Source organism: Schistocerca nitens, chromosome 1 (assembly GCF_023898315.1).
Source record: "Schistocerca nitens isolate TAMUIC-IGC-003100 chromosome 1, iqSchNite1.1, whole genome shotgun sequence".
NCBI classification, from domain to species: Eukaryota; Metazoa; Arthropoda; class Insecta; order Orthoptera; family Acrididae; genus Schistocerca; species Schistocerca nitens.
Window position 1 is genome coordinate 1,075,859,264 of NC_064614.1, and position 288,358 is coordinate 1,076,147,621.

Below are 288,358 nucleotides of genomic sequence, written 5' to 3' on the forward strand. Positions count from 1 at the left end.
GACGCCTATAGTATGAGGATGACACGGCGGTCGGTCAATAATGTTGGATCTTCTGACACCTGTCCAGACGGAGTTCGGACAAGGTGATAAACAGCTCTGGTGGTTAATAATAACCCACCTTCGTAAAAGAAGTCATTAATGTGCGCTAGAGCAATAGCACTCCAGCTAGTGGTAGATTTCAGATCCGCTAGATAACTTAGGGGACGAGAGATAGTCGCGGACGATTGCTGTTAGTCGAAATCTTGAGATAAATCCCGACGTCATTAATGGTGTCTCACTGAGGAACGTCATGCGCTGAAGGCGGCTCTCTCATCGTGTGGGAATGGGAATTCAGAGTTCAACGAACCTCCACGGTAAGCGTCAGTAGGTTCCGTACAGAAAGCAAATTTCGCCTTCTTCCTTTCCTTTGCTTTCGTAATTAGTATAAGTACCCACAGATTTCCGAAGAAGCAAATAGCTACCGATTTTAATCCCAATAAGTATATCTACACCTGCATAATTACTATGTAGTTCTCACTTAATTGTTAGACAGAGAACACATAGTCATTTTTACACTGTTTCCTACCATGCTAATCTCTAGGCCTCACAAAGCATCAAGGTAAATCTCTTGATTTCATTCAATCCGTCGTAGTCATGAGAAAAAAAAAGAGGGGGAGTGTACACGATTATGGAAGTTAACATTTTTATTCATAAAAATGGAATATAAATGTAAATGAAGTAAGCCAGAAAGCAAATGCATAACACAAGAAATTAAATACGAACAGGGAAGATACATACACAGTGGTCAGTTGTGTATGGACAGAGTTTGAGTTGAAGATAGCTCTTGATAATGTACTGAGATTTTTGAGAATAAGAACTGCCACTCCATCAGTTGATTAGCTTTCTATCTGAACTGAATTTCATATGCAAGAAACACTGTGTGCGGAGCAGCAGTTGGTTTAAAGAAACCGGACTGCGAATAGCACACGCGCTCTGAGGGTTCCGTACGAACTTAAATGTATACCTATATAGATAATAATAGTTTCGCGTGGCTCATTGTCTTCTTGCAGTACATTCTATATGATGCCATTCAGCTGACTTGCGTGTCCCTAACCTAACCCTGTCACCAAACCGTGGGAAGGTGACCTACAAAATGGCTCTGAGCACTAAGGGTCTTAACATCTGAGGTCATCAGTCCTCTAGAACTTAGAACGACTTAAACCTAACATCACACACATCCATGCCCGAGGCAGGATTCGAACCTGCGATCGTACGGTCGCGCGGTTCCAGACTGTAGCGCCTAGAACCGCTCGGTCACCCTGGCCGGCAAGGTGACTTACAGTTTAAAGTGGTATGCGAACCACGTGTTGTTTCTGACTACTCCCGAACATGGTTGAGAGGTAAAGACTAGGTTGAAACGACGACTGAAAATTCCGTGGTTCGACTGAGATTCGACGCCGCAACCTCCCGGTTTCCACCACGCAAGCCCTCTGTCACTAAAGCACCAGGATCTATATGTTTGTTGAGAGTTCATCTGTAGGTTTTAAAGAGTGAGTTCGCGAGTATCAAATTATGCGTCATATATCACCGTATCTTTGAGACCCGTCAGGGTAGCAGACAACGCTAATGCGCTGGTTCCTGGGCTAGGGTAGGCGCGCCGGTCCCGGATCGAATCCGCCAGGCGGATTAACGACGGGGGCCGGCATGCCGGCCAGCCTGGATGTGGTTTTTCGGCCGTTTCCACATACTGTTAAGTGAATACCGGCCTGGTCCCCACGTTCCGCTTTAGTTACACGACTCACAGACGTTTGAAGACGTTCGCACAATTTCATGGCTTACACTTGACGCAGACAGCTGGGGTACACTACTTCCGTCCTGGGGGGGTTCGGGGTGGCGGCAACTAACACTGCCAAATCCGTAATAGCACGGCCGATCCCGCGTTGAAGCGGGACAAAGGCCCCTAGAAAGAAAGAAATATCACCATATCTTTGATCTGCATTGATTTAGAAGATTAAATTAATTATTTCCACTGCAAAGTGAAATACACCCTAGTACCTTACATAAATCTCAACTAGATTCCTATAGCCGTGCTTGAGATGAAGTGGTCTCAACAGACGAACAATAAGTTTCAAAAAGATATTTTTTTCAGTGTCGTGATTACATATTAGTTTACGGACTTTCTTCTTTACTTGTTCTGTAAACCTTGCTTCTTGTCAAATTTCATGATTCTAGGTCAACTGGAAGTACAGTGCAGATTTTGGTGAGTGAGCTTGCGAGTATCGAAATATGAGATAAATGGCTGTAACTTTCGATTCCACTGAATCAGAAACTTAATTTTTTTTTACACGGACAAGAGACCATTGACGTTAGCATATGAGACAAAATTAAACTTGGTACCTGTGGTGTCACCGCCAGACACCACACTTGCTAGGTGGTAGCTTAAATCGGCCGCGGTCCATTAGTACATGTCGGACCCGCGTGTCGCCACTGTCAGTGATCAGACCGAGCGCCACCACACGGCAGGTCTAGAGAGACGTACCAGCACTCGCCCCAGTTGTACGACGACGTTGCTAGTGACTACACTGACGAAGCCTTTCTCTCATTTGCCGAGAGACAGTTAGAATAGCCTTCAGCTAAGTTAATGGCTACGACCTAGCAAGGCGCCATTTGTACCATTGCATGTATCTCAAGATAGTCTCACTTGTATCATCAAGAATGCTGTATACCAAAGGACGATATAAAAGTTAAGTGTTCTAGTAGCTACGTTCTTTTCTTTATCACATTCATTACGAATCCTGTTCCAGACTTCGCGCCAGTCGGCGTGTGTGTACGTGTGCCCTTTCGACTACCCGTCACTGTGGACTGGCTGCCTTGTCAGTCCACTACAGTACCTACACACATTCCAGAGAAAAAGGGGTCTTAACAGTAGAGCAGATAGAAGGACAGGTGACCCTATAACGTATCCGATTTTACTGATTGAGGAACAGGATCCTAAAATGTAGTTTTAAGCAGTACTGCGAATAGGAATCTCAGCAAACGAGACAGAATGATTTTGAAAAGCACTGTCTGAAATACAGTTCGTACACAACATTAAATTTCAAAATTACATCTAAAAACTAGACGAGTGCCGAGGAAAAATTTTTATGGATTTAGAGCATGCTGGATTAATTGCAGCACAGCAACTTGTGTTAATCAATTCGATATAGAAACAGCTGTTTCTGTATCGAACTAATTACATTTTTATATTTTCATTTCTCCACTTTGATGTATAGAGACGACAATTGTCGGCGAGCGAAAGTGACGTTTGTGTACTCAGAGCCCAAGTGACTGCCGCGCACTCGCGTTAGTGATTAAGCGCCGAATTGATCATTCCTAGTACATCATGGTGACCAGACGCAACCGTGCTCGATATGCAATTTGAGGCCACACCTGTGCATCACCTACAACGGGCGCAGGCTGTCATGCTGGCAGTAACTCCCAAGCTGGCAATATGACCGCCCTGGTCGGCATTAACTGTGCTGCCACGAGCTACAAGGGAACGACCAGCTAACGGCCAACACGGCAATGAGGACCAGCAAACCTGTGCACCAACGCCAGCGGCGATACCATACAGCACAAATGTGACGTGTATGCAATCTCTGATCAGGAACAGGTGCTGGAAGCACAATAATTAAAAACCTTTCTTAATGAAACTTACTCTTAAGGTTTATAGTGTACTGAAAGCTATTATGATAAAAAAGACCATACAACCCACTGTTTTTAAAATCAACGTTTAAAATAACGCATTTTCAGCGATTTTAATAACATGTGTTTCATATGCAGTCTGGTGAAAATAAAATTGCCCCTGAAAATATTTGATACGAGTTAAGATAAGCAACACAGCTGACATTTTGTGCCGTGGGCGCGAATGAAGTAAGTTGGGTTACCTATTTTAAGTCGCATGAAAAATATTTTGTGCCTGTTTTGTTTTGCCCATCATGTAAAATTTCGATAATAATAGAATTAATATGTGGACTGGTAGCACATCAAGGGGTGAAAATTGGTCCAAAGGAAACTTGCCTACAAGAAAATCTTTGAAGCCTCTGGAGGACCCCACTGATCCGAGTAAGTTCTATTACAACCTCTGCCCATTATTTTGAGCTTGTCGAAACAGTTGGTGAAAGACTTCTCCAAAGATGGAGATCGTTTCAAGTATATCTCCGAGAAATTTGATCATCCCCAGAAATGAAATTGTAACAAGTATTTCTGGAACCCAACATGAAAAATGATGTTGTAGTCCAATTTTGAACCAAAAATGATTCTGATTGAGAGGGTGACGTGGATATGAGGCCTAGTACTATGGCAGTAAGAACGACCCACATTACATTAATGTTGTAGTCAAAGTCGTGGTAAAGGTCAATAAATCACGTCTTTTCAAGAGCCTCAAGTTTCCTTTCTTGAACACTCACCTTGAATTTCTTCCTCAAAGTTTGGATGAAGTCACTGAGGCACACTGTGAGTGTTTTCATCAGGATGTAAAAGTGTTGAAGGACTACACGACGTCCGCTGTAATACCATAATGATAGAATGTACCAAGACATACGACATGACTACAAAGAGCTTCATTAGGTGCAGATAGAAAGAAAATATTAACTAGTTCTTGTGTGTGACGTAGTTGTTTCGTTCTTATACTTCAATAAAGCTTTTTTTCACACTGAAAATTTAAATTACATGTCGTTCCAATAACATGCATTTTGCCAATGGTATACCTTAAGAAAACCACATTGTGCCAAAACAAATGATATAAAAAGCTGAGGTCAGTATGGATTCAGCAACCAAAAATGTTATATTGCGAAAGAAAAATGTAGTGATAACTGTGCATTATTAGGGAAAAAGTTCTATCTGATAGGTTGCAAGCCGCACACAGTTTTACACCTGTAAGTAGTTACATAATACAGTGCATGCGGAAAGTTGGGCAAAATAATATAAATTTAGCTTTTCTCTCTAATTTACTTCAACAACGTTGTTTTTGTTTAGCACGTACCTCCTTCCATAGTTATCTTCAATACTTCAAGCATGATGGGCTTTAAGCAAGTAAAAGAAAACAAGGAATATAAGTTAGTTAGTTATGTGTTCCATTGACCAATGTCACGGAAACCGTTATGATGTGGAACGTGTCAAGTGCATAAGAAATGCACTGTAACGTATTACTATCTTTACGACGTTTCTCATCGAGACATATACGTTATCTCGCATTTTTAGCTGCTTCTCTCACACAAATGATATAAACAATTCAGAAATTCAGGGTCGCCACCAGCCGAAGCCCTTCCTAACCATTTAGAAAAAAACGGAGCTGGAAAATTATTAGTTTAATTACATTAATAATTTAAGTACAAGTATGCAGATTTCTTTAAGTAGCCAAATAAGTAGCACTCCATGTCGTGCATGAAGCAACTTGATTAATTTAAGATTGGAAATCGGAGTAAGTGGGTAAGATCAACACCACAGAATTTATCTTTCACGTAGATTATTTATTGTATCTAAGTATTTGGTTGCACATCTTAATTACACATAACTGGTGCCTGACTAGAAATATTTAAACAAGAATTACGTGAGAATGAAACAGAGCACAATTTAACTACAGCAAGAAGAAACACAGAAAACGGGGGTGGGAGACATTGATACTATCATCTCCTTTGCATTCATACCATAAAAATATCTCAGTGAGATTCGCATTACGATTCTACGCATGCAATATTCTGGACAGAGGTTTAACCAATGCACGAGGTTGTGCGATAATTATTCAACATACTAACTGCGTCTGCTGCTTGCAAACGGCCAAACTAGAGCACGTGGTGCATTCCGAATCAAACTGTTGTGCTGCTTTGTAAAAAGTGCTCGAAAGAACAGATATTCTTGCAGAAATCATAGCTCATTAAACAAGCATTCTGTTAAAATAAAGCTTATTGCGGTGCCGTGGTGGACCAGAAGGGACACTGATTACCAAACACACGGCACAAAATCGACACACAAAGACAAAAGCAACTTCCACAAAACATAAGATTAAAAATCATTAAAAATCGTACTCGCTTCGACACAGTATTACACTCACGTACGGTTGAAGTGATCCTAAGCAGCTTTTCATAATCAGATTTACCGTTTGAAATTCTACTTCATCGTTGTTCAAAATGAACAAAGTAACTTCCACACTTTTAACTCAACCATCCAAAAATCGCCTATTTAAAGCAATATAATTATGGTGTATTCGGAAAAATAACTCGCTTCACACGCTTCAGTTAAGCTGAAGTTCTTAAGTATTTCAACAGATAAACATAACGAATTCCTAAACTCAACCTGCTTCCTATCACCTGAAAACCCCCTTAAGAGCTACGATCCGTACTCACTGAAGAGTGCCCCTTTCTCTTTAGATATTACCTAGCTCCCCGTGCAGCGGAAGCTACCCGAGTACAGCCCTCCGTCACCAACCTCACACACACAAAAACAGCCTTCGACTAAGATGGCTAAACCTCTCTGTTCACGTATTGGAAACCTAAGTTGGTCATCCTGTACTCTCCTTCAAACGAGAAGCAACATCGTCTGCTCCCAGTAGACGATGACCAACTCAGCGTTTCCCACAAAACAAAACCGAAACCCCACATTAAAACACACATATAATATCAATATTCTATAGGCCTTATTTGAGTGCTCAGTCTTTCTGGAGAGTTCATGAATTGAGATAAAAGCAGATAGTAAAGTGAATTAGTTGTACCGAATTCGACAAGCGTCTTATGAAACGACTTCACAGAGACGTTTCAGCCCTCATAAATCAAGGTTGTCTTTTCTTTATTTCTTTAAGCTTAAAATTTTTAGTACCCACCCCATTCCCTTAAATGACTCAAAATGCATATATTTTACCTATAGTGGTATTTATTCCTATTCAAGAATTCATCTATGAAGTAGGAGTAGTTCTCAAGGAGATATGATTTCAATATATTTTTGAAACTATTACTGCTGTCTGTCAGACATTTTATTTCATGTGGTAATTTAACGAAATCAGTTTTCTAGGAACCGTCCATGCAGTTAGCACGGCCTGTATAACAGTAATTTCTGACGCTAGTTATCGAAGGAATTAAGTAGAAGAGCACACATAGGAAAAGAAAGCCACGGCTGAACAACTACACTGTTGATCAGAAAGTGCTGGAAACAGCGTGTCCCGCAAAATATCTAGGAGTAACTATCGACAGCGACCTTAAGTGGACTGACCACATAAAACAAATAGTACGAAAAGGAAATGCCATACTGAGATTCATAGACTGAATCTTATGGAAATTTAGCTTATTCACGAAGAATTGTAGGACACAACAAACAGCGCCGCGTTTCGTCACGGGATCGTGTAATCAGTGCGAGAGCCTTACACAGATGATGAACAAACTCCATTCAGAGACGTTACAAAAGAGGCGTTGAGTATCACGGGAGGTTTACTATTAAAATTTCGAGAGATGAATTTCCGGGAAGAGTCAGAGAGCACCTTACTTCCTAGCACAAACATCTTATTTTCAACAAACAAACACATATTAATGAGATGATTTTCCATTGATCACGAGGAATGCGAACATTAATTTCTATCACGACGACAAGCTCGTATTTGTAACGTTAAGAGTGTAAGCATCTAGTGCTGTCGAGGGAAAAACATCGGTTGGGGGAGGAAATAGACAGGCTGATAGCAAACTATTCCATAACTCGTGGACAGCGCACAAAAATCTACTATCAGCACAATCCTAGCAATTTATATTCTCAGCTTCGCTCGTGCCAAATAATGCTACTATCGTCCAATATAACGAGACAGGCTACAGAACAGATCACTCTCCACCACAACCATAATTTCGTATTCACATTCGTCGGATGGCCAAATAACATTCAAGGTAACACCTTCGAAACTAACCTTCATTTCGGGTTCCGCTGCAGATAGACGAAATCATTAATAGCTATTTGAACGGAATACTGAAAGGCAAAATTATTATACATCGACAGCAAAGTTGTCAATATGAGGTAACTGTAAAAAATAAAGACAATGTCCTTAGCAAAATGCGTTTTCTTTTCCGTATAGACATAATTAGGATTACGACCCTGTCATGGATTTCTCTTTCATCTCATACGTATTACAGTAAACACCTTGAAATGGCAAAATTGGTCGAAGATTAGAGTTCAACGTACCGTAGACGACGAAGCTGTTAGGAACTAAGTACAGCCTTTAAAAGGACACGGACAAGGAATGTCTCAAAGAAGAAGAAGCACTTAAATGCATCTGGGTGAGCTGTAATTAGTCCTGCCTTTGTGGCCCCTTCGGGAGACATATATAGGGGGCTTAGGCAAATTTCTTACTTAATATTGATTATTAATAGTCTTATAGGCTTTTACGGGAAAATTTTCGTTTCTACGGACTTGGAAATAATGTTCACACTGTGAAAAGAAGTTGGAGGGTCTATAAAAAAGTTCCAGCAGACTATTGGAGATATTCGGCAGCATACGCTCAGGGGTTGCATTTATTTCTTAAGGAATGTATTTTTATTTATTAGGTTCGAGTTCCTCTTCTCACTGTCTCTAATAGATGTTTAACCATTTCCTTACTCCTGAGCAGAGACAGGTCATTTCCTGTGCGTAAAATATGGCTAGTTCTTTCTGCCACAATGTAATTTTGTATTTTGGGTCCTACACTAGTCTTGAGACAAAACCCCTGAAAATGTAAACGGGCAGAAAACCTGATTTCTTATATTTCCCCCTCAATATAAGAGTCCTCAATTCTCGGAGCCTTAGGAAGATGTTTCTTTCTTTCCACTCAGCTGACTGTTTTCACGTAATCCTACCTCTTCACCCCATAGCAGCGCTGACATTTAATATTCTCAATTATTTGCTGGATGTATTTCAGTCTCAGAATTCCCCTACAGTTTTTACGTTTTACAACACCCTCTAGTATCATGGAAGTCCTTTCATGATGTCTTGACGACACATGTCATCATTCTACCCCTTCTTCTTGTCAATGGTTCAAAAATGGCTCTGAGCACTACGGGACTTAACTTCTGAGGTCATCAGTCCTCTAGAACTTAGAACTAATTAAACCTAACTAACCTAAGGACATCACACACATCCATGCCCGAGGCAGGACGCGAACCTGCGACCGTAGCGGTGGCGCGGTTCCCGACTGTAGCGCCTAGAACCGCTCGGACACTTTGGCCGGCTCTTGTCAATGTTTAAGCACAGAAAGCACAAATTTACTTTAAATGGTGGCCTTACACAGAGTGCTGCAAACGAAATAAAAAGTAACTGTCGTCGAAGAGCAAACAGAGCGTTCGCAGGCAAAAACTATTGCAAGCCAGAGGCATTGTGCAATGAGATAATTCGACTAGCCTGCATAAATTCTTAGCGCTCAACAAGTTCAGCCAAGTCTCTATGTAATTTTCATTTTATCATAGCAACGTACAGTCGTTGTTAGCTTTAACAGCATTCACTGGCAAACAGTCTCTAACCCGAAACTTATATCCTGAGGAATGGCTGAGTCCCGAATGGATGCACATCGAAATAGTCCCAACACCAAACATACTTGGCAACCTTACCCAGTAAGCTAAGACATCAATAGACTCCTACAACACTTCTGCCTCCTTCTTCCCTAACCTGTCATGCGACTATTATTGCAGTCTTAAGTCCTAGACCACCATTAGTGTATATTTACAAAATTTTTAACATTGTTAATTTTCAAAAAAATAAAGTATGTCTTTACAATTCATTTTCATCCCATTATTACACAGAGTAATTTTATACATACCTGAAATCGTGTTCTCAGACAACGGTTTTACGCTACAAAACGTTACTGCAGAAGCCTAGTCAAGTCCATATCTTTATTGTTCATGCACTTGTAGTGTCATTCTTATCAACTGAGTTCCTTACAACATTACATTACCAATTTTTAGTATTAAATACATCTATATAAATTGGTATAGTAATGTATATTGTCCACCCAGCTGCTGATCTTTACCGTAAATGTGCAGAACTCGTTTTTAGGCCACCCCGACAAAACATATTAATAATATATTCTCAGTCTCTTCTGTACTGCAGAGTCATATACTCATTTTATAGCAGACTTCAAGCGCTGTCAGATAGTGCGTCGTACATAATTGTATCCCATTTGCAGCTTTTTTTACTGTTGTTACAAATAATTTCAAATATAAATCTTAATAACTTTATCAGTACTTATTGCACAACGATGGTGATAATTTTAATGAATTCGACTCTTCATTACGATTTCAGTGTAGTCGTTAGAGATTCTGTAACCCTTCTCGAAGTGATTCCATTGTTTTTGATGAATATATTGTGATGTCAGTGACAGCTGCGCCAGGTGATCTTACGGATAGTCAGCTCGCTCCATATAGAACCACGTGAATTTAACTGCAGGTGTCATGGAATGGGTAAGTTAATGAATTTAATTTATTAAATAGTGGTGGCCCAAGCATACATGAAACATGGGTCCTGCAACCCACAAGATGATAAAATAGAGAGTTTCATCAAACTACTGAATGAAACAGTGGTGACTATGATACCCTATTAACTACAGTTTGCTGTTTACTTCAACACAATTGCACAAGGACATGAAACCATTACGTTTATTATGTCTTCATACAAGTTACAATAGAATTAAATTATCAGCACCTTGTCATAATTTGACTAGTAAGGTGGAGGGGAATACGACGTATAAAGGAACAGTTAAAGTCGCACGACAATTGCCGAAGGTTAATTAGAGAGGAAAGGAATAACTACAAAAATGCTCCCACTATCTGGACTGAGCGCATGTTAAGTTCGAGAGTGGTAATAAATGTAATTGAATTAGAAATGTAAAAGCCCTGACGTCTGTCTGAAACTCCGCGTACATTCCAGCATTTGGTTTGCGAATTATGCAGTGGCAAACCATGCTGGTGCCTGCGAGAAGCGTATTTGGTGGCTGAAAACTGTAAATCATTTGGCCTGCACCAAAAGCTGCTTTCCCTCAGCGCCCATAACCGAAGGCCGTCTCTCAGCTGAAGCGTCTCCTGTAGAGTCTCGGATGTAAGTAAGTTCCACAGAGTATTCCCAGGAAGAAGCGGAATTTTTACTGTATCCATTTGCGTCTGAGGCTTCTCTTGTTTTCTGAGCACCAATGACTGTGATTCTTCCAAGTGCCGACCAATCACGTCCGTCCCAAAAGTACAGCAGTCTCCATTCCATTCTTAGTCTAAACATAATTCACCAGTCATTTTGGTTTTTAGTGCTGGACTTCGGAAACAAGCAGCTAGTGGCTCTCACCGTATGTACTACACTGTATTTTGTCAATTAGTCTTCTCCACGTAAACACAGCATTTATTTTCTCCCACTCTAGAATTTATCGGTATTATCCAATGGTAGATACTCTTAAAATTTCTTAACTGAATCAATAATAAGGCAATGAACTTGGCGCCAGTCTGATGGCTGTGAATCCGGTGATCTTAAACAAAAAAAAGGACGACATGGCTTCCTGTCTTGCTTCACTTCGTATCTTTGCACTGCTTCGGTCCTAGCTTTTACTAGAATACTGGCTTCCTGCGGAGGACGGGCCATCGCAACACTGCTCCCTCATTGTATGCTTCTCGCACGTCCTCCGGGGACGAGCGGATTGTCCATATTAAAAACACAATACAATGGCTGTCCGTCGTTTGGGACACAAGAAAGATGGCATTTCACTGGCGGAGTTCGGCCCACACGCAAAATACCGATCCCATCTTTTACCTGGCTTCTCATACCTATGCTGTAAAGGCACTGTTTCTCTTTTGAAAAGACCTGCATCCCCTCTTAATGCCCGGACACTGGCTTTCTCCCCTGCTCGGCTGGCGTCTGCTCAACTTTCATTCAGTACGATTCACAACAACGTTTAAAAACACCTCGAGAGGAAAAATTTAATATGGAAGTATAGCAATTGGAAGCGTCACAGACATTAACTTTAATCATACTTTTAGTTTCATTTCTAGCTTGGGGTTATTGAGATTGGCTGGATTTATTTATTTATTGGAGAGTAATTATCGTACTTGACGGTTTTGACAAAAATGGTCGGTTTTGACACAGGGAGAATCTCGTGATGCTGATCAGCATCCATAGCCACGTGGTGGCTCTATTTCATCAGTGTCCTAATTGGGGAAATCCAGAAGGGTTTCTGCTTACTGGCTAGTGAGGTACCTATTCACCACCTCACTCGGCTTGCTGCGGCCCCTCGGGCTGGGTGACTGCTCTTACTTTCCTGTATGGCCCAGACACTACACCGCATATTTAAGCCTTCCATTCTTTGACCAGTTTATGTGTAGTACTACTGCCTGTACCGTCACAGTGCGATCCTGCGAGCACCACTGAACTCAGACGTTCTTACGTATATCCACATCGCCTGAGGATCACGTCTGTAAATTTCCCTCACTACAACTACGTGTATTTCTTTGTTTCTAGTGGTCCTGTTAGCAAGTCTGTGCACAGAAATACGAGAGTGGTGTCGGAGATGGAAACAGTCACAAAAATAAGGGATACGACTGTGGAAAAGACATTGGTGCGTATCTATTCAGAAACAGAGTGAAGCAAGACAAGTGGAACACTGGGTGCCTGTTAGTGATAAACACTTTGGTTTACGTATAAGATGCGAGGCCTGCAAGTATGGCTCTGAGCACTATGGGACTTAACATCTGAGGTCATCAGTCCCCTAGAACTTAGAACTACTTAAACCTAACCAAACTAAGGACATCACACACATCCATGCCCGAGGCAGGACTCGAACCTGCGACCGCAGCGGTCGCGCGATTCCAGACTCTGCAAGTATGCAGAGTAAATAGAAATCCAACGGGAAAATGTCGGTGGTTATTCTGGGACATAATATCCTTCATGAGATTCCTAAATTTCGTCGTTGCAGATCATATTCATTACTTAAGCGCTTCACCCAGTATAAAGCGTTTGGTAAAGCACGGTATTTCAAAGTCGATAGTAACACAGCATTACATGATAAGGTGATATTTCATATCACCGAAGAGTATACCTGTCTGCAAAGGTAAAAATGTAGTAATCTTTGTACAAATTGCCTTGTTCCTTCTTCATTGATGTTGCACGTTACAAGAGATATTTATTAAGTAACTGCCATTCTGACATTGCACTATTTTTCATCTTCATTTTTTATTGTTTAGTTAAACCCATTTGCTTCTTCCAGTGCTACCAGTTTGCGTCTTATAGTAACAAAAGTCTTACATCGCAAAATTTATTGTCCTTAGTAATTAATGTTAATAAAAAAAGTGATAATAATGAATAACGAAAAGCATTCAGCAACTTACAAATATTAAATTAGTTGCAGAAGATGGACGATGTTAACTGTAAATATTTCAGGAGGGTAAAATGCTGGCCGGAGTGGCCGAGCGGTTCTAGGCGCTACAGTCTGGAATCGCGCGGCTGCTACGGTCGCAGGTTCGAATCCTGCCTCGGGCATGGATGTGTGTGATGTCTTTAGGTTAGTTAGATTTAAGTAGTTCTACGTTCTAGGGGACTGATGACCTCAGCAGTTAAGTCCCATAGTGCTCAGAGCCATTTGAACCATTTTTGAGGTTAAAATAAGACGGCAGAACACCATGGGAGGAAGTTCGACAATCTCTTCATTAGTAGCGAAATGGAAACCTTTGAATGGAACATCGAGTTGCAGCATCCTCAGTTTACAGCCTTTTATTCTAATTTAGCGGTTGTCCACAGTCATGGTGGTTTTTCGGATGATCAGGATTTTCGCCCATCCTGCAAAAGCCACTTAGTGTTAGTAGTAAATATACTATTGCTTTGTTATTGCTAATTGATGTTGATCGGTCAGTAGTGTGTGCTTATTCTTTGTTTGAATTATTCAATTACACAACTGTGTGGTTAAAATAACCACAAACTGCCTGACAAAAAAAGTGAAACACCCACTTCTGGAGGAGGAAACAAAACAAAACTTCACGGGTAGAGAGAGTACGTAATGCTATTTCGATGATCACAAAATCGACTCCAGTTTACAATGAACTTGACAGTATGAGCCAACTTATCTGAACGACGTGCGCCATCTCTGGCCTGGATGCATGTACTGACTGATTCATTGTATTTTCCCCTGTTTGAACTGGTGACTTGTATCCTGAACAGTGGCACTGGGACGGAGTTGACTTGCCAGCTGGTCTCACATATGTTCTATCGAGGACATATCTACGAATCTTCCTGGCTATGAGACTGCCTCAGAAGCACGCATACAGTTAATGCACACAGTTGCCACATGTGAACGGCCATTGTCGTGTTGCGAAAAGGTATCACGCTACTGTCACATGTGGACGCTTGATGTCTGTGACGCACCGTTGTGCCTTCAAAGTTCCCTTATTCACTACCAGCCGTGACCTGCAGTCATCCCAGGTGTAGAAGTATGAAACTGGAATTTGGATGCAACAATTACACTTCCGTTGTCTGAAACTGATAAACAATATTTTAGTCAAAGTAATCTTCATTGCTATTTATACATTTCTCCCACGTCTCCGGCAGGCTATGATTGCCACGCCAAAAAAAAATGTTCTTCTTCTGGAACGAAGCAGTCAGCGAGCCATTTTCGTACATTTTCATTTTAGCGAGAGTGTGTGCCAGTGAGTCAATAGATGATAATCGTACGGATCCAAGTCTGGAGAATAAGCCGCATACCCTAGTATTTCCCACTGAACATATCGATCGTTTCCCTGACGCTATTTGCTGTGCATGATGGAGCTTTATCATGGAGAAATATGACTTTGAGTTGCCTTTTTCCGTATTTTGATGTTTTTCACGTAATGGTCGATATAAATCGATCATTTGCTGTTGGCAGCGATCAGTGTTAACGGTTTCACCAGGCTTTAGCAGCTCATAAAGGATGGCACCCTTCCGTTCCCACCAAACACAGAGCATGTCTTCTTTCCAAAGAGATTTGGTCCTGCAGTTGATGTCGACGGTTTGCCTGGATTCACCTATGATTTACGACACCTAGGATTCCCAAAATATATCCATTTTTCATCACCTGTCACTATTCGAGGGAGAAACGGCTTCCTGTTGTATCTGACAAGCAGCATTTCACAAGTGGTCTTTCGATTTGCTTGCTGTCTTTCGAACCGCGCTACTGCTACTGTCGCAGGTTCGAATCCTGCCTCGGGCATGGATGTGTGTGATATCCTTAGGTTTGTTAGGTTTAAGTAGTTCTAAGTCTCGGGGACTGATGACCTCAGATGTTAAGTCCCATAGTGCTTATAGCCATTTGAACCATTTTTTAAAATCGGTAAAAATGGAACCCTACTAGTCACACTTTCTTGACCGTCTATCTGTCTACCCAACCTTCATTCAGTTCATGCGGAACCCATTTTCCCACTTTCTGCACTTTTCCCATAGCTTTCTGCGTCACACTCAATCGTTCCGCGACTTCTGATGAGTTTGAGTATCATCTTCATCCAATAAAGGCTGCAATTCGTTGTCTTCGGACTTTTTCGGTGGTTCCCGCGCTCGTCATTTCTCATGCCTATGGTATGGTATAGAACTGGGGGCCTAGAAACGCCGGAGAGGCTTCGTCCCCGCCGTAGCCCTCAGTGGTTCACAACCCCACAACAGGCTACAGCAGTCCACTCACCCCACCGCCGCCCCACACCGAACCCAGGATTATTGTGCGGTCCCACACCAGATGCGTGGTAGAGTAATTGTGGTGTACGCGTACGTGGAGAAAGTGTTGCGCAGCAACCGCCGACATAGTGTAAATGAGGCGGAATAGGGGGAAGCAGCCCGCATTCGTCGAGGCAGATGGAAAACCGCCTTAAAAACCATCCACAGACTGGCCGGCACACCGGACCTCGACACTAATACGCCGTGCGGATTCGTGCCGGGGACCGGCACGCCTTCCCGCCCGGAAAGCAGTGCGTTAGACCACACGGCTAACCGGGTGGCTTCTCATGTCTAAATCACCCCTTTTGAGCTTTTTGAACCACTCGAAACACTGTTTTCTTGCAGGAGCATCTTCGCCGAGAGCTTCGACAGTCATTCGATGCGGTTCAACTGATAACAAAAAAAACGCCAAAGCTGTCGACAAATAGTAGTTCGTAGGCACAAAACTCGCCATGTTTACGAGTTTCAAACAGATACCGATGTATGGAACTTGGGTTACTGTATGTTGAAATTCGTCGTCAGCCGCTACAGGAAATAGATGGCGCTGCTCACGGGCCCTACACTTACGGCTAGCACCATTCGGTTGCATGCTTCTACACCTGGTACCCTATGGTTCCCCACACTATGAGTTCATGAGTTGCACAGCTATGCCTCTCCCAAAGACTGAAAAAATGGGGCCTCTCCGCTGCTCGCCACCATACTCACCTCCGATGGTTATCCGACGTTGTGGATTATCGCGATCCATAGCTGAACACAATGTGACGCCATACATCAGCGTTCCATGCTGCCCGGTCACAATGAAAAAGAGTTCTCAAAGCCCATTTTCATTTTGTCTCGTATGACATTGCCTGGTAAACTCGTTTCTATTTCGTCGGCGTCGGTAACGGCTGTGTTAGCGTAGCAGTTTGCTGACCGAAGGGGCACGGAATCGATGGTCGGGCATTTTCTCCGCCCGGGACTGGATGTTGTGTTGTCCTTAGGTTCGTATTGTGCTAACTGACAATAAAATCGTCTCCAGTACACTGTAGTATCGTCTTTTCATTATTGAGACAGCTGCACAGCCACGAACCGCAAGAAGGAACCCTAGTTTATATAAAGTATTTCGATAAAAAATTTAATAGGACATAGCAAATGCTCCACTGAACAATTCGAAGTACGGAACCTGGGATTGGAGAATCTAGCTTAAGGAGACAACGGGAATAAAATCACATTACTGTGTTCTTTTTTATTTACATTAGTTAACTGCAAAAAATGGTTCAAATGGCTCTGAGCACTATGGGACTTAACATCTATGCTCATCAGTCCCCTAGAACTTAGAACTAGTTAAACCTAACTAACCTAAGGACATCACACACATCCATGCCCGAGGCAGGATTCGAACCTGCGACCGTAGCGGTCTCGCGGTTCCAGACTGCAGCGCCAGAACCGCGCGGCCACTTCGGCCGGCTGAGGGTTCAGGTCACGTGACCTCGCAGGCCAAGGAGTAAGATCACCCCTTCCTATCCAGCCACCAGAAAATACTGTGCCGGTACTGCTCCATCGTATTGTACTGTAGGTCTCTGAATAGCACTGAGTAGTGAATGGGTCCACTGATGACCTTAGAAGTTAAGTCCCATAGTGCTCAGAGCCATTTGAATGGGTCTGTCGTTGATTCATAGCACATTTCTGTTATGGGACAGTGTAAATACGATACAACAGAGCCACCTTATGGTCAAGAAAAGGAAACAAAACCTGCATCATGACTTCCTGTTAATCAGGCTTGTCTTCCTTGTTTCCTTGCAGGAAATAAAGAATGTACATGTAAATAAACAGCACAGTACGTGTAAACATGTACGCATTTTTGATGTAAATAAGCTGAAAAACAGTAATGCTAGACAAAGCGGTAGACAAGTTTACTTCCGTATCTCCTTAAACTGGCTTCTCCGACCCTAGGGTCCCTACCTAAAATTGTTCAATGGAGCGTACTCTATGTCCTGTTACTTTTTTGCACCCTCTATATGTTTTTCAGATAGTTTTTCGGTATATTGTAGTCCCCAGGAAAGAGAACACGCATGGCGCCACAACAATTATTTTGTGTTAGAACCAGCGTCCTCTCCATGACCACTCTGTCTCCCAGGGTAACCTCTGCAAACATGAATGTGTGAGTGTATCTATTCAAATCCGCCAGTGACGGAAAGAAATACTTTCTTGTGCTCTTTGGTAATGTAGTGCATTCCTTCATAATCTTCTCCAGGGAGGTCTGACAAAATTGCTACTTTGTGTGTCAAAATTCCCGTCTTTTCTCTCCCAGCTGTTGATCATGAAAAAAAAAAAAAAAAACTGATCTTAACAGCAGCCGCAGCTGGCTGGATTTTCTGAACGGCATTCTGGGCTCTGAATCCAGTCCCATTCCCTTAAATACCAGATCCTCGCGGTAACAACCAATGGCCGACGTTTCCGAGCAGCACTGTCGGTTCCATCTGCTGAAGTGGTAAGCATGAACGTTCCTCGGAATATGCTTTGGTAGTTAGTGGGGCAGATGTTTGTTGTATGTTAGAGGATCGCTTCATTAATTTCACTAAGTGCTCGAGAGTGTTTCTTATTTGAATCGTGGAGTTTTTTATAAAATCTCGTGAGTGGTGTCTGAGTTCTTCTTTCGTGCATGTCAACAGCGATCATATACCATCAACGCTGCTGTTTCTTTATTTATTAATTGCCTGAGATAAGCAGATCGATAATTTCATGTGATGAGCCTCTTACAGAAGAAGGGACAAGTTTCCAACTTCACAGCCAAAGTTATCACCTTCAGCGATTAAATTGTAATGTTGATGTGTTTTACTTGAATTTGATCGCACGATTTGAAATTGTTTGTGTTTCTGGCGGAAGACCCTTTGATGGCTCAATCGCCGTGTGTGCACAAAGTAAAGATATCAGGTGCACAGTCTTTCCTAATAAGTGGGAGAAATGATTCTACGCAGAATGAACCCAAATTCGCATAGTGGTTGTGAAATACAACGGTTGTTAAGGAATTGATTAAATTTAGTGAGAATGTTTTGACATCGACTTACGTCATTCTGCAGGACGGCCTCTAGCTCCTGTGTGGTTCAATAGTTCAAAAGGGACTGTTCCCTTTTGTTTCTGTGTTGTGTGTTTCTATTCATGTGACAATGCAGAATTATTCTCCTCTTCGCGTGGAGTCCCTCTCTCGTGTCCTTACGTCTGAAGTCATTCAAGGTGGTTTTCTCCTGTAATTTTACTTTATCATGGTTATCAAGCAAGTATGGGACCACATAGTTTTAGCATTGGTCTGATATCAGGTCATGAGTTTCATGTGTGTTACTGAACTTTGTAATTAATCAACAATCCTGGTCAAAGCTGCTTTTCAGATGTCTGACCCTGCCATGAATTCCCACATACTGTAGCTGTTCCTTCAAAAGACAAGAGTAAATAGATCAAGTATATTCCGATTCTACATCTATATCCCGATTCTACATCTACATCTACCGTACGGTGCGTGGTGGAGGGTACACTATACCACCACTAGTCATTTCCTCTCCTGTTCCACTCGCAGATGGAGCGAGGGCAAAACGATTGTCTACATGCCTCCGTATGAACCCTGGTTTCTCGACCTTATCTATGTGGTCCTTACGTGAAATGTATGTTGGTGGTAGTAGGATCGTTCTGCAGTCAGCCTCAAATCTCGGTTTCTAAATTTTATCAATAGAGTTCCTTGAAAAGAACATCACCTTCCTTCTAGGGATTCCCATTTGAGTTCACGAAGCATCTCTGTAATACTTGCATGTTGTTCGAACCTACCGATAACAAATCTAGCAGCCCGCCTCTGAATTGCTTCGATGTCTTCTTTTAATCCGACCTTGCGCGAATCCCAGATACTCGCGCAGTGGTCAAGAAAAGGTTGCACTAGCGTCCTATAGCGGGCTCCTTGCACGTAAAGCACACTTTCCAAAAATTTTCGCAATAAAACGAAGACGACCATTTGTCTTTTCTACAACAGTCCTCATATGCTCGTTCCATTTCACATAGCTTTGCGACGTTACGGCCGTATATGTAAACGACGTGACAGTGTCAAGCAGGACACTATTAATACTGTCTTCGAACACTACGGGTTTGTTTTCGCTACCCATCCGCAATAACTTACATTTTTCTACGTTTAGAACCAGTTGCCATTCATCATACCAACTAGAAGTATTGCGTAAGCAATCTTGTATGATCCTACAGTCATTCATCTTCGACACCTTCCCGTTCATCACAGTATCATCAGCAAACAACAGCAAAATGCTGCCCACCCTGTCCGCCAGATCATTTACACTACTGGCCATTAAAATTGCTACACCACGAAGATGACGTGCTATAGACGCGAAATTTAACCGTCAGGAAGAAGATCTGTGATTTGGAAATGATTAGCTTTTCAGAGCATTAACACAAGGTTGGCGGCGGTGGCGACACCTACAACGTAATGACATCAGGAAAATTTCCAACCGATTTCTCATACACAAACAGCAGTTGACCGGCGTTGTCTCGTGAAACGTTGTTGTGATGCCTCGTGTAAGGAAGAGAAATGCGTACCATCACGTTCCGACTTTGATAAAGGTCGAATTCTAGCCTATCGCGATTGCGGTTTATCGTATCGCGACAGTGCTGCTTGCGTTGGAGTGCTGCTTGCGTTGGTCGAGATCCAATGACTGTCAGCAGAATATGGAATCGGTGGGTTCAGGAGGGTAATAAGGAACGCCGTGCTGGATCCCAACGGCCTCGTCTCACTAGCAGTCGAGATGACAGGCATCATATCCGCGTGGATGTAACGGATCGTGCAGCCACGTCTCGATCCCTGAGTCAACAGATGGGGACGTTTGCAAGACAAGAACCATCTACACGAACAGTTCGACGACGTTTGCAGCAGCATGGACTATCAGCTCGGAGACCATGGCTGCGGTTACCTTTGACGCTGCATCACATACAGGAGCGCGTGGGATGGTGTACTCAACGACGAACCTGGATGCACGAATGGCAAAACGTTATTTTTTCGGATGAATCCAGGTTCTGTTTACAATATCATGATGGTCGCATGCGTGTTTGGTGAAATCATGATGAACGCACACTGGAAGCGTGTATTCGTCATCGCCATACTGGCGCTTCAACGCACGTGATGGTATGGCGTGCGATTGGTTACACGTCTCGGTCACCTCTTGTTCGCATTGACGGCACTTTGAACAGCGGACATTACATTTCAGATGTGTTACGACTCGTGGCTCTACCCTTCATTCGATCCCTGCGAAACCCTACATTTCAGCGGGATAATGCACGACCGCATGTTGCACGTCCTGTACGGGCTTTCTGGATACAGAAAATGTTCAACTGCTGCCCTAGCCAGCACATTCTCCAGATATCTCACCAATTGAAAACGTCTGGTCAATGGTGGCCGAGCACCTGGCTCGTCACAATACGCCAGTCACTACTCTTGATGAACTGTGGTATGGTGTTGAAGTTGCATGGGCAGCTGTACCTGTACACGCCATCCAAGCTCTGTTCGACTCAATGCCCAGGCGTATCAAGGCCGTTATTACGGCCAGAGGTGGTTGTTCTGGGTACTGATTTCTCCGGATCTATGCACCCAAATTGCGCGAAAATGTAATCACATGTCAGTTCTAGCATAATATATTTGTCCAATGAATACCCGTTTATCATCTGCATTTCTTCTTGGTGTAGCAATTTTAATGGCCAGTAGTGTAATGAGCTTGCATCTGCTGACTCGTTCGAAGGTAAGTAGTGCGGTTGCACGGTGAGCTTACGTTTCCGACGGTATGTGGTCCGAGCCGTGGCCTTGTGTGAGCGTCGCCACGGCAGGAGGAGGCGGCGTCTGGCAGGCGCTAATGTCGCCATTCTGATGCGCGCTCGGCGCCGCCGGCTGACGCCCCGCCTCGCGGCGTGGAATGCGGCGACGGCCATTGTCAGCGGCAGGTAGCAGGTAGCGCCGGCGATTGATGCCTCGATTGTTGTCGCGCCTCTCCGCGCCCGGGCGGCCACACTTCCGTCAGTCGCTTTCCTGGTATCACGGCACTTCTCAACATTAGTAACACCTACCACCGCCTAAACTGGCTGCCTTATTTTCCATGCATATTTATACACTAAACATATTATAATATATATCCCCTTCGTGAAAATATGTGGAGAATAACAAGATTTAGACATCCGTCGCTGCCTTCTGCCTTGATCTCACAACCTGTGCGTCGTTACAAGAGGTGTAACTAAATTCCATTTGCAGAGTATGAGGACCTGTAGGGCAGGGGGGGAAGACAGTTTAGCATAGGAAGTCCTGTCCGCAAACGTATCGCTTACCCCTACACGTAAAATACCACAATACACAGTGCTGACTCCTGTTGCCTGTCGTCTGTGTTCATGCAAGTGGGCCTATATGTGACGACCACCGGCATCAACGCAGATACGGTACCTGTGAACCGTGTTCCGATGCACGCCATGTAGCAATCCCTGGTCCTCCAGCTTCCACCTCAGCCTTAACCGGTGCCAATAGTCTTCCTCGTATGCCATAAAGCACTCCGTCATCAGGCTACATGTGGCCCACCGGGACCATCCGACCGCCGCGACATTCTCAGCTGAGGATGCGGATAGGAGGGGCGTGTGGCCATACACGGCTCTCACGGCCGTTGCGATGGTTTTCTTTGACCGGAGCCGCTACTATTCGGTCGAGTAGCTCCTCAATTGGCATCACGAGGCTGAGTGCACCCGAAAAATGGCAAGAGCGCATGGCGGCCCGGATGGTCACCCATCCAAGTGCCGGCCACGCCCGACAGCGCCTAACTTCGGTGATCTGACGGGAACCGGTGTATCCGCTGCGGCAAGGCCGTTGCCCCGTATCCCACAGGGACCTCATAAATCAAAGATTTCATTTAATTCCACAGGTAGTAGTCTAACTGGTTCAAGTTGGGAGAACTGGCAGGCCCAGCAATCGCACCACCACGATCTGTCCACTGTGGCCCAAATCGTTGGGCCACCATCACCCCTGCGAGGCGGAAGGCGGAGGTGGACTCCGCCACCAAGACATACACAGTCTCGCCCCCTGCAAAAATGCGGGAGGCCGCGACAACGCTGAGGACGTGGAGACGCCTTCTCTCCCTCCGAAGAGGATGACCAGCAGACGCAAGACGAAGAGACGCCCACCGAGACAACCACACAAGATGAGGAAGAGTCGGAGGAAGAATTTCACAATTCCTGACGCTCCCTGACGAGCGCAGCGTGCAGCCGGCGCTCAAGAAAATCGCCGCGTCACTTCGAGACGAGACGTACCCATACAGGAACCACCCATATGCCATTACCCCACCGGACATCCCAAAACCTCCTCTTCCCCACAAGCCACATGATTTCCACGAAATTCTCGATCTCATGTGTGACGTCATTTTAAAAAAGGAGCTCAGGATCATGTCCTGTCCTCATCCTCGCCGACTGGCTAACGCTGTTGCAGAGAGGTGTGTGAATGAAGGGGGACACGAAAGCCATCTACTACTTTAACATCTTGAAGAAGTTGGTGATAAACAAAGATTAATTCAACCGCTAGCTTGCTAGCTACCATGGTTTCTTCTATCCCAGCATAACTCCAGGATAGTCCAATAAGAGAGGCCCATATGACCACCCAGAGAAGATCGAGGAGTAACAGTGGTCTGCTTAGCCTCCAACACCGGAGCAAAGGAAGGTCCGTTTGTTCAGTGGCCAGTAACATGATTCAATTGGACCGTGCGTGAAAACTGAGGTGATGCGCCATCATACTGGAGTCACATGTATTAACGCACATACTGTGGCACATCTTTCAAGAGTCCATGCAGTACAATGCCAAGGAATCGCAAGTACGCGGCACCCGTGATATGTGCTGGAAGAAGGTATGGCCCAATCAGACGACCATCCGTGAACCCTACCCAAGTATCCAGACCGTATCGTTTCTGAAATCCAAGGGGACGCGCAGAATGCGGGTTTTCTCGACTTGCGTGGTCTGTGGCAGCTGAACGGGAGCCACATTGATGCGAAACGCAACAACAGCTAATGATCATTCATGCCATCCAGAATCACCTCTTCACCATGGATTATAGCAATAACTACGATAAACGTGTACCACTGTGTAATACATCTCACAGAACACAAGGAGTAAGACGAAGGCAGGAGACCCGCCGTTTGATGATGACAACCTGGCGAAATGTCTCCTGGGATGACAAGCCAGAGAATATTAAGGTACTACCACCCCGCTAACGAGGCTCCCCAGAAAATGCTTTGGTTCCGTCTTTCACGTTACAAGCTATGTTTTGAAATGCGCGGAACGTTTCCTCCCTCAGTTGCAAGATGCCATAAGTACAGTTTCAGCCCTTCGTGTGTGGACAGCGACCAGGGCCACCTTTATAGGATCTAGTACTGAGTGTGAGGCATTTCCGAACAACCAGTAAGGAGTGATGAGACGCGTGATGAAACGGTTCTATATTCTCCTCCTGAGAAACCAACTCATTCGAGAAATCATGGCCCGAACAGTCGCTTCCTGAGAGCGTGTACGGCTGTATATTTGTTTTTTCAAACACCTACACCGAGCGAGGTGCCGCAGTGGTTAGACACTGGACTCGCATTCGGGGGGACGACGGTTCAATCCCGCGTCCGGCCGTCCTGATTTAGGTTTTCCGTGATTTCCCTAAATCGCTCCAGGCGAATGCCGGGATGGTTCCTTTGAAAGGGCACGGCCGACTTCCTTCCCCGTTATTCTCTAATCCGATGAGACTGATGACCTCGCTGTCTGGTCTCCTTCCCAAAACAACCTAACCTAACCCAAACACCTACAGCGCGTTACTAGCATCTCAAGAAACTTTCAGTTCTTTTGTTAATGTCAGTCACTTAGTTAACTGGCTCTTCACTGGTTACAGCTTTCAGCCCCTTAATTCTTGCTCAAGAGCTTCTGTTCGATGTAGCCCACTTTCCTAATGAAAGCAAATTTTCTTTTCTGGAAATTCCTCTTAATCAGGTACCCAGATTTCCGTGTCCCCAATAGCCTATCCACTCGTTCTTCTCCGAACACATAGATAATTATTCGGAAACCACAAGAGCGATCCACTAGATTGCCAGCTGTGACCATAAAGACTGATGTTAGGGGTATACTCTTTTGCAGAGCCGGCCGGAGTGGCCGAGCGATTCTAGGCTCTACAGTCTGGAACCACGTGACCGCTGCGGTCGCAGGTTCGAATCCTGCCTCGGGCATGGATGTGTGTGATGTCCTTAGGTTAGTTAGGTTTAAGTAGTTCTAAGTTCTAGGGGACTGATGACCACAGCGGTTAAGTCACATAGTGCTCAGAGCCATTTGAACCATTCTTGTGCAGAATGTTCACGTAGGATGATGTGGGCCACTTAATACAGCTGCCATTGTCTGCCATCTCTAGTGGTACACGAACCCATTCTCCTCCCCCCCCCCCCCCTCCCGTCATAGCTCCTGGATTGTGCGCAAATGGCTTGAGAAAGGCTCCATGGACATGGGCGTATTTAGCGTGCACTACTCCCAGCCAGGGTCACTGGAATGGAGTTGTAGGAGAAGTAGTAGAAGAGAAGGTTACAGGAGAATGTGGGCTTGGTACATAGAATGAGAGAGAAGAAAGATTAATTGAGTTCTGTAATAAATTTCAGTTGGTTATAGTGAATACACTGTTCAAAAATCACAAGAGGATAGGGTATACTTGGAAAAGGCCGGGTAATATGGGAGGATATCACTTGGTTACATCATGGTCAGACAGAGATTGCGAAATCAGATACTGGATTGTAAAGCGTACCCATGAATAGATATAAACGCAGATCACAATGTAGCTGTGATGAAGAGTAGGCTGAAGTTTAAGAGATTAGTCGGGAAGAATCAATACGCAAAGAAGTGGGATATAGAAGTATTAAGGAATGATGAGATACGCTTGAAGTCCTCTAAGGCTATAGATACAGCAATAAAGAATAGCTCAGTAGGCAGTACAGTTGAAGAGGAATGGATATATCTAAAAAGAGAATTCGCAGAATTTGGAAAGAGAAAAGCAGGTACAAAGGGGGGAACTGCGAAGAAACTATTGGTAACAGAATAAATACTTTAGTTTACCGATGAAAGAACGAAGTACAAAAATGTTTAGAGAGATTCCCGAACACAAAAGTACAAGTCGCTCAAGAATGAAATAAATAGGAAGTGCAGGGAAACTAAGACGAAATAACTGCATGAAAAATGGGAAGAAATCGAAAAAGAAATGATTGCAGTAAATTGAAAACAACTTTCGGTGGCAATAAAAGCAAGGGTGATGACATTAAGTGTGCAACGGGAATTACACTTTTAAATGCAGAGCAGAGAGCGTATAGGCGGAAAGAATACATTGAAAGTCTCTATGAGGGGGAAGATTTGTCTGATGTGATAGAAGAAGAAACAGGAGTCGATTTAGAAGAGATAGGGAATCCATTATTAGAATCAGAATTTAGAAGAGCTTTGGAGGACTTCAGACTAAATAAGGCTGAAGGGATAGATAACATTCCATCAGAATTTCTGAAATCATATGGGGAAGTGGGAACAAAACGACTATTCACATTGGCGAGTAGAGTGTATGCATCTAGCGGCATACTATCTGACTTTCGGAACAATATCATCCGCACAATTCCAAAGACTGCTAGAGCTGACAAGTGCAATAATTATCGCACAATCAGTTTAACAGCTCATGCATCAAAGTTGCTGACAAGAACAATATACAGAAGGAGGGAAAAGAAAATTGAGGATGTATTAGATGACGATCCGGTCGGCTTTAGGAAAGATAAAGGCATCAGGGGAAAATTATGACGTTGCGGTCGATAACGGAAGCAAGACTAAAGAAAAATCAAGACACGTTCATAGGATTTGTCGACCTGGAAAAAGCGTTTGACAATGTAAAATGATAGGGGTAAGCTACAGGGTGAGACGAGTAATATGCAATATGCTGAAGAGCCACAAGGGTATAATAAGAGTGGACGACGCAAACTAAGTGCTCGAATTACAAGAAATTGTAAGACAGTGATGTAGTCTTTCGCGCCTACTGTTCAATCTGTACATCGAAGAAGGAATGATAAAAAGGAAAGTAAGGTTCAATAGTGGGATTAAAATTCAAGGTGAAACATTATCTAAGATACGATTCACTGATGACATTGCTATCCTGAGTGCATGTGAAATGGTCCAAAGGGCTCTGAGCACTATGGGACTTAACATCTGTGGTCATCAGTCCCCTAGAACTTAGAACTACTTAAACCTAACTAACCTAAGGACATCACACACATCCAAGCCCGAGGCAGGATTCGAACCTGCGACCGTAGCGGTCACGCGATTCCAGACTGAAGCGCCTTTACCGCACGGCCACACCGGCCGGCAGTGGATGTGAAGAACAATTACATGATCTGCTGAACGGAATGAACAGTCTCACGAGTACAGAATGAGGATTGAGAGTAAATCGAAGTACGAGTAAGACGAAACTAGGCCCACCCGGTTGTCCGTGCGGCCTAACTCACGGCTTACCGGGCGGGAAGGAGCGCCTGGTCCCCGACACGAATCCGGCCGGTGGATTTGTGTCGAGTTCCTGTGAACCGGCCAGTCTGTGGATGGTTTTTAGGCGGTTTTCCATCTGCCTCGACGAATGCGGGCTGGTTCCCCTTATACCGCCTCAGTTACAATATGTCGTCGATTGCTGCGCAAACAAGTTCTCCACGCACGCGTACACCACCATTAATCTACCACGCAAACACAGCGGTTACACTCGTCTAGTGTGAGACGTTCTCTGGGGGGGGGGGGTCCACGGGGGGCCGAACCGCACAATAATCCTGGGTTCGGTGTGGGGCGGCGGAGGGGTGAAGTGGACTGCGGTAGTCGTCGTGGCGTTGTGGACCACTGTGGCTGCGGCGGGGACGGAGCCTCTCTATCGTTTCTAGGTCCTCGGTTAACATACAATACAATACATACAAGACGAAACTAATGAGAAGTCGCAGAAACGAGAACAGCTTGAAACTTAACATCAGGATTGACAGTCACGAAGTAGATGAAGTTAAGGAATTATGCTACCTAGGCATAAAAATATCCACTGACGGACAGAGCAAGGAGAACGTCAAAAGCAGAATAGCAATGGCGAAAATGGCATTCCTGACCAAGAGAAGTCTACTAGTATCAAACATGGGCCTTAATTTGAGCAACAAATTTCTGAGAATATACGTCTGGTGCACAGCATTGTATGTATGGTGGTGAAATATGGACTGTTGGAAAATCGGAACGGAAGAGAATTAAGATATGGTACTACAGACGAATGTTGAAAATTAGGTGGACGGGCAAGGGAAGGAATGAGCAGTTTCTGCACAGAATCGGAAAGTAATATGTGGAAAACACTGATAAGGAGAAAGGACAGGATGACAGGATACCTGTTAAGACGCCAAGGAATGACTTATATGGTACTAGAAGGAGCTTTAAAGGGCGAAAACATTAGAGGAAGACAGAGATTGGGATACTTTCACCAAATAATTGAGAACGTAGGTTGCAAGTACTACTCTGAAATGAAGAGGTTGGCACAGAAGACGAATTCGTGGCGGGCCGCGTCAAACCAATCGGAAGACTGACGACTCAAAATGAATGAACCCCAATGTTACCTGATCGAAATACTACACAGATTGAGCTCTTTGGACCAAGCTCCCACCAGACCCCGTGAGTGTAAGAAACAATTGAGGCATTATGGACTAGGATGATTTCTCAAATATGAAAAATGAAACGGAGGGGTATAATGTTTAAAGTCACTTAGCTGACATGGTCATTACAGACGCCCACATCTTCGTTTAAACTCTGTACGCTGCATAATTTCAGTGTATGGCGAAGGGTGGCGCGCCATTCACGAATGGAACAATGAAAAGGAGGTGGCAATAATGGTAGCAGAAGCGCTCTTGACCATACACTGAAATACTGATTCCTGCAGAGTTTAAACCTGGATGTAGGTGTCTGCAATGATCATGTGAACTAAGGTACTTGAAACATTATACCACTTCGTTTCACTTTTCAACATTTGGAAGTCATTCTATTCCATGATGACTCAATTGTCTTTTACACTCACGGTGTCTGGTGGGAGCTCGGCCCAAAGATCTCATTTGGATCGAATATATGTAGGATTTCGATTAAGTATCCTGGGAGTAGTGCACGCAAAATACGCCCATGTCCATGGAGCCTCCCTCAAACCTTTTGCATGTAATTCAGAAGCCATGGTATTGCGTTGTTAATAGGATTTATTAATTTCTGTGATATTCTCATCGTGGTCGTTTCGCGAGATAAATGTGAGAGAAGGTAACTGTTTGTCGAAGCTTCCTGGTAGGTACGGTCTCGGAATTCCAATAGCAAAGCTCTCCGTGACGCACAACGCCTCTCTTCTAGCGTCCACCATAAGAGTTATGGATCATCTCCGTAATACTGTGGCGCAGACAGAACGATCCCGTGGCTTGCCCACCACTCTTCGTTGTATCTTCTCTCTCTCTCTCCTATTAAACCAATCCGGTAAGATTCCGAGACAGATCAGCAATACTCAAGAATCGATCGAAAAAGTCTTTTTAAAGGTTTTTTCTTCTACGAAACGCATTTCTTTGAGTTGCCCCCCCAATGCATCTCAGCGTGACGTCTATTTTTTGTGGCCAGTCCACTTTACGGCCCTCCGGACGGTCGTTCCCAGGTATTTATGGTAGCTATGCGCAAAACGTTACAGTTTTTATTATCGCACCAAGCTCGAATTAAGAAAGGATCGAAAAGGACATCGGCCCCGTCCTTTCGAGGAAACCACCAATGTGTTTAGCTTAAACGATTTACGGAAATCACATGAAACGTACATCTGGATGGCTGGATTAGGTTTTAAACCACCTGCCTTCCGAAAACAAGTGCAGTGTCCTAACAGCTACCCCCCTTCAGGTGTCTCATACGGAACGATGCAGCTAACGTGGACGTGGACGCGAACGCTAAAACCTGTCGCAGGAAACGCAGCGCCCACGTCACATGCGACGTCCTGCCTAACCTGATTCCCTCCAGTGGCAGTTTTCGGCTGCACCTGGTTCGCAGATCAGTCATTTTGTTTACGAACATGGACGGACGTAAAATTCTTGCATTAGCTCTATCAAGAAACACATTTCGTCCCTTGTCCATGTGCGAATCATGTTGTTCGGCGTGTAATACACATAAACAACAACTTCAGTATCCATGAACATGTTATAAACCGAAGAGAAAACTTGCATGTCCAACAATACGGGCATCAGTTTATAAAATTTCCGTTACAAATAGTGCGATTTAAATTAACAACAGTCTTCCACAGTCTCATTACAGGATTTCTAATCAGTAGCACAAATTTTAGGACATGTGAAATAAAAGACTTGAAACAAGAAACTGCAAAATATCTTACAGTAAGTCGTAAATGCTCTCTTGCGTGTCAAGCAAATTATGTATCGAAGTATCGCAAAATCTTGCAATTTATTGGTCTATTTCCCTTGGCACGCTCAGGAAAACGAAGAAGCTCACAAGAGAGAGTGCAGTTATATTTACATAACATCGAATATTATTGATTGTACTTCTCCTAAATTAATAAGACAGTCGAGAAACCTTTTAGAAAATGCAAACGTTAATAAATTTATTTTGGAAAGAGCGGGGTGCTACGCATTACGTCGTAACTCCTTGTCTCTATCCACTACACTATGCTAAACTTGTGTAACAAAAGACCATGTCTTTTAAGTTGTGATGTCCTGGATGCTTTAATCGCTGGTATAGTATTAACTAACATTTAATTATAACAAACAGTACCAAGAACAATGGATATCTGTTGATTCTTCAACCTACCGTTGCTTTCAAAAGGTATATTTCCGTAACACGCAAGAAAATGTACAAATACAAAAATTCTTTAACAGTAAGACGTTTTCCGTCATTTTAATATAACAAATTGCACCAATAACGACGGGTTCTCGAAAGATACGAAATTTACTGGTGCTTTAAAATGGAATATTTTAATTGGGTTTTCGTTATAATATAAAACCCATCAAATATGGACTCGAACTGAAAGCGACGAAATAAAATATGGCGTCGCACAAGGTCTGTTTGTGACGTAGTGACCAGTCCTGCCTTTTATTGGCTAAACGTTTAGTTACACGTTGTCGAAATATGGCAGAACTTATTTCGTGTTTCACACGTGACAGTGCTTCCTCAACGTGAAATAACAGGAACTGAAGACACAAAACTCATACAGCTCCGTTTTTAAGTCCCATATGAGAACGGTTTTATAGTGTGTTGCTTCACCAACGTGGAAGAGAATGTTACAGATTTCTAGATGGGTGTGTCTACTTCAGATCTTTATGAATGAATTATTGGACTAGGTGAAATATTAACTAAGAAACTGCTTTTATTGTTCGCTTTATATTCGACAGAGAAACTAATTAGCTGAAGAAATACACATTTTTGCGTTTATGAATAGCGAATAGCGAAATCAAGGTAGTAGACACGAAGAAGTGATTGCCTTTTAAAGGAGCAGGAGGGAGAAAGATTGATCATTATTACCCCTTCTGCGGAAAGGTGTCCAGCGGTGACTTAGTAGCTACGCTGTAGTCAGCCCGCTTCCACGGAACTGTTCTCGTAGCTAGGCACTAAAATGTTGCCGCATCCAGTAATGCGTTACTCGAGCGTTTCAATGGAGCCATAAAACTCTTCCTCGTTACAATCACCACAAAGTAGAGAGTGTCTCCGCGTGTATTTTGTAATGTGACATTGTAGTCTGGTGCGGTGACTTATGATGGGAACGTTAGGTGCGGATAGCATTAACGGGCGACGGACGAGTGTGTCTAAGCCCGGAGGCACGCGCTTTGTGGATGGCCCAAGTGTGAGCGGAATTAACGAGAGGACTGCGTCCAAGCACGGCGCGATTTACTCAGTGCAGGCAAAGGAATTCTCTTTGTTCCAGTTTCGTCCAGTTCCTAGATCACTTAAACTACAGGAAATAAAAATAAGCAAGTAAAGTCTTGTCCTGTTACTGGAGGGTCTTATATGGAAAGGCTTCCGTATGCTGCGCACTATTTCCTGTGTCGTGTGAGCGTTTGGTACTGACTGGAACTATTTGGTACAAAGGACTGTGATGCGTGCGAGCAGTTAAAAGTAAGACTGAGGTTATCGTTTGGTCGATGATGCGGCCAGAATCGAAGAATATGCTCAGATCCGGAAATCATGACGAAGGAAATCGGGGTTGCTCTTAACAACGCATATGAACCAATATTAAGCGATTTATGGAAATGCCAGAAAACCTAAAACAGATGGCCAGACTGGGATCTGAATCGCACTGATCCGGATTATGTGTCCAGGGTCTTGCTGTTGCGCCATCTTGCTCGGTGAAGGCGTGTAACAAGTTCCGTCTTGTTGCTATGAACGTCATTTCTCATTCTGGATATATCATCAGTTGAAGTCATACCACCATATTACTTCATGGGTCAACATCCTATACAAAAAGGGGGATATTTTCGGGGCTTTTGCATTGATGTGATCCTAATCATGTATTCTTCTCAAGTTTAAGGAGGGGTAGGCGGCTTTCAGGTGCAGCAGTTTAAATCAGTGAATAGGTACTCCTGCTAAAATACAGTGTGGTTATAACTAAAATTTCACTACTTGAGGTGGGGCCTCCATGAAAAAGTAGTGGTCGTAGAACAATCAAACTTTCTGGAAAAAATTAAAAGGACATGAGGAAGAGAAATAACGAATAGAGAAACATTTTTATTTGCACACGATAGGATAATATTTGTTAATCCCGCACCATGTTTACCTTTCAGATTACAATCTTTACTCAATGTAATGACAACGCGCATACATGACAGCGTGGAATCGCACTAGAGATTCCATTTCACAACTGTTAGTGGCACTTTTCGAATGGTGGACCATGGAACGTTTAGCTGTCTCGACGCAGCTCGTGCATTGCTTGAAGATCGCACACTGCGTCAGCATTCTCAACCATGCCAACGGTAACCTCTTCAACAATTTGTGGTGCAGTTGGCTGTGTGCCTCTCCCATGAGCATTTCCCAAATCACTAGTTAGTTCTTACCTCCGAAACACGTACTTCAACCCCAATAAGGGAAGAGGACCTCTCCGCATTCTGTTAATACATCGATACTCGCGAATTGCAGCAGGACTACTGGCGGTTATTTTCATGAGACAAAGTCACCAATAATCCCTGTTCACCTTGTTCAGACCCATGTTGACTTCAGTCGTAATGCACACTGATGCTTGTGTTTCAACACGATGTCGCTGTAACAGCACAGGAGCCTAACGCAAGTCATGGGACTAACACTACTAACAACGCAATTACTACAGCGCATAGTCCGAAAGTCAACCCTACGAAGTTGGGTACTCACCTGGTATATAGTTTCTCGCCTACACTGGAGCAGCTAGCGAAAGTTTAATTACAACAACCCTATAATTAGTTTTATTGCCATAAAGTACAATAGTTTTGTTCCAAAGCTAGATTGATTATACTTAAGCCTTTAAAAATATATTGTGGTATTGTCGACATTGGCCTTACTCACACTGAATTTAACATTGTATTAACATTTCCGAGCCACTTTCTTAGATTTTAGATAGTACATGACGAGAAACGGAACATTTCATTACTTGGTGATGTTTGGCGATACGTAGCGACATGTAGGTCGTTGGTCAGTGACTGTCCTGTGTCTGCGGCCTTGGCTCAGACTGTACATGCGCACCAGACCAGGGTCGTCATCAATTTTTATTATAGCTTGCAATCGCAACCAAAGTGTTCGGCGATCACCCTAACATCTGAGTGGCTCAAATGAAGCTTTGCAGCAAAGTTTCCTTCAGAATAAGAAAAACTCTCCCCTCTCTCCTCCCTCCCTCCCCCCCTTTCTCTCTCTCTCTCTCTCTCTCTCTCTCTCTCTCTCTCTCTCTCTCTGTGCGGCTCCCGCCATCGGACATTCGAATCCTCCCTAGGTTAGTTTAAGTTAGATTAAGTAGTGCGCAAGCCTAGGGACAGATGACCTCAGTAGTTTGGTCCCATAGTCCTTACCACAAATTACCAAATTTCTCTCTGTCTCGTATTCCAAAAAATACACGTCTCACTGCCCTGCTCGGATTCTTCGACCCACTAGTCGATTTTTCTGCTAGCAAATTTCATTGCTGCAGCATATCATTTTTCTCATTCTAAAGAGCCACATACTTGTTATTGTATTCCTGAGTGGTGTTTACCCATACCTGCAAACCCCATGCCTTGCTGAGTTGTAAATTTCGTCTTCCAACTCGTCCACTGCGTTAATACCACTGACGTAGAGGGCGACAGGAAAGATCGTTCGCCCGTGGACCTGCAGGTGCGACGGCTTTCCAAGCGATGTCTGGAGCGTCACTGACAGGCTGTTTCTGCTTTCTCCGTGACTCCAGGCAGCTTTGAGCTTCCTTTTTCATAAAAACTTAGTTCTGGAACACAGTTTATGACTCAGAGTCAAAAATATCTCATTAAAAAACTCTTAGCAAATTAAAATTGTATGGTGCACTGGGATTCGAACCCAGAAATTTGACTAGTTCTTGCTGGCGGAAATTTCCAGGCGCGGCTCACGACCAACTCTCTCAGCTTCAATTCTGCCTGTAACTTTCTTTAGCTTCTCAAACTAGACAGAAGTTGTTCTGTATATCTGGCTGGAATAGCCCTTCTGGAAGGTGGGGTATCGTAGAAGAATTTATTTACTCACAGCTTTAGTGGTTTTCCAGAGTTAACTTTTCATTCCGCAAGTGAACGTGCGCTGTGTCCTCGGAGTCTTTCGTGATGCAGTGCATCAATAAAATCTCGGTTTACAAGCTGCATCACTTCGAATAAAACAACCGAGCTCTTGATAGCTGTCTACGCTATCGTCATCACGAGTTAGAATCACTGACTGCCGGGGATGGCACGATGTTTTGCATATATAGATGTAGTGGTAACGTCTGGAACCTTCCAGAGAGGGCTGGAGTGATGCATGCGCGGAGGCAAGTGGGACAGCTCCTAGAAGCTTCATCTCGCCGCGGAACGTGTGCTTAATTTCAAACTTCAAATCGGATAAAAGATGTGTGCCAGGTTCTTGGTTCTGCTGCACAGCTTGAATCCCACAGGAAGTTTTAAGGAAAGTCCATTCTCTGCTGCAGAGTGAAGAATACGATCCGGAATATCGTACTGGACCACTAGTAACATATCTGGAATTTAACACAAGGCAGTCGGCACAGATGAATTTAAATGGCCGGAATTACGTTCAGCCTGCATTACCAAGATAGATTATTCTTTCGAAAACTGTTACATAATCATGTAAAAGATGATTAGGCTTTGTAACAAAGTTTGTCTTTTCCACACTGGTAGCAACTTCACGAGTCGCCTCCGCAGCTGAGTGGTCAGTGTAGATGGCTGCCATGCGGAGGATCCGGATTCGATTCCCGGTACTGCCAAGGAAAAATTTTAGGCTGGAACGCTGAGCACTCAGCTTCGTGATGACAACTGAGCTCAAATGGTTCAAATGGCTCTGAACACTATGGGACTTAACATCTGAGGTCATCAGTCCCCTAGAACTTAGAACTACTTAAACCTAACTAACCTAAGGACATCACACATATCCATGCCCGAGGCAGGATTCGAACCTGCGATCGTAGCGGCTAGAACCGCTCGGCCACTGCGGCCGGCGACCACTGAGCAGCTGCTTGACTTAGTAGTAGCGGCTCCACGATCTGGAAAGCTTGCAAAACGGCCTGGAGAGCGGTGTGCAGACCACATGTCCTTCCATAGCACATGACGAAGCGAGGATGACACAGCGGCCGACAGACATCTTTGGGCCCTCAAGGATTGGCCAGGAGCTCGTAAAATAGCAACATCACGAGTCATGTCTCTATAAATAGTAGCTGCCACCTGACACGCACTGAAATAGCAAAGGTCGTGGGTTACATTCTAATATCGGGTCAGATTTCCTTTTGCCCAGTGTAATGCGGCAACTCGATGTGGCATGGACTCAACAAGTCACTGGATGTCACCTGCAGAAATATTGAGCAATGCTGCCTCTATAACCCTCTTGATGCCAGTGTAGGATTTTGTGCACGAACTTACCTACCGATCAATGTCCCATAAATGTTCGATGGGATTCATGATGGGTGATCTGGATGGCCAAATCATTCGCACCATTTATCCAGAATGTTCTTCAAACCTATCGCTAAAACTGGGGCCCCGTGGCATTGTGCATTGTCATCTTTAAAAGCCCCATCGGTGTTGAGGAACATGACGTCTATGAAGAGCTCCAGATGGTGTCCAAGTAGCCGAAGATCCATGTAAACACAACTCACACCTTTATGGAGGCGTCACCAGCTTCTCAGTGCCTCCTTGACAACTTGGATCTATGACTTCATGCGGTCTGTGCCACATTCGAGCCCTATCATCAGCTGCTATCAACTGAAATGGGGCTCATTTGACCATGACACGGTTTTGCAGTCGTCTAGAGTCCAAGAGAGGAGTTGCAGGCAATGTCGTGCTGTTATTGCTTTTAGCAAAGGCACTCGCGTCGGTCGTTTGCTGCAGTAGCCCATTAACGCCACATTTCACCGCACTGTCCTAACGTATGTGTTTGTCATACGTCCCAGAATAATGTCTGCGGTTATTTCACGCAGAGTTTTTTGTCTGTTGGCGCTGGCAACTGTACGCAAACCCCTCAGCACTCGGTCGTTTAAGTGAAGGCTGTCGACCACTGCGTTGTCCGTGATGAGAGGTAACGCCTGAAATTTGGTATTGTATTGTATTGTATTGTATGTTAACCGGGGGCCTAGAAACGACGGAGCGGCTCCGTCCCCGCCGCAGCCGCAGTAGTCCACAGCCCCACGACGACTACCGCAGTCCACTTCACCCCCCCCCCCCCCGCCGCCCCACACCGAACCCAGGGTTATTGTTCGGTTCGGCCCCGGTGGACCCCCCAGGGAACGTCTCACACCAGACGAGTGTAACCCCTGTGTTTGCGTGGTAATGGTGGTGTACGCGTACGTGGAGAACTTCTTTGCGCAGCAATCGACGACATAGTGTAACTGAGGCGGAATAAGGAGAACCAGCCCGCGTTCGCCGAGGCAGATGGAAAACCGCCTAAAAATCATCCACAGACTGGCCGGTTCACCGGACCTCGACACAAATCCGCCGGGCGGATTCGTGCCGGGGACCAGGCGCTCCTTCCCTTCCGGAATGCCGTGCGTTAGACCGCACTGCCAACCGGGCGGGCAAATTTGGTATTCTCGGTACTCTCTTGACACTATGGATCTCGGGAATACTGAGTTCCATAACCATTTCCGAAATGGAATGTCCCATTCCGCGTTCAACGTCTGTTAATTCCCGTCGTGCGGCTATAGTCACGTCGCAAACCTTTTCACATAAATCACTTGATTACAGAGACAGCTTCACCAATGCACTGCCCTTTTATACCTTGTGTACGCGGTACTACCACCATCAGTAAACGTGCTTATCGCTATGCCATGACTTTTGTCACCTCAGTGTGCCCTCGCCAGTCCGCAGCTCGTGTCCTGGTGGCTAGCGTTGCTGTCTCTGGATCCCGGGGTCCCCGGTTCGATTTCCAACCGAATTGGGGATTTTCTCTGCCCGGGGATTGGGTGTTTGTGTTGTCCTAGTGTTGTCCTCATCCTCATCCTTTCATCATCATCATCATCATCATCTGCGTAACGGGTGGAGACAGGTAGGGCAAACCCCTTGAATTAACCATGCCAAATCTGACCATAACCATGCCGACTCTGCGAAACTGTTGGACAAAAGCACTAGGAAAAGAAGAAGAGTGTGCCCTCACCAGAGGTGGAGGTTGTAGGTTTCTATCTGTCTAACTCAGTGCCTTGGCGCCGGAGCTATACCATATTGTAAGATGTGATACTGCAGCGCCTGTATTATTTCTAATTACGATGCAATGTTACGTCGTTCAAGCATGCATGTACACCATACTGGGCTTGCGTATTCCGTCATGGAAGAATAGACCGATAGTGCCGTTGTTCTTAAGCTTTATAGGTCGTGAGCTCAGTCAGTAAGTGCGAGGCTACAAGTCGTTGGTACTGGGCGTAAGGCATTTCCGCACGTCATTGGCCGAAGGCGGCGCTATTTGTCACTCGTTACTTCGGCACGCCTGTCGTGATCCTTGCCGGTGGCCTGCGTGCATCGCGTGTGGCCCAGCAGGAAACATTACGCGTCGACGTGCGTACGCACGCCTGCGTGTGCGCGCGAGTGGCGGTGCGTGAGGCCTGAGTCAGCGCAGCGACCACGCCCGGCCGCGTGACGGACGGATGGACGCTCTGCGTGCGGAGACGCGCCGACCCAGTGCGAATGGCAATGTCGGGCAGCAGGAGACGGAGAACACTGCTGCCGGAATAACAGGCAGCCGGCAGGGGCGGGAAACGCCGTCGGCTCCGGCAGGTCACGCCGCGAAGACTGGCGCTTGCTGCTCTGGTGTAACACTTGTCTGGCAGGGAACGAACCACCATCTTTAGAATCGAACGATGATACTGCAGATATGTGCGTGACCGGGATTCGAACCCAGATTGCCGACCGAAGTGGCCGAGCGTTTCTAGGCGCTGCAGTCTGGAACCGCGCGACCGCTACGGTCACAGGTTCGAATCCTGCCTCGGGAATGGATGTGTGTGATGTCCTTAGGTTAGTTAGGTTTAAGTAGTTCTAAGTTCTAGGGGACTGATGACCTGAGAAGTTAAGTCCCATAGTGCTCAGAGCCATCGAACCCGGATTTCCCGCTTGTCGCGAGCGGTCACTTGTTTCGGCTGTTCATGCACACTTCACGGCCAGATCCAAACTTCCGTATGTCGTCTATATGTCATCAAACCTACACTTGTACACTTACTGTAATTCCCAAAAACGGGAGACATTTAATCGAAAGTCGCTAGCCTAGTATTTAGGCATATATGTGATACTGTACTCATGTATGCATGTCTGGAGGAACATTGCATCCTTATTCGGAATAACACAGGCACTGGAATATCGTATACTTGTCTGACATAACTTTACCACTAGGCCACTAGGGCATTAATGTTTGTGAGGCAATTCTTGAAACAGGGCCGCCACTGAGGGAGAGCTGACTGCAGATACATTCCATTCCGAGAGTACATTTCTTTATTTACTGTTTTATTAGCTGTCAGCAATGCTACACTCCGCTCTTCGCCCAAAAGATTTTAAATGTACATAAAAATGATAAGAATAAGATAAAAAACTGAAAAATTTTACAAATACTTAATAAATCTATTGGATTTACAAAATTTGCTTCCGTCACTTTTTACTCGAAATTCGAGGCTTTAACGTGAAAACTAAAAATTTACGGTTCATACAGTAGTCCATCGCTGGCCACTACTTTCTCTCATCTTTCGGGCAGCAGACGAATCCCGCGGCAGAAGAACTGGCCGTCTTTTGACGTGATCAGTTAATCTGTCCCATTTTGCACTTGTTCATGTTGTAACCTCCCCACAAAATAAAATAAATAATAAATAATATGAGTATGATTCTAATTTAGCATAACCTCAAAACAGAAAATATTAACATAAATAATATTCATGTTTAGTGTAAGCTCAAAACAGAAAAATTCCTAAACCTCTCAACAGTAAAAATTATAATTATGTCGTTCACATTCAGTGTAACGTCCGAATAAAAAAATAAATTCAGTAACCTGGTAATAAAACAATGTAACCAACCTCTCAATTAAATTGTCGCTCACTTATGACTGTTCAATAATTCACTGTGAATTTAACCTGGTAAATTTTGGACGACAGCAGTGCTGCGTCATGGCCCTGAAAGATCATTCTGAATAAAAAAGGAAAAAATTCTTACCTCAATGAAGTCGCCGGATATATCTGCTCTTACAATAAATTTTTCCGACACAGCTCTGTGCAATGCTGGCCGATATATATCTCATTTATGAAAGGAAGCAACTGATTTTTCTATTGCAATAATTGGGATGATCATGGATGGGAGAAATTAGTAAATTCTTTAAATTGAAATGAATGGTTGTTAAAAGTTACTTTTTATGAGGAAGATTATTATTACGAGAGTTTTAAAACATCTACATGCGACTTGAGATAACATTACTACATATGCGCGAGGCTGCTTTTTACCTTATACAATAATACTCAGGCTCCGGCATCGCTGCACCGCGACCGGCCCAGCCAACACGATACACCAGGCCAGACCAGAGCAGACTCCAGACTAGCAACAACTTACTGCTACAGCTACACAGTTCCTACTGCAGTCAACACTACTCTCTGGTCAGAGACCTTGCATATCGCAGGCAGCGCATGAGCAATACATCTAAATTACATCTGCTCGGACCTCTTACAATATGACCAATAAATACTGATCTGCAAGGCCGTTTATCATTGATCGTAAAAGAGGGTAGTCAGATGGATCAATGTCTGAACAATAGGGCGGGTGGTGTATTCCCATTTCCGCGGTTCCGAGTACGTTTTGACGCGTTTTCGACTTGCGCTTAGGACTGTCATGCTGCAAAATCGCCGTTGCATATCTATCGCTGTACTGTGGCTATTTGTCTTTCAGTGTCTGGCTCAAACGCATCAACTGCTTTCGTTAACTACCTCCTGTGATTGTTTCCATCCTTTCCAGTAGCTTCGAAGACCTTCCCTCTGCCGCTGCCGTGCCGGTCTTCGTTGTCGAAACCGCCGTTCCTGAAACGGTAAAACCACTCTCTGCATATTGTTTCAGTAATAGGTGCCTCGCCACAGATCTTACGCAGCATTTTAGTAGCCTCAGACGCAGATTGCTTCATGTTAAAGCAGAAACTTAAAACTTACCGCAAATGACGAGGACTGGGTACGTAAGATGGCATGTTCAATTGAGAATAACTTAATGATTCAATCAAAAATCGACTATTATTTTGATGACGTTATGTTTACAAATGCCTAACCTTACTGTACGGCACTTACGGCGTGCGAGTTCTACAACCAGTTGCCGCTACTGCAATCTGTTGAGAAACGACGCAAGCAAAGCTGTAGACCTAATGTCTATCTTTTCATAGTATGTACGAAGGGATTTCAGAAACTGCATTACACATGTTGGTCCACGCTAAGAATATTTACACAACAGGATTAGCGTATTGTCAGGCGAGAGTGTATGTTCCGGCCATCCTGCTGACACAATGTTTCTTGTGTCTGAAGTGCACACAGGTCCACCGTGACACTCTGGTCGTTTATAAGACCGAATGTAACGTCGCGCACAGCCGTAGCAGAATGTTGCCAACAATATGACCAAGAGTCACAGACATGGATGATTCTGATCAACCATACAGTCCAGAATTTGCACCAAGCGATTTCCCTGCTTTCGGCAAGCTTAAGGAACATTTTCCAACGACGAGGACATTCACATAGCGGTTATCGAATGACTCCGTGATCAAGGAGGGGATTTCAACCATCGAGAACGTTCCTATCGTTGTCTTATGGGATGAAAACAGTGTCATGTACATTAAGTCACTTTTAAGTGTAGTACAGCATTAAGTTACATGGCTTGCAATAATAACCCATAAGTAAGTTTCTCAAGTCCTCTCGTACATACCATTAAAATTGAAAGACTAAACGGGAGACATAAAAACGAAAATATATGTTTAAAATGTGTTGCACAAACGGTAACGGAATTTAAAAAGGGGCACTGCACTTTCATAAAATCGTCTGAGGACCTGCAGTATGAAAAATAGCCTTGGGAAAGGGAAACGTCAAGTGTTCTGTACCGTTGAAGGGCGTGCATGTAAATGCAGTGACCCGGTGGGTGGAGATGAACTTAGTTGTTGGGTCACATGAAGACAGAACGGAAGGAAAAGTCTGGTGTGTAGGCATGGCCGTAGTACCAAGAGGGGAAGGGATGAGGGAGAGGAAAGAGGGAAGGGAAACACTGATGTGGAGTGGGATTAAGTAAATAAGTGAAAGGATGGGTAAATAATGGGGACGATTTCATTGTCTACAAAGGAGAGTCGGTTAAAGCTGCGTCGGGGTATGGTATGGAGTGTGCAGATGTAGGGACGCTAGGATGTATTGTTATAGGTGCAGCAACATACCACGGCGGAAACAATGGAGTTATTGGAAACTAGTTTGTTGCTAGTGTGGGATATGTGGAGGTAGTGTGGGTAAGAAGGGGTAGGAATTTGATGAGATGGTAGAGGATCGATGTGAAATCCTAGTTGCTACGGACAGTGTGTAGATACAAACAGCATTTCGAAAAGAGGTATGAAGATCTTATAAGAAGATGGAAGTACGAAAACAGTATTAAAGATACTTAAAATCCGTCGATGCAATTGACAAAAAAACTGTGTATTTATATCAACATAAGCTTTTCAATTAATTGGCTCAAATGGCTCTGAGCACTATGGGACTCAACTGCTGTGGTTATCAGTCCCCTAGAACTTAGAACTACTTAAACCTAACTAACCTAAGGACATCACACACATCCATGCCCGAGGCAGGATTCGAACCTGCGACCGTAGCAGTCGCACGGTTCCGGACTGCGCGCCTAGAACCGCGAGACCACCGCGGCCGGCTTTCAATTAATTGATTTAAAACATTTTTTGCTAGGCAGCTCGAAACCGGTCATGGTTAAATAAAATACATCTACATAAAAGGCGACTGGTTGCAGTAATTTCTGAAAACCTGTTCACACCACAGTCGCAGTGCTCCACATCCACAATGGATAAAAGTCTTATTTTGCTACCTAGCCAGGTAAAAGGAACAATGAACAAATACAGGAAGTGCAAAGTGAAACTAATGAAAACTATTCTTGCCATCAAATTTAATAAGCAATGTATCTTAGAGAATGTAACTCCTAATTACATAAGAGTTGTAGTTAAAGACCAGAGTGAATCTGCACAAGCAGCCAAGAGAAAATGTGAAATTGTATGGATCAAAAATGAAATTAGATCACATTACAAACGAAAAGACTTGTTAAACAGGGACATCTACATGCTGCACTTAGAGTTAAGCAACTATCTCACTCTAAGCCAAATCACGAATTTCTTAGATCTAACCCAACTAAATGTGCATAAAGAGATGTTGAAAATTGCACATAAACAAAAAGAAAAGCTCTCACTCCTGATTGCCAAAAAATCCCCCATTCCACCAAATGAATGCCCTCCCGTGCAACATAAATTCTTTGAGAGAGTAGTTAACACAACAAGCATTAATTTCAATAGCACAGAATTAAATTTGTTAAATAAGGGACTTAAACATAATATTGCCACAAAACTTGATTACAACAGTGTTAAAGACCTAATAACTAACACCAAAATAGCATGTATAACATCAAAACTAGATCAGAATGATCAAAATGCTCTAGCCCATGATGCAAACAAAATAATAAAGAAAACCATAGATGCACAAAGGCTCCATATTAATAAACATGATGAATCTGCAACACTGAAACAAATTAACAAAAAGCTAACAAACAGTAGTGCCCTTGTTGTTAAATCTGACAAAGGCAGCACAGCCGTGATAATGTACGAGTCTGATTACATTAAGAAAACCCTAGAATTTTTCAAGAATAACAACATAACTGAGTTGAAATCTGACCCCACTCCCAAATACCAAGCTAAAATAAAAGACATGTTAAAAAATTGTAACTTTCTGCTGACATCCATTGAAGCCAAACAATGTGTTATAATGAACCCTACAGCACCAAAGCTTAGATCACAACCTAAAATTCATAAAGATGGACACCCGATACGCCCGATTGTGAATTCCATAAATAGCCCAGGGTACAAAGTGACTAAAAAACTGCATGAAATACTCAAGAAATATTATACATTCCCAACCAATTATTCCATAAAAAACACCTATGATTTGATTGACAGTATCAGAGAAATTTCCATTCCCAATGCAGCTAACTTTGCATCCCTTGATATTGTCAACCTGTACACAAACATACCTATAATAGACACACTTCGAATAATAAAAAATAACTTATTACAACATAAAAAGTTAAGTGACATGGAAATCTGTGAGCTGATGGATTTACTTGAATTAGTGCTGTCCCACAATTACTTCACCTTCAACAACAAAATATATATTCAACATGATGGTCTAGCAATGGGTAGTAGTCTAGCTGGCCTTCTTGCTGACATCTACATTAATGATCTTGAAATTAAATTCTTTAAAGCAAACCCAATAGAAACAGACAAGATCATTTATTATAAACGATATGTTGATGACACCCTGTTGTTATATGATGGGACAGCCACTGAAATTGAGGCCTTAGCTGGTAAACTTAATAAGGTTCACCCCAAAATACAGTTCACAGTAGAACACCAAACCCAAAAAGGTATCTATTTTCTTGACCTAAACATAACACATCACAACAACAAACATAAATTTCAGATATATAGGAAACCCACCACTTCAGATGTTATAATAAACAATACATCATGCCACCCAAATCAGCATAAACTAGCTTTTTTCAAATCAGCACTTAACCGTATCAACAAGATTCAAGCTGATCCTACTGCAAAAATTAATGAAATCAATATATTAAAAACAATAGCATCAAACAATGCTTATGACCCAAGCATAATTGAAAAATTAGATAAAAACATTATATCTAACAAAGCAAAACTAGCAAGCCAGACCTCAGTAGCAGAAGAAACCAAATTCGTTTGTATGCCGTTTCTCGGCAATATCTCATACAAACTTGCTAAGCTATTCAAACCACATAATGTCAAAATAAGTTATCACACTAACAACAAAATACAGAACAAAATAGTCCACAACACCAAAAGAGCCAGCACACCCTACCAAAAATCTGGTATATATAAATTAAGATGTGACAGCTGCTCCTGCTACTACATAGGGCAAACAGGTAGAAATTTTGAGATCCGATACAAAGAGCACACTGATGCACTTCGCCTAAACAACTTAAATAGATCCACTTTTGCTACCCATCTAGCAGATAATAAACATTCCATAACAGACATTAAAACTAACCTTCAAATCCTACACACTGTAGACAAGGGATTCAAGATGGATCTTCTCGAACAATTAGAGATTTTTACCCACAAACATAATTCCCCACATACCATTTTAAATGAGCAGACAGAACTGGCGAATAACTCCTTCTTTCAGAATTTTAAGGATTCTTTGAACTTAAAAAACTAAACAGTCATTCAGTAACAAAATGCCCCCCCCCCCCCACACACACACATAAAAGCTTGTACCACTTCTGCCCCCCCCCCTTCAGCTCTTTTCTCTTTCCACATCACCCTCTCAACCCCCCCCCCCCCCACCGCCAACTCCTTTTCCACACCCTTACAAGTTCCAGCATTACTTATTATTTCAAGTTAACCATCAACCTCTCATCCCAGACATCATATGCCAAGATCAGCCAATGGAAGGAGCAAGAAATTAGCTGTCATAATACTCTCAATACCAATAATCTTAAATGTAACTGAAATATAATGTATAAAATCTAGTTTTATATACCTGTTAAATTGCACAGCTAATTTATAAATAAACATTTTACTAGTTTAAGCTAATTTACATTTATTTTCTATGTAATAAAGACAAATCTCTTGTCAGTGTGTGTGATGACTAATAATGCCTCTGGTCAACTTGAAATCTTTGATACTGTAGTTATATTGCAATCTTTGGCTTGTTTATAATGTGTAAATCCTGTATTCGTATCTGTGGCTAAGTGTGTTCAGCGATGTTTACGAAAAACGAGATATATGTTTCCAACAGTGCCTCATAAAAGTAATATACATCTAGTGAAAGTTTTAACTTGTGAAATTGTGAAAAACAAGACACAATGGTTTCAAAGATACGTCCTAAAAGAGATATATATACCTGCAAAAAGATTTATTTGTAAGTAACACCTCAAAACGTAAATTAAACTGTAAATATTTCATGTAACTGTACCACATGTAGTGATTATTTGCTCTTATACGTTAAACATAAATTATGCTGTAAATATTTCGTGTTACTGTACCACATGTAGCGATTATTTGTTCTCGTTTCTGTCTAGCCACAGATACTCAACCACCCACACAATGGGTACAAAAAAGCACTAAATGTATACACCATCTGATGATGAGTTGCTAGGCAGCTCGAAACCGGTCATGGTTAAATAAAATACATCTACATAAAAGGCGACTGGTTGCAGTAATTTCTGAAAACCTGTTCACACCACAGTCGCAGTGCTCCACATCCACAATGGATAAAAGTCTGATTTAAAACATTTTCAGAGGTTATGGAAATGGAAATAAGCGTTTGGCGTCATTGGCCCGGAGGCCCCTTGCGGGGCAGGTCCGGCCGCCTTGGTGCAGGTCTTATTACATTAGACCACGCTACACAGAGCACACTCACTTAACTCACAATAAAACAGCCTTGAGACACAAACAGACTAAATAAAATTGCCATAAACAATAGCTACATAACGAAATAACTGATAATTTAGACAGGCAAATACACAAATATAAGACAGGAAATTGCCACACTAAGAAAGAGGAGAAAATATTTGCGGTTCCAGACTGAAGCACCTAGAACCGTTCGGCCACTGCGGCCGGCGGCAGTGTGTTCACTTTATTTGTTATATCCTTTACTTTCTTGGCTAACTCTGCCTGTTCCTTAACTAAATTACTCACAGTGGTGGTCAGATTTGTTACATTAGCCAATATATTTGCCTGTTCCACAGTTTTGGTTTCTACATTTGCAGAAATAGCCGCCTGTACAGCTGACATATTCGCTTGCTCAGCAAAAAGTTTCGTCTGAGTGGCAGAAATGTTGGACTGTTCCGAAGCTAAATTTTCAACTGTTGTTGAAAAATTCGCTTGAATAGTAGACATGTGTGACTGTTCTGCAGCTAAACTAGCTACGGTATTCTTCAAAAATTTTCATTTGATTTAAAGAGTTCAGCCATAGGATCTTTGAATTATCCTTGGTCAGCATCTACGGTTTGCCCTGGGGTTTGTTCTTCACCACTGGGCTGCAAATTCGCTTCCTGTTCCGTCTGCATTTTAAACTGTGATCTGGTTTTAACCACAAGAATTCAGTTGTTCACTATTCTTTTAATTGATTTACTCTGGACACAATTCAGCTTTACCCCACGAAAATACACATCAGATTCTATACCCCAGAATATCTCTCCACAATTGTGAACACATCAACAAAAGAATATACATCACTCTGCATATACTAAAGCATACAATAACTAAATCTAAAAATATTCCTAACCTAGTCGTTGTCTACAAAGACCAGTCTAATGTGTGCAATGAGTTAGCATGTCATTCTTGTGCTTGCCTTTAGTGCAGAGTAGAACCGCATGAAGTTCATATGTGATGGACCGGCGATCTCGTGACTGCCTGATATCGGACGTAGCTCACATAGACTGATTCCATCAGTCGTCCATGAAATTATACAAAGCATAACATTAGTACATAAACATAACATAAAATACACATTTATCACAACAGACACCATCAGTACATGTAACTGAATGGTCATGTATTAATTTGTTCTTGGTTACGAAATAGTTGACAGTGTCTATGTTTCATTCCTTGTAGGTCCTGTGACGTTTTAGCCATTTTTACTATATTTTACTCCTCATCAGAAGAATTTAATGTTTTTCCAGCTGGTAATGTTTAACTCGTTGTTATTGCACTAGTGTCTGTAGTGTCTCTGTTTGTGTGTCTGTGAATTCCGTACGGCGTCGAAGACCCCCACGACGAACGTAATTTCGTACACGTAGATCAGTTACTCTCGTGGTGGAGAAGCAGCTGCCGACTCCGACGTTTGCCTGTAAAATTCTTGAAATGTAACAGAAAGAAAACTTCTATAGTATCTTCTCGAATTGGAACACTGCCATTGGCATTTGGTCATTAGATGATTGTCTGCGAGTGAAATGAGATCCTTTTAGCAGAGAAAACTTTCTCTAAGCTTTTGACCGTGTTATTGAAGCAGGTTCTACAGCAAACATCGACCACCAAATGTTCGAAGTCTTATACAAGCTTGTAGTAAATAACAGTTCATCACAAGATCCTCTGATCAAAATTAAATACGCGCCATTACCTTTGAAAAGTAACAGACTGTATTATGGCCGTTAGTAAACTCCACATTAACATTACATATCGCTTGTGAATCTCAAAAAATACACATTATGCAATATGACGGCTAACAATGACTTTCATTGCGCACATATCCTACACGCCCACTCGGTATCCTGTCTCGTAACAAAGTCCCGTCACATTCCCATTTTCCGTCACGGAATAAATACGTAGTTCTCTCGCGCAGGCGACACACGCCACTTTGATATATATATATATATATATATATATATATATATAATAGGCAAGTGTAGAACGTAGCTGTTTTGGTATTCCAGTGGAACCACATTTTGAGAATGAAACGCGACTGAAGTCTTTAAATTCGAGGTGTGAATTATAAGAAGATATACGTTTTCCCAGTGGAACCACATTTTGAGAATGAAACGCGACTGTAGTCTTTAAATTCGAGGTGTGAATTATAAGAAGATATACGTTTTCAGTCATTTTGTGTTTTCATCATTAGACGATGAATGTCGAACTCGGTGGGTCTATCTCTATGTGTAAGCCGTCGAATACGTGGTTCATTTGTTCTCTTGAATGAGATTAAATGCATATTCCTGTTACGAAGTTGGGTTACGAATTTCATAAGTTGGACACGGAAAATGTGCGCGAAATAGTGGAGAAGACGAATAGTGTAAACTCACCAAATAATCCAAGACAAAGCGTTTTTAACGTTTTAGTAACAGTATAAGTTTTTTCCTCCATCGCTTTCAAGCATATCACTTCATCAAAGAGGCACATTCGCAAACCCATGTTTGTAAACACTTCACAGACGTCTTTGTACGTGGTGTGGTCAAATATGAATTTTTCATAGTGCTAAAGATATAATTATTAAACAATTGACATATGCAGGAAATAACTTTAGAACAGATCTTACGAATTACTGAAGTACCTGTAACTTGCGAAATCTGTTTGTTCATTTAACATCGATTATGGTTTTTAATTCAATTTGTATATGTTAGCAAGGGCCAAGAGATATTATAACGCTTCTGCATTTCCCGCTTGTTTCCCGCTTGCATGTCTAAAAGACACGAATGTCACACTAATCCCTGTCTACATGTCAGTGCTTATATTCCCGTAGGCAAAGCCCTCAAACGGAAATTCTTTGATCGTCCCATGTATATAAGGTGCTCCATATAGTCAAGCCAGTCGCTGAAACTCATGCATTACAGTCACATGCCTAAGGTGAAAAATTTAATTTCGTTTATCATATATGTTCTCGTTTTGGAACGAACAGGAGCACGTCTGTTGTTCGATCAGAGTCGTGTAGACGTAAAGCTAAATTTTGCTCAAACTTCGATTGACGAATCGAAACTATTCTGAATACCAATAACTATGAATGATACGATGCAAATCATCTTGAATAAGGCAGCCCAAACAAAATTAGGAATATTATGACCACCAATAGGAATCCAGCCTTTCAATCCTATACAAATTCCATTTCTTAATACAGCAGTTCTTTTAGCTTCAGGAATAATTGTAACATGAAAAGAGATGCGGCCAATATTTAAATAAACTCGTGAATTTTTTAAATTAAAGTCCACGTATCCCTGACGTAGAACTGGTATGTGATTGCGGAAATCCCGCCATTGCGTTCCCGCCAAAGGAACCAGGAGAAAGTGGTGTAACATAATTTCATTTGCTGACAATGGTACTCTTAGCTGCCGCCAATGAGTAACACATATTATCACGAAGAACATATAGAGTGCTTGACAGAATGGGAACCATTATCCTTTGCCTGCTGCTGACAGCAAGCCAGCTTAGACAGGAAGACTTACGAATACCGTGTCGCAACAAATCAAAAGCTTAGCTCTATAAAAATCGATATTGCACAGTGGGTATCCGGCGTCTCACTAGCAAGGCAAAAGGCATGGCAACGCACCACGAATCAATGCGAGAAAGCTCCGACTGAGGAGCGCACTTGCAGCAGGGGGTCTTATGGAAAAGCCGGAGCTAGGCACTGCAAACAGCACTTCGGGCTTTTGTCCTCAGACAAATGCATTATAAACCGTGTTTTGTAGTTTGCGGAAGAGATAAGGACCGGGCTGTTCAACTTATAAGTGAAAATGCAAATTGAAAGACAACCGACAGTTTAACGAAGTTGGCTGCATCTTGATCAAATCTCATCAAAGAGGCAGCAATTGTGCTGCGGAAGTTGACGGATGCGAAGTTGTGCCGCGATGTTTGTATTGTGCGTCGCCTTATAATGAGTTCCGCCGGATAGCGGGTGGGCCACCGCCGCCTCTGCAGTCTTGCACTGCTCGCTGCTGGCAGCTGCCTGTGCCGTGTGGCAAGGACTGTGCCGCTGAAGTGCTGAGCATCGATTACTTTACGATGAGGCACGAATAGGCTCACGGTATATGTGACGATTCTAGGCCATCAGTTAGACTCATTTTGGTAAGTGGTGTATTGAGAAACATCCTCTCCTCTCTGTGTTTACTGTCGGTTCTCAGTTACCCAGCAGACCTGACACACATCTATGGTCATCCTATGAACATAATGCAGAAGGTGACTGAGTTACAATGAAATGGAACTTCAGTGAAATTTCTCTGGGTATCATCCATTACACCGAGGCATTTCAATTACCCTAGTTCTTTTCTTTTTTTATGGGGCAGAAGAGAGAGGGAAGCAGGAGGACGGTTCTATTTGAATTTAATTAGATAGCCTAGCACTTTGATTGCCGGCCACGTGAAATTTTCCATTTCTTGGAATGCCAGCGATTTTTATGGTTTTTCGTTACTTTTTACTACGGAAACAAATCAACATTTAACTGTAATATTATCACCAATAAAAGCCTAGCTAGTTTGACGGTTTAGTTTTTTTCCTTACATAAAAGTTTAAAAGCTTACCAAAGCTAAAAACATTTCTAACAACCACTCTAGTGATAATAAAATAGTATACGATTCTGTTTTCGGCAACAGGAACTAAATACCATAAAACACTAACATTAATTTCCTATTATTTTCACATAGTTTTTTTTTATACATTAAGTAACACGGTTATTTATGACATGGCAGCTTGGAGTTGCTACACTTGTGTGTGCTGTTTTTCTTGTAGTATTTTATCTTTGGTAGACCATACTTTACACGTCTTCTGGAGTCTTGTTCTACCTGATGGAGGTGGAATTTTCCCAGGAAATGCTTTTCTCTAGATATACTGCTCAGATGGCCCCCCATTGAAATTCGGTGAGGGAGCGTCTTCGCACACTGATAATTCTGCACAAAATACCTTTTTGAATTTGGACGTAGACACCTTATCATTTTTTTATTTTACTGTGGAGAATGCATACGTTCACCAGACACATAGGGAAACACTAAATGCTAGTTTTCTCCAGCATATCATTGTTCTTTGCTCAGAAGCTGCATTACTACAAGCTATCGGTTATTTTAGAACTCACATTTCCCTAGCGACACAATGAAGCACCGAGCCCGCCAATATACGTGATATCAAATTTAAAAGCAGGAAAATCGTTCTACTTCAAATTCTGAAATCTCCAGTCTGCCTTCATTTTTGTAATTTGGCTAGAGCGCACCGATCAATCAAGGGGCTAATTAAAACACCATTGGAAAAATATATTAAAAAGCACTAAAATCATAAACTGGGCCTTGGTTAGCGTAAGAATGCATCAAAAACGAACCCCCATTTTAGTGCTCCAAGAATGGCATTGAATAAAAACAGCTTCACACAGAGATTTAAGAACTGCACACAAAGCATATCGACTGGAAATAAAATGTGCACACTTTCACGTCAGTTAGACAGGTAAAATAAACCGCCGAGCAACGAATTAAAAATATATTCTCCCAATTATATTGCAGCCACTGCACCTTTTAGAAGTAGCTAACACCTTGAGTAATTAACGACAGAAGCAATAGGCTTGGACTTGGGCACTCATAAACACGTCATTTCTGGAGGAATACGATGCAAAGACTGACTATATTACACTGAAGCACCAAACAAACTGGTATAGGCATGCGTATTCAAAAACAGAAATATGTAACCAGGCGGAACATGGCACAGCGTTCGGCAACGCCTATATAAGACAAGTGTCTGGCGCAATTGTTAGATCGGTTACTGCAGCTACGATGGCATGTTATCAAGATTTAATTGAGTTTGAACGTGGTGTTATAGTCGGCGCACGAGCTATGGTACACAGCCTATCTGAGGTAGCGACGACGTGGGAATATTCCTGCACTACCATTTCACGAGAGTAGTGTACATCAAGAATCCGATAAAACATTAAATCTCCGATATCGCTACGGTCACAAAAAGATCGTGCAAGACTGGGACCAACGACGACCGAAGATAATTGTTCAGAGGGACATAAGGCTGCAGATTTCAATGCTAGACCATCAACAAGTGTCAGCGTACGAACCTTTCAACGAAGCATCATCGATTTGGGCTTTGGGAGCCGAAGGCCCACTTGTTTACCCTTGATGACTGAACGACATAGCCGGCCGGAGTGGCCGAGCGGTTCTAGGCGCTACAGTCTGGAAACGGGCGACCGCTACGGTCGCAGGTTCGAATCCTGCCTCGGGTATGGATTTGCGTGATGTCCTTGGGTTAGTTAGGTTTAAGTAGTTCTAAGTTCTAGGGGACTGATGACCTTAGATGTTAAGTCCCATAGTGCTTAGAGCCATTTGAACCATTTTTTTTTGAACGACACAAACCTTTACAACTTGCCAGGGCCCGTCAACACCAACGTTGGAATGTTGATGACTGGAAACAAGTTGCCTGGTCAGATGAGTCTCGTTTCAGATTGTGTCGAGCGGATGGACGTGTACGGTTATGGAGATAATATCATGATTCCGCGGACCCTACATGTCAGCAGGGGACTGTTCAAGCTGATGGAGGCTCTGTAATGGTATGGGGCGTATGCAGTTAGAATGATGTGGGACACCTGATAAGTCGAGATAAGGCTCTGACAGGTGACACGTACTAAGCATTCTGTTTGATCACCTGCATCCATTCATGTTCATTGTGTATTCCGATGGACTTGGGCAATTCCAGTTGGACAACGCGACACCCCACACGTCCAAAATTCCTAGAGGGTGGCTTCAGGTACATTGTTCTGAGTTTAAACATTTCCGCTAGCCACCAAACCCCCCAGACATGAACATTATTGAGCATATCTGGGATGCGTTGCAACGTGCTGTTCAGAAGACATCTCCACCCCCTTTTACGGATTTATGGACAGCCCTGCAGAATTCATGGGGTCAATTCACTCCAGCACTAATTCAAACATAACTCGAATCCATGACACGTCACGATGCGGCACTTCTGCGTGCTCGCAGGGGTTCTACGCGATATTACGCAAGCGTAGCAGTTTCTTTGGCTCTTCAGTATATTATGAGCAGCAAAAAGAAAAACAGACACGTAGAAAAAAGTATTTAATTTCCTTTTTTTTGAAAAGTAATTGCCGTAAAAATTTATACGTTTAAAACCGTCATTGCCTCGATGGAACCGAAGCATATCGACAACTTGTCTTTCTCTGTTGTTGTTGTTGTTGTTGTGGTCTTCAGTCCTGAGACTGGTTTGATGAAGGTCTCCATGCTACTCTATCCTGTGCAAGCTTCTCCAACTCCCAGTATTTACTGCAACCTACATCCTTCTGAATCTGCTTATAGTATTCATCTCTTGGTCTCCCTCTACGATTTTTACCCTCCACGCTGCCCTCCAATACTAAGCTGGTGATCCCTCGATGTCTCAGAACATGTCCTACCATCCGATACCTTCTTCTTTTCAAGTTGTGCCACATACCCCTCTTCTCCCCAATTCTATTCAATACCTCCTCATTAGTTATGTGATCTACCCATCTAATCTTCAGCATTCTTCTGTAGCAAGCTTCTATTTGAAGCTCCTATTGTCTTCACTGTGTTTACTGTCGGCTCTCAATTACCCAGCAGACCTGACACACAACTATGGTCATCCTATGAACATAATGCAGAAGGCGACTGAGTTACAATGAAATGAAACTTCAGTGAAATTAAATGAATTTTATCCATAGTGGATGCTGTCTAACTCCGTGACTGTTCCTTTATGGGGTTGTAGAAAAATATCCGCTACCAGTCACAATAAAAGGTTGTTTATACATTCATGTACATGTTTGTACTGTTTGAGATCATTGTATAAATACAAAAAAATTATTTGCTGGTGACTACACAAATACAAGCGGGACAATTGTAAGTGGTAGGGCAGCATTTGACGAAAATATATCTGTACTTACAAAAAGATGAAACTCCATTATTACAGTTATGCTGTGGTGATAGTTTTGCCACTTAGTTACACACTTATGGTCATTTTCACGTGAAAAGTCTACATTTTATATCCTCTCTACTACCACCATCATCAGTTATTTTGCTCCCCAAATAGAAAAACTCCTTTACTACTTTAAGTGTGTCATTTCCTAATCTAATTCCCTCAGCATCACCCGACTTAATTCGACTACATTCCATTATCCTCGTTTTGCTTTTGTTGATGTTCATCTTATACCCTCCTTTCAAGACACTGTCCATTCCGTTCAACTGCTCTTCCAAGTCCTTTGCTATAGGTCTCCAAAAATACCGACTGTATGGAGGTTACGAAAGGGCTTCGCAACGTAACTCCTGCAGCGTAATGAAAGCAACCTTGGCAACATGTGGGCAGACTTGACCGTACAACAATCCGTCCTTGATATTCCTGGGAGTTTGGACTTAATGGTCGGATCAATTTTTTGCCAAGTGTCCACGTGCCGTTGTTCGTTTGCTAGGGAGCCGTGTTCTACAAATCAGCAACAGCGGACCTTTGTAGTCAAAGAAAAAGATCATCGTGACCTCGGAGCTGGCGTACCTGTTGTTTCGACCCAAAGGAAGCCCACTTTTAACCTTGGCCGAAACGTTGTTTTTTTCCAGCATAGTTTTCCATTACGACACGGTAAGACAGAAAACATTTATGGTTCAAAAATTGTTCAAATGGCTCTGAGCACTACGGGAGGTCATCAGTACCCTAGAACTTAGAACTACTTAAACCTAACTAACCTAAGGACATCACCGAACTATCAGTATAATAAGTCACAGATGCAAGATACTAACGCGAATTCTTTACAGACGAATGGAAAAACTGGTAGAAGCTGACGTCGGGGAAGATCAGTTTGGATTCCGTAGAAATGTTGGAACACGTGAGGCAATACTGACCCTACGACTTATCTTAGAAGAAAGATTGAGGAAAGGCAAACCTACGTTTCTAGCATTTGTAGACTTGGAGAAAGCTTTTGACAATGTTGACTGGAATACTCTCTTTCAAATTCTGAAGGTGGCAGGGGTAAAATACAAGGAGCGAAAGGCTATTTACAATTTGTACAGAAACCAGATGGCAGTTATAAGAGTCGAGGGACATGAAAGGGAAGCAGTGGTTGGGAAGGGAGTGAGACAGGGTTGTAGCCTCTCCCCGATGCTATTCAATCTGTATATTGAGCAAGCAGTAAAGGAAACAAAAGAAAAGTTCGGAGTAGGTATTAAAATCCATGGAGAAGAAATAAAAACTTTTAGGTTTGCCGATGACATTGTAATTCTGTCAGAGACAGCAAAGGACTTGGAAGAGCAGTTGAACGGAATGGACGGTGTCTTGAAAGGAGGGTATAAGATGAACATCAACAAAAGCAAAACGAGGATAATGGAATGTAGTCGAAATAAATCGGGTGATGCTGAGGGAATTAGATTAGGAAATGAGACACTTAAAGTAGTAAAGGACTTTGCTATTTGGGGAGCAAAATAACTGATGATTGTCGAAGTAGAGAGGATATAAAATGTAGACTGGCAATGGCAAGGAAAGCGTTTCTGAAGAAGAGAAATTTGTTAACATCGAGTATAGATTTAAGTGTCAGGAAGTCGTTTCTGAAAGTATTTGTATGGAGTGTAGCCATGTATGGAAGTGAAACATGGACGATAAATAGTTTAGACAAGAAGATAATAGAAGTTTTCGAAATGTGGTGCTACAGAAGAATGCTGATGATTAGATGGATAGATCACATAACTAATGAGGAGGTATTGAATAGGATTGAGGAGAAGAGGAGTTTGTGACACAACTTGACTGGAAGAAGGGATCGGTTGGTAGGACATGTTCTGAGGCATCAAGGGATCCAATTTGGTGCTGGAGGGCACCGTGGAGGGTATAAATCGCAGAGGGAGACCAAGAGAGGAATACACTAAGCAGATTCAGAAGGATGTAGGCTGCAGTAGTTACTCAGAGATGAAGAAGCTCGCACAGGATAGAGTAGCATGGAGAGCTGCATGAAACCAGTCTCAGGACTGAAGACTACAACAACAACAGTATTTTTTAAGTTCAATGTGATTTTTTGCCAAATTCGGTGCTTTTTTTGCTAAAGTTTGTGTTATGTTTCGCCAAATAGTGCGTTATTCATTTTTTCCAAATTGAGTTGTTGATTTTGCCAGATCCGGTGGTGTCTTTTTCCCAAAATCGTCGTCTTTTGTTGCCGAATACAGTGTCTTTTTAACTAAATTCGGAAAACCAAATTTCGCGTTTTTTACCAAAGTTGATGTTTTATTCCAATATTGGTAACAGTTTGTTCGCCAAATTCGTTGTTACTTTTGGCCAAATTTCGTGGTGTTTTCGTCGTCCCGTCAAAGTTCGTTACTCGGGAAATTAACCATTATTGGAAAATTATACACGAGCCTCAGTCTTAAGGACAGCAGAAAACAAAATACAATTTTAACTTGCAATAACTGTCAGTTATGATTATTTGTAAACTGCAGTCCTCAGAATTATAACATTTCCATATGGCAAAATTATATATTTCTCGATATCTCTCTATAATCGCCGATTTCTCTAAAAGATGACAATTTCGCTATAAATTTCGCGTTATCGTTTTCGTGAAACTTTCCTTTTCCTATCTATTACAGAGATAACTTTTTGCGGCCAAGATGTTATTTTTGTGCCTGAAGCGTATTCGCTACTTTTACATGTTCCGTCGCTGCAATTCCGAACTACAGCTGTGACTCAGTAATAGCTCCCCATGGGCTAGATACTAATTCGTACGTCCGCAGCGTCTTCGTCCGGAATGTTGCACCGCAGTCGTTCTGTCGTGTTCGTTAAGCGCACTAGACGTGGGTTCCTTTATGGCTGATGCACGCTTAGAAACGACCTGATACATAAGACACGGAACGTGCTCTTCATCGTAATTTGCGACCATAGTGCTCTCCAAAAGCAGTTGTTGATTGCATCTGGAGCGAAATTCACACACTTTGTTTACGAAAGCGGACGGGAGTAAAATCGTTCCGTTAGCTCTATCAAAACTCACACGCTACCTTTGTCCTATTGTCTGCAGAAAAATAAGACTTAACTTCAATAGCCTTTAACATGATACAAGGCAGAAAGGTAAGTTCACGTCCAGTCAGTAAGGACATCAGCTTTCAATTATATTACAAATAGTGTGACATAAATTCATAATAATCTCCCACACAAGATGAAATTGTTTCATCATTCTCATCTTTCCAGCAGAATTTTTAGAACATATGAAGCAATAAAATGCAAACTTTCCTACTCCAAGCAGAGCGAGCTATTTTACAGATGAAGCAAAGCAAATCATTTATTTGCTGCAATATTACTGTTAGATGTTCTGTGCTACATGTAGGTCTGTTTGTGTGGTTTTGTTTGTACATATATAAATAACTAAGTAAGGCAGTAACGAAGAAAGAAGCAGTGCTGCGATTAACTGTACGTGTCCCCTGGCATGTTCACAAAAATTTGAAAGCTTTTGCCGTTGGTACAATTCACTGACATTTAATCATAACAAATCGTACCGAAACGATGCGCTTTTCATAAATTTACGATGCGCCTTTGCCTTGAAGCGACACAAACTACGAAAATTCCTGAACTACAAATATGACGTTCCCCGTCATTGTCCTTAATGTTGGTGGGTTGAAACAGTATATATTCATTTCACCTAAATTATAACAACAAAAAAAAAACAGGTATGGAGCTAAACTAGAAATTATGTAGTCCAACATGGCGTCTCTTAAGTTCTGCTTCCGAAAAAAGCTATCTTGGGTTCGATGACCATATTCCTCTCAAGGAAGCAAAACTCTATCGTGTCTTGTTTCTTTTTTTTTTTTTTTTTTTTTTTTTTTTTTTTTGGCTTTTTGGGGTGCTCACGTCCCTTGTGAGGACTGCTTTAGTAGCAGCGCCGCGTGATCAGGGTGTTACTCGCAGCTGGAAAATGTTAGTGCCTTCGACACCATGTCATTGCAGTGGTGTGCGTTTTCGTTTATTTGTTATACGTTCAAGGAATCATGAATACATTATTTAGAGTTTTGGACATTGTATAACTCCAAGTTCAAAATGATTTACTTAACCACACTTAGGAAAGAGTGCCATAGTAATGTAAACTATTTCACCAGATTAAGGGTCCTTCACGGTCTACATGAAATCTTTTTCCGGGTAGGGCACTGGAAAATTGAAACCTGTGTCTTGTAATTGAGATATTAGTCCGCCAGTACATGGGTAATCTCTGTGTCACGTTCCCTTTAAAAGATTTTTCGCACTATGCAGAAGTCTCAGTATAATCGTGTTGGCTTGGAACAATAGCACCTTGAGAGATGCAGGGAAACACAGCTTACGAAGCATGGAGCCATGAGAAAAGTTTTTTAGAATAGAAGAACAATGGGTAACTCAGAGTACCAGGATATCCCCACAGTCGCTTTTCGTTGTGATTAGTTATTTGTTCGAAACTTAAACTTATCCTACATGTTTGTGTAAATTGGACCGTCTGTTCTGTCATTCTTCATGTTATGCGGCATGAACTCTATTAAAGTTAATAGGAGTACGTAAATTGTTGAACTACTGAAAATCTTGTGTTCCCATTCATTCATATTTATCACGCACGTTTCTAGGAAAGTCAAACTTGTTTCCCAATTAATTTAGCAGGCTGGCAGGCATTGCTGCGCGCACAATAGGCTCACCTAGTCCTAGAGATAAAACAAATACGAGGGGCCTTCAATAAATAAAGCAACACATTTGGTTTCTGACACCAAGTTGGTTTTATTTAGGGTTCCAGTACACCACATTATTCCTCACTCTTTTGGCTACAAAACCCTATATTTCGACATAATCTCCGTTAAATGGGACGACCTTAAGTCTTCTTACTGGAAAGGCCAGTATGACTGCAGGGTACCACTCTACTGGTTGACGTTCGAGCCAACGTGTTACTGCGTTAGCAACCTTTCCATCATCCATGTACTGTTTCCCGTGGAGTGCATCATTCATTGGACCAAACAGTTGGTAGTCGGAAGGTGCGAGATCCAGGCTGCAGGGTGAATGAACAACTGTCCAATGAAGTTTTCTAAGCTCCTCCAGAGCGCGCAGACTTCGAATGGTGCCTTGCATTGTCAACGAGAAGGAGAACGTTTGCAATTTTTTGGCGACGAACACGCTGAAGTCTCTCTCTCTCTCTCTCTTTTATCAGTTGAGAACGAAGGGGGTTTGTGATACGTCAATCATCTCGAATGAGAGTGTCCGAACGTCACATTTCTGGACGGTCGGCCAGCACGTGGGAGGACAGGTTTACACGACCTTGTTGCGATGATGGTAGAGACCCTACCCAACGACTCGTCGTGCTTTTGTTCACTGACAAGTCCCTGCAGACACTCTGCAAGCGGCTGTGAATATCGGCGGTCTCCCGCCAAAAGAAACTCAGTGACACGTTTCTGCTTGGAATACACCGTCGTTACGCATGCCATTTTGAAGGCTATGTAAAATGCTGCCACCAGTCGGAACTTCATGAAACTATATGGAATGAAGCGGGAATATTTCACAACATCCCGAAATTTACTGACAAAAATACGCGTTGCATTACTTATTGTACGCCCCGCGTACTATATCCACAGTAATAAAATAAAATAATAAACTAAGCTTGCGACATTGCAGACCTGAAATAAGAGAATAATGAGAGGTTGAGTGTGTCAAAGTACCTTCATGGACACCGTCTCCTACCACAGGAAAACTCTGTGCGACGGATTGTCATTCCCACATCTAAAGACCAGTGAATTACTTTATCTATATATGAAAAGATAAATCAAAAAGCGAAGGCAGTGCGGGGGCGGGCTACAAAGGAAGCAGAGAGGATTGTTTGTTTGTCGCGCAGAAAAGCATCAGCGACTTTCGTCTTGAGATTTTCGGCAAAAAAAAAAACGCAATATTCCGCTACTCCGCCCGCGCACACAGCCTCCAGAGCCGAAGGCGACTCGGCGGCTGCGGAAACTGACATTTCGCCTCCGCGCGCGCAAGCCCGTCCGCGTTTTCCGCTTCCTTTTCCACTTCCTCGTCCCTCCCTGCGCCCACTTTTCAAAACAGCGAGCCGCAACAAAGTAAGCGCCCGCGGCTAATTCGCAAAGAATTAAATATCTGCAGCACGGCGCGGCTTCCGGCGCTGGGGGCTGATGACATGAAAAGTGCGGCCAGACGGGCTGTAATTGCCGTCTCGCAGCCGCCGGGCCGCGGGAGCGCGCGGCTTTGCTCCGCTCAGCAGCGCGTGTGATACCCGCCAACAGACAAGTGTACAATTATGTCACCGGCCGGACGACAATTTACAGCCTAATATAATTACAAGACGTTGCTACGTGACTTCAATGGGGAAGGGACTGGATCTGATGGGAAGCGGGGGGTGGAGTGGGGGAGGGGGGAGGGGAGAAGATGTAAGAGGTTAGCTGTAGGGGGTTGGGAGGGGAAGGGGTAGAAGCAAACAGAATGAACTTGATGGGGTGAGGGGCTGCAGGCGGTAGCAAGTACAGAGAATGCCCCAGAAATTTACGGCGGAAGGCGGAAAGCATATTTCTTTTTCTCTTTTTTTTCATTTTAATTTTCCTACGCTGCGCTGAGAGAGTTTACCTCACAACAAAGTTTTGTCGTCTGTCGAGATATTTAGCCACATACAAGTTTAACCGTGCGTGCTAATAGCGTTGTCTTCTAGGGATGCAAGAGAACGTATTCAGATTGAGTTTGAATTTCGTACTGAGTATTCCTACACTCTCGAATATATTTAACTAACTTGTACCGCTTGCCTTGTGGCCAACAACGCAACTAGTCATTCAGTCGCAAAATGTTGCTTTCATGGGCATACACTCGACTTATTTATTTAGTAAATTAATCTTCCGCATTGTTGACGTACGAATGAAACTGACAGTAATACGTCTCTTACACACACACACACACACACGCACACACACACACTCACTCACTCACTCAGACATCTCTGAAATTTTGACACAACTTTACATTCGAATACGAGCGTCTTTTTATATACCTATTGAAGCGCTATATATAATAGTCTATAGACAACGTCTGTACGTCCATTAATTATGTAAAAATTATAAGAAAAACGGTGGAGAACAATTCGAGATTCTTACTAACAACGGTTCCTCGTTATATATAAGGCAAACGCTGTTAACAAAAAGATCGAGTACTTCTCGATCGATTTACTTTTAATTTGACATGATTGATAAACGTCCGAACAAACTTTTGCCTTCAGTCTGTCTCACTAGCCAAGGAAACACAGAGGAGGCAACATGATGTCGCATGTGTTACTTAAGAAGAAAACATTCTCTTACTGAGTCCATATAAGTACAATTTTAAGAAATAAAGAAATAATCATCCCCTGGCACTGTACTTATTCACTTCAAATGTATAGCCGCAGTTAACAAGAGCGGAAGAGGATAGCCACATTCCATTTGGTCGCCAGGAACCATCAGCTTTAGAATACTGACAAGCTTATGAATTAATATTTACTTCACATGAGCGAAGAGCTACCTTCGTGTTTCAATTCAAAGTGTTTCTGTGAGTACGTCAGGAGGCTTTTCAATGATTTACTGCTGTTTTCCATTTCTTTCGATACTGAGTGCAATGTCAAGCTTCGCACATTTATCAGCCCGACTATCATCCTTAACCGGAACCTCTAATAGCCATCTGCCACTAATACAATTTGAAGCTTTGCACGTCCATTGTGCACACATTGTTAATAATCAGAGGCTCTAATAGTTTTATGTCCGTAATACAATATTAAGTGCAATGGTTGTCGACTTAGAGGGAAACCGATTTTTATCCTAGTAGTGGATAATTTTCACTGCCAGGATTTCGGCAGTAAGGGGAAGAGAGGTGGCAACATAATGTTTCTGACCAATCTTCCTTGCACCTGTATCTTGGACTGAATTCTAGACCTATTCACAGTGTCTCACAAAATTAGTAACACTGTTGATGGTGATTTGCCCATTGGAGGGAACATGAAGCTCAACAGCCCCTTGGTACTATTTGAGAGAGGTAGGCTACACTGAGGTAACAAAAAGTCTTGGGATACAGTTATACAGATAGTGAGAGCATCACCTGCACAAGGTATAAAAGGGCAATTTATAGGTCCAACTGTCATTTACATTCAGGCGATTCGTGTTAAAAGGCTTCCGACGTGACTATGGCCTCACGCCGAGAATTAACAGACTTTTAATGCGGAAAGGGTGTTGGAACAGGACACAAGGGACATTCCATTTCGGAAATCGTTAGGGAATTTGATATTCGAAGATCGACAGTGTCAAGAGAATGGCAAGAATACCACATTTGAGGCGTTACCGCCCTCCGCAGACACCGCAGTGGCCGACGGCCTCCACTTAACGACCGAGAGCAACAGCGTTTCCGTAAAGTTGTCAGTGCAAACAGACAAGTAGTAGGTGTGGGACGTACCACGAACGTATCCGTTAAGACAGTACGGCGACATTTTGTGTTAATGGGCTGTGGCAGCAAACGACCGACATGAGTCCGTTGCTAAGAGCACGACATCGGCGGCAGCTCCTCGCCTGTGCTCGTGACCATATCGGTTGGAATGTAGACTACGGGAAATCCGTGGCCTCATCAGGTGAGTCCTGATTTCAGTTGGTAAGAGCTGATGGTGGCGTTCGAGTGCGGGGCGGACCACATGAAACCATGGATCCGGATTGTCAACAAGGCACTGTGAAAGCTGATGGTGGCTCCGTAATGGTGTGGGCTGTGTTTGTATGGAATGGACTGCGTCCACTGGTCCAACTCAACCGACCATTCACTAGAAATGGTTATGTTCCGCTACTTGGAGACCATTTGCAGCCGTTCAGGAACTTCATGTTGCCAAACAATGACGAAATTTTTGTGGATGATAATGCGCCATGTCACGGGCCACAACTGTTCGCGATTGAAGAACATTCTGGAAAATTCAAGCAAATGGTTTCTCATCCCATATCACCCGACTTGAATCACATCGAACGTTTATGGAACATAATCGAGATGTCAGTTCGTGCACAGAAGCCTGCACCGGAAGCATTTTCGCGGTTATGGAATGCTATAGAGGCAACATGGCTCAATATTTCTGCAGAGTACCCCCAACAATTTGCTGAGTCCATGAATTTATTGCTAGCGCACTGGAGCCGATGTAATTTCGATCGATTGCTCACGCGCTGCCTGCGATATGTAAGCTATAATAGAATCGCAGACCAGATATATACGCGTTATCCGGCGATTTCATTGAAGTAAGAATTTTCAATTTATTCAGAATGATCTTTCAGGGCAATGACGCAGCACTGTTGACGTCCAAAATTACGAGTTTAGATTCACAGTCAGTTAATTATTGAAAGGTTATATATGAGTCACATTTTTATTGGGAGGTTAGTCACGTTATTATTGCGAGGTTACGGAATAATAAACTGTTGGGAGGTTACACTAAATGTGAATGTTACATTTATAGATACACTCCTGGAAATTGAAATAAGAACACCGCGAATTCATTGTTCCAGGAAGGGGAAACTTTATTGACACATTCCTGGGGTCAGATACATCACATGATCACACTGACAGAACCACAGGCACATAGACACAGGCAACAGAGCATGCACAATGTCGGCACTAGTACAGTGTATATCTACCTTTCGCAGCAATGCAGGCTGCTATTCTCCCATGGAGACGATCGTAGAGATGCTGGATGTAGTCCTGTGGAACGGCTTGCCATGCCATTTCCACCTGGCGCCTCAGTTGGACCAGCGTTCGTGCTGGACGTGCAGACCGCGTGAGATGACGCTTCATCCAGTCCCAAACATGCTCAATGGGGGACAGATCCGGAGATCTTGCTGGCCAGGGTAGTTGACTTACACCTTCTAGAGCACGTTGGGTGGCACGGGATACATGCGGACGTGCATTGTCCTGTTGGAACAGCAAGTTCCCTTGCCGGTCTAGGAATTGTAGAACGATGGGTTCGATGACGGTTTGGATGTACCGTGCACTATTCAGTGTCCCCTCGACGATCACCAGTGGTGTACGGCCAGTGTAGGAGATCGCTCCCCACACCATGATGCCGAGTGTTGGCCCTGTGTGCCTCGGTCGTATGCAGTCCTGATTGTGGCGCTCACCTGCACGGCGCCAAACACGCATACGACCATCATTGGCACCAAGGCAGAAGCGACTCTCATCGCTGAAGACGACACGTCTCCATTCGTCCCTCCATTCACGCCTGTCGCGACACCACTGGAGGCGGGCTGCACGATGTTTGGGCGTGAGCGGAAGACGGCCTAACGGTGTGCGGGACCGTAGCCCATCTTCATGGAGACGGTTGCGAATGGTCCTCGCCGATACCCCAGGAGCAACAGTGTCCCTAATTTGCTGGGAAGTGGCGGTGCGGTCCCCTACGGCACTGCGTAGGATCCTACGGTCTTGGCGTGCATCCGTGCGTCGCTGCGGTCCGGTCCCAGGTCGACGGGCACGTGCACCTTCCGCCGACCACTGGCGACAAAATCGATGTACTGTGGAGACCTCACGCCCCACGTGTTGAGCAATTCGGCGGTACGTCCACCCGGCCTCCCGCATGCCCACTATACGCCCTCGCTCAAAGTCCGTCAACTGCACATACGGTTCACGTCCACGCTGTCACGGCATGCTACCAGTGTTAAAGACTGCGATGGAGCTCCGTATGCCACGGCAAACTGGCTGACACTGACGGCGGCGGTGCACAAATGCTGCGCAGCTAGCGCCATTCGACGGCCAACACCGCGGTTCCTGGTGTGTCCGCTGTGCCGTGCGTGTGATCATTGCTTGTACAGCCCTCTCGCAGTGTCCGGAGCAAGTATGGTGGGTCTGACACACCGGTGTCAATGTGTTCTTTTTTCCATTTCCAGGAGTGTATATGAGTCACATTTTTATTGGGAGGTTAGTCACGTTATTATTGCGAGGTTACGGAATAATAAACTGTTGGGAGGTTACACTAAATGTGAATGTTACATTTATATATATAATTTTATACATATTTTTTTTCTGTTGGGGGGTTACAAGCTGTAACATCTCTAGCGATAGACTGCTTTTTCAGAACATTATGGTAGCTGTAGATGATCACCTCGAAGCAGTGATGTGGAGTAGACAAGCCACAGCGAGTGTGTCTACATGTTATTGGCGTTGGTAACAACCCTCTACAGACACTGCATTGTTATCCGTTCACGGCAACTTCTGGCAAATAGTTTAGCACAAGGATTCAGAAATACATCTTTGATTATGGATACGACGCATAGTTAATCCGCTGAATGAACTTATTTTTGACACTATAACAGGTCCGGGACCTCAGTCATCCGACTGTGAGTAAGTGCCGACGAAAAGAATCACAGGTCTGTTTTCTGCAGGAGCGCCGCACCACTCTTTACTCGTGCTGAGTCCAAAAAGTTAGTAATAATTCTTTCTGTGTCCCGTTTAATCTAGTTATATTCGCAGCTGGCTAGGTGGCCGATTATGCTGCAGAACAGAGCTTTCCCAAAGACTACTTGTGTTCATCGCGTCAATGAGCTTTAGTTTTAATGATGTGGAGCAGCTGATGTCCTGAAAGCTACATTCATTCATATATGTTACGTGAATGAATAAGCTTTGGTGCGATAAACTGTACGTCATCTACAGGCTTGAGATGGTTCGTTATTACAATGTAATTATTCAAAATAGCACAGTTATTTTAAGAAGCTGTTACCGTCGTCTTTGCCACTATATTTACCTCAGATCCTCAAAGGCAGAGCTTATCGTATTATGCACTGAGCACCGTTGTTTTACGTTATAGGAGCTACCTTAAGCCTACAGTTCCACTCAACTGCGTTTAATAACTGGAATGTACTGTCTGTTACTTCGGTATGGCCGGAGGTGTTGACATAACACCTCACCAGAATATTGCTCTTGTAAGACTCGAATCACTGATCTCGGTGTTCAAATGGCTCTGAGCACTATGCGACTTAACATCTGAGGTCATCAGTCGCCTAGAACTTAGAACTAATTAAACCTAACTAATCTAAGTACATCACACACATCCATGCCCGAGGCAGGATTCGAACCTGCGACCGTAGCGGTCGCTCGGTTCCAGATTGTAGCGCCTAGAACCGCACGGCCACTCCGGCCGGCTGATCTCAGTGTTAACAGAGTGATGCCTTTAATACAGTCATTTCTATAAATTAATAAAAATCGAAAATAATAACAGAAATATTTAGTGAAAGCGAAAACTGAGAGAAATCTCAATTTTTTTTGAACCTCTATAAAAAATGTTTACAACACCGTTACTCAGTTACTATGCGTTTGCGACCACTGTACGCCATGGATAATTTTGAAGACGGCAGTTGCTGCGAGAGTAAGAAGGTAACCAGCTCGTTCAAATGACATCATGGAAATGTTTACCTAACAATCTGCGATGAGGACCACTATTAATCTGGATGGATGTCAAACTCGAAAGAAATCTCTCAGGTGATCAACCGTTCGTCCTCTTTTTCTCAGTAAAAGACGTCCATAGTTTCCTGATTATCCAAAACGTCTAAAAATTGGTTGTTGATTGTTTGTTGGGATGATCTTTTGCCCTGTAACAGGGACTACTGGTATCCGCAAGCTTCCTATTGAACAAATATAGTGCTGCAGAATGCCCAAGCAGGAGTGGCTAGTGGCCAAATGTAATGATTGAGAAACATGTCCCATTAGGGGAAAGACAGATACCGCTTACAGGAAAATTAATGAGCCTTTTGGAGAAAAGAGAACCACCTGCATGAATGTCAACAACTCAGACTGGAAACCAGTCCTAAGAAAAGAAGGGAAAGCTGAAAGCTGGAAGGGGTATATGGAAGGCCTATACAAGGGATATGAACTTGAAAGCAGAATTTTAGAAATGGAAGAGGACGTAAATGAATATGGGGAGATATTATGCCGGCCGTTGTGGGCGAGCGGTTCTAGGCGCTTCAGTCCGGAACCGCGCTGCGGCTATCGTCGCAGGTTCGAATCCTGCCTCGGGCATGGATGTGTGTGATGTCCTTAGGTTACTTAGGTTTAAGTAGTTCTAAATCCAAGGGACTGATGACCTCAGATGTTAAGTCCCATAGTGCTTAGAGCCATTTGAAACATTTGAAGAGATATGATACTGCGTGAAGAATTTAACAAAGCTGTGAAAGATCTAAATCGAAACAAGGACCCGGGAGCAGACGACATTCTGACAGAACTAATGATGGCCTTGGGACGGCCAGCCATGACAAAACTTTTCCATCTGTTGTGCAAGATGTATGAGACCGGCGAAATACCCTCAGACTTCAAGAAGAATGCAATAATTCCAGTTGCAAAAAATCAGTTCCTCACAGGTGTGAAAATTACCGAGCTATTAGTTTAATAAATCATGGGTGCAAAATACTAACACTACAGAAGAATTGATAAATTGGCAGAAGTGGACGATGGTGAAGATCGCCGGCCGAAGTGGCCGTGCGGTTAAAGGCGCTGCAGTCTGGAACCGCAAGACCGCTACGGTCGCAGGTTCGAATCCTGCCTCGGGCATGGATGTTTGTGATGTCCTTAGGTTAGTTAGGTTTAACTAGTTCTAAGTTGTAGGGGACTAATAACCTCAGCAGTTGAGTCCCATAGTGCTCAGAGCCATTTGAACCATTTGATGGTGAAGATCAGTTTGGGTTCCGGAGGAATGTGGGAACACGCGAGGCAATGCTGACACTCCGACTTACGTTAGAAGATAGATTAATGAAAGACAAACCTACGTTTATAGAATCTGTAGTCTTAGAGAAAGAGTTTGACAACGTTGACTGGAATATTCTCCGTGAATTTCTGAAGGTAGCAGTGGTAAAATACAGGGAGCGAAAAGCTATTTACAAGTTGTACAAAAACCAGACGCCAGTAAGAATGTCGAGGGGCATGAAAGGGAAGCAGTGGTTGAGAAGAGAGTGAGGTTGTAGTATGTCCCTGATATTATTCAATTTGTACTGTACGTTGAACAAGAAGTAAAGGCAACCAAAGAAAAATTTGAAGGAGGAATTGAAGGCAGGGAGAAGAAATAAAAGCTTTGGGGTTTGCCGATCTCAGTCTAATTCTTTTAGAGGCAGCAAAGGACTTGAAAGAGCAGTTGAACGGAATGGACAGTGTATTGAAATGAGGATATAATATGAAAGTCGACTAAAGCAAAACAAGGGTAATGTAATGTATTCGAATTAAATCAAGTGATGCTGCGATAATTAGATTAGGAAACCAGGCACTTAAAGTAGTAGATGAGTTTTGCTAATTGGGTGGCAAAATAACTGTTGATGGCCGAAGTAGAAGGGTTAAAATGCAGACTTGCAATGGCAAGCAAAGTATTTATAAAAAAGAGAAATTTCTTAACATAGAATATAGCTTTATTAGGAAGTATTTTCTGAAAGTATTTGTCTGGAGTGCAGCCACGTATGGAAGTGAGACATCGACGATGAACACTTTAGACAAAAAAAGAATGAAAGATTTCGAAAAGTGGTTCTGCAGAAGAATGGTGAAGATTAGGTGGGTAGATCAAGTAACTAATGAGGCGGTATTGCTTAGAATTTAGGAGACTAGAATTTTGTGGCCCAACTTGACCAAAAGAAGTGATCGATTGATAGGATGCCAAGGGTTGAACAGTTTAGTATTGGAGGAAAGTGTAGGGGTAAAAATCGTAGCGGGAGACCAAGTTATGAATACAGTAAGCAGATTCGGAAGGATGGCTCTGAGCACTATGAGACTTATCATCGGAGGTCATCAGTCCCCTATAACTTAGAACTACTTAAACATAACTAACCTAAGGACATCACACACATCCATGCCCGAGGCAGGATTGGAACCTGCGACCGTAGGGGTCGCATGGTTCCGAACTGAAGCGCCTAGAACCACTCGGCCACAGCGGCAGGCGGAAGGATGTAGGTTGCAACAGTTATTCGGAGATGAGGAGGCTCGTACAGCATTGAGCAACATGGAGAGCTGCATCAAACCAGTGTTCGGACTGAAGGCCACAACAACAACAGGTTCCGTATGGGTAAACTGTATTGACCATCGTTACTCAGTGGGGATTTGCCTCGCTTCCGCTCCCTACAAATGACTTTTCAGTTACAGGAAGTTTGTATCACGAAAATCTGAGCTAACACCCATCCAATACAACCGTCAAAGTACGCACAAGAGCGACACGTCATAATCATGTCAGATTAGCTCAGTGTATCTTCTGCGACTGACTAACTCTGTACAAAATCCAACCTGCCTTCTTGCGCACAGACAAAAAATACTTCGATAGGGCGAACTGATCAATCGACAAGACGAATTTTTCAGAGGTGGAACTCCTCCAATCAGAAGACACCTATCTCTTCAATATTTTCCATGTGCTCAACGCCTAAAGCTAGAACAAACGCATTCCTCACACGAGGATCGTGAGGAGCCAATGGTGAGGGCGTCCATTGAAAAAGCCCGCTCGGATAACTCCCCCCCCCCCTCCCCCCCGAGTGGTATCTCAAGCCAACTTTGAAAAGTAAACTCAACTGCCGTTTTCATGCCTCTGCTACAAGAAAATCTACAAGAATTTGCCGAGTTCCAAGCTCTGCAGTTACACTGACATTCATTCAGATTTCCACGTTTATTCAATCCAAGGACTATCCATGCTTACGACGGGTGATGTTGAATGTCAAAAATGAATATTACAATAAAACACACTCAGTATCGGTTCCCAACGTGATGTTCCTCCCTGGCATGGAAAAAATATGGGAAAATACAGGCAGAGAAAAGAGACTTGCAGAACTTAATAAATCTACACAATTATATGAAAGATGGGTTGACAGACGCCTTTCAGCAGAGGCTGTAAGTCACAAGTTCATTACAGTGCTATAATGTTTGTGGTTGTGTGCCGATGGGTTGGGTGGGGTGGCGGGAGGGTAGGGAAATAATAGGAGCAAAACGTTATCGCGTAACTTTATCTGTCTTCGCTGCAGCGAGTGGAAGAATCGTGTCACAGTAAAGTACGTGCAGAACACTGTATGAGCGTGGTATGTAAACGAGGCAATCTATCACGTTTGTACTGTTCACCAATGCGTCACAATATGGTGACATGAGGGCACGTTAAGATACACAATGGCGTAAAGTCGTCTCCGTGAGGTAATTCCCGTTTACCTCGAAGAGCGACATGCCTATCACTTGTAATGAAGAGTAGCCAGAACTCTTTATCATCCAAGAAGAAGACGAGTAGTCATCTGACTTCCGCTACTGAGTAAAGGCAACCGATAGATTTCTCCGAGTATCACGGTAGATAAACACATACATGATGCTCATGCCTGTTTTCAGTGTCTCCTATTACGTCGTTGACTCGGGCATTTCATGTCTTCTGAAATGCAGTAAAATATTATATGAGGTATTTGGTTATTTTCCTTCATCGCCTCACTCACACTCTCCCCTCACCTAGTAAGTTCCATCACGTGTCTGTCCACAACAGAGCAAACATTGTTTTCTTTCAATGGTTCTCACACGTTCACGTATCACAGTCAGCATTCAAAATTAACAAGGTGCTCGTTGTAAACTTAGCAATACAGATACATTAACAGTTGGGTTTTGGAGATCCTATTTAGTTTACCACAAGCATTTACTGTTTATTTGTTTGCTTGTCACTTCCTAAGTTAATTTTATCAATCACGGACGTATCCACCATGACTAAAATGATCTTTACAAAAATTGTTATGTTTTGAGTGTAAATTTGTATTTGTTTTCTTTTCGCTGTGTTGATTATACGTTATTTTAGTCTTCCAGATTTTCAGACCAAATTTTAACTTGCTGTAATCAGATCTTCCTTTCGTTGAAGTTTAACTCCACAGATACAAACAGCAATAAGTCACCAGGAAAATGAAGGTGGTTCAGGTTTGACATGTCGCTTTTTCATTTCTGGTCTGGAAAATTGTTGTAGGAGTACTGAAAATAGTTTAATGTAATGAAATTTGTTTGCCAACCTTATTTTCCTATCTGAATATTTCATTTTCCCAATGCAATTTAATGTAAGCTATAGCAGTGGTGCGTATACTTCTCAGAGAGTATGTGGGCTGATGAAATAAATACCTTGTTTGTCTGTGTAACTTAGAATATGACTTGCAAATAACCATGTCTACTTCTAACGCCAAATTTTTCCATTCCTCAATTAAAATCTAGTGTATTTTTTTATAATTTAAGCGACTCTTTTGTACATTAAGGAGAGTTGCAATATTCGTGGATAGTCTTTTCTGCTTTTTGTGTCCTTGTCTTGTTAAATAAAGCACGTGAACCATTGTCTCTGCCTTTAAAAATGACTATGAGAATAGTATCCCTCCAAAGACGCATTGTAAATAATGCTGAAAGGTTCTTTTATTTTATTTTTCTTCCAATTTTATCATTACTGTTGAAATTCTTCCTTCGTGCCTCGAATGGTTTTATACACATCAGATGGCAATGCCTTCAGGAAATCATTATTTCCATTATTTAGTATGTGTCTTTCTGAAACATAACTTGCTCTATAAAAACATTTAAGCTGCCATAGTCCATCATGTTCTTATGGGTTCCTACTTGAAACTGTGACCTGCTATTTAATAGTTGCCTTGTAATACTTCAGATTTTCTTCTCCTTTGTGATCTTTACAACTGTAACGCCTTTTGCTTTGTAGTACTTCACGGTCAGCCGCACTGGACAAAATAACTCCAGTAAAGCGAAATACTTTACGGCCAGATGGTCAGGACTAAAAGAGTTCCCTTTCAGCTGTGACTTGTTATCGTGAGACTTTCTCCGAGGCTCTGAAGACTGGAAGGCGCCGTAAATATGTGCTGTGCTTCGTTAAGGAAAGCTGCCAAGCTCATGGGAAACTTAATTGGAGAGCTTTAACGGACAGGTTGTTAAAGTGCAGCCTTCTAGGCGATTCTGGAATGTAGAGAACAGACACCTGCAAGCGTTCAAAGACGTTTGCTAAGAGATGCCAGCGCGACTTAAGACAACATGAGACCACTATGGGACACACCAAGGAAGTAACAGGAAGCGTGGCTACCAGCCAAGGAGAATCTATAGATTTCTCGAAGTGGGATCAAAAATGTGGGTGTCCAGTTACTAAGAATCGTAGAATGGAACTACACAGCACTGATCACTAAGAGAGAGGCGAACAACGACAAGACGATACGATGGAAAATTCAGCGCTCTGGACAAGAGTGGGGAGTAGGAGATAGAGATCCAAAATCAGGAACATTCTGAAGGCCTTTCTGATTCTGGAGCTGATTTTCGCTGTCATACTGCTTTTGGCTTGTGATACTTCGTGTCATTTCTGATTCTGCAAACTGTGTGCATACCCACATTCTGACTTTGCTTTCTGGAGGCATGTTATTCTGTTTCATATTTTGTTTGCATATTCTGAGTTCGATTCTCATATTCCTTCCAATGTCTTTTGTTATTCTGTGACATCCTCATTTTTGTTTCCATTTCATATGATTTTCTTTGGTCCAGTGTTTGGACCCATATGCATTTGGCAGCGATCCCACTATTTGATCTCGACCTCCAAACACAGCTTGGACGCCGCGTCTACAGTCAAATTACTGTAGGAATAAGACGTTGGACGTCAACAGACGACAGAACATTGCTGCAGTCTAGACAATAGAGCAGTAGTAGCTGCTGACATGGGGCATCCCTCCTTACCTGGACAAGTTGCTAAACAGAAAAGAGTGGGAAGAGTACAGGTGAAGTTTCTCTGGGTCACGGGCTCAAAGAGATAAAAGCTGCCAGCTGTTAATCAACAGCAGCGTGATGGTTGTCAGCCTGCCCAACATCAACACATCATACTGACGTTACGCCAGTTGCTAACATCCACACGCATCAGTGATTCCATGAATCAACATATGATGAGACTAAATTTTTAGCTCACACACCTTCTACATGTCCAGTTACCGAGTAGTGTCTGTACCCAGTCACATCGACCCTGAGAACTTTCTATTCAACATTTGTCGTCATGCAAATGGAGAAAAATATTACTGTTGCATCCCATCCAAGTTGTAATTAGAAATCCACCATTACCGCAACTGCCTCCATGGATAAAACAAACGTCTCTTTGTTCTATGAACAGTACGGTAATGATTTACTACGATGTTGTATCAGTGTAGCCGATATAGTGTGCGGCTTTATACCGATAAGTGAACTCGTACAGCCAATTTCTTTGTAAATTTGACTCGACTTTTGAATCACTAAAACAACATCACATACCCTCTCAACCTGTGAAGTTTAATTTCTTTTTCTCCTCCTCTTTTGGTTACTCACATTTTCTGTTAGGCAGTGCAGCTTAGATTCGCACTGAATTGGCATTTCATTTGTTCTCACGAAGCTAATTCTGGCCGTTATACGAAGAAAATATTCTCAGCGTTAGCTGCGATCGAAGACGTATCTGTAGTGGACACCTACTGGGTACCTTGACCACTGACGAGGATTACAAAATGTTTTGGTTGAAACGTTAACAGCGCCCACGTACCAGACACCGGCCTTTCTCAGGCCATGGCAAACAACGGAAGAGAAGGGGCAGGTCGTATAATGAAGCTTTCGGCGCAGTGTGCTGCCTGGCGTGGCGTGTGTAAGCGCCGCCGACAGCGCGTCCCGGGCTACCTGTCGCCAGGTGTGTGGGTGGCGCGGCGGGCCGTGCGTCGCTCATTTTCTGCTACAGCGGCCGTAATTGGGCCGCTCTGGCCGCATCTGCCTCACGTCGCCGGCCGCGGTGCCTCCCTCGGGATGTAAACACGCCTGCCACAACATCGCCGTGCTCTTCCACCTGCGAGCAAGTCACCCGTCTATGGACACAGTGAGGTCAGCGGCGAGTTCCGCCAGCAGTGGAGCCGACTTCAGGATTGAGATCACTTGCTCAGCTAGGCGGGAACCAAGAGGAACGAACGAACGTTGGAGCTTACGATCTCGACAGGATCATGTAATCTAGAACGAAGTACAAGGCGTGTTTTTTTTTAAGTAAGTACCGTATTGAAATTAAAAAATGACATGCTAAGCCGGCCGCGGTGGCCAAGTGCTTCAGTCCGGAACCGCGCGACTGCTACGGTCGCAGGTTCGAATCCTGTCTCGGGCATGGATGTGTGTGATGTCCTTAGGTTAGTTAGGTTTAAGTACCTCTAAGTTCTAGGGGACTGATGACCTCAGATGTTAAGTCCCATAGTGCTCAGAACCATTTGATTTTTTGACGTGCTAAGATATCTCAATAATTTTATTTTTACATGAAAACCTGTACCTTAACCATACCGGCCGGAGTGGCCGAGTGGTTCTAGGCGCTACAGTCTGGAACCGCGCGTCCGCTATGGTCGCAGGTTCGAATCCTGCCTCGGGCATGGATGTGTGTGATGTCCTTAGGTTAGTTAGGTTTAAGTAGTACCAAGTTCTAGGGGACTGATGACCTCAGAAGTTAAGTCCCATAGTGATCAGAGCCATTTGAACCTGTACCTTAATCTACTCACTAACGCCTTTACAGTATAATTCTTCCTTGTTGACGTTGTGTACTGAGTGTTTAAGATGCCTCCGATAATCGTGAGTCCCGCCGAGTGTGAAGTACGGGTTGTTATAAGATTTCTTAGTGCTTAAGGCCTAAAAGCGATGGATATTCATCGTGAGTTCTGTGCAGTTTACGGAGAAAACTGTAGTGGACTGACAAGGCAGCCAGTCCACAGTGACGGGTAACCGAAAGGCACGCGTACACACACGCCGACTGGCGTTAAGTCTGAAACAGGATACGTGATGAAAGCTATAAAGAAATGAACAGAGCTTCTCGTATACTTAACTTTAATTCATTGTGGTACATTTCTCTTGATAATACAAGTGAGACTCTCTCCAGATATGGTTAATGCCCTTGCTAGGTCGTAGCCATGGACTTAGCTCAAGGCTATTCTAACTGTCTCTCGGCAATTGAGAGAAAGGCTTCGTACGTGTAGTCGCTAACAATGTCGTCCATACAAATGGGGCGAGTGCTAGTAAGTCTCTCGAGACCTGCCGTGTGGTGGCGCTTGATCTGCGATCCTGACAGTGGCGACACGCGGGTCCGACATGTACTAATGGACCGCGGCCGATTTAAGCTACCACCTAGCAAGTGTGGTGTCTGGCGGTGACACCACAAAAACATTATGAGTGATGGAATGGTAAGAAAATGGGTAAGAGCATTTAAAGATGGCCGCACAAATGTGCATAATGAACAATGGAGTGGGCGTTCTTTGGTCGTTTATGAAAGTCTGGTGCAGGAAGTGGACAATAAGGTGAGAGAAAACACACGCTTTACGATTTCCTCCTTGCGGGATGACTTTCCTACTGTTTCTCATAGTGTTTTGTATGGCATTGTGACCGAGCACTTGAATTACCGAAAACTGTGCGCACGTTGGGTACCGAAAATGTTGACGGATGTGCACAAAACCAAACGTTTAGACAGTGCATTGACTTTCCTTGAGCGGTACCACAACGACGTTGATGATTTCTTAAGCCAAATTGTTACGGGCGATGAAACATGGGTGGCCTACGTCACACCAGAATCAAAGCAACAGTCCATGGAAGTTGAGCAAGGCCGTCCATTTGATACAAGACAATGCCCGTCCGCATGTGGCGAATCAGACCAAAGATCTCATCTTTTCGTTGAGAAACTCTAGATCTCCTCCGTACAGCCCCGATCCTGCGACCAGTGACTACCATCTGTTCCTGCACTTGAAGAAAGACCAGGGCAGTCAGCGTCTTCAAGACGATGACGAAGTCAAAACAGTGGTGATGCAATGGTCAACAAGTCAGGCAGTAGACTTCTATGAGAAGGGTAGTCAGAAACTGATACAACGTTACGACAAGTGCCTCAATATTGACGGAAATCATATAGAAAAGTACATTAAAGTACAGGCTTTCATGTAAAAATAAGATTATTGAGATATCTAAGCACGTCTTTTTTTAATTTCAAAACCGTACTTACTTAAAAAACACGCCTCGTACTTCCTCTACTAGAGAAACAAAATGGTCTATTTGTGCACTGTATTGTATTCTCCCACACGCGTTTCGCCTTAATTATGATACAATTTTCTTTTGATATGTATTATTCGTAGATTATAAAACAGTTCACTTTTCGCTTTTTATGTAAATAAGTGATTACTTACAGTTCTTCGCGTTTTTAGTTGGCATCTGCGTTTCCTCTCATCTGGTCATATACTGGAGGTCTCACTACTGTTCTATTTAAGAAACATAAGCATGCTTTTATGTCTCTAACATGTCACATATTTCTACATCTACATCTACATCTACATCTATACTCCGCGAGCCACCTTACGGTGTGTGGCGGAGGGTACTTATTGTACCACTATCTGATCCCCCCTTCCCTGTTCCATTCACGAATTGTGCGTGGGAAGAACGACTGCTTGTAAGTCTCCGTATTTGCTCTAATTTCTCGGATCTTTTCGTTGTGATCATTACGCGAGATATATGTGGGCGGTAGTAATATGTTGCCCATCTCTTCCCGGAATGTGCTCTCTCGTAATTTCGATACTAAACCTCTCCGTATTGCGTAACGCCTTTCTTGAAGTGTCCGCCACTGGAGCTTGTTCAGCATCTCCGTAACGCTCTCGCGCTGACTAAATGTCCCCATGACGAATCGCGCTGCTTTTCGCTGGATCATGTCTATCTCTTCTATTAATCCAACCTGGTAAGGGTCCCATACTGATGAGCAATACTCAAGAATCGGACGAACAAGCGTTTTGTAAGCTACTTCTTTCGTCGATGAGTCACATTTTCTTAGAATTCTTCCTATGAATCTCAACCTGGCGCCTGCTTTTCCCACTATTTGTTTTATGTGATCATTCCACTTCAGATCGCTCCGGATAGTAACTCCTAAGTATTTTACGGTCGTTACCGCTTCCAATGATTTACCACCTATGGCATAATCGTACTGGAATGGATTTCTGCCCCTATGTATGCGCATTATATTACATTTATCTACGTTTAGGGAAAGCTTCCAGCTGTCGCACCATTCATTAATCCTCTGCAGGTCTTCCTGGAGTACGTACGAGTCTTCTGATGTTGCTACTTTCTTGTAGACAACCGTGTCATCTGCAAATAGCCTCACGGAGCTACCGATGTTGTCAACTAAGTCATTTATGTATATTGTAAACAATAAAGGTCCTATCACGCTTCCTTGCGGTACTCCCGAAATTACCTCTACATCTGCAGATTTTGAACCGTTAAGAATGACATGTTGTGTTCTTTCTTCTAGGAAATCCTGAATCCAATCACAAACCTGGTCCGATATTCCGTAAGCTCGTATTTTTTTCACTAAACGTAAGTGCGGAACCGTATCAAATGCCTTCCTGAAGTCCAGGAATACGGCATCAATCTGCTCGCCAGTGTCTACGGCACTGTGAATTTCTTGGACAAATAGGGCGAGCTGAGTTTCACATGATCTCTGTTTGCGGAATCCATGTTGGTTATGATGAAGGAGATTTGTATTATCTAAGAACGTCATAATACGAGAACATAAAACATGTTCCATTATTCTACAACAGATTGACGTAAGCGAAATAGGCCTATAATTATTCGCATCTGATTTATGGCCCTTCTTGAAAATGGGAACGACCTGCGCTTTCTTCCAGTCGCTAGGTACTTTACGTTCTTCCAGAGATCTACGATAAATTGCTGATAGAAAGGGGGCAAGTTCTTTAGCATAATCACTGTAGAATCTTACGGGTATCTCGTCTGGTCCGGATGCTTTTCCGCTACTAAGTGATAGCAGTTGTTTTTCAATTCCGATATCGTTTATTTCAATATTTTCCATTTTGGCGTCCGTGCGACGGCTGAAGTCAGGGACCGTGTTACGATTTTCCGCAGTGAAACAGTTTCGGAACACTGAATTCAGTATTTCTGCCTTTCTTCGGTCGTCCTCTGTTTCGGTGCCATCGTGGTCAACGAGTGACTGAATAGGGGATTTAGATCCGCTTACCGATTTTACATATGACCAAAACTTTTTAGGGTTCTTGTTTAGATTGTTTGCCAATGTTTTATGTTCGAATTCGTTGAATGCTTCTCTCATTGCTCTCTTTACGCTCTTTTTCGCTTCGTTCAGCTTTTCCTTATCAGCTATGATTCGACTACTCTTAAACCTATGATGAAGCTTTCTTTGTTTCCGTAGCACCTTTCGTACATGATTGTTATACCACGGTGGATCTTTCCCCTTGCTTTGGACCTTAGTCGGTACGAACTTATCTAAGGCGTACTGGACGATGTTTCTGAATTTTTTCCATTTTTGTTCCACATCCTCTTCCTCAGAAATGAACGTTTGATGGTGGTCACTCAGATATTCTGCGATTTGTGCCCTATCACTCTTGTTAAGCAAATATATTTTCCTTCCTTTCTTGGCATTTCTTATTACACTTGTAGTCATTGTTGCAACCACTGACTTATGATCACTGATACCCTCTTCTACATTCACGGAGTCGAAAAGTTCCGGTCTATTTGTTGCTATGAGGTCTAAAACGTTAGCTTCACGAGTTGGTTCTCTAACTATCTGCTCGAAGTAATTCTCGGACAAGGCAGTCAGGATGTCACAAGAGTCTCTGTCCCTGGCTCCAGTTCTGATTGTGTGACTATCCCATTCTATACCTGGTAGATTGAAGTCTCCCCCTATTACAATAGTATGATCACGAAACTTCTTCACGACGTTCTGCAGGTTCTCTCTGAGGCGCTCAACTACTACGGTTGCTGATGCAGGTGGTCTATAGAAGCATCCGACTATCATATCTGACCCACCTTTGATACTTAACTTAACCCAGATTATTTGACATTCGCATTCGCTAATAACTTCACTGGATATTATTGAATTCTTTACTGCTATAAATACTCCTCCACTATTGGCGTTTATCCTATCCTTGCGGTATATATTCCATTCTGTGTCTAGGATTTCGTTACTGTTCACTTCCGGTTTTAACCAACTTTCCGTTCCTAATACTATATGCGCACTATTTCCTTCAATAAGCGATACTAATTCAGGAACCTTGCCCTGGATACTCCTGCAGTTTACCAATATTGCGTTAACTTTTCCTGTTTTTGGTCTCTGAGGACGGACGTTCTTTATCAACGATGATGATGTTCTCTCTGGTAAGCCGTCAGGTATTTTATCGTTTCGCCCAAGGGGGGGTCCCTCTAACCTAAAAAACCCCCGTGTGCACGCCACACGTACTCTGCTACCCTAGTAGCTGCTTCCGGTGTGTAGTGCACGCCTGACCTGTCTAGGGGGGCCCTACAATTCTCCACCCAATAACGGAGGTCGATGAATTTGCAACCATTATAGTCGCAGAGTCGTCTGAGCCTCTGGTTTAGACCCTCCACACGGCTCCAAACCAGAGGACCGCGATCGACTCTGGGCACTATGCTGCAGATATTAAGCTCAGCTTGCACTCCGCGTGCGATGCTGGTTGTCTTCACCAAAACAGCCAGCCGCCGGAAGGAACCAAGGATGGCCTCAGAACCCAAGCGGCAGGCGTCATTCGTTCCGACATGTGCTACTATCTGCAGCCGGTCACACCCAGTGCTTTCAATAGCTGCCGGAAGGGCCTCCTCCACATTACGGACGAGACCCCCCGGCAAGCACACCGAGTGCACACTGGCATTCTTCCCCGACCTACCCGCTATTTTCCTGAGGGGCTCCATAACCCGCCTAACGTTGGAGCTCCCTATAACTAATAGGCCCGCCCTCTGTGACTGTCGGGACCTTGCCGGAGAATCGGCCACTGGCCCAACAGGCGAGGCATCCTGTGGTGGCTCGGAAACGATGTCATCACCACTAGGAAGCAGCCCGTACCTGTTGGAAAGGGGTAAGGCAGCTGCCACGCGGCCAGATCCCACCTTCGCCTTTCGGCCAGGCACGCGCGAGCCCACCACTGTCCGCCATTCACCCTGGAGTGATGGCTGACCGGTAAGATGCTCACTGCCGGAAGACGCAGCGACATCAGGGGTTCCATGTGATTCCAAGGCCACCGAAGTAGGCATAGGTCTCACCACAGTTGCCCCAACGCCACTACGAGCCGACGCCTGCGCCTCGAGCTCGATGAGCCTAACAGACAAAGCCTCCACCTGCCCCCGAAGAGTGGCCAATTCTCCTTGCGTCCGCTCACAACAACCACAGTCCCTACACATGACTATGTTTACCCTACTCTATACGGTGACAAATTCCCAAGATAATCTTCTGATGAGCTACTCTGATAATCAAGAAACACTCACTGAAATACGAGACGCGAAAACTACGCTAGGTTTTCCCAGAAAAACTAAAAGCTAAGCGCAGCAAATAAGTACAAAATAAATTTCTCTCCTAACGATCAATAACTGTTAGTTTCTATGCAGAGCAGATAAACACAAATAGAATCCCTTCCTTAGTGGAAGGTCGTAAACAAAATGCAAAATAAACGCTTTATACAAACAGTACTCGCTGCTGCTGGTGCTCTCGCTCTGGCTGTCACAAGACAACTGCTGATTCAAGTGACTAGTGGCTAACGGCCGCCAAACAAACAAAAGACGGTTTTTGGGCGCTTTCTGTTCTAAACGATCAAGAAAACACTAAGAAATCTAACACGAAAACTACGTAAAGTTTTATCAAGAACTGTTAGTTACTATGCAGAGCAGATAAACACTAATAGAATCCCTTCCTTAGTGGAAGGTCGTAAACAAAATGCAAAATAAACGCTTTATACAAACAGTACTCGCTGCTGCTGGTGCTCTCGCTCTGGCTGGCGCTTGCTGCAAAAAAACATAAGCATGTTTTTATGTTTTGAACATATCAAATACTTCTGTGTTTTCTGCGAAGGATGGCCACTCAAATTATTTAATAATTTTATTTAACTACAAGTTTCGGTGCCTCATTGCACCATCTTTAGACCCCTATACACAAAAATAGATACTTCATCTAGTTGTTTGTGCTATTAAAGGGACCTATATGTATCTAATTGGTATCTGTAGACTTCTAAGAACTTCTCGGTAGACGTGAACCGTTCATAAGTCTAAATACGTCGTCATTAGAGGTGTGATGGGTCCACGCACTACGAACTGACGGCCTCATGTCCATGATTCATATCACGGACTCCAGCTTCGCGACATTTCAAGTGACCTGCCTGCAAACTCGCACCTGTCTCCTTCGTAATGGCACTATGCTAATATCCCTAAGTATTCTAAGGCTGCAACGTGGCTGCGGGTGACACAGGGATAGCGTCACAGAAGCCTACCGTTCTGTCCTCCAACCCGTCACCCCTTCGTTATCCCGAATTAGGGATGCCCTGGGAAATTCCGTCTGAGGTACATAGGGTCACTTGTGTGAATTTTATCATATGTGAGCATTTTCTGAGGCGCTGCCTCCGTCGTCATGTTGATGTGTCGGGATAGTGGCCACACGTTCGATGACTCGTGCGTGCATTGTAGGGCTGATGATAAAACATCGGCACATCGATATTTTTTCTAAAAGTATCGATTTATATCCACGACATTTACCAACGATATATCGATGTTCCGAGCGCAGTTTCCGGTAAAAAATCAATACTTAAATATACAGCTCTAAAAACGAAATTATACACTGAGAGGCACCCACATGCCTTGCTCATACTGTGGCATCAAGCAGTCAGGCCTGCAAGATGAGTGGTCTGCCAAGCGAGTGGATTCATTCTTATTTATCGAGTAACATGAACTCTCGTACTCAAAATTAATTTACAAATTATCCTCCTGTATGAATAATACGCAACGGAAACGCATATCTGACTATCAGTGATTTACAGAACTCTGACTGTTCACTACGCACTGGCAATACCACATTTTCTTTTTGTCTTTTATTTAACGGCTTTTATCAACAAGTGGCCACCGCACTGAATATGAATGGCGCACGCATTATAAATTCGGGACATCATGACAACATACAATTCGAAGGAAAAGGTCACCAATCTTTTTCTTTTCACTATCTTATTTATTCCGATAAATTCTATAACCTAAACACACAAATTCTATAACCTACAACAATAACACATGAGAAATTCCGCCCAGTGGGCATGGCTTAACATTGGTGACTCTCTACCTTATGGTCTCGTAATTATTTAACGCTAGAGTGCACTTTCTGGATAGGATGGTGGATCTTTTATTATATCTCACACTTCGACTCTCACAATCATCATCACGAAACTTTCCTCCAGATCGAGCGGTGCAGAAGGAACAAGCATAACCCACTAATCTTTTGAAACTACCTCGCTACTCTCCCATGCAAACCACACATACCCAAATTACATGACATACACCACACTACAATATGAAATACTACACAGGGAATAGTCACAACATTATCACTTTCAGCTTTCCCACTTAAATTAATATTTATCCCAGTTTCACACGACACTGCCCCACTTCGTAATTCTACTTTCCTACTATGAACTCTGGAGATATATGCACGTCTTCCTGTGCAATGCAAGCCAAGTGGCGTTGCTGGATAGACGGCCGACTCACCTTGCTTCTCTCTCAGAGTTTGAATCTAGCGTCACACGGAATCATATCATGCAAAGTAATATTAAGAACGTATTCATCACACACGCGAGTCCTCAACTGATACCATGGACGAGTACATATCTTTATCTTTTGTCTCATACACAGATTGAGACTCACACAGTACTCACCACGTGGAAGTACTCGTCTCTAATTTCAAGTCCTGCACACGCCATTTCTTAAATATTTCAACTTATGGTACACACGCTATTTCTTAAATATTTCAACTTATTGTACACACGCTAGTAATTCAGCTTAACTTAAGCACACGGAAGTATTTCAACTTATTGCTACACGTGGTTTCATTGTGACCTTTGGTCACTTCCGAAGATTACTACAATCCCATTAATATTACCTGCCTGACATTTAATTCTCCCCACAAAAGTTCCTGAAATAGAGAAATTATTATTTCAAACTACTCTTAAATATTCCACATGCATACCATGTCTCCACTCTTTCGTCTTTACGGAGCACAACTAAGACAGGTCTTAACAGCACAAGATCCAGCGGCAGAGTGCTGAAACATGGCCGTTCTCCAGGTCATCTCGCACCTCTCTCGAGGTGGGGGAAGACCATGCTACCGTATTGGTCAGCCACATTTCAGGTGCTCAAAGCTCCAGTAAGTTTCATCTCTTTGGTGCCACCAAAGGTTGCCAAAGGATCGTCTCAAAGATGATCATATATTCACATTCACTATCTGCGGTTAGCAGACGACCATACATTCATTCATTTCACAGATCTCACCAAACTGGATGTAGGGATTTATTTTGTGGGAGTGCACATGTGATCAATTAAATAAATAAATTGTCATTCTTTCCCACACTGGTATCCGGCTTCGCTGTATTAATTGAAATTGAGTTATTTTACAAAAAAAATGTGTTGTTCTGACAAAAATAATGAAGTATGTTGTACCTATTTTCAATGTCGGGCGGTACTGTACCCTTTCGACACTGAAGAGCCAAAGAAACTGGTGCACCTACCTAATATCGTGAAGGGCCCTCTCGAGCACGCAGAAGAGCCGCAATACGACGTGGCATGAACACGACTAATGTCTGAAGTAACGATGGAGGGAATTGACATTATGAATCCTGCAAGGCTATCCATATACCTGTAAGATTACGAAGGGTGGAGATCTCTTTTGAAGGCAACCCAGATGTGCTCAATGATGTTCATGTCTGGGTAGTATGGTGGCCAGCGGAAGTGTTTAAACTCAAAAGAGTGCTCCTGGAGCCACTCTGTAGAAATTCTGAAAGTATGGAGTGTTGCATTGTCCTGCTGAAGTTGCCCAAGTCCGTCGGAATGCACAATGGACATGAATGGAGCCAGGTGATCGGACAGGATGCTTACTTACCTGTCGCCTGTCAGAGTCGTATCCAGACGTATCAGGGGTCCCATATAAATACAACTGCACACGCCCGACACTATTAAAAAGCCTCCACCATCTTGAACAATCCCCTGCTGAAATGCTGGTTCCATAGATTCATGAGGTTGTCTCCATACCAGTATACGTTCATCCTCTTGACATAAATTGGATAGAGACTCGTCCGACAAGGCAAAATGTTTCCAGTTATCAACAGTCCAATGTCGGTATTGACGGGTCAAAGCGAGGCGTAGAGCTTTGTGTCGTGAGTCATCAAGGGTACACGAATGGGCCTTCGGGTCCGAAAGCCCATATTGGTGATGTTTCGTGTGGTGGTTCGGATGTCGACACTTGTTGATGGACCAGCACTGAAATCTGCAGCAATTTGCACAAGAGTTGAACTTCTGTCACACTGAACGTTTCTCTTTAGTCGTCATTGGTCCTGTTCTTGTAGGATCTTTTTCCAGCCGTAACGATGTGGGAGATTTGATGTTTTACTGGATTCCTGATATTCACGGTACCCTCGTGATGATGTGTCGCATCGCTCGTGCAGCGATGCAACAACTGCGCCAGGCACTTGTTGTTTTATATAGGCGTTGCCGACTGTAGCGCAGTATTTTGCCTGTTTAAATGTCTGAATTTGGATACGCATGCCTATACCAGTTTCTTTGGCGCTTCAGTGTATTTAATATGCGCATCCGATATCTTTATAGGCCGGTATGTCGATACGATTTCTTTGATGCGTCGACCCTCTTTTCCGATAAATCGTGTGTTGAAAATTAGTCGTTCTTAAATATCGATACACCGTGATATCGATATTTTTAAAAATATCAACAGTCCTAGTGTATAGTCTGTTTGTCTGCGCGGCTCCAGCCTAGTAGTAGTTGAGTACACGGATATGCAATGCTTTCGCTGTTTTCTGAAGAAGTCTTTTCGTTACAACTTGGAATTAATGCGTTTGATACCCGTACCATCTTTCGATATTGCAATTCGCGACAGCTTCTGAATTTGATACGCGGCGGAACCCTCAACACCACTTTTGACAGCCTGCTGCCTTCGTGACAGCCAGCTTACTTGGTGGCAATCCTATTACGACAACAGCAAAGTGTCGTCTGCTGCTCAGACAGACGGCTCCATACACTAACTCCTCACGAGCTCTCCTATTTCGGGACTCGGGCTGCATCGCACCGCGTCTGCTGTCAAACCCGTGTGCTGCGCCTTTATGCCGTCTCAAAAACAGCCTATTGTGGAACACAGCGCAATATTCCTCATGTTACGCAACACAGTATTTCAGAGGCGCGCATACGTCCTCCTAAAATTAGCATTTCACATGGGCAGGCAGTACTTCGAAGTCGGAAAAAAAATTGACGTCGCTGCACATGAATTTCTTACAGGCACTAACCGGACAAAATTCAGATGCACATTTGCATAGGCAATAAATTCTTTATAGGCGTTTTCCCAAGAAATGAACTGATGATGGTTTGGGGTATGAATCATAGCCCTGTGACTGACTTAAATGTACCAGGGGCGTTCAATAAGTAATCTAACACATCCAGAATGATGTTAGGTTCGCAGGAGAGCTTCTGTAAAGTTTGGGAGGTAGGAGACGAGGTACTGGCAGAAGTAAAGCAGTGAAGACGGGGCGTGAGTCGTGCTTTGGTAGCTCAGTTGGTAGAGCACTTGCCCGCGAAAGCAAGCACACAGTTTTAATCTGCCAGGAAGTTTCAATGTAACACACTTTTTCTTGAAAGAGTTTGGTTTTATTCAGGATTCCAATACGCGATATTATTTCACACTCTTTCAGTTACAAAAAAAATTTTTTTAACATAATCTAAATACAATGCCATGGCCTTACGCCACCTTACTGGAAGGGCCTGTACGTCCGCATGGTATCACACTACCGGTCGACGTCGGAGCCAATGTCTTGTCAGATCACAAACCTCCCCATCAACCACGTACTGCTTCTCGCGGAGTGGATCCTTCATTTTGCCAAATAGATGGAAGTCGGAAGGTGCGACATCCGGGCTTCAGGGTGGATAAGTCTCGGCGCGTAAACTCGTTTGAAGCCTTGCGCTGTCATAGAGAAGGAGAACTTCGTCTAAATTTTTGTGGCGACGAACTCGTTTCTTCAATTTCCTGAAGGTAGAACAATAAAGTTCAGTGTTGATCGAGCCGTGCGGGGTAGCCACGCGGTCTGCGGCGTCTTCTCAAGGTCCGCGCGGCTCCCCACGTGAGAGGTTCGAGTCCTCCTTCGGGCATGTGTGTGTGTGTGTGTGTGTGTGTGTGTGTGTGTGTGTGTGTGTGTGTGTTCATAGCGTAAGTTAGTTTAAGTTAGATTAAGTAGTGTGTAAGCTTAGGGACCGATGACCTAAGCAGCTTGGTCCCATAAGATCTTACCACGAATTTACAAGTGTTGATCGTTGCACCAAGTGTGGCGACGTCCAACAAAATAACTGCTACAGAGTCTCAGAAATCCGTCACCATAACTTTATCGAGTGAGGAGGCGGATTTGGACTTTTTCTTCGGAGGAGAGGTGGTGTGACGTCATTCCATGGACTGTCGTTTTGTTTCCGGTTCGAAGGATGAACCCATGTTTCGGTGTCCGTCAAAAAACTTTCACGGTCATCGTCGTAAAACGGAAGCAACTGAGCACAGACGTTTCTCCGTTGCTGTTTACGGTCTTCTCTTAGGCAGCGAAAAGCACAGTGGGCACACAACTTTGTCTACTCCAACTGGTGGACGAGTGTGCCAGCACTACTAACAGAGACGTCCAGTTGTGCAGTTCGATCACCTCGAATGAGAGTGTCTCCACGTTCCAACGTTGCAGGGCCACAGCTGAATACGCCTGGCTGGCACGTGGGAAGCAGGACAGGTTTGCGCTATCTTGTTTGCAGTGATGACAGACGCCTCACCCAACGACTCACCGTGCTTTTGTTCACTGTCAGGTCTCCGTAGACGTTCTGGAAGCGCCTGTGAATATCAGAGACGCTCTGGTTTTCCCCCAAAAGAAACTGCTGACTACTTGGAACGCACCTCCGTTACAGTCGTCATTTTGAAGGCTGCGTATAGTGCTGTCACTTGACGGGACGTCATGAAACTGTAGGGGCTGAAGCGGGAATATTCCACGATGTCCCACAACAGATATCGTATTTTTTTCAACCGAAATTGGCCGAGAACGTTACTTATTGAACGACTCTCGTATAAAAGAACCTTTAGACGTCGATAGAAAACTATGGGTGGTACTGAATACTCTGAGGTGGATAGAAATCTGATACTGGAAGATAGTGTTACAGGACCTGCCGACGCAGCAATGCAACCATGTATTTTAATGCACCATAGATGGCCTTTACAGACACATGACAGATTTGTAAAATTACAGTTATCCACGTGAGGTAGGCGATTAAAAAATTTCATAGAATCATGCAAATAAAATCTGACCTACGATTCAGGTCTCTAGTGGTGTGAATGGTCACGCAGCAGAATATCAAACGTACTACTTCTAACTTCGTTCGTTCAGAGATGAAGTACACTTGCGTATTCACTTTGAGCTATTGCTTCCCATCTGATTGAAATTAATCTGCTGTCTTACAAGTTGTTTTTAAGTTCTAAAATTAAACCAAAACAGTAGGCGCAATCTGCTACTTGCTGACAGCTGCACAGCTGTTTGATGGATGGAACCAAAATATTTCTTGCAAAAAAAAAAAAAAAAAAAAAAAAAAAAAACTTGAATGTGTTACATCTGTGAAATTTTGTTGCTAATGTTGTCTATCTGGGGCGTCCGCTATAGAATGTCATCTTTGGCTTTTTTCTCTTGCGAAGATTTTTCTTATTTTCTTCTTGCATTACCTGCCTGCTACATTTTAATTCCTTGTATCTTATTTTCAAGGAAACTGGAGATCAGTTATTGGGCATGGTGGTACGTACGAAGGGTGTTCAATAAGTAATCCAACTCTCTTTTTTTCTCAGCCAGTGTCGGTTGAAGTAATGCGGAATTTGTTGCGGGACATCGCGAAATATTCCCGCTTGAGTCCCTAAAGTTTCTTGAAGTTACGATACGTGGCTTCGCTATACTTAGCCTTCAAAATGGCATCTGTAACGGAGTTGTGTTCCAAGCAGAGAGTTGTCTTTTTGCGGCAAATAAGAGCGTCTCAGAAATTCGTAGTCGCTTGCAGAATATCTACGGAGGCCTGACAGTGAACAAAAGCACGGTGAATCGTTGGGCTAGGCGTCTGTCAGAATCGCAACGAGGTCACGCATACCTGTTCGACATCCCGCGTGCTGGCCGGCCGCACACAACTGTAGAGCTTCCGAGGTGTTGGAACGCGCAGGCACTCTGATACGAGCTGACGACGCTTGACTATCAAACATCTTGGTGAAAAACTGGACCTCTGTTGGTAGCGCTGACACACTCGTCCTCCAGTTGAGGTACTCAAAGGTGTGTGTGCTCTGTATTCCCCGTCGCCTAGCAGAAGATCATAAAAAGTGACGAGTTTGGCCCAGTGAAGGACGTACTCTGTGGGAAGCAGTACGAGGATGATGGAGAGGCTATTGATGCAGCAAGACGTTAGTTCCGACGTCGAGCTTAGATTGGTACTCTGCAGACATACGTGCCTTCCCAGTAAGGTGGCGTAAGGCCACCGGATTGAACGGATATCGTGTTGAAATATAAGGTTTGGAGACAATAAAGTGAGGAATAATGTTGTGTATTGAAGTCATGATAGAAGCAACCCGCTTGCGGAGAAGATTATGTTGCGCTACTTATTGAACGACCCTCGCACTAGACCTCTGTATGAGTTCCGATGCCCTCTATTTTATCTCAAGCCACATTTCCTAATTATGGTTGTCAGACATGGACTGAGGTGACAGAAGTTCTACGATACCTCCTAGTATCATGTCGTACCTCTTTTAAATGGACGTAGTGTAGCAACTCGACGTGGTATGGATTCAACAAGTCGCCGAAAGTCCCCTGCAGAAATATTGAGCCATGCTGCCTCTATAACCGTCCATAATTGTGAAAGTGCTGCCGATGCAGGATTATCTGCATAAACTAACCCTTAGATTATGTCCCATAAACATTCGATGGGATTCATGATGGTTGATTTGGGTGGCCCTTATCATTCGCTCGAGCTGTCCAGAATATTTTTCAAATCAGTCTCGAACAGTTACGTCATCTATTACAATTCCATCGTTATTTGGGAACTTGGAGACCATGAATGGTTACAAATGGTCTCCAATTAGCCGAACATAACGATTTCCAATTAATGATCGGTTCAGATGGACCAGAGATCACGAGGCACTCGCATCGATTGTTTGCTACCATAGTACATTGACAACAAATTTTGCCGCACGGTCGTAACGGATACGTTCGTCATATGACCCACACTGATTTCAGCTGTCATTTAACCCAGCGTTACTTGTCTGTTAGCACTGACAACTCCAGGCAAATGCCGCTGTTATTGCTCGTTATATAAAAGCCGTCGGCCGCTGCGGTACCCGAGGTGAGCGATAATGCCTGAAATCTGATATTTTCGGCACACTCATGACAATGTGATTCTCGAAATAGTGAATTCTCTAGCGATTGCCCGCATCTCGTGGTCGTGCGGTAGCGTTCTCGCTTCCCACGCCCGGGTTCCCGGGTTCGATTCCCGGCGGGGTCGTTAGTTAGGTTTAAGTAGTTCTAAGTTCTAGGGGACTTATGACCACAGCAGTTGATCCCATAGTGCTCAGAGCCATTTGAACCATTTTCTCTAGCGATTTCCGAAAAGGAAAGTCCTGTACACGGGCTGATAAGGGGGAGAAAGGTTATTGCATCCGGCTTATTACGACAATGTATAGGAAGTCGAGCTGTCAGGACTTGTGAGTGGGCAGCCAGGGCTGCCGTTAAATGACAGAACAAGAAATTAGGAAAAATGAAGAGAATATATTTCAATGTGCGGTATACAAGGGGCGTTCCTATGGTCGGAAGATACCAGATTTAGGCCAGACTAGGAGGTCAAGAAACTATATAAGTGGGCAACGGATGGGGTGGCGGTTCCTATTAATTGATGATGGTGGCCAGTCATGGAACGCAGAGCCAGCTCTGCCTCCCAAGAAAGACGTCTGTTCTGCTTGAGGTCTGGATCACAAGAGAGCGAAGCAGCTATGTTCTGCACTGCTGAATCCTCCACCGTCCGCGCACGTGACCTGTATCTGACGCACACTATTGGCTAAAACCGATGGCATGAATTCGATAGGTTTCAGCAGAGGGCTAAAGGCGTCTCTTGTCAACAGTTTTAACTGAACACAACTCCCTCGGTTCTGAAAGACAGGCGCCTTGTGTCACGGAGGCACAGTGTAATTTGCTCTGAGAGAAAACTTGTAAAGATTTCATTGGGCCTTTGAAATGAATTTTTTAAACCAATTCCCTAAAGTATTTCTTGACTGGCTGTCACCCTGTACAGTCCCATGCGGCTAGCTGAAAATACCATTCCGCGTTCATAGTCTGTTAACACCCTAGTGCGGCCATAATCACGACGCACAGTGTTTCACGCGAATCTGATGATAGAATTGACAGATCAGCCAATTCACTCCGCTTTATACGCTGTGTAAGCGATACCACCGCCATCTGTATATGTGCATATCGCTTGCCCGCGATATCTCGGTGTAGCTATCCAGTTTTACTCGATTTCTTTTTTATCTAGACATGCTCATCAATGTATCTTGTTTTCTCAATTTTTTTTCGTGCTCAGACTGTGTATATAAATCTTCACAGTACTTTTGGTCTCTAATCTCACTGCCCATTGCTACGTTTTTCTTCTTTCTAGTCCATCTGTCTTCGGAGCGGTAGACTTACATACTCTACCGTGCTGGTCGTCCTCCTGGTCAAAACCATCCTTTGCGAAGTCGCTGGTAAGCAAGTCTGTAGTGTCGGCAGTGGATTATCTGTTGAGGTATCAGTCGGTTGAGGAATCCAAGAGTAGGAGTTGAATATTCTAACCACGTGGGGTAATGAAGATGCAGTTACTGGCCTTATAACAACAGCACTTTTCTCTGCTGTAGCGGAATAGCTACGTGTCTACTACTCGAATTCGTACAGAATATACCTCCATCCCCTTCAGAGATACAGAAGGCTATGATAGAGGTTACAGCGAGTGTTACGATTTCTAGCCCTTCATTAATGAATTCTGCGACTAACCGTCTCCAGACTAACTCTCCAGAACACAGCGTCCTTTCGAGTGACTGATTCGTGACGCCACAAGCCTTTCGCCTCACTTGTCTCAAGATAATGCGATTAGTCGAGCGCACTTCTGTAGCCAAATGGCTTTTGTTCTCCACAAGCTGAAGGTCGATGCGCTAGAGTAACCGTCTGGAACCAGTCATTAGTTGGAAAGTAACCTCGAAGTTGACGGATTCTGAGAAAAGACCAACTTCTTGTCCGGCTGTTAGTACGGATAACTCTCTTCGTTGCACCAGAAATCACTACTTCAGATGTCTAAATTATCATATTCTGACCTCAAAGTCCTATCTGCTTCTGATACTCTCACGTTACCTAACGTTGCTTACAGTCTTCTGGTATGCCAACTGCTTTGGTATCGTTTTGCAGAGGTCATCTGTGAGATTCCTATATTTTTGTTTCCAATAGTGGGCGAGATATATTTCAGTTTATGAATTCACATCCATACGACTGCTCACGAAAACAAACAGTGCCAAACAGCTGGGGAATACGGCTTTTATCTAAGGCGAGGTATAAGTTTCGAAAATAAAGACTGAAATATTGAAGTCCTCATTATACTGGCGTCTAAAATTAAATGGAAAAAAGGAAGATGGGTGGGGAAAAGGGAGCAACAACCGTAAATGATTGTCAAGCCGTCCCTACACATCGAAATTTTGCGGTCTGTACCAGTGAGCAATAATGTCTACGTCAAAGAAAACTTCAATATTTCAGTCGTTTCCTTTTTTATATTACGACGATGGTTTCTTGGTGAAATTTACACCATATTATCACAAACTCTGCATCTGCAGCAAGTAGTCACACAGCGGTCAGTCATTGGACGCTAATTCAGCAGCGATGGGATTCAAATCTCCTCTACATGTTCATCCAGTACAACCTTTTCTGTTGCTTCACTGAGACGTCTAAAATGAATGCCGGAAAGATAACTTTGAAAACGAGGCGGTCGACTGCTTTGATCTTTCTCGTCCAATTGGAGCTTGGCTTTGTCTATAATGCCTAGTGCTCAAAGTGAGATTAAACATAAAGTTTCGTTCTTTCATTTATCACTTAAAATAGATGAGAAAAAGACGACAGTCCAAACAGCCTGAAAAAGTGTCATTTCAAGGCTTTGGGTGGTAGTACTAAGAAATGTTTGTTATAGGCCGCTACATGGCCCATCGAGAGTAACCACACTGCAACTGCACCGATATTTAACACCTTCACGATACAGTCGGATCTTGCGTAGAAGATAATTCAGGGAATTTCATCATTGTTTCTCTTATAGCTGTAAAAAACTTTATTAATCACCTATTGCGTAGTGAAGTACTGAGGAATTATGATGTACTTTGGAAGCTCTCTGCGGAATAGATACTTCGGAAAAGAATATCACTGCAGGTAGCACAGCTGAATAGGAATGGATACCCCTATGAAACAGATATAACAATGGACTTTTCGACAGATATGTTGTATTAGACTTTCTTGGTGCACTTGTAACTTTAATTCTCTTGAAAATTCGAGCTTTCAACCATACTCACCACTGTCTTCCTCAGGAAAGCAGTTGACTATTAAACAAGTAAAGGAATCATACAGAGTTAACTGACGGCGTTGTTCCCATTGCAACCAAAGGTTATACAGGTATCAACGATGAAATGCCAGTCGCAGTCTCTGTATGCAAATACACACCATTTTTAGGCGGTTCTCCACGTCCCAACAGGTAAATATTGGGCTGGTACCCAAGTTCCGCCTCTTTTACACGATTCCTAAACATTTAAAGGACTTTCTCTGACTTTCACATGAATAACACTACAGGCACGCAGTTGGGGTACCTACGCACATTCTTCCCTGAGGAGAAACGAGGTGGCGACAGGAAGGGCGTATGGCCACCCCTTAAACTAACCATGACCAATCCGTTAACAATCATGCCGACCCTGTGCCGGTGCGGGACAAAACCACAAGAAAAAGATCTATTTTAGCCGGGTGCAATGGACAGTGGACAACTTATTCTGAAAATTTCAAAAATATTTCCAATTGTCCTGTCTGACTAGGATTTGCGGGAGGTTTTCCCCGGTTATCAGGCGAATACCAGAACTTGAAATCCACTTCCAAATATATCAATTTGGGGTTCTGTCTCCACCGCTGACAGCCTTTTGGGATGTTTAGGTGGAGAGGATGAAATCTTGAAACAGCCCGCCCTGCTCTCGAGTTAGAAGTACCGCTCATGTCGAGCAGTCATGGACTTAACACGCCATACATTGCCTCAGAGTCGAATTAGATATAGTTCCCATCCCCCCAGTTCTGAACGAAGTTTCCAGGATGTTTCGCTTAGTTGTAAAACAAATGCTGGTTATGGAAATCCCCCCCGTAATATTCCCAACTGGGTGTCACACTGCCTCACTACCAGCTTACCTGCTATTTGTTTGAAAAGTCCCCACACTACGATTGACCATTACTCGAAGAGCCCGCTCTTTGTAGAGAATGATAAATACAAACATAAAAATAATGCACTTTCTCTCTATCAAGTACCCGCTTCCATGCATTGATGTGTGTTTATCCTGTATATCTATAAAGCTCGTTATCTTCTTTTAATATGGGTATGCAGCCTGTATGAATTTTCCAGTTATGGTTGTGGAAGTATTTTTCTGCTGCTGTCAAAGTATTCGATGTCGTGTCATACCACAAATATAAGTATCGGCGCACTTGTTTAGTTTGGTCCCTTTATAGCAGTGGACCCAACAGCTGTTCTCACAAACACAAGTAACGTGCCTAAACTTGTCCTTTTCAAACTGTAAGTTATATTTGTATTAGAAAACTGAACTAAACCTACGGGTTCAAATGGTTCAAATGGCTCTGAGCACTATGGGACTTAACTTCTGAGGTCATCAGTCCCCTAGAACTTAGAACTACTTAAACCTAACTATCCTAAGGACATCACACACATCCATGCCCGAGGCAGGATTCGAACCTGCGACCGTAGCGGTCGCGCGGCTCCACACTGTAGCCCCTAGAACCGCTCGGCCACTCCGGCCGACAAACCTACGTGTTAGTGTATAGCAAAGCTCTGAAATTTTAGATTGTGCCTTAAGTTTGACCTTTTATGCCCAAGAATATAATTGGAAGTGTAATTTGGCCCGCAGTGTTTCACACAATAGAGACACACGCACGCACACACACACACACACACAAACTTAAATAATTTAAGTAATCATACAACTCAAACAGGGTTTTACATAGCTATCACTTGATCAATAACCAGTAAATAATGATTCATTGAGAAAGTGACAAAGAACTAAAACAGTTGATTAATAAGGTTTCTGACGGTTATTCGCGAATAACCGTCAGAAACCCGGTTAATCGATATTACAACGCCTCGCCGAGAAAGCCTGAAGAATTACAACTGAAACAGTGTTTGTCTTCTGCATATAGTGTCCAGCAATGCAACAGTTTGCACTTCAAACCTGAAATCATTGATCTAAGCATGAAAGGTTAGTTGATACATGAAAATTAACTCATAAATTATGAATATCATTTTCATCTAATGTTTTAATACCGTGCCACACTACTATGTGGTACATTTAGTAAGCCCCAATCGCCGGAACTGCAGTCGTCGACCTATGTTTCAGTATCTGTAACCAAATTTCATATGAAGAGAAATTAGTTATTTCGAATGCTCCGTTGTTGAAACCTTAATTCAGTGAGTAGCCTCTGATGTATCAAAATATTCAAGCACCGCGATTAGAGGCAACAAGATAAAAGCAACATGACGACGTAATACCATGGTACGGTATCACATAAAGCCGACAAAGAAATGACTAGGTGCAGGCACAAATAGTTCAGAAAGAAGTTCATTAATTTAAAAACCCACATGGATCCTCAATACAAGAAAGATATACGTGAATTTCGTGATGAGCAGTCAGATACTAATTTCTCAATGAACAATATTTAATAAGATAGCAACAACTTCGTGATTAGGGAAAGGGTAATAACCATTGGTCTACAGCACGACGTACTGAGAAGACAACATTCTTCACTGTAATCAGCTTCCGTTTATTTAAAGTTAAGGAACCTGAGAGGTGCCATTTTGTCATGCGGAATAATACTGTCTCAAACCCGACCGCGGAGTAATCGCGAATAACCTGTGCAGGCATTTCGAAAGCAGTTCCGAAGTAACCTAACAAATTCATCTAAGCTTCACTGTAACAATCAACTGAAATAATCTCACCCAGTTTCTTCATTGTGCCATCTCCAGACCAGATGAAATCAACGCCAGATAAAGCCAGTCCTTCTCTCAGAATAGAATTCTCTCCAGCCAGCACAGATCACTGAACAGTACAAGAAATAGAGCCGGAATGGCAGAAGCCTGTTCGTACAAGGAAGACTTCTTGGGCTCCAATCCGCGAAAGATTCCCATTGGCTAATACACAAACCGATCTTCCAAAGACGCAAAAATGTGTCAGTGGGCATACAAAGAGGTTGTTCGAAGAACTTATTTATATCAGCCGAAGCTGAGGTTAGTAGAAATACACAAAGTATTGCAAAGACAATTGTCGTAATCTACTAAAAGCCCAATATACACTCCTGGAAATTGAAATAAGAACATCGTGAATTCATTGTCCCAGGAAGGGGAAACTTTATTGACACATTCCTGGGGTCAGATACATCACATGATCACACTGACAGAACCACAGGCACATAGACACAGGCAACAGAGCATGCACAATGTCGGCACTAGTACAGTGTATATCCACCTTTCGCAGCAATGCAGGCTGCTATTCTCCCATGGAGACGATCGTAGAGATGCTGGATGTAGTCCTGTGGAACGGCTTGCCATGCCATTTCCACCTGGCGCCTCAGCTGGACCAGCGTTCGTGCTGGACGTGCAGACCGCGTGAGACGACGCTTCATCCAGTCCCAAACATGCTCAATGGGGGACAGATCCGGAGATCTTGCTGGCCAGGGTAGTTGACTTACACCTTCTAGAGCACGTTGGGTGGCACGGGATACATGCGGACGTGCATTGTCCTGTTGGAACAGCAAGTTCCCTTGCCGGTCTAGGAATGGTAGAACGATGGGTTCGATGACGGTTTGGATGTACCGTGCACTATTCAGTGTCCCCTCGACGATCACCAGTGGTGTACGGCCAGTGTAGGAGATCGCTCCCCACACCATGATGCCGGGTGTTGGCCCTGTGTGCCTCGGTCGTATGCAGTCCTGATTGTGGCGCTCAGCTGCACGGCGCCAAACACGCATACGACCATCATTGGCACCAAGGCAGAAGCGACTCTCATCGCTGAAGACGACACGTCTCCATTCGTCCCTCCATTCACGCCTGTCGCGACACCACTGGAGGCGGGCTGCACGATGTTGGGGCGTGAGCGGAAGACGGCCAAACGGTGTGCGGGACCGTAGCCCAGCTTCATGGAGACGGTTGCGAATGGTCCTCGCCGATACCCCAGGAGCAACAGTGTCCCTAATTTGCTGGGAAGTGGCGGTGCGGTCCCCTACGGCACTGCGTAGGATCCTACGGTCTTGGCGTGCATCCGTGCGTCGCTGCGGTCCGGTCCCAGGTCGACGGGCACGTGCACCTTCCGCCGACCACTGGCGACAACATCGATGTACTGTGGAGACCTCACGCCCCACGTGTTGAGCAATTCGGCGGTACGTCCACCCGGCCTCCCGCATGCCCACTATACGCCCTCGCTCAAAGTCCGTCAACTGCACATACGGTTCACGTCCACGCTGTCGCGGCATGCTACCAGTGTTAAAGACTGCGATGGAGCTCCGTATGCCACGGCAAACTGGCTGACACTGACGGCGGCGGTGCACAAATGCTGCGCAGCTAGCGCCATTCGACGGCCAACACCGCGGTTCCTGGTGTGTCCGCTGTGCCGTGCGTGTGATCATTGCTTGTACAGCCCTCTCGCAGTGTCCGGAGCAAGTATGGTGGGTCTGACACACCGGTGTCAATGTGTTCTTTTTTCCATTTCCAGTAGTGTAGTTACTAAAAATTAAATTGCCGTATAAACAGACAACTTTCAAAATGTAGACTGAAATAGAATGGCTACGACTGTGACTGTACAAAGTCAAACTGGGTAAAGATAACATTGAGCCTGTTGATTTTGTACAGGCAGAGAATTAGTTATCCCTCAAGCGCAACAATTTCCCATTACTCTGTCTCAGACCAGTTGGTTTGTATGTCAGATTTCTAGAAGTGCGTGATCCACCTCTAGTGGCTGATTGGATGAGAAGTTCCGCCTTATGCAAGACACCTTTCTTGTTTTGTTTCACCCATACATGCTTCAGTACTTTTGTGCTATCGTCAGTGGGTTCAATTTTTATTTTTAACTGTAAAATTGTTGTTACATATTAACATTAGTGTTGTTTACAACATTATGTAGAAGTTGCATTTACAACTTAATTGGCGAAAAGTGGGTGTAAGCATTAGTTAACATACCTTACATGATGTTATTGTTTATTTTGGTAGTTATTCTCGCACACAATATACAACTTGTCATCTGCAAACAGCAAAACGTAATTGATTTTCTGTTTGTTATGCATTTACGAACGGAAATAAGACTGTATCGCGTTTTTGTCTGTAACTTACAGTTTTGATTGGTTCAAATGGCTCTGAGCACTATGGGACTCAACTGCTGAGGTCATAAGTCCCCTAGGACTTAGAACTACTTAAACCTAACTAACCTAAGGACAACACACACATCCATGCCCGAGGCAGGATTCGAACCTGCGACCGTAGCGGTCGCGCGGTTCCAGACTGTAGCGCCAGAACCGCTCGGCCACCAGCGGCCGGCCTACAGTTTTGAAGTTGTGGTGCGTTCCCCTATGACCTCTATGCTAATACCAGTGTTGCAGGATTCCATTTCGTTACATTCTGTTTCCAAAGTGGCGTGTGCGGCGAGCTGTGGTATGGGATTTCAGTACCACGGTAACACTAAGTCAGCGATGTTAGTTCCAGAGCAACATTCATTGTTCGTAGGTGGTCGATAACGGCTGTCCAGCAGCGGACAGCGAATGACTGCGCTGTGACAACGAAATGATGGGGCTGCGTAGCAATACTGGCCACACGACGGAGGCCTTGCCCATGATCCACAGCTGGTGTGCAAAACTTAAAGACGAAAGAGACTTTCGCATGATGTGTCAATTCCAAGTAACATAATTCCATATGACTTGAATGATACATAGGTAGAACTACGACAGTCGAAACAGTTACATATAAGGAAAACTGTAAATTTTAACGTATGATCCAAGAGCCTTCCCCCCCTTGAACCATAGACCTTGCCGTTGGTGGGGAGGCTTGCGTGCCTCAGCGATACAGATAGCCGTACCTTAGGTGTAACCACAACTGAGGGGTATCTGTTGAGAGACCAGACAAACGTATGGTTCCTGAAAAGGGGCAGCAGCCTTTTCAGTAGCTGCAGGGGCAACAGTCTGGATGATTGACTGATCTGGCCTTGTAACATTAACCAAAACGGCCTTGCTGTGCTCGTACTGCGAACGGCTAAAAGCATGGGGAAACTACGGCCGTAATTTTTCCCGAGGGCATGCAGCTTTACTGTATGGTTAAATGATGATGGCGTCCTCTTGGGTAAAATATTCCGGAGGTAAAATAGTCCCCCATTTGGATCTCCGGGCGGGGGCTACTCAAGAGGACGTCGTTATCATGAGAAAGAAAACTGGCGTTCTACGGATCGGAGCGTGGAATGTCAGATCGCTTAATCGGGCAGGTAGATTAGAAAATTTAAAAAGGGAAATGGATAGGTTAAAGTTAGATATAGTGGGAATTAGCGAAGTTCGGTGGCAGGAGGAACAAGACTTTTGGTCAGGTGATTACAGGGCTATAAATACAAAATCAAATAAGGGTAATGCAGGAGAAGGTTTAATAATGAATAAAAAATAGGAGTTCGGGTAAGCTACTAGAAACAACATAGTGAACGCATTATTGTGGCCAAGATAGACACGAAGCCCACGCCTACGACAGTAGTACAAGTCTATATGCCAACTAGCTCTGCAGATGACGAAGACATTGAAGAAATGTATGATGAGATAAAACAAATTATTCAGGTAGTGAAGGGAGACGAAAATTTAATAGTCATGGGTGACTGGAATTCGATAGTAGGAAAGGGAGAGAAGGAAACGTAGTAGGTGAATATGGATTGGGGTTAAGAAACGAAAGAGGAAGCCGCGTGGTAGAATTTTGCACAGAGCATAACTTAATCATAGCTAACACTTGGTTCAAGAATCATAAAAGAAGGTTGTCTACATGGAAGAAGCCTGGAGATACTAAAAGGTATCAGATAGATTATATAATGGTAAGACAGAGATTTAGGAACCAGGTTTTAAATTGTAAGACATTTCCAGGGGCAGATGTGGACTCTGACCACAATCTATTGGTTATGAACTGTAGATTAAAACTGAAGAAACTGCAAAAAGGTGGGAATTTGAGGAGATGGGACCTGGATAAACTGACTAAACCAGAGGTTGTAGAGAGTTTCAGGGAGAGCATAAGGGAACAATTGACAGGAATGGGGAAGGAAATACAGTAGAAGAAGAATGGGTAGCTTTGAGGGATGGAATAGTGAAGGCAGCAGAGGATCAAATAGGTAAAAACACGAGGGCTAGTAGAAACCCTTGGGTAACAGAAGGAATATTGAATTTAATTGATGAAAGAAGAAAATACAAAAATGCAGTAAATGAAGCAGGCAAAAAGGAATACAAACGTCTTAAAAATGAGATCGACAGGAAGTGCAAAATGGCTAACCAGGCATGGCTAGAGGACAAATGTAAGGATGTAGAGGCTTATCTCACTAGGGGTAAGATAGATACTGCCTACAGGAAAATTAAAGAGACCTTTGGAGATAAGAGAACCACTTGTATGAACATCAAGAGCTCAGATGGAAACCCAGTTCTAAGCAAAGAAGGGAAAGCAGAAAGGTGGAAGGAGTATATAGAGGGTCTATACAAGGGCGATGTACTTGAGGACAATATTATGGAAATGGAAGAGGATGTAGATGAAGATGAAATGGGAGACACGATACTGCGTGAAGAGTTTGACAGAGCACTGAAAGACCTGAGTCGAAACAAGGCCCCCGGAGTAGACAACATTCCACTGGAAATACTGACGGCCTTGGGAGAGCCAGTCCTGACAAAACTCTACCATCTGGTGAGCAAAATGTATGAGACAGGCGAAATTCCCTCAGACTTCAAGAAGAATATAATAATTTCAATCCCAAAGAAAGCAGGCGTTGACAGATATGAAAATTACCGAACTATCAGTTTAATAAGTCACAGCTGCAAAATACTAACGCGAATTCTTTACAGACGAATGAAAAAAACTGGTAGAAGCCGAGCTCGGGGAAGATCAGTTTGGATTCCGTAGAAATATGGGAACACGTGAGGCAATACTGACCATACGACTTATTATAGAAGCTAGACTAAGAAAAGGCAAACCTCCGTTTCTAGCATTTGTAAACTTGGAGAAAGATTTTGACAATGTTGACTGGAATACTCTCTTTCAAATTCTGAAGGTGGCAAGGGTAAAATACAGGGAGCGAAAGGCTATTTACAATTTGTACAGAAACCAGATGACAGTTACAAGAGTCGAGGGATATGAAAGGGAAGCAGTGGTTGGGAAGGGAGTGAGACAGGGTTGTAGCCTCTCCCCTATGTTATTCAACCTGTATATTGAGCAAGCAGTAAAGGAAACAAAAGAAAATTTCGGAGTAGGTATTAAAATCCATGGAGAAGAAATAAAAACTTTAAGGTTCGCCGATGACATTGTAATTCTGTCAGAGACAGCAAAGGACTTGGAAGAGCAGTTGAACGGAATGGACAGTGTCTTGAAGGGAGGATATAAGATGAACATCAACAAAAGCAAAACGAGGATAATGGAATGTAGTCAAATTAAGTCGGGTGGTGCTGAGGGAATTAGATTAGGAAATGTGATACTTAAAGTAGTAAATGAGTTTTGCTATTTGGGGAGCAAAGTAACTAATGATGGTAGGAATAGGGAGGATATAAAATGTAGACTGGCAATGGCAAGGAAAGCGTTTGTGAAGAAGAGAAATTTGTTAACATCGAGTGTAGATTTAAGTGTCAGGAAGTCGTTTCTGAAAGTATTCGTATGGAGTGTAGCCATGTATGGAAGTGAAACATGGACGATAAACAGTTTGGACAAGAAGAGAATAGAAGCTTTCGAAGTGTGGTGCTACAGAAGAATGCTGAAGATTAGATGAGTAGATCACATAACTAATGAGGAGGTATTGAATAGGATAGGGGAGAAGAGGAGTTTGTGGTACAACTTGACTAGAAGAAGGGATCGGTTGTTAGGACACGTTCTGAGGCATCAAGGGATCACAAATTTAGTATTGGAGGGCAGCGTGCCGGGTAAAAATCGTAGAGGGAGACCAAGAGATGAATATACTAAGCAGATTCAGAAGGATGTAAGCTGCAGTACGTACTGGGAGATGAAGAAGCTTGCACAGGATAGAGTAGCATGGAGAGCTGCATCAAACCAATCTCAGGACTGAAGACCACAACAACAACAACAACAATCCAACAGCATAAGCGATATACCGATTACAAAGATGTACATATGAACGAACGCTGCGTGGCAGCTATCAATGAGGCAGAGTATGTGTAACAAAGAGCTTATGTCAGGTAGCGCAGCGGTGGGTAGTTGTTGCTCAGGAGGAGAAGCTGGAGTAGCGCACCAGAGGCTGGTTGGCACTGTCTGTTGGGAAGCTTCCGAGTGGGCAGTCGCTTAGTATCAAATATCCAGTGTAATAATTTCAGTGTTGTGTCTTAATGATTTATGGAAGAATGAGATTTGAAGTAAAATTAATTAAGAAAATGCTACAAATATTATTATAAAATTTTGATGAAGAATCTTTCTACATGTTGTTGCATCGATCCACAATAAGGTAATCAACATTCATGTATTTATGCGCTTTTGCTGCAGAACGAATTTTAATGAGACCAACTCTGAATGTCACCCCAAGTTTTTAATTGTATTTTTTCGTAAAGATCATTTGTTTGCGTAAATATAATTTTTATTATGTGGCTTAACAATTACAAGTCAGGTTCACGATATGGTAAGATTTTCAAGTAAGACATTACAGTCATTCTCCTCAGCCAGGTTCCGCCTCCCAGTTCCAAGTCGTTTGCATTTAAACAGATTCTACATTTGTCTCAGTCACATATCTTGCATTTTGGCTTTTGCTGCTGTAGTTAGCATAGTAGTGCTGAGAGCAGAACAGCGCGTTACCCAAGGCGTCACCAGTACGTGGTAAGAAATTTATCTCACACAGTTTATGGATTTTCGCACAGGGACCACTTCTGTACTTATTCAGATTTACAGGGCCGTATTAAGATCGAGTAGATCTGAATGTACTTACCTCTAATTTGTCATTATCGCGCACAGGTTTTAATTAGTTTAGGTTTGCTGGTATTGCTTTCTTGCTAGTAGACATACTGTTTAAAACAGGGTCCGGTAAATATACAGATACACGTAATCAGATACGCAGTCAGCACACCACTTCATATAACTGCTCTTTGTTAGACATAAACATCACACCTCACTTAAGACATAAAAGTTACACAGTCTAGTACAGAAGGTAACTAAAGGAAATGCGGAATGAGATGAAAAGAAACGACACTTTGTGACGTGCCAGGCGTGGAGACATGTTTGTAACATTAGGATTCAACGGAATTTACATGAGAGCCGCTCAGAAACTCAATCCCCCTTCCCAATTAACTACCATCTTAACTTATGCACAGTGGGGTAATGGACGCTAAGTGAATTATGAAACTGACCCTGTAGGATGAGTCGTAAAAAGGGCTGCACACACGCTGTAGTATAATAAACTCACTAATCAGTTTCTCCGCCAAATGGTTATAAAAATGGGCATGAAATGAAATCTATCATCTGACCACTAAGAGATAAACAAATTAAGTATCACAAAGAGACTTATTTAGTCTAATAAACATATAAATTTGCGATTCACTGAACAATCCTTTAACAGAACAACGACAAAAAATAATAGTATTTAAAATGTATAGCTGGCAGCTTTCTTTTAAAGGGGAGCTTCACTGAAATATTGATTACGGTGGTTTATTATGAGTGGCTCAATCAACAGGAAAAATTATAACGTGGCACAATGCGGATCACAAATGAGAACTCTGGGATAAATCCATATGTGAAATCTTGGGTACTGTAGCGCCAAAACGAGATGAAACGGCGGTGCCTTACGTTTGATCAGTTCGAACAAGCCTTCTTGGACGAATTCTGGTCCGAAAATGAGCAACAGAGTCTAAGGAGAGAAGTGTGCAACCCGGAGACCTATGACCCTAAAAAAGAGACATTAAGACAATACTTTGAGAGGTACCTAGACAAGACACTGTACTGGTCCAAACCAGCCGACTTGCCAGCTATAATTGACACTTTAAAGAGCCACTTACCCTTTCCATACAGAGACAGATTAATAGGAGTACCGGAGAATGACGTTAAGACTTTCTTAAACTTCTTAGATCAAATGGACGTAGTTTACAGAGGCGATTCACGCCATTCAAATTTTATTCATATTAGTAACCAAAATCAGCACCCACCCCAAAGGAACCGTAGTGACGGTGGTTGGTGGAACCATCCGTCCGCGCCGCGACACAATACGATGCCAGCGCGCGAAACATATTCAAATGGAAACGTGTATGACAGTAGGAACAACCGCAGATATTCGTGGAATAATAATAATAATAATAATTATCACCCATATCAAAATGGTAACTACAAGCAAAATGAAAATTACAGACAGTACAACAACAACAACAATAGGAGACGTGAGAATAACCGGTACAACCCGGGCTACTTTGACAGGAACGTGACATATAACAGACATAATTACCACCAAAACATTAGCAATCCCAACAATCACCGACAGAATATGTGGAACACACAAAATTCACGCATGACAAATCATAACCCTCCACGGAATCCGCCCCCGTTCCCTAGTACAGTTATGCACTCCCCGCCACGAAGTAGCAATAACAATTGCGGCGCGCCATCAGCTGACGCGTGGGCGCCAACCGGCCGGAATGTAAACATAGTGGAGCTGGTCAATGAACCCGGCCAAACACAGCAGACGACGGAAAACAGTCGCCGACCGAGCTAAGCGCTCGTGCTTCGGTCGTGAGGTGTTGTAAGAGCGCAATGGCTGAGACGGTTTGTTTCCTCAGGTACGATGACAAAATGACAGCAGAACAGGAATTAACCGACGAGATAAACATTAAATCAGGCAGTTGTGTAAAAGAATTCATACAAGCTACGGCATGGGTTAAGTTTAACGAATATGATGTACAAATTTTATTCGATACTGGTGCTGCTGCAAGTGTGATGTCAACCGCATTCTATAATGAATTGAAACAAATTATAAACATACCTACATTACCTGTACAGAATTGCCACGTGGTTAGTGCCACAGGTACTAAATCTAAGAACATACGCATGCAAGCCCTTGTTAACTTCACATTTTCCAATACACAGTTCAAGTGTAATTTTCTGATTGTAGACAAGCTTATCGTACACTGCATCCTAGGGATGGATTTCTTGAATGAACACAAAGCAATCATAGATTTAAGTAATGGCATATGTCAATTATCCGTAGGAGAACAACTAATTAATGTTGAACTTAACAAGACGATTGAACCACGACAAAAACATTACGAAGTAAGTCAATTTCAATTGATATATCCTACCATAGTTAGTGTATGTAATTTAACACCTGAAGATTCAGACTATCAGGAGACTGAGCAGGATTTATTGTATCAGAAATGTGTGTGGTTAATAAAAAAATAAATGGGAAAAGAGAGACCGTGAAAAAAGGGAAAGAAAGAAAGAAATGCAGATCGGACTTCGTATCACAGAAAATCTATTGTTGGGGTGGTCCTTGTGGCGTTTTTGAGCAAAAGTTAAACCAATTTCCACTACAAAATTTTTGAAAAGGAACAGAGAATAACAGAATGTAACTGACAGGGGGAAGTGGCGTAGATAAATCATCCTTTACCAGGTTAACTTGTCTTCTTTCTTGCGGCGTCTCCTTCATTTCTGGGTGAAAAGTCGGCTCCGAAATCTTGCAGTAAGTTTCATTGTCCAGGAATTTATAATGTGCACAAAACCGTCTTGCTCTTAAATACAATTTATTTTAGTTGCTTCTCTCCATCCTCCGAATTTCATAATAACTTCTACAATGTCTACACATTAATAAGTTTATTCGTCTTAATCAGCTCACGTCTGCCTTAAGCTACTGCTATCAAGAGACAATTGAAAACGGATAGAAAAACAAAAAAGGTTACAATTTTGGTATTTTCTCTCTGCCGTCGAGCGCTCATACTGCTGCGACGGGATATTTATATCTGAGGGGACGAATGTAGCGCGGCGAAATTCAAAGTCCCGCTACATCGTCCCCTCGACTGTCACGCTAAAACATTTAGCGTGGCAGGCTAGCAAACAATAGAATAGATATACCTAAATGTCAATTATACATATTTTCTTAGGAAAGGCCACGTGCATTCATAGGGGATTATCTTACTTTCTAAATCTATATACTAAATACAATTATTACAGTTTGGATCCTTTGTACACAATTAATAAATATATTTACATACAGTTTGTTTGAAAAAGCTGCTCGCCAGCGCAGTTAATGTTGTGTGCTCCCAGCGTTGGTTTCCCAATGCATCTCTGGCAGCACGTAGTCTTTGCGCACGCGCAGTAGCATCACTGAATTTCGCGTGCGGCAGTTTCAAAATTGCTGTGTTATGACAGTCTTGAACAGTATTCACTTTCACAAAGTGTTCATTACAAGTTGTTATTCCAGCATAAATGGCGTGTTAAGTCCGGTGACACCATAAGATTGAGCGTGTGCGTGATCTGAAGCAATGTCTATGTCTTCTGTTACGACACAACACTCCAGGTCCTTGTGCGTTTTCATGACTATTGTTCCCGGGGCATATATGGTCGATGTAGTTTTTAGCCTCCACATCGCCTACGACAGGTGCTGAGTTTATAGTCTCCAAAGCATCTGAAGGCCGGCCAGGAACAACGGCGTCGATGTTCGCAAAGGTAGGTGTTTCACCACATTGTTTACACTTGCCAACAAACGTTCATTTGCAGTGTGAAAATCCTCATTATCGTCGAAGTAAATTGCAGTTTATATCGATTTACAAACAGTTATTTGGTTTATGCAACATAAGTTTCATAAACAACACAAAATTCGTCGTTTATAACGTTCACTGTTTAACACAGTTTGTAACACTTTTTTGCCATATTTACATTTTAACAAAGCTCACTTTGTCCAAGCATGTTTACATCGTTAATTCTGAAAGCTTACATTCCGTGGTCACATTTCAAAATATGTTGACAATATGCAAAGTTTTTATACATATACAAATACATATAAATTTACAAGAATATGCATGTGAAATATCTATACTAAAAAAAAATTATACTAAGTCCCATTGGCTTTCTTTTATTGGGGTATTAATTTTTTATTCAGGTTTGGGTGTGCCAAGGGATATAAGACTTAATATTTAAAAGCACGGGCTTTCCTTCATTTATTATTTACCTCTTTTTTTTTTTTTTTTTTTTTTTTATTCCATATCTTGGCTAGTGGTTGACCAGGCTTGTAATGCCATTCTCAATTTTCTTCATTTCTTTTAATTCATACCTGAAAGTTTACTGTCACACAATATATTCTTACATTCCATAAACAAACAACACCCAGCTGCAGGAGGTGGTAGGATAATGGAGAAAGAAAGAAAGAAAGACTGGAAGAAACTATTCACTACCTATAAACTACCAAATCCTACAGCTAATACATAAAAAAAAGAACATAATACATTATAACGTTTGCATCACCTTCAAGGGGTGTGTGAAAGGAGGTACTTACAATTTACCAAATCATGGGTAAATGTAAGTGTCCTTACGTCAAGTCTGTGTAGTGTAACGTCATGACAGATTCTCTGTTTGTGTTCTGACTGTTCATATGACTAAGTGTATTATACCTTAACAAATCCTTGCATGAGTAAATCACATATCTGCTCAGTACTTCCTCGATATCTCCACTTCTTGTGGATACCGTCTATACAAATGGAAAATATATCTCTCAGAGATTGTCTCTCTCATAATGTGTATTATATAATAACATACCAAATTTCCTCTCAAGAGTTCAACCATGAACTTTCTTCTACTTTAGTGAAGGTTAAACATCATGTATGTGGTGTATATATATCATTTCTTTGTATAAAACATAAATAAAGAACATAGTATTATAATTGACAGTAAAATGTCTCTTTCTCAGTGTCCGTTGCTCGATGTCGGCTGCACGGGTGGCCACTGCTCCTTTTTACTTACCTTGCATTGCCTGAAAAAGTGGAGGTGTTGTACGAATCGCAAAACGGCCTTAATAACTCTATCTTTTGCTTCCTCAGGGTTTTCTGTCTTGTGTAAAAAAAAAATTTTTTTTCTATACAAATGTATTCACATGAGGGCTGTGTAAAAACTGTATTTCGACTTAAGTTCCTTAAAATATCATTCTCCTTATCTGAGCACTAACTAGAAATGTTTTCTTCCACACACTGGCTTAACAAAACTTAACGAAAGGTTACCAAGTTACACTTCTGCAATAAATTAAGGCTAACGTGTTTCCAAGTTACATTCTTATTAAACTTCTTTCCACAGCTGTAATCATCATTATGTTCAGTCTGCTTTTCTTGCATTCATTCATTTTCGAGGGCACTGTAAAGAGATTCACCTTTAACGCCTTGTACTCACGTGTTTTAACTCATCACAAATGTATTCTCTCAAACTGAAATTCTTATGTAATCTTAAAGATGTAGACTGTTTACTCACTTCTCCATGTAGCACAATATTACCAAAACATTCTCACTCATTCCTTACTCACATATTCATCATAATATATATATTCTTATACATTAAACATATTCCTCATCAAACATTAATATATCACATACGTGGGGCCATTTGGCACTTCCATTCTCATAAAACTCCAATAATATTTTCCTCAAATAATCTCTTGTCTCCATCAACAACTTCACAGTAACTTACCTTCTTATATTAACTTAAATATTAACTCATTCATTCTTACATCCTCATTCATTCTGCTACATACCTATGTCATTACTGATCTCATTGTAGTGCCTTGAAATAACTAACTAGTGGTTGATTCACCTTATAATTTACAATTAACAACAAATGTAACCTGTGTAGATCTCATTCCTACATGAATATCTTTTCTCACCTGGGTTTACATTCTCTTCATAATTATGTATACAAGTGTAACTGCAGTATATAATTTCCATAAATGAATGTTTGTGTTCTTAGGCTGAATAACTTAATGTGTCGTGTATTCAATACAAATATTTATGATCTCGTTTTCACAGCAACTTGCTCATGTTCAACTTAGTTATCATTATATTATGTTGTTTTAGTGCACAAAGGGTTTCAAATGTCTGTGGGGATGCAGCCCCCTCGGCTTGTGAGATAGCGGGTATTCTAGGGAGTAACAACCTGGGTGAGGTATGCTTGCTATTCTGAAAGGACCTGAATATAATAGCTGCCATTTTCTGTTCAGTTGTTTTAACTTTGTAGACTTGGGATGTGAACGCAAAAGAACAAGGTCATCAACCTGATAGGTTTGTGTATTTGTAACATATCTGTCATACTTCTCTTTCCTGATCTTGGCTTTATTGCACAACGTAGTGTATGCCTGTCTTACTTTCTCTTCCAAAGGTGTGTGTGTTGTGGATGCGGTTAGCTTTGGAATGGGCATAGCCCACTTGTTCTGTTCAGGTTTGTTTAATAATAATTCCTGTGGTGGGTATCCTGTTGAGGCATGAGGCAAGTTGTTTACTATCTGCTCAAAGGGTGCTAAAAATTCGATCCACTTTGTGTGTTTACGAGGTGAATGTATTCTCATAAATTGACCAAACTCTCTAAAAATCCTTTCTACAGGGTTCCCTTCTGGGTGAAATGCTGATGTAAGAATATGTTTGATGTTATGTGTGGCAACAAAAGATTTCCATTTTCTTCCCGTAAAATAGGGTGCGTTATCCGTGATAATGCTGTGGGGTTTGCCAAACCTTGTAAAGTAACTGTTAGTCAAACGTCTAGTAATAGCAGATGCGTTGACAGTGCGGATAGCAAACAATTTTAAGTATTTTGAGAAGACATCAAATACAGCAACGATGTATTTCACACCTCCACGAGCTCTGGGATAAGGTCCGGCGATATCCAACGATACTATCTCCAAAGGTCGGGTTGGTACAATAGGATGTAATTCATTCAAAGATGATCGGTTGGAAAATTTTGCTTTTTGGCAGATGATACATTTACGAACAATTTGCAACACTCTCCGACGCAGATTGGGAAAGTAACAGTACTGTACTATTTTATCAGTGCATTTGGTGACTCCGTAGTGTCCCCAAGTTTTGTGTGTGAACAGAATAAAATCGTCAACATGCGCGTCGGGTAGACAAACACACCAATGGTGCGAGTCTGGGGTACGCCTATGAAAAAGTACATTTTTGTGTATCGTGTAATATTTTTGTAAATGTGAAGAAGGATCTGTACGTAATTTCTTTTTGATATTTGACCACCTGGGGTCGCTGTCCTGAAGTGAAGCAAAGTTCTTGCACATATTGCGGTAGTATGGGGCGTATGTACCATCATACATAAGTAAGATGTTAAAGTCTGATGTTTGCTCGGAAAGTTCCGAAAAATCCTGTATGCCTTGGGGCAAACGGGACAGGGCATCGGCTACTACGTTTGATTTACCTTTAATGTAAATAATTTCGAAGCTGTATTCTTGGAGTGAAAGGCACCACCGGGTGAGCCGTGAATGAAGCAATTTGCATGATAGTAAGAAAGAAAGGGCTTGGTGGTCTGTGTATATGCGAGTATGTTTACCCCAAAGAAAGTAGCGAAACTTACGGAATGCCCAAATAATGGCAAGAGCCTCCCGTTCCGTCACCAAGTACGACCTCTCGCACTCAGTGAGCGTGCGGCTCGCAAAACTTATCGGTTTGATGACAGATTGTCTTGATTCGGATTGAATTTGAAATAGAAAAGCTCCAAGGCCGTATGATGACGAATCCGTGGCTAGGCAGAAATCTGACGTCATGTCAGGGTGGCAGAGGAGGGGTGCGTTCACCAATGCATCTTTAATAGCCTGAAAATCAGCTTGGCAAAACTCTGTCCATCTCCAAATTGCGTTCTTTTTCAGTAAAGTTAGCAGGTGAGAGCTGTTCAGAAGCTGTTTTGAAACAAGCTTCCGAAAGAAAGAAGATAAACCTAAGAATGCTTTCAACTGTTTGCGGTTTTGTGGAGGAGGGAAATTACGAATAGCATCAATCTTCTTAGAATCGGGACGAATACCTTCCGGCGAGACAATATGGCCTAAAAACTTGATTTCACGCCTTCCTACTTTGGACTTAGAAAGATTTACTGTGACTCCAGCTTGTGAAAATTTAAATAAAATTTGCTGTAACAGATCAATATGTTCCTCCCACGTATTTGTTGCCACGACAATATCATCGACGTACGCCGTGACGCGTGACAACAAACACGGGCCGAGAACGGCGTCAAGCGCCTCGATGAACACGCCCGCGCTTACGCGCAAACCAAAAGGCAACACACAAAACTGATAACTGCGTCCTTCACAAAGGAAAGCAGTGTATTTACGACTGTCATTGTGAAGGGACACCTGCCAGTACGATGAGCGGAGGTCAATATTAGTTAGGTATTGTACATTATAAAATTTTAGCAACTTTTCATCCAAGTTGACGGGTCTTGTGTTAACGGGTATAATAATTTTGTTGATTTCACGTGCGTCTAGCACCAATCTGACATTTCCATCTTGCTTGCCTACCGCCAGGATAGGACTGCAATAAGGGGAATGTGATTTTTCTATGACACCCCAGGTCAACATACGCTCGACTTCACGTAAAACTGCAGGTTTCTTCGCCCATGGAATATTATAATGTGTCCTACAATAAGTTTTATGTGGCTTAACATCCATTTTATAGCTATAACCTTTGATTACACCAGGCCTCTCACTGAAAACTTGTGCATAATCACATAATAATTTGTACAATTCTTCTTGCTGTTGTTTCGTTAAATACTCAGATTCGACACATTTCTGATACAATAAATCCTGCTCAGTCTCCTGATAGTCTGAATCTTCAGGTGTTAAATTACATACACTAACTATGGTAGGATATATCAATTGAAATTGACTTACTTCGTAATGTTTTTGTCGTGGTTCAATCGTCTTGTTAAGTTCAACATTAATTAGTTGTTCTCCTACGGATAATTGACATATGCCATTACTTAAATCTATGATTGCTTTGTGTTCATTCAAGAAATCCATCCCTAGGATGCAGTGTACGATAAGCTTGTCTACAATCAGAAAATTACACTTGAACTGTGTATTGGAAAATGTGAAGTTAACAAGGGCTTGCATGCGTATGTTCTTAGATTTAGTACCTGTGGCACTAACCACGTGGCAATTCTGTACAGGTAATGTAGGTATGTTTATAATTTGTTTCAATTCATTATAGAATGCGGTTGACATCACACTTGCAGCAGCACCAGTATCGAATAAAATTTGTACATCATATTCGTTAAACTTAACCCATGCCGTAGCTTGTATGAATTCTTTTACACAACTGCCTGATTTAATGTTTATCTCGTCGGTTAATTCCTGTTCTGCTGTCATTTTGTCATCGTACCTGAGGAAACAAACCGTCTCAGCCATTGCGCTCTTACAACACCTCACGACCGAAGCACGAGCGCTTAGCTCGGTCGGCGACTGTTTTCCGTCGTCTGCTGTGTTTGGCCGGGTTCATTGACCAGCTCCACTATGTTTACATTCCGGCCGGTTGGCGCCCACGCGTCAGCTGATGGCGCGCCGCAATTGTTATTGCTACTTCGTGGCGGGGAGTGCATAACTGTACTAGGGAACGGGGGCGGATTCCGTGGAGGGTTATGATTTGTCATGCGTGAATTTTGTGTGTTCCACATATTCTGTCGGTGATTGTTGGGATTGCTAATGTTTTGGTGGTAATTATGTCTGTTATATGTCACGTTCCTGTCAAAGTAGCCCGGGTTGTACCGGTTATTCTCACGTCTCCTATTGTTGTTGTTGTTGTACTGTCTGTAATTTTCATTTTGCTTGTAGTTACCATTTTGATATGGGTGATAATTATTATTATTATTATTATTCCACGAATATCTGCGGTTGTTCCTACTGTCATACACGTTTCCATTTGAATATGTTTCGCGCGCTGGCATCGTATTGTGTCGCGGCGCGGACGGATGGTTCCACCAACCACCGTCACTACGGTTCCTTTGGGGTGGGTGCTGATTTTGGTTACTAATATGAATAAAATTTGAATGGCGTGAATCGCCTCTGTAAACTACGTCCATTTGATCTAAGAAGTTTAAGAAAGTCTTAACGTCATTCTCCGGTACTCCTATTAATCTGTCTCTGTATGGAAAGGGTAAGTGGCTCTTTAAAGTGTCAATTATAGCTGGCAAGTCGGCTGGTTTGGACCAGTACAGTGTCTTGTCTAGGTACCTCTCAAAGTATTGTCTTAATGTCTCTTTTTTAGGGTCATAGGTCTCCGGGTTGCACACTTCTCTCCTTAGACTCTGTTGCTCATTTTCGGACCAGAATTCGTCCAAGAAGGCTTGTTCGAACTGATCAAACGTAAGGCACCGCCGTTTCATAGCGGCACCCCACTTAGCTGCTCGTCCTCTCATGAGATTGGTGACGTATCTGATTTTATCGACTTCTGACCAACTACGTGGAAAAACACCGTCAAATGATCTAATAAACACAATAGGGTGGACTTTGTGCTTGTCCTCACTGGAAAATGTCTGGAAATGCCCATGTCTTACAAACGTGTCATCGGCCATGCCGGTTGGCATAACTGTATTGACGTAGTTTGTGTCACTTGCTGAATTTGTCTCATATTCGGTTCTGACATTGATGTTAACAATGGCGCTGACGGTCTAGTCTCGCGTCCATTACACATTTCGTCATTTAAAGTCGCCATCTGTGTATTATCACAAATGTTGCGAGTTTGAGGCAAAATCATTGCATTGATCTGTGAACTCGTCCATGGAGGGAAACGCGGACTTTCTTGTTGGTTGAAAGATGAATCTACTTCACTTAACTCATCTGCCGAAACTATCTCTACCTTACCGCGTTCCATTGTAATAGGATGTATAATAGTAAGTCAAAAAGGGAATAATACAAGTCTGATTAATAAAGATTTGACTCAAATTTGGGTTGAATATTTTCTCGTCAGTGTAAATGATTGCTCTATTGCAAACAATGGTTGAGAAAGATGCAGCAGGGCGGACAAAATTTTTCGTAACAAATGACTGTTTGGCGGTCAAATTTACGATCTTCATATGCAGCTACAACAATACTACACTCCTGGAAATGGAAAAAAGAACACATTGACACCGGTGTGTCAGACCCACCATACTTGCTCCGGACACTGCGAGAGGGCTGTACAAGCAATGATCACACGCACGGCACAGCGGACACACCAGGAACCGCGGTGTTGGCCGTCGAATGGCGCTAGCTGCGCAGCATTTGTGCACCGCCGCCGTCAGTGTCAGCCAGTTTGCCGTGGCATACGGAGCTCCATCGCAGTCTTTAACACTGGTAGCATGCCGCGACAGCGTGGACGTGAACCGTACGTGCAGTTGACGGACTTTGAGCGAGGGCGTATAGTGGGCATGTGGGAGGCCGGGTGGACGTACCGCCGAATTGCTCAACACGTGGGGCGTGAGGTCTCCACAGTACATCGATGTTGTCGCCAGTGGTCGGCGGAAGGTGCACGTGCCCGTCGACCTGGGACCGGACCGCAGCGACGCACGGATGCACGCCAAGACCGTAGGATCCTACGCAGTGCTGTAGGGGACCGCACCGCCACTTCCCAGCAAATTAGGGACACTGTTGCTCCTGGGGTATCGGCGAGGACCATTCGCAACCGTCTCCATGAAGCTGGGCTACGGTCCCGCACACCGTTAGGCCGTCTTCCGCTCATGCCCCAACATCGTGCAGCCCGCCTCCAGTGGTGTCGCGACAGGCGTGAATGGAGGGACGAATGGAGACGTGTCGTCTTCAGCGATGAGAGTCGCTTCTGCCTTGGTGCCAATGATGGTCGTATGCGTGTTTGGCGCCGTGCAGGTGAGCGCCACAATCAGGACTGCATACGACCGAGGCACACAGGGCCAACACCCGGCATCATGGTGTGGGGAGCGATCTCCTACACTGGCCGTTCACCACTGGTGATCGTCGAGGGGACACTGAATAGTGCACGGTACATCCAAACCGTCATCGAACCCATCGTTCTACCATTCCTAGACCGGCAAGGGAACTTGCTGTTCCAACAGGACAATGCACGTCCGCATGTATCCCGTGCCACCCAACATGCTCTAGAAGGTGTACGTCAACTACCCTGGCCAGCAAGATCTCCGGATCTGTCCCCCATTGAGCATGTTTGGGACTGGATGAAGCGTCGTCTCACGCGGTCTGCACGTCCAGCACGAACGCTGGTCCAACTGAGGCGCCAGGTGGAAATGGCATGGCAAGCCGTTCCACAGGACTACATACAGCATCTCTACGATCGTCTCCATGGGAGAATAGCAGCCTGCATTGCTGCGAAAGGTGGATATACACTGTACTAGTGCCGACATTGTGCATGCTCTGTTGCCTGTGTCTATGTGCCTGTGGTTCTGTCAGTGTGATCATGTGATGTATCTGACCCCAGGAATGTGTCAATAAAGTTTCCCCTTCCTGGGACAATGAATTCACGGTGTTCTTATTTCAATTTCCAGGAGTGTATAATTACCACAAACTACAATAGAGATAGATAATTTTGGAAAAATCTAGAAGAAAACTACAGGATGCGTGGAAAGGGAAAAATGGATTCTGCAGTTGGCTATTGAATGTTTGAATGAAACATAATTGTGTGACTCACCATTAAATTTTCTGTCCTGCAGCGGCTGGTCAATCACTTCTGCGTAAATCGTATTCGTCCAAATATGGATTTTCTTAATACATCTCCATCGGATAATCACCAAAAGGTCTCAAAATAACGGTTTTTGCATCAATATATGCCATGAAAAGAAAAACAGATTGAATTAGTTACGAAAATTCTTTACAATATTGTTGTATAATCATTTGCTTAGGTACAATAAAGTTGGTGTTTTCGTTACCATTTAAACTTCAGGATTTTTTTATTATTCTCTGTTGGGAAAAAATACAAAGTAAAGTTTCAAATTTGCTCAAAAACGACACATCCGAAAATTGCGTCCTGTCACGGTCGCCAGTTGTGTGGTTAATAAAAAAATAAATGGGAAAAGAGAGACCGTGAAAAAAGGGAAAGAAAGAAAGAAATGCAGATCGGACTTCGTATCACAGAAAATCTATTGTTGGGGTGGTCCTTGTGGCGTTTTTGAGCAAAAGTTAAACCAATTTCCACTACAAAATTTTTGAAAAGGAACAGAGAATAACAGAATGTAACTGACAGGGGGAAGTGGCGTAGATAAATCATCCTTTACCAGGTTAACTTGTCTTCTTTCTTGCGGCGTCTCCTTCATTTCTGGGTGAAAAGTCGGCTCCGAAATCTTGCAGTAAGTTTCATTGTCCAGGAATTTATAATGTGCACAAAACCGTCTTGCTCTTAAATACAATTTATTTTAGTTGCTTCTCTCCATCCTCCGAATTTCATAATAACTTCTACAATGTCTACACATTAATAAGTTTATTCGTCTTAATCAGCTCACGTCTGCCTTAAGCTACTGCTATCAAGAGACAATTGAAAACGGATAGAAAAACAAAAAAGGTTACAATTTTGGTATTTTCTCTCTGCCGTCGAGCGCTCATACTGCTGCGACGGGATATTTATATCTGAGGGGACGAATGTAGCGCGGCGAAATTCAAAGTCCCGCTACAGAGAGCATATGCTGCTGAGAAGAATTGTAGGTCCCCATTACGCCAGTTCTACAAATACTTTACCACCAAACCTCAGGCAGTGTGTAGACGGCAGATACGAGTTGGATGGTGCAGCCGCTGACCTCTGTACTGCTGAGCTCTCTGATGATCGACAAACTCGATGCGATAAATTCCGGAAGTCTGCGCAAGTGTATATCCAGGAGGAGACATTATTAAAACACCTGTTCTCCCTGGCAGCAGACTTCATATCTCGTGCACAGCGCACAAACACTGGAAACTAGTGCTTTGAGACCCCCCTCCCCCTCCTCCCCATGCTCAAGTGTTTCCAATCATAAGGGCTGCGGGAAAATGCGCCAATCATCTGAGTTCAGTGCATTCCGAAAGATCCCACAAGCTGACTAGCAACATTTTTGTATCAGTCGTGGTTGTTGCCACCAGTTTTAGTGGGGCTCTTTGACATAACATCGCGTCTTCTTGAGTTGTCGAATCAAGTCTCTGCATTTCGGAAGACGTGCGAAAACAACCGTGAAAACTCCCGCCAAAAAGGAACAAAATATTGTCCGAACGCTAGTCGCCGGTGTGTCTAGCATCCTGTGGCTTTAAACCTTAGGTTCCGATAACCACTGAAAACAATCCTAACACCTGGCGTCGTCCAAGTGAAGCCCACATGATAAACATCAATAAAACGTTAACGTTGGCTCCAGAAAGCAACATTCATCGTCGCTTTATTCTTAACACAATGCCCAAGAGCCGTAACAGATCGACCACCCAGAGAAGCCACCACATCGTGTTGTACACTCCTCGTATTTGCCGCGCAGGATTAGTCGTGCGGTCTAGGGCGCTGCAGTCATGGACTGTGCGGCTGGTCCCGGCGGAGGTTCGAGTCCTCCATCGTGGGCATGGGTGTGTGTGTTTGTGCTTAGGATAATTAAGGTTAAGTAGTGTGTAAGATTAGGGACTGATGACCTTAGTAGTTAAGTCCCATAAGATTTCACACACATTTTCACTCCTCATATTTGTAGGAAAGCCAGCCCGGCCCAACCTCACATTATTCTGCCGCAGTCAATGCAAGTGGCCCTTGCCCACTCCTAGATCACCCACAGAAGAAGAACAGAAGAGCTAGTAATGTCCAAACATCAGTTGAAATACCCCCAATAAAAATGACAGTCCTCAATAACATTTAATTTCATTTACAGCAATGACTATTCTCAGCTTACCCCCATTGAGGCAAATTAACAAAATGATATCAAATCAAAAAGATTGAGAAAAATGATTGGAGACAGCCACAGGCGACTTCTAAACTCTCAACTTTTACTCAAAGATAATAATAAAAAATTACGCTGAAGTCACCACGATTTATGATGTTCCCCTGAACGTTAAATACTTCAGGACATGGTTCTTTATGTGGTGTGTGATCACCGCGGATGGAAATGCAAGCTTTGCTATGTGCTCGCATGCTGGCCACCAGGTTCATAAAGAGCTGATACGGTAGGGCATTCCACTCCCCTGCCAGCGACGTTGACAGCTGCTGGATGGTCACTGGTGCCTGTCGACATGCTACAGTACGTATCCTCAAAGCAGCGCACCTGTGGCCGATGGGTTTTAAGTCAGTGAACAGTAAGGCCAGTCCGATTGCCAAATACCCTGTCCTTCCAATAGCTGCTCCATCTGCACTGTTTGATGCGGTCGTGCATTTTCATCCATAAAAATGAAGTCAGGGCCGAAGGCAGCCCTGATAGGACGCACGTGGGGAAGGATTAAACACTCACAGCAACAGGGACTGGTGAGTGTACTGTGGTTATAGATTTCGAGGTCAGTATGCCCATCAGGGATTTTCCCTGCCTCGAGATGACTGGGTGTTGTTGTGTCGTCTTCATCATCATCATCATTCATCCTCATTACTGTCGGAAGAAGGAAATGGCAAACCACATCCACTAGGACCTCACCTAGCCGGCAATGCGGCCCTCTTGCATCGTCCCCTACGCTCCTCGGAGTATGGGACCTCATCATCATTATGCCTTTGCAACATTATGCCTCTCCCACCATAACACCAGAAACACCAAATCGATTATGTATGACATTTTTGCTGGGTGAATTACGTATTCCAGCTTCTCGCCACGTGTATGTACGTCCTGCATCGTTGAACAAGGTAGTTTTGGTGGTCTATTTGTTATGGTGTGGGGAGGCGAAATGTTCCACGAGCGTACTGACGTACTTCTCGTTATGTCCACATCTGCCTTATCATCATCATCATCATCATCATCATCATCATCATAATTAGTAAATTTCATCTGTCTGATTTATAGACCACAGTAAGTTTCCTCTCTCTCTTCCTTTATATCTCTCTGTAATGCCTGTTTTAATGAAGCAACAATATTATAATATGTTACAGACAGAATGAGAGTAATACTGTTTTCTCCAGTAGCTGACACCACAAGCGTGCAGACATCCCCCAATAACTCACACTTTCTTATAGAATTTTACTATGGATACATTTTTAACAGGTTTCTAGCAAACCATGTAAAATGGTGTTACGCAGAAACTAATACTTTAATTTATCAGATTTTAGCGCCAAATGCTTAAGACAATATCAGCAGTGAGGTCAACATACCGTGTGATACTTGAGGTTTCCCTGTAAATACAAGTTTCTGCTGATGAATAAACAAGTGCATTTGTTAATGAAAGATGATTTGAATGGCGAATCTTTTACTAAATTTGTTGGTCTACGGGCAAAGATGTATGCACTCGAGACCGATTCTTGACTTCTAATTGGCAGAGCAAAGCGAGTTAAATAGTCTTCTGTTGGTGGGCTAACCATCGATGACTACAGGCAATGTGTATTGTATTCCGAAGTTCAGATAGCTGTTCAGTACATAATTCAATCATAGCACCATACAAGTTGTACTGTTCAAAATCACTAATTATGTTCATAAGAATGGACAATGTAGGTTTTGTACTCGCGGATGAGGTACATACAAAGGCGGAGTCACTACTGCACGCTGCTCGCTTGAACTCACAAGACTCAGTGAAAGTCCGTTGCAGATTTATTAACCTCAGAAAAATCTGAGGAGATACCAGAAACTGGACCCGATTTCTTTTGCACAAGGCAGAGATGTTAACTGTTTGGCTACAGTGTTGATTTTATTGTGTATGTGTGATAGTGTTAAAGCATAACGATGATGATGATGATGATGATGACGATGATGAATAACCCATTTCCTCCCTCTCTATCTCTCTGTTTATTTTCTCTCTGATTTGCACACCAAAGTAAATTTCCTCTCTCTCTCTCTCTCTCTGCAGTGTTTACTTTAATCAGTCAACAAAATACTTTACAGATTGGACGAAAGGCTATAATTCTTACTTTGTAAAGGTAACAATATTATTGTAAGATATTACAGAGGGAATGAAAGGAATACAGTTTTATACAAGTTTCCACTGCGTAACAGCAGAAGATGACAACGTTTTTCACTGCAAGATGAAGTTAATACTCTAGCATGACGTCACTGTTCCTATGAAGTTTCTACTGACTTTGATGTTGGACAAATTTTTTGATGAAGTTAGGCTTTGGAATAACATTTTACAGCTTGGTAATCTTCGTCAACAAATGTAAATTGAGCTATAAGTCAGATCAGCGGCAATTCCCACGTTTGTTCTGCAATGTTATAGAATCAATTTTTATGTATTTATATGAATTTGATGCGTGGTACAGAAATTTAGATATGCAAGCTGCGTGAGTTTTAATAGTTAGTAAAGACAGTTTAGATGTGGAAATACTTAATCTGAAGGCCCACTGTGCTTGGAAAGTGTAGTAAAACAGCCGGACTTCTGTCACCAACGCCCGCATCTCTTGGTCGTGCGGTAGCGTTCTCGCTTCCCACGCCCGGGTTCCCGGGTTCGATTCCCGGCGGGGTCAGGGATTTTCTCTGCCTCGTGATGGCTGGGTGTTGTGTGCTGTCCTTAGGTTAGTTAGGTTTAAGTAGTTCTAAGTTCTAGGGGACTGCTGACCATAGCTGTTAAGTCCCATAGTGCTCAGAGCCATTTGAACCATTTGTCACCAACGACTGCTCCTTAACATATACGTTTCATGCAAGTCATGTGTACTTTTTAACGCTGTAGGATAACTAAATTATGGCATCGGTGCAAATGGTCCTGAAGATTATAGTTTCGAGATATCTACCTTCAATCTCATTATTGTTGCACCATTGTCTCTGGCTGTGTTTCATCTGTCTCGTTCCCGTTCTCTGATGTATGTAAGCATAATGGAAGAGCTCCTTGTGTATTACAAAAATACGCAGTTTAGAAGTTACATCGCAATAAATCTCGCCAAAACACCTTTCTCCTTACTTCTTAAAATACGGTTTCATCACTTCGTTTATCTTTTGGCTACGTTGTGTATGTTTCACACATCACTCAGTTTTAGGTTTCGGTGATATTTGGTAGTTGATTTAGGTAAGTACAGTTTTAGAGGTTTTAAGATTAAAACAGTCTTGACTGCAACAGAACATTTATTAAAAATACCAAACACTTTCAGCCAAATAGTGACTATCTACAGACTGTTGCGTATTGACCACATCCGGTCAAAAAATACATCATAGCAGAAGTGCATTCCAACAAAGTCAACTGCAGGCAAGCGAGTGTGCTACACATTGTAAAGCAAAACATGGCCAAATGGCGTTGCGAACTCGAGCCAGCTAGGCATGGTATAGCAACATCCAAAGCTGCAGAACGCTAGAGAAAGGATGTAAGCATTTCGTCACTTGCCATCACCGAAGTGTTCAGAGTACATGCATTAAACCCTAAATAAACATAGTCTGGAACATATAAATACTCAACCATTTGTGCACTAAATCATTCTTGTGTCTGTATCAGAGCCTCCACCATAAGCCTGTGACACCTGGAGTGACATCCTGGAAAGCAGCATGGGGTTTGCTGTTTGACCACGGGACAGGGCAGCCTGCCCTGAGTCAGAGGGCGCAGCCTGCTTGCTGGAGGGAGTTCAAGGTCATCCTCAGCTGCACAGCCATGTTGCATCACAGTCACAGCCGGAGACATAACTGACAACAGCATTTGAGTGATGCCACGCTCAGCCACGCTCTTCACACTGTCAGCAGTGCTGCTCGTCTAATTTATTTTATTGTATTTTGGTCACAGAGAAGAACTTCTATGGTCGTGCATTTAGTAAAGTTCATTTTATTGCAAGTAGAGAACTAGTGGTTTTGTCTAGTTTTGGAGGTAATGGAAGTCAAGACTGGTTAGCGCCTGCTAGATGTGCACAGCGTGAACTTGAGAGTCAGTCAGCCACATGTATGAAACCATTTCCAGTAAAATGTTATACATGTAATCACTGGGTGCATATGGCTAGGAAATACAGGATGGCTCGTGATTAGACGAAGAATTAAATTAATACTGTTTGTTTTCTTGCCTTGTGAATATTAGTTCTCAAATTGAGTGTAATCAAGGACAAAGTTTCGACAGAGTCAGAGACGCAAGATCTGTTAGAACCGGAAGCAGCATGCATATTGTTAGACAAGGTAGCACAATTAACAGGGGATAATAAAGAACTGCATGTGCTAGTACAATCGTAGGCCTTGATATAAAGGATGGCAATGTAACATATCGACCATATTTGTTCGAAACAAACGTTAGAGTGGAAGTGAGCTGCAACAAAGCCAGCCGCATGCAGGCGAGAGTGTTATGCATTGCAAAGCAAAACACAGCCGGCTGGCGTTGCGAAACGGAGACAGCTGGGCCCGGTACAGCAACAGCCGATGCTGTAATACACTTTCAAAAGGACGCAAGCCTTTCCTCACTTACCGCCACAGAAGTGTTTAGCGTGTGAGTCTTAAGCACTAAACAAACGAAGAATGGAGCATATAGGTACTCAGACTTTCGTATACTAAATCATTCTTGTCTCAGTATCACAGCCTACACCACAAGCCTGTGACACACAGAGCGACGTCCTGGAATGCAGTACAAAGTCAGCTGTTCGACCATGAGACAGGACAGCCTGCACTGAATCACTTGGCGGCGTTCATGCCCTACACCCTTTTCAATCCGAAAGCTTAATCTTTCATTGTCATTATTCCCTCTAGGTTTTTCCATGTATTGCATGTTACCTGTTTTTCCCTATAGCTTAGTCCTTTCCATCCTCTATACTCAAAGTTAATGATTAACTTTCAATCTCGGACAGAAGCGCATGGTGACCGAAAAGGTCGTTAACGTTTGAAGATTAAATACTTCACAAAATAATTGAGATGGAGAGGTAAAAATTGACACATATGAAACTTCCTGGCAGATTAAAAGTGTGTGCCGGACCGAGACTCGAACTCAGGACCTTTGCCTTTCGCGGGAAAGTGCTCTACCAACTTCTTTTTTTTTTTTTTTAATCTCATTTTGTTCGTTTCATCTGCTCGGGGCGGACGTCGCAAGACACCCGTTTCAGTTCATCGTTTATCCATTAACTCAGTTTTTTTATGACAGAGGGCAGCCAATCCTCTGACCGAACACGCTGAGCTACCGCTCAGCTCAGTTGGTAGAGCATTTGCCCGCGAAAGGCAAAGGTCCTGAGTTCAGGTCTCGGTCTGGCACACAGTTTTAATCTGCCAGGAAGTTTCATATCAGCGCACACTCCGCTGCAGAGTGAAAATCTCATTCATTGACACATATGCTTGAAATGACTTGGGGTTTTATTGAAACCAAAAAAGTTGGCAAAATCACCAGCAGATGAATTTTCATGTGACAGAAAAGCAATAATTAGCGTAACAACTGGATTTTAACAAAGACGATGTTCTTTATAACAATGCTCTGCACTTCAGTCATCGTTCATGAAGAATACCATCAGTTGTGGAACAATGTCGTGAGCAGCACTGTACAACATATCAGTAGCTAAGATGAGAACTTGCTGTCAGATGTTGTCTTTTAGCATCCATAATGAGGCTGGACGATCGTGGTAGCCTTGTGGTTTCAGTCAACGCCACAACCAATAACAACGCATACTGAGATCTGGGGACCTGGAAGGCTAAGCGAGATAGAAGTGGGGCCCAGCACGTAGTCTTCTCCAAACTTTGTGGATCGTAAAGCAGTAGTAGAGGATTCTCCATTTCGACAGTAAATGGTTAAAATGGCTCTGAGCACTATGGGACTTAACTGCTGAGGTCATCAGTACCCTAGAACTTAGAACTACTTAAACCTAACTAACCTAAGGACATCACACACATCCATGCCCGAGGCAGGATTCGAACTTGCGACTGTAGCGGTCGCACGGTTCCGGACTCTAGCGCCTAGACCCGCTCGGACTCTCCGGCCGGCCTGATAGTAAAGCTTCTAGTATAGTCAACATGCCGCGATTGCTGTCGCATCTCACACCCTCTCACTAGAGCTCATTTCATAGACATTTCTTGCGATATCACGTACCGATAACAGACTATTGGCGTTCTACAGTTGATAACTGTACTGCAAATTTCCGTTCAACGCCGATAGCTTTCGTGCAGGATTCAATGGACCCAATGCAGCGCACCCGCTGCGCCACGCCAACAGTTGCTCCGCACCACGACTGTTCTCTGCTTCCACAATGTAGGACGGTCAGTGGAAGGGACTTACCCTACTCACGCTTGCAGCCACTCTTTTACAGAACGCTCCGAGTCCGTCATTCGTGCATTACTACAGTGAGAGTCATCCTAGTTGACATTTTGATAACTGGACTCTACTACTTGTTACATCATATGTAATGAGTCTCCGTTCGATTGGAGAAATACAAGTAAATGTTCTGTATATTGTGTTAAATTGTTCGCTAATCGTTTCTGCTCCTGTCCAGCTTTCCTACGACGACACTTGCTGCACCACTCTGCAGCCAACCTCTCCTTACCATTGTGTACGAAGTCGTACCCAGCATTTTTCATGTGGCGTCACTGACGTTTGCTGCCCAGAGCCACCTGTTGGTCGATTTTAACACTCGTTTTTGGTTTTAGTAGACGGCCATGTCATTTCAGGTATGTGTGTCTAGTTTAACCTCTCTACCAATTGGATAATTAGTGCACTGTCAACTGTTAAGGGATTTTTGGATCACTCCGTATATCGATATCGTCCTGCATGGGGACCCTATGCGTTTTCGTCGTGACCTCGCTATGTTTGCCGTAGCTCTCCCGCCGGGTGTTATTGTCGCCGACCTCCGCGCGGCTACAGGGCCGGTGAACGGCCCTTAATAGGGGAAGACGGCGTCAGCGTCAGCTCCTGGAAGGCGTAGGTGCGGCGCCGGGATGACGGGGCGCCGCGACGCCAGCGGTAATCAGCGCGGCCGTCCGACGCTACGCCGTCGGGTCGCATCTGCTCCCCACCTGGAGCCGACGCCCTCGTGGGCGGCAGGTGTCGCCCCTCGCTTTGCCTGGCGCCTTCAAAGCGCCTCCGCCTCTGGGCGCCCGACTCCACGTCATCTCTCCGTTGCTCGAAGATTTCCGATGGCAACTCCAGGGCCACACTCACCGAGAGTAATACGAGGATAAACCAGGGGACATTGTACACTACTGGCCATTAAAGTTGCTACACCACGAAGATGACGTGCTACAGACGCGAAATTTAACCGACAGGAAGAAGATGCTGTTATACGCAAATGATTAACTTTTCAGAGCATTCACACAAGGTTGGCGCCGGTGGCGACACCTACAACGTGCTGACATGAGGAACGTATCCAACCGATTTCTCATGCACAAACATCAGTTGACCGGCGTTGCCTGGTGAAACGTTGTTGTGATGCCTCGTGTAAGGAGGACAAATGCCTACCATCACGTTTCCGACTTTAATAAAGGTCGGATTGTAGCCTATCTCGATTGCGGTTTTTCGTATCGCGACATTACTGCTCGCGTTGGTCGAGATCCAATGACTGTTAGCAGAATATGGAATCGGTGGGTTCGGGAGGGTAATACGGAACGACGTGCTGGATCCCAACGGCCTCGCCATCACTAGCAGTCCAGATGACAGGCATCTTATCCGCATGGCTGTAACGGATCGTGCAGCCACGTCTCGATCCCTGTGTCAACAGATGGGAACGTTTGCAAGACAACACCCATCTGCACCAACAGCTCGACGACGTTTGCAGCAGCATGGACTATCAGCTCGGAGACCATGGCTGCGGTTACCCTTGATGCTGTATCACACACAGGAGCGTCTGCGATGGTGTACTCAACGACGAACCTGGATGCACGAATGGCAAAATGCACAACCGCATGTTGCAGGTCATGTACGGGCCTTTCTGGAGACAGAAAATGTTCGACTGCTGCCCTAGCCAGCACATTCTCCAGATCTCTCACCAATTGAAAACGTCTGTTCAATGGTGGCCGAGCAACTGGCTCGTCACAATACGCCAGTCACTACTCTTGATGAACTGTGTTATCGTGTTGAAGCTGCATGGGCTGCTGTACCTGTAACTGCCATCCAAGCTCCGTTTGACTCAATGCCCAGGCGTATCAAGGCCGTTATTATGGCCAGAGGTAGTTGTTTTGGGTACTGATTTCTCAGGATTTATGCACCCAAATTGCGCGAAAATATAATCACATGTCAGTTCTAGTATAATATATTTGTCCAATGAATACCCATTGATCATCTGCATTTCTTTTTTGTTGTAGCAATTGTAGTGGTCAGTAGTGTAGTTTTGAATATCCTGTGGAGAACTGATCGTGAATTCCTTACTCAAGAGGATTAACTTCTTGTTTTCGTGTGATACGGATGATGTGTAAGTGCATTGTTCACTGTAGACTACTAGGATCAGTAATGTCTGTGTTGTCTCTAATGATGGGGCCATGTGTGTATTTACAAGGGCCAAGAAACTTTTCATTGAATGCTGCACTACACTTCAAAGTGACAGACACATCACATGTTTTTTGACGTCCTCACCAAGACTGAGTAAATAATAGTCGGAACCTTCTAATACTTAAATGAAACCATATAGTTCCAGAGACCTTTCCAAGTGTCAGACAACTATGACGTATATACACTCCTGGAAATTGAAATAAGAACACCGTGAATTCATTGTCCCAGGAAGGGGAAACTTTATTGACACATTCCTGGGGTCAGATACATCACATGATCACACTGACAGAACCACAGGCACATAGACACAGGCAACAGAGCATGCACAATGTCGGCACTAGTACAGTGTATATCCACCTTTCGCAGCAATGCAGGCTGCTATTCTCCCATGGAGACGATCGTAGAGATGCTGGATGTAGTCCTGTGGAACGGCTTGCCATGCCATTTCCACCTGGCGCCTCAGTTGGACCAGCGTTCGTGCTGGACGTGCAGACCGCGTGAGACGACGCTTCATCCAGTCCCAAACATGCTCAATGGGGGACAGATCCGGAGATCTTGCTGGCCAGGGTAGTTGACTTACACCTTCTAGAGCACGTTGGGTGGCACAGGATACATGCGGACGTGCATTGTCCTGTTGGAACAGCAAGTTCCCTTGCCGGTCTAGGAATGGTACAACGATGGGTTCGATGACGGTTTGGATGTACCGTGCACTATTCAGTGTCCCCTCGACGATCACCAGTGGTGTACGGCCAGTGTAGGAGATCGCTCCCCACACCATGATGCCGGGTGTTGGCCCTGTGTGCCTCGGTCGTATGCAGTCCTTATTGTGGCGCTCACCTGCACGGCGCCAAACACGCCTACGACTATCATTGGCACCAAGGCAGAAGCGACTCTCATCGCTGAAGACGACACGTCTCCATTCGTCCCTCCACTCACGCCTGTCGCGACACCACTGGAGGCGGGCTGCAAGATGTTGGGGCGTGAGCGGAAGACGGCCTAACGGTGTGCGGCACCGTAGCCCAGCTTCATGGAGACGGTTGCGAATGGTCCTCGCCGATACCCCAGGAGCAACAGTGTCCCTAATTTGCTGGGAAGTGGCGGTGCGGTCCCCTACGGCACTGCGTAGGATCCTACGGTCTTGGCGTGCATCCGTGCGTCGCTGCGGTCCGGTCCCAGGTCGACGGGCACGTGCACCTTCCGCCGACCACTGGCGACAACATCGATGTACTGTGGAGACCTCACGCCCCACGTGTTGAGCAATTCGGCGGTACGTCCACCCGGCCTCCCGCATGCCCACTATACGCCCTCGCTCAAAGTCCGTCAACTGCACATACGGTTCACGTCCACGCTGTCGCGGCATGCTACCAGTGTTAAAGACTGCGATGGAGCTCCGTATGCCACGGCAAACTGGCTGACACTGACGGCGGCGGTGCACAAATGCTGCGCAGCTAGCGCCATTCGACGGCCAACACCGCGGTTCCTGGTGTGTCCGCTGTGCCGTGCGTGTGATCATTGCTTGTACAGCCCTCTCGCAGTGTCCGGAGCAAGTATGGTGGGTCTGACACACCGGTGTCAATGTGTTCTTTTTTCCATTTCCAGGAGTGTATTAGACTAAAGCGACGAAAAAAATTTGTATCAAGGCCAGCATTCGAAAGCAGATCTCCCGCTCACTAGGCAGCTGCGCTAAGTACCACGCCACCCAGGCACAATGACTTGCTAAGATTGTCTTTGCAGTTGTGCAAAGCCTCTGTGCCACGATGACACAGTGGTTAGCGCATTTGTCTAGTGACTATGAGAACTGGCTTTCATTGCCGGTCTTGGCACAAATTTTAATTCATGGCTTCAGTCTGAATATACATACATTCCACCAGCTGTTCAAATCCGTCGCAATACAAATCTGCTCATGGGTCATGGAGCCATTCGAGAACCGCTTGTGAACGTCCTAACCGTTGGAAAATCACTTATCCCCCTTCACCCCCCCCCCCCCTGCCCCCCAGATGTTCTTCTTCGATTCCCCTGGCATTGTACTCCGATGTCAATCAGATCACTCACGACTTAGTATGAACCGTGTAACTACCTCGTTACATATATTTTTGTTTCCCGCTAAATTATTGTCATACTTAAAAAGTGCGATAAAGAATCTCGAACTTTTGCTGAGTGATAGGAGAAAGGCGAGAAGCCGGAAAAAATCATTTTAGTAATAATTTTGAAAATAACTGTTACATGTACACAGCAACGAATGTTCGAGTCGCCACCCAGTTCCACGTTGAGGAGAATGCAGTGCTCAAGGACTGACCGGTTAATAATTATGTCAGGGCTGTTTCAGTCACTATTAATATTTTTAAAAGACTATTGGGATGTTAATACTAAGAGATGCAGTGCCCCTAGTTTATTGGGAGAATATATTGTGCTTTTAATTCAGGGAACAATTGTTTAATTTACAATTTTACAATTGTTTAATTTTCAGTAGCTTTGAACAGTGTGCAGTTTTTAGAACGCTTCTTTAGGGTAAGACGAACATTATTTCTTTGTTTTAACGTCTTGTGTTCAATGTTCTGCTAGCGGTGCCCGTCGCAGTGGAACATGTTTGAATGCAGACAGTTGCTAAATCTAGGGTCTCATTTGCGATTTCGATACTGGAAGCCTAAATTTCCCAGGGGAGTGTTGTTTTAGGCTCCTTACTGCAGCTATTCACAGAGCAAAATAAAGAAACGAATATACGCTTCGGCGGAATGCTAGAGATAATGGTCGGAGGGAAATCTTAAGTATTTTAAATAAATTCAAGCCTCATCTTAAGAAAGGGAACCGCCATACGCTTACAGCTGAGGTCTCTAATCCTGGTAACCTCATTTTTCGCAAAGTGACGGAGACTTGTTTCCACATGACTGCACAAGCGGTACGTAGTGTACTTCTCTTATTTACTCTTTTGTATTGCTCCATACGTTGCAAATGTACGCCACCAATAACATGATATACTGACGTTTGTACTAATGTTGGCATATACGAAACTATGTAACAGCCGTATTTTGCCGATACATGTTCCCAACATGCGACCAATATTCAGTCCCAGGTCAAAAATAGAAAGTGAATTTTTACGAATTGGCTTCGAATCTATCGTAGCTGCAGAGCAACCAATCTGTATCAGATGCAGCATATAGCGTCAATCAGTCGTTAAGGTGACTCCATAGACGTTGCACACATCGCATGACTAGTTACTCTGCAACTATTATGTATCTGAAGATGTTAAGTAAGTGGATAAGACCGATCATCGTTGTAGAAAGTGCGACAGTAGCCTGCAATAAAAGACATGTGAGATATTCGGTTGTACCTGGTTTCTCGACTTCACAGAGCGGCAAACATTTGAAAGGCACAAGATGTAGGCAGGAAGACTTTTTCACTGTAGGCTAAAAGTCAGAATCGGTTTTTTACTGGTCGTAGAATCCCATTTCAGTCTTTTAGAGTACCTGGCGTTCTTTACATTTGATTTTTCTCAACCGAATAAGCAGAAGAGCTGACATTCGCATTAGAAACAAATTAAAACTGCTCGATCCTATGTCGAACACCAGCTTTACGGGTCAAACCACTTGAACTAATAAAACGATACGCATTGTAAGTAGGCTGTTTAGGTTTTTTTATTGGTAACGCCACCTCTGTATGAAAATCACTGGCTGTGCTGTGTGCAGTCTGTGGCTGCTTTGCATTGTTGTAATACTCGCCATTGTAGTGTTAGGCAGCTGGCTGCGAACAGCACGTAGCGTTGCGCAGTTGGAGGTGAGCCGCCATAGTTCAAATGGTTCAAATGGCTCTGAGCACTATGGGACTCAACTGCTGTGGTCATAAGTCCCCTAGAACTTAGAACTACTTAAACCTAACTAACCTAAGGACAGCACACAACACCCAGCCATCACGAGGCAGAGAAAATCCCTGACCCCGCCGGGAATCGAACCCGGGAACCCGGGCGTGGGAAGCGAGAACGCTACCGCACGACCACGAGATGCGGGCAGCTGGCAGTAGTGGCGCTAGCTGTATTGCAGTAGTGGGAGTAACCAAGATTTTTGTGAGGTAAGTGATTTGTGAAAAGTACAGGTTAATGTTAGTCAGGGCCATTCTCTTGTAGAGATTAGTGAAAGTCGGATTGCGTTGCGCTAAAAAATATTGTGTGTCAGGTTAAGCACAGTCCTGTAAAATGGTTCAAAGGGGACGTTTCAGCATTAAACCGCTATTCAGGAATTTCATACAAACTACCATTATTAATACGTTATTTATACAGCAGTTACTGATATAATGGCCAATGAAATGAAAATATGACTGAATCGTTCCAGAAGAATCAGTCCGTTGAAACTGTGTGACGGTGTAGTATGTTTACTTCTTACGAATCTCATCAGCTCACAATCATGTGGAGTTACAGAGTTGACATAATTGTGTACTATCCTGGTCTACAGCACGTGACAATGGGCACCTGATTTGCTGACTCGTGCATCCATCACAGCAGTGAGTATAACTGCGTTCTGTGTCTTTTTTCCCTGTCATGAATTCTACTCATTACATTGCATCATACTTGACTTCAAAAGTTTTGGGAAATTTTTATGCTGCTTGACAAATGCAAATCGATGTTTCTGCCTTTTCTTTTAACCATCCAGCCACAAATCGTACTGAAGAGGAACAAATCTATTCTATGAAAAATTGCGACTCAAAAGACATCAGAATATTTCAAAACACTTTTGTTGTGTTAGCAGACATCATACACTAACATGCTTTACCATTGTACCTATCTTAGTCTGTAATGAAGAAAGCTTGAAAAATAAATGGGAGAGCATTGGAATATGAACTTAACATCTGACCGGACTGAGATAATCTTGCCATTCAACACAAATCTCTGGTTATATAGGAAGAATATCTTCGATCGATTATGTATGAACTTTGAAAGGAGCGGGAAGAGGCGATGTTGTGCGCTGGATGCCTGTCGAAAGCGTTGTTCTCTAGACCTGCCTTTGCACGACGTGCTGTGAATGGAATATTTAATGTACATTTTTCTAGTCCTGCCTAATGTAGTTTTGCGCTTTGAGTGCAGCTGAAACTGGGGGATCAACGAATGAGAGATACAGTAGGTAGAAGCCGAGAATCCTGTGAAGCTCTGAGTCAACTGTAAATGTCTGTTCTCAACAACTGACTGACGTGAGACAGTACACTAATGGCCATTAAAATTGCTACACAACGAAGATGACGTGCTACAGACGCGAAATTTAATCGACACGAAGATGATGCCGAGATATGCAAATGATTAGCTTTTCAGAGCATTCACACAACGTTGGCGCCGGTGGCGACACCAACACCGTGCTGACATGAGGAAAGTTTCCAACCTATTTCTCATACACAAACAACAGATGAACGGCGTTGCTTGGTGAAAAGTTGTTGTGATGCCTCGTGTAAGGAGGAGAAATGCGTACCATCACGTTTCAGACTTTGATAAAGATCGGATTGTAGCCTATCGCAATTGCGGTTTATCGTATCGCGACGTTGCTGCTCACGTTGGTCGAGATCCAATGACTGTTAGCAGAATATGGAATCCCAACGGCCTCGTAATACTAGCAGTCGAGATTACAGGCATCTTATCAGTATGGCTGTAACGGATCGTGCAGCCACGTCTCGATCCCTGAGTCAACAACAACAACCATCTGCACGAACAGTTCGATGTCGTTAGCAGCAGCATGGACTATCAGTTCGGAGACCATGGCTGCGGTTACCCTTGACGCTGCATCACAGACAGGAGCGCCTGCGATGGTGTACTCAACGACAAAACTGGGTGCACGAATGGCAAAACGTCATTTTTTTCGGATGAATCCAGGTTCTGTTTACAGCATCATGATAGTCGCATTCGTGTTTGGCGACATCGCGGTGAACGCACATTGGAAGCGTGTATTCGTCATCGCCATACTGGCGTATCACCCGGCGTGATAGTATGGGGTGCCAATGGTTACACGTCTCGGTAACCTCTTGTTCGCACTGACGGCACTTTGAACAGTGGACGTTACATTTCAGATGTGTTACGACCCGTGGCTCTACCCTTCATTCGATCCCTGCGAAACAACTCAGCAGGATAACGCACGACCGCATGTTGCAGGTCCTGTACGTGCCTTTCTGGATACAGAAAATGTTCGACTGCTGCCCTGGCCAGCGCATTCTCCTGATCTCTCACCAATTGAAAACGTATGGTCAATGGTGGCCGAGCAACTGGCTCGGCACAATACGGCAGTCACTACTCTTGATAAACTGTAGCATCGAGTAAGCTGCGTGGGCAGCTGTACCTGTACACGCCATCCAAGCTGTGTTTGACTCAGTGCACAGGCGTATCAAGGCCTTTATTACGGCCGGAGGTGGCTGTTCTAGGTACTGATTTCTCAGGATCTATGAACCCAAATTGTTTGAAAATGTAATCAGATGTCAGTTCTAGTATAAAATATTTGTCCAGTGAATACCCGTTTACATCTGCGGTTCTTCTTGGTGTAGCAATTTTAATGGCCAGTAGTGTATATTTCAAATATATTTCTTGATAATGATTGAATGTAATGTTTGCACCTCACATTTCACGTTCATGTATTTGCGGACGTAAGTTCCGCTCACGGTAACGATGTTAACTGAGTGCTTCAACGATCACAGATAACATAGATGAATATGTGCTTCAGGCCGCTATTAAATTATTGTCTTATTTTCCGTGTAGATGAACTTGTATGCTCGATAATCTTTCCAAATCCATTTGACTGTGAAAGAGCTGTGTCTGTGTTCGCTTTACGTAAACGGTAAGAGACCGTGCCGTCAGTTACAAACACACAAGTAAGTCCCTGACTCCAGAATGGAAACAACCCCCAGGCTGTGGCTAAGCCATGTCTCCGCAATATCCTTTCTTTCAGGAGTGCTAGTTCTGCTAGGTTCGCAGGAGAGCTTCTGTAAAGTTTGGAAGGTAGGAGACGAGGTACTGGCAGAAGTAAAGCTGTGAGTACCGGGCGTGAGTCGTGCTTCGGTAGCTCAGATGGTAGAGCACTTGCCCGCGAAAGGCAAAGGTCCTGAGTTCGAGTCTCGGTCGGGCACACAGTTTTAATCTGCCAGGAAGTTTCAAGTCCCAGACTGCTGACAGCTTGTAGGCAATGAAACAACTTTTGCCATATGGATATACTGACATTTGAATTCGATAAAGCCTCCATTCTTTGCTGTGCTGGAGGTGTGCAGCCCACATTCGTTCCCAAATGCTTCGGTATAGCAATTTGTTGAAACTTAGGTTGAGCATACCGTTGAACTATGCATTTTATATATTGCGGAAGCAATTATTAAAATAAAGGAAATCGTGAACACACAACCCGTAGAGTCAGTCTCGACGTGCTGTTTCTTTCTGCTCTAATGACGTTCAGAATGTGATTATTCGAAAGTTAAACAAAGTCCCTTTGATATTTCAACAAGGTGTACACAGATGTTTACTGGTATTATCTTCACTTTACTGGGCATTAACATTTAGACAAAATTCTATAAAACTCATACAATCAGCTGATTATGGCCTATCGTCATTTTCAAGTAATTAGTATCTTTACAATTTTCATCAAATAATTACAGTTATAAATATAATAATGTCGCTTAATAACTTCTTACAGGCTATGGGCCCCACAGGAAGAAATTATTAAAAGCAAATCAGTGTCTCTTTCTGCGGCATGTCTTGTGTTGCCTATAGAGAAGTGTACTAGATAAACGATTCTCTGTCACTTTTCCCGTTTTACTTTTTTTAATAGCGTTAATTGAATATACTTTTAACAGCTGAACACATGGAAAATATTATGTGCCTGTGTGTCATTTAAGTAACCTAAAAATTGCAAACGCTTTAATACAATGGATAAGACGTAATTTTCTGTCCAATGCGAGCAAAGGTACAGTAATATTTTATCGATCCTAGCAAAGAGGCAATAATATTTTGTGGTTTGCGTTCGGATTGGAGGCTTTTCTCTGTCCATAGAGAAATTTGCCCCATTAACAGAGAGCAAGCTTCATCTGCACTTATACGTACTTCGGATTGTTCATTGTGTTTATACTGTATTATTTCTAATACCGTATTTCAGGTGATTGTATCTCCCGTCTCATAACTGCTATCGTTGAGGGAATCTATAGCTTTGCATTTTCTAGAAAAATGACGGAGGTTCATTTCTATTCAGTTATATAGTCGAGTCAGCCTATCCCTTATAGCTAGAAGCGTTGTTGCCACCTTCTACATGCTTAACTATATATCTAGGCCCGAGACGTTCACAGAATCGCGAAATGTGATTGGCTGAAGTAGGTACGCGAAGCTGCCTTGCCCACCTCACTGAAACTGTCGGGAATCTTCTTAGACGGACCCGACTGTAGTTACGTTTGTTTTAAACATTCGACGCGCCGATTTCGTTGGCAACACTATGAGCGCAGAACCATAAATATACAAATAAGAGGTTTGAAGATACTATTAAATGTTTCTTGTAGCTACAGGTGTAGTCACATTACTGTAATTCTTAGTGCCTCATTAGATAAAGCAAAAACAGCGTGGAAAGTATACTCGTATTTTCCTTCTCGCGCCTACAATTGCAATCTTAAGTCTAATTTTACTTGGGATTATCATACAGAAACAATAACTTAAACTTCTATTTCTTTGCATATATTGCTTTTCTGCCATTGTATCTAAAGCTCTAAAATATCGATCAGCTGTATGTGATAAGTGTGGATGTTGGTGCAGATTAGTTAAACACGAATGGTTTTGCGAAAACGGTAGGTTACGGTTTCACAGGGGAGATTGCAGTGAGGAAGAGAATGGGTTGCTCTGTAACGCTCTCCGACGGAATTGTAGATTACGCCAGAGGAACAGGAGGTGATGATTTATCCTCTTCAGGCTTAATTAGAAAACGCGAAATTCTAGTTACGGCAGCTGAAAGGGTAAAAGAGAAGGGGTACAGGAAAGAGGTAGCAAGCAAAGTGCAGACAGGGGAAAATTTTGTTAACAAATCCCAAATTCAGTTAAGCAACAGATTTTACTCGCTACAAGAATTAGAGAAGGAAAAGCCTCGTGCAGATGTAGAGGAGTATAGAGTGCAGCAGAACAATGCTAGGAAACGTATGGGAGATGGGAAGACTTCTGTTGCTAAGTGCCATCATAGGGGTCGTGTAGGCCAGCAGCTACAGCAAAAATTAGGTGCGGAGCACCTGGTGACAAGCTTTGTGAAACTAAGTGCTGGTCTTAGCCACGTAACAGAGAGCTTAGACCAAATGTGCAAGGATTTTAACAAGATCAGGTGTTGATAGCTGGGGGAGCTATAAACAGGCTGGCTAAAAACAAAATAACACAGTATTAGAGAAGACCGGTATAAATTGCTAAGGATCCAAAAGTGGTTATGTGAAGTTTCTTTGGAACCTCCACCAGCCCTGGGTTAATTCAGTTACTAAGCGAGAAAACAGGGAGCTGGACGGACTCCTTCATACGTACGCAGTACCCAAATTGTTGTTTTACCAGTAGCTGTTCTGCATCTAATGGTCTATGCCTGATGAATAGGACTGGTAAAGACTAGTTAGAAAATATATTAGCCATAAACATATGATGACCCACCAGCACACAAAGCAAACCCCTGTGGTTACCGGGACTAGATGACATTCCGAATTTAGGCCGAATTCAGACAGACATTGTTAAAAATTAATAAACTGACCGAGATTACAACGTTATTTTATAATAATTAAGACAAAGGTGAATTCAACGTGATTCAGAGGAATATTAAGGGAACAAAAATTAAAATAAATGAGTTGTTAATTTTTTTGTAGGATCTGAGAAATAAATTAATGTCGTGTGTCTGTGTGAACAGCAAAATGTTCTTATGGATAAAGGAGGAGTTGTCGTATACATAAAAAGAAACATTAATATAAGTACGTAGAAATAAGTGGCAACATAAATACTTGTTTTGTAAACTGAAAAAGTGTTACATGGCAGTGAACTTCAGCAAAAACTTGTGTTTGTGTATTCAATTTAGTAACTGACGAGAACACGGAAGAGAACAGATATTTCGACACTATGATAAGCAACCAATATACAGTAATGTACACAAGATCTTTCATAACCCAAAAATGTAGAAAAATCAAGACTTGAGTAAAGAGTATCCACACTCGATAGTGTAAAGGTAGTGAAATATGTTCGAGTTTGTATAAAAAACAGTTGTTTGCAGAATGGGCAGAACTGAAAGCTAGTAATTTTGTTCGCAAACAGTAACTTCAGGAACTTCTAAACCAAATGATTGCATATGTAACTTCTGTATAGATAAGGAAATAGAAGAATGTACTTTTCACTTTAAATGTTAGATGCAGTGCTTGTGACTGTTACAGTACAATGACTTTCACTGGACAATTGGGAAATCTTCATAAAAAAATTTTATGGCTCCCTGTGCTGTCTGTCAGCGAGGAAGAAGGAATTATTAATTAGTAGTAATTTTAATGCAAATTTGTGAAGGAATATAATAGGAAAAGTGATATAGTGGTACTATTAGCTACTTATGATTTAGAATCAAATTCAAATGGTTCAAATGGCTCTGAGCACTATGGGACTTAACATCTATGGTCATCAGTCCCCTAGAACTTAGAACTACTTAAACCTAACTAACCTAAGGACGTCACAGAACACCCAGTCATCACGAGGCAGAGAAAATTCCTGACCCCGCCAGGAATCGAACCCGGGAACCCGGGCGTGGGAAGCGAGAACGCTACCGCACGACCACGGGATGCGGACGATTTAGAATCACTCATAAATTTCCCCACCTCAGTTGCTCTAGACAGTAGTATCTTACAGATAATATGTTCATACAACAGGCAGAGTTAAAGAAACGCACGCCTACCCTGTAGTAAACGGACTGTCTGACCAAGTTACGCTCGTGCGGTAGCGTTCTCGCTTCCCGCGCCCGGGTTTCCGGGTTCGATTCCCGGCGGGGTCGGGGATTTTCTCTGCCTCGTGATGACTGTGTGTTGTCTGATGTCCTTAAGTTAGTTAGGTTTAAGTAGTTCTATGTTCTAGGTGACTGATGACCATAGATGTTAAGTCCCATAGTGCTCAGAGCCATTTTTTTTTTTTTACCACGTTACACGCTTTACAACTTTAGTCCTTGCAGAGTCCAGAGTCCCTCAGAGAAAACAGTAAGGTGGATTAATGACGAAACTACTGAAAATTTTCACTAAAGCTTAAAAATGTTGAGTAGGTTGAAGTTAACAATGGACCTAATGCCTGGTTTAGATTCAACATATTTCTGAAAGTGATTTTCATCCATTTTTAAAGTAATTTCCTTAAAAGGTGATTAAATGTACTAATGAGAAGCCATTACAGAAACCTGGGACCACTACAGTTATGAAAGTCTCTTCACAACGAAAAAGGAAAAAAGAGACATGCACAAAATAGGTAGAAAAAGTAATGACCCAGAAATGGTTTCATATTGTAAGCTTTACTGTAAGATTTTAAGGAAACATATGGAGTGGCATTCTCGTAAATATAGTGGATTAATTTGGTATAACTGTAGTCAATGCGGGGCCTCTTCATCGCCGTCACTACTGCTCAGGTTTCGTTTATGCCGGACGTCTTCTGATAGTGTATGCAAGGGGTGTAACGTGTGATACGTTTCTGTTTTAGTGTCGGCCTGCTTAGCTGAGTAGTTACATGCTTGCCTCCCATGCAGCGGGCCCCTGTTCGGTTCCCGGCCGGGTTGGAGAATTTCTCCGCTCGTGGACTGGGTGTCGTGTTGTCCTCATCATCATCATTTCATTCTCGTCACCAACACGCAGGTCGCCCAATGTGGCGTCGACTGAAACAAGGTTTGCACTCGGAGGCCGAACCTCACTGGTTGGGGCCTCCCGGCCAACAATACTACACGGTCATTTCATTTTTCCTCTTTCATTGTGCGTACTGCTTGAATATGGTCATTTGTACTGAAAGCTTTTCTGTATCCTGCCTGTTCAAATGGCTAGCAAAATTTCTGACTCAGGTGGTTCCTAATGAGTTTTTTGCAGCTTTTGAAAGATGGATAAAAAACTAATAGGCCTATAACTCTCGATGTTAGTGTTGTCAGCTTTGTTTTGAAGAGGACAGTTACATCTACATTTTTCTATAACTCTGGGTTCCTCTTATCCTCGAAACATGTATTTAATAGAATTAGGAGCGCTTTTTCAAGTGTCCTCCAAATTTAAGAAGATTACTAGAGTGATCCGATCTCCTCGCGCCTTTCTTTCTTTCTTTCTTTCTTTCTTTTTTTTGGTCATCAGTCTACTGACTGGTTTGATGTATTCCCATCTCTGTCTTCCTCTACAGTTTTTGCCCTCTACAGCTCCCTCTAGTACCATGGAAATCATTCCCTCATGTCTTAGCAGATGTCCTATCATCCTGTCCCTTCTCCTTATCAGTGTTATCCACATATTCCTTTCCTCTCCGATTCTGCGTAGAACCTCCTCATTCCTTACCTTATCAGTCCACCTAATTTTCAACATTCGTCTATAGCACCACATCTCAAATGCTTCGATTCTCTTCTGTTCCGGTTTTCCCACAGTCCATGTTTCACTACCATACAATGCTGTATTCCAGACGTACATCCTCAGAAACTTCTTCCTCAAATTAAGGCCGGTATTTGATATTAGTAGACTTCTCTTGGCCAGAAATGCCTTTTTTGCCATGCGAGTCTGCTTTTGATGTCCTCCTTGCTCCGTCCGTCATTGGTTATTTTACTGCCTAGGTAGCAGAATTCCTTAACTTCATTGACTTCGTGACCATCAATCCTGATGTTAAGTTTCTCGCTGTTCTCATTTCTACTACTTCTCATTACCTTCGTCTTTCTCCGATTTACTCTCAAACCATACTGTGTACTCATTAGACTGTTCATTCCGTTCAGCAGATCATTTAATTCTCCTTCACTTTCACTCAGGATAGCAATGTCATCAGCGAATCGTATCATTGATATCCTTTCACCTTGTATTTTAATTCCACTCCTGAACCTTTCTTTTACTTCCATCATTGCTTCCGCGATGTACAGATTGAAGAGTAGGGGCGAAAGGCTACAGCCTTGTCTTACACCCTTCTTAATACGAGTACTTCGTTCTTGATCGTCCACTCTTATTATTCCCTCTTGGTTGTTGAGCATATTGTATATGACCCGTCTCTCCGTATAGCGTACCCCTACTTTTTTCAGAATCTCGAACAGCTTGCACCATTTTATATTGTCTAACGCTTTTTCCAGGTAGACCAATCCTATGAAAGTGTCTTGATTTTTCTTTAGCCTTGCTTCCATTATTAGCCGTAACGTCAGAATTGCCTCTCTCGTCCCTTTACTTTTCCTAAAGCCAAACTGATCGTCACCTAGCGCATTCTCAATTTTCTTTTCCATTCTTCTGTATATTATTCTTGTAAGCAGCTTCGATGCATGAGCTGTTAAGCTGATTGTGCGATAATTCTCGCACTTGTCAGCTCTTGTCGTCTTCGGAATTGTGTGGATGATGCTTTTTCCGAAAGTCAGATGGTATGTCGCCAGATGGTATGTCGCCAGACTCATACATTCTACACACCAACGTGAATAGTCGTTTTGTTGCCACTTCCCCCAATGATTTTAGAAATTCTGATGGAATGTTATCTATCCCTTCTGCCTTATTTGACCGTAAGTCCTCCAAAACTCTTTTAAATTCCGATTCTAATACTGGTTCCCCTATCTCTTCTAAATCGACTCCTGTTTCTTCTTCTATCACATCAGACAAATCTTCACCCTCTTAGAGGTTTTCAATGTATTCTTTCCACCTATCTGCTCTCTCCTCTGCATTTAACAGTGGAATTCCCGTTGCACTCTTAATGTTACCACCGTTGCTTTTAATGTCACCAAAGGTTGTTTTGACTTTCCTGTATGCTCAGTCTGTGCTTCCGACAATCATATCTTTTTCGATGTCTTCACATTTTTCCTGCAGCCATTTCGTCTTAACTTCCCTGCACTTCCTATTTATTTCATTCCTCAGCGACTTGTATTTCTGTATTCCTGATTTTCCCGGAACATGTTTGTACTTCCTCCTTTCATCAATCAACTGAAGTATTTCTTCTGTTACCCATGGTTTCTTCGCAGCTACCTTCTTTGTACCTAAGTTTTCCTTCCCAACTTCTGTAATAGCCCTTTTAAGAGATGTCCATTCCTCTTCAACTGTACTGCCTACTGCGCTATTCCTTATTGCTGTATCTATAGCGTTAGAGATCTTCAAACGTATCTCGTCATTCCTTAGTACTTCCGTATCCCACTTCTTTGCGTATTGATTCTTCCTGACTAATGTCTTGAACTTCAGCCTACTCTTCATCACTACTATATTGTGATCTGAGTCTATATCTGCTCCTGGGTACGCCTTACAATCCAGCATCTGATTTCGGAATCTCTGTCTGACCATGATGTAATCTAATTGAAATCTTCCCGTATCACCCGGCCTTTTCCAAGTATACCTCTTCCTCTTGTGATTCTTGAACAGGGTATTCGCTATCACTAGCTGAAACTTGTTACAGAACTCAGTTAGTCTTTCTCCTCTTTCATTCCTTGTCCCAAGCCCATATTCTCCTGTAACCTTTTCTTCTACTCCTTCCCCTACAACTGCATTCCAGTCGCCCATAACTATTACATTTTCGTCCCCCTTTACATACTGCATTACCTTTTCAATATCCTCATACACTTTCTCTATCTGTTCATCTTCAGCTTGCGACGTCGGCATGTATACCTGAACTATCGTTGTCGGTGTTGGTCTGCTTTCGATTCTGATTAGGACAACCCGGTCACTGAACTCTTCACAGTAACACACTCTCTGCCCCACCTTCCTATTCATAACGAATCCTACACCTGTTATACCATTTTCTGCTGCTGTTGATATTACCCGATACTCATCTGACCAGAAATCCTTGTCTTCCTTCCACTTCACTTCACTGACCCCTACTATATCTAGATTGAGCCTTTGCATTTCCCTTTTCAGATTTTCTAGTTTCCCTACCACGTTCAAGCTTCTGACATTCCACGCCCCGACTCGTAGAACGTTATCCTTTCGTTGATTATTCAATCTTTTTCTCATGGTAACCTCCCCCATGGCAGTCCCCTCCCGGAGATCCGAATGGGGGACTATTCCGGAATCTTTTGCCAATGGAGAGATCACATCACACTTCTTCAATTACAGGCCACATGTCCTGTGGATATACGTTACGTGTCTTTAATGCAGTGGTTTCCATTGCCTTCTGCATCCTCATGTCGTTGATCATTGCTGATTCTTCCGCCTTTAGGGGCAATTTCCCACCCCTAGGACAAGAGAGTGCCCTGAACCTCTATCCGCTCATCCGCCCTCTTTGACAAGGCCGTTGGCAGAATGAGGCTGACTTCTTATGCCGGAAGTCTTCGGCCGCCAATACTGATTATTTATCAAAATTTAGGCAGTGGCGGGGATCGAACCCGGCGCTTTAAAACTCTTGAATTGTTGTATAGCTGTTTTCACTTGTCGAAGGTTCAAGTTCTTCCTATCGTCTTCCTATCTTCTTCGATCAGACTTGTCATCGAAATGTAACACACGTGGCATGCAACAGAACTGTTTCTGTGACATTACAGCAGAAATGATGGCTCTAACTCTTTCTGGATCTCATAGACTCTTTGTTGATTCACCAAACGATTTATACACACCAGTCAGTAATAACAGGCCAGTATAGCCTTCAAGTGAAATTTTATCTAATGCTTCCTCGAATCCTCATAAACTCTTCGACCATCAATATTAGTCATTTCCATCAAAATACTTTGAATATTACCGTTCATCATAACCTGAAAAGATGGCTTTATATCACTTACTCTGGTGATAGCGTATCTTGCTGGACCACGAGTCTGTTTTATAATTTTTGCTCTAGATGCTCTTCCAGTTTGCGTAAAAGTTGCCAAGGACCATGTGATTTTTTTGTCTTTAGACATAATCAGTTGAATAGCTTGCATATTGTCATTTGGATTGTCAGTATCTGAAATGTCTTCTGAATCAGAAGAAGAATGAATGTTGTCATCACTGGTGTGGTTTTCTTCTTCAGAAATATTCTTCTCACTGTCAGATGCGTTTACTAACGTTTCCAATGGCTCATCCCAAAGAACTTGTTTTGTCATTATAGCCACAAGGAAATTACTACAATAGGTATATGAACCGTGTCTGCACATAACAGTTGATAAAATGTAACAGCGATAATGAGCTGTAATAGTTTGAACGCAATCAGTGACTTGATTGTTGAATAACCTTCGCACATTTCAACAATAAGGAATCAGATGAATACTTTGTCATAAAAATCCATTATGCATATACTTTAGGCATAAAGAAATAAAACTGGAGTATAGTACTTGTACATGCTGGGAATTTTTAAGCCTCCAGTTCATACTACCCAAAGAACACAAATGTAACAAACTACGTTTTAGCGAGGAGGAGACTAATATATTTTCTTTAAAATTTAAGCTGTAAAGTATTTAGAATGTTTAGAAAACAAAGTCATCAATTCTGTAGGAATACCATTTAAGTATTAAAAAGCTGTGGAAGAACAAATACAATTTTGAGTCATATTGACCTGTAGATAACTATAGTACCAACAAACCTTGACAACTTTGATGAAGTTATAATGTGTCATATATATATAAAGAAGTGTATGTGTGTGTATTTCCAGGATCTCCTAAATCTGTGGATCGACGTCAACCAAATTTCACATGGAAACAGTAGGCCTCACAAGTATCAGCACTGTGGCATTTATAATCTCCTAGCTGCAATAGAGACAGAGATAAGGCTAAAAACGTATTTGTCTCCAATCCCTGGCACACAGGCTGCCCTGCACAACACGTATGTTGTCTGGGAACAGTACTGATATGCGAAATTAACCTGCTTTGCAGAACAGCAAACATGTCAGCGGCAAGAAATGGTTTTACAGGTGCCGAGCTGTAGGCTGCCCTGCATGATAGATGTGTTGTGTTGGTATTGTAACTGCCTGCTTTAATGAACTTTAGTGCAGGGGTTACACGTGCTAATGAGCATGTGTGTCAACAGGCTTAGCTGGATGAAATGGGGCTGGACAGAGCAATGGGGAGGAGGAAATGGACAGAGAGAGAGAGAGAGGGGGGGGGGGAAGAGGAAATGTATGAGGCAGATACAAGGTGTAGAGGAATAGCTGGCAGGTGGATAAAAAAGATGGTGAAGCAGAGATACAAAGTTGGGGTGGAGGAGGATATGGTTAGAGGTAGGGGGAGGAAGATAAAATCAGACAGAGAGAGAGGTTGAAGGAAATAGGCAAACAAAACGGAGGAACAAATGAGGAGACACAGAAAATGGAGAGGAAGAGATAGACACGTAGAGGTGGAATGATGGGGTAGACAGACAGAAGAAAACAGAGGTGGACACCGGAAGGGGAGGGAGGAGTTTTGTTCAGTATATTTGCTGAACATATATGCAAGCAAAGAAGCAGGGAAAAGGCTAGTTTATATAACATAAGACTATGAATAAGTGAGCATTTAGAGAAATGGAGAATGTTGTTTGTTTCAGTCTTTCCCACCCACGTTCAAGATGACTTTGTGTCAATTTACTTTTTCTTATTGGAGGATCTTCTGTTCTGCCTTACCCAAATTCCTGGTGTTCGCAATTCTATCTGTGGCCTCAGAAACAATGTGAGATTTGTTGTTGAAAAGTGGTATGGTTGGCCTGTGAATAGGCATCTTTTCCTGTTAGGAGTGTTCTCCACAACAGGTCGGGCTGCAAGCGTATCTGTGTAGAAGCAACTGAAAGGTACTCTGCATGAACACAGCTGATAATTTCTAGAATTCCTCGCCATTTTTAAGAGACCTCGTATTTAGGCTACTTTATTCTCCAAAACTTAGAAAAAAATTTAGAATTGTCAGTATCAGCTGTTAAGTAATTGCCAATATCAATGAAATTCTCCAACAGCCGTGTAACTAAGATGTTATTTTGCTTTATTTTGACGACAACCAGTTTCGGCGTTCCACTATGCCATCTTCAGGCCCATATACATTTCTCAAAATGAACGATAATGCCATACAGTGGCATATATCCCTGGATTTCGTGAATTCAAACTGTTTGACAAGTGTTTGCTACCACATCTTAGAACGAAACACTTGTGAAACGGTTTGAATTCACGAAATCTGGGGATCTATAGCACTGTATGGCACTATCGTTTATTTTGAGAGATGCATATGGGGCTTGAGATGGCATAGTGGAATGCCGAAACTGGTTGTCGTCAAACGAAATTAAATAACATCATAGTTACACGGCTGTTGGAGAAATTCATTGATATTGGAAATTACTTAACAGCTGATGACTCCTGCCCTTGATGGCCAATGAGAGAAAAAAAATTTGAAAGTCGGTAGTTTACTAACATATAAAATGTTCGTTGTATGGCGGAGAGGGACTTTCCCCCATGAGTAATGTCCCCTCTCCCTCCTCATCCCATTCTCCCTCCTCACTTCCCCCTCTTCCACACCCCCTCCAACCTTGTCGAATCGGCGCCCGCAGTCAGAGATCCCAAAACAAAGTATGGGTTCTACGGGGAGGTATGTGATGCAAAACGTCTGTAGCAGCAAGAACAGATTACACACACATGCATCGTAACCACACTCATCCCAAATCTTCAGTGTGGCAACTTTTACACTACTGGCCATTAAAATTGCTACACCAAGAAGAAATGCAGATCATAAACGGGTATTCATTGGACAAATATTTTATACTAGAACTGACATGTGATTACATTTTCACGAAATTTGGGTGCATAGATCCTGAGAAATCAGTACCCAGAACAACGACCTCTGGCCGTAATAACGGCCTTGATACGCCTGGGCATTGAGTCAAACAGAGCTTGAATGGCGTGTACAGGTACAGCTGCCCATGCAGCTACAACACGATACCACAGTTCAACAAGAGTAGTGACTGGCGTATTGTGACGAGTCAGTTGCTCGGCCACCATTGACCAGACGTTTTCAGTTGGTGAGAGATCTGGAGAAAGTGCTGGCCAGGGCAGCAGTCGAACATTTTCTGTATCCAGAAAGGCCAGTACAGGACCTGCAACATGCGGTCGTGGATTATCCTGCTGAAATGTAAGGTTTCGCAGGGATCGAATGAAGGGTAGAGCCACGGGTCGTAGCACATCTGATATGTAACGTCAACTGTTCAGAGTGCCGTCAATGCGAACAAGAGGTGACCAAGACGTGTAACCAATGGCACCCCATACTATCACGCCAGGTGATACGAATATACGCTTCCAATGTGCGTTCACCACGATGCCGCCAAACACGGATGTGACCATTATGGTGATGTAAACAGAACCTGGATTCATCCGAAAAAATGACGTTTTGTCATTCGTGCACCCAGGTTCGCCGTTGAGTACACCATAGCAGCCGCTCCTGTCTGTGATGCAGCATCAAGGGTAACCGCTGCCACGGTCTCGGAGCTAATAGTCCATGCTGCTGCCAACGTCGTCGAACTGTTCGTGCAGATGGTTGTTGTCTGGCAAACGTCCCCACCTGTTGACTCAGGGATCGAGACGTGGCTGCATGATCCGTTACAGCCATGCGTATAAGGTGCCTGTCATCTCGATTGCTACTAATACGAGGCCGTTGGGATCCAGCACGGCGTCCCGTATTACTCTCCTGAACCCACCGATTCCATATTTTGCTAAAGTCATTGGATCTCGACTAACGCGAGCAGCAATGTCGCGATACGATAAACCGCAATCGCGATAGGCTACAATCCGACCTTTATCAAAGTCGGAAACGTGATGGTACGCATTTCTCCTCCTTACACGAGGCATCACAACAACGTTTCACCAGGCAACGCCGGTCAACTGCTGTTGGTGTATGAGAAATCGGTTGGAAACTTTCCTCTTGTCAGCTCGTTGTAGTTGTCGCCACCGGTGCCAGCCTTGTGCGAATGCTCTGAAAAGCTAATCATTTGCATATCACAGCATCTTCTTCCTGTCGGGTAAATTTCGCGTCTGCGGCACGTCATCTTCGTGGTGTAGCAAATTTAATGGCCAGTAGTGTAGTTATTCAGTAAGGTAGAATGATTTCTTCGAGAGATTGAAATTTTGTGTCGCTGCTGATTTCTGAAAAGCCGTATTTTGTGTATCAAAAGTTGACCCATCTTCATGTCTGTATGTAGAGCAGACAGCGCTTGCTCTCTGGCGTGGTAACAGAATGAGTGACAGGAGCCTCAGCAGGGCGTGCAGCGCGAGGTGTGGCTCATGGCACGGGGCGCTGCGCGGCAGGTAGCGGCGGCGGTGATGGCCGCCATCGGTCCACGTCAGCGCCGTCGTCAACAGCTCCACGAATAAAATATCGGAGGGCGCGCGCTAAGTGAACGCCTGTTTCCTACCAAATGGAGATAAATACGGGCCGCTGCCCTCGCAGCACGCGCTGCCCGCAGTTACTGATAGCTTCGTTGTGGGAGGGCCGGCCTCCGTGTCGCCCACACAGCACGGGGCCCTCGCCACTAACTGGAGCCTCCAGCAGCTATTTGTCCAGCGTGACTGACGTGAGGTGTTGAGGTCTCGGTGCAATGTGGTCAAACCTAAAAAGGTGTCTGGCGCTTTTTTTCCTCTCTCTTTGCTTAGAGTTCAGAGAGATGCACTTACCACACGGGCATCCACGCTGCCAAAACTGTTAGCTTCAGAATTGGCACGAGTATAAAAATAAGCTCATCGGAAAAACTACATCACCCGTTTAAAAGAGAATAATGGTTGCTTTGGAGCACTTTAAATGGATAAATGCTGGTGTAATATTTCTGGCTTAGTCAGCCATCACATTAGGCTCCAAGAAGCTGTTCCCAGAGCAGTGGAGATGCAAGAGGTATATAAATGACGAAATGTGGTGTGAGGTACCTGTGACCGATGTTAGATACGTGAGAAATACCGCCTGCATAATGCTACTGCTCTGTGATTGGCTGCTGTGTTCGGGGCAAGGGCGCCAAAACGTTAAAGTATAGTTATTATTATTTGTTAAACTACTCATTGGAATGACTTCACTTTTTAATATAAATATCTCTCAACAGCCGACTATCAATCCGTCATTTTAGAATTATTAAAAACAATTTAAATCAAAAACAAAAGACTCACGAAATTGCAGACGAAGCACTTCGGAAGCGTTCGGGGTCACGCCTTTTCTGGTATGGCGCGCGAAGTGTTTCGGGCTGTTCGTCACTCTGGATTAGGCAGTCAAGAAGAACAGACATGTAGTCTGTGGCAGGATGTGTTTGCCAGTATTCAGTATTAAAAGATTCCCTCCGGTAGTCATGAGGCACAGACACGTGCCACAAATAGTGTAAAGATACATTTTCGTAAACATTGTGTTTGATCGTGTACTTTGCTGTATCAGAAGGTGTTGTATTAAGATCATGTAGTTTTCTCGTGTGGCTATATTAAAATACGTGAGTGGCATCCCAAAGAAGTGATACATTATTTCAGAACAGAACCTCGCTAAAAGTCAGTTTCAGCTTCAAGATACAGAACCTACGACCTGCGTGCTGTTTTCTGCGCTGGGGACATCAAATTAAAGACATCAGGTTAGTGAACTATAACGGAACCTTCGTATTCCACACAGTGCAGTGGAAACAACTAGGCGCCTCACGTGTACTGCATGCACAGAACAAATGTGCTCAGTGAGACGTCATCTGCAGTAATGCAGAGGAGGTAAAGGAGGATGATCGTTATTAACTCCAACAATCAATTCATTCTTCCTTTCTTGCCGTACTGGTTGTTTACCAGGCGGTCATGTGAATCTTTACGTCTGACGTAAGTCATGGCAGTGAAGTGTGTGTGTTTGGTTCGATGCAATCAGCACTGCTAGACCTACTGATCTGTACACGCGACAGTTGCCGTGCTTGGATGTGCCCCGGTTTATTTATGTATCAATGCAAATTGTCCACCGTGTCTACTAGTAATGGTGTACTGTATGCAGCCATGTAACACAGAGTAAGATTAGTGGTCGTAAAATGGTCCTAACCGACAGGTACCTGAGAGACAAAAGTCACATGTGTCAATGAAAGTCAGTTTCAAGTCCAACAGGAATTCTTGCTGTCACTGCTGTCCGCATCGGCCAGTTTCCGAGCAAACATTGCGAGAAGCTGTGTGCAGTGGTCACTTGTATTGCTCACAGTGACATACAGCTGCACGTCCTCAATCGGTCAAACGAATGATCCTAGGCGTTAGGTACTTCTTTTGGGGATGTTTATCGTACCATGACTTGGATTCACTCACTCTGGTTAACGTGAATCAAGACGTGTATTTCAACATTTCCATTGACGATATGTACTTTCTTCGTACTACCACATTAGCATTAGGTTACTCGATGGCAGAATACTCTGTTCCAGTATGGAAAAATAGTGCCCATGTCTCCATGCTTGACGTCAAATTGCATCAAGCAACTGGAATAATCAGTGGCACTGCAAAATCTATACCACTTCATGGCTGCCTGTATTATGCACCTTCATCTGTGACAAAACACGCAGCAACAATGAGAGAATTCAAAAGGTGTTTCATTCACCAGAGCCCACTTCTATACAATCAACTATAGAATACACCTGCCAGTGAACTCAAATCTAGAACTTCATCCTGGCCTACACAAGATGCGCCTCATGTATATGCTGTGTGTCAAGAACGGAAAGAGGTTTGGCAAAAGTTTCTTACGACTAATTCTCATCGCGTAAGTGACCCTAAGAAACGTGTAAATGGGTTTGATCTTCCCAAAAAATGGTTCAAATGGCTCTGAGCACTATGGGACTCAACTGCTGAGGTCATTAGTCCCCTAGAACTTAGAACTAGTTAAACCTAACTAACCTAAGGACATCACAAACATCCATGCCCGAGGCAGGATTCGAACCTGCGACCGTAGCGGTCTTGCGGTTCCAGACTGCAGCGCCTTTAACCGCACGGCCACTTCGGCCGGCTGATCTTCCCAGAGATACCTATGACACCTATGAATCTATTCTGTACAGGGCATGGAAGATGGGTGCCTGTTTGTATGAATGGGGGTTCAAAGATGTCGCGGCGTGTGACCGTGGTGATGATCCTGTGCAGATTGTGCAGAACCTGGTGGGAGAGCATATGCTGCTAAAATTTCGTGGTGGACTCAGTGAGCTGCATTTGGTTACACAAAGAGCTGTAGATTGGTTAAGAGACCTAGATACTCACTTACAATATTTTCTCTGGATTGTTTGTTTGCTTGTTTATATTACGTATATCTTTGTTTATATTTAACCTTTTATATATGAAGTCCTTAAATAAGACTGCAAAATGACCATGTAAGCCACTCGAATAAAAAAAAGTAAAAAAGCGGCTGCGGTGGCGTAGCGAAACTTTTCTGGGCACGGCTACGCCGGTGTCGCTCATTCACCGATGCGGCTGTGGTTTCTTGTGGTTGCGCTGCGAGGTGCATGCCTTGCTTTCGCACCTCCGCCTTCGGACGACACCACACTTTCTATAGCTATCTTTCTTCCTACTCTCTCCTCCTTGCCGGAGGGGTGCAGGCAAGCCATTAAACGTTCTGTCCAATAGCTTTGAAATATCTGCTGTACCACTGCACTGATGGCATCGTCCTTATACAGCCGTGTGGTGTCGCAGGTGCTCGCTTTTTGACCAAACAATAGTGACACTTCATTCAGTTATAGTTACTTTAAATAATTCCAAATGCAATTTTTTACTGTTTCATGCATTTTACTGTTCATATGTCCACTGTTCTATACTTTTAATAGTGTAACGAGAAATTATATACGATTTTATTTTTTTTTTTATAATTTTAATGTGAGATCGTAATGATTTTGTACTTTCAACGATTCATTCACACATTTAATATTTTAAGACACTAGTTTATCTTTAGTTACTTTACTTACACATTCATAAATTACTGTTTTACGCATTTGCTGTTGGACACATCCACTGGTCAACAATTTAATATTTTAAAGGGGAAAGTTTCACATAATTACCTTTTGGTAATTTTATTGTGTACCCGTTCTCATTAAACTCATGATATACCTATCACTCCCCTTCCCTGTTTCCTTTTCCCTCTCTCAATTACCCGAGTTGCGCCCGCATCTCGTGGTCGTGCGGTAGCGTTCTCGCTTCCCACGCCCGGGTTCCCGGGTTCGATTCCCGGCGGGGTCAGAGATTTTCTCTGCCTCGTGATGGCTGGGTGTTGTGTGCTGTCCTTAGGTTAGTTAGGTTTAAGTAGTTCTAAGTTCTAGGGGACTGATGACCATAGATGTTAAGTCCCATAGTGCTCAGAGCCATTTGAACCAATTACCCGAGTTGCATTTTTCCCTTTCCTCGCCTTTTCTCCCTCTTCCCCTGTCCCCTATCTCCACCAGACACCATTTTGTTATATTGCCCATTTTATGTACAATTCTTTGCTATTTATTATCAAACAATAGACAACACATTTATAGTTTTACTTTGTTTTCGAGATCGAAACATGTCTTCCATTTAAAAATGTGCAACTGAGACACAAGAATAAATGAGAAATCTTATAAATATCAGTAAAGCTGCCTTCTCTCGTGACGATTATGTCGATTATAGTGGAAATAAAGGCCGGTTTACACTTGGCGTCAATTAAAACGTAGGAGACATCACCTTCAAATGGAACGTCAACACAACGTCACTTCACTAAGCCTAGAACCGGACGATGGCAGTGAGGTTATGAGTCCAACCATGATACAAAAATGCGGAAGATTTAGAGTACAATACAATACACAGAGACTTTCTAACTTATCCATTGTGTTTGTTTTCTTTCCAAGTACCAAATAACTCCAAAAACAATTGTATTTTTCACCATCGATGAAGCGTTCTCCTAAATGTACGAAAAGGCTTTTTAGTGAACTGTATTTCATCAATTATTTTCCTTCTTATGCAGAACGCATATTATTAAACCTAAATCAATTTTAGCTCTCGTATCCCTCTTCTGTTGAAGAACAACGATGGAAAAAATCCAAATCGTTGTGGAAAGTTTGCAGTGAGTCACGAAAACAAAGTGAACAACAACAAATGGTGAGGACAGAGCCATCAGAGATTATACGAAGAATTAAGAAACAGTAAGAAGTTGTATTATGTAGTCAGTTATTGGGCGCCTGAACGTGATCCACCCGTAGGCTTTGCGATCAATATGTTCTGTATTCCAGTAGACTGTCTTCTTTAATATGATAAACATACTTGTGCAAAATTCAGGGTGATTCTTTACGATAAACTCGCCGTGATTAAATCCCCGTTTTTCGTTTATTAATGTTAGCTACTGGCTGTCATATAAAAGCTACATATTATCAGTTTACACAGTGATATTGCTACAGTTATTGCGAAGGGCCTCATCAGAAGAGCTGCCACATGCGGCAAGTAGGAGACTGTCTAAATGTTTAATCAAGCTGTTAATTCATGGGAAGGACAAACTTCATCTTTCTCCCTCAAGAAAACAGTTTTCCTCAGTGTTAGGTGTAAGCGTCAGAAAGATGTTACACTGTACGGAACACAGAATAAAAGTGGCAGAATGATCAATTTCCAGTAATCACTGTAAAAGTGAGGGTTGTGAGTACAAATGATTTTTTTTACCAGTCTTCTGACTGGTTTGATGCGGCCCGTCACGAGTTCCTCTCATGTGCCAACCTCTTCATCTCAGAGTAGTACGAGGCCTGTTCAGAAAGTAAGCTCCGATTGATTGCCAAATTGAAACCACAGTGAACATCAGAAATGTTTTACCTGTAACAATTAGCTACACCTTTCAGCTACTTCTCTACGTAGTCGCCGTTCTGACTTAGACTTTTGTCATAGCGTTGTACCAACTTTTCAATAGCCTCATCATAGAAGGCAGCCGCCAGTGCTTTCCGCCAATTCTCCACGCTGGCCTACACCTCGTTGTCTGTGTCAAAAGTTGTCTTCAAAGACAGCGGTTCATGTCACCAGAGATGAAACTCAGGGGAAGACAATTGCGGACTGTATTGTGGGTAATCTCACATTTCCATTTGAAAACGATGCAGGAGCATCTTCATTGCCCCTGCAGAATGCGGCTGAGAATTGTCTTCAAGAAGAAACAGCACGACAGTTATGTAATGTTAGCTGCATAGCTTCAGGCGAAATTTCTCACCAGGCCCTCGTACTTGGCGGTAGACACTATTTTCTAGACATCTTTACGCACTCACTGCGAGCTCAGAAATGAGAAGAGCGACGTGATGCTAACTGGGGTTATACTAGAGACGCTACCCAACACATCTGTGCAAAGCTTTATCGGATTTTCATAGTCGTTTCCATTTCGCGACCGATCGGAGCTTACTTTCTGAACGCCCCTCGTACTTCCAGCCTACGTCCTCACTTATTTGCTGGATGTGTTCCAATCTCTGTTTTCCTCTACAATTTTCGCCCTCTGCGGCTTCCTCTCGTACCATTGAAATCATTCCCTCAGTTCTTAACAGATGGCCTATCATCCCGTCCCTTCTCCTTGTCAGGGCTTTTCCACATATTCTTTTCCTTTCCGATCTTGAGCAGAAAAATGGTTCAAATGGCTCTGAGCACTACGGGACTTAACATCTGAGGTCATCAGTCCCCTAGAACTTAGAACTACTTAAACCTAACTAACCTAAGGACATCACACACATCCAGGCCCGAGGCAGGATTCGAATCTGCGACCGTAGCGGTCATGCGGTTCCAGACTGAAGCGCCTAGAACCGCTCGGCCACAGCGGCCGGCTCTACGCTGCACTTCTTCATTCCTTACCTTGTTAGACCACCTAAATTTCAACATTCTTCTGAAGTACCACATCTCAGATACTTCGTTTCTCTTCTGTTCCGGTTTTCCCATAGTCCGTGTTTCACTGCCATACAATACTGTGGTCAAAACGTACATTCTCAGAAATTTCTTCCTCCAATTAAATAGCGATAGTTGATATTAGTAGACTTCTCTTGGCCAGGAATGCCCTTTTGCTATTGCTAGTCTCCTTTTGATGCCATCCTTGCTCGTATGTCATTGGTTATTTTGCTGCCTACGTAGCATAATTCCTTAACCTTATCTACTTCACGACCATCAATAACGATGTTAAGTTTCTTGCTGTTTTCATTTCTGCTACTTCTCATTACTTTCGTCTTTCGTCGATTTGCTCTCAATCCATATTCTGTACTCATGTGTTCATTTCGTTCAGCAAATCATGTAATTCTTCGTCACTTTCACTCAGGATACCAACATCATCAGCGAATCGTATCATTGATATCTATTAACCTTGAATTTTAATTCCACTCCTGAACTTTTCTTTTATTTCCACCATTGCTTATTCGATGTACAGATTGAACAGTAGGGGCGAAAGACTACATCCCTGTCTTACACTCTTTTTAATCCGAGCACCTCCAACTTGGTCGTCCATTCTTACTATTCCCTCTTGGCTCTTGTACATACTGTATAATACCCGTCTCTCCCTATACCTTACCCCTATTTGTCTCAGAATTTCGAACATCTTGCACCATTTTACGTAGTCGAACACAATTTCTAGGTCGACAAATCTTATGAGCGTGTCCTGATTTTCCTTTACTCTTGTTTCCATTATCAGTCGCAACATCAGAATTGTATCTATGGTGCCTTTACCTTTCCTAAACCCAAACTAATAGTCATTAAGAGGTCCTCCATTTTCTTTGCCATTCTTCTGTATATTATTCTTGTCAGCAACTTGGATGCATGAGCTGCTAAGCTGACTGTTCAATAACTGTTGCACTTGTCAGTTGTTGCAGTCTTCAGAACTGTGTAGATGGTACTTTTCCGAAAGTCAGATGGTATGGCGCCAGACTCATACATTCTACCCAACAAAGCGAATAGTCGTTTTGTTGCCACTTCCCCTCAATGATTTTAGAAATTTTTACGAAATTTTTTGCATACCTTCTGCCCTTCAAAGACCTCTTAAATTATGATTCTAATATTGGATTCCCTATCTCTTCTAAATCGACTCATTTTTCTTCTTCTATAACGTCAGACAAATCTTCTGCCTCATAGAGGCCTTCAGTGTTACCTTCTCACCTATCCGCTCTCTAATCTGCATTTAACAGTGGAATTCCCGTTGCACTCTTTGTGTTAGCACCCTTGATTTTAATTTCACCGAAGTTTATTTTAGCTTTCCTACATTATGAGTCAGTCCTTCCGACAATCACTTCTTTTTTGATGTCTTCCCATTTTTCATGCAGCCATTTCGTCTTAGCTTCTCTGCACTTCCTACATATTTCATTCCTCAGCGACTTGTATTTCTGTATTCCAGAATTTCTCTGAACATTTTTGTACTTAATAATTAATTGAAACCCTCAGCTTCCGACAGGTGTTGTTGATATACCTCGATGGGGACAGCTGAAAATGTGTGCCCCGACCGGGGCTCGAACCCGGGATCTCCTGCTGACATGGTAGGCGCTCTCTCTATCTGAGCCACAGAGAACTCACAGATGAATAGGGCGACTGCAGTAAGCAGGAGATCCCGGGTTCGAGTTCCAGTCGGTGCACACATTTTCAGCTGTCCCCATCGAGGTATATCAACAACATCTGTCGGCAGCTGAGGGTTTCAATTAATTATCATTTATTCTAGAGAATCTGCACGGTCATCAATGTTATCTGTTCTTTCGAGAACAGTTACTATCTTCATATATATATATATAGTTAAAGGCTACCCAGCCATTGACCTACGTCTGTCCGAATGCGCACAGGTTGTTCGAACTCTTATGGGAATCGTCACCTTACAGTGTACGAGTAATGAGTGGATGGGCAAATATCTATTAGATACATTACGTATGCAGATTGTGGACAGTTGAGAATGTGGGTCTCACGGGAAGCGTGCAACGGATAAGTCCTGAAGTTGCGCTATTCATCTGTGTGTCCTCGGTGGCTCAGATGGATAGAGCGCCTGCCATGTAAGCAGGAGATCCCGGTTCGAGTCCCGGTCGGTGCACACATTTTCAGCCGTCCCCATCGAGGTATATCAAGAACACCTGTCTGCAGCTGGGGGTTTTAGTTAATTATGATTTGTTGTAGAGAAGCTACACGGTCATCAGGGTCATCAGTGGTATCTGTTCTTTCGAGAACAGCTACTATCTTCACATCTTTTTGTACTTCATTCTTTCATCGATCAGCTGACGGATGTCTTCTGTTACACATGATTTCTTCGCAGGTACCTTCTTTGTATCTATGTTTTTCGTGTATGATACAGAAGTGATAACAAGAAAGCCACTGCTACCAACAGGAACATGGATGATAGAGGGAGCAAATGGTTGGTAGAGGGAGCAACTAAATCCTTTGGTGGATTCTGAGACAGAAGAAAAGATAGAGACTACGAACTAATGAAAGATACGTACATGCCATTAACAATCATGCCGTGTCAATGTGGATATTTGCTGATTAAGACTATACACTGTCGTGGCCAGAGTCATGAAATACCTCCTAATATCGTGTCGAACCTCACGTTCCCCGGCGTCGTGCAGGAGCTTGATGTGGCATGGAGCCAACAAGTCGTTGGAAGTGCCCTGTAGAAATATAAAGGCATGCTGCCTCTAAGCAGTCCATGATTGCGAAATACACTCCTGGAAATTGAAATAAGAACACCGTGAATTCATTGTCCAAGGAAGGGGAAACTTTATTGACACATTCCTGGGGTCAGATACATCACATGATCACACTGACAGAACCACAGGCACATAGGCACAGGCAACAGAGCATGCACAATGTCGGCACTAGTACAGTGTATATCCACCTTTCGCAGCAATGCAGGCTGCTATTCTCCCATGGAGACGATCGTAGAGATGCTGGATGTAGTCCTGTGGAACGGCTTGCCATGCCATTTCCACCTGGCGCCTCAGTTGGACCAGCGTTCGTGCTGGACGTGCAGACCGCGTGAGACGACGCTTCATCCAGTCCCAAACATGCTCAATGGGGGACAGATCCGGAGATCTTGCTGGCCAGGGTAGTTGACTTACACCTTCTAGAGCACGTTGGGTGGCACGGGATACATGCGGACGTGCATTGTCCTGTTGGAACAGCAAGTTCCCTTGCCGGTCTAGGAATGGTAGAACGATGGGTTCGATGACGGTTTGGATGTACCGTGCACTATTCAGTGTCCCCTCGACGATCACCAGTGGTGTACGGCCAGTGTAGGAGATCGCTCCCCACACCATGATGCCGGGTGTTGGCCCTGTGTGCCTCGGTCGTATGCAGTCCTGATTGTGGCGCTCACCTGCACGGCGCCAAACACGCATACGACCATCATTGGCACCAAGGCAGAAGCGACTCTCATCGCTGAAGACGACACGTCTCCATTCGTCCCTCCATTCACGCCTGTCGCGACACCACTGGAGGCGGGCTGCACGATGTTGGGGCGTGAGCGGAAGACGGCCTAACGGTGTGCGGGACCGTAGCCCAGCTTCATGGAGACGGTTGCGAATGGTCCTCGCCGATACCCCAGGAGCAACAGTGTCCCTAATTTGCTGGGAAGTGGCGGTGCGGTCCCCTACGGCACTGCGTAGGATCCTACGGTCTTGGTGTGCATCCGTGCGTCGCTGCGGTCCGGTCCCAGGTCGACGGGCACGTGAACCTTCCGCCGACCACTGGCGACAACATCGATGTACTGTGGAGACCTCACGCCCCACGTGTTGAGCAATTCGGCAGTACGTCCACCCGGCCTCCCGCATGCCCACTATACGCCCTCGCTCAAAGTCCGTCAACTGCACATACGGTTCACGTCCACGCTGTCGCGGCATGCTACCAGTGTTAAAGACTCCGATGGAGCTCCGTATGCCACGGCAAACTGGCTGACACTGACGGCGGCGGTGCACAAATGCTGCGCAGCTAGCGCCATTCGACGGCCAACACCGCGGTTCCTGGTGTGTCCGCTGTGCCGTGCGTGTGATCATTGCTTGTACAGCCCTCTCGCAGTGTCCGGAGCAAGTATGGTGGGTCTGACACACCGGTGTCAATGTGTTCTTTTTTCCATTTCCAGGAGTGTAATTGCCGGTGCAGAATATTCCGCACAAATTAACCTCTCGATTATGTCCGTGAATGTTGGATGGGAGCCATGTTGGGTGATCTGGGTGGCCAAACTATTCGCTCGAATTGTCCAGAATGTTGTTCAAATCAACAGTGAACAGTTGTGTCCCAGTGACATGCCACATTGGCGTCCATAAAAGTTCCACCGTTGTATGGGCATATGAGGTTCGCATGTGGCAGGAAATAGTCTCCAAGTAGCTGAACACAACACTTTTCAGTAAATGGTCAGCTCAGTTGGACCAGAGGATTAAGTCCGTTCCATGCAAATAGAGTCTACTCCATTATGCAGCCACCACCACCTTCCACAGAGCCTTGACATCTTGAGTCCATGGATTCGGGGGGTCTGCACCACCCTCGAATCCTACCATCAGCTCTTACCAACTGCAATCGGGACTCATCTTACCACGTCACTGTTTTTCAGTCTTCCAACCGATATGGTGACGAGCCCAGGAGAGGCGCTGAAGGCGATGTCGTGCTGTTAGCAAAAGCACTCGGGTCGCTCTTCTCCCGTCTTAGCCCATCAACGCGACATTTCACCGCACTGTCCTAGTGGATACGTTCGTTGTACGTCCCACATTGATTGCTGCGGTTATTTCACTGAGTGTTGCTTGATTCTTAGCACTGACAACTCTACGCCAACACCGCTGCTCTTGGTCGTTAAGTGAAGACCGTCGGCGATTGCGTTCTCCGAGGTGAGAGGTAATCTAAAATCTGATATTGTCGGCACACTCTTGACAATGCGATTCTCGAAATTCTCTGGTGATTTGGGAAATGGAAGGTTCCTTGTGTATAGATCCAAGTACCGGCACGTTTAGGTCTGTTAATTTCCCGCCGTGCGACCATAATCGCGTCGAAAAATTTTCCACATGAATCACCTTCCAAGATGCTACTCCAGGTGGGTGTAAAAATGAATGTACGCAACGTACAATAATAAATGCTAACATGATGATTTGGCCCTGTCCGACTTCCCCCTGAAGCAGATCTTAGAATCTCAAACTGCTCTTTTTTACATATAAATTACAGTCTAAACATAAATGAATGATGAAGGCAACTAATACTACTAAATGATATACGTTGTTGTAGATTAAAATCAACCCTTTAATACAATTGTCTATATTTCCTAATTAAAATTATTAATTAATTGTCCAACTCGGCCCCTTCTTATGACTGCGTGGTCTAATATCGCTAACGCGAAATGACTGACATCATCTACGTACCAAACACTAGAAGACATTTCTTTCAAAGGTGGTCTACGGTGGTGTGGAACCTAAGTGGAAATGAACTAACGTGATCACAGCTGTTTAACTTTATAGCCCTAACAAGCCGAAGCAGTTTGCGATATCACCGTATGTAATGCGACCGGTGCGTCGAAGTGATGGTTCTCATACTCGTCTGTGACGATGGAAGAACTCCAGCCACAAATAAACTCTTTCAAACACTAGGATTGTAGAAGGCGGTCCTCTGACTAATATACTCTAATACTGTCTTCTCCTCTCTGTGTTCTACAGACGAGAAACGCGAACTCCCAGCCCCAAGGACGGAGTTCAGATAACATCTCAACGTAAGTACAGGCAGAAGAATTACTCTCAATTATTGAACGCTGCGTACTCAACGACGACTTCCAACCCGGAGGTCAAGTCCAGAATCGTATAGGTTCGCAACAGTACAGTGCCTAGCTGTTCTAACTATAAACACTCCTAAGAGCAAAGACAGCAAGTCCGTCTGTACCAACAAAGCTGATACCGAGCGAACGTCACACACGGGCGCTCACAACAGAAGACTTCGTTTCTCCACCGCTGGCTTCCCAGCAAGGCTCGGCTTCTCACCCTCATAATTCCTAAATCGAATCATATTCCCGAAACCAAGGAATATTCTCCCTCACTACAGGTTCTTCCGAACGCCGACCAACGATATTTTATTTTGTCGTCCAGTGCGGAAAGTTTGCAAGGAAAAACCTGTACTCGTACAATGGTACGCTTCCGAGTAAAAATCCTTGGAAATAACCCAGCCTGCGTGGTTTCCGAGGTGACACTTCTTCGTTCCATTCAGCTGCGTCCAAGATTTCCAGAGTTCGGAAGTATTATCCGGTTATCCATCCGGCCCTACCACAATAGCGGCTGGCCGCCCCTGTATTGTGTCTTCGCGCTCAGGTATCCAGACTGTCCGTCTTGGCACTTCCTGTGTGGAGCTGGACCACCACACCTGTGCGGGCCTTCCACCCAGGGCTTGAGTTCATCATGCCGTTTCATTTCCACTGTGATTCCAACCCCTGCCAGTATAGGCAATCATTCATTACGCAGTTCTGGTAATAAAGACACTCCATCACATTTCATTCAATAAAAGGTAATACTTATTTAGAAGCTTTTGGAAGCTTTATATATTCATATATACGAAGTACAACCTATCACATGATACCTAATTATGTTTGTAGATCGCGGCAAAGTATGTGGATGAGTGCTTATAAGGTGTGAAATTATAGCCACCTTACAACCTGAGTACAAATGACAGCACCGCCAATGCACTGACCTTTTATACTTTGCTTACGCGATACTAATGCCATTTGTATATTTGCACAACGCTGTCCTATGACTTTTGTCACCTCAGTGCAGTGCTTTGAAATCGCTCGAGGAAGTCTTTTTCGACGTTTGGTTAATGATGAGGGCGGTCATAATTAATGTAATGGTGATTATTCAGCAGCCCATTTACTAGATATCTCATTCCTTCAATTTCTTCAGATCTACGAAAGCGACCTCTCGGAGTTACCTTCCTGCAAACCGGGTGCCTGCAGACGCGTGATGGCAGTCGCGGAAGCCTCGCAGACGAGGGATTGACCCCCGCGCACCCGCTGGTCACGAACAGCGCCGGCCACATCTACAGACTCGGCTCCCAGGGGGCCCCTTCCGCTGGAACGGTAGCCTGGAGCAACGTACTGTACCTTCCGCTTGGCCTTCTTTCTTAACTTGTTGCGTTATGCAGGCGCGGTGCGGGACAACTTAATTAGGAGCAACTGTGGCGCCCCATGAATAATGCAGCGCGCAGCGGCTTTCATTTACAAGCGAAAGAAATCGCGGAGGAGTTGCGCGCGCAGGCGGCCGTGCTGATGACCTGATGGATTGCGGGGCGGACGCGACCCGCTCGCCGCCTTCTGTGAGGCCAGGTGTGAGCCTGCACGCCGGCGTGGCCTCGCCGTACCTGCTGCGCGCACTGCACTGCACTGCACAGAGGTGCCAGGCGGTGATTTAGTGCGCCGCCAACCGGCGGCGTCGTAATTGACGATCGATATCAGCCTTCTCGGGGGTTGCAGCAAGGAGCCGGTTACCGGTGCCGGCTAATACCGTACGGCACGGATTGTGTAACTCTGAGCTTTCGGTCGTTACCCTTCTGCGATGTGTACGGCTACGGGTAATATGCTGTCCTCCTCACATTAGATTTTGATGATCTCTATTGGAAAAATAGAAGTAATATCGTATGAATCTATCGCTGAGAGGTTTTCGTAGTCCTGACAAGGGGAAGCCCTCAGACACGGCCAACCGATTCGGCTCAGATTTGGCAGGTCGCTTGTGTACAACCTAAACGAAGGAATCTAAGATATTTTGGGTCAAGATCCCCGCGTCTTTGAAAAAATCACCCTTAAAGGTTATGAAGGGCGATCGACTCAAAGTTGGCGGGATCGATAGACAATTGTAAATAGAGCATTTGTGTACCCACATGGTCAACGCTTTTCGCCGACAGCACCGATAGCTCGTCCGCTCCCGGTAGCTGAATGGTTATCGTGACGGATTGTCAATCCTCTGGGCCTGAGTTCGATTCCCGACTGGGTCGGGGAATTTTCTCCGACCAGGGACTGGGTGGTGTTCTGTCATCATCATCAACATCAACATCATCCTATCATCCTCATGGACTGTAGGTCGCCTAAGTGGCGTCAAATTGAAAGACCGGCACTCGGCGAATGGTCTGTCCGAGGGGGTGCCCTAGCCATACGACAAAATAAAAAAATCTTTTAAACCGGCACGGTAGCTCAGTGTGTTCGGTCAGAGGGTTAGCTGCCCTCTGTAACAAAAAAACTGAGTTAATCGATCACCAACGAACTTAAACGGATGTCTTACGACGTCCGCCCCGAGCAGATGCAACGAGCAAAAGCGAACAAAATGAGGTTAAAAAAAAAAAAGAAAAAAGAAAAAAGAAAATAGCGCAACGGCCAAGGTAACTGGCTGCGAATCTCGAACCAACGTAGTGGATATTATTCTTTTGGTTTGTATTTTTCCATACCTCAATTGATAGGGATAGGAGGGCTAATAAGGTGAGTAAATCAACAAGGAATGACAATAAGGTAGGCAAATAAATTTCTCGAGCCTCTTGGGATAGTAAACAACTAAAATGTTACATCAGGTCACTTTACAGTGGCTCTTCCAGTCACTGTTACGTGTCCTCACGTTTCTTCGAAGAACTAGATAGATGGTACTTTTCACATAAACATTCGAAACAAATATACTGACGGCACCAAGAGCATCTAATGAATGCAATCTTTCGACAGCTACACTGTTCCTTCCCTATGATTTGACGAAGAGGCAACCAGGACAACATAACTCTCCCCGCGTGCATTCTATCCCGTGCCTCGCTGTAAACAAGCGTCGCACGGTTGGTTATCTGTGATCCCTTGTGAGGGAGTCGCAGCACTTTTACTCGGAGTTGTTTTCATGTGACAAGGTTTAAAAGTTCAATACTTTACTATCTCACGGTGTTTGGGAAATTAGTTTGCCTACCTTATTATTATCTTTCCTTATTGATTTACTTACCTTATTAACCCTCCTATCCCTATCAATTGAGATATGGAAAAATGCAAACGAAAACAAAAACATCCGCTAGGTTTCTTCGAGATTGGAACCCGGGTTTACCGATTACCAGCCAGTTACCTTGGCTGTTGCACTATTTTTCTTTTTTTTAAGGGCCGAAATGTGGTAACAAAAAAAAGTGTGATACGGTTGGACGCGAGAAACATTTTACTCGAGGGGAAACTTGAACCAAGGACCGCTCGTTCCGCAGCTGCTCACGCTAACCACAGGACCACGGCACTCCTATCGCCGCTGTCGGCGTCAGGCGTTAACCTTGTGGGTACAGACGCGGCAGTTGTAAAACTTTCTTACCTCGATTTCTGGAAAAGTATGCGTTTTCGGACCCCATACCTGATAATGAAAAATGCTCTGTTTACAATTATCTATCGATCCGGCCAATTGTGAGTCGATCGCTCGTCATAACCTTTAGGGGTGATTTTCTCAAAAACGTGGAGGTAGATTCCTTCGGTTTAGGTTGTACACAAGCGACCTGCCAAATTTGAGCCGAATCGGTTGACCTTCTCTGAGGCCTTCTCCTTGTGAGACATATTTGATAACGCTTTTCTTCTTCGCAGTCATGGTAGTACCCCCACCCATCCCACCCACTGGTCTCCCCTTGAGACGAATTAATTGCCACTGGTTCATTCATTACTTCGAATCACTGTGGCTGTACGACTCGTTGAGGGAACTCAATAAAATACAGGAGAGCGTTAATTTTTACTCAACAATTCCTCTCAAAGGGCACCCACTAGCAATAATCGAAATGTTCTGAATTCTGTAAGTCTGAGCTTTTGTTCCTTGTCTTTCTGCCACGAGAACAGCTACGGACAAAATTCCATTCCGCTCACATTAGAGTTTGACGAAAAAAATCGTAGATCTTCACAGCAAAATTAAAACCTAGTAAAGTCGTATGAAACTTTCGCTGGGAGATTTCCGAAGAGTAGTCCTGAGACGTAAACTTCTCCTTCTTTGCATTCATCGTGGTACCCCCATCCGTCTTCCTGCTGGTCTCAGCCTGAGATTAATTACGTGCCCATGGCTCATTGAATACTTCGACTGACTGTTTCGCATGGCTGGTTGACATAACTGAATAAAATACAGTCGTCAAATTAATTTTACTCATAGATTCCCCTGAAAGGGCAACCGCTCAGTATAATTGAAATAGCGTTCGCAGAAATACTCTGGATTGTTTAACTCTGTACTTTCCGTCATTGCCCTTCTGCAATAAGTACGGCTGTGAGCAAAGTTCCGTCCTCTTCACATGAGAGTTTGACGAAAAATGTCCTCCAGTGCTAGCTAAAGCAAGAAGACCTAAAGAAGGTCGGTCCTTGGGACAGGGATTGGCTGTTGACCATTAAAATTTAAAAATTTCATGTATTCTGCACTATTAGGCACAAACAACAATTATTGTTTAATAATACCATCAACAAAAGTCACAACTGCAAAAAAATTATGAGCATGAGGAAGAAGTGATTTAAAGTGGACTGTCTTGATAACTCTAGATATGCGATAGGCAGATACCAGACTTAAATTTATTATACGAATCCTACAAACAAGTTAATTCATGAGTGGAAGAATTAACTTGCCAGACCATTGTTCCATAGGTTTTTGAACACTAGTAGTCAGTATGAGGCCTCTCTTAGGTACGATTAAATTTCAAATAAAATTCAAATAAGCACTATGGATCTTCCCATAAGTTCGAAAAAAATTGTTGGTTCAAATGGTTCTGAGCACTATGGGACTTAACATCTGAGGTCATCAGTCCCTAGAACTTAGATCTACTTAAACCTAACTAACCTAAGGACATTACACACATCCATCCCCAAGGCAGGATTCGAACCTGCGACCGTAGAGGTCGCGCGGTTCCAGGCTGTAGCCCCAGAACCGCTCGGCTACATCGGCCGGGCATGAGTTCGCTTAGTCACCTTAATACTCATGGAAAAGCTCAGTGAACTCCAGCAGCAGACGTTAGAAGAGAGGTTTCACATTACTATTTCCCCTATCAACTCGTGAGATGAGATTTGTCAAGGCAACCAAAATTATCGATTTCTTCCACTTTGCATTAGCGGATGAGGAACTATGAGAATCACCACTAATTATGAAATTTGCAAGCGTTTCATGCTTGAAACATCGCAGTCTTTTTAGACTAAAAGTCAGACTGAAATGTTTCTCAGTCATCATATATCTCGTCGTCAATGTCATTACCTGCTTTTGTGTCTATTGCTTTTCAGGGGGAGGAATCCAGTCTCAGCTTTTGTATGAAAATGTATAACACCTCCACCCTGTTTTTAGTTTTCAGCTGCATGTAATATTACGGTATTTTGATAATTTTTACTTCAGGACTGTCTAATTACAACTGAACGAAACACCATTTTTGAGTCATATACGTTTCGCCTTTATTATTAGCAATGCATCATCAGTGACCTGAAATATGTACATATTTTTGTTTATACTACTTATTTTATGATTTGGGAAATGGATATATAGATTGTAAACAGTTCTGGTGGTTGGCTTTTCTGTGATATAGTAATAACTTAAAATTCTATTTACAGTTACCGTGGATGATGTTCTACATTTTGTGTTTTTGTTCCACTTTTGACGCTGTCCTTCTTCTTATAATTGCCATTTAGCTTTTGTTTTCCATATTTCACAGCACTAGGAAGTGCTATGTTTTGGTTGGTGTTGCCGACTGTCGAATTTTATTGCCAAAAATTGAATTGCCAAATTCTGAGTGTAAATTGAGATAGCTGTTACGTGCTTGCAGTATACATAGGAATGATATGTAGGAATTTTAAAACAGTGCAGAAAGGACACATCAGCTGTTGGAAATATGAAACAAACATTGCACATTTGCAGGCACTTAGAACGCAACAACCACCATCCTACAAACATGGAACGAGATATAAAAATAACCAGAACAAACAAACATGACAAACACCCGATACAAATACCAAAACAACATCCACATTGAGAAAGCTATTACTGGAAACAAACATGTGATAAATGAGCAACCACACATCAATACAGACTATCTACTACATTTAACATAAGAAATGATAAGATGAAACTCATTCGCCTTGCACATATAGCCACATTAAAATAAATACATGTACCCCTATACCCCTCTCTATTTCTCTCGCTTTCTCTCCCCCCCCCCCTTCCCACCCTTTTCTGATCACACACACACAAACAAATCACAGATATCTCAAAATTACACTCAAAAGTCGGCAATAACATTCGATCTATGCCAGTAACAGTCGACAGTCGGCAACATCAACCAAAACATAAATCAAAACAAGTGTTCAGTTCCTAGTGCTGTGAAGTGTTGAAAACAAAAACTCAGTTGGCATTTATAATAAGAAGAACAGCGCCAAGAATGCAACACAAACACAGCATGTAGAATATCATCTACGGCAACTATACGTAGAATGTTAAATTATTTCTACGTCTTACAAAACACAACCACCATCACGGTTTATAATCTAAATTGTCCCACAATGCAAACTAAATGGTATACACAAATATGTGTACGTATTTCAGGCCACTGAAGATGCTTTGCAAAAAACAAAGTTGTAACACTTACGTCACGAGAACTGTTTCATTCACTGTAAGTAGGCGGTCCTAAAGTAAAAATTATCAACATACCGTAATTTGCTCAGATCTTCACTCCTATTATCATTCTTACGCAAATACTCATACTTACTATTCCACATTAAGGTATTTTACTTACAAAATATAACAGTCTGTAACCTGATACAGCTTACGTTTGACAACACAGATGTTTTATAATTGAGTAGGCTTCCGCTGCCAGAGTCAGTCGACATAAAAGTTTTCTGGGTATGGCACTGCGTCATAATGTATAAAACTACTGCTGCTGGAGGAAAACCAACGTTCGTTTTTCTCCAGCTGCAGTAGTTTTATACATTAGGACGCGATACCATATGAAGAACACTTTTGTGTCGAATCACAGATGTTATCAACGAAAGAACAACGTTCTGCGAGTCGGGACATGGAATCTCACAAGCTTTAACGTGGTAGGGAAACTAGAGAATCTGTAAAGGGAAATGCAAAGGCCCAATCTGTATATAGTAGGGGACAGTGAAGTGAAGTGGAAAGAAGACAGCGATTTCTGGTCAGATGAGTATAGGGTAATATCAACAGCAGCAGAAAATGATATAACAGTAGTAGGATTCGTTATGACTAGGAAGGTAGGGCAGAGGATGTGTTACTGTGACCAGTTTAGTGATCGGGTTGGTCTTAACAGAATCGACAGCAAACCACCGACAACGATAGTTCAGGTATTCATGCCGGCGTCGGGAAAGCTGGAGACGAAGAGATAGAGAAACTGTACGAGGATATTGAAAGTGTAATATAGTATGTAAAGGGAGATGAAAATCTAATACTCATGAGGGACTGGAATGCAGTTGCAGGGGAAGGAGTAGAAGAAAAGGTTACAGGAAAATATGGGCCTGGGACAAGGAACTATAGAGCAGAAAGATTAATTAAGTTCCGTAATAAACTTCAGCTAGTAATAGCGAATACTCTGTTCAATAATCACAAGAGAAAGAGGAATACTTGGAAGAGACGGGTGATACGGGAAGATTTCAGTTAGATTACTTAATAGTCAGACAGAGATTTTTTTTTTCACTTGCCGCCCTGATATTCCGAAATCAGATACTGGATTGTAAGGCGTACCCAGGAGCAGATATAGACTCAGATCACAATATAGTAGTGATGAAGAGTAGGCTGAAGTTCAAGACATTAGTCAGGAAGAATCAATACGCAAAGAAGTGGGATACGGAAGTACTAAGGAATGATGAGATATGCTTGAAGTTCTCTAAAGCAATAGATACAGCAATAAGGAATTGCTCAGTAGGCAGTACAATTGAAGAGGAATGGACATCTCTAAAAAGGGTCATCACAGATGTTGGGAAGGAAAACATAGGTACAAAGAAGGTAACTGCGAAGAAACCATGGGTAACGGAAGAAATACTTCAACTGATCGATGGTAGGAGGAAGTAAACAAATGTTCCGGGAAACTCAGGAATACAGAAATATAAGCCGCTGAGGAATGAAGTAAATAGGAAGTGCAGGGAAGCTATGACGAAATGTCTGCATGAAGAATGTGAAGAAATCGAAAAAAGAAATGACTGTCGGAAGGACAGACTCAGCACAGAAAACCACCTTCGGTGACATTAAAAGCAAGGGTGATAACATTAAAAGTGCAACAGGAATTCCACTCTTAAATGCAGTACAGAGAGAGGGTGGGCATAAAGAGTACCTTGACGGCCTCCATGAGCGGAAAGATTCGTCTGATGTGATAGAAGAAGAAACAGGAGTCGATTTATAAGAGATGGGGATCCAGTATCAGAATCAGAATTTAAAAGAACTTTGAAGGACTTTATATCAAATAAGGCAGAAGGGAGAGGTAATATACCGTCAGAATTTCTAAAATAATTGGGGGAAGTGGCTACAAAATGACTATTCACATTGGTGTGTAGATTGTATGAGTCTGGCGACATGCCACCTGACTTTCGGACAAACATCATCCACACAATTTCGAAAACTGCAAGAGTTGACAAGTGCGAGAATTATTGTACAACCAGCTTAACAGTTCGTGCATCCAAATTTCTCACAAGTGCGAGAATTGTCGCACAATCAGCTTAACAGCTCATGTATCCAAGTTTCTCACAAGAGTAATTTACAGAAAACTTAAAAAGAAAATTGAGGATGTGCTAGATGACGACTAGTTTGTCTTTAGGGAAGGTAAAAGCACCAGAGAGGCAGTTCTGTCGTTAAGGTTAATAATGGAAGCAAGACTAAAGAAAAATCAAGACACGTTAATAGGATTTGTCGAGCTGGAAAAAGCTTTCGACAATGTAAAATGGTGCGCGATGTTTGAAATTCCGAGAAAAATAGAGGTAAGCTGTAGGGAAAGTCGGGTAATATACAGTATATACAACAGCCAAGAAGGAATAATAAGAGTGGACGACCAAGAACGAAGTGCTCTTATTAAAAAGGGTGTAAGACAAGGAAGTAGTCTTTCACCCCTAGTGTTCAATTTGTTTATCGAAGAACCAATGATGGAAATAAAAGAAAGTTTCAGGAGTGGATTTAAAATTCAAGGTGATAGGATATCAGTGATACGATTTAATGATGACATTGCTATTGTAACCTCCCCACATAGAAATAATTCACCGCAACCTCTCAACCGAAAATGTGAACATAAATAATATTCACCACACGAAATAATTAAATGAATTTAAATATGAATAATGAATGTGATTCTTATTTAGTGTAACCTCTCTACAGAAATTCATTCACATTTAACCTCCACACAAAATTTGTTTCCCATTTAATGTAAGCTTGAAACAGAAAAATTCCTAAACCTCGTAATAAAAAAATAAATTCAGTAACCTGGTAAATTTTGGACGACAGCAGTGCTGCGTCATGGCTCTGTAAGATCATTCTGAATAAAAAAGCAAAAATTCTTACCTCAATAAAAACGGCGTATATATCTGCTCTTACTTAACATTTTTCCGGCACAGCTCCGTGCAATGCTGGCCTATATATTTGTGATTTGTGAAAGGAAGCAACAGATTTTTTTGAAATGAACGCTTTTTTTTAAACAAAATTACTTTATATTACAAAAATTATTATTAGGACATTTTTTTAAAACATTTGGATGACAGTTCAGATACATTACTACATATGTGCGAGGATGCTTCTTTACCTTATACACTCCTGGAAATTGAAATAAGAACACCGTGAATTCAGTGTCCCAGGAAGGGGAAACTTTATTGACACATTCCTGGGGTCAGATACATCACATGATCACACTGACAGAACCACAGGCACATAGACACAGGCAACAGAGCATGCACAATGTCGGCACTAGTACAGTGTATATCCACCTTTCGCAGCAATGCAGGCTGCTATTCTCCCATGGAGACGATCGTAGAGATGCTGGATGTAGTCCTGTGGAACGGCTTGCCATGCCATTTCCACCTGGCGCCTCAGTTGGACCAGCGATCGTGCTGGAAGTGCAGACCGCGTGAGACGACGCTTCATCCAGTCCCAAACATGCTCAATGGGGGACAGATCCGGAGATCTTGCTGGCCAGGGTAGTTGACTTACACCTTCTAGAGCACGTTGGGTGGCACGGGATACATGCGGACGTGCATTGTCCTGTTGGAACAGCAAGTTCCCTTGCCGGTCTAGGAATGGTAGAACGATGGGTTCGATGAAGGTTTGGATGTACCGTGCACTATTCAGTGTCCCCTCGACGATCACCAGTGGTGTACGGCCAGTGTAGGAGATCGCTCCCCACACCATGATGCCGGGTGTTGGCCCTGTGTGCCTCGGTCGTATGCAGTCCTGATTGTGGCGCTCACCTGCACGGCGCCAAACACGCATACGACCATCATTGGCACCAAGGCAGAAGCGACTCTCATCGCTGAAGACGACACGTCTCCATTCGTCCCTCCATTCACGCCTGTCGCGACACCACTGGAGGCGGGCTGCACGATGTTGGGGCGTGAGCGGAAGACGGCCTAACGGTGTGCGGGACCGCAGCCCAGCTTCATGGAGACGGTTGCGAATGGTCCTCGCCGATACCCCAGGAGCAACAGTGTCCCTAATTTGCTGGGAAGTGGCGGTGCGGTCCCCTACGGCACTGCGTAGGATCCTACGGTCTTGGCGTGCATCCGTGCGTCGCTGCGGTCCGGTCCCAGGTCGACGGGCACGTGCACCTTCCGCCGACCACTGGCGACAACGTCGATGTACTGTGGAGACCTCACGCCCCACGTGTTGAGCAATTCGGCAGTACGTCCACCCGGCCTCCCGCATGCCCACTATACGCCCTCGCTCAAAGTCCGTCAACTGCACATACGGTTCACGTCCACGCTGTCGCGGCATGCTACCAGTGTTAAAGACTGCGATGGAGCTCCGTATGCCACGGCAAACTGGCTGACACTGACGGCGGCGGTGCACAAATGCTGCGCAGCTAGCGCCATTCGACGGCCAACACCGCGGTTCCTGGTGTGTCCGCTGTGCCGTGCGTGTGATCATTGCTTGTACAGCCCTCTCGCAGTGTCCGGAGCAAGTATGGTGGGTCTGACACACCGGTGTCAATGTGTTCTTTTTTCCATTTCTAGGAGTGTACAATAATACTCAGGCTCCGGACTCCCGACCAGAGCAGACTCCAGACAAGCGCAGACAACCTCAGACTAGCGACTAGCAACAACTAACTGCTACAGCTACACAGTTCCTACTCAGTCAACACTGCTCTCTGGTCAGCGATTGCATATCGCAGGCAGCGCGTACCTCTTACACTATCCTGAGTAAAAGTGAAGAATTACTTGATCTTCTGAATGGAAAGAACAGTCCAATGAGTACAAAGTATTAATTGAGAGTAAATCGAAGAAAGACGAAACTAATGAGAGGTAGAGAAATGAGAACAGCAAGAAACTTAACATCAGGATTGATGGTCACGAAGTAGATGAAGTTAAGGAATTCTGCTACCTCGGAAGTAACATAACCAATGACGGACGGAGCAAGGAGGACATCAAAAGCAGACTAACAATAGCAAAAGGGCATTCCTGTCCAAGAGAGAATATCGCCCTTAATTTGAGGAAAAAATTTCTGAGATGTACGTCTGGAATACAGCATTGTACGGTAGTGAAACTTGGTCTGTGGAAAAATCGGAACATAAGAGAACTGAAGCATTTGAGATGTGGTGCTACTGACGAATGTTGAAAATTAAGTGGACTGATAAGGTAATGAATGAGGTGGTTCGGCACCCAATCGGAGAGGAAAGGAATATGTGGAAAACACTGATAAGGAAAAGGGACAAGATGATAGGAAATCTGATTACACATGAAGGAATTACTTACATGGTACTAGAGGGCGCTGTAGATAGCAAAGGCTGTAGAAGAAGACAGAGATTGGAATACATTCAGAAAATTATTGAGGACGTATGTTGCAAGTGTTACTCTAAGATGAAGAGGTTATCATAGGAGTGGAACGCCGCATCAAAGCAGTCAGAAGACTGATGACCCAAAAAAAAAGTGATCTAAAGTGATGGGATAGCAAACGGTAACTACGCAATCATCGGTTTCTGAAATCTTTGCGGTCTATTTTTCTCCGTACAGTCCTCGTAAAAATGGATTCCTCGCATCCCATATTCAATCTGCAGCTATCTGATCCTAGACCGTCGATCGCTCCGTATGGTTCTGCGAAGATGATATGACGTCCGTTCGTCAAACACTTTTGATTGCGCTGTGAAGTGCTTTACACGTGTGGAATCATTGTTTCTGTGATCTTGAACATGAATTATATGTACCATTGACTTCGGAGCCACGAATTTTTGCGTAATGTCAGATATGCTTGTAAGACATCGTGGTCTCCTGACCCTCATTGCTTACATATTCCGCCCTCACAATCATATTCTGCACATCAAAACGCTTCATTCGAACCCAAACTCGATAAGATAAAGTCATGTAAACGATATGCAATTAACAAGTAAGTGCACCATGGTTGAAATACTCGAGGCTGGCATACACACATACATTCCAGACATGACGGTCACAGAAGCTTTTAGTTCGGGAGACAAACCGCACAACGGAACACCGGTCCCTGCAGAGGACGACCCAGCCTATGTCGGCCGGTGACCGCCCGTGTAGTGGACAGCGTGGGCCTGAGTGAAAGGGGGGAAGAACCCAGTGTTTGGCTTAAAAGCAAATTGCGCTACATTGTGTGAGAGTGGCCAGCCTACGCATTCTTTACACATAGCACGCAGTTTCAGAGATTTTCACAGGGAGGCAGCAAACGCCAAACGCCAATGCTACAGGTTTCCGGTTTGGTCACCTTAAACGAAACGTCATTCTCCCGTTTTAGAAGAGCAATGCTGATTGGCAGACGATATTTCTGACGCCTTGAGCTGAAGGAATAATGGAAGAGACCGATAGATATACCCCTTCACGTCTGGCGTGGAGAGGCGCCGTTCCGTTGTCGCTCTTGGAGCGAGGAACAAGTCTCTCCTCATACTTCACTGGGAGAGCACCTCTGTCGAGAGTGAATCTAAGTGCTACTCAATATTGAGTCCTTGCGATTAAGCGTTGTTCACTGTGTTGGCCAACACACTTATTGTGCGGTGTGAACGGACAGAGCTATAGTTAAACGCCTGCGAGCGAATTTTGAGTGGCATCGCAGTGGACTTGTTATCTGACCGGTGTACCACGCCAATAGTTAGACTAGGGCCGAATAGGAATCCTTGACTTCATCAAGGCATAGGGAGAGTTTGATTGGCGAAGGTCAATCCAGATAGAACTAGAGTTATCTTATTTGTCAGCAGCGAGCGGCGCAGACAGCAGTCATCGCAGCTTATGGTATTGTGCGCTACTGCTATTGCGAGCCCCATATTTTCTCCACAACAGTACACTTCACTGCATTTCACACGCGACAGCCTCGACCGTACCTAGCAACATTCTAAAGGATAATTATTCAAGTTGAGTAGGCGCGCCTCTCAGCCATTCTGCCAAGTCAACAACCATCTTAAACTTTGTATAGAAATTTCATTAGCGATTCCTATCCTTGAGAGATAACTTCACATTCCGAAAAGAACCAGGATATAACTTGTTCAGTTCATAACTAAAAGTGCCATTGTGATTTCTCAGAATTTTTGCAAAATATATAATAACTTTCGTTAGTTCCATGTTTTTCTTACAGTGACTAGCACTACTCCAGTATCCAAGTATCCCACTAGTTACGTAAGAAATTTTGTGGATTTTTGTGCCATTTCCTTACAGCGGACGACTCCAGAAGATATTTATTGCTGAAAGTTTTTCAGGGATTTCTCTTTAGAACGTTAGGAGCGTCTGTCTGACTTCTATGGTAGTGTGGGGGTGGAAATTGCATCTTGCAGGAGCCACAGGGTAAAGGGTAAATCTCAGATTAATCCGTTGCGCAGAATAAGAGAATAACAGATCAACCCCACACCTCAGATGCTATGGCCAGAGGTCTGTGCATGTGCGGATGCGCTTGGATACTTTAACGCGTATCCGAAGTAATATTAGCTTTGCGAATAAAATTCTGCAGCAGTAGCATTATCTGTGTATGTATACCTAGATATCTGTATCAACGCTTACTTTGTCAAAGAACAGTGTCAGTATTACGATTTCCATTACACGTGATCGATAGCAAATTTTTCCATTAGGAATCAAGTGCCAGTATATTGGCTCGAAAGCGCAAAGACAAGCAGAGAACTACAAGATCTAGGGATAAAGATGGTGGCATGTCTTTATTATTTTTTCTCATGTTTACGTGAAACTAGCAGCTGCCTTACATATGGGTCATTGCCGTTCCGATATCAACAACAGATATCACTTTTACAATTTCCGAAAGCCGCCACTAGCAACGCTAAGGCTGTTCTAGAACAGTCCATCCACCGGACTCTTTGCTTAATAGTCTGCATTCTATTTGTGTACAACATAGTATATAAATAGCTATTGGTATAATGTATATGAATAATTAATTTATTTCTACGGCGCAGTACAACGCTTATCTCATTGAGAAGTGTAGCATGTCAACATTCTTTAAGATTAGGCAAACGTACTACACGACAAACACGTGGTAGTATTCAAGATGTGGCGTCAACTTGGAATACCAATGCAGATGGATTCCAGGTATTGCGGAAATATTCCGTAGAAATTTTCGCAAAATTCATTTTAGCGATTATGGCAGAAAATTCTCGCTTGCGGAACGTATCAAGCATGTACTATTCTACGTTGTATTAATATGTTCGATGATCGGTATTTACGTTCACTGTCCACAAAAGAGACGACTAGACTGCGAGAGACGAAAATACAGGACAGACACAAGGCTGTCATTAAGACTCCCGCAAGCTAAAGGATTTTACAAAATATTAACATCCGCGGATGCGGAAGAGGATAAAAAACTTGTGGATGCGGTTAAAATTTCTGGTAACCGTGCATATTTCTGTACAGGGTGGTCAGAAACAGTCTGAATAGCTTGTAAAGATGTTGCAGGGTAGACTGTGCCGAGAAGTAATTGTTAAGAAAAAATTCCATGCATTGCACCGTTTCCGAGTTAATTAGTATTGAAGTTAGCCAATAACGCTGTTTCACGCCCAAATTCAAGCGGCCCGCCAGAGACGACGTCGCCACTCGTGTCCTTAGTTGGGTTTTCTAAAACCACGCAAGGCAGTGACACAAAAATTGGGCATGGGACGGTCGTAGGGATGAGATGCTAATCAACACGGAGCACAGCCTACCCAGCAACACTCTTACATACTCTTCAGACTGTTTCTGACTACCCTGTATATGTCCCATGAGTCGTACACCGATTATCATCTCAAGTTGAAAGTGTATTAACTTGCGAAGCGCTCTCATATTCAGTGAGCAGATACCGTGTCTAAACTTGTATCTTGCCCCATCTGTAACCACAATATTTAAGCGTCGTTCATGATGCACCATAAAATAGGGTAAAACCTGCCGTGGCATACGGCTTTCCACTTATATACTGGGATTATTCAAATATTCCGCTATTGAAAAAACAGGTAAGTACACCGTTAACTAATGTCTCTGCTTATTAATAGCGCTGTTGTATAACTGCTGTAGTACGACTTATTTTGCGGCAATAATAACGTAAATATACACCAAACCAGCACCTGTAAGAAAGCTAATACACTATAAATGCAACTACTTCAACATCGCGACAGATTACAAATTTACATAATTAATTCTTCTAAAACGTTCAGCAAATACGAATACAGTATCGGCTTCTTGTCGGACGGCCCGCATCCCGTGGTCGTGCGGTAGCATTCTCGCTTCCCACGCCCGGGTTCCCGGGTTCGATTCCCGGCGGGGTCAGGGATTTTCTCTGCCTCGTGATGGCTGGGTGTTGTGTGCTGTCCTTAGGTTAGTTAGGTTTAAGTAGTTCTAAGTTCTAGGGGACTTATGACCACAGCAGTTGAGTCCCATAGTGCTCAGAGCCATTTGAACCATCTTGTCGGACGTGTAGCAGTGCATGGGCTTCGCGGGAAATCTAAGCTCCAGGCGTCCCCGGGCACTAGATGGCTCGCGTGGGCACTGTGCTAACAAACATTTGATTGCTTTCATTGGGATTTTGGTGTACAGTGGGCAGGAAATAAAATTTATTTGAAGCGCTATCAGATTTCAAAACTTTCTTCGTTTATCACTGATGAAAGTATTAACAAAAATTACGCATCACAGATGTGGAAGTCAGGTACCAGATGACTAAAATAATGTATAATCACCATATCGAAAAGTTGGCAGTACACATTTGTTTTTATAATTACAGGAGCTGAATACGACGACTAGGAGATCAGAAAAAGCAACAACAGAAGAATAGAAATAGCTTGTTTTGCTTTTAATGCAATAAAATAATTATCGAAACTATAATTCCATATCTTCTTGAGCACAGTGTTAACAGTCAGTTTGTGTTACTGGCTTTGAGTTATGGTAGTGAGATATGAACGTTTAACACGAAAACTGTTTCAGAAGTTACAGGTTATACGGGAATAGCGGTACGTGTGACGAACGGACGTCACGTCACCTTCGGAGAACCATTGGGTTGATCGACGGTTTACCGTGAGTTCGATCCCAGTCCATTTGAATGTGGAGTGTTAGGAACCCATTCATACTTACACTATATGAGGCAAATACTCCGCGTAGGATTCACCAGCCGACGACCGACATCACAACGAATGCCTTCCCACGACCTTTGGTCTCTCACTGTATCTCTCTGTTTTATAGTGCAGTATATTGAGAACATTTTTGGTTACTCTTTACCGTGCCTGTTACTGATATCCAATGAAACAACAAGTTTACTGTTACCAGTCGATGTTTATTCATTTCCACAACTCGTTTCGGATATTTAAACCTCCATTTTCAGATGAACCTATATTGATTAATGTGGCATGTACGTGTTGTGTTACACCTATGGCGTAACTGTGGCACTGTCTAAGAGGGAAAAACAAAAAGTAAAGATCTGGAGGTATTTTTATTTTCCTTATTTTACTTTCACATTAACATTTTTGTTCATCCTCTCGGTCAAAAAAGCACACAAATCTATGAGCCATGTACTGAAATATTGTTTTATTTTTGTCAATGGCGCAGATTGTTATATTAATGAACATAAATCCACCTGATAATGGAGCTTTCAGTCTTCGAAAAGGGTTGTGAAGATAAATAAACAGAGAATGGTAACAATACACGTTCTACAATGTGTGTGTTGTGTAACGGAATCTGCATGATACGTCCTGGAAGATTAAAGCTAGGAGTCGGAGCGGAACTCGAAAACGGAATCAAGGTTCACATTGTATTAATGCCTAGGTTGTAGCTAAGCCATTTCTCCGTGATACCCTTCCTCCAGGAGTCCTATACCATAAGGAGATGCAGAACAGGTACTGCGAAGAAGAAGGGTGGTGCGCTAAATCGATGTTTGCGGTTCGACTCCAGGTTCTGCACACAATTTTAGTCTGCCAGTATATTCCAGAACAGAGTTCACTGAGCTTCAGATTGGAAGATTCGTTCTGGAATACACGTGCTTCACAGAAACCAGCTTCTTGTAGAATCCTTCAACTAAATATGTTTCAACACATCTGTGTTTTCATCAGTGGCATCTTACTTTCAACACAAGTCTAAAATTTCATAATAAAAATCTTATGCCTAATACGTCGATTTTATGCAGTTTTGTCATATGATGACATGGTTGGAGACCGTGGATGTTGTTTGAAGTCAAATGTTGATGGTGTTGGGACAGCAACCAGCCACAAATTTACTTTCAGCTCCTTTATTCAAAGGGTACCGTTACCGGTTTCGAATCGTTATGATTCATCTTCAGATGGTTTACACGCTTTCCTTATAACATGTGGTGTATTTTTTACAGATTAATTCTCCTAAAATATAAATAATACAATTATAAGCACGCCACACACAGATGGTTGAGTTACAGATTTTCATTGGATGTAACTTACGTGAAATGTCGGTTTGGAGTTTTTGTTTACATAACATTCGTCCAACAAATGTGGATACATTCCCACTGCATTCTTATTGTTGCACACGTAAATCTAAAGTGTTCAGTGAGAAAAATTTACGTGAGCAACAATAAGAATGCAGTGGGAATGTATCGACATTATTACAACGGTCACTGTGACCACTGTGGACGACGCCTGCATTTGCTATCGGAGGACGAGACTGCATCAATAAAGGACTCTGTAGATTGCGGAGAGGGGAATCTGAGGAGGGAGGAGGAGGGAATAGGGGTTGACTAGTGCGAACTGGGGACAAGTACATGGAGGAGGTTGTGACAGAAGATGGACCATTAACATTATTTTGAAGGTGGAAAGTGTAGAGAGTCTTGTACAGCAAGGAAACAAGGTAGAGAATGTTCTTATGGGTGGCCGGTATCCTTTTTCTATAACATAAATGGTTCTTTATTTACATGAAGTGGAACATTTACTTAACTTTTGCTTTGTGGTACGTGCTCATCAGTAGTAGTCCTGTTGCAGACATAGTAATCTTGCTATTACGAACTTTATTTTCTCATTTCTAGAAAGTACAATTCTGATTGAGGTTAATTAGTCCCGCTAGTCACTAATCTGGTCGCTATGTACTGTCGTAGCCGTAACAAACTAAACCGGCTCTGATAGTGAACTTACAGACGCCAAACTGGATGATTGAGTGAGTGAGTGAGTGAGTGAGTGAGGCCCTCCAGTCAGCAGCGGCGGCCTAAATAAATGCCATCGTGAGGGCGTTGGCGGCTTGTTGCTTGTGTGTGTGTCTCTAGCTTCTCTCGTGGTAGGCGCTCTTGATCCAGAGCTTACTAATCGATCTTCGCGCTTCATCTTTGTCAACCGGTGTGCCGGAGACAGCTTATACCAGTACAGAAAGAAGTTTAATTTTTCCAATATTTTGAGGAAGATTGTTCCTGAGTGGACTTTGTGATACAGAAAACTATTCTAAGAACACGAATGTATTAGGTAGTGGTATGGAGAGCATTTTTGAGGACGAATATATCTGCGGTGCTATTGAGATGGTACCGTTGAAGATAGAGAGTGCAGTATCTAAGCAAACGTAGAGGGCCGGCTTGTGTGGCCGTGCGGTTCTAGGCGCTTCAGTCTGGAAACTCACGACCGCTACGGTCGCAGGTTCGAATCCTGCCTTGGGCATGGATGTGTGTGATGTCCTTAGGTTAGTTAGGTTTAAGTAGTTCTAAGTTCTAGGGGACTGATGACCTCAGCTGTTAAGTCCCATAGTTCTCAGAGCCATTTGAACCAGCCAGCCAAACGTAGAGTTCATAGTTTCAACGCTCATCTGAACATAGCGAAGGATATTGTTCTTGGCAGGAGTGGTGAACGCCTGTGCGTGTTATGCTTGTGACGTACATCGACAGTTCAGTCTGCTTTAGCTTCAGGCGAGGAGTCTTGTAAATTTGTCAGTATCAAGTGACGACACTCAGTTGCAAATGTTGAGAACATTCACGAGGAAGCTGATTATACCAAGTTAAATAAATCTTCATGCAAATATTGTAATACAGAAAGGTGACAAAAGACACGGGATAGCGATGTGCACCTATAGAAATGACGATACTTTCGCGTACACGAGGTATAAAAGAGCAGTGCATTTGGGTATCTATCATTTGTACTCAGGTGATTCATGTGAAAAGGATTCCACATTGATTATGGCCGTACGACGGGAATCAACAGACTTTGAAGGCGGAATGGTCGTTGGAGCTAGGCGTATGGACATTCCACTTTGAAAACCGTTAGGTAACTTGATGTTCCGCCAAGAGTGTGCCTAGTGCGCCAACTTTCAGACATTACCTCTCACCACGGAAGAAGCAGTGGCTGACGGCCTTAACGTCCGAGAGCGTTTGCGTAATCACTGCTAACACACAATCAACACAGCATGTAATAACAGCAGAAATCAATGTGGGACGTACGAAGAACGCGTCCATCAGGAAAGTACGGCGAAAAGTGGCGTTAATGGGATACGGCAGCAGATGACCGACGTGAAGGCCTTTGCTAACAGCACGACATCGCCTGCAGCACCTCTCCGGGGCACCTCTCCGTTGGACCCTAAATAACTGGAAAACCGTGCCTGATCAGATGAGTCACGATTTTAGTTGGTAAGAGCTGATGGTAAAGTTGAATGGCTCCACTATGGGACTTAACTGCCGAGGTCATCAGTTTCCTAGAACTTAGAATTTCTTAAACCTAACCAATCTAAGGACATGACACACATCCATGCCCGAGGCAGGATTCGAACCTGCGACCGTAGCGTGATTGTTTGGCGCAGACTCCACGAAGCATTGGATCCAGGTCCCCAAAAAGGCGTTGAGCAAACTCGTGGTGACTCCATAATGGCGTCGTCTCTGTTTACATAAGTCATTGAACCTAAACGGTTATACGAGGTGCATTCAAGTTCTAAGGCCTCCGATTTTTTTTCTCCGGACTGGAAAGAGATAGAAACATGCGCATTGTTTTAAAATGAGGCCGCGTTCATTGTCAATACGTCCCAGAGATGGCAGCACCGTACGGCAGATGGAATTTTACCGCCAGCGGCGAGAATGAGAACTGTTTTAAATACATAAAATGGCGACGTTTTCCTTACTTGAACAGCGTGCAATCATTCGTTTTCTGAATTTGCGTGGTGTGAAACCAATTGAAATTCATCGACAGTTGAAGGAGACATGTGGTGATGGAGTTATGGATGTGTCTAAAGTGCGTTCGTGGGTGCGACAGTTTAATGAAGGAAGAACATCGTGTGATAACAAACCGAAACAACCTCGGGGTCGCACAAGCCGGTCTGACGACATGATCGAGAAATTGGAGAGAATTGTTTTGGGGGATCGCCGAATGGCTGTTGAACAGATCGCCTTCAGAGTTGGCATTTCTGTGGGTTCTGTGCACACAATCCTGCATGACGACCTGAAAATGCGAAAAGTGTCATCCAGGTGAGTGCCACGAATGCTGACGGGCGACCACACGGCTGCCCGTGTGGCATGTTGCCAAGCAATGTTGACGCGCAACGACAGCATGAATGGGACTTTCTTTTCGTCGATTGTGACAATGGATGAGACGTGGATGCCATTTTTCAATCCAGAAACAAAGCGCCAGTCAGCTCAATGGAAGCACACAGATTCACCGCCACCAAAAAAATTTCGGGTAACCGCCAGTGCTGGAAAAAATGATGGTGTCCATGTTCTGGGACAGCGAGGGTGTATTCCTTACCCACTGCGTTCCAAAGGGCACTACGGTAACAGGTGCATCCTACGAAAATGTTTTGAAGAACAAATTCCTTCCTGCACTGCAACAAAAACGTCCGGGAAGGGCTGCGCGTGTGCTGTTTCACCAAGACAACGCACCCGCACATCGAGCTAACGTTACGCAACAGTTTCTTCGTGATAACAACTTCGAAGTGATTCCTCATGCTCCCTACTCACCTGACCTGGCTCCTAGTGACTTTTGGCTTTTTCCAACAATGAAAGACACTCTCCGTGGCCGCACATTCACCAGCCGTGCTGCTATTGCCTCAGCGATTTTCCAGTGGTCAAAACAGACTCCTAAAGAAGCCTTCGCCGCTGCCGTGGAATCATGGCGTCAGCGTTGTGAAAAATGTGTACGTCTGCAGGGCGATTACGTCGAGAAGTAACGCCAGTTTCATCGATTTCGGGTAAGTAATTAATTAGAAAAAAAATCGGAGGCCTTAGAACTTGAATGCACCTCGTATTTGGCTGTTTGGAGACCATGTTCAGATGTTCAGCCATTCACCGCCTTCATGTTACCAAACAACGATGGAATTTTTATGGATGACAATGCGCCTTGTCACCGGGCCACAACTGTTCGCGATTCGTCTGAAGAACATTGTGGACATTTTCGAGCGAAGGCGCTGCCCTCACTGATTGCCCGACATGGATCCCATCGAACATTTATGGGACATAATCGAGATGTCAGCTGGTGCACAAAATCCGGCAGCGGCAATTGTGGTCGGCTGTAGAGGTAGCGCCGCTCAGTATTTCTTCATGGGACTTCCAACGACTTGTGAATCGTTGCGACGCGAGTTACCGCACTACGCCGGACAAAAGGACGTCTAACGCGATATTAGGAAGTATACCACGACTTCTGTCAGCTCCGTGTTAAGTGAGTTGTACAGTCTTGTACTATAGGTAGTAAGGGAGAGGATGCTGTCACGGGTGGCCAGTATCCTCATTCTACAATACAAATGCACACGTGGATTAATACGTTTCTTTATTTACATGAAGCTGCTGCTTAACTTGAATGCAGTCCATGTGCGTGGTACAAGCTCATCTGTAATAGTCCTCTTGTAGGCAATATCGGTAATCTCGCTATTACAAACTCAAGTCACTAATCTGGTGGCTATGTACAGTCATAACCGGCGATGTGAATTGAGCCCGCACTGCAACTAACTGACATACGCCAAACAGGTGTGTGAGTCAGAGACTGACGCCCTCTGGTGTGCGGCGGCGGCCTGATTACTTGCTGTCGAGAGGGTGTATACGGCGTGTTGCTTGTCGGTGTGTCTCTGGCCTCGCTCGTGAGAGGCGCGCTTGATACAGAGCCTACTATCGATCTTCGCGCTACATACTTGCCGACCGCTGTCCTGGAGACAGCTTATGCCAGCAGAGCAGTAGTATTTTACATAATTTGGTTCTACTCCGTCTCTTTCTGGACAAACCAAAGAACCCACCACTGTGTCGGTGAGTGTACTTTCATAGGACACAACAACTGTATTGCTAGTCATCACTTAACACTTCAGGGCTGAGATGCGGTGGTCCATACATAAAACTCTCCTCTGACATTATGCCGTCGACTGCCAAAGGCATCCTCCGAGGACAAGCGGCGAACTGCAACGAGAGCGCGAGTGAGCGCCGTATATATAAGCCATCCAGAGGGCGCCGCTGTCAATCACGTGACGTCGACTGAGCTATAATCTCTGATATTGCCAACTTTCTCAATTGAGATTAATCGATTGTCACGCTGTTGCTGCAGTGTTGACATCCATATCTTACCCAGCTTAATGCCTTCATCTTTTCTATTATAATTATTGCAGTGTTTGGCAATCTTAATAACCTCTCTGTACATTCGCGCATTATAATGTTACGTCTTTGCTATGACGGTCGTCTCGCTACACTTCATTTCATGATCACCTTCCTGAAACACGTGATCAGATACAGCCGATTTATCAATATGTCTTAGGCGGCAGTTCCTTTTATGTTCACCCAGGCTGGTGTTGACGCATATATATATATATATATATATATATATATATATATATATATATATATATATATATATATATATATTAAGAGCGTGCTCAGCTCCATCAAGGAAGTTACTCCCGTAAATAATACGATAATGACAATGCGCTTACAATGTGCCAACAAAACATACACAATGGTTAATGTTCATGCTCCCACAAACGGAGACAACAAGAAAAACCCCATAGAAACAGAAAAGTTCTGGGAAAATTTGGAGAATATAATGGCCAGGATTCCAAAAGGTGATACAAAAGTTCTACTCGGCGATTTTAGTGCCCAAATTGGTAGAGAGAAAATCCACCAAAAAACCGTAGGCAAATATCCTGCACATAAATTTACCAATAAAAATGGTACAAGGCTCGTCGAACTATGTAAGCAGAATAACCTGAAGATAATGTCAACATCTCTAAGAAAATGTCCAAGAAAACAAAAGACATGGAGATCTCCTGTACAACAAATTGGCGAGTTTCAAATAGATCATGTGGCGATTTCATACCCAGTACAAAAAGAAATTTACGACGTCCAAGTACGCAGAGGAGCAAACATTGATTCAGACCATTACCTAACTAGAATTAAAATCAAGTTTACAGCACGAAGAAGTCATCAGAAGAAAACAGAAATACAGAAATATGACACCAAGAAGATTAAAGAATCTAAAGTAAAAGAAGAATGGGAGAAGGAAAAGGCAAACACATGGGAAGAATTTCATTCTAAAATCACGCGAATAGCTAAGGAAACTATTCCCTTAAAAAAGATATTCAAACACCCTTGGTGGGATTCAGACTGTGAAAATGCATTGGAAAGGAGAAAAAAGGCATTTCAAGAATACAACAGTAAAAAATCACAAGAAAGTCTACATTTATTTTACGAGGTTAGAAAACAGGTTTCAAAATCTATTAGGCAAGCAAAAAGGAAGTACACAAAGGCACAACTGGATGCCATAGAAGAAAATTTCCAAAACTATAATACAAGAGACTTCTACAGAACTTTCGCAGATAAAATACGAGGATATATCCCTCAAAATTTATGTTTCAGAAAACCAGATGGTAAATTAGCCCTAACAAACCAGGAAAACTGTAAAGTATTGGCTCAATATTTTTCTAACCTACTAAATTGCCCAGAACCTAGTTTAAGGTTTCCCAAAGAAATCTGTGCCAACGCTCAACCCCATTCATTACCACCAACACAGGAAGAAATCAAATGTCACATTAAAAACTTAAAAAATAATAGAACATCTGGCGAAGATGGCATTGTTGCAGAGCTATTAAAAAACCTAGGACCAAAGACGTTGCAAGAGCTCACAAAAATAATAACAAAAATATGGGAAACAGAAAAATTACCAGAGGAGTGGAAATGTGCCCTTATTCACCCGTTACATAAAAAAAGGAGACAGAACAAATGTCAATAACTACAGGGGAATCTCACTTTTACAAGTCACCTACAAAATTCTCTCAACATGCCTGCTGAAAAGAACACAAGAGCAGCTGGAATGCCAAATTGGTGATTATCAAGCAGGCTTCCGCCCCGGTCGCTCATGCATAGAACAAATATTTAATTTAAAGACAATATTAAAACACAAAGCAATTAGAAATGCCCCCATAATTTGTACATTTGTAGATTTTAAGAAAGCCTATGACTCAATTGACCGGCAATCTTTGTTTAACATTTTAGAGGAACTTGGACTTGACTCCAAAACACTAAGGCTTATCAAAGAATCACTGACAGACACTGTATCTAAAGTTAAATTCAGGGGAGAAATCTCTGAACCTTTTCTCATAAAAACTGGAGTACGTCAAGGTGACGGGCTATCTCCACTTTTGTTTAATATAGTCCTGGATAAAGTCATTAAGGAATGGGAAAAAGAATTAAAAAATCAATCCTACTGGAAACCAATCCATCTTGGTAGAACCAAAGACAACGTGGAGATATCTTGTTTAGCATTCGCGGACGACTTGGCCATACTTGCAGATGATGAAGAAATCGCCACCAAACAAATAGAGATCCTTAAGGAATGCGCGGATAAAGTAGGTTTACAAATTTCGTTTCAAAAGACAGAATTTTTCTGTACGAAATTCCATATACACAGTTTGAACACAAAATATGGAAAAATAAATAGAGTAAAACATTTTAAATACCTAGGTGAAATTTTGGAGCCAACCGGAGGAGAGAAAGTTGCACAGAAGATCAGACAACAGAAAATGAAGAGAGCATATGGTATGACACATGAAATATACAATAAAAAATGCATCTCCTCGAACACAAAAATCAGACACTACTGCGCAGTAATTAAGCCAGCAGCACTATATGCTAGTGAAACGCTCACACTCCACACAAAATGTGATTTAGAAAAAATACTAAAAGAAGAACGAAAAATTATGAGAAAGATTTTAGGTCCAAAATTAACAGAAGTAGGATACCGGATACAATCAAGAAGAACCACAGAAACTATATCAAACCTGGCAGCAGACATAAGAAGGAGAAGATTAAAATTTTATGGACATGTCACTAGACTTCCCCCCACACGACTCACCAACAGAATTCTCACTTACATAGAAAAAGTCAAATCAACACCACCATGGATTAGCCAAGTAAAATTAGATTTACAAAAAGCAAATATTGAACTTAAAGATGTCAAAGATAGAAAAACTTTTAGAAATAAGGTGGAAAAGTGGAATATATTGTCGGAGAAGGAAGCACTAAAGAGACCAGGAACAAAATGGACAGAAGAAAGAAAAAGAAAACATGGAGAACGAATGAAAGAAGTATGGAAGAAACGACGTCAGAAAGCTTTGCTTGATCCTTCTGGGTTCATTCGCGATAAGTAAGTATATATATATATATATATATATATATATATATATATATATATATATATATATATAGCATGACAATCGATTAATTTCAATTGAGAAAGTTGGCAATGTCAGAGATTATAGCACAGGCGACACACGTGACTGACAGCGGCGCCCTCTGGATGGCTTATACATACGGCGTTCACTCACGCTCTCGTTGCAGTTCACCGTTTGTCCTCGGAGGATGCCTTCCGCAGTCGAAGGCGAAACGTCAGGGCAGACTTTTATGTATGGACCACTGCATCACAGCCCGGAAGTATTCTATGTATTCTATGTATTACTAGTGTTTATGTATTTAGTTGTTATTAGTATTTAAATCGTAGGCACCTGTGTTACGTTAAAACAGGCGGTGACATCACATTGTATTTGGGACCGGGGCGGAGGACGGGGAAGAGGAAGAAAAAGAAACAAACTGTTACCCTCTCCGCAACCGAACCCCGTATCCACTCCTGAGGGCGCAGTGGTTAGCACACTGGACTCGTATTCGGGAGGACGACGTTTCAATCCCGGGTCCGGCCATCCTGACTTAGGTTTTCCGTGATTTCCCTAAATCGCTCCAGGCAAATACCGGGATGGTTCCTTCGAAAGGGCACGGCCGACTTCGTTCCCCATCCTTCCCTAATCCGATGAGACCGATGACCTCGCTGTTTGGTCTCCTCCCCCAAAACAACGCAACCCACTCCTGAGGTGGTAAACAATATGTAATTAGTGGTACATCCCCGTCCAGACGACTTGGAGCTTTGACCCTCCGCGAGGAGTGTAGAGCCTCTAGTACAGCCGCCGCTAGCGCCGCCTGGCGTTCACCTGCGCCGCCCCCGCCGGGCTCGGCCGGCGACCGGAGTGTACCCGGTGATGCTGTCAGATTTATGTCCGCCATTATCGCGAGGGATGGACGCGGCGCGGCGCGGCCCGTGGAGTGAGTGGACACACGCGCCCTAAGACGGCAGTGAGCGCCGCGCCTCGCCCCATCCCCCGCCGCCCCCGCCGCCCCCGCCGCCCCCGTCCGGCACCGCCCCCTCCCACGGACTGGCCCCCATTGATGTAGTGCGCTCTCCGCGCGTCGCCCACAAATCATGCCGCCCCGGCCGGACATCTTGCGCCGGATTACGGTCGTGATATACCGGCGGACGCGACGCGTCGCGACGCCTGCGCCGGGGCGTCCGCGTTCACTCAGCCGCGTCCACAAGTTTCCCCGAACTGCCCGCCGCGCCAGAGGTGTCGCCTGCCCGAGTGCGCTACTAGCGACACGCTCACGAGGCGCCGAACGCAATCGCCCTGTGCTTCTGCCGCGTTACAAGCTCCTCGTCTCAATAAAGAGACTAGGAGTGCTGCGAGCTTCCTCCATTTGATATGTAACGGATATGACTCACCACGTCAGTGTTTGGTACTGTTGGTCAGGCCGGCCGAAGTGGCCGTGCGGTTAAAGGCGCTGCAGTCTGGAACCGCAAGACCGCTACGGTCGCAGGTTCGAATCCTGCCTCGGGCATGGATGTTTGTGATGTCCTTAGGTTAGTTAGGTTTAACTAGTTCTAAGTTCTAGGGGACTAATGACCTCAGAAGTTGAGTCCCATAGTGCTCAGAGCCATTTGAACCATTTTTACTGTTGGTCAAGTGCAGGTTGACTCATGTGCCGGTGAACTGCACTTCTCTATATCTCTTATCTAGTCCACATGGTGAGTCAGCTAAGACTGACTACCGTAAATAAACATCAGGCTGTTGAAACTGCTACACTAAGAAGTATAGAAAATAATACGATAATGATGTAGGCTGAAGCAATGAATTAAAATTTCTATCAGCGCTGGGATTCGAACCCCTGTCTCCTGCCAGCAAGGTACCGGATGATAAAAAAGTCAGTATAAATTTGAAAACTGAATAAACCACGGAATAATGTAGATAGAGATGTAAAAATTGACACACATTCTTGTAATTACTTGGGGTTTTATTAGAACAAAAAAAAAGTGTTGCTGGACGCGTGAAAGATCCCTTGCGCGCGTCGTTTGGCGATGACCGTGTGCTCAGCCGCCACTTTCGTCATGCTTGGCCTCCCAGGTCCCCAGATCTCAGTCCGTGCGATTATTGGCTTTGAGGTTACCTGAAGTCGCAAGTGAATCGTGATCGACCGACATCTCTAGGGATGCTGAAAGACAACATCCGACGCCAATTCCTCACCATAACTCCGGACATGTTTTACAGTGCTGTTCACAACATTATCCTCGACTACAGCTACTGTTGAGGAATGATGGTGGACATATTGAGCATTTCCTGTACAGAACATCATCTTTGCTTTGTCTTACTTTGTTATGCTAATTATTGCTATTCTGATCGGGTGAAGCGCCATCTGTCGGACATTTTTTGAACTTTTGTATTATTTTGGTTGTAATAAAACCCCATGTCATTCCCGAGCGGTTCTAGGCGCTACAGTCTGCAATCCATGTCATTCCCAGCATGTTTGTCAATTTGCACCTCTCTATCTACATTATTTCGTGATTTATTCAGTTTTCAAATTTATACTGACTCTTTGATCACCCAGTACATGCGCTATCCACTGCACCACACTGGCAATGGAGGTACACCATCTGCACAGAATACGGTGGTACGACTCTCTGACCGATGAGAAGTTGAAAAGGGGGATAACAATGGCCTGAGGTGTGAATTGGAATTTAGTCGACGAGGGAAACGTACGCTACACTGCCTCTAACACCGCTGGGCGTTAAGTAGAGTCGGGCGGACGTACACGGCTCTCAGCTGCACATTATCAGGTGTTTCCTTAAGAGATCTGGAGAATGTGTTAGCCAGAGCAACATTCAACGTAGGACAAGACTGTGCAGTCAACAACCGGTCTTGTACTACCCGGGAATGAATTTATTCCAGGCTGCTACTAGTCTATCTCCTCCTTCCTCCTCTCTTCCTCAATTTCCTCCCCCCCCCCCACTCCTATCTGTCGATATCCTCCACCCCACTCTCTGGTCACCTCCATCTCCCGCCTCTCTCTGTACATATCTTCCTCTTCCCTTTCACTGTCCATTTTCTCCTTCCACTCTTTTTGTCCATCTCTCCCCTTTCTCCGCCAACCTGTTCTTTCACCCTCCCTCTGTCCATCTCCTCCTTTCGCTATCCATCCCCTCCTTCCCCTCTGCCCATTTCCTTCTCCCCTCTATCTGGCGATCACCTCCTCCTCCTCCGTAACTGTGTCCAGCTCCTCTTCCTCCTCGCTGTATGTCGGTCTGCTACGCCTTCCTTTCCTCACAAGGTTATCACCCTCACACCAATGGGAAACCGGTGGATCTTTCCAGATCGTAATTAATATGTGTATAAAATTTGGTTGAAACCGTTCTAAGAGTTGATCATCAGATGTTGACCAGTAGCTTTGCCCGCATACGGACTTCTCAGATACACTTCACAAATATTTAACATACTTCATACGTATTTAACCTGTATCTATAGCGAATTCCGCCCCGCAGTTTCGTTATCACCCGTCTCAATGTTTACGACGTCATATCTCCTGAATTGTGTGTCGCACGCTGATACAGTTTTGCCCGTACATTCGGTGGTATATTTGAATAACGTCATGAATATAGTTGGTAGTAAAGAAATAATAAATTAAATCGTCATTCTTCATGCGGCACTTTTACTACATGAGCAACGAAAATGTAGTTAACGATGAACTTTTTCCCTTTCATCGTTTTGTGGATATTATCAGCGAGAAAGTTTCATGAAGATTAGAAATTATGTATAAATTTTGTTGCAAGTCGCTAATCGCTCTCATTCTTAAATGCTGGATGAATAAATCAAGGACATGCACGTGTCATTGTCTACACTGCTGCTTCATCCCAGCCCCCAACCCCTTTAATGGGCAGATTGATCTAACACCCACAGCGAAACTTTCCAGACTCTAAGTGATATATGTACCAAGTTTGCTTCAAATCGCAGGATGACGGACAAAAAACTGGCCCGGGGACAAACTGCTTGCCAGTTACGCACGAATTGTTACCCGCCAGCAGATACAGCAACACGTAGATAAACACGTAATAACTATATAATAAAGAAATAGTAATTCAGCGAATACATAGATGTATATTTACTCGACTGATCGCAGTTGGCTTGCGACAATGAGCGGTCTGGTATTCAGGGACGATTTTTCGTGAATCACCGTGTATATAACGAGCTGGGCTCTTCTTGGACAACGTGGCCAATTTTCCGACGTACCCAAGTAATAGTATCGTTTATTGCTACCGACATATTACACGGACTACATTTTTAGCGGAACAACAGCCTTCGAAGAGATGTTCAACGACATAAGATGTACGAAACTATCAAATAGTATCAAAATAACAGTGCTGTATCCACTGTCCCACTATCAAGAGGAGTTGCCCCATAAACATCAGTCCTAATATTCCAACTGTCAGCAAAAACACAACGCCGTTACTGTTCGTGCGTTTATTATTTATAATGTCAAAAGTACAAAATGTTGACCTTGAGCACAGATAAAACGATTCCGGACCGACAACGTTGAACGTTAACTTCTTTTGCACGTACAGTAACCACAAGCAGACGACATTTCACGTCTTCGATGTTTTCGTGGGCCCGTCTTATGTTAATTTTCCCCAAATGTGTGTTATGTCTGATGAACTTCCAGGCCATATTGCATTTCTCCAAATCGCGATTCAACGATCTCCAAATGTTATGTTCATAACGTCCGTAAAGATCTGTTTGGAGAGGACGGACTATCCATTCTACTGGTACCACGTGGATTGCTTTATGTCCAGTAGAATGACTCCCAGTAACTGTGGCAGCGTGTCTACTAGGAACTTTAGGTAATTGTTTCCATTTAGCGTCTTTGAAAAGCCCGCACTACACGTTCACAGACCAATTTATCCATTCTCTTTATTTGGGGCAAAGTAGGAAATAACATTTGTAGAATAAAAATTGTTGGTGACTGTATGTTGTGTTATAGACAATAAATGTAAATTCTTTATCTACTTTCATAATCAATTACCTCTCGAAAAAAAAAATCGTTCACGTATGTACGCTGTTAGTGCATGGTTACACGCTAGGCGTTTGGCTACCTTGAGGGAGCTGACTCATGCTTTGTCTGGGGACGTGGTAGTTCGCTACCTTAAGAGAACTGACAGACTCTGGCGCTGCCTGCGCATGGCGCAGAGCCTCAAGTTTCCCATTACACTTTTGAAAATTACAATAATTTTCCAGCTTTACACTGCAAAGATAGCTGTTAACAACAGAAATTTTGAATATTGGTGAGAGAGATATCGAAGATACTTAGATGTACCAATTTTACTGATTTCGTTGTTTAACATAATGCAAGCTGTTACAGTGGCCTAATATATATAATTCAGATTTTAAAACAAAATTAACATCGGTAAAAATCAGCAATGTAGTTTAGTAATGTAATATTGGCAAGTTTCTCTAAGTGCATCACTCACTGTAAATTAATTACAAAGATTGTTTTTGTTAAAATTGGAAGTAAGGGTTGGATACAAAACGAGTCTCATTACCTTACTGTTATTTCATTATTAAGTCTGAGAAAATTGGGAAAAAAGTTGAATTTAAGCAATAACTTTGTTAGGTATGAAAATCCTAAGCTCTTAACAGAGATCCCATCAAGACAATGATCTACACACTTTGTTGTATGTTGCTGTCAGAGGAAAGAATCGTGTATGCAAGGGTGTTGAGGCGATGCACAGTAAGTAGCAGGGGGCAGCGTACTTTGTGATGTATTAGTTAATATCGTCATTATGCCACGTCTGTTAGTAGAATGTACTTTAGGGGTCAGTATAATATTTATCATTGCTTTTAACATTTCAGGCAACGGCCTTACCGTGAGATCCCCGAAGTTAAGTGCTGTCGGGCGTGGTCCGCACTTGGATGGGTGACCATTCAGGCCGCCATGCGCTGTTGCCATTTTTCGGGGTTCACTCAGCCTCGTGATGCCAATTGAGGAGCTACTCGACCGAATAGTAGCGGCTTCGGTCAAGAATACCATCTTACGACCGGGAGCGCGGTGTGCTGACCCCACGCCCTCCTATCCGCATCCTCCAGTGAGGATGACACGGCGGTCGGATGGCCCCGGTAGGCCACTCGTGGCCTGAAGACGGAGTGCTTTTTTTTAACATTTCGCTATGAATGGCGTGGGTATTTAATCATTATAGGGTTCAATATCAGGGACGTATTCCTGTGCCTAGTTAAATAATTCTGAAGGGACATAATAAACAAAATCAAACGACGTTTCTGCTTATAGACTGCCATGTAACAGCTAGTAAGATTTTTTTCAGTTGAAATGTTTGCGAGTTTATGTTCTTTCTGCAGAATGAACAGTAATAAACAATTTGTTTTGGTTGGATCGATGTTAAACCAATCGTTGTTCTCCGATAATTGTTCTCTCTGAAAAATATGCGACACTAGATTACCTTTTTCTGTTTGATCTGGCACTGCCATGATACAAACGAGAGTTGTACTAGATGTATCTTTTCGATATTAATAATCGGCATCTTTCATTTCAAACTTGTTTCTATTCTGTAAAACGACAAATGGCTCTGTTCTCCTGTTTTAATCAAATCCGATCATTAATTTCTGGCCGTCAAAAATTAAGTTCAAAGCCGCTTTCATGATGACCAAAATCATCGATTGGTTTAAGTACCCTATCGATAGTTATTTTACTACTAAGAAGCCGAGCCTGCATCTGAATACTAAGTCACAGTAACTTGTTACGAATTAACTTCTTTTGTACGGACATTACTACTCACACAGTCGTTTGATACCAAATGTGCCGTTAACCAACAACGACCTTTTGGTCTGAAGCTAATTTTCATTCAGCCCATTTAAGTCAATGAGTATAATTTCATTACAAATTAAAATAATCAGCATTTTACAATAATGTCAGTTGTAAATGAGAATAGTTGCACTTTATCGTTTATCGCCTTTGGATTGGATCGTTTCGTTTGAGACTTCATGATATGATATGGAAATTAATTTATATGGAAGGTGTTGTCTCATGTATCGATACCACCCTACCGGCGTCAGAGTTGGAAATGGAACGACAAGTTTGCATATGAAGCTGACGACCACGTGCGGAATCTGGCAGACGCACTGGAACACACCCACTGAGTCACGCCTCCGGTGGCTGTATACCAGGAGCGCCCTCTGCCACCACAACATAGAACGGCCAGCGACATCCTCACACCCCTCTCGGACTCGGAGCCACTTTGCTACGTCACGCTACGCAGATGCCACCTAGTCGCGCTTCCAACACAATCGATCGTGCATTAGTTCGAAGAGACTCATCCTTGTTGCTGTTGTATTTCCTGGGTTTATTACTGGCTACATTATGTGTAATGCATGGAATAATAGAAGTTAAGTAAATCTTCTATTTACTGCATTAACTTGTTCGATAATCATTTCCGCTCCTGTACAGTTTTCCTACGACGACAGTTACCTCACCGCTCTGTGTCCCACTTCTCCTGACCTTTGTGTATGAAGACGTACAAAACAAAATGATCCACTTCAGCCCACAGAACCCTGGTCCACTTTACACTCAGACTGTTTCTTGTGCCACACAACATTCGTGATTTTCCGTAAGAGATAGAATATTTGCCAACGCGGTACTTCCCCAGCCTTACCGTGCTAGGCAATGACAGGAGCTGCGGTGACAGACGTAGACAGAGAGTGCAGGCAATGCCGCAAAGTGCTCTCCATCCCCCTCCGTGCAGAACGCATCGCGCCCCGGCCTTCTTACTTGCACTCCACTGTAAGAACAGCAGGAACCGCTGCAGCCTCCGCACGAAGCTCGGCTGTTCTCGGGCCGTGCCGTGGCAGTCGCTTGAGCAGTGGTGGACCGCCCAGGGCTGACGGCAAGCCGAGAGCAGCGCAGCCGTCCTCGCGTTTTAATTATTTCGGATTTCCCGTCCCCCTCTTTTTTGTCGCCGCGGCACCGCGAGTTTATGGCGCGTATAAAGTTCCCGGGGCCGATCCGGCGATCTGCATTTTACTGCCGACGCGGCGCGACTGAACGGCCAGGTTCGTCTAGTCTCGTCTCGTCTCGGGAGACAGCCGGAGCGGAGCGGGCAACTTTGTTAACGCCGCCCATAACTGCCATAAATCCCCAATTTGGAATGCTCGCCCGCCCGCCTTTACAAGGAGGCGACTCCTCTTCCAGGGCACATCCTCGAAGAAAGTCAAGTTTTATTGGCTTTTATGATGTTTGCCGGGCATCGGGGCGAAGCTGCGTGCGCACCGCCTGAGACAGGAACCCCGTTTATACTGTCAGAAATGAGGGCACGCCGGCGTCATTAAATACAGAAACAACGACTGGCGTGCTGCAGCTTCTAGAGGCGGTAACAGTGTGGAAACGCGCAAGAAAACGCTTTCACCTGAGGATTGTTTCCTGTGTTTTGGAGGTGAGCAATCTTTGACTGATATGATCAATATAAAAGTCACACAAGGACACAAAAATAAAAATAAAATTTGGCAATAGTGAATCTGACAACCGACAATGTTGTTGTTGTTGTTGTGGTCTTCAGTCCTGAGACTGGTTTGATGCAGCTCTCCATGCTACTCTATCCTGTGCAAGCTTCTTCTTCTCCCAGTACCTACTGCAGCCTACATCCTTCTGAATTTGTTTAGTGTATTCATCTCTTGGTCTCCCTCTACGATTTTTACCCTCCACGCTGCCCTCCAATACTAAATTGGTGATCCCTCGATGTCTCAGAACATAGCCTACCAACCGATCCCTTCTTCTAGTCAAGTTGTGCCACAAGCTCCTCTTCTCCCCAATTCTATTCAATACCTCCTTATTAGTTACGTGATCTACCCATCTAATCTTCAACATTCTTCTGTAACACCACATTTCGAAAGCTTCTATACTCTTCTTGTCCAAACTATTTATCGTCCACGTTTCACCTCCATACATGGCTCCACTCCATACAAATACTTTGAGAAACGACTTCCTGACATTTAAATCTATACTCGATGTTAACAAATTTTTCTTCTTCAGAAACGCTTTCCTTGCCATTGCCAGTCTACATTTTATATCCTCTCTACTTCGACCAACATCAGTTATTTTGCTCCCCAAATAGCAAAACTCCTTTACTACCTTACGTGTCTCATTTCCTAATCTAATTCCCTCAGCATCACCCGACTTAATTCGACTACTTTCCGTTATCCTCTTTTTGCTTTTGTTGATGTTCATCTTGTATCCTCCTTTCAAGACACTGTCCATACCGTTCAACTGCTCTTCCAAGTCCTTTGCTGTCTCTGCCAGGATTACGATGTCATCGGCGAACCTCAAAGTTTTTATTTCTTCTCCATGGATTTTAATACCCACTCCGAATTTTTCTTTTGTTTCCTTCACTGCTTGCTCAATATACATATTGAATAACATCGGGGATAGGCTACAACCCTGTCTCACTCCCTTCCCAACCACTGCTTCCCTTTCATACCCCTCGACTCTTATAACTGCCATCTGGTTTCTGTTCAAATTGTAAATAGCCTTTTTCTCCCTGAATTTTACCCCTGCCACCTTCAGAATTTGAAAGAGAGTATTCCAATCAACATTGTCAAAATCTTTCTCTAAGTCTACAAATGCTAGAAACGTAGGTTTGCCTTTTCTTAATCTTTCTTCTAAGATAAGTCGTAGGGTGAGTATTTCCTCACGTGTTCCAACATTTTTACGGAATCCAAACTGATCTTCCCCGAGGTCGGCTTCTATCAGTTTTTCCATTCGTCTGTAAAGAATTCGCGTTAGTATTTTGCAGCTGTGACTTATTAAAGTGATAGTTCGGTAATTTTCACATCTGTCAACACCTGTTTTCTTTGGGATTGGAATTATTATATTCTTCTTGAAGTCTGAGGGTATTTCGCCTGTCTCATACATCTTGCTCACCAGATGGTAGAGTTTTGTCAGGACTGGCTCTCCCAAGGATGTCATTAGTTCTAATGGAATGTTGTCTACTCCGGGGACCTTGTTTCGACTCAGGTCTTTCAGTGCTCTGTCAAACTCTTCACGCAGTATCATATCTCCCATTTCATCTTCATCTACATCCTCTTCCATTTCCATAATATTGTCCTCAAGTACATCGCCCTTGTATAGACCCTCTATGTACTCCTTCCACCTTTCTGCTTTCCCTTCTTTGCTTAGAACTGGGTTTCCATCAAAGCTCTTGATATTCATGCAAGTGGTTCTTCTTTATCCACAGGTCTCTTTAATTTTCCTGTAGGCAGTATCTATCTTACCCCTAGTGAGATAAGCCTCTACATCCTTACATTTGTCCTCTAGCTATCCCTGCTTAGCCATTTTTCACTTCCTGTCGATATCATTTTTGAGACGTTTGTATTCCTTTTTGCCTGCTTCATTTACTGCATTTTTATATTTTCTCCTTTCATCAATTAAATTCAATACTTCTTCTGTTACTCAAGGGTTTCTACTAGCCCTCGTCTTTTTACCTATTTGATCCTCTGCTGCCTTCACTATTTTATCCCTCAAAGTTACCCATTCTTCTTCTACTGTATTTCTTTCCCCCATTCCTGTCAATTGTTCCCTTATGCTCTCTCTCTGAGACTCCGTACAACGTCTGGTTCAGTTTATCCAGGTCCCATCTCAAATTCTCACCTTTTTGCAGTTTCGTCGGTTTTAATCTACAGTTCATGACCAATAGATTGTGGTCAGAGTCCACATCTGCCCCTGGAAATGTCTTACAATTTAAAACCCGGTTCCTAAATCTCTGTCTTACCATTATATAATCTATCTGCAACCTGTCAGTATCTCCAGGGTTCTTCCATGTGTACAACCTTCTTTCATGTTTCTTAAACCAAGTGTTAGCTATGATTAAGTTATGCTCTGCGCAAAATTCTACCAGGCGGCATGCTCTTTCATTTCTTAGCCCCAATCCATATTCACCTACTACGTTTCCTTCTCTCCCTTTCCTACTATCGAATTCCAGTCACCCATGACTATTAAATTTTCGTCTCCCTTCACTACCTGAATAATTTATCTCATCATACATTTCTTCAATGTCTTCGTCATCTGCAGAGCTAGTTGGCATATAGACTTGTACTACTGTCGTAGGCGTGGGCTTCGTGTCTATCCGACAATATTACTACCAAAAAGGAACTTAGATAAGGATGTAGCCTGAGAACGAAGGTTTTCGCGACAGCACTGTTCAATAAAAGATTCTTGAACTTCTTGCTCTGTCAGTTCTGGATAAAACGTCGAGCTTTCGACAGTTACCTATATCGTCCTCATCAGGAGCACCAGATGAAGATGATGGAGGTAATCGTTGAAATCTCGAGGTTTACACTAAATTGACATAGAAAGGAGTCCGAGAATGTTTTAAAGAGGGCTGTGGTCTTTCATTACTCTTATTGCATGTGTATATAAATGGTTTGCTTAAGAACTGGACCCACAAAGTCAGTCTGGATATACAGATAACAGAACGTTGGAAGAAAGTAAAGACGAGCTACAAAAGCCTAGTATAAGCTGTCTGATTTAGGGGAAAGAGTGTATACTTTCATATATCAATAAAGAAAACTTAAATCATGACTCAACATTAGACGTATCTTACATGTTCAAAAATAATGTAGACGTTAATGACAAATCTACTAAAACAACAATAATCGTTATCATTGTCTCTGTATACACCCTTTTACATCCAGCTTTCCAGCCAGACTTTCCTGTTTCCCAGTATTCTTAGCTGGTGTATTCTCCTTAAAGTTTCTCTTACCAGCACTCGCTGTATCAGAAAACCACTATTTTGTACTCCTAAAAGTTCTTTTTGTATCTACCAGCAACATTATTGTTAGCCGGCCGCGGTGGTCTAGCGGTTCTGGCGCTGCAGTCCGGAACCGCGGGACTGATACGGTAGCAGGTTCGAATCCTGCCTCGGGCATGGGTGTATGTGATGTCCTTAGGTTAGTTAGGTTTAAGTAGTTCTAAGTTCTAGGGGACTTATGACCTAAGATGTTGAGTCCCATATTGCTCAGAGCCATTTGAACCATTTGAACCATTATTGTTATTATTGTCATTATTATTATTATTACTATCGTTTGTGGCACCAGCAGCAGAAGTAGTACAGGTACTATCATTATTAATATTGTTAGTTCCTAGGCATTATTGTTTACTCATACTGTCGCTATTAACACCCAGTTCATTTTAATACGAGGAACGTTGAGTACGTAATGCAACACAAGTTTTTCCTTTGCCAATTTCGGTTGAAAAAACTCAGAATTTGTTGTGGGACATCGTGGAAATTCTCGCTTCAGCCCCTATGATTTCATGAAGTCCCAAAAGGAGGCGGAGATATACATGCCTTCAAAACGACGTCCGTAACGGAGCTGAGTTCCAAGCAAAGAGTTATCATTGAGTTTATTTTGTCGGAAAACAAGAGCATCATAGATATTCATAGGCCTTGCAGAATGTCTATAGACACCTGGCAGTGAACGAAAGCGCGGTGAGTCGTTGGGCGGGGCGTCTTTCATCATCGCAGCAAGATCGCGCAAACCTGTCCGATGTCGCGTGTGGTGGCCTGCCACACACAGCTGTGACTCCTGGAGTATTGGAATGTGCGGACTCTCTCACCACAATCAAGCATTTCGTTGCTTAAATGAACTTCTCTCTTGGTAGTGCTGACACACTCGTCCACCAATTGGGTTACTGAAACGTGTGTGCCCAAAAAAAAAAAAAAAAAAAAAAAAAAATGGTTCAAATGGCTCTGAGCACTATGGGACTTAACATCTGAGGTCATCAGTCCCCTAGAACTGAGAACTACTTAAACCTAACTAACCTAAGGACATCACACACATCCATGCCCGAGGCAGGATTACAACCTGCGACCGTAGCGGTCGCGCGGTTCCAGACTGAAGCGCCTAGAACCGCTCAGTCACACCGGCTGGCCATGTGTTCCCCGCTGAGGTCCTCGTCGCCTAACAAAAGACCATAAACAGCAATGAAGAATCATCTCTGCGGAATCGTTTGCACATTACGAGGCTAATCATGTCAATCTTTTGTCGAATATCTGGAAGTTTTGGAAATTTGTGGTAAGTTCCTATGGGAACAAATTGCTGAGGTCATCAGTCCCTAGGCTTACACACTACTGAAACTAACTTACGCTAAGGACAACACCCACCCACCCATGCCCGAGGGAAGACTCGAACCTCCGACGTGGGGTGCGGAGGGGGGGGGGGGAGAAAGCGGAGAAAGTAGCCGTACGAACCGTAGCGAGACGCTCAAGTCCGCGCTGCTATCCCGAGCGGCTTGTCGAACACCGTCACGGGAAAATAACCAAGAAGAAATGCAGATGATAAACGGGTATTCATTTAACAAATATATTATACTAGAACTGACATGTGATTACATATTCACGCATTTTGAGTGCATAGATCCTGAGATATCAGTACCCAGAACAACCACCTCTGGCAGTAATAACGGCATAGATACGCCCAGGAATTGAGTCAAACAGAGCTTGGATGGCATGTACAGGTACAGCTGCCCATGCAACTTCAACACGATATCACAGTTCATCAAGGGTAGTGACTGGCGTATTGTGACGAGCCAGTTGCTCAGCCACCATTGACCAGACGTTTTCAATTGGTGAGAGATCTGGAGAATGTGCTGGCCAGGGCAGCAGTTGAACATTTTCTGTATCCAGAAAGCCCGTACAGGACCTGCAACATGCGGTCGTGGATTATCCTGCTGAAGTGTAGGGTTTCGCAGGGATCGAATGAAGGGTAGAGCCACGGGTCGTAACACATCTGCAAAGTAACGTCCACTGTCGAAAATGTCGTCAGTGCGAACAAGAGGTGACCGAGACGTGTAACCAATGGCACCGTTGGGATCCAGCACGGCGTTCCGTATTACCCTCCTGAACCCACCGATTCCATATTCTGCTAACAGTCATTGGATCTCGACCAACGCGAGCAGCAATGTCGCGATACGATAAACCGCAATCGCGATAGGCTACAATCCGACCTTTATTAAAGTCGGAAACGTGATGGTACGTATTTCTCCTCCTTACACGAGGCATCACAACAACGTTTCACCAGGCAACGCCGGTCACCTGCTGGTTTTGTATGAGAAATCGGTTGGAAACTTTCCTCAGCACGTTGTAGGTGTCGCCACTGGCACCAACCTTGTGTAAATGCTCTGAAAAGCTAATCATTTGCATATCACAGCATCTTCTTCCTGTCGGTTAAATTTCGCGTCTGTAGCATGTCATCTTCGTGGTGTAGCAATTTCAATTTCCTGTAGTGTAATAAAGTTGTATGTTCGGCTGTAACTGACAGCCCCTTATTTTGGCCCCTTTCCACAATTTGCACTATCTGTCCTGTCCTGCGAGAGTTAAGGAGGGCATTTAACAGCCCTCGTACTATTTGTATATTTTTAAGTAACTCAGATGTAAAAATGATACTGCATGTGTGAAACCCTGGTGCGATGTAAGAGGGGACCTGATGGACCTAACCAGATAATATTAAATAATAATCAGATAAAATAAATTAATTTCACAAGCTGCCACATGGTCGCGAATAGAACATTGACCTGAAAATGTAGAATAAATTTCTTTTATTTCACGTCTATGGTCACAAACTTGTAAGTCCTCCGACTACCGGTTTCGGTCAACAGCGACCATCTTCAGATCTGCCTTATAAAAAACATGTCCTAATATAATGGAGCCATGTTTTTTATACGACAAATCTGAAGACGGTCATTACTGACCGAAAACGGCAATCTGAGTACGAACAAGTTTATTGTGGTGTCACAGCCAGACACCACACTTGCTAGGTGGTAACTTAAATCGGCCGCGGTCCTGTAGTACATGTCGGACCCGCGTGTCGCCACTGTGTAATCGCAAACCTAGCGCCACCACATGGCAGGTCACAAGACACGGACTAGACCTCAGCCCAGTTGTACGGACGACATAGCTTGCGACCAGACCTACCAAGTCTTCCTCTCAATTGCCGAGAGACAGATTGAATAGCCTTCAGCTTAGTCCATAGCTACTACCTAGCAAGGCGCCATTGGTATAAGTGCTTATAGCTTACTAATATTCAAGAGAGATGTATTCCAACAAGAGAATAAAGTTAAGTATTATAAAACTACGTACTTTTCTTTAGTGCATTAATAAGTCTCCTGTTCCAGTACTTCAAGCCCGTCTGCGTTAGTTTAGCGTGCACCTAGCTACCTCATTGTGTCTATGCTGTATGAACTAGACACAACATTATTTGGCGACGAGCAAAAGAGTTTGTATTAATTCGCTTGTGTCATGGCTTCGCCACAATCTCCAGATGTACTGTCCGAATTTTTTCGCTTGCAGAATCAGCAGACGCAGGCGTTACTGGAAGCCCTTGGACAGCTCGTCCAGGGTCATCGTGCGCTGCAAAACGATGCGGCAGCCGCCGCTTCTTCGCTACCGCTGCCACAAAACGCTGTTGCACCTCCCTTTCGGCCATACGTGGCGGCCGATGAGACCTGGCACGAGTGGTCTCGCCAGTTCAACTTTCATCTAGCAGCCTACAGAATTCAAGGTAAAGAGCGGCAGCCGTTTTTGCTTTCTTGTGTCGGTGTGTCTACCTACCGTGTGATAGTGAAATTGTTTCCCTGACGCGACGTAGCAACTCTGTCCTACGAAGAAATTTTGTCTGCTTTAGATGCCTATTTCAAAGAAACAGTAAATGTAGTTGCAAAACGGTATACGTTCTTTCGTACAAAACGTACGGCCGGTCAGACTAATAGGGAGTGGGTAGCAACTTTGCAAGGACTTACTAGGGAGTGTGCATTTGAATGTGACTGTGGACTTCCTTATTCAGACACTATGGTGCGTGATGCAATAGCACAGAACGTTTCTGATGTTCGTATAAGGGAACAGATTTTGAAACTAGTTAATCCCTCCCTTCAACAAGTGATAGACATATTGGATAGGCAAGACACACTTGACTTTGCTCAGGACTCATTTGAAACTTCGCCAGCAGTGTGTCACATTCACCGGCCCGCCGGGCCCGCTGCACGGGACGCTAAGCGGCCCTCGCGCCCATCGCAGCAGCGGCAGCCTACCTTGCAAACACGTGCGCCGCGTAAGCAAGCAACTGCAGTGAAATCATGCCTGCGGTGTGCAGCTAGACATTCGCGTGAAAATTGCCCGTCACGCCAAGCTATTTGCTTTTACTGTCGAACGAAACGACATGTTCAAAGTGTTTGCCAGAAAAAGCTTAGATCAGACAATCACACGAATTCCAGGCCTTTTGCTTCGCACCGGAATCGAACCCAGGACAATCAGGCTCGTGGACCTTCACCCATGGACATTCATGTAGTTCATTCCCACCCGTCCAGTGACACTTTAGCCAACAGTGACTGTGTTCGTCCCACCAACAGTGTGCGTCGACGTCGCCGGAAATCCCGTAAAGTCGCAAGTGCTTCTGTACCTGTATCAGTTCAAATTGCACGTGACAGTCGCTCTTGTCGTCAGCAGGACAATAAACTTTTTGTGGACTTAGACTTTGAAGGAAAAGTGATACCATTCCAGCTCGATACCGGAGCTGCAGTTTCATTGCTCAATCACGACACGTACAAACAACTGGGCAAACCGCCATTGCGTGCCGCAAATGTTACGTTACATAGTTACTCAGGACAGAATATACCTGTGTTAGGACAGTGCAGCCTTCTTGCAACATACAAGGGACAAACGAAACTTGTGTCATTTTACGTTCTTCGTTCTTCTAGTGCAGTGAACTTGTTTGGTTTAGATTTGTTTCAATTGTTTAATTTGTCTATAGTAAATCAGGTCCTATCAGTGAATCAGACTGTGCCTTCCGCCAGTGTTTCTAGTCTTTGTGAAGAATTTGCAGACATTTTTGCACCGGGCCTTGGTTGCGCTAAGAACTATGCTGCACATTTGGAACTGAAAGACAACGCGCAACCGAAATTTTTCAGAGCGCGCAATGTTCCCCACGCATTGCGTGATGAGGTCGCAAGAACATTGCACGATTTAGAATCTCAAGGTGTAATTGAACGTGTGCAGGCTTCTCTCTGGGCCTCACCCTTAGTCATTTTGCCAAAACCTTCCGGAAAATTGCGACTTTGTGTGGACTTCAAGGCAACTGTGAATCCACAACTCGTGACTGCTACTTTTCCTTTGCCCCGCCCGGAAGATCTTTTTGACAAACTGTGCCCGGGACAATATTTTTCAAAATTGGACCTAGCAGTTGCGTACTTGCAGATACCTGTGGATGAAGAATCCCAGCGCGTCTTGGTGGTCAACACGCATCTTGGCTTGTATCGCTTCAAAAGACTGCCATTCGGGTGTGCATCCACACCTGCTTTCTTTTAGCATTAATTCCAAACAGGTTTGTGCGCAATGCTTCTTCCATTTCAGCTCCGCTTCATCGCTTACGCCGTAAAGGTGTTCCGTTCGTCTGGACGACGGAATGCGAACGCGCCTTTCGCCAGTTGAAATCGGCGTTACTTTCAAATACTTGCCTTACGCCATTCGATCCCCAGAAACCCCTTTTGTTGATGGTAGATGCATCGGATTTCGGGATCGGTGCTGTGCTTGCGCACAAAGATGGCTCGCATGATCGCCCTATTGCCTTTGCGTCCAAATTGCTCTCATCTGCGCAAAGAAATTATTCACAGATAGAGAAAGAAGCTTTAGCTCTCGTGTTTGGTGTTACCAAGTTCCATGACTTCTTGTATGGTCGTCACTTTACCATCATCACGGACCACAAACCTTTGACATCGCTTTTTCATCCGAACAAGCCTGTACCTCCACGTACAGCGCAGAAATTCATTCGCTGGTCACTTTTTCTCTCGCAGTACCGCTACGATATCTTGTATCGGTCCACTGCTAAGCACGGAAACGCTGATGCGTTGTCCCGTTTGCCTGTTGCTGAGGATAAAGCATTCGATTCTTCCGAACTTGCTTGCATGTTCATTGATTCGGAAGCCGATGACGTGGTCGCATCGTTTCCGATTGATTTTCGTCGTGTAGCTACAGCCACAGCTGCTGATCCTGTCCTTGCTACTGTTTTGCGTTTTGTTGCTACGCAATGGCCCTTGTCAAAGTCGCGGATCGAAGATCCTTTGGTTCGCCGTTTTTTTTGCTCACAAGGAGAGACTTTTTGTACGACGTGGTGTTTTGTTGTTGCGTTCCGATAATGATCAGTCCAGAGTCGTGGTCCCACGTTCGTTACAGTCCTCTGTCTTAAAGCTTCTTCACCAAGGTCATTGGGGTATGGTGCGTACGAAACAACTTACTCGTCAGCACTGTACTTGGTTCGGAATCGATGCTGCGATTACAAATATGTGCTCCTCTCGCGTGGCGTGTGCCGAACAACAATCCGCACCGCCGCGGAAATTCTTTGCATGGCCGAAAGCCACTTCCCCTTGGCAACGCTTGCATATCGATTTTGCTGGTCCATTCTGGAATGCTCGATGGTTGGTTGTGGTCGATGCTTTCAGTAATTTTCCTTTTGTTGTCCGGATGTCTTCCACGACGTCTTCTGCCACAATCCAAGCCTTGTCTGCTATCTTTTGCATTGAAGGTCTTCCGCAGACTATTGTTTCCGACAATGGCCCACAATTCATGTCCGCAGAATTTCAGTCATTCTGCCAGGCCAATGGTATTCAACATCTGACCTCCGCGCCGTTTTCGCCTCAGTCCAACGGTGCCGCGGAACGATTGGTCCGGACTTTCAAGTCCCAGATGTTGAAATTGAAAGAGTCGCATTCTCGGGAGGACGCTTTGTTGCTCTTTTTGTCTTCGTATCGCTCTCAGCCCCGCGATGGTCGCTCGCCGGCTGAATTGCTCCGTGGTCGATCACATCGCACCTTGATGTCTTTGCTGCATCCGCCACATCAGGTTCCTGTGCAGCGGCAGACTTCTGCTTTTGCTCCTGGCGACGTTGTCTATTATCGCAACTATCGCGGTTCACAGCGTTGGCTCGCAGGGCGCATTCTTCGCTGCCTCGGCCGCGCGATGTATTTTGTTTTGGGGGCCTCTGGTGAGGTGCGTCGGCATCTCAATCAGCTGCGCCTCTGTCGTCGCCTGGGTTCTGCCGCTCCCCGTCTGCTTTCAGCGACGGTGCCGTCCGGTCAGCGCCCTGGGGACCCATCTACTGGCTCGCCTAATCCCCAGGTGTTACCGACGCTGCCTTCCATTTTGCCTCATGGCGTCGCGCCGCCGCCGCCGCAGCCGCCGCCGGCGCCGCCCGCAGTGGACGCTTCGCTGCAGCCGCCACGCGCCTCCCTGGGTCACGCGCCGCCGCTCGCTTCCCGTGACCAGCTGTCCTCCGCCATGGACCTCTTGCCCGCTCCGGACCAGATGTCGTCATCGCGCGTCGGATTCCCCGACGCAATGGAGGTCGACCCTTCGGCCCCTCCTGTCTCATTACGTGCGCATACACCGCATGTTGACGTGCACCCTGGACTAGGTTTTCAGGCGTTTCCTAGCTCCCCTCGGACCGAATGGCCGGGTGCGGGTGGCACAGCCTCGCCTGTTGTTAGGCTCCCCACCTCATCGCATACGTCAACATGGGGTCCTCCCCACGGCGGGCGGAAGCCTTATCTCACGACCGTTCGCCGATTTGCGGGGGAGGAATGTGGTGTCACAGCCAGACACCACACTTGCTAGGTGGTAACTTAAATCGGCCGCGGTCCTGTAGTACATGTCGGACCCGCGTGTCGCCACTGTGTAATCGCAAACCTAGCGCCACCACATGGCAGGTCACAAGACACGGACTAGACCTCAGCCCAGTTGTACGGACGACATAGCTTGCGACCAGACCTACCAAGTCTTCCTCTCAATTGCCGAGAGACAGATTGAATAGCCTTCAGCTTAGTCCATAGCTACTACCTAGCAAGGCGCCATTGGTATAAGTGCTTATAGCTTACTAATATTCAAGAGAGATGTATTCCAACAAGAGAATAAAGTTAAGTATTATAAAACTACGTACTTTTCTTTAGTGCATTAATAAGTCTCCTGTTCCAGTACTTCAAGCCCGTCTGCGTTAGTTTAGCGTGCACCTAGCTACCTCATTGTGTCTATGCTGTATGAACTAGACACAACATTTATGACCATAGACGTGAAATAAAAGAATTTTATTCTAAATAAATAAATGTGAAGGGCCAGTGGACGCCACACACTTCTCCCTGTAGTCCCGGCATGTCCCTCGACGCAGTACAGGAAGGCTGCGGCCTGCCGACGCGTCGCGACGTCCAGAAGTTTTTTGCCCGATCCGCGGCCCGCCGGCCAGCTGGGTAATTGCCGCCCGGCGGCCCACGTCGCGCCCGCTGCCCGCCTCCGGGTCCGCCACCGCCGCTGCCTCCGACCGCAGCTCGCGGGCGGACACGCTTGCGTGCGGCGCGGCACCCGGCCTGTGCGAAGCGCTGCGTTGCGTGTACGGCGACTCACTGTTGCAGAAAGTGGAAATACCCGTTCTGGCGGCGCATTATTCACCCGTCCCTTCTGATGGCACCGTAATTCTCTTAACGTTCCCCTAAGTACCTCTAACGTTCTCGCATGAATGTCGGCCCCCGCATTAAATTATTCATTATCCTAACCTGCGAGCGACTTTAGTTAGCCTTACGACTCTGTGCTTCATTGTCGAGCATGAGCTCGTAGACAGCTGTTAGCGATGGCTCTTTGTTGTCAGTCCACAGCGGTTCAGTTCTACTTGCACGAAACATTCAACTTTTATAGATGCCCGCCTTCCATTCTTCTGAATCCGAAATAGACGATCAATGAGCGGTAATACCTTATTACTGTCTCCTACACCAGGCATCTAACTGTCCAGTGATATGTCAGATTCTTCTGATCTGCGTGCTTGTTGGCAGTATTACACGTAAGGCACAATACAACATCACAAGAAAGGAGACAGACAAGTTATAACAATTACAGAGTGATTTTTTCCACCGTATACAAACTCTAGGGTTGGATCGATGAGAGGATGTTGTTTGTTGTGGTCTTCAGTCCTGAGACTGGTCTGATGCAGCTCTCGATGCTACTCTATCTTGTGCACGTTTCTTCATCCCTGAGTAACTACTGCAACCTACATCCTTCTGAATCTGCTTAGTGTATTCATCTCATGGTCTCCCTCTACGATTTTCACCCTCCACGCTGCCCTCCAGTACTAAATTGGTGATCCCTTGATGCCTCAGAACATGTCCTACCAACCGATCCTCTTCTCCCCAATTCTATTCAATACCTCCTCATTAGTTATGTGATCTACCCATCTAACCTTCAGCATTCTTCTGCAACACCACATTTCGAAAGCTTCTATTCTCTTCTTGACTAAACCATTTATCGTCCATGTTTCACTTCCATACATGGCTACACTCCATACAAATACTTTCAGAAATTACTCCCTGACACTTAAATCAATACTCGTTATTGACAAATTTCTCTTCTTCAGAAACGCTTTCCTTGCCATTGCCAGTCTACATTTTATATCCTCTCCACTTCGACCATCATCAGTTATTTTGCTCCCCAAATAGCAAAACTCCTTCACTACTTTAAGTGTCTCACTTCCTAATCTAATTCCCTCAGCATCACCCGACTTAATTCGAATTCATTCCATTATCCTCGTTTTGCTTTTGTTAATGTTCATCTTATACCCTCCTTTCAAGACACTGTCCATTCCGCTCAACTGCTCTTCCACGTCCTTTGCTGTCTCTGACAGAATTACAATGTAATCGGCGAACCTCAAAGTTTTTATTTCTTCTCCATGGATTTTAACGCCTACTCCGAACTTTTATATTGTTTCCTTTACTACTTGCTCAATATACAGATTGAATAACATCGGGGATAGGCTACAACCCTGTCTCACTCCCTTCCCAACCACTGCTTCCCTTTCATGTCCCTCAACTCTTATAACTGCCATCTGCTTTCTATACAAATTGTAAATAGCCTTTCGCTCCCTGTGTTTTAACCCTGCCACCTTCAGAATTTGAAAGAGAGTATTCCAGTCAACATTGTCGAAAGCTTTCTCTAAGTCTACAAATGCCAGAAACGTAGGTTTTTCCTTTCCTTAATCTTTCTTCTAAGATAAGTCGTAGGGTCAGTATTGCCTCACGTGTTCCAACATTTCTGCGGAGTCCCAACTGATCTTCCCCGAGATCGGCTTCTACCAGTTTTTGCATTCGTCTGTAAAGAATTAGCGTTAGTATTTTGCAGCTGTGACTTATTAAACCGATAGTTCGGTAATTTTCACATCTGTCAACACTTGCTTTCTTTGGGATTGGAATTATTATATTCTTCTTGAAGTCTTAGGGAATTGATGAGAGGATACGCAGCAAAAAAAGTCAAATGAACTTATGTCCGGAAATGCATGGATTGCATGTTAGAGGGCAATTGTTCAATCATACATTGTTACAGAGCCTGAGGTCTAGTACGCGCTTAACATGCAGCCACACTTAGAGTAAATGCTGAAAATGGTTTCCTTCTGCCTCAACGGGCCTTAGCATGTTCTGTCTCACACTTTCACATCTAAAAAGTGGTTCAAATGTCTCTAAGCACTATTGGACTTAACTCTGAGGACATCAGTGTCCTGGACTTAGAACTACTTAAACCTAACTAACCTAAGGACATCACACACATCCATGCCGGAGGCAGGATGCGAACCTGCAACTGTAGCAGCAGCGCGGTTCCGGACTGAAGAGCCTAGAACCGCTCGGTCATAGCAGCCGGCTGTTCACATCGGCTGTGCTGCATCCGAACTGTGTCAAAGGCAGCATCAATACGCTGCTCAAGTGTCTCCACATCTGGAATGTGCTCTACATACACGATACTTTTGAGATGGCACCCTTACCAGAAACCACACGGGTTGAGACCCAGTGAACGAGCAGGCCGTGCAACTGGACGCCCTCGTCCGATCCATCGACCAGGAAACACACGACTGAGATACGTCTTGACGTTAACGACGAAATCGGCTGGACCACCATCATGTAACAGCCACATAAACCTTCGAATAATCAACAGCAATTCTTCCAGCAGGGGAGGCCCAGTCACCAGCAAGTAACGCCGATAATTCCGGCCTGATAGTCGACGTGGAAAGAAGACTGGTCCCAAAATACAGTCTCAAAATACGGTCGCCAATTATCCCGGCCCACACATTCCAGCTGCACCAATGCTGATGATTCGCTGTCACCATACCATGGGGGTTCTGCATACTATCCCACAGTTAACTGTTATGACAGATGAAAATACCATTCCTCTTAAAGGTGGCCTCATCTGTGAATAGGACGGATGATACAAATCCCGAAATCGTGGTTGCCTGGTGAAGAAACCAGTGATAAACCTGCTCTCGATGTGGAAAGTTAGTCGCCGGTAAGCCCTGCACAGGCCGTAAGTGAAAAGGGTAGTAGCAATTGTAATGGGGAATGTTCCACACTGTCGTCTGGCTTACCCTGTACTGGCGGGCCAACTGCGTGGTAGTGACACGGCGGACGCCTTCCACAGTGTTAATCACTTTCTCCTCTAAGTCTGGTGTCCGAACATTTCAGGCACGTCCTTCATGATTTCCTGCTTCCTGAAACGACTCTACCTCAGACAAACGGTGGAACACTGTTGCAAACATTAAATGCTGTAGTTGTAGTCGGCGGGGCTAGGTCTCCTAATACAACCTTACTGCCCGCCGCCCGTTGCCATTTGCTTTTCCGTAAGTAAACAACATGTCGGCTAGCTCTCTATTCGAATACGGAATCGTTGCGTACAACAATGTACCACATCCACTACAAGATGAGTCAGCAAAAGAAGTGAACCAGCCACAACATTGCCAATTACTATGGCAGTAGAGGGCGCTAGGGCATGACGTATGAGGAACAGCAACACCTTCTTGGAAAGCATGCATACTGTAACTGTGGCTGCAAGGTACAGCGCGTATTAGACCGCTGTATCTGTAACAAAGTATGATTAAATAAATGGTCTCCAGCATGGAAAACATGCATTTTCGGACATAAGTTCATCATACCTATTTTGTTCCGTATCTTCTCATCGCCAGCCGCGGTGGTCTCGCGGCTCTAGGCGCGCAGTCCGGAACCGCGCGACTGCTACGGTCGCAGGTTCGAATCCTGCCTCGGGCATGGATGTATGTGATGTCCTTAGGTTAGTTAGGTTTAAGTAGTTCTAAGTTCTAGGGGACTTATGACCACAGCTGTTGAGTCCCATAGTGCTCAGAGCCATGTGAACCATGTATCTTCTCATCGATCAATCCTATAGTTTGTACACGTTTGTCTCGCAATAGGTAACGTGTGCAGCTAGTGCTCCGCTCTCCAAAGCTATAGAAAACCAGTTTAAAATTTCTATTTAAAAAAAAGAAACCTATAAAAATATGAGATTCACGTATGGTATAGACATCTTCAGGCTCCCCATAATCATGTAAAAATCTGTTCTTAACTCCAGCTACTTCCCCCATGAACCATGGACCTTGCCGTTGGTGGGGAGGCTTGAGTGCCTCAGCGATACAGATGGCCGTACCGTAGGTGCAACCACAACGGAGGGGTATTTGTTGAGAGGCCAGACAAACATGTGGATCCTGAAGAGGGGCAGCAGCCTTTTCAGTAGTTGCAGGGGCAACAGTCTGGATGATTGACTGATCTGGCCTTGTAACATTAACCAAAACGGCCTTGCTGTGCTGGTACTGCGAACGGCTGAAAGCAAGGGGAAACTACAGCCGTAATTTTTCCCGAGGACATGCAGCTTTACTGTATGATTAAATGATGATGGCGTCCTCTTGGGTAAAATATTCCGGAGGTAAAATAGTCCCCCATTCGGATCTCCGGGCGGGGACTACTCAAGAGGACGTCGTTATCAGGAGAAAGAAAACTGGCATTCTACGGATCGGAGCGTGGAATGTCAGATCCCTTAATCGGGCAGGTAGGTTAGAAAATTTAAAAAGGGAAATGGATAGGTTAAAGTTAGATATAGTGGGAATTAGTGAAGTTCGGTGGCAGGAGGAACAAGACTTTTGGTCAGGTGATTACAGGGTTATAAATACAAAATCAAATAGGGGTAATGCAGGAGTAGGTTTAATAATGAATAAAAAAATAGGAGTGCGGGTTAGCTACTACAAACAGCATAGTGAACGCATTATTGTGGCCAAGACAGACACAAAGCCCATGCCTACTACAGTAGTACAAGTTTATATGCCAACTAGCTCTGCAGATGATGAAGAAATTGATGAAATGTATGACGAGATAAAAGAAATTATTCAGGTAGTGAAGGGAGACGAAAATTTAATAGTCATGGGTGACTGGAATTCGTCAGTAGGAAAAGGGAGAGAAGGAAGCATAGTAGGTGAATATGGAGTGGGGGGAAGAAATGAAAGAGGAAGCCGCCTTGTAGAATTTTGCACAGAGCATAACTTAATCATAGCTAACACTTGGTTCAAGAATCATAAAAGAAGGTTGTATACCTGGAAGAATCCTGGAGATACTAATAGGTATCAGATAGATTATATAATGGTAAGACAGAGATTTAGGAACCAGGTTTTAAATTGTAAGACGTTTCCAGGGGCAGATGTGGATTCTGACCACAATCTATTGGTTATGAACTGCAGATTGAAACTGAAGAAACTGCAAAAAGGTGGGAATTTAAGGAGATGGGACCTGGATAAACTGAAAGAACCAGAGGTTGTAGAGAGTTTCAGGGAGAGCATAAGGAAACAATTGACAAGAATGGGGGAAAGAAATACAGTAGAAGAAGAATGGGTAGCTCTGAGGGATGAAGTAGTGAAGGCAGCAGAGGATCAAGTAGGTAAAAAGACGAGGGCTAATAGAAATCCTTGGGTAACAGAAGAAATATTGAATTTAATTGATGAAAGGAGAAAATATAAAAATGCAGTAAATGAAGCAGGCAAAAGGGAATACAAACGTCTCAAAAATGAGATCGACAGGAAGTGCAAAATGGCTAAGCAGGGATGGCTAGAGGACAAATGTAAGGATGTAGAGGCTTGTCTCACTAGGGGTAAGATAGATACTGCCTACAGGAAAATTAAAGAGACCTTTGGAGAGAAGAGAACCATTTGTATGAATATCAAGAGCTCAGATGGCAACCCAGTTCTAAGCAAAGAAGGGAAGGCAGAAAGGTGGAAGGAGTATATAGAGGGTTTATACAAGGGCGATGTACTTGAGGACAGTATTATGGAAATGGAAGAGGATGTAGATGAAGATGAAATGGGAGATAAGATACTGCGTGAAGAGTTTGACAGAGCACTGAAAGACCTGAGTCGAAACAAGGCCCCGGGAGTAGACAACATTCCATTACAACTACTGATGGCCTTGGGAGAGCCCGTCATGACAAAACTCTACCATCTGGTGAGCAAGATGTATGAGACAGGCGAAATACCCACAGACTTCAAGAAGAATATAATAATTCCAATACCAAAGAAAGCAGGTGTTGACAGATGTGAAAATTACCGAACTATCAGTTTAATAAGTCACAGCTGCAAAATACTAACGCGAATTCTTTACAGACGAATGGAAAAACTGGTAGAAGCGGACCTCGGGGAAGATCAGTTTGGATTCCGTAGAAATGTTGGAACACGTGAGGCAATACTAACCTTACGACTTATCTTAGAAGAAAGATTAAGAAAAGGAAAAACCTACGTTTCTAGCATTTGTAGACTTAGAGAAAGCTTTTGACAACGTTAACTGGAATACTCTCTTTCAAATTCTGAAGGTGGCAGGGGTAAAATACAGGGAGCGAAAGGCTATTTACAATTTGTACAGAAACCAGATGGCAGTTATAAGAGTCGAGGGGCATGAAAGGGAAGCAGTGGTTGGGAAAGGAGTGAGACAGGTTTGTAGCCTCTCCCCGATGTTATTCAATCTGTATATTGAGCAAGCAGTAAAGGAAGCAAAAGAAAAATTCGGAGTAGGTATTAAAATCGATGGACAAGGAATAAAAACTTTGAGGTTCGCCGATGACATTGTAATTCTGTCAGAGACAGCAAAGGACTTGGAAGAGCAGTTGAACGGAATGGACAGTGTCTTGAAAGGAGGATATAAGATGAACATCAACAAAAGCAAAACGAGGATAATGGAATGTAGTCAGATTAAATCGGGTGATGCTTAGGGGATTAGATTAGGAAATGAGACACTTAAAGTAGTAAAGGAGTTTTGCTATTTAGGGAGTAAAATAACTGATGATGGTCGAAGTAGAGAGGATATAAAATGTAGACTGGCAATGGCAAGGAAATCGTTTCTGAAGAAGAGAAATTTGTTAACATCGAGTATAGATTTAAGTGTCAGGAAGTCGTTTCTGAAAGTATTTGTATGGAGTGTAGCCATGTATGGAAGTGAAACATGGACGATAACCAGTTTGGACAAGAAGAGAATAGAAGCTTTCGAAATGTGGTGCTACAGAAGAATGCTGAAGATAAGGTGGGTAGATCACGTAACTAATGAGGAGGTATTGAATAGGATTGGGGAGAAGAGAAGTTTGTGGCACAACTTGACTAGAAGAAGGGATCGGTTGGTAGGACATGTTTTGAGGCATCAAGGGATCACAAATTTAGCATTGGAGGGCAGCGTGGAGGGTAAAAATCGTAGAGGGAGACCAAGAGATCAATACACTAAGCAGATTCAGAAGGATGTAGGTTGCCGTAGGTACTGGGAGATGAAGAAGCTTGCACAGGATAGAGTAGCATGGAGAGCTGCATCAAACCAGTCTCAGGACTGAAGACCACAACAACAACAACAACTCCAGCTAGAACCGAAGTTATGCTTTTTCTTCAACTAAGTGACATTTCAGTGCCCGGGAAAGTTACCGGCTTGAGAATTGTCTTATACAGTGATTTACCCACGAGATATGATAAAACTATAGGGAGAAAACAATTCCCAGCTTCCATTGTATTGCTGGTGGAAGCATTATAGTCCAACAACTACCAAAAATCAGCCACATTAAATTAGAATATACCCGATACACTTTCCTATCTGGTGTTCACTAAAATGGCCATCAACTGCATAGGAAAAAGTACATTTTCATCAGGCAAAAGAACGATCTGGCTATTCACATGAATACACCACAACGGACCATTTGCAAGGCCTCAGCGAAATCCTAAACCGAGATTGATTTCGAAAAACGATTAATCATAGTTTCAACAACGTCCGTACTAACAGTTTTCAGGAAACGAGACACTGATTCCTCCATGTTAGAACACTGGAAAATATAACACGTCAGTGTTACAGTTCTCACTAAACCACATCAGGATACTGGCAAATGCAGAATTATAAGCGAAGTCAAGCAAGACATCACCAAAATTATTCTCAAGAATTTTCACATAGTTGAAGTTCAGAAACACAAGAGCAGAAGGCGTTAATGGCAAACATCTGGCCCACATTCGTTTCGCAAATGTCACTGTACTGTTTTCCTTGCAGTGCAGAGTGAACATCAACATCTTAACAGAGGAAGATTGAAGATACGCTATAATATCGACTATAATTAAATTAAATTAATGCGCAGTCGATAAAACAGTACAAATTAACTTTAAAGTCGTAAAATTAGTTTATGACTTTTTGCATTTAATAAAACTGAGAACAATAACTCGATGGGCAGGAACCAACCCAAAACTGTTGACACCTCAACGATTATCGAAGACATGTATATTGGAATTTAGTAGGAGGGAGAAGAAAACAAACAAGCGAGTCTGCGAAAAGATTATAGCTGTAATGTAAACAAAAGTAAGGTGGGCGAATGAACGGCAGGTGGGAAATCGAAGTATTTTGTTGGCTTTCAAGATGTAGCAAAAGATCGAGACGATGACCTAATCGAAGGTGAGTAGGTTACATGCAGGAGCAACATGTATGGGAATGGCTCAAGATTGTTATCTACTGAAATGTCATGAGTAGAAGTGAAATGCCCCCCATGAACCATGGACCTTGCCGTTGGTGGGGAGGCTTGCGTGCCTCAGCGATACAGCCAGCCATACCGTGGGTGCTACCACAACGCCGTCCGGCCGAGCTGTTCTAGGCGCTACAGTCTGGAACCGCGCGACCGCTACGGTCGCAGGTTCGAATCCTGCCTCGGGCATGGATGTGTGTGATGTCCTTACGTTAGTTAGGTTTAAGTAGTTCTAAGTTCTAGGGGACTGATGACCTCAGAAGTTAATTCCCATTGCGCTCAGAACCATTTGAACCATTTTGAGCAACCACAACGGAGGGGTATATGTTGAGATGCCATTCAAAGATGCCAGTCAAACATGTGGTTACTGAAGAGGGGCAGCAGCCTTTTCAGTATACTTTACTGATCTGGCGTCTTAAGATCAATCGAAATAGGCTTGCTGCGCTGGCATTGCAAACGTCTGAAAGCAAGAGGAAACTACAGCTATAATTTTTCCCGAGGGTCTCCAGCTCTTCAGCATAGTTAAATGAGATGGCATCCTCTTGGGTAAAATATTGCGGAGGTAAAATAGTCTCCTATTCGGATCTCCGGGCGGGGACTACTCAGGATGAGGTCGTTATCAGGAGAAAGAAAACTGGCGTCCTACGGATCGGAGCGTGGAATGTCAGATCCCTTAATCGCTCACGTAGGTTAGAAAATTAAAAACGGAAATGGAGTTCGGTGCCAGGAATGAAAGGACTTCTTGTCAAGTAAATACAGGGTTATAAATACAAAGTAAAATAGGGGTAATGCAAGAGTAGGTTTAATAATGAACAAAAAATAGGAACACGGATAAGCTACTATGAACAGCATAGTGAACGCATTAATGTAGCCCACACACACCACAGTAACACAACTTCACATGCCAACTAGCTTTGCAGATGAAGAAGAGATTGAACAAATTTATAATGAGAGCAAATAAATTATTCAAATAGTTAAGGAAAACGAAAATTTACTAGTCATGGGGCAATGGAATCGACAGTAGGAAATTGAAGAGAAAGAAAAATAGTAGGTGAACATGGACTGGAGGAAAGGAATAAAAGAAGAAGAATAAGGTAGAATTTTGCACAGAGCGTAATTTAATCGTAGCTAACACTTGGTTTAAGAATCATGAAAGAAGGTATACGTGGAAGAGACCTGGAGATATTGGAAGGTTTCGGATTAATTATATAATAACAAGACAGAGATTTAAGAACCACATTTCAATTTACAAAACATTTCCAAGGGAAGATGTGGACTTCTGACCACAATTTATTGGTTATGATCCACACTTTAAAACTTAAGAAACTACAAAGTGGTAAGAATATAAGGAGATGGTACCTACAAAAAGGTAAGAATTTAAGGAGATGGGACCTGGGTAAACTGAAAGAATCAGAGGTTGTAGAGAGTTTCAGAGGCATCATTAGGGAACGTATGACAATTACAGGTGAAAGAAATACAGTAGAAGAAGAATGGGTAGCTTTGAGAGATGAAACAGTGAAGGCAGCAGAAGCTCAAGTAGGTGAAAAGACGAGCCTTTGTAGAAATCCTTGGGTAATACAAGAGATACTGAATTTAACTGATGTAATGAGATAATATAAAAATGCAGTAAATGAAGCAGGCGTGAGGGAATACAAATGTCCAAAATTGAGATTGACGGGAAGTGCAAAATGGCTAACTAGGGATGGCAAGAGGATAAATGTGGAGATTTAGAAGCATATATCACTAGGGGAAATATAAATGCCTCTTGCAAGGAGATTTAAAGACACCACTGGTGAAAAGAGGACCACCTGTGTGAATATCAAGAACTGCGATGGAAAATCACTTCTAAGAAAACGAGGGAAAGCAGAAAGGTTGAAAAAGTATATAGAGGGTCTGTACAAGGGAGATGTAATTGATAGCAATATTATGGAAGTGGAAAAGGACGTAGATGAAGATGAGACGGGAAATACGATAGTGCGTGAGAATTTGACAGAGCGCTGGAAGACCAAAGTCGAAACAAGGCTCCAGGAGTAGACAACATTCCGCTATATCTACTGACAGCCTTAGGAGAGCCAGTCATGACACAACTCTTTCACCTGGTGAGCGAGCTATGTGTGACATCCGAAACACCCTCAAACTTCAAAACGAATATAATTATTCCAGTTCCAAAACCGGTGCTCACTGGCGTGAAAATTACCGAACTATCAGTTTAATAAGTCACGGTTGCAAAATACTAACACGAATTCTGTACAGAAGAATGGAAAAACTGGTAAAAGTCGACCTCGGGAAAAATCGTTTGGATTCCGGGGAAATGTAGCAACACGCGATGGAATACCGACCCCACAACTTTGCTAACAAGATGGGTTAACGAAAGGCAAATCTACGTATACAGCATTTGTAGACTTACAGAAAGCTTTGTTGACTGTAACACTCTCTTCCAAATTCTTAAGTGGCGAGGTTAAAAAAGAGTCAGCGAAAGACAATTTACAGTTTTTACAGAAACCAGATGGCAGTTATAAGAGTCGTGGGGCTTGAAAAGGAAGCAGTGGTTGAGAAAGGAGTGAGACAGGGCTGCAGTCTGTGCCTGATGTTATTCAATCTGTATATTGAGCAAGACGAAAGGAAAAAAAAGAAAAAAAATGGAGTAGGAATTAAAGTCCAGGGAGAAGAAATATGAACTTCGAGGTTTCCCGATGACATTTTAATTCTGTCGGAGACAGCAAAGGATCTGGAAAGGCAGTTGAGCGGAATGGACAGTGTCTTGAAAGGAGTATGTAAGACGAAAATCAGCAAAAGCAAAACCAGTATAATGGAATATAGTTGAATTGAATCAGGTGATGCTGAGGGAATTATATTAGGCAATGAGACACACAAAGTAGTAGATGAGTTTTGCTATTTGGGAAGCAAGATAACAGATAATGTTCGAAGTAGAGAGGACATAAAATGTAGACTGGCAATGGCAAGAAAAGTGTTTCTGAAGAACGGAAATATGTTAACATGGAATACAGATTTAAGTACCAGGAAGTCTGTTCTGAAAGTGTTTGTATGGAATGTAGCCACGTATGGAAGTGAAACATGGACGATAAACAGTTTAGAAATGGTTCAGATGGCTCCGAGCACTATGAGACTTAACATCTGAGGCCATCAGTCCTCTAGAACTTAGAACTACTTAAATCTAACTAACGTAAGGACATCACACACAACCATTCAGCCTAGAACCGCTCGGCGACACCGCCCGGCAACAGTTTGGACAAGAAGAGAATAGAAGCTCTGAAAATCTGGTGCTACAGAAGAATGCTGAAGATTTGATAGGTAGATGACGCAACTAATGAGGAAGTATTGAATATAATTGTGGAGAAAAGAAATTTGTGGCACAACCTGACTAGAAGAAGGGAACCGTTGGTAGGAAACATTCTGACACATTAAAGGATCACCAATTTAGCACTGGAGGGAAACTTGGGGGGGGGGGGTAAAAGTCAAGAGATGAATACAGTAAGCAGATTCAGAAGGAGGTAGTCGGAGATGAAGAGACCTGCACAAGATAGAGTAGCATGGAGAGCTGCATCAAACCAGGAAGACCGGAAAACTGATGTGAAATAACTGATTAGGTGGCATGAAATTATAACATACTGACACATTACAGGTTAAGTGTTCTCTGCGCCCGGCTATCAATGAGTTAAATTACGGCTAAAATAATACATGGCGGGAGGAAAACAGTGAAAAAACAATGAAGCAACAGCGCCAGTTAATGAGCCTATTTAGATATGGTGCATGAAGGTAATTACTGAATGGTTATGCTAATAAATAAACAAAAGAGTAATAGACACTACAATAACCCAGCATTTACTGTCCAGTTCTTTTACGTAAGTAGACTTAATAACTTTGTTGAGCTCATGTTGATATAGTGGAGTTACTTTCATTTTGCTGGGTGAGTACTTATTTGCAATTGTTAAGGGCCGGCCGCGGTGGCCAAGCGGATCTAGGCGCTTCAGTCCGGAACCGCGCGACTGCTACGGTCGCAGGTTCGAATCCTGCCTCGGGCATGGATGAGTGTGATGTCCTTAGGTTAGTTAGGTTTAAGTATTTCTAAGTTCTAGGGGACTGATGACCTCAAATGTTAAGTCCCATAGTGCTCAGAGCCATTTGAACCAACTGTTAAGGAAGTGTTCAGAAGTGCTTAGTTTGTACAGATTTTATCAGCGACGCAAGCAGTTTTGGTGGGAAAGCGACTGCATTGGTAAATGTGGCATCTTGCTGCTGTCAGTCGTTGACAGCAAAGTGTAAAAACGCGTAACTAGGTCGTAATCACGTGGTGATGAATTAATGTATGACCCGAAAGTTATTGCACTTCTCTAATCATTAACTGTGTTACATACACTCCTGGAAATGGAAAAAAGAACACATTGACACCGGTGTGTCAGACCCGCCATACTTGGTCCGGACACTGCGAGAGGGCTGTACAAGCAATGATCACACGCACGGCACAGCGGACACACCAGGAACCGCGGTGTTGGCCGTCGAATGGCGCTAGCTGCGCAGCATTTGTGCACCGCCGCCGTCAGTATCAGCCAGTTTGCCGTGGCATACGGAGCTCCATCGCAGTCTTTAACACTGGTAGCATGCCGCGACAGCGTGGACGTGAACCGTATGTGCAGTTGACGGACTTTGAGCGAGGGCGTATAGTGGGCATGCGGGAGGCCGGGTGGACGTACCGCCGAATTGCTCAACACGTGGGGCGTGAGGTCTCCACAGTACATCGATGTTGTCGCCAGTGGTCGGCACGTGCCCGTCGACCTGGGACCGGACCGCAGCGACGCACGGATGCACGCCAAGACCGTAGGATCCTACGCAGTGCCGTAGGGGACCGCACCGCCACTTCCCAGCAAATTAGGGACACTGTTGCTCCTGGGGTATCGGCGAGGACCATTCGCAACCGTCTCCATGAAGCTGGGCTACGGTCCCGCACACCGTTAGGCCGTCTTCCGCTCACGCCCCAACATCGTGCAGCCCGCCTCCAGTGGTGTCGCGACAGGCGTGAATGGAGGGACGAATGGAGACGTGTCGTCTTCAGCGATGAGAGTCGCTTCTGCCTTGGTGCCAATGATGGTCGTATGCGTGTTTGGCGCCGTGCAGGTGAGCGCCACAATCAGGACTGCATACGACCGAGGCACACAGGGCCAACACCCGGCATCATGGTGTGGGGAGCGATCTCCTACACTGGCCGTACACCACTGGTGATCGTCGAGGGGACACTGAATAGTGCACGGTACATCCAAACCGTCATCGAACCCATCGTTCTACCATTCCTAGACCGGCAAGGGACCTTGCTGTTCCAACAGGACAATGCACGTCCGCATGTATCCCGTGCCACCCAACGTGCTCTAGAAGGTGTAAGTCAACTACCCTGGCCAGCAAGATCTCCGGATCTGTCCCCCATTGAGCATGTTTGGGACTGGATGAAGCGTCGTCTCACACGGTCTGCACGTCCAGCACGAACGCTGGTCCAACTGTGGCGCCAGGTGGAAATGGCGTGGCAAGCCGTTCCACAGGACTACATCCAGCATCTCTACGATCGTCTCCATGGGAGAATAGCAGCCTGCATTGCTGCGAAAGGTGGATATACACTGTACTAGTGCCGACATTGTGCATGTTCTGTTGCCTGTGTCTATGTGCCTGTGGTTCTGTCAGTGTGATCATGTGATGTATCTGACCCCAGGAATGTGTCAATAAAGTTTCCCCTTCCTGGGACAATGAATTCACGGTGTTCTTATTTCAATTTCCAGGAGTGTATATACTGCACAAAGCCTTTTCCATTCAGAAATCGATGCAACATGTCATGTGGGCTTCGGTGAGTAGAGCCACTTACCACACATCCTCAGTATGGTGGTTGTCAACGTGTCTGATGGAACAGGACTGATCACGTTCAAATCTAGTACATTAATCTGCTGTAATGCAATACTTGACTTGTGTTGAAATATCTAAAGTTCTATAATCCCCTAATGAACTACTTCTGTTACGAAGGAAGTTAATTTAAACCCTTTTGGATTCTTCAGCTGTTGAGAGAGGTGAGACTGGGATGCTGCAATTGATAACCACAAGCTGCGAAAAGGATTCCAGCAACTGATAGAAGGAACAATGAAATCTACTTTGTCAAGTACATACTGACAGCATGTTACACTTGGCACAGGCTCTTCAGCGTGACAGACAGTCGGTATCTCCAGTTGCTGAGCTTTCTTCACGTAACAGTTTATGCAACAACTGCAAATAAATACTCACTTAATAAACGGGAAATAGCCCAACTGTTTAAACACGAGCTCAGTGAAGTTATCTTGTATACTCAAATGAGAGTACTGGACAGGAAAAGCTGAGGAGACATTGTCTGTCTCTAAACTGAAAAGCTAGCAGCTCTCGTGTCGGGGGATGCTGTCTTTCCGTGAAGAACGCTACAGCTGCCGTGCAGAATGACTAAGAATCAATTTCCCTCTAGCACTGTACAAGAGAGTGCAGAGATTTACGAAGATTCTATCCATATACGTTTCCTGCGTTAGTATCATTAATAATTGTTGTTTGGGTTCCACATAGTGTTAACACACTTTCTAGAAAATGGACACTACCGGACATGTTTGCACATTGTGTCACCAGTGATTCATGAAGGGAGCTGCGGAAAGGTCAGTATAATTTTCTGAAACACCATCCAGTTGCTTTTTGTGACGTCGAGTGCCTGTTCGCTCTTCATTTTGCAGACCTATGAAGGAGGGAAGTGCATACCTGCCTCCACACACCTAACCTCCACCACCGCCTTTTCACCCTCTTGCATCCACAGAACACGGTATTTCCCTTATTACGGTTCTATTGCACTTACATGTGCTACACAAGTTTTTTTTTATTTGTCTTAACCCACTTCATTCAACAATAAACATTATTTTGTACCATTAAAACACTATTTTGAATAATATGCAGTTTCTCCATCCCCTGCAACTCATGAATTGTTAGTCCTAGAGAAAAAGCTAGGACATTTTTTTGGTAGAATATTCAATGTAGTTTAATTTTGCGGTGGGAAACACTTTTACTAGAAGTCGCTGTTTTCAATATGGTCAAGAAAAACATAAAAAAATGATCGTTTAACCCCTTCCCCCACGCACCATCACCACCACACCCACGCTAAAACCTCACCGTTCAGGATTTTTAGTATGCCATTCGTAACAGTTGCCCCTACCACTGTATAAAAATTTCCAAGTACAAGAATTTTTTCCCAATTCGTTCATTGGGTTAATGTTCCTTTCTTCTCCGATTCTGAGGAGACCACCTCATTCCTTACGTTATCAGTCCACCAACTTTTCAATATTCTTCTGCAGTACCATATGTTAAAAGCCTCAATTCTTTTCTCTTCCGCTTTTCTTGGAGGTCTCGCAATGCTGTGCTCCAAGCGTACATTCTCATAAATTTGTTCCTCAAATTAAGGCAGAAGTTTTATACTAGCAGACTTCTCTTCATCAGGAATCTACTTTTTTTTGTCCTCCCTGCTTCGTTAGTCATGAGTCATTTTGCTTTCAAGGTGAAAGAATTTCTTCACTTCATCTATTTCGTGGTCCCCAATTTTGATTCTAAGTTTATCGCTAATCTCATTACTTACGACTTTCTTCGATTTACTCTCAGTTCATAGAGTGTTCCAATTAGAGAGAGCATACCATTCAGCACATTCTGTATTTCTTCTTAACTGCCACTAAGGATAGCAATGTTATCAGCGAATTTTAATCCCTCTCTTGAATCTTTGTCCCGTTTCCGTCATTGCTTCTTTGATGTATGGATTGAACGTCAGAGGAGAAAAACTACATCCTTCCCCTAACATCTACTTCAGTCCCACCACTTCTTTGTTGATCTTCCTAACTTATTGTTCCCTCTTAGCTCTAGTAGATAATGTATATTGCCCATAATTCCCTAACGCTTGCTCCTATTTTTTTCTGAATTCCTATGTGTGTGAAAAGGAAAATTTACAATCAGTATCTATTATCAGTTCTGATTTGTGAAGACTAAACATTTAATTGGAAAACCAATCAGAAGGAGAGGAAACTGAAAATGTGTGCCGGATGATGGATTCGAACCTAGTACGTGAGGAAAGCAGAGCTGTAAGTGCCGGTCGAAAGTCGTCTTCGAATCACTCAGTGGAGCACTTGCCGGTGAAAGGTAGATGTCTCACGATCGAGTCCCGGCATGCAGAAAGATTTAATCTGGCAGGTAATTTCAGTTCAGAACACACCCCACTGCCGAGTTACAGTTCATTCCAAAAAGCAAAGGATTTTTCAGCTAATAATGGTAGGATTTATTAGGAGAGTCAGGAAACGAAATGACTGCTTCAAGTAATAGACGCTGGTGGAAGACTTAGTAATGTGAAAAGGGATATTACTAACGTTTCGGAGAATGCTGTGGGCGACTTTATAATTTTTGAGTAAAAAAACTGTTTTGTTTACAGTTTACTATTTTATTAACAGAGTGTTTAGTCTTCATGGGCTGTTTCCGATTATCTTAAAAATTTCATTTCACAACGTTTTAAAAACCGTAAAACGCATCAAGTCCAATAAAACCGCAGAGGTCTTTGCAGATTTTACGGATGCGACGCTTCATTCTAGCACAGAGCCGATTTAATTTTTTCTAATGTTGTAAAAGGAAAATTGAAGATAATCTGAAGACGGCCCACGAAGGCGAAACGCGCTTTTAATAAAACAATAAACTGCAACCAAGACACGGATGAAAAAAAATCTCAAAACAAAGGGAAGTAATTAATGTAGAGAAATGAAACTTTGGCAATATATTTGTCTAGGTAAGATATTTGAGTGAACAACATGTAAGCATAGCAAATTAAAAGTACTGGTGCGTTAATAATCGGTGTAACTGGCAGACTGTTGAATGTAACCTTGCAAAAGAGCACGCATTGTGTTGTAAAAGTGCCGGCCGTCAGTTTGTGCGATGGAGCTCCATGCCTGTTGCACTTGGTCGGTCAGTACAGTGACGGTTAATGCTGTTTGTGCTTGACGCAGGAGTTATCGTACGATCATGTGCCATGTGTGCTCGATTGGAGACAGATCTGGTGGTCGTGCAGGCCAGGCAACGTGTAGACACCGTGTATTGCATGTTGGGTTACAACAGCAGTATGTGGGCGAACGTTATCCAGTTGGAAAACACCCCTCGTAATGTTGTTCCTGACTGGCAGCGCAACATGTCGAATCACCAGTTAAACGTGCAGCTTCGCAGTAGGGTGAGTGGTGTAAACACGAGAGTCCTCCTACTGCCCCTAGAAATCGGACTCCTGACCGTAACTCCAGGTGAAGGTCAAGTGTGACTAGCACGCAGCCTGCTTCTAACCAAGACAAGGTCATCACTGACACCGAGGCAGAACCAGTTTTCAGCGTAAAACACAACAGACCTCCACTCTGCCTTCCAGTAACCACTGAAGTCGCTAATGGCAGTGATTTGGGGTCAGTGGTTGTACGCTACAGGGCGTCTGGCTCGGAGCAGTCATTGAAGTAACCAACTTGTAACAGTTCATTGTGTCACTCTGCTAACAACTTTTGCTCAAATTGCTGTTGCAGACGGAATCTCATGTGCCAGGGCCATACACACCGATCACGATGGTCTTCCCTCTTCGTAATGCCACGTGACCGTCTGAGCCCTGTCTTCTTGCCGCCTTATAGTCTCGTAACCGTCGCTGCCAGCAGTCATATTCATTGGCTACATCCCTGTCAAATGTTTCCACAATATGGCAGAACGAACAACCAACTCCTAATACACGACCTCGTACAAAATCAGTGAGGTGTTGGTAAAGGCGTCTTTGTCGCCTTAAAGGCATTCTTGACTGACATCTACTCATCAGGTCCAATCTCAAAGGGAACTCATGACCGTTAAAGACACCTGATTGTCATCCTCATAATGGTACAGCTAGTGCCACTCTTATATTACTGGGGCGAAATCTGAACAGACATCATCTTTCAGATGTAGAAACGCGCCTGTTCAAAATGGTTCAAATGGCTCTGAGCACTATGCGACTTAACTTCTGAGATCATCAGTCGCCTAGAACTTAGAACTAATTAAACCTAACTAACCTAAGGACATCACACACATCCATGCCCGAGGCAGGATTCGACCCTGCGACCGTAGCGGTCGCTCGGTTCCAGACTGCAGCGCCTAGAACCGCACGGCCACTCTGGCCGGTGAAACGCGCCTGTCAACTTTCGTTTATGTCGCGCAACTCGTTCTTGGTGTTGTGATTTTTTTCCGTCAGTGTATTGTACGTAAGGTACTGTACTAGACGGCTTTATGGATTGGAATATATTTTATGATTTTATGATTTTATGATTATTTTTTCTTCATTTCTTTAACCAGACAACAATTATTGTTCGATTAAATGGAATAAGAAAAATTAAATACTTAATTATTAGCAGAACAAAAATTAAATGGTGATGAACGATATAGGTAGTAAGCCGAAAGGGTGACACATAGGTTAAGAAAGTTATTTACTAAATTTTAAAAGGTAACAAAAGAAAGAAAAATTAAGGAAGTATTGGAGGTGAGTAGATGACCTTATAAAACACAACACAGCAATGTTACCGCTGCTGACCTTAACGAGGCCTTTGTCCGACGCTATACCAAATGACATAGTGATGATTATTATTATTTATGCTTCACGAGGTATACAAGCTTTAGGGTAGTCATGTGGCGACTATTGGCGTTCGTGGTGCCAAGACGGACCGTAGGTAAGTCATGGGGCGGTCCTTTCGAAACGACACTTAGCCGACTTGTGGAATTGTGATTCCAAAACGGGTACAGTTACCTGAAAACAGGGGCTGTAACACTTCAAAAGCTGTCATTTTCCGCTGTACGTCAAGTGTTGTGGTACTCATTCTCCGGAAACACGGTAAGCGTCACTCGCACTGTCGAAATCACTCATCTAAAATACATCAACAGGGTTCTGTGCCATTAGCGACAGAAATTCAGGTCCGTTCGAACACCATATCGGCTGAAGAATCATAGCAGTATCTGTCTGGAGTTACTCTGCGCCAGAAGAGCTCTGTATGACTCTGTTCCTTTGGAGTATGACTGCAGAAATGTACCCGCTCGTCGCTTTGCTCGGACGACGCCAGGCAGGTAATCAAGTAAAACTCTGTACTAACATTTGGAAACTGTTGGTTGTTGTTGCAGTATTTGAAGCAGTTGACCATGATAGGCTACATCGTCTCTGCATAGCAGCAGCACCCTACATCCATTCGAGCCTACTTGCTGTAGTCAAGCGTCGGTCTCCCTCAACCGTTTTATCCCTCCCACCTCAACTTCCCTCTATTGCCAAATTAAATACTCGTTCCTGCCTGTTACACTGACCACTCATATTAATGTGGCCAACTGTCAAAAGCCTGAAAAACCGACTTTTTTGCACAGTGGCCGCTGCGAGACGTGCAGGAAGAGAGTCATTGAGTTTCTGGAAGGTACCAAGAGGGGATGTGGAGCTATGCCAACTCTAGTCCCATGGCCAGCTGCGCCAGGTCTTTCGGTTGAGGACCCACGATGCGAACAGCCCAATGGAGGTGGCGCCACAGATTCTCGATTGGGTTTTAATCCTGGGCGTTTGGTGGTCAGGGGTGAATGACGAGATCACCCATCGAATTCCACGAAAACATTCTCCAGACCAAAAACATGCAGGGTGTTTGCTTTCAGAAGTTTCACGCCGTACACGCCACCGACTGTCTATCCGATGGTGCATAAAACGTTATTTATTGAAAAGCCACTTGTCCCCACTCAGTAGATGTCCATTTGCGGTACTAAAGTATAAATTCTAACCTTCGTCGCCAGTGAAAAGCAGTCATCAAGTGTGCATCAACCTTGTGGCTGCTGCGGAGTCTCATGCACAGCAACTTCCGCTGAACGGTCGTTGAGCAGACTTTGTTGGAGTTCCTTTGCCATGCACGGTATATTTTAACAAACTTAGCCGTTTCGAGATTGATTCCACCCGAGGCCCGAAAACCAATGATCGTGTCCTATTCGACGTCAGACAAATGTCTCCGATTCTGCGTTACGGCAAGCTCTGCACTGTTTTCCGCATCTCCCTCACACGCTTCATATATCGTCCACTGCCAGTGCTGCTACCTGCCGTCTGAGTGTTTACTGCACATTGACGTTGGACATAAACGGTGCTCACGTCAATTTGGTTGGTCCGTGTAACTGATTACCTTCTTCAGTCAAGGTGTGAGCGTAAGTTTCTTTTCTCTGTAGCTCTATTCAGTATGTCTTTATACGTTATCCTATGTGATCTTTTGCAGACTTTTTTAGCACCACATTTCAAAAGCCTCTATTCTCTTCTTGTCGCGGCGATTCATGAACCATGTTTCACCTCCATATAAGATTACGCTTTTCCAAGAGATTACTACGAGGAAGCGGCTTTGCTGCGAAAGGACTTGTAGATCACCGGAAGCTGAACGGCATTTAAGCAACAGCACAGTGTGAGGAATCGGGAGTGCCTTATCTAAACATTCCAAACATTCATCAGAAGATATTTGGGGAAATGGAAAACCTAAATCTGCACCGTAATACAGTATCTCGAACAGAGCCATGCATCTTCCGAATACGACTGGGTCACTTTCGAGGACCGCGCGATCAGGGCAAGATTTTAAGGCAGTGTACTAGAATTCGGGCGGGATTCACAAAGATCAAAGCTGATGCTTGGAAAAGTGTAGTGGAAGTTTTTATCGAGCAATGGAACTCAATGGCTTCTGCTGTTAATGAACACTCCGAACTCGCTCTTACATGCCAAATCCCCTCTACATTTTAGTTTTATTATTATTATTCTCGAGTCAGAAACATACAAATCTGCAGTAGACATGCACACACACACACACACACACACACACACACACACACACACACACATTATATGTATAATGTATTTATATTACATGTGACCAGTACTTTGCAACCTACAAGGCGCTTGGAGTGGCTTACAGGAGATCAGTCTTCGTGCAGGATGCAGGTCACTGAAGCATGTGGCTTGTGGTTTGTCCTTGTCCACAATCACAGGACGTATCTTTTGTTACGAAGCCCCATCTCTTCAGATTGTCTCTGGATCGTCCAACTCCTGATTCTAATCTGTTTAAAGATTTCCACACCAGCCAGCTTTCATTGTGTCCAGGTGGTAGATCTTCAGCTTCTGACATCAATCCGTGCACATGAGGCGTCGACTTCTTCTCTGGTGAAACGGCGAGCTTCTCGGATGTCCTCAGGAAGCTCTTTCGCGAGCTCAGCCTTTGCTGTGGTGGATTATGTCCGTGCAGTGGATGGGCACTGTTGTGTTCCACTTTCAGCCTCTCCTTGTTGGCAGCCACTGCTCTGCGTACCCATGGTGGCGCTATTCTAGTCAGGTAGTAGACCTTATCAGTTGGGGTAGGTCTTAAGCAACCTGAGATTAACCTGCACGTTTCGTTGAGAGCAATGTCTACTTGTCTGGCATGTGATGACCTGTACCAGACTGGGGAAGCATATTCGGCAGTAGAAAAGTACAGTGCCATTGCAGAAGAGCAAATAGTTTGTGGATGGGAGCCCCACTGTGTCCCCGCCAGTTTGCAAATAAGGTTCTTTCGAGTGAAGGTTTTCATTTTGGTGTTCTTTAAGTGAGTTTTGAATGTCAGAGTTCTGTCAAGAGTGACTCCCAAGTACACTACTGGCCATTAAAATTGTTACACCACGAAGATGACGTGCTACAGACGCGAAATTTAACCGACAGGAAGAAGGTGCTGTGATATGCAAATGATTAGCTTTTCAGAGCATTAACACAAGGTTGGCGCCGGTGGCGACACCTGCATCGTGCTGACATGAGGAAAGTTTCTCATACACAAACAGCAGTTGACCGGCGTTGCCTGGTGAAACGTTTTTGTGATGCCTCCTGTAAGGAGGAGAAATGCATACCATCACGTTTCCGACTTTGATAAAGGTCGGATTGTAGGCTATCGCGATTGCGGCTGAACGCATCGCGACATTGCTGCTCGCGTTGGTCGAGACCCAATGACTGTTAGCAGAATATGGAATCTGTGAGTACAGGAGGGTAATACGGAACGCCGTGCAGGATCCCAACGGCCTCGTATCGCTAGCAGTCGAGATGACAGGCATCTTATCCGCATGGCTGTAACGGATCGTGCAGCCACGTCTCGATCCCTGAGGCAACAAATGGGGACGTTTGCAAGACAACAAACATCTGCACGAACAGTTCGACGACGTTTGCAGCAACATGCACTATCAGCTCGGAGACCATGGCTGCGGTTACCCTTGACGCTGCATCACAGACAGGAGCGCCTGCGATGGTGTACTCAACGACAAACCTGGGTGCACGAATGGCAAAACGTCATTTTTTCGGATAAATCCAGGTTCTGTTTACAGCATCATGATGGTCGCATCCGTGTTTGGCGATATCGCGGTGAACGCACATTGGAAGCGTCTATTCGTCATCACTATACTGGCGTATCACCCGGCGTGTTGGTTTGGGGTGCCATTGGTTACACGTCTCGGTCACCTCTTGTTCGCATTGCCGGCACTTTGAACAGTGGACGTTACATTTCATATGCGTTAGGGCCCGTGGCTGTACCCTTCATTCGATCCCTGTAAAACCCTACATTTCAGCAGGACAATGCACGACCGCATGTTGCAGGTCCTGTAGGGGCCTTTCTGGATACAGCAAGTGTTCGATTGCTGCCCTGGCCACACATTCTCCAGATTTCTCACCAATTGAAAACGTGTGGTCAATGGTGGCCGAGCCACTGCCTCGTCACAATACGCCAGTCACTACTCTTGATAAACTGTGGTATCGTGTTGAAGCTGCATGGGCAGCTGTACCTGTACACGCCATCCAAGCTCTGTTATCTCAATGCCCAAGCGTATCAAGGCCGTTATTACGGCCAGAGGTGGTTGTTCTGGGTACTGATTTGTCAGGATCTATGCACCCAAATTGAGTAAATATTTAATCACATGTCAGTTCTAGTATAAAATATTTGTGCAATGAATACCCGTTTATCATCTGCATTTCTTCCTGGTGTAGCAATTTTAATGGCCAGTAGTGTGTTTAGGGCGGTGATGATGCTGGAGTTGGCTCCTGACCATTCAGTATGTTGCTCACGATTACCTTCCCTGCTCCTTAAATGAAAGGCACACACTTGTGTCTTCGAAGGGTTTGGTCTGAGTTGGTTCCGAATGCAGTTGTCAGGTTTCTTTCCACTCTTGCAAAGCATGAGCCCTGCGTAGCAAGGACTAGGTCATCTGCATATAAGAATCTCATTGTGCCCCGGGTCAATGGCTGGTCGTCGGTATAAATGTTGGAGAGAAGTGGAGCAAAGACGCTTTCCTGAGGCAGACCATTTTTCTGCGCTGTCCAGTGACTGCGTTGTCCTTGAAAATCGCCGGCCGCTGTGACCGAGTGGTTATAAACGCTTCAGTACGGAACCGCGCTGCTAATACGGTCGCAGGTTCTAATCCTGCCTCGGGCATGGATGTGTGTGATGTCCTTAGGTTAGTTAGGTTTAAGTAGTTCTAAGTCTAGGGGACTGATGACCTCAGATATTATTCCCATAGTGCTTAGAGCCATTTGAACCATTTGAGCCTTGAAATTCAACAAAAAACCTGGGGTTTTGGAGGAGGGTGCTGGTTAGTCTAATGAGGTGGGCGTTCTTGATCATGTTGTATAATTTTGTATGGAGTTACCGATGATGGACGGTATCATACGCTGCTGTGAGATCCACGATCACCACGCCCGTTGCTTGCCAGGTTTCAAAGCCGTCCTCTAGAAACTGAGTAAGATTCAATAGTTGCCCTATGCAGCTTCTGTTAGGTCCAAATCCTGCTTGCTCGGCTATGGTAAGAGGGTCTATTACTGGTAGGATTCTAGTCAGAATCATACGTTCGAAAAGTTTAGTAACTTATAGCATTAAAAGCCAACGGTTTTTCAGCAGTGATATCACCGGTATCCGTCAGATCACCGAATTTAAGCACTTTCTGTCTGGGCCAACACTTGGATGGGTGACCAAACGGGTCCATCAAGCACTGTTAGCAAACGGGGTGCACTCAGCCCTTGTGAGGGCAATTGAGGAGCTACTTGACTGAGAAGTAGTGACTACGGTCACGAAAGCTGACAAGGCCCAAAGTGCGGTGTGCTGACCACATGCCCCAGCCTCCGTATCCGCATTTGATGACGCTTATGGGCTGAGGATGACACGGCGGTCGGTCGTTACAGTTGGGCCTTGCGAGGCCTGTTCAGACGGAATGATTTTTTTCACATAATTTAAAAGAACTATTACGAGAGCCAGCGCATTGTGTCTGCGCGAAGCGCGAGCCTCTACATGCACGTATACAACTCAGGATCACTGATGTTGAGATGAAAGGATGAAGTCTCGGAGGAAACAAAGAAGTCGGCATATGCGTCACTTGTTACCGGAAAAGCCGCAACGGGCTGTGGGAGCGAATGCACGCCGCCAAGAGGGAAAGGGCGTCGAGGCGCGATTTTTTACAGCGGATGGGTGGAGCGCGCGGCATGGCCGCGGCACCTGCAAACCAACTACGCGCTGGCCGCGAGTTATGCCCGCCGCTTCCTCGAACGCCGGACCGCCCCTAAGGAACAGCGGCCGCTACGCCTCGCGAACCCGCTTCCACTAAATTAAGTTTCGTCAGACATTTCAGTCTTGTGCAGCGAATGCCAGGTCCTAAGTCAAACAGTTTTTCTTCACGTCGAAATGCAGCGTCCTTAATTACCTGCAAGACCGGTACTCGGGGCACGACTGCTCATCTACAAAACATTTATTGTGTAGTATATCCTCGCTGAAAATCGCATAAATATGGCCAGGTAAACGCATCTGATACACCTGTGCCATTAGTGTAATTTAAATGTTGCAGAACATTGCGAGTTAACAAGACTCTATTTCAAGTGAAGTTGTCTGTTTTCTATGGTTCGAATATCAGTCTTTGATAATCGCTATACTGGCGCATGGTTCGACGTTATTTGCTGCGTATCGCCTTGTATCGTAAAATGTATATGCAGTGAGATTTCGTTGCTATTATCGTTTATCCTCCGTTTCTTACGTTGACAGCGAACGAGCAGAGTGGCACAGTCGTTAGCATACAGGGATCGCGTTCAGGAGGACGTAGGTTCAAATTCCAGTCCGACCAAGTGGATTTAGGTTTTCCGTGGTTTCCTTAGACCGTTTAGGGACAATGATGGCCTGGTTTCCTCCCATACAGAATACCCTACTTCATTCCTTCAGCCGAGCTTCACGGTCAGCTATAATTATCTTCTCGTTGACAGGACGTTACATCCTAATTTTCTTTCTCATTTTGTCATTCACAATGACGCTAGGTTCGTATGGCTTTCTGCTTCTCTGGTTCTCTGGCGTGCTGCCGGATCCAATTGTCGAAAAAACACGATATTTTGGCGAACAACCGTTCCGCACTCATCAGGTGGTGCTGATGGATGAATTCATTCACCATATTTCGCCGGACCGTTCCGTCATCATCAGGTTGTAGCTTGCTCTTTTCCTTTGAATTCGACCGGTTCGAAATGAAAGAAATAAATGAGTTCTGCCTATCACCGTCTTCCCCGCCATCAGAAGACCTCACCTGATAATCTGTTGCTCTCCGGTCCGTGATGGCATCGGATACTTCTTCACTTTTTCTTTTTATAAAAATTCTTTATTTCTTACTCTTATATTATACACAATAACCCACTACGTAATACAATGAGTGGGTTCTAAATTTATTACAAAGATTTTTTTGCGGCTAGTTTACGATGAACTAGATGTAGTGCTAGTACTCTTATTACAATATACAAGATACAGTACTATTGACATTTGTCTACTTCCTCTAGTGATGTACTTAAACTAACCTCTACAATACCTGCAGCGTTACAGATGTGCCAGTCAGGTATAAACATACTTTGGAACGGCCTTGCCCACTGAGCTAATCCCGGTGAGCGTGCCCCTGCCACTGGGCAGGCCCAAGATGTCTTTACTATTCGCTGCAGGTTCCCATTCTTTATTCCCTATATCTAAGTCCTACATACTAGAAAAAACTAATGTACGTCAAATTCGATGCGTTTTATGATTACGTGTTGTTGCACTCAACTCCCCCAAATCCTGGTGGTGGCGGATTTCGACTGTAACGGCAGTTGGAATGTCCACGCCCCGGCGGTACAGGATTGACGTGCTGGGATACATTTTATTATTTGTCGCTAATCGAAGTTGTCTTTCAGATATTCTAGAAGAACCTTTTTCACTTACTGCAGGGATATGAGCTGGTGATTGAACCGGAGGAGACCACCTGCAACTAACGGGCAGCTTAAAGGAAATCAGATACTTACATCAAAACCAGTTATGCGTCACCCGGTTCCCAGAACTCCTGAAGATACGCGGTGACTGTGGATATTGTATCACACACACAGTGCCTTTGACGGTTCAGAGACGTAACTAAACCCACATAAAGATATAAACTATCATGCACGAGAAGCGCCTATTAGACGGAGGGATTCCGATAGCTGATCAAAATGGTTCAAATGGCTCTGAGCACTATGGAACGTAACTTCTGAGGTCATCAGTCCCCTAGAACTTAGTACTACTTAAGCCTAACTAACCTAAGGACATCACACACATCCAAGCCCGAGGCAGGATTCAAACCTGCGACCGTAGCGGTCGCGCGGTTCCAGACTGAAGCGCCTAGAACCTCTCGGTCATTCCAAGTAGCTGAACAGTTCCACTCATTTCACCAGTAAGGAGTTACACGGCTCGCGTTGTCTGTATTTCAACCATGCCTAGACGGTCAATACCGCTGTTTGATCGCGTCCGCGTGTTTACTTTGTGCCAGGAAGGGCTCTCAACAAGGGAAGTGTCCAGGCGTCTCGGAGTGAATCAAAGCAATGTTGTTCGGACATGGAGGAGACAAAGATAGACAGTAACTGTAGATGACGTGCCTCGCTCAGACCGCCCAAGGGCTACTACTGCAGTGGATGACCGTTAGCCACGGGTTATGGTTCGGCGGAACCCTGGCAGCAACGCCAACATGTTGAATAATGGTTTTCATCCAGCCATAGGATTTCGTGTTAAGACTCAAACTGTGTGTAATAGACTGCATGATGCGCAACTTCACTCCTGCCATCCATTTTTGTAACCACGACACCATGCAGCGCGCTACAGATGGCCCCAACAACATGCCGAATGGACCACTCAGGAATGGCATCTGACAACTGTCAGAGACGTGTTTGGAGGCAAATCGGTGAGGCTGAACGCCTTAGACACACTGTCCAGCTAGTGCAGCAAGTTGGAGGTTCCCTGCTGTTTTGGGCTGGCCTTACGTGGGGCCGACGTACGCCGCTGGTGGTTGTGGAAGGCCCCGTAACGGCTGTACGATACGTGAATGCCATCCTCGGACCGATAGTGCAACCATATCGGCAGCAGAGGGGCTAGGCATTCGTCTTATGGACTACAGTTCGCGCCCCATCGTGCGCATCTTGTGAATGACTTCCTTCCGGACAACGACATCGCAGTTCTCCAGACATGAACCCTACCGAACATGCTGGGACAGACTGAAAAAGGCTGTTTGTGGACGACGTGACCCACCAACTACTGCGAGGGATGTAGGACGAATCGCCGTTGAGGAGTGGGACAATCTGGACTTGATGAACTTGTGGATGGTATTCCACGACGAATACAGGCATGCATCAATGCAAGAGGACATTCTACTGGGTATTAGAGGTACCGGTGTCTACAGGAATCTGAACTACCATCTCTGAAGGTCTTGCTGTATGGTGGTACAACATGCAACGTGTGGTTTTCATGAGCAATAAGAAGGGTGGAAATGATGTTTATCTCTACTGCAGTTTTCTGTACAGGTACCGGAACTCTCGGAACCGAGGTGATGCAAAATGTTTTGGTGTGGGTATAGTCTCGGCGACACATTGAAACGAAAGGCAATCTCGATACGAGTAGGTGGTACCCAGCCAGTCCACAATTTCGGACTCTAAAGGCGATACACAGGCTTGCTTTAGGACAAGCCACAATTCCTCAGAAATTTGGAAAATATAAACAAGGATAACGATAACTACTCCCGGCAATAGAGAGAGCTTTGATGCAGCGTAACAAAGATGAAGTCCACGATTCGAATCACAAATTACGGTAAAGAACCATGAGTGGAAACGTGTTGCGACCATTTGAACAGAGGCAGCACGACAGATACTACCGAATCAACATTTATCAAACCAGGAGGCTGATCTCTCGCGGTTCACGTCGAATATTTACTTCTTATACACAGTCGGCTTTGCTACGAACGTTCGAAAGTAACGGATACAGGTAGTGCAAAATGGCGTATAATGGCGCACGACTGCTGGTCACGACATAAAACTTACAGTGTGATGCCACGGACATACCGTATCAAGCAGTTTCACGAACTTAGGGCGAGAGACCGACTCGTAGTAGAGTTGTAACCTCTGATCCTCGCACACTGTATGCTTCCTCCGACAACAAAAGGACCCTGCTGCCAACAGAGCGAGGGCCGAAATGCTGACGGTCGCTTAGACTTTCAGACGAGAGGCTTTTCGGCTTGGCATTACTGGCGTAGCATCAGGCGTTAGGTTATCGGAGAGACTAGTGTCCCTCTGCGCAACCGTAGCCTTGACGTGGATTACTGAAACCAACGGTCGCTGGATCTTCTGCACTTCTACGCCATATTGATGAAATTGTGATTCACTGTTCGGTGAACTCAGGAATTTCTCCGTCACCACAATCTGAGACTCCTGAAATGAGGAAAGCTATCTATGGTTACAGATGAATTCAGAAAATTACTTTTAATGCTTAACCAAGCAATTTACATTCATCGTATTTTTATTAAATGAGTTTGCAGCCCCCTGCCTACAATCATTAATCTCGAAATTGTGTAAGAACCCGAATCTGAGACTGGTAAGGCAGTTTTAATGTTATTTTCCCCCCTGTCTTTGTACAGGGCCTGGACTGGACCGTTATACAGGGTGTTATAAAAAGGTACGGCCAAACTTTCAGGAAACATTCCTCACACACAAAGAAAGAAAATATGTTATGTGGACATGTGTCCGGAAACGCTTACTTTCCATGGTAGAGCTCATTTTATTACTTCTCTTCAAATCACATTAATCATGGAATGGAAACACACAGCAACAGAACGTACCAGCGTGACTTCAAACACTTTGTTACAGGAAATGTTCAAAATGTCCTCCGTTAGCGAGGATACATGCATCCACCCTCCGTCGCATGGAATCCCTGATGAGCTGATGCAGCCCTGGAGAATGGCGTATTGTATCACAGCCGTCCACAATACGTGCACGAAGAGTCTCTACATTTGGTACCGGGGTTGCGTAGACAAGAGCTTTCAAATGACCCCATAAATGAAAGTCATGAAGGTTGTGGTCAGGAGAGCGTGGAAGCCATGGAATTGGTCCGCCTCTACCAATTCATCGGTCACCGAATCTGTTGTTGAGAAGCGTACGAACACTTCGACTGAAATGTGCAGGAGCTCCATCGTGCATGAGCCACATGTTGTGTCGTACTTGTAAAGACACATGTTCTAGCAGCACAGGTAGAGTATCCCGTATGAAATCATGGCGGTGAATCGAGGAAGTACAGTACATACTGACGAAAATAAAATGAGCTGTAACATGGAAATTAAGCGTTTCCGGACACATGTCCACATAACATCTTTTCTTTATTTGCGTGAGAGGAATGTTTCCTGAAAGTTTGGCCGTACCTTTTTGTAACACCCTGTAGAGACTTTGACAGGTGCTTGAGACGATTGTGGGCAGTCTATGCGTTACAAACGGAGTCAGAAAATCAACAAATACTGTAGGTCGGACATTTTAAATTCCTTGAATTCAATACTGGGGCTTACAAGAAGAAACTATGCCGGGAGATTATGGCATGATAAATCCACTTACGTTGAACGGGTTCCTCACAGTCAAAGGCCAGAAGAGAAATCCCGTTAAATATCGTTTTGGAGCACAATAATTACAATATTAAGAACACCATTACATGTGAATTGGTCTCGTTAGCGGTATGAGGGTGTGTGAGTAATTGAGATCTCACTAAAAGAAAAAAGAATCCGTCGTGGTATCGTGTAAACTTCCTGTTTCATTTGCATTAGCGTTGCAGTCGAATCCGGAAGGCCGAAAAATTCGGTACACTTTCACATCGTTTATTGCATTAAAGGAGTGAATACATTCAGCCTTTACTTGTGCCAGCAGAATCACTTTTACTCTTTTTTTTTATTTGGGAGGGAGCTGCCTGCTGATTTACTCGCGCGGCTCCGTGCGATTTGTTGACGGCAAGCTGGCCAGAGTAATTGGCTTTATCGAGGCGGCAGGCGGCAGGGGTCGCAGGCGCGTTAAGCGGCGCTCGCCGCTGATTGATCGGGCCGCGTTATTTTTTCGGCGCCACGCACACTGGCAGGCGCGTCGGCAAACACACGCACATGCGTACGCACACATACCGCTGCGGCAGGTAACGGCGGAGCGAGAGGGAAGCGGCGGGTGTTTGGCGCGCCGTATCGCGCGCCGCCGCACGGCAGATGAATGAATTACTGCGGGACAAAACAGCGGCGGCTGCGGATATCCACTGTGTGACGCACTCAATCACATTCGTCAGCCGCCTCAATTGCTCGCCAAAAGCGGCCCGCCGCCCGCCGCCCGCCGGCCGGCCGGTTAATTTGGATGCAGCAGTTGCGAGCGCAGGAAAGAGGGCCCGTGTGCGTTCATTCCGACGCGGTTAACGTGCCCGCAATAAAAGCACAGTGCTCCATGCTGCGTGCCGCGTGCCGTTTTATCCCACTCCTTACTTATCACGGCTCCTATACATCGATTCCAAGCGTCTGCTAAACGCGCCTAATTACCTGATGATAAACTGATTGAATCCTTGTTCAATTTAATGAGCGTGTTGACAGAGTGGCAATGCGGGATAACCCACGCTCTTCTCTTTGCAAGATTCTCGCGGAGATAGTTTTCCACCGCATTCCCACGACCTGGTGTTAGGGTTTGATAGCATCATATTACTGAGCCGTCGGGGGTATGGAGTGAAGTGAATCTGCAGTGTTGGACACATTGTTGTGTTGTTCAGTCCGAAGACTGGTTTGATGCAGCTTTATCCTCTGAAAGCCTCTTCATCTCCAAATAGCTACTGTAGTTAACGTCCTTCTGAATTTGTGATCTCTTAATGTCTCAGAATGTGTTCTACAAATCAATCCCTTCTTCTAGTCAACTTGTACCACAATTTTTTTCTCCTCAATTACATTCAGTATTTCCTCATTAGTGACGTGATCTATCCAATTAATCTTTAGCATTCTTCTGTAGCACCGCATTGCAAAAGCTTCTACTCTCTTCTTATTTACACTGTTTAGCATATACGTTTCCCTTTCTGATTTGGTACACTCCTTACAGATACTTTCAGAAGAGACCTCCAAACACTTAAACCTATATTCGATGTTAACAAATTTCTTTTATTCTGGAACCATTGTCAGGGTACATTTTATATTCTCTCTACTTAGCCCGTCATCAGTTATTTTTCTGCCCAAATAACAAAACTCATCTACTACTTCAAGTGTCTCGTTTCCTTACCTAATTTCCACAGCATCAGCTGATTTAATTTGACTGCGTTCCATTATCCTCGTTTTGCTTTTGTCTGTGTTCATCTTCTATACTCCTTTCAAGACAATGTCCATTCCTTTCAACTGCTGTTCTAAGTCCTCTGTTTCTATGAAGAATTCCTGTTAGTATCAAGATATTATTAAATTGATACTTCTGTAATATTCACACCTGTCAGCAACTGCTTTCTCTGGCATTGCAGTTATTACAGTCTCCCTTGTACGGACCCTCTATATACTGCTTCCACCTTTCTGGTTTCCCTTGTTTGCTCAGGACTGGTTTTCAGTTTGAGATCTTGATATTCATACCGATGTTTCTCTTTTTTCCAAAGGTATCTTCTATTTCTAAAAAAACGCCTACACGTTAATCTCCCTTGTAATACACCCTCTATATGCTCCTTCCACTTTTCAGCTCGCCTTTCTTTGCTTAGGACTGACTAGCCATATATTAGAGGTAATTTCAAGAAGCACACACGAGTCACGGAATGTCCGAAATATCGTACTAGTTTTTCAAGGAGATAAAACTGTGATTTTTCCAGTCAAGAGGAGGGAAGGTGTAGCTACATGTCTCTACTAGTCCGATGGTACAAGTTGATGTGGTTTTAGAAATGCTGTAGCTTTGTTGTACTGCAGTGTGCAGTTTCAATAATTAAAGAATCCTTCGAACCGAGAACTGCTTTCTAAGCCTCCAGCACAAATGTCGATCACCCTGCGAGAACTGTTCAGAAAGTAAATATCACAGATTCTTATTTTTTTCAGAAAAAGTGTATTTGGTAAAAATATAGGATTGTGTTGATATACTTGTTGACTATTTTTCAACGCAATTGGCATTGAATTCAGCTTCTTTATGTCCTCTGAGAACACTCCCACCAGCTCGTTCCCCAACTTCAGTACCTCGTTCTGTACCACCTTGTACGTTGAAAATTTAATTCCACTTAAGTATGCTTTCATGAAGGTGAAAAGGTGGTAATCTGGAAGCAACAAGTGAGGAGTGGTTTAGAATATCCCAGCCAAATGATTCCAAGCGCCTTGGTGGCTAATGCTGTGTGAGGAGGGCGTTGTGCGACATGCACCCTCTTCTCTTCAGCATTCCTGTCCTTTTGTTTTGAATGCTTCTTTTGAGTTTTCTAGGCTCTCACAATATGGTTGCACATTGATAGTTCCCCTGAAGCAGAAACCGATCAAATTGCTGCCTTTCGGGTCCCAAAACACTGAGGACATGATTTTTTTGTCCGAAAATTTTGGTCCTGATATTTGTGGCAGATGGGGAATTGGTGTGACACCACTGTAACGACAGTCTTTTTGTCTTAGGCATGTAATGAGCCATCCAAGTTTCATCTCCAATCGCAATAGAGCTCAGAAAAACGTCACTTTCCAATTCAAGTCTCTCAACAAACTGGCGGACGCTATTCACAACATTTTCCTTGAGCTGCTCTGACAACTGTTTTGATAGCCATCTTGCGCACAGTTTTCGGTTTCCGGTATCCCAGCCTTTCTGTGAGTGTGTCGTGTAAAAAACGTTGTAGACAGTTGTTTGAAACGTCGCGGAAATTCAGCTACTGTCAGTTTCCTCGATTTTTTTTTCACCAACTCGTCAGTCAAAATAGAAGCTCTTCCACTACTCTGTTCTTCAGGAACATTTGTTCTACCTTCCTTCAACACTCACACCACTTAGAAATGCTCCTTCTGTGCATAACATCTTCGTCGTAAGCCGTTTGGATTCGCAAAAAAACGTCAGGAGGTGTTATTCCTTCCGCGAGTAGAAAGCGGATCATAGCACGTGGCTCTCACTTCGCGGGAATTCTAACGACATATTTCACGCAGCTGGACGCTACAACGTGATATTACGTTCTACAGTGTTCCTGCCATGTTGGGTCTGCTCAGGGGATCCCCCTCGGCCGGCCGGTGTGGCCGAGCGATTTTAGGCGCTTCAGTCTGGAACCGAGCGACCGCTACGGTCGCAGGTTCGAATCCTGCCTCGGGCATGGATGTGTGTGGTGTCCTTAGGTTAGTTGGGTTTAAGTAGTTCTAAGTTCTAGGGGACTGATGACCTCAGATGTTAAGTCCCATAGTGCTCAGAGCCATTTGAGCCATCTTTTTATCCCCTTCTACGACTCAGTGTTGCCAACCCCTGAGGAAAAAAAAAAACAGACTTACTGACATGGTACACTTACTACAGAACACTTAATTTCTGAACAAGCCTCGTGGACTTTCACCTCCTGTATTCTCTGTATGCCCTGTCACACAACGGATACATACAACGCTCTGCATAAGTTACAGCATGTGGAACAATATGAGCAGGCACTAATAAAGCGCCAAGAACACCACCGGGTCGCATTCCGGAATAAAAAAAGTTAAGACAGGATATCACTGGATTTTACTACAGTAGTTACGCCCCGTTCACAGCAAAGCGTCGATCTGCTTTTAGGAAGTACAAGTGAAATCCTAGGCTACAAACAGATCCTGGGTACGGAAAAATAACACCAGCGGGGGAAGGTAAGCGACAAATAACACCAAAGTTGCACGTCACTATACTCAAACATAGCCGTCAGCTCACGAGTCAATTAAGTGGTCCTGCACAGCCGCCACTCACGAGGTACCAGAAAGAAGTGAAGATTTCGAGCGGTGTCGCCTCCAAAATAGGTCGCATAATGAGTGTTAGTGCCATCCAATCAAGACTGGTACATTCCCCCACACTAATTTAGCTTTTAATATCATTTTATGTCAACTGTGGCTTGAAAAAATAATTAATCTCTCCAGATGTCTTGTTGAGAGCCAGATACTCTTTGCCTATATGTCTTGAACATTTTAATTACTCTTTATAGTAAACAGGAGTTACACAATTTAAATGCAGGGCTGTGATTATTTGGTATCTCCGATTTCTGGTGGACCCCAACATTCTGTATGAACAAGGCAGGAAGCATCTTTGGCCGTGACACCATGGCGTCATGGCGCCATCCTATCTGCGGAATTTCGCCTTGCCGCATACCTTCCACCTTTTACAAAGGGTTACTGAGTCTCTCCAAGTCCTCTCCAAGACTGGCGAGCCGCTTTCTACGGGCCTTCGCCATCACTCGGGTTTTGAATTTTCCCGCAGCACCCGACATTAAACTGACTCCTTATTTATTATTTATCTGCTCCGTACCATTACATTTAGCCATTCGGATTAAGAAACATAGGAATTAGTACCAACATTATCATCAACCGATCGGACAGTCCACACGGATGTACTGCCGGTTATAGCGTCCAACGGGCACAAGCACAATATTTCGGCGATCAGACATGTCGCCATCGTCAGGTGGGCAACGAACTCAGCTCCTGAGTGTATTTATTCTTTTTTTTACAGTTTTTCGTTATTTCAAAAGCTCTTCCTTAAGTTTTACATAAAGAATTGATGGTACATAAGAGCCAAAGAAGCTGATACACCTGCCTAATATCGTGTAGGGCCTCCGCGAGCACGTATGATACCGCAACACAACGTGGCATGGACTCAACTAATGTCTGAAGTAGTGCTGGAGGGAGTTGACACCATGAATCCGTAAGAGTACAAGGGGGTGGAGATCTCTTCTGAACAGCACGTTCCAAGGCATCCTAGATATATTCAGTAATGTTCATGACTGAGGAATTTGATGGCCAGCGGAGGTGTTTAAAATCAGAAGTGTTTTCCTGGAGGTACTCTGTAGCAATTCTGAAAGTGCGGGGTGTCGCATTATCCTGCTCGACTTGCGCATGCCCGTCGCAATGCACAATGGACATGAATGGATGCAGGTGATCAGACATGGTGCTTACGTAAGTGTCACATGTTAGAGTCGTATCTAGATGTGTCATGGGTCCTAAATCACTCCGACTGCACACGCCCCACGCCATTACAGCGCATAAACCGGCTTGAGCAGTCCTCTGCTGACATGCAGGGTCCATGAATTCATGAGGGTGTCTCCATACCCTTACATGTCAATACACTCGATACAATTTGAATCGAGACTCGTCTGACCAGGCATCATGTTTCCAGTCACCAGCAGTCCAATTTCAGTGCTGATAGGCCTAGGCGAGGCGTAAGGCTTTGTGTCGTACAGTCATTAAGGTTACATGAGTGAGCCTTCAGCTCCGAAAGCCCATATCTATGATGTTTCGTTGTATGGTCGCACGCTGACTCTTACTGATTGTCCAACACTGAAATCCGCAGCAATTTGCGGAATGGTTGCACTTCAGTCACGTTGAACGATTTTCAGTCGTCATTGGTCTCGTTCTTGCAGGATCTTTTCTGGTCGCAGTCATGTCGGAGATTTGATGTTTTATCGGATACCTAATATTCACGGGTCACTCGTGAGGTGGTCGTTCGGGAAAATCTCCACTTCATCACTGCCTCGGAGATGTTGCGTCCTGTCGCTCGTGCCAGCCGGAGTGGCCGAGCGGTTCTAGGCGCTACAGTCTGCAACCGCTCGACCACTACGGTCGCAGGTTCGAATCCTGCCTCGGACATGGATGTGTGTGATGTCCTTAGGTTAGTCAGGTTTACGTAGTTCTAAATTCTAGGGGACTGATGACCACTGCAATTAAGTCCCGTAGTGCTCAGAGCCATTTGAACCGTTTGAACCTATCGTTCGTGCGCCGACTATAACACCACGTTCAAACTCACTTAAATCTTGACAGCCTGCCGCTGTACCAGCAGTGACCGGTCTAGCAACTGCGCCAGACACCTGTTGTCTTATAAAGGCGTTGCAAACCGCAGCGCCGTATTCTGCCTGTTAACATGCCTCTGTATTTGAATACACATGCCTATATCAGTTCAAATGGTTCAAACGGCTCAGAGCACTATGGGACTTAACTTCTGAGGTCATCAATCCCCCAGAAATTAGAACTACTTAAACCTAACTAACCTAAGGACATGACACACATCCATGTCCGAGGCAGGATTCGAACCTGCGACCGTAGCGGTTTCGCGGTTCCAGACTGAAGCGCCCAGAACCGCTCTTCTACCCAGGCCGGGTATATCAGTTTCTTTGGCGCTTGAGTGTAGTTTGCAAGTAGCGATCGAGAAAATAAGAAAATCTTTGGTATGGGTTTTGAAGACGTTGTGAGTTGCTTGAAATCCACATGTAGCAGCAGCTGAAACACGCTGTTTGTTAGAAGGCAAACCTGTTAAAAGTCTCGTTCTTTTCTTTCAGTTTATTCACTTTTGGCCTGTGACCAATCCGCCATCTCACTAATAACGTCACTTATGACGATACGAATGTAAGGACAACACAACAACCTGCCCCGAGCAGAGAAAATGTCCGACCCAGCTGAGAATCGAACCCTGAGCCATTGCCTTAACAAATCGCCACGCTGGAAATTTCATGGCGGACAAAAGGCGTGATTGGATTAGCTTAACAAACTAGCTAAAGTTTGAAAGTAACAACGGCGATGAGGAGATAAACAGGCTCTTTGTTTCACCGCAGATAGAGCCGTGTCCAGCCGGGGTCGCTGGCACGGGATCAACAGCCACGACGCTGGTGTGTCACGTCTGCGGCCGCGGCTAGCTTGTAGCGAGTCCGCCCCGAGCCTCGCGGCGACCTTCCACCACATTGCATGCGCCGCCGCGTCCGTGTCCGGCCGGATGTCTTCTTGTATTCTCACGCTGGCCGCTGCCCTCGTCCATCCGTAAAACATGTTTACTGCCGGCCAATTACGGCAAGAATAAATGGGAACTCAAACTCACCTGCACAGAGCAGGCACACACACACTCTCTCTCGCACGGATACGAAGCACAGAGCGCGTGGAAGAAAAGGCATAACGCCGGAGCACGCAGGCGCATACGTACACATACACGCGCGCCGTTTCTGCGAAGGAGTGCGGCCATTACAGGCAGAGCGGCACAGACTGTCGATAATTATCGAGCGATGAATCGGGAACGACGGGCGATTACGTGTCAGTAGCGGCCGGCGGCTGGCGGCTGCCGGCTGCCCGTTGTCTCGGTGGCCTCTGGAGCGGAGCAGTCATCGCGCGGGCGAGGCAGTTTTTACTCGCCGCGGCGGACGCAGTGGGCGGGGGAGGCCGTAATTGGCGCCGCTGCGGAGCCGGGCCAGATGTGCCGCGATTACAGGCGGCGCGATCCGCGGGCTGCAATCTGCCGTGTACCAGTGATTCCTGCGCTGCCGCGGGCCATTTGTTGAGCCGGCCAGTCAATCAGAGGCGGCGGCGCCCAAGGTCGCGGCAGGGACCGCTCCCATCCGACAACCGGCCACCTGCGGAGACGGGCCAGCTGCGTCACAGCGTCGTCGTCTCCGGGATTCGTAGAAATCTGTCCGACGTTACTCCAGTTCGTCCTTGTGGGTGGCAGCGGGAGAGGTAACAGACGAGTTAGGTGCTAGAGTCAGCTCTGTAACATTTCCTCGTGACGTCACAATGACGTTTACATGTCCAATTTCAAACGTGGTCGTGTCGAGACCTAAGAAGATGAAGAAGCCATATTTGATAGATTTGAACCCTTTCGCTATATTCACATCCTGCTACACCGTTTCCCCGGAGCTCTGGACGTGTATAATAGGACTGTTAACTCACTACTGGCCATTAAAATTACTACACCAAGAAGAAATTCAGATGATAAACGGGTATTCACTGGACAAATATATTATACTAGAACTGACATGTGATTACGTTTTCACGCAATTTGGGTGCATAGATCCTGAGAAATCAGTACCCAGAACAACCACCTCTGGCCGTAATAACGGCCTTGATACGCCTGGGCATTGAGTCAAACAGAGCTTGAATGGCGTGTATAGGTACAGCTGCCCTTGCAGCTTCAACACGGTACCACAGTTATCAAGAGTAGTGACTGACGTATTGTGACGAGCCAGTTGCTCGGCCACCATTGACCAGACGTTTTAAATTGGTGATATATCAGGAGAATGTGCTGGCCAGGGCAGCAGTCGAACATTTTCTGTATCCAGAAAGGTCCGTACAGCACTTGCAACATGCGGTCGTGCATTATCCTGCTGAAATGTAGGGTTTCGCAGTGATCGAATCAAGGGTAGAGCCACGGTTCGTAACACATCTGAAATTTAACGTCCACTGTTCAAAGTGCCGTCAATGCGAACAAGAGGTGACCGAGACGTGTAACCAATAGTACCCCATACCATCACGCCGGGTGATACGCCAGTATAGCGATGAATAATACACGCTTCCAATGTGCGTTCACCGCGATGTCGCCAAACACGGATGCGACCATCATGATGTTGTAAACAGAACCTGGATTCATCCGAAAAAATGACGTTTTGCCATTCGTGCACCCAGGTTTGTCGTTGAGTACACCATCGCAGACTCTCCTATCTGTAATGCAGTGTCAAGAATAACAGCAGCTGATAGTCCATGCTGCTGCAAACGTCGTCGAACTGTTGGTGCAGATGGTTGTTGTCTTACAAACGTCCCCATCTGTTGACGCAGGGACCGAGACGTGGGTGCACGATCTGTTACAGCCATGCGGATAAGATGTCTTTTACCTCAACTGCTAGTGATACGAGGCTGCTGGGATCCAGCACGGCGTTCCGTATTACCCTCCTGAACCCACCGATTCCATATTCTGCTAACAGTCATTGGATTTCGACCAACGCGAGGAGCAATGTCGCGATACAATAAACCGCAATCGCGATAGGCTACAATCCGACCTTTATCAAAGTCGGAAACGTGATGCTACGCATTTCTCCTCTTTACACGAGGCATCACAACAACGTTTCACCAGGCAGCGCCGGTCAACTGCTGTTTGTGTATGAGAAATCGGTTGGAAACTTTCCTCATGTCAGCACGTTGTAGGTGTCGCCACCGGCGCCAACCTTGTGTGAATGCTCTGAAAAGCTAATCATTTGCATATCACTGCAGCTTTTTCCTGTCGGTTAAATTTCGCGTCTGTAGCACGTCATCGTCGTGGTGTAGCAATTTTAATGGCCAGTAGTGCATTTTTAAAAATATCGGTTATCCGGTACATCGATATTTATAGGCATACCGGTGTCGCCTCTCGATATATCGCAAAAAATTTCGATATACAGATATATTGACGCACGACGCTATAAAAATATCGGCTGCACATTGTGAACACAGGGTGAGTCACGAGGTTTTCCCCCGGTTGCTGGAGGTTATTCCTTAGGTTGTTTGGAACAAAAAAATGCAAATACAGAAATGTGATCAGATCCATAATTAAGGAGCTACGACAGAGTTCCGAAACATATCACTGTGTGTAGAGCTCTACACTTGTTTTCACAGGACACACGATCAGTCTTAGGTAGATAAATGCAGCGAGTGGTACGTTTGCAGAACAACAACGTTATTGATACTGCAGTCACTGATTACTGTTATTGTCTCCTCTGTACAGTACGTTTTTGGATGCCGTATAAGCTTTCACCGCAGGAGTATAGAGAGATGCTGTACATTTTAGGCTTATGTAATTCTAATGCGAAAGTTGCTGTTGCCGAATATCACCGTCGGTATCCTAATCGTAGGATTCCCAGTGCCTAAAAATTTAGTGGAACATATCGAACATTGCTAGAAACTGGTACTCTTCCCAGTATTCGTATTCACTCCGACAGCCATCGTGACGTTCAAGAAGAGGTAAACATTCTTAATTCAGTAGAGCGCAGTCCTCGTTCAAGCACAAGAGTACAGGAGTAGAAGAGGTCCCATATGAACTTACAGCAAATACCCAAAAATTACAGAAATTTCTGCCTTGGATATTTTAATGACTGCGTAAAAATCTGTCTCTCACAAATTACCTATCAAATGTTGGTCAGAATAGTATATTTTTACGGGAAGATGGGAATGACTGTAGATGGCGACTTGAGGGAGGATCAGTTTATATTCCGAAGAAAGGTAGGGGCAAGCGAAGCAACACAGATCTAATGATTTACCATCGAAGATGTCTTGAACTAGGACACACTGGCATTTATAGTGATTGAAAATTTAGTAAAAGGTTGTGACAACGTTGTCTGGAAAACGTTCACTAAAATCTGAAATTATTATGAATGAAATATAGCCAGCAAAAGACAATTTACAACTCGTTCAAAAATCAGATTGCTGTTATAAAAGCCGAAGGATATAAAACAGAGGCACTTGTTGAGGAAGAAAGCGATGCTCGGCGTACTCTATCATCAATACTATTCAGTCCGTAAGCAGAATAAGCAATAAAGGAAGCTGATAAATGTGAAAAAGAAATGAAGAGCAGAAATAAAACTTTGGCTTTGACGATGACGTTGTAATCTTGTCTAAGACTACAACGAACTGGAAGATGTTTTGAGTGACATGAAAAGATGCTATACGATTAACATGTATAAAAATAAACTGAGCTGATTCTGGGGGAACTGCATAATGTTTACTATTTTCACACCAAAACACCTGGCGGCGCCAAAAGTACGAGGGGTTATCCGAAAAAACTGAATTACTCTATAAGAGCTATATATTTTCAATTTTTTTGCAATGCGGCTTTATCTTCCTTAAAAGACTCTCCATTACAACTACTAAATTTGTACCACAGGTGTTTCCATTGTTCGAAACATCTTTTGCAGTCATCTTTAGAAATAGTTGATAGCTCCTCCCTCGTTTTTTTCTTGGCTCTTTCAGTGTTGTCAAATCGCTGTCCTTTCATGACCCTTTTCATGCGTAGAAATAAGAAAACGTCGCACGGACCAGGCCAGGTGAGAGAGATGCGTGTGGCAGCAATTTTTACCCGAAAACTGTCTAACAGAGATGGCTGTGTGTGTAGGTGAGTTGTCATGATGGAAGAAATCTTCCGTCGAAATTCGCTGAACCGAGCTACAAGATAATCCACTGATTTCTGACAGTTGATCAGTTGTCAGTCGACAGTCTACGAACACATGCTCTCGAATTTTTTCAATATTTTCGTCGATACAGGCATGTGATGGACCTCCAGAACGAGATTTATCAGTCGACATGCCGCCAATTTTAAATCGAGCAACCAATCGTACACTTGTTTTTTTTCCGAGAGCGTCATCTTGGTAAACTGTTTTCAATATTAAAACTGTTTAAGCACGATTTTTAACGAGTAGAAAACAAAATTTTGGAGCTACACGCTGTTGACTTGACATCAAAAGAAGCAGAACAAGAATAAAACAACGCTAGCAAAAACAATCACTGCAGGTGAACAGAACAAACCAGATCGACAACACAGGTGGCAGTGAGTTGCGCTATACATGCCCAACGGCAGAACTGCGTTCTACACAAGCACCGCTCACGGCATTGTTATTCCGGTTCTTCTTTTTTCCTTTTTAGGGTGCCCCCTCGTAAAGGCTACCTAATGTATAATAGTTAACAGCAAACAGTACTATTTAAAAATGTCAATGTATAAATTTAATGTTACGAACTCTTTTCGGAAAGTGTTTGTCTGGAGAATAAGGCTTCTATCGTCACTGATTTGGACACTGTCATTCCCAGCTGTCAACGGGTGACTTGCACACGATCAGTACTACTATTTTCCTAAATGCATGTTGTATCTATCGTGCGTGCACCGTCGAAATGAACGTGTCCCGAGAGAATTGTTCATATTAGAGGGATTGCCAGCCTGACAAAGTACAGCACTAACGTTGGAGTATTGTTATTCTAGAGTACTTTAACTGTCAAGAATATCCTTTGTTTCTGTCTGATTCAAGAAAAGTGAGGGTCTATTATTTTTTATGACTTATTTGTACGTAATTAGTGTTCAATAAAATATCTCTAGCTGCAGACTTACAACAGACAGATCGATACATTCATGCCAAACAGTTGGTTTGTTTGTCGGCGCGTACATGTCGTGAGAATTGAATGGCGTAGATGTAATGAAAAGTTCAAGATACCGTTCGGGATTAACTTACAGGATCTTTTGGCGTCAGAAAGTAGTACAATATAATTGAAAAAGCTAAATTTTCATAGTACCCATTTACAATTTGGCGACTAAGCTAGTGGCGTTTTCCCAGGTATTTTTTTCTATGCGGATGTAATTTGTTAATTCATGTAGTGATTTAACTATGCTATGTTTTACTGTGTTGTGAACAATGGCAAGGCTCATATATTACGTTGTTGAGTGTTGTTTCAGTTGAAGGGGGTGCTAGAACTGATGCGTTATAACTTAGTTCCACATTCTTTCTTGATATAATACACACATCAAAAAATGTTTTGCGTCACCCCGGTTCCCAGAACTCCTGACGATAGACGTTGGCTGTGGATACTGTATCACAGACACAGCCCCTTTGACTGTTCAGAAATGTCACTAAGCCCGCCCAAAGACGTAAATAGCCATGCATGAGCAGCGCCTGTTAGATGGAAGGGGTCCGACAGCCAGCCGATCAGTTCCAGTCATTCCACCAGGAAGGAGGCAGACGGCTCTTGTTGTCTGTAGTTCAACCATGCCTAGGTGGTCAACACCGCTGTTCGATCGCGTCCGCATTGTTACTTTGTGCCAGGAAGGGCCCTCAACAACGAATGTGTGTAGCAGGCGTCTTGGAGTGAACAAAAGCGATGTTGTTCGGACATGGAGGATACACAGAGAGACAGGAACTGTCGATGACATGCCTCGCTCAGGCCGCCCAAGGGCCACTACTGCAGTGGATGACTGCTACCTATGGATTATGGCTAGGAGGAACCCTGGCAGCAATGCCACTATGTTGAATACTGCTTTTCGTGCGGCCACAGGATGTCGTGTTACGACTCAAACTGTTTGCAATAGGCTGCATGATGCGCAATTTCGCTCCCGACGTCCATGGCGAGGTCCATCTTTGCAACCACGACACCATGCAGCGAGGTACAGAAGTGTCCAACAACATGCCGAATGGACCGCTCAGGACTGGCATCACGTTCTCTTCACCGATAAGTGTCCCATATGCCTTCGACCAGACAATCGTCGGAGACGAGTTTGAAGGCAACTCAGTCACGTTGAACGCCTTAGACACACTGCCCAGCGAGTGCAGCAAGGTGGAGGTTCCCTGCTGCTTTGGGGTGGCATTATGTGGGGTCAACGTACGCCGCTAGTGGTCATGGAAGGCGCCGTAACGGCAGTACGATACGTGAATGCTGTTCTCTGAACGATAATGCAACTATATCGGTAGCATATTGGTGAGGCATTCGTCTTCATGGACGACAATTCGCGCCCCTATCGTGCACATCTCCTTCAGGATAACGACATCGCTCGACTAGAGCGGCCAGCATGTTCTCCATACATGAACCCTATCGAACATGCCTGGCATAGATTGAAAAGCGCTGTTTATGGACGACGTAACCCACCAACCACTCTGAGGGATCTGCGCCGTATCGCCGGTGAGGAGTGGGACAATGTGGACCAACAGTGCCTTGAAGAACTTGTGGATAGTATGCCACGACGAATACAGGCACGCATCAATGCAAGAGGACGTGCTGCTGGGTAGTAGAGGCACCGGTGTGTACAGCAATCTGTACCACCACCTCTGCAGGTGTCGCTGTATGGTGGTACAACATGCAATTTGTGGTTTTCATGAGGAATAAAAAGGACGGAAATGATGATTATACTGATCTCGATTCCAATTTTCTGTACAGGTTCCGGCCGGCCGGTGTGGCCGAGCGGTTCTAGGCGCTACAGTCTGGAACCGCGCGACCGCTACGGTCGCAGGTTCGAATCCTGCCTCGGGCATGGATGTGTGTGATGTCCTTAGGTTAGTTAGGTTTAAGTAGTTCTAAGTTCTAGGGGACTTATGACCTAAGCTGTTGAGTCCCATAGTGCTCAGAGCCATTTGAACCAAGTTAGGTTTAAGTAGTTCTAAGTTCTAGGGGACTGATGACCTCAGACGCTAAGTCCCATAGTGCTCCGAGCCTTTTGTACAGGTTCCGGAACTCTCGGAACCGATGTGATGCAAAACTTTTTAGATATGTGTATTTGCCTCTTACTGCTAGTACATGACGCTTTTACCAGTTTTTTCTCTGACACTTCTCTATGATCCTCTTACAATGAATTACCATCAATCTTCACTAACTATTGTGGCTTTCCTATTATGTCATTATTTTCTATTCTGTGATTGTGCATACAGAAGAACCCAACCCTACAACATGCATTTGTGTATGAAAGATGTCAACGCTTCACTATCATACGTACACCAAGTATGGTAGCACAGTGATTAAGACTCTGTGATCCACAGCAGGGAGTCTGTATGGCCTCTCCATTGAAATTGAGGTTGTTTGAGCAATTAGAGGACGATAATGGTTGGGACCGCGTTGAGAATATTTTTATTGTAGACCTTGGACCACAGTGACTGGCAATATGTCGCTGATGTTAAATCATTTCCCTTGTTTAACATGGTAATGGACTCTCCGGTTTCTGAATGCTTTTTGCGTAAATGAGAAGACGCAGGGCATTGTAGTTGAGACGGGGCGAACAGAGTATGCTACGGAAAAACGGCACTTTGCTGGAATCGGAGACAGGAGGCTCAGATGGAGTTCACGCACTGGGGCTTCCGAGGCGTCACAGGGGATAGCAAATCACTGTCCAGCTGTACAGCCTCGCCCAGCCAAGCGTCCACCCAGAGGCGCAGAGGCGCCATGAGCTGGGGCGGCCTGCTCATGTTTTGTGGGCCGCCTCTGCAGATAGCCAGTGGCCGCTTTAGGAAACATGGCCTGCATAAAATAATGTGGTAGCCTCGTCAGCTGTCGTTCCAGGCGTCACGAGCCACAGGTGGTGCGGACGTTTCTTAGTAGTAGGGGAGCTGCATGATTGGCATCTGATCGCGATGCTCCATTTTGACGGTATTCTGCATTCTAGAGGAAAACCTCTCCTCAGAAACGAAAATCCGCTTCGTAACGAACCAATAAATATTATTGTGGAACATTAATACGTTGTGTTCAAGTTATTAATATGTCTACGTTCCTCCAAGAACCGACTGAATATTTCATAAATAGTAACCTCCTTTACGTAATTAATTATCATTTAGGCAAGTTAAAAAAAATTCAAATGGCTCTTAGCACTATGGAACTTAACTGCTGTGGTCATCAGTCCCCTAGAACTTAGAACTACTTAAACCTAACTAACCTAAGGACATCACACACATCCATGCCCGAGGCAGGATTCGAACCTGCAACCGTAGCGGTCGCGCGGTTCCAGACTGTAGCGCCTAGAACCGCTCGGCCACTTCGGCCAGCGGCAAGTTACACTAAATTATTTAATTTGAATACAACGTTTGTTTCTGATTGTTGTTGCACAGTGTACGTAACAGTTCCATGACGGCCGATTATTATCTAGTTGGCATTCTTTTGGTTAAAGTTTATTCTTCGGAATCGATACCGTATCTTTGAAATACGGAAAATTAGGTTACGTGGGTTATTAATAAACCGAAGAGCGCGGGTGAGTTATACACTTACACTATCTGAAGTCGTCTACTCTTCATATTAAAGTGCGTTTCAGTGTTATTGTTAAATTCGCTTTAGTAGGTAACTCTATTACGCAAAATACGCTGTTGATCTGTAGTCAGTAGAGGTTCTCTGTCACATACTCGTCGACACACTGCGCACGACCGTCGCTGCATCTCAGACAGGTGATATTCATGGGCTGCTCTGTCAGATGACGTTGTATTTAGGCCCGTCCACCACAACAAACGTCGTAGTAGTTTCAGAATATGTATTCGAATTTAATCCGCATGTTTTGGGTACATTCTCATTACTCATAGCAACAAGTGGCGTCTCGTCGCTGCGGTGTGTCAGTGCCAGTACGTCTTTCGTCACTTCGGCTCTCTGTTTCATCACCTCTGTGTCCAACTCACGTAGGCTGCGTGTGTCATCACCAGTATGTGCGTTTTTCCTCGTCCGTTCGTCTCCAACTCCCGCCTCCCGCCGTCGGTTCGCCTTCTTTACGGTACAGTTATCCTCACTGCTGTGATGGCAGTTTCGCTGCTGTCCGCCTTTCTGTGGCAGTCTGTCTTCCTATCGTCATTACTGCTGGCGGCATTGCTCATCGTTTTCGTCAGGTGCCCTTCACTGACATTCCAGTTTTCTTTTTCTTTTTTTTTTTTTTTGACCTCTCACTAGTAGAGTTAATAACCCTCCATCCCTGCTACTTCCATTGTAGAAAACAAGGTGCACCTCCTATCCGCACGGCCTCACATCTATTTATCCTACATTCTGATCCCCCCTATTGCTGGTGCCTGGCCGGCCGCTGTGACCGAGCTGTTCTAGGCGATTCAGTCCGGAACCGCGCTGCTGCTACGGTCGCAGGTTCGAATCCTGCCTGGGGCGTGGATGTGTGTGACGTCCTGAGGTTGGTTATGTTTAAGTAGTTCTAAGTCTAGGGGACTGATGACCTCAGATGTTAAGTCCCATGGTGCTTAGAGCCATTTGAACCATTTTTTTTTTTTTTTTTTTTTTTTTTTTTTTTTTTTTTTTTTTGCTGGCGCCTGCCATTACAGGATGCTAGAGCATATTGTAAGTGTTGTGTCGGCAGACTTGCCAACACTACGTACACTAATTGAAAGAGGCGGCCAAGATGCACGCGCTAACTCACGAAGGATGGAGTGAGGTCTGAAACAGGAGACTTAATGAATGCTATAAAGAAAATACGTAACTTCTGGACTACTTAACTTTTAATCCTTCCTTTGTATACATCGTTCTTGATGAGACATCTGGAGATTGTGGCGATACAAGTGCGACTCTTTAGATACAAGCTATCTAAGGCTAATGGCGCCTTGCTAGGTCGTAGACATGAACTTAGCTGAAGGCTATTCTAACTGTCTCTCGGCAAATGAGAGCAAAGGCTTCGTCCGTATAGTCGCTAGCAACGTCGTCGTACAACTGGGGCGAGTTCTCGTACGTCTCTCGAGACCTGCCGTGTGGTGGCGCTCGGTCTGCGATCACACAGTGGCGACACGCGGGTCCGACATGTACTAATGGACCGCGGCCGATTTAAGCTACCACCTAGCAAGTGTGGTGTCTGGCAGTGACACCACAGCAAGCTCAAACGCAATGAAGTTCCGGGGAAGAAAAGAAGTTTGTCTCAATGTATAACCCGGGCCTCAGGAGCAAGCACGCGTATGTAACATAACTTGCTATATTCACACACGATACGTTGCAAACCGAAGATCCAGTTGAGTAGGTCGTTTCTGTCTTACATTTCTGAAAGACGCTTGATACTGTATCACATCCACATCGATGGCTACTAACCGAGATTCAGTCATACAGAGTATCTTGTCTGAATTTTAGTTGGCTCTATGAATATTTGACTAACAAAACACATTAAATCTATTTATTTAAATTTATCCATGTTATATGGATGTTGTTTGAGTCTGCAACTGTATTAGAAGATTGTGTGGAATAATTTTATACTGCTGCAGTCACTTTTTACTAATATTTTATTAGCACAATGCATTTCGGCAGCATGCTGCCATCATCAGGTGCATTACACAGTTACTTATACGTCTGTTGATAGGTTATGTACATTAGCTGTGTGTACATAATGTGAATAGCATTATTAGGTAAGATATATTAATACATTTACTTACATTTTTGTTGGCGAGTTCATTTTCTGGCACACAGAGCATAGCAACAGATAAATCACAACTTAGCATTTTCACAAACGTCTGTTTACAACTTTCCAAAGAGTTTTAAAATCTAATATAAACTACTTATAATTTCAAAGACTGCTTACAAATTTCAAGAGAGTTATAAAATCTCAGCTAAACTACTTACAATTTCAAAGACAGTAATATATAGCTGTAGTGAAGATGACAACTTGTATCTAGATGGATTGGCAATGTGAAGAATGTTACATGGATACTTACTGAAAACTATTCTATCAATGAAATAAACCTTTTAATGTTGGAGAAGTTTTTGAAGAAGTTAACATTATTGCTTTCAAGCTTATCAAATGGCTCTGAGTACTATGGGACTTAACATCTATGGTCATCAGTCCCATAGAGGGGGACAAGAAAGGAGTCTCCACGAAGAGTATGTGAATGCAATACACATACTCGGGCGTCCCCTGGGCGGTTGTATACCGGCTGATCCTTTCACTCCAGAAGCAACATGACAATCCTACAGAAAAGGACCTTATGAGGCCCAGCACTGACGATTATCTCTGTAAATATTGAAGGCCTGTCTGCATGCAAAGAACGTCTACTACAAGACCTCTGTCAGAAAGAGAAATGTGACGTCCTGTGTCTACATGAAACTCACAGAGATAGCACACTCAAAAGACCCAAGATAAACGGCATGCGACTAGTAGCTGAAAGGCCACACCGACAGTATGGCAGCGCAGTCTTTACCAGGCCAAACATACAGATCCTTTCAAGCAGTATAAACGACATCAATGATACTGAAGTGCTAACCATTGAACGTAGTGACTGCACTGTTACATCAGTGTACAAACCACCAACTGTGGACTTTTCCAGCTCCAACGTAAACAATTTTAATAAAGACAGAATTAATTTTGTAATCGGTGATTTCAACAGCCACAGTACGCAGTGGGGCTACCAAGAAGACGACGACAATGGCACGGCTGTGATCTGCTGGGCCGAGCTAAACAACCTAAGACTGATACATGACAATAAACTGCCTGCTTCCTACAACAGTGGCAGATGGGGGAGAGGTTATAACCCGGACCTCATCTTGGTTAGCCATCAAGTAACGTGCCAATGCTCAAAAGGAGTTTGCTCACCAATACCAAACACCCAGCACCGCCCAATAATGTGCCAGATCACATCTGTTGTTAAACCCCATAGCGTACCTTTTCGCCGTAGGTACAATTTTAAGAAAGCAGAATGGTCAACCTTTCAAAACCTCATGGAAGATTCTGTACCTACCACCTTAACTAAGATTCTATGACAATTTCGTGAAGGCTGTGCAGTGGTGTTCCAAGCAATCGATCCGTAGAGGATGCAGAAGCAATTATGTTGAAGGCCTTACGCCAGAATTAGAGGATCAGTTGCAGCAATACCTGACACTGTTTGACGCAAACCCTCTATCCGCGGAAACTGTCACTGCGGGCGAGCAGCTAACCGAGTCACTAGCTAAAACCAGGAGAGAGAAATGGCTGAGGACAATAGAGGAATTGGACATGAAAAGGAGCAGTCAGAAAGCCTGGACACTCCTTAAACGTCTCAACAATGACCCGACTTTCTCTCCAGGACATGCTCCCGTCACAGCCGACCAAATAGCCCACCAGCTTCTCAAGAATGGGAAACCCGACACCAAAATCAGGAAGTCGGAGACCAAAATAGACAGGATTGAACACCAAGAAAATTCAACTCTGGCCACCCCTCTCACAATGGCAGATCTGGACAAGGCCATAGCGAAATGCAAGCTAAGGAAGGCCCCGGGCCTGGACGGGATTTTTGTTGAACAGATTAAACACTTTGGTCCCAACGTTAAACAATGGGTACTGAAACTGTTTAACAATTGCGTGGAAACAGGTCAGATTCCCACAATCTGGAGGAAGGCTAAAGTTATTGCCATTTTAAAACCAGGCAAAAATGCTGATGACCCCAGAAATTTCCGACCCGTATCACTTCTCTGCCATATCTTTAAAATTTTTGAAAGAATACTCTAGGATCGCCTCTCCACTGCCATAGAACCCTACCTAATCCCCCAACAAGCAGGTTTCCGCCCTGGGAAAAGCACTACATCTCAGGTAATTAACCTCACGCAGCTGATTGAAGACGGCTATGAGAACCGGAAAATAACCGGTGTCGCCTTTATAGACTTGACAGCCGCATATGACACCGTCAACTTACGTCTGCTAATGAAGAAGCTGTATGCCATTACCAGGGACTTTAAATTCACATCCACAGTTAGAAGTCTGTTACAGAACCGTAGGTTCTCTGTGGAATTCCAAGGGATGCATAGCAGGTGGCGGGCCCAGAAAAATGGTCTCCCTCAGGGCACCATTACTTTTTAACATATACACCAACGATCAACCACTGCCAGCTGGTACGGAAAACTATATCTACGCCGATGACCGTGCTATGACCGTACAGGGTGACTCCTTTGAGGATGTTGAGACAAAGCTCACGGATGCGCTAGACATGCTCTGTCAGTACTACGTCGACAATCAACTCTAGCCGAACCCTAGCAAAACACAAGTTTGCGCCTTCCATCTCCGTAACAAGCAGGCATCTCGTAAGCTGCGTGTCTTCTGGAAGGACACACTCCTCGAACACTGCGTTAACCCCAAATACCTAGGAGTAACCCTAGACAGGGCTCTGACGTATAAACAGCACTGTATTAACACCAAAATGAAGGTGAGCGGGAGAAATAATATTCTTCGGAAAATAACGAACTCCTCCTGGGGCGCAAAGCCAGAGGTAGTGAGGACCACAGCACTAGCAGTTTGCTTCCCAGCAGGCGAATATGCAAGCAGTGTCTGGTACAACTCTACCCACGCTAAACAGGTCGACATTGCTCTGAACGAGACCTGCAGGCTCGTCACTGGATGTCTGAAACCGACGCCAACAGACAAGCTCTACCATCTTGCTGGGATTGCACCTCCTGCAGTGCGAAGAGAAGCGGCAGCCTATAGTGAAAGAGCGAGGGCTGAGATGGCAGAGAGCCACCCCCTCCACAAAACTCAGCCAGCCACCAAACGCTTGAAATCTAGACGCAGTTTTCTCAGAGCAACCGAAGATTTTAGCGACCAACCTGGATCTAGGGTGGAGAGATGGAAGCGGTCGGGAGAAGGGCACTGGATGGAACCAAAGGAAGAATTGGCACCAGGTTAGGATGAGGACTGGGTGGTCTGGAGATCACTAAACAGGCTACGCACCAACACTGCACGGTCAAGAGATAACCTTCTGAAGTGGGGATATTCTACTACATCTAATCTCTGCGACTGTGGAGAGGTGCAGACGACCCAGCACATGTATAACTGCCCTGAATGTCCTTCACACTGCACTTTAGAGGATTTGATGTTGGCAACCCCAAATACTGTCGACGTAGCCCGCTTATGGGCCAAATGCCTATAACATTTTGTTTCTGCGCACACATATTTGTATATATATTTATATATGTTTTCATATGCCTGTAATTAATTTTTTTTCTGTGTGCTATTCATTTTTTTTATTCCTGTATCCATGGTGCTTCTGACACGAATAAAAAAAAAAGTCCCCTAGAACTACTTAAACCTAACTAACCTAAGGACATCACACAACACCCAGTCATCACGAGGCAGAGAAAATCCCTGACCCCGGCGGGAATTGAACCTGGGAACCCGGGCGCGGGAAACGAGAACGCTACCCCACGACCACGAGCTGCGGACTCAAGCTCATCATTTAATAATATATCCCCAAGTGCTGTGCCATGAAAGAAGATTTCCAGTTCTTCATATAAGTCTATTTGGTGTCCCCCATGAAGATCATTTGCAATATCATCGAACGGGTGGCCTATGTCTTCTATGTGGGTGGCTATTGCTGATCTATTAATTCTTAGTGTGGTAAGAATTTATGTGTTCATTATATCTTGTTTGGAAGTCTCTCCCAGTTTGGCCTATATAAAGGGATCTGCAGGTAACACATACTGTTTTATAGATGCCTGATTGTGAGTGTTTATCAGTCTGTGTGTGTATATTTCTCAGTGTGTGTTGCAGTTTGCTGTGTATTGTTAAGGGCAATGTTAATGTCGTGTGGCCTGAGAATGTTTGCTATTTTGTAGGAAAGTTTGCCTGTGAAAGGTATGCAATTAGTGCTAATGTACATAACCTATCAGCTGACGCATAAGTACCTGTATAGTGCACCTGATGAGGGCAGCATGTTGCCGAAATGCATTGTGCTAATAAAGTATTAGTAAAAAGTGACTTCAATGGTATAAAATTATTCCACATAAGAGCACATTAGGTTACATGTTGTTATTGTTGTGGTCTTTAGTCCTGAGACTGGTTTGATGCAGCTCTCCATGCTACTCTATCCTGTGCAAGCTTCTTCATCTCCCAGTACCTACTGCAACCTACATCCTTCTGAATCTGCTTAGTGTGTTCATCTCTTGGTCTCCCCCTACGATTTTTACCCTCCACGCTGCCCTCCAATACTAAATTGGTGATCCCTTGATGCCTCATAACATGTCCTACCAACCGATCCCTTCTTCCAGTCAAGTTGTGCCACAAACTCCTCTTCTCCCCAATCCTATTCAGTACCTCCTCATTAGTTATGTGATCTACCCATCTAATCTTCAGCATTCTTCTGTAGCACCACATTTCGAAAGTTTCTATTCTCTTCTTGTCCAAACTATTTACCGTCCATGTTTCACTTCCATACATGGCTACACTCCATACAAATACTTTCAGAAATGACTTCTTGACACTTAAATCTATACTCGATGTTAACAAATTTCTCTTCTTCAGAAACGCTTTCCTTACCATTGCCAGTCTACATTTTATATCCTCTCTACTTCGACCATCATCAGTTATTTTGCTCCCCAAATAGCAAAACTCCTTTACTACTTAAAGTGTCTCATTTCCTAATCTAATACCCTCAACATCACCCGACTTAATTCGACTACATTCCATTATCCTCGTTTTGCTTTTGTTGATGTTCATCTTACATCGTCCCTTCAAGACACCATCCATTCCGTTCAACTGCTCTTCCAAGTCCTTTGCTGTCTCTGACAGAATTACAATGTCATCGGCGAACCTCAAAGTTTTTATTTCTTCTCCATGGATTTTAATACCTACTCCGAATTTTTCTTTTGTTTCCTTTAAGGTTACATAGGACAGGAAATTTTCCGCAAAACCGAAAGTAACGTTGGATACGCCCAAGAAAGCGTAACAGGACTCACAATATTTACATTAGATACAAGCGATTCATCAGATAGCGTCAGCAACAGCATTATCAAAACTTTCGCTGTCAAAGCTACTGTCTGCAGGAAAGTATCGTTGTTCGACTACCGTACGGAAATACTGACAGACTTGGACAAAATCCCCATCAGTCTAGTGAATTCCAGGTGACGCAACATAAAGCTTACGACAAGGAGAAAGACCCTGATAGTATCCAGTAACAAGATTAGTAGCGATCATTCTGCGCACATCGCATTGTAATAGGTGAAAGATGTCAGAGCCATACGCTCCATCGTATTTCACAATCATGGAGGTACAATAAGGGGAGCTGTCATAACGCCACAAACTTGAAGCTGACGTCGGCAGTATTAGTAAGGCCAGACAATAGCTCATGGTCGAAGAATTTTTATTAAAAATGTCAACTTGCATGATTTATGGGGCTACTAGTTGTTCTGATTATAGTCTAAAGTATAAAAGAATCACATTCCACTCGTGAGTCCCCATGTTGAAGCGATACTTTAGTTGTGCTGGTGATTTTTACTGTAATGGTTTTATTTCTGTAATATTACTTTGAATTTTCTGTTAGCACAATTGGAAGACCCCTCTGGTTGAACGCAGCGAGAAGGAAATATTGGAAACCGACCAGACATATGTCCTCAGCATATTTGGGAAAAGGAAAAAGATGGAACATCAGTTTGGTCTTTCTGTATTGAGGAAATTGCTGGATAAAGAAAGTAGGCTTTTCACATCACATTCCTCGCTTCTTGATTATTTGGAACACGTAACAAAAAGAAAATTACAGTAATGCTATTGTGTATGACTTCATACACAATGGCAAGGAGAGGTGGGGCACAGGTGCGCCAGCTGTCGTTATAGAAAGCTGGGCAGGAGCAAAAATGATCAGCGAGCAAGTTAATACAGCAGACAGAAGATTTACATAGTCAGATTCATTACAGACGGAGTAGCAAGAAACAGAGTCCAGCTAGCAATGTCACAAGGAAGGGGCTGAGCAGCTGCTCCTGGCTGTCCAACAACGCGGCGGCAGAGGGAGCTCGTGGGACCGAGCCGGTGGTGGCATGGCGCAGCTGGTGCCCCTCACTGGGTCCGCCGGGCCCGCGCGACCGCTGTCGGCGTCACACGGAAACCTGTCCTTCCGTCACCAACCTTAACACACTGTGGGGTGGTATCGATTATTATATTACTGAATCAAATATGCCTTTAAGAGCAGAAAAAGTCTTAAAGTGACTTCCTGGCACCGTATGATTCACAAAAGCACTCTAATATTTACTATTTAAAACAGGTGTTGTGTGGACACGGCAGAAATTAAGAATAAAAGGCAACCGTAAACAGTAGTTCGCCGATCTTTAGAGCCTACTGACATGGCGGTGCCGGCTTCAAAGCAATGTACAGGGTGTTTCAAAAATCACCGGTATATTTGAAACGGCAATAAAAACTAAACGAGCAGCGATAGAAATACACCGTTTGTTGCAATATGCTTGGGACAACAGTACATTTTCAGGCGGACAAACTTTCGAAATTACAGTAGTTACAATTTTCAACAAAAGATGGCGCTGCAAGTGATGTGAAAGATATAGAAGACAACGCAGTCTGTGGGTGCGCCATTGTGTACGTCGTCTTTCTGCTGTAAGCGTGTGCTGTTCACAACTTGCAAGTGTGCTGTAGACAACATGGTTTATTCCTTAGAACAGAGGATTTTTCTGGTGTTGGAATTCCACCGCCTATAACACAGTGTTGTTGCAACAAGACGAAGTTTTCAACGGAGGTTTAATGTAACCAAAGGATCGAAAAGCGATACAATAAAGTATCTGTTTGAAAAATTTCAACGGACTGGGAACGTGACGGATGAACGTGCTGGAAAGGTAGGGCGACCGCGTACGGCAACCACAGAGGGCAACGCGCAGCTAGTGCAGCAGGTGATCCAACAGCGGCCTCAGGCTTCCGTTCGCCGTGTTGCAGCTGCGGTCCAAATGACGCCAACGTCCACGTATCGTCTCATGCGCCAGAGTTTACACCTCTATCCATACAAAATTCAAACGCGGCAACCCCTCAGCGCCGCTACCATTGCTGCACGAGAGAAATTCGCTAACGATATAGTGCACAGAATTGATGATGGCGATATGCATGTGGGCAGCATTTGGTTTACTGACGAAGCTTATTTTTACCTGGACGGCTTCGTCAAACAGAATTGGCGCATATGGGGAACCGAAAAGCCCCATGTTGCAGTCCCATCGTCCCTGCATCCTCAAAAAGTACTGGTCTGGGCCGCCATGTCTTCCAAAGGAATCATTGGCCCATTTTTCAGATCCGAAACGATTACTGCATCACGCTATCTGGACATTCTTCGTGAATTTGTGGCGGTACAAACTGCCTTAGACGACACTGCGAACACCTCGTGGTTTATGCAAGATGGTGCCCGGCCACATTGCACGGCCGACGTCTTTAATTTCCTGAATGAATATTTCGATGATCGTGTGATTGCTTTGGGCTATCCGAAACATACAGGAGGCGGCGTGGATTGGCCTCCCTATTCGCCAGACATGAACCCCTGTGACTTCTTTCTGTGGGGACACTTGAAAGACCAGGTGTACCGCCAGAATCCAGAAACAATTGAACAGCTGAAGCAGTACATCTCATCTGCATGTGAAGCCATTCCGCCAGACACGTTGTCAAAGGTTTCGGGTAATTTCATTCAGAGACTGCGCCATATTATTGCTACGCATGGTGGATATGTGGAAAATATCGTACTATAGAGTTTCCCAGACCGCAGCGCCATCTGTTGTTGAAAATTGTAACTACTGTAATTTCGAAAGTTTGTCTGCCTGAAAATGTACTGTTGTCCCAAGCATATTGCAACAAACGGTGTATTTCTATCGCTGCTCGTTTAGTTTTTATTGCCGTTTCAAATATACCGGTCATTTTTGAAACACCCTGTATAACGTAAATTTATACGCGCACCTCCCCTTCTTATACCTCCATGTTCATAATTCAAACATTCTACGGAAGAGAACGGTGCGCGAGTCACTTCCTTACAAAGTCAACTAAGAATTGCCAGTAACAACCTCGGTAGTGGTACAGGAGAAGTTAATCTTGCATCCTACAAATGTGATAGGACCACTCAGAAGCAAGCGGAAACAATATTTGCTCTACCTCGCGTGTCACGTCTTTGTGAGCCCCGATATTTGGGCATGTTATTTTAAATTGCGTGCAACCGCAGCCATAAGAACTGATCCACATTAGCTGTAGTATACTTTTTATTTAAAGTCACTACCCGTTCCGGGTCAACTTAAGACACATCCTCAGGGATAAAGATTCTTTACAACAAGTCATCGCCCAAAGGTAACTGTTTTAGAGCAGCTCCCCATCATTCACGTCAAGTTGTAAACAAATAGCGCAATAAAAGCGGTATTCCTTATTTAAAACGGAGGGGATAGCGGAATAGTGCCACAAGCGGGAGGGGATTTTGGCAGTAGCAGGCAAGGCAAAAAATGTTCAAATGTGTGTGAAATCTTATGGGACCTAACTGCTAAGGTCACCAGTCCCTACGCTTACACACTACTTAACCTAAATTATCCTAAGGACAAACACACACACCCATGCCCGAGGGAGGACTCGAACCTCCGCCAGGATCAGCCGCACAGTCCATGACTGCAGCGCCCCAGACCGCTCGGCTTATCCCGCGCGGCAGGCAAGGCAGAACTGACCGTTATGGAACGGGGAAAATGTTTACAGGTGGCGTCAGAGGCGACGGGAACACATAGCTACATAAAATATCTAATTAATTAATTTATATCTTGGCAAGTTAAAAGCCAATTTATGCGAAGTGCCAATCGATCTGAACCTTCCTGGTGGAATGGCATGATGATCTGAAACAGTTTGGCACTCAAAGGGGGCAGATATCTCTCCAAGGAACTCACCCATTAAAAATCACGCAGTGGATTTTATTTTACGATCTGAAAACAAAAGGTGGTCCGAAAAGTGATTCTTAATTGTTGACACTCCCATAATTCAGTATTAATAATCTGCGTGAAGAAGAGATTCATTAACCATGAAATAAAAACCTGGACTGAATCCAGTTTTTATTGCACAATGTTCAGTGTGCAGAAACAAATAAGGACATTACATAGAATTTAGGTGAGCACACGACAAGGAACATCTAGCTGAAACATGAAATTAACCAATAATAAATACTGATAAATTTGGGAAAGTTATCTGATAATGGAATGGGGTCGATGATAATCAACTTCCAAACATCTGCACAATATAGCCACAGAGTTTAGCAGAAAGAGAAACGAAATTAAACGCGGAACTACGCCTGTCCGCCTGGTCACTGCAAGCCTACGTGGATTTATTGAAGTACTGGAAAATCCATAATTTCGTTCAATCCTAACTAGCTGCCAGTTATTCTCACCACAACTGTTGTGTGTGGACGAGTAGACTACAAAAGGTGCAGATGCATACCACCAAAACTCGTCTACAGGGTACCACACAAGCAACAAAAAGTCCACATCACTAGTCTTGCTTTTCCAAGGCTAAAGTGCTAGTCTTCCTTCTATATCTGTCTGTTGCATCGAAAGCTCATATGGTCTCTATCATGAGATGAAGTTAGGAAAGATCTTTTGAGCCTGCTCTGCTCAGAGCACGTCTGAAACTCTCTGATCGACGGGAAAAAATTTGTCTAATTCTAACAATGGAGAAATGGTTATGTTATTGTTTTCTCCTTCTGTCAAAACTCATGAATAAAACTCGTTCTCCAATCGGCTGGCTTTTCACCTGTTCTGTTCCGAGAATTTCTGACTTACAAGTTTATGTCACTTTCTGTTTTCCATCAAGGCATGTCTTTTTTTTTCCCTTACAAAAACCCAGAAAACTGCTTCTGGTCGCCGACTCTAACTGTTTTTAAGAATCAACGCACTTATTTCTTGCCCGCAGGTATAAGGAAAAGCACCCATCCCACCAACTCTTCGTCCTGTTTTTCACAATGTACTTTCTCTAAACGACGAGACAGGCAGGAAATGAACCTGAATAGTTTGGATGCTTTCGGAGGAGTCAGGCAGGCAGCGATCTGTTCAAATGGGACACCTTCTACCTACCTTCTGAGATCTCACGGGGCAAGGTGCAACTACCTCAGCAGAAATTGACAGAATGACCTGAAGCGAGGCAAAACAATGTGGGCTGCCAGCGTACTTGCCGTGTCTGAGCGGTGTCACGCCTCATCGAATGGTCGGCGGATTCTTTACCAGTTGTCCCTGGTGCTTAGACAGTAACAGAGCAGGGCTTGTTGACTTTCATCCATTGTTATATCTGACTGCTGGCTTTCCAAAATTTCAGTTCACACTGGCGAAAAATCGAGTATTACATGTACAGAAACGCACTTGGAATACAGAAAAGAAGTTTAAAAGCTGGCTTGGCCTTTACAATCGTTGTTGTTGATATCATAACAGAAATTAAAAGGACGATAATCAGTCTAAATATGACTTTAATCGATGATTAATTGGATTTTATCATTAAAAATGACAAGCATCAGGTCAGAAACTTCTCGATACCACTTATGGTGCCTATGCTGATGTAAGAAATTGAGGACGTCACCTGATAAAAATTTAAAAGAGGACACTTTTTTATCACCACATTTTCCGTTTCTCTTTTCTTTTCTTGTAAGTGGTATTCCTTCATTTCAAATACTTTGGTGCAAAAGTCTCTAAGTTAAGACATCCTACAAGGATCTAGCAATCAATCTTCATTTCCAGTCTATGCCATTCCCCGTAGAGATCATGACCAAAATGGTTTTCATTTATCAACACAAGTCTGAAGCAAGCTTCGCTAAATGGCTCTGAGCACTATGGGACTTAACATCTATGGTCATCAGTCCCCTAGAACTTAGAACTACTTAAACCTAACTAACCTAAGGACATCACACAACACCCAGTCATCACGAGGCAGAGAAAATCCCTGATCCCGCCGGGAATCGAACCCGGGAACCCGGGCGTAGGAAGCGAGAACGCTACCGCACGACCACGAGCTGCGGACACAAGCTTCGCTACACAGCCAAAGAAAACGGTTCTTCTGCGAAGTCATAATTAGTGATTTGAAACGATTGTGACCATCGAAAGCGAGAATTTTTTCAACCTGAAATAAGGTAAGTTACTGCTGTAATCATATGTTTAGAATTTCTTTGGTTCTCAGTAGCGTTCATGTTTGTTCATCCTCGGTCAAGAGGAACACATGATCGAGAATGGAAGTTACTAATTTGCAGACTGCTGCATGTTATGTTTTTAACACTAGTCGGGTTCTCCAAAGTTTCATGATAATATTAAATAATTTTTGTTATTGTTATTTACCGGCGCAACGGCCTTGCCACAGTGGATACACCGGTTCCCGTGAGATCACCGAAGTTAAGCGCTGTCGGGCGTGGCCGGCGCTTGGATGGGTCACCATCCCGCCGCCACGTGCTGTTGCCATTTTTCGGGGTGCACTCAGCCTCGTGATGCCAATTGAGGAGCTACTCGACCGAATAGTAGCGGCTCCGGTCAAAGAAAACCGTCATAACGCCCGGGAGAGCGGTGTGCTGACCCCATGCCCCTCCTATCCGCATCCTCACCTGAGGATGATACGGCGGTCGGATGGTCCCGATGGGCCGCTTGCGGCCTGTAGACGGAGTTAGTTAGTTATTGTTATTTACCTGTCAGACGCATGAAAAATGTGATAACCCTGCAAAATAAATACGTCGTTAACGTTTTACACGCAAGGCAACGAGTAATGTGTTAAACATACATCTCCTTACAAGATACCAGGAAATAACCGGATTTCATTGATACTTCCCTTCGTGAACACGAAATGCCATAAAATATTAGTGCGCAGTTGACATTACGCAGTTGACATTACGCAGTTGACAATCTGAAGTAATTCCAGCTCATTAGTACCACTGCGAGAAGGCCGTTGCCGTTTTAATGAGCCTTCGAAACATCGTTCGCTATGTTTGCAAGGCGGCTGAGAGGCAGAATCAATTAAAGGTAGTCGGCACGCGAGCTGTAAATAAAATATACGAGTATAATCGGCGCCGGTGGTCCGCGCAGCCGTCCCTGGTCCGTTGCGTGGCGACGAGACGGCGTCAGAGGGCGGCGCGTCGCACCGCGTCCCGCAGACGTTTACAGCGGCCGCGGAGACAGCGAAAGCCATAAAGAGGCCGGCGAGGCGCCGGCGTCGCGACCCGGACCGCCTGCTAACAAGGTAGACCGCCGCCACCCACGCAGTTACCGACACTTGTCGCTCACGTTGCGGGTGCATCCGCTTGCTGCAGCCCCTTTGTTGTCAGTGTTTACTTACTACTGGACATAGGAATTACTTGCAGATAGAATTTAACATGTTGCTGCTAATGGAACAAAATCGGCAAATGTAGAGGTAATTAGAAGAGTATCTGGTGAGAGTCTCATACGTCCGTTACTACACTACTGGCCATTAAAATTGCTACACCACGAAGATGACGTGCTACAGACGTGAAATGTAACCGACAGGAAGGAGATGCTGTGATATGCAAATGATTAGCTTTTCAGAGCATTCACACAAGGTTGGCGCCGGTGGCGACACCTACAACGTGCTGACATAAGTTTCCAACCGATTTCTCATACACAAACAGCAGTTGACCGGCGTTGCCTGATGAGAAATGCGTACCATCACGTTTCCGACTTTGATAAAGGTCGGATTGTAGCCTATCGCGATTGCGGTTTACCGTATCGCGACATTGCTGCTCGTGTTGGTCGATATCCAATGACTGTTAGCAGAATATGGAATCTGTGGGTTCAGGAGGGTAATACAGAACGCCGTGCTCGATACCGACGGCCTCGTATCACTGGCAATCGAGATGACAGGCATCTTATCCGCATGGCTGTAACGGATCGTGCAGCCACGTCTCGATCCCTGAGTCAACAGATGGGGACGTTTGCAAGACAACAACCATCTGCACGAACAGTTCGACGATGTTTGCAGCAGCATGGACTATCAGTCGGAGACCATGGCTGCGGTTACCCTTGACGCTGCATCACAGACAGGAACGCCTGCGATGGTGTACTCGACGACGAACCTGGCTGCACGAATGGCAAAACGTCATTTTTTGACTGAATCCAGATTCTGTCTACAGAATCATGATGGTCGCATCCGTGTTTGGCGACATCGCGTTGAACGCACGTTGGAAGCGTGTATTCGTCTTCGCCATACTGGCGTATCACTCGGCGTGATGGTATGGGGTGCCATTGGTTACAAATCTCGGTCACCTCTTGTTCGCACTGACGGTACTTTGAACAGTGGACGTTACATTTCAGATGTGTTACGACCCGTGGCTCTATCCTTCATTCGATCCCTGCAAAACCCTACATTTCAGCAAGATAATGCACGACCGCATGTTGCCGGTCCTGTACTGGCCTTTCTGGATACAGAAAATGTTCGACTGCTGCCCTCACCAATTTAAAACGTCTGGTCAATGTTGGCGGAGCAACTGGCTCGTCACAATACGCCAGTCACTACTCTTGATGAACTGTGGTATCGTGTTGAAGCTGCATGTGCAGCTGTACCTGTACACGCCATCCAAGCTCTGTTTGACTCAATGTCCAGGCGTATCAAGGCCGTTATTACAGCCAGAGGTGGCTGTTCTGGATACTGATTTCTCCAGATCTATGCACCCAAATTGCGTGAAAACGTAATCACATGTCAGTTATAGTATAATATATTTGTCCAATGAATACCCGTTTATAATCTGCTCTTCTTCTTGGTGTAGCAATTTTAATGGCCAATAGTGTAATTAGAAGACTATCTGGTGAGAGTCTCATAGATACGTTGCTATTTACAATGTACACCACCTCGTAAAAGAAGGTGAACCTCTCATAAGACATGACCGAAAGTCAGTGCAGCTTCTTTCGAGTACAGACCATAGTCGGGTACGTAAGTGACCAGCAAAAAAATGCTCCTATCAGGGCACTACAAGTACGAACATATTCCTGTTTATTTAACCGACCCTGACTGAAAAGTGGTGTATGCTGCTCAGCTCAAACTCTCACAAGCTCGCCGAACTATAACTCACTCACACCCACTAATCCATCGCTGCAAGTCGCGCATACCCATCAACTTCTACTTGCCCTTTCTGATTCACTCATTCAGCCCAAATTATTGTGACAACCTCTTTGAGTCTCTCTGTCATTGTCTCCCACGTCACAGCCACAGTCCCCTCCTGCCCTACTACTACAATCTACTGTCACATTCACTGTCTCTCAGTTGCTCTTCCCTACTGCTAATATCCCATTCCTTCCTTCCTACTCCTCGTGTCTCTTCTCATCGTCACTATCTCCCTCATCCTCATTCTCATCGTCATATACTCTCTCTCTTTACCACCGGCTTTCATCCACTTCCATTCTCTCTTTATCCCTCCCTCCCTTATGTGAAACTGAAATAACGCAAAACTAATTTTAAACCTCAGAGCGGATTTTATGAGCAAAAAACTTTTGCTTGTGCTTCGGTACTATAAGACGGAGTTCCCAGATAATAACGGAGACACGTTACAGCATATTTCTCAGTGCTACGTCACTTTATAAACAACGTTTTCGGCTCACATAGGATTTTACGGCCGTATTTTATCTGTGGAAGTCGAGTAATTTTTAACAAATGGTTCAATTGGCTCTGAGCACCATGGGACTTAACTTCTGTGGTCACCAATCCCCTTGAACTTAGAACTACTTGAACTTAACTAACCTAAGGACATCACACACGTCCATGCCCGAAGCAGGATTCTAACCTGCGACAGTAGCGGTCACGCGGTTCCAGACTGTAGCGCCTAGAACCGCTCGGCCACTCCGGCCGGCTATTAATTTTTAACCTTCATGTCTCGGAAATGGATAAATATAGGAAAAAAATTCAAGGTTGTTTGAGATCTGAATCTTAGGAATACTTCGTAAAAATTACATCCATTTCTTGTGCATAGCCGTCTCGGAATTGGCGCCTCACTTTTGATACCCAAACAACAAGTTTTTGGAGTGTTTCTCGATAATGAATAAAGATTTTTGAAAACAGAGAGATGACACTTCTAGATAAATGCCTAGAAAATATACCATTGAAAATCTGAGCAGTTTTTTGTGGTTATTTAATATTTAGATTTCGCCTAATACCGGGTTTTATGTGTGCAATTATGATAACCTTAAACCTTTGTACCCGGAGAATGAATAATGGTATTGAGAGAATTTTCAAGATTTTTCGGTTTTGGGGTCTTAGGAATATATCGTAAAACTTTCAGCAATTTACTGTGCATAGCTGTCGTGGAATCCTCGGTTAAGGTTTTATGGTCCGCTGGTGATGGGAAAATATGTAAAAAAAACCCTTTTTGTGGGGTTTTCTGGAGGACCGCTTATGAACTAATGGTGCCTCAATAAGTTCCACCAAGCCACTAATACGACCCTTCTGTTGGGTATACAAATGGTTCCTATGCCAAGAGCTATCGAGAACACTTGACCCGGCCTTTTACATCACCAATAGAACTCGAGCACCGGAAAATCCCGTTCCTACGAACGGCGTTTCGGAATATACTAGGTACGTATGCTGTCGCATACATACCGATTAGAGTTGCAAACGCCTGTCACAGGAAAAACTGCTAGCAGAGTTTATTAGCGTAGTTCGTGTTACCTAGGCGCTTGAGCAGCGTCGGACGTTGAGTGATGACTGTGAAGGACACGGAGATGCCGTGTATCATGTGATACAGCTTTATATACGAAGACAGTAACTTGTTCTCGAAAGAACAGTTACTGTTGATGACCGTGCAGCTTTTCCCTCGAATAAATGATGACTAACTGACAACCTCAGCTGCGGACAGGTGTTGTTGATATACCTCGTTGTGGACCGCTGAAAATGCGTGCCCCGACCGGGACTCGAACCCGGGATCTCCTGCTTACATGGCAGACGCTCTATCCATCTAAGCCACCGAGGACACAGATGAATAGCGCGACTGCAGGGACTTATCCCTTGCACGCTTCCCGTGAGACTCACATTCCCAACTGTCCACAATTCTACATAGGTATAGTACCCACTCATTACTCGCGCACGCTTTGGCGATTCCCGTAAGAGTTTGGGCAACCTGTGCACATTCGCACAGACGAAGGTCAATGGCTGGGTAGAGTTTAACTATATATACGAAGACAGTAACTTGTTCTCGAAAGAACAGTTACTGTTGATGACCGTGCAGCTTTTCTCTGGAATAAATGATGACTAACTGACAACCTCAGCTGCGGACAGGTGTTGTTGATATACCTCGTTGTGGACCGCTGAAAATGCGTGCCCCGACCGGGACTCGAACCCGGGAAGGTACTATACCTATGTAGAATTGTGGACAGTTGGGAATGTGAGTCTCATGGGAAGCGTGCAAGGGATAAGTCCCTGCAGTCGCACTATCCATCTGTGTCCTCGGTGGCTCAGATGGATAGAGCGTCTGCCATGTAAGCAGGAGATCCCGGGCAAAGAGATCCACTGTTCACTAGCGCATTGTCTGTATTTTACAGTGCTGTAGAGTTCGATGCAATGTTCCTTCGAACATGCAAGTTTGTCAAAAAAATCATTGCATCAAATTACACAGGCACTCTGATATTCAGACACTGCCCTATTGTACTTCATGCAAAATCAAGGCAATCTGACGAGCAAAATAATGTCTCTCCCTGTGAGGGAAACATACGATTTATTTGCGGGCGCTATGGAACGTAGACATTAGGACATTTATAAGTCTGTATTGGTCCTGGAGGTGTGCTCGAATTGCCGGGGCGGTTAAGACGACCGCTCGCGTAAAGCAGGAACTTCGGGTTCGAGTCCCGGTTGGGCACAATCATTAAAATGTTATTAGTAAATCGTATACCCGTTGTACAAGCATATTCTGAGTTTGGGAATACATTTCATAAAAATCTATTATTGTTGGATTACACTACTACATCGCTGGCGACAAATCACTAGTAAGAGTAATTGTGACATCCCCTTAGAAAAATTTATGAATTACTGTGCTGGTAAACCTCTTACGTTATTTGATTTTCAATCAGCTGAGCAAAACTGAACGTTCTCAGACATTTCTCTCTTTACTTATTTTGATCATCAATAAACTGACACACAATATGGTTAGCGCAACGCAATCTGACTTTCAATAATCCCTACAAAAGGATGGCCCTGACTAACAATAACCTATATCTTTTATGAATCACTTACCTCACAAAAATCTTCTTTACTCGAACTACTGCAATACAGTGAGCGCCAATACTGCCAGCTAAATAAAAGATTTAAACTACGGAAGGCACTAACTACTGATAGGCATAGTCAGCAAATGAAAGATTTTGATAAAGAACAAACAATGTATTTACCTTAATAATGTTCAAAAGTCATCATATACAGGGTGTTACAAAAAGGTATGGCCAAACTTTCAGGAAACATTCCTCACACACAAATAAAGAAAAGATGTTATGTGGACATGTGTCCGGAAACGCTTAATTTCCATGTTAGAGCTCATTTTAGTTTCGTCAGTATGTACTGTACTTCCTCGATTCCAGCCTATGACTCGCGAGTGGGGAAGACCTAGAACGACGAGGACACCTGCAATGGACGATTTTAAATGGCTCTGAGCACTATGGGACTTAACATCTGTGGTCATCAGTCCCCTAGAACTTAGAACTACTAATCCTAATTTCAGTGCAAACGTTCTCTTTACGGATGAGGCATCATTCCAACGTGATCAAATTGTAAATTTTCACAATCAACATGTGTGGGCAGACGAGAATCGGCACGCAATTATGCAATCACGTTATCAACACAGATTTTCGGTGAACGTTTGGGCAGGCATTGTTGGTGATGTCTTGATTGGGCCCGATGTTCTTCCACCTACGCTCAATGGAGCACGTTATCATGATTTCATACGGGATACTCTACCTGTGCTGCTATAACATGTGCGTTTACAAGTACGACACAACATGTGGCTCATGCACGATGGAGCTCCTGCACATTTCAGTCGAAGTGTTCGTACGCTTCTCAACAACAGATTCGGCGACCGATGGATTGGTAGAGGCGGACCAATTCCATAGCCTCCACGCTCTCCTGACCTCAACCCTTTTGACTTTCATTTAAGGGGCATTTGAAAGCTCTTATCTACGCAACACCAGTACCAAATGTAGAGACTCTTCGTGCTCGTATTGTGGACGGCTGTGATACAATACGCCATTCTCCAGGGCTGCATCAGCGCATCAGGGATTCCATGCGACGGAGGGTGGATGCATGTATCCTCGCTAACGGAGGACATTTTGAACATTTCCTGTAACAAAGTGTTTGAAGTCACGCTGGTACGTTCTGTTTCTGTGTGTTTCCATTCCATGATTAATGAGAATTGAAGAGAAGTAATAAAATGAGCTCTAACATGGAAAATAAGCGTTTCCGGGCACATGTCCACATAACATTTTATTTCTTTGTGTGTGAGGAATGTTTCCTGAAAATTTGGCCGTACCTTTTTGTATCACCCTGTATATATGAGTTATGATGGACACACGTCCAGATCGTCCGCTCTCAAAATTCTGCCATCTCTCTCCCCACATCCACCACTGCTGGCCGCTCACCTCCAACTGCGCAACTCTGCGCCCTGTTCACATTCAACTGCCCAGCACTACAATAGCCAATATACCAACTATGCAAACCAGCCACAGACTGCACACAGCACTGTCAGAGATTTTCATACAGAGTGCTACGTGTCGTTACCAACATAAAAATCTAAACATCCTACTTACATAATTAACACATTTTTTTAAAAATACGTAGGAATAAAGTGAAACTGTTGGAAGCACTCTCCTGTTTTTCATTGACTGTGCTGGTGTCTCTACACTTGAATCACATCTGCATGATTGTAAGAGAACGCTGAGTGGAACTGAGTCTAGACTGCATCTCCCATGTGTACTGAATTGCAGATCTCTTCAAATGTTTGTAAGTGCAAGGTAAATCCCTTTAACTAGAGAAATAACAGAAATAACTCTTTAACACAGAAATTAAGTGGTAATGTACTGCGGACTCTCAAGCCCCATAAATGTTATGAACTATGGTACAATTGTCGATTTTGAGAATGCTGTGATTCTAAAATGCCTAGAACGAATAATACGAGGCCGTATGGAATGGAATGAACACATAAAATTAACAATAGGAAAGGCAAATGAGAACTTAGGTTTGCTAGAAGGACTCTGAGAAGTACCGGTGCACCTGTCAAACAAACATAAACATGATTCTGGTGAGTCCTATTCTAGAACGGTCCAATACTTTGAGCCCTTGTCAAATAGGTACGACAGATGACATCGAAAGAATTTAACAACGCGTCACTGGGATCATAACAGATAGGTAAAGACAACACCAAAGAGAGGAATAGATGCTTAGGGAATTCAAATAGATATTGAAACAAAGACGATTGTTTCTTGATAAACAACTTAGAGAACCCATATTCAAGATGATAGAATGTGCAACCATTTTACTACTTCCGTTGTATGTCTCGCTGCAGGAACTTGAGAATAAGGCAAGAGAGATAAGCGAGCGTACTTGTTTCTTCTTCGCTACATAGGTGAACGTGACAGCACAATGTTTATCTAACGTCACTAATAAATACTCTCCACCATGCACTGGACAGTACTTGCTGATTAATTATGCAGATGATGATGTACACATGAAGTGAAGCAAATATTGTAGGGAACTAAACTTCCTGGAAGATTAAAACTGTGTGCCGGACCGAGACTCGAGCTCGGGACCTTTGCCTTTCGCGGACAAGTGCTCTAAAGCTAGAAGAATTAAAGCTGTGAGGACGGGTCGTGAGTCGTGCTTGGGTAGCTCAGTTGGTAGAGCACTTGCCCGGGGAAGGCAAAGGTCCCGATTTCAAGTCACGGTCCGGCACACAGTTTTAATCTGCCAGGAAGATTCATATCAGCGCACTCTCTGATGCAGAGTGAAAATTTCATTCTAGTGTAGGTGATGTTTAACGAGTTGATTTGTCACTGAAGGGGTGGGGGAAAGGGTAACGATGTGACAAATTCGTGGGAGTTGAGCATTCAGCTGCATATACTTCTCGCGCTCAGAACGAGGGCTGTTAATGTGACTGCATCAATGACTAGCAACAAAGGGCAGTCCGTTGCAAAACCTTAATTGGTAATCTAATCTTGACGAAACGCTGTAGAGTTGATTGAAGAGATTTTCATCCGTCCCACCAACAGCAGGTGACCTCACCCCCGATTTACTGTATTTTATTTACAGCGCATTTGCTCCCTGCACAGAGCGTTCCAACGTAATTACATGCATGAAATACATTTTTCTTCGTATTCCTCTGAAGTAGCGTCACAATAGCCGCAATTATATTTACGCATCAATGAGTTTGTACCTGCTTTAAAAATATCCCCCGGTTCCTAGCGATACGAGGTTGATTTCGGAATCCAATTACTATCATTACATCTGCAGCGTAATGAACATTTAATTAAATAATTTATAGAAAAAGAATAACAAATTTGAAGCATGTGGAACAATTAGTTGCGAGCTCGTGTGATCAACGACGCGTGTACCGTTTTAATTATGTTGTGAAAATTAATAAATGTCCACTGAAATATTAATTATCCTGGTTTACGTTGTTTAATAATATTTAAACATTTTGTTCAAGTCACGCTTGTTTACGTACACATCTAATTGCCGCAGCGCGAGGGCGCAGTCATCTGGCTCATACACCAGCGAGATTCAACTCCTTTTTTTCATATGGCGAGGAAATCTATTACAGGGTCCTCTATCATTGCTACGCCACACAGACGGAGGATCTTTTGGGAACGTAATGTGTCATGTCATGTCAAGCGGAAATTAAATAAATAAACAAAATGCTCAGCGCAGTGTTACCTTAGCGTAAACGGCACTTCCAATGTTATTATGATGTCTACGCGAATTGGAAGGAATGAGAGAAGTTTAGAGTTTAACTTCCCGTCGACAACGAGATCGTTAGAGACGGAGCGCAAAATCGTATTACAGAAAGATGGGGAAGAAAATTGGCCGTACACTAATCAGAGGAACCAGCCCAGTATTTTCCGTAAGAGATTTAGGAAAATTATGGAAAGCCTGATTCTGAAGGACCGGACAGAGATTTGAGCTATCGTCCTTCCGAATGAGAGTCCCGTGTGCTAACCACCGTGCCACCTCGCACCATATGCGAATTGGAGGTTACGAAGATCGAACGAAATGTTTTCCGTTTCACTTTCTTTATCGTGAAAAGAAAGCAGAAACTAGATTTTTTTTTTTTAAATCAGATATGCTGCAAATCAGTAGGTATGCTGTTGACAGTTGTTTGTCACTCATCTTGTAAGCACGTCTTTGTGGGCAAAAGAAAAACCCATCAGCCCGACAAAGGGTCCCAATCCTGCAGCAGGTGAAAAAAAGAAATTGAACCGTCAGCATGTGCACCTGAGGACTGAACGAGATGAATAAGAACCTGGCTGTTTCCGTGCGGTGTATTAACTCATTAATTTGAATCAAAACGATGTCCCAGATTATAAAGAGTGATGAACCATTGCGTCTTCATCTGTGGGACTCTGGAACGAAGTAGCCTCTTCTCGTTTATAAGACGTTTTTGTCGTGGCTCCTGCCTTTTGAAAACGTGTGTCTCAGCAACTTAGAAGGTGATGTTGTTACAAATCAGCATGGTTCTGCTGAGTACTGTAACATTATTATTAATCCATATCTGAGTGCAAATATACAGTATTATTTACATATAACAAATAGTGGGTCTATACAACACAAAAATGTCTCAGAACATAGGAAATACCCGCAGATAAATTCAACACATTAAGCGTATGTGAACTTACATGCAACCTTTGTCAATTAGTAAACGTAGGGCAAACACGCAGAAACTTTAAGAATGATATTCAGAACACCTCAGACGTTTAGAAGTAGCAGCTCCCATGCTACAGTAGTTGACCATTTAACAGCCTATAACAATCACCTAGCTAAAACAGAAACAGATTTACAAATTCTAAAATCTAGACAAAGGCTGTACTATAAACTAACAACAGATTAGTTTTGAGATTTCACATTTTTTTGGCTCAGATTAAATGATTACAGCCTGGTAATAGGAAAAGAGTAAGATAGGTGCATACTCAGTGGAGATACCGAGCCCCATTTCTATATATGGAACGATAAGACTGGTGGCAGGTAGCAGTCATATCTAACACCTGTATTGGCTACTAGCCTTTACCCAATACCTTCACGTGCATTTGAGTTCATCGCGCGTATTGCACACATCTCCTCCTCCTCTCTTTGTCCATTTCCTCTAGCTCAGTCTCTATTTCCATCGCTTTCTTTCCTCATCTCGCAGACCATCATCACCCCTCTCCATATTCCTCCCCCCTCTGCCTCTGGCCATCACCTCCTTCCCTGCTCTCTATGAGCATCTTCTACTTCCACCTCCCACTGTACATCTCTTCTTCCTCCTCTCCATATCTGTCCCCTCTCTCTCCCTCCCCCCCCCCCCCCCCGTATGACCATTTGCTCCACCTCCCTCTCTGCACATCTCCCAATCAACTCTCCCTATCCCCTTCTCCCTCTGCATCTGTCAGCCTCTGTCTCTCCCTACCTCTATGCATCTCCCCTACCATCTTCTCACTCCACATCAACACTCCTGGAAATTGAAATAAGAACACCGTGAATTCATTCTCCCAGGAAGGGGAAACTTTATTGACACATTCCTGGGGTCAGATACATCACATGATCACACTGACAGAACCACAGGCACATAGACGCAGGCAACAGAGCATGCACAATGTCGGCACTAGTACAGTGTATATCCACCTTTCGCAGCAATGCAGGCTGCTATTCTCCCATGGAGACGATCGTAGAGATGCTGGATGTAGTCCTGTGGAACGGCTTGCCGTGCCATTTCCACCTGGCGCCTCAGTTGGACCAGCGTTCATACTGAACGTGCAGACCGCGTGAGACGACGCTTCATCCAGTCCTAAACATGCTCAATGGGGGACAGATCCGGAGATCTTGCTGGCCAGGGTAGTTGACTTACACCTTCTAGAGCACGTTGGGTGGCACGGGATACATGCGGACGTGCATTGTCCTGTTGGAACAGCAAGTTCCCTTGCCGGTCTAGGAATGGTAGAACGATGGGTTCGATGACGGTTTGGATGTACCGTGCACTATTCAGTGTCCCCTCGACGATCACCAGTGGTGTACGGCCAGTGTAGGAGATCGCTCCCCACACCATGATGCCGGGTGTTGGCCCTGTGTGCCTCGGTCGTATGCAGTCCTGATTGTGGCGCTCACCTGCACGGCGCCAAACAGGCATACGACCATCATTGGCACCAAGGCAGAAGCGACTCTCATCGCTGAAGACGACACGTCTCCATTCGTCCCTCCATTCACGCCTGTCGCGACACCACTGGAGGCGGGCTGCACGATGTTGGGGCGTGAGCGGAAGACGGCCTAACGGTGTGCGGGACCGTAGCCCAGCTTCATGGAGACGGTTGCGAATGGTCCTCGCCGATACCCCAGGAGGAACAGTGTCCCTAATTTGCTGGGAAGTGGCGGTGCGGTCCCCTACGGCACTGCGTAGGATCCTGCGGTCTTGGCGTGCATCCGTGCGTCGCTGCGGTCCGGTCCCAGGTCGACGGGCACGTGCACCTTCCGCCGACCACTGGCGACAACATCGATGTACTGTGGAGACCTCACGCACCACGTGTTGAGCAATTCGGCGGTACATCCACCCGGCCTCCCGCATGCCCACTATACGCCCTCGCTCAAAGTCCGTCAACTGCACATACGGTTCACGTCCACGCTGTCGCGGCATGCTACCAGTGTTAAAGACTGCGATGGAGCTCCGTATGCCACGGCAAACTGGCTGACACTGACGGCGGCGGTGCACAAATGCTGCGCAGCTAGCGCCATTCGACGGCCAACACCGCGGTTCCTGGTGTGTCCGCTGTGCCGTGCGTGTGATCATTGCTTGTACAGCCCTCTCGCAGTGTCCGGAGCAAGTATGGTGGGTCTGACACACCGGTGTCAATGTGTTCTTTTTTCCATTTCCAGGAGTGTATATTAATCCTCTCTCCCCTGTATCAGCCCTTCTCTTCCTCCCTATTTATCTCCCAATTTTCTGCCCCTCTTTCAGCCGATTTCATTTTTGACCCTCTCTCTCTGTCCATTGCCTCCCCTGTTCCCCCTGTATGCCCATCTTCCCCAAATATGTGTCCACCTCTCTCTCTCTCTCTCTCTCTCTCTCTCTCGCTCCTCTGCTACCCTCCTCTCCACATTTCAGCCCCCTCCTGTTCCCTCCCTCCCTCTCTATCTATCTCCTCCTCTATCCATGTTAACCTTCCCTTAGTTGTATACATTAAAGTAAGTAAGTGCAGCCCCTGCAATAAAGGACGATAAAGTAGACTGATACTAGTCAAGACCAATACACCAGTTGTGCAAGGCAGCCTGCATGTCAGGGGCTTCATAACTTTGTTTTACATCTAATGTGTAGTCTCCCCAGGAAAGCAAGTCGATAAGGCAGGACAGTAATATTCTAACACAATAAGCCTGTTGTGCAGGGCAGCCTACACATCAGGGGCTTCAGTACTCTTTCTTGCACCAGCCATGTAGGCTGTCCTGCAAAGTTGGTTGATAAGACAAGCCAGTACTATTCCTATAAAACATATCTGTCATGCTGCTCAGCTTATATGATAGGGATAGAAAAAACATGCTTTTCCTCCTACCTCACCCCACCCCAGAGCTGATGCATGTGAAGTTCACTGTGTGTATGTGCCACATTTGATAGAGATCGACCAAGAGGTTTAGGAGGAGATCCCAGACATACGAACACACATGCTACATTTCCCCCACAGCACTGTTTGCATATGTGAATGTCACATATAATTTGCACTTCTCTTAGTCCATCTTCTCCTTTCCTCTCTTTTCTCCTCACCACCCTATCTATCAGTCTCAGCCTCCCACCTCCCTCTGTCCATCCACTCCCCTCTTTCTATCCATCTCATCCTCTACAGTGTATTTCTGTTGTCTCCTCCTCCCCCTCTCTCTGCCCCTTCTCTCCATCCCTCCTCTCCATTTGCGCATCCCCTCCTACTCCATCTATCTCTCTGTCCATCTGATCCTCAATCCATCTTAAGCTCCTCCCAGCCATGCCCATCTGCATGTGTAACTCCTGCAAAACAGGTGAATAAAGCAGACCAATAATACACCAAAACAACACACCAGTTGTACAAGGCAGCCTACATGTCAGAGGCGTGCAACCCGCTTTTTGCTGATAATATATAGCCCAACTTGCTAAGAAAGTCAATAAGGCAGGAAAATACTATTCCAACACAACATACCTGTTCTGCAAGGTGGCCATTTCTTCTCCCTGACATGTAGGCTGCGCTGCAAATAATATGAATGAGGCAGGTCGATATTACTCCTACACATACACCTATCATTCAGACAGCCTGTACAGCAGGGATTTAAAAACACACATGTCTGTATCATAAATTTTAGAGCTAGGGTGTTATAAACATCACTATGTTGGTCATCTTGGGGCAAGCTGTTTGTGTGTGAGAGTTCAACCACTTCAGTCGGCAGGGATTCTTACACATACATATAAACATACATACACTCAGCCATTTATGTGTATGCAGATAAATAGATATAGATTAGAGAATTTGTAACCTATGTCATTCGAACTGTCTTGGAAAATGGCGATATACTCGTAAAAGCATTTAATAATTTGCACAAGATTCTCTGGAATGCTCTTACTTTCGAATATTTATGTGACATAATTTTCTGGATTTCGCCGCAAATATTTTTATAAAAGCACTTCTTCTGACATATTTTGCCTTTTGGCGATGTGTGAAAGCACTTCTTCTGACATATTTTGCCTGATGGCGATGTGTGAACGACTGTTCAATAACATGAACAAAGTACGCGGAAACATGTTGTAGCTGTTGACATGGTGAAAATAAGAAAACTGTGATACGAATATGACAATAGTTGCTGCATCGTATTATGCTTTTATGCACTATGTATCATGCATTTCTCGAAGCCTATTTCGTTTCACCCTGTCGAATGCCATATTATAGTTCATGAAGGTAATGTGTGCCTCAAGATTTAATTAGCAGCTTTGTTCTGCTTGCTGCTGTTTGGCAAACACTTATCAATGCATGAGCAACATTTATTGAAACCCTATTTCTTTTGTTCTAAGAAATGCTCTCGCAATTTTGGACCTCTTGTAATTGTAATATTTGCATATATTTTACACCAGCATTCAGCATGCTAACACCTTTGTCGCTGTCTAGCATGGATCGTCTCCTTTCTGAAAGAAGGGTGCAGATTTCACGTCGCCACACTACTGAAAGATTGTCTTTGTGTGGCAGAGGATACTTCTGGTAGCACTGTCCTGCCCCCTCTTCCCACTTCTTTTCACTAATGTGCATGCGAAAGGCGATTGTCGAGAAAACTCCATAAGGGCTTCAAATTTCTGATTTTCTTATCGGGGTTACTGGATGAGACATATGTGGGAAGAATTAATACGTTCCTCTTGGAACGTACCCTCTCGATATTTGAATAGCAAACCTCTGTCTGGTGCACGACATCTCTCGGGACTTTGTGAGCATGTCGGTAACGCTCTCGCATCGGCTAAAAGATCCCACGATGAAACACGTCGCTCTTCGTTGGATCTTCTCCATCTCTTTTATTAATTCAACTTGGTTAGGGTTACAGGCAGACAAAAGCTTCTCAAAAATCCACCGAACAGCCCAGTGAAAACCCTTCTACGTTTCCTTGCAACGATAAAGAAGAGATTCTTCTCTGTAGAAATCTACTTAGTCATCGAGAAATGTGAGAGTGCGACTGACAACGTTATTTTGAGAACACTAACGGTATCTCTACTTACCTTCGTTTCTGTACATGAATGCCGACTCACATGCCCAATAGAGAGTACTAGGCTTCAGAACGAATTATTCGTGTCGCGTAGGTAAATGGCTCTCGTCTCGTTGACGGCAGAAATCTTCAACTACAAATATTGGTCTGCAGGGCATGGAGAGGCTGCAGTGTACGATAAGTCATCAGAAACGTGCACTTGTTTGATCTACGTTAAGTCAAAGGCTTTCCATCGTATCTTGTATGGGCTACCACGAACTTCTAAGACAAAATTTCATACTCTTTTCACAATGATTTTATGAGTATATTGCATAAGAAGTTCGTAATCTACGGTAGTTCATCACATTGTAATGATGTAGTTAAATTTTTTTCTATTTGTTACCCCAACTGCCACTATTTCAGTGAGATTACTTTCACATCAGTGAAAAAGCTTAGAGCAAAAGGTACAAAACGAAGCACGGAGTAATGCAAGAACCCTCAGGTGCGAAACTACTGGGAAATGGTTCCTGTCGCTGCGAGAACAGCTTAGCATAACCTTGTTTTGAGCTCTTCCATTTCCTTCAGCGAACCCACGCACTGGGTAACATCGATCTACCCTTCATCATTCAGTCTGTCCATACTGCTGTATATCATTTTTAGAGCATAACCAACAACGGTAGATTTATGCTTGAGGGCGAGGAGTAAAATGGGCATTACTGTTGACAACCACAATTACCATGAGTGAACGGAAAAGTTCTTTCCCAAAGAGGACACACAGCAGATATCGTTGACATCTGCGATGCTGTGTAGATATTTTCAGTGCAGTAAAATGGTTCAAATGGCTCTGAGCACTATGGCACTTAACATCTGAGGTCATCAGTCCCCTAGAACTTAGAACTACTTCAACCTAACTAACCTAAGAACATCACACACATCCATGCCCGAGGCAGGATTCGAACCTGCGACCGTAGCGGCCGCGCGGTTCCAGACTGAAGCGCCTAGAACCGCTCAGCCACCCCGACCGGCTTCAGTGCAGTGCAGATACAAAGATAAATGGGTGTAAGAAATCAGACGAAGTGAAGTTATTCTGTACTGAGCCACCGGAGACCACGCGATACCTGTACCAGAATACTCTGAAAGTATCCCTGATTAACCTTTAACGTAGTCATCCTGTACTGACATAACGTCGTATATTGTGAGGATAAGCATGGCATAAGGTCATGCGTCTGTCGTATGAGAACGCTTACCTTGACGGCATTTTAGTGCTTTTCATGAAGACCAAGCCACGTAGGGGCACCAGATTCCATCGCCACTCTTTGTTTTCTTCCACAGATTTGTAGACAAAAACCAAGTGATACACCGTTATTCACTATATTCTCGCCGCAAAGTAACAGTTCCGATAAGTCAACAAGGAGGAGAAATGAATGATAACGAAACTTCTTATTTGCGCCCATTTAACTGGAATAGCAGGAGTTAATGGTTTCGAAGTCAGAAGGTACTGTCGAAATATTCAGAACTCTTCTTATGACTGCACATATTCACTAAAAATCCACTATAGTAATAGATACAACTCGTTAGTAGGAATGAGCTAAAACTGCAGTTCAAAAACACACACATGACAGTATGTTTCATAACGAGAAGGGTCTTACTCCTGCGCTCTTCTTGGAGAGATGAAGTAAGTTGAAAATTTTTTCTCATAACGATGTATTTTTAAGTAAAGCGTGCATATTCAATGCAAGAGGATATTTCGTTTTAATGTACATTGATCAATAAAGAGCTGGGTAGGGGACGGAATCGTTTTTTCACAGTGGCTTGACGTTCGCTTCAAAGGCCGGATCAATTGAGAAAATAAGTGAAATGGGAAAAAGTTTTAGTCACAACTGAGTTAACGTGAAGCAAATGTAAGACAAAAATTCTGTGAATCGAATTCATGTTAAACCCAATAGCACACATAATATTTTCCTATATGTGTTTACATTTAACTACCAACGAACCAGGAATAAATAAAGGAAGAAAAAGGCAGAATGTTTGCCAGAAATATCCCTGTCTGCAGTTGTAATACCAGAAACAAGCCTCATTTGCTGAAGCATGTATTGCACATGGTGAAGTTCTTTATCCAGCGTTAGTAGGAGAAAGACTGAAAAACAAATTCAGCGTAATGATAGTTAGAGACCTAAACAGCAGACGTGTTTTTGCCTCCCAACGGAAGACTAAAATGACGGAGCTTACAGGGAGCCTCACGGAAAATAGTATGACAGAGTGTTTTGAGCAGTGCAAAGAGCGAATGCAACAGTCTCATTTCTTTTGCGTCACACCTCGTATGTGCCATTTTCCGGTGTAGAGCAAAACAACAAGTTTGTAGGGAAATGTGCATATGATGCCTCTGAGTTGAGTGATTTTGATGAAACTTGCTACATCGCAGCAATATAACTCAAGATAACACATCAATTACTCAGTAATACTCTAAGACAAGTAGCAACCGAGGAGTATTTATTTACTCCGTAAAAGACGGCACCATGTAGGTAGCGACTGATAATAATGTAATGTAATGTAGTGAATGGCAGCGTACATTCTAAGGCAAAAAACGTGGTAAGTGCGTGTAGGAGTTCCTTTCATTCTGGGAATCGAGAATCTCAAAGATTTTCGCCTGTTTTCGGTATAGAAACCGGCAAGATATCGGTTGCGGGGATTCCCAGGCTGTATCAAAGCCTGTAGAGTAGTTATGTGCTAGCCCGGAAATAAGTGAATATGCGTGTGGGGACTTTAGTTTATAGATGTACAGAGCTAGAAAATTTGAAAAAAATATTTGTATTTAGTTAATAAAACATAACTACAACTTATATTTTACGCTTGCGAAAACGATAGTCCACAGTTCAAATGAAGTGAACGTTACAGAACCTATAGAAATAAAAACCCAGATCAAAGGCGTATGGAACAATAAAAGCTGCAACTAACAACGTACTTAGACAGTTTCAGTATGTGGACCTGATAAAGGAGAATTGCCTTACCGCGCCACAAGCGATGGCAGGCAAGGCAGTACTGACTGTTCTGCGACGCGGAAAACGTTTACAGGTGGCGTCAGAGGCGGCATAAACAAAATCGTCACTATAGAAAGCGTGAAAAGTGAGGCGCGGCTGAACATGTCCTAAACAATTTAAAAATATGTAACGGTGTAGAACAGACTGACTCCCGTTTATAAAATTGAAAATGAACAGTTAAAATGCAAAATATTAATGATACCTTAATGATAATAATAATGGAGGAAAATTGAGACATAGGGAGATTGCGGTTACGAGTAACTATAAGTCATCAGGGATGTACAGTATCACTTGTGGTGATTCTAATACCAAATACATATCTCAGAAGGGAAGAAACTAGTGAGCACATTAACGACTCCAACGCAAGAGTCGGCACTAAGCACACATTTGTGCGAAACCTGATAACCAGCATCCGAAAGAATATGCAGGTACTACGTTTCGAAATCAAAGGCGGTATCATAACGTTTTACAAAGTTTGAGCTTTATCGTGTTCTAAAAATATTCCCTGATTTTACTCTGAATGCGCGGACAGATCTTCCACACAAGGATGTTCTAGCGAATTTTCACTGTTTAAGCAGCAAGGCATTAATCCAGTAGCCACAACTTTACTATCACGGTCTTTAGCTTCCCATACTAGCCGGCAGCGCTTTTCAACGAATGCGGAGTTACATTTGTGGAATATGGAATTTCTATTACCACTCATGGTTTATTAAGATTTGACACGTTAACTGTCCACTTTCAGTTTTATAAATGGGACTCAGTTCTATTCTGTTACATGTTTTTAAGTAGTTTAACACATGTTCAGCTGCCCGCCATCTTTCACGCTTTCTACTGCGACGGTTTTATTTCCGATGCCTCTGACGCCGCCGGTAAACATCATTCACATCGCGGAACCTTCAGTACTGTCTTGCCTGCTGCCTCTCAACCACGTTCCTGCTCGTGGCACACTAAGGCTTTTTTCGTTTACCGGGTTCATCACTGAAATTGTCTATGTGTGTCATAGCTCACAGCTTTGTTTGTTCCACACGGATTTGATCCGACTGTTATTCCTACGGGTTGTATGCCGTCCCCTTAATTTTGACTATGGACTAGTGCTTTTACCGTTCTTGTTTTTATAACTGTTTGTGAATGATGGGGAGTGGCTCTAAGGCAGTTACCATTCCGATATAACTTGTTAAATAGAATTTCCGTGGGTACACTTCAAGTATTGCTATATGATACTATTTTTCAGTAACCCTTTGTTTCTCAGCTCATTGTTGAGAATTACTTGTAAAAAAATCTGTATCTCTTTTGTACATAATACCTGTGGATGCATCTTCAGATTATGCGAAACAGGTCGTGACTTCCACCAAAAGTTTTTGTTTTTTATATATAGACAGTGCGGATTGCTTGATATAAAATCTTTCGGGAGACTTCGTATTGGGACTTTATTTCAAATCTTGGTAGTCAGGACTTAGTCTGCGGTGGCTCTTCGTGCTGATTCTATTCTGTGATGACTTCAATTTACTCCATGTCGTTCTCATTTCCATGTCAGTCTTCGCTGGATTTGATTCCAGTCCAGTGCTTATGCTCACGAGCATTGGACTTTGTTTTCTTTTCTGAAACCAGTCTTCCACCTCTCACCTGAAGCGACATTTTCAGTCTCATTCCAGTACTGATCCGAGTTCTGACTGTGCTACTAGCGAGTTACTCTCATGATCACTACCTTCTGCTTAAAATTCGCTGCATGCAGCACTTCACCCTTGTCCGTGAGCTGACCCGTCGTAAAGCGAGTGCCTGAACGACGAACGTGTTGGCCGTTTTACCCTCGTCTGTGGACCGTGACAATTATCCTCTCTGCCTACGCAAAGGGATCAGGCCATTCAACATCCGACAGCTGTCAGTCATTCGCCATGCACTGCCCCCTTGCAGAGATGAAGGGCAAGACAACAGCTCAAAGCAGAAACCGTCGCAGATCGATGACTGCTGGCAGACTGCTTTGCACTGCTGACAGCCATTTCAAAACTTTGGTGAAGTCTAACTGATAAGCCAGCCGCTCAGAGAACCCGTCTGTACCACGTCTGCCCTGCCCAAGCACGCTCAGACCCTGAATTTAACGATCTTTTTTAAAAGTAAATTCTTTTCATATTACTATCTATATTTAAGTCTGAGACATTCCCATATTTTGCTCACATCGAGTGAAAGGAAGACTTTTGGTATGATTAATAATGATCAAGCCAAGGAGCTCAGAAAACAAGAAATGAATTGATTTAACTTACATTCCCGCAAAAAAATCACATCACCATATTGTAACGCCGGCGCGATATTACAAGAGTTACTGCAGTAAGTAAAACATTTCTTGTGTCAGTCACTTGTTTAGCGTTCCGCTAGGTGTTTTGATCGTTGACACTGTCATGTTCATGTCGATAATGAATTAGTTATGTAGTTATAGGAGTAGCGTCGTGTGAGAAAGAAAACGATTATATATATAAAATAATTTGTCTGTGTCGCCCTTCTCGCACCAGAAAATTAAAGTCTAAAATAAAATTTAGAGCCAGAAAATTCTTAACATTTAAATTGATAAAACTGAAGCTTTTTAACTCTTACTAATTCTGAATCCAGCAGAATAAAACAAGTAGCGAAAGATTATGTACAGCCTATACAAAAGCCATACGGAAGTAGTAAATTAATATAAATTTACATCAGATGTTAGTAAAATTCCCTTTTTCAAAAGTGAGAAGTGCTTTATTTTCTTTTGCCAGTCTGCTTTTTGTATTCTCAATATTTTCGCGATTGTCCAAACACCAAAGCTCATATACAGGGTGAGTCACCTAACATTACCGCTGGATATATTTCGTAAACCACATCAAATACTGACGAATCTATTCCACAGACCGAACGTGAGGAGAGGGGCTAGTGTAATTGGTTAATACAAACCATAAGAAAATGCACGGAAGTATGTTTTTTAACACAAACCTACGTTTTTTTAAATGGAACCCCGTTAGTTTTGCTAGCACATCTGAACATATAAACAAATACGTAATCAATGCCGTTTGTTGCATTGTAAAATGTTAATTACATCCGGAGATATTGTAACCTAAAGTTGACGCTTGAGTACCACACCTCCGCTGTTCGATAGTGTGTATCGGAGAGCACCGAATTACGTAGGGATCCAAAGGGAACGGTGATGGACCTTAGGTACAGAAGAGACTGGAACAGCACATTACGTCCACATGCTAACACATTTTTTTTTGGACTTTTTCACTGACGCACATGTACATTACCATGAGAGGTGAGGTACACGTACACACGTGGTTTCCGTTTTCAATTACGGAGTGGAATAGAGTGTGTCCCGACATGTCAGGCCAATAGATGTTCAATGTGGTGGCCATCATTTGCTGCACACAATTGCAATCTCTAGCGTAATGAATGTCGTACAAGCCGCAGTACATCTGGTGTAATGTCGCCGCAGGCTGCCACAATACGTTGTTTCATATCCTCTGGGGTTGTAGGCACATCACGGTACACATTCTCCTTTAACGTACCCCACAGAAAGAAGTATCATCGTAAACATGTCCCTGCAGATGCTGCTCGCCGACCGTGGCCCGTGTTTGTTACAACACGCAACTGAACGTCGGAGGTTTCAAGCGTCAACTTTGAGTTACAGTATCTCCGGATGTAATTAACATTTTACAATGCAACAAACGGCACTGATTACGTATTTGTTTATATGTTCAGATGTGCTAACAAAACTAACGTGGTGCCGGCCGCTGGTGGCCGAGCGGTTCTGGCGCTACAGTCTGGAACCGCGCGACCGCTACGGTCGCAGGTTCGAATCCTGCCTCGGGCATGGATGTTTGTGTTGTCCTTAGGTTAGTTAGGTTTAACTAGTTCTAAGTTCTAGGGGACTTATGACCTTAGCAGTTGAGTCCCATAGTGCTCAGAACCATTTGAACCAACTAACGTGGTTCCATTAAAAAAAAAAAAATACTTCCTTGCATTTTTGTATGGTTTGTATTAAACAATTACACTAGCCCCTCTCCTCACGTTCGGTCTGTGGAATCGGTTCGTCAGTATTTGATGTGGTTTACGAAATATATCCAGTGGTAACGTTAGGTGACTCACCCTG

At 43.9% G+C, this 288,358-nt stretch overlaps 1 pseudogene; it reads right to left on the bottom strand.

Moving 5' to 3' along the window:
• Positions 1 to 22,412: 22,412 nt before the first annotated feature.
• LOC126203425 (5S ribosomal RNA) lies at positions 22,413 to 22,530 on the bottom strand (annotated as a pseudogene).
• Between the last annotated feature and the right edge of the window lie 265,828 nt (positions 22,531 to 288,358).